Genomic DNA, 253,548 nt, shown 5'->3' on the forward strand with positions numbered 1-253,548 from the left:
TTTCTCTACTTTCTCTGGCTTCCAGAGAATCCACAGACCTCCAGCATAGCCAATAATCTCTGTTGTAACAAACCCATCAAAAGACAGCCCATCAATAATTTTTGCTGCTCTGTCTCCGCCCATTCTCGTTTCAGTTATTACTAAAATAGCAGGTCGATGATTGATTGCCATTTCAAAAATCCCTTTTTTGAAATCCGGGTTTAAAGCCCCTCTGCAATTCTAGAGTAACACATTCATTTTAACAAATTGACCCAACGGCACCTCGATCTCTGATAGATTAGCATTCATTGCTGCCGCTTCCACCATACTCCACCCCATTCTTCTCAATAGGTCTTTGGATGCCATCCAGTCTGGCTTCCAAATCATCATGTGTTTCAGAATGCCTAGAATGTCCTCTCTGCAATTCAGAAGCACATCGCATCTCTTCGCCGGAGCCATAATCTGGATTAGTTTCAGAGTTGGGTGATTTCCCAAGTGTGCCGTCGCTATCCCCCTGAAATCCACCAGCATCCTCTCTTGAATGATCCAGCCGGATTCATCCCAATGGGGCATCACGGATGGCCTCCTTTGCCTGCTCAGCTCCTCTGATGCTTCCAACGAGATCCCCGGCACATCCGTGAGAAAACTCCACCACGGGTTGGGTGTGAGAGCCCATGCCTTGTGCTCCAATGGAAGGTCCCCCAAACTGATACTCTCTGGTGTTATTGGAAAAATATTTTTCCACGCATGTTTCAGTTCTTCCTCGAACCATCCCGGTGTTTCTGTCACCGCCGCTCGTATCTGGGCTATGAACTCCTCTAAGATTGCCACCACTCTGCCCTTGTACCAAATCGCCCACCCAGTTCTTGGCAGCGGAGTTAGCCCTATCCAAAATCTCTCCAAATACGACTTGGTTGTCACTCCCCAGCTCCCTTGAAAGAATCAACAAACCAGTTTTTCCTTAGGCACTGGTAGTAACCCGTTTTTGGTTTTTTGAATTTCTAATACCCAAACCCTCACTCCCTTTACCTTTGTTTTTCACTAAAGCTTTCCTTTTGTTCCCTGAGATGTGCCGCGGATCCTGCTGAGAACTAGCACTTGAGTTTCCAAAGCACTCCTCCATCACGCAATCTTTCCGCATCTCAAGGTCTCTCTACGTGTTTTGGGCTGCCACAACACGTGCTGTCTCACAATTAGAATTAGCCGAATCCCTCTGAGTTGATTTAGTGAGATCCTCACTTGCTTCAGCATGTACTGAAGATTGTGGAAGGTCCAAATTGCCCTCAATTTCAGCCTGGGTAGGGGTAGAAAACTTAGGCTGAGTTTGGATACGGATGAAAAAAGGGGCGTCTGCGACTTCAGCGTTTTTTTTTTTCCTTTTGCTGCACGCGTTTCATAGGGGACAAGGCTACTGTTTATGTTACTGTGCATGAAGAGTAGCCGCATTTTGTTGACTTTCAGCACATTTGTGGGTCCCGTGTACTGTTCATGGGACCCACAAACTTCACTTTACAGATTTTTTTTATTAAAAATGGGTCCCACGATATTATTCACACATTTAAAAATTATTTTGCTATAGTATTTTCAGTTTTCAATTTTCAGTTTTCAGCAATAAGCTCTATCCAAACGGACCCTTAGCTAGCTTACTGGCGTTTCCCGTCCTACCCAAAGTCTTTTTCTTCCTTGTAACACCCATCCAAGGCCCGTAGTTTGAATCGGGCTGGACTCCTCCACTAACTTCGTTAGTTTCCAACGACACTCCAGCCACGTCTTCCCTATTTGGTTCCTTTACTTTCAGAACACAGCTTTCCTGCTTGTGTCCTAGCTTACCGCAACAGAAACAGAGGGAAGATATTCCTTCGTAAAGCACCTTTTGAACCACTCTTCCCACTCGAATAGAACTGATAAGCGGTTTCTCTAAGTCTATGTGGACACAAAGTCTCGCGTAACCTCCTCTTGTCTCCGAAGCTGTGTAGGAATCGATGCGTAAAGCTGGACCGATAGCACTCCCAATTTCTCGCAACACCGAGGTATCATAGAATTCAATTGGTAGTTCAGGTAGTCTAACCCAAACTGCCACCGACGTGAGTTTTGCCTTCGAAGCAATAAAATAAGACTCCCATGGCTTGATTGCAAGGAAATATTCCCCTCAAAACCATGGACCTCCCCTAAGGACGTTGTCATAGTCCTCACTGTTGGTGAAACGAACCAGGAAGAACCCTTTACCCAGGGTCACACAAGCCATCTTCGCCGTCGGTTTCCACAAAGCACTGATCTTAAAAGTGAAGTAGTGATAACCTACGGACCTACCGAACACTTTCACAATCAAAGCTTTCGACCAAGGCGCTCTAATGCGCGCTTTTGTTTCTTTGGAGAGTTTAACTTCAGCCATACCCTCTGTTAAAGGCTCCATCTCGGTCTCCGATTCATAGTCTTCCTCCCAGTAAGGCTGGCTTCTAGTAAACGTCTGCTCATACGCACCCGGAATGTCTCCCACAGGACTGTCTTTGTAGCTCACTAACTTCCTAGGTTGCAAGAAGCTTCTTGCACCATTATTTTCTTTGAACTTTTTAACACTACGTTGAAGTTCATCCTCTTCTTCACTAGAACGCTGGGCAGGCACAGAGAACTCTACATCCATATTATTCACTAGAACGCTGGGCAGGTACGTAGCTTTGTCTAATTGTCTAATTCACTAGAACGCTGGGCCCCACTTGGTGTCTTCCTAACAAAATAATGTTGAGATAAAATTATAGAAAACAAGTAAAAATTGCCTCTTTTTTTCGCTGAACTAAAATTTCCAATTTTTAATGCTTAGACCTCAGCATTTCAGCATTTAAGAATGCGAGACATAGTTACGATAACATTTCAAAATATAAAAATATTAGGTATAACTAAAAACAAGATGAGAATGAAAAAATGCAAGGAATTAATGTGACACTCTTTTAATTGTCTACAACACTTCATTCACAACAAAAATCTCTAAATGACACGTCTTAAATGTTATCTCACAAGCATTAATTTCATCTAAAACGAATATTTTTTAATGGATTTACATTTTTTTTAATAAAATATTTTTGATGTAGTGAGTACTAGCTTTAATAGTTATTCAAGAATTCTTTATTAAGCAATTTATATCATCCATACCATATCTCTCTTTTGGTTTGCTTAATACAGCATTCACCTCTATATTGTGGTTTGCAACTTTGCTTTATGAGGTATTTTGACTATTTTTGCTACCTTCAGAGGAATTTTGTAATGTGGCAAGTGCTACCAACACTCACTGGGAAAGAATTAAAGAAAAAATTACCTTAAACGTTCTCTCTTTTAAACATACACAAACCCAAATGTCAGGAATTGAAAGAGAAAATTAGAATGAGAATTAGAAATATGAGTGTATGTCGTCTTTTTCTTCCATTCTTTTTCTATATGTGATGTTGGCAATTGCCAAATCATCAAAATTAGCAAAAATGCTGCATAAGGCAATCCATGAGAGAGGTAAATGCCTTATAAAACGAATCACAATGGAATTAATCAGTGTCATAAAATTATCACATTGTAGTTCTATTTTTGAAAGGTATACCCTATCTATAGTTAGAAACTTAGAATTGTAAATAAAAAATAAAAAAATAAAAAAAACCTACCCTATATACCAGGGTGCCCATTCATTGCATTAGTTACTTAAATGAATATTCAAGCATGATTGTAAAATATAAGATCAGATAACCAAATCCTATACATCACATCACACGGATTAGGATTACAAAAGGTGTAAATAAACTACACACACACACAGTCCTTATTGAATTTGATACCGTTCATCAAACAGAATTCACACGTTGTCCTTTCCCTAATTTTGCCATCATTATTCAGAATCCAAACAAGTAGCAACTCCATCACTAGAAAAACAAATCTGAAAACAGCAAAGACATCAAAACAAACCATTGCTCTGCAATAACAATGTCAGGTACTCATTCTGGATTCAGAACTAGTTTTCTTAAAGCATCAGCAATCAGTCTTTGTAAAATAGAAGTTGTCTTGGGTTCAACAACAGCATCATACGGGTGATTCCAAATTCTGAATACTTTCAGATATTTTAAGTGATTTTGTAGCACCGCGCTGCATGAAAACCTGTCCCAATTCCGTTAGTAGATAGTAAGTTCATTTCGGAATATCTTACAGCATATATTTAGGCATTAAAATTTAAAAAAAAAAAAAAAAATGGTCTGTTTATACAAGTATACAGCATGTCAACATCTCATTCATCCACACACAAATTCTCTAGGGATTTTTCTGAGAAATGCTATGGATGCAACCAAAAAATAAAATCACAACATTCCAAAATTAACATTAAAAAAAATTAAATTGGAATATGGTGGACCTATGTGTAAGTTGGCATGCTAATTTGAGAAAATTTTGTTTGTGTTCTTGGCATTGCTGTATTTTTTAACCAAAAAAAAAAAAAAAACTCCATTACCCAAAAATTGAGAAGTATAGCTAAATAATAATTCTCTTTTAAAAAATAAAAAGGGGGGAGAGCTGATAATAGCTCTTTATCATCAAACCAAAAACCAATTAGTTTTTGGTTCAGGCGAGGATTGAACTCTAGATTTTTTATTCAAAAATTAGAGATTTTACTAGTTGAGCTAACTAGAACCCATTAATTTCATAGATGGTTAAGTTTGAACTTTGGAGTAAAGAGTTCCAAGACTAGTTAATTTAATCTTATTTAATGTCCAATACTATTAATTTATGGGTTCAATTAATGAGTGCTCTAAAGACACTAGTCAAATACTAATAAATGCTTAATTATGAGCTCTAATGAAGCTTTTCAACAAAAAAAAATACATATGTTAATGATTCATTGGTTTACACGGACAAATTATTTTTTTAAAAGGTATTAATATTATTGTAAAGTGTCTCAAACATGACCGTCCCAAAATGAACAAGAGGATCCCTACCCCCAGCTTGGAAGCATGAATTGTAGGAGGTAATCATGGCCAATACAGAAGGAGAAAGAGTGGGAATCTTATCAAGAAAGCACACATCACCTCCACATTAAATGTACTACACCAACTATGTTAGCCACAGTAATGGCTGAATGACACCTAAACAGTACCAGGATAGCTTGTGGCTCACTCAGCACCTTCTCCAAAGGTGAAATGGGACAAGTATTCAAGGGAGATCAACCACCCTTCATGTGGAGGGTTAGAGTGAGAGGGGAACTAGTATGAAAGGAGAAGAAATCCCAGTGAACAAGGATCATAACCTAGAGATTAGAGTGAAATAACTCAAGAACTTGTAACCCTGAACTGTAACAAGCTCCCTTGGCTGACAGAGGAGAGATCAATATAATCTTTTCACTTCCATTTTTCTTGCTTGTGTTGGTCCACTATACCCATCTACAAATTAATTGTAGTGAGTTTGTCCCAAAAGCCCAATCTTTTTTTTTTTGGGCCTTTGTGTCTGTTTTTTGCCCCATACAATTATTTAATATAACATTAAATGCATCTTAATCTGTGCCCTCAAGGCATTTATTAACAAAATCCTTAATTTCTATTTTCTATAAGTTTACCTATACTGCTATATCAATTCTTGTAAGAGCACTTGAAGCAGTGGAGCTAAATAGCTATATAGCTATTTTAACTCCACCAAAACACCAAAAAGAAGCATGCAGCAGTGGAGCTAAATCTGTTTTTTTTTAGCTCATTGCTACAGTGCACATCTATAGATAGATGTGCACTGTTCATGAGAGCTAAAAAAAAAATTAATTTTTTATTTTGCGTTCACATTATCATTTTTTTTTTTTTTATTTATCTTTTTGTATTTCACTCTCCCGTCTCTCTCTCCTTACTGCCTCTCCATCTCTTCTTTCTTCCTCCACAGACCCTTCTTTCTTTCTCCACAGACCCGTCGCCAATCTACCCAGCCGCCACAGACCCCTCTCTCCCCACTTTTCCTCTCTCACTTCTCAACTCGCCTCAAATCGGAGCATTCCGTTGGTGGCGAAATCGGGCGATCCAGCCCTCTCAGTCACGCCTTGGACCAAGCCACGCCGTTGGCGGCGAAATCGGGCGATCCAAGCTCCATTGCCGACCAAAGCTTCATCTTCGATCCAAGCTCCACCGGCTCCGCCTTCGTGGGTTTCTCTGGGTTTCATTGGGTTTCTTGTGGGTTTCTCTGGGTTGGATTTCGTGGCTGTGGCTGGATTTCTTGGCTTGCTAGTTGTTGATGGGTGGTTGTGGGCGGTTCTTGCCGTGGTGGTGGATCGGTTTGTGGTGTTTTTATTGTAGTGAGATGTATTATTTTATTGTGGTAGATATATTATTTTATTGTGATATTTATATTATTTTATTGTGTTGAAAGCTAAAATAGATTCACTGTTGCAGTATGTGTGTAGGTAAAATAGATAAAGTAACTTTTGGTGAAACTAAATTGTTAAATTTTTAGCTCCACTGCTGTAAATGCTCTAAGAAAATCAGTGTAGTTAAATAAATTTAAATAATTTTCTGGCGCAAGCCTTTTTAGCTTTCCCTAGAGGGAGTGAGTGGGGTCCTCAGAGTCCCAACTCCCAAAGTACACCGATAGAGTAGTTAAGGGAGTCTCTCCTCAAGCAAGTATTGATTCCATGAGTCTATCCTATTTACTTAACTACAGAGAGCAATTTCAGCCAATTATGATTTGACAAGTCATATCACAAAATTCATGTAGTGCGTTCAAAATGGCTGATTATAGGGTGCTATATACTACTCTTTCTTTTCTTTTCTGTTTTTTGAGAGGAAGGTACTATATACTACTCGGTAGGCTACTCTATCTTAACTCATTGACTGGTGTCACTGAATAAAAATTCCAGAGAATGCTTAAGAGCCAATTACAAGTCAACACGTGTTGAGATTTAATTTAAAATACAAGCAATTTAATTAAATGTTGTCGTATGTTATTTTAAATTCAATTAAGACACTTTTGACTAATCAAATGATGCTATGTGTCTCTTGGAGAATAAAATTGTTTTTTTTTTTTCTCTCTCAATAAATATATGTATATATGTTTATAAATTAAAAGCAAAAATATGCTTTTGGTTAGCTATGTTGTTGGCTAAAGTAATTTTATTTAAATTTCCTTATTTTGAGAGTAAATTTTTTCGTAATGTGCGTTCTTTTTGTTACCTAAGTTGTTGAAATGATTTTATTTTTTATTTATTTAAGCTAATGAAGACAAGGATTCTAAGAAACACGTTCCAAAAGAGTTAGGACTCAAATAAATATATAAAAATTATAAGGATCAAAATTAAACCATCCCAAAAATTTGTGGACTGAAAGCAATTTAAGCATCAATCACAATAGTAATACTAAGTACTAACAACGGTAAATGACAATAAAAAAAAAAAAAAAATCACTGGTATCTTCTCCTTGTTTTTGTTTTTGCTTTTAAGTTCTGTTATTTATCAAAATAATAATAATACGTATATCTCTGGGTTAATGGACCTAATGGGATTTTTTTTTTTTTTTTTATACAAGATAGAAATTTTATTCTAGCCTAATTTAAATGTATTTGTATGTAATGCTTCCACTTAGAAACTTTAGACCCCGGCCCTTACCCTCCCATACCCCACAAACACTTATACTTGGAGAGTGACAATTGCGCCAAAAGTGCGTGATGGTGGATCTAATGGGATTTAATTGTATCAAGTTTTGCCTGATTTGCTTTTAAGTCAACCAGATGTGGCTGCCATTAGTACATAGTAGAAATATGAGTAGGCTGGTGGCTTGGTGCATTGTCTGTTACTTCTGATTTTTTTTTTGGATACAAGATAGAAATTCTACTCTAGCCTAATTTAAGTGTATTTGTGTGTGATGCTCCCACCTGGAAACTTGAACCCCGGCCTTTGCCTTCTCATACCCCATAAACACTTATACTTGGGGAGTAACCATTGAGCTAAAAGTGCGTGATGGTGGATCTAATGGGATTTAATTGTATCAAGTTTTGCCTGAACTGCTTTTAAGTCAGCCAAATGTGGCTGCCATTAGTACATAGTAGAAATATGAGTAGGCTAGTGGCTTGGTGCACTGTCTGTTACTTCTGATTTTCCAAGCTTTAGAATCACATTGCTATCTATAAAATGTTATTATGAAACCTAACTCTCTATTTATCTAAAGAAATGGTTGGATTGGGTATACTAGGGATTGATGGATTCAATCAATTTGAGTGATATGGGTATAAAATTTTGTTGTTGAGATGGTTCCATATTGTGAGCGACTTTCATTTTTGGAAAATTAATGTTTAGATGTTATTATGTAGAGGAAATCCGGGGTATCATGGTAAGTAGAATCTATATCTTTCATTTAATTTTTCCTCTTTCTAATTTTTTGTTATTTCTTATTCTTTGTCTTTTGGCATACATAAGACGTTCAAGGTTTAAATCCATCATTCTCTATTGTTGTAGCTATTGAATTATATTTTAGAAAAATGATTCTCTCTCTCTCTCTCTCTCTCAATTGTACAACTAGGACACTTAAAACAATTTTTAAAAGAAAAGAAGTGAAAGGAAAAGGATTGGATACTTACCTGCAAGTGAAAAGAAAAGGATTCAATCAATTTGAGTGATATGGGTATAAAATTTTGTCGTTGAGATGGTTCCATATTGTGAACGACTTTCATTTTTGGAACATTAATGTTTAGATGTTATTATGTAGAGGAAATCTGGGGTATCATGGTAAGTAGAATCTGTATCTTTCATTCAATTTTTACTCTTTCTAATTATTTGTTATTTCTTATTCTTTGTCTTTTGGCATACATAAGACGTTCAAGGTTTAAATCCATCATTCTCTATTGTTGTAGCTATTGAATTATATTTTAGAAAAGTGATTCTCTCTCTCTCTCTCTCTCACAATTGTACAACTAGGACACTTAAACAATTTTTAAAAGAAAAGAAGTGAAAGGAAAAGGATTGGATACTTACCTGCAAGTTTCCCAAGAAATAAAGAAATAATAACAGGCCAAAGATAGAGATTCCAAATGCAAAGACATTTTCCCATATGTACGTACTTGTTTGGAGGTTTGAACCAAAAGAACTGCAAAAATGGCACAACTATAATGTATGAGAGTCTGAGACACTAATCTAAAAAATTTATAACTTTAAATAAAGTGAGAATTTACAAAATTATACAGGAAATGCATAAGTTAAGAGAAAATATGCGGAAGTGGAAGCATATAAGAGTAACACAATATCATACAAAGAATTACATGGTTCGGGCTTGATGACCTATGGCCATGGAAAAAAACCCTTAAGGCCCGCATCTCTTATAATGAGTGAAGTACATATTCTGTATTACAATAAACCCAATATGGGATATTTATAATAAGCTTAACCTTACATTAACTTCATTTAATAGACTTGTAATACAAGAATATACCATGGTTGCACACCAAGCATGATTGGGCTTGGGCCTAAAATATTTGGGTTGATATATCTCTAACACTCCCCCCCCCCCACCCCCACCCCCACCCCCACCCCCAAACTCAAGGTGGAAATTAAATGGAGCCTTGAGTTTGGAACAAGTTTGAGAAGATCCCTTTAAGATGCCTCAAATAATGCCTTGAAGATGACCATAAAGATACCTTGAAGAAGCCATGAATAAAGCCTTGAGAATACCTAGAGAATGACCTTGGAAGAGATTGATTTGATGTTGATCAAGCACTATAGAAGAAGAACCATGCAACATGGAGAGGACAACAAAATAATGCCAGAAGAATGCTATAAAGGCTTGAGAATGGGTGCATAAATGACCAAGGAAGACTACTATGGCTGGAGAATGGCTACACTGATGGCTTGTGTTGGGTTATAAATTAACCTCAGTATATTAATTTAATTACTAAAGTTGATTAATTAGGTCAAATTACATGCAAATCGTGAAGGCTTGAAAAAATCACCAAATAAACTAGAGTGCAACGGAAAATAAGTTGACACGGTAATTTGTTAACTAATGAGGAAAGCCTCTCACAAGGTAAAAACCCAACTGAGTGTTTTTTAGGTCATCATTCAGAATCACTAATCAAAATCAAGATACAAGGAATCTTACCCCAAACCTGGTCTATCCCAAAGTATCTACCCACAGTAGAATCCTTACGCTAATTCCCAATTGGTCTTAATTTTGTAGAGACTTCTTCCCTTTGCATGGATCCTAGTACGTGACTAACTACCAGCAACTTGAAGCTTGTTGTTGGATGCAAAGTTATTCAATACATTTGTAGAGAATGAAGCACTTGGTTACAAAACCCTAAGGCACATAAGAACATAGTAGCTTCAAAATAAGTGTATAGATTTTCTAATTGAGTCTTTGTGTCTTGTGATGACTTTAAATTAAAGCTTTTATATCCCCAAAAAGTTTAGTGAATTAAACCCTAGAAGTCCAAGTCATCATGGGCTGAAAAAATATCTGAAAATTCTGAATCTACGAAGCTCGATAGATCGAGAGGTATCAAGGTTCTTTATTTATTATCGATAGATGCTAGTATCGAGCTAGTATCAAGATTCACTTTTTTAGCTTTTCTTCACTTGTTTTTTGTTGCAGTCTTCATGTCTTCAATAATACCACATGTCTAGTTTGTAAAACATACTTCATGATACTCTAGAAACCACTTAGAACTACCTAATTATAAGTAAAGTGTGTTTTGTCAAAGGATACGCCAACACATGAAAATATGACCCTAACAGCTTGAACAAAATCAGCGAAAATGACATAATGATGAAGCACAATTGGCAAGATTTTCCCATATACGAGACCAAAAAAAGAATGAGAAATTGGCAAATTAAGCAATTTATGAGTCTTAAATGGGGAAACAGACTCCAAAATTGAATTTATGGGGAATCCTGAGTAAGATATACCTGTTCAAAAAATTTTGACTTGTGGTTAACGTAAAAAAGTCAACGGTCCAAGCCATTTGTCTAAGTAAGCAGATTCAAAGTCAATGGTTAGCTTGGACTGGTCCAGTCCAGCGCTTCAAAGGGAAACCAATTCAAGAAATAGTTAAGGTTAGTTGTTTGGTTTGGGTCAACCCGATTTGATGGTATTGATGACATCAACAATAATATGGAGAGAGAGAGAGAGAGAGAGAGAGAGAGAAGGTTGTTGTGGTTGCTAGCAATGACACAAAGAAGCTAGCAGGCAGACATGATGAAGCCTGGTGTGGCAAGACATAAGAGTTACACATGTCAAATGATGACATCATTGATGATGTCATTAGAGGCAGACTGCGTTTATGGTGCGTGGAACTCATGAAGGCATGTGACGTGCAAATATTGATGGCATGTGGGGTGTGTGAGACAGGCGTTGAGGCGCATACTAGAGGGTGCAGAGGCGACAACACCTAGGATGATTTTGGTCGGACGTCGTGACACGTGTAATCGAGGGAGGCTGTCTAATTTTAGGGTTTTGGTCATGGGACGTCAAGGAACTTACCATTGTGGTCAATTTTTTTCAAAAGAGACCTACAACTTGTAAGCTTGAAAGATTGAAGGTGCACTTCACTAGGTTTTTAATTTTTTGCTACGGTGGTGTTTGGCGGTGACTAGAAATCTAGGATTTAGTCACCTAAGGTTGATAAGGAGGCCTATGTGGGTTGCATGATTAGACTTTGAGGGCTAAAAAGGATTTATGAGGAAAGAGTAGTCTTTGCCTGTGTGGGAGCTTTAAATCCACAATGCTTGTAGTGGTGGAGGTTTGAGGAGTTCCATTGATGGCACTAAGATGTGATGACGGCGACGATGCAACAATGGAATTAATATGGTTGATGATTTTAGAGTTCATATGTAGGGGTGACATTGTCAAAAGTGAGAATTTCCTACCAATCACAAATTGCCACATCATTTCATCAAGTCCACGTAGTACATTCAAAGCATCCAATTACAAGATGCCACATGCTATTTTGTGGATTCTACTATCATTATTTAGAAACCAATGGAAATATTCCAAGTGTTTCAAAATAAAAATTACAAAGAACACCCAAGATTCCATCACACGTCGACACATGTTGATTTATTTTATAATATAAAAAGACATAAGCAATCTAACTAAAAGCCGCCATGTGTTATTTTAAATTAAAACATTTTGACTAATCAAATAATGTTAGGTGTCCATTGAAGAACAAGATACAAAGCCCCACATTTAAAATTATGACATGTGTCACTGCTAATAGCCAATCATGTGTCATCACACCTTCCCAAGACTCGTATGAATAGAGACTTTTCTCAGTCTTATAGGGGGAGATTCAGGCACATTCAGAAGTCTCAAAACTCTTCTGAAATCAAGCTCCAAAGCCTCAAAGAACTTCAACCTTCGAACCTCAAGAACATTCAAAGAAAAATTATTCGATTCATCCTCCTAGATCTCAAAGTGCACTTGAATTAAGCTCAAAAGCCTCCAGAAACTCCAAGAAACCATAAATTAGTGAAGCTCTACAGATTCAAGCCTCTCAAGCCCCCGAAGGACTTCCATCACAAATCTTCGAGTTCTATTGGAATCAAGCTTAGATTTATCCAAATCATCATTCTAAGTCTTGGAGTTCTATTGGAATCAAGTTTCAAAGCCTTCAGAAACTTCAAGAACTTTAAGCAATCAAAGCTTCATCGAATTCAAGCTCTAAAGCCACGAAGAATTTACACAACAAATCTTCTAAAATCAAGAACACTTGAAGAACACACAAAGAACAAGAAATCTCTAACAAGCTCATAACCAAATATTTATCACAATTTCATTCCAAAGATCTTTCAATCCACTTTCCAATCAAAGTGAGGACAATTTGTGTTCAAATCAAGACCACATCGACGCAATACTTGAATCGAAGACTTTTCCTAGGTAATTGAATCAGAGGATCATCCTATTGCATTAGAATCTAAATACAGAAAATTGTACCTACAAATTCATCAATACAAATTTATATTTGTGAAACATTGTCAATTGTTTGATTTTCAAACTTGAGATTTTATGTTTACAGACAAATAGAAAAGACTTTGATGGAGGCATGTCTGAGGTTGCCTAGGTACGGAGATAGATCTAGACTAAGTCATGGGGTTGCTATGGAGATTATAGTATGGTGGCTTGCAAAAAGAAACTTGCAATAGGAACAAAGATTTTTCTAGAGGCCAAGATCGTTGGCTCTAATACCATATTAAATAAATTAGAGAAGAAACTATTAAGGGCTACATCTTTAATATATGTGTGAAGTACAAATCCTATGTTATAATGAAACTAATATAGGGTATTTATAATAGGCTTAACCTTAGACTAACCACACATTAACTATGATTAATTAACTAATACAAAAATATGTCTTGACTTGTACAACAAGTGTGATTGGGCTTGGACCTATTAAATATGTGGGCTAATATATCTTTAACAGCGCAAAAGACTTCTGGTCAACTAATGCCCTAGTATGGAATTTCGAGATTTGCTTCTAGATTAGTTTGTGTAGCCACTTCTAGCCCAAAGTCTACAAATATAAAACCCCAATATCAAACCTAAGTCGCTGAGAAGGAAGATGGCTAAAAAATACAAAAACAATTCATTTGAGAATGTTCTTTGCTTTCCAACCCTCTCCCTTTCATCATCTTTGAGAGGTTGAGAGTTTCAAGATCACTGAGTTTATTGGATGTGTTGTTGAAACCACAAAGGAAACACCAAAATCTTCAAGTGACCTTGAAGTGGCCAAGAGATTGGTTTGACGGTAAGCAATCGACTTGCGGCACCGAATCACTATGAAGACTAAAGGTTGGTTCAATAGTTATAGCAGGAGCAGAGAGCTTGGATACGATATCTATTACTTGTATTGGAGGTCTAGTTTGTTAGTTTATATCACAAAAATATTTATATTGGATTTGGTGACGACCATTTGAATTTTTACTCTGTGAACATATGCTGGTCTTTGTGTGTGGGTATTTGCAATTTATTTTTTTTTTCTTTTATAGTGATGATATCATTAGTGAACTTTTGATTATGTAAACTTAAAATTTGATATATTATTTAACTTTTAAAATAAGAAAAAAAAATTATTATTATTATTATTATGAAAGACTACTTGTTTTTTACTCTTACTCAAACCCGAATGAGACCTAACCCGACCCGTTTACTAGGTTGCACACACACACGCAAGATAGAGTTTCATCTTATGACTTCAACTCCATGATGCTTGCTCCTTTTTTAGGTTCTACTTCTAAAGATTTATATTAAATGTTTAGAATCATGGTTGTAATGCGTTGGCAAACTGAGAGCAAAATTAGTCTAGTCTAAGAGTTTAGAATGTGCTTAAATAAGTGTGTTTAAAGATTACAAAGTCCAACTAATTGCAAAAAAGAGAATTCAAGTTCCGTCATTCTCGACCGATCAAGAAATAGACTCGACCGATCGAAAATCGCAGATAGAGTTTTTTGCAGAAGGTTATTTAAGTCCAATCACAGAAAAAACGTTTAGGGTTTCACTTAAACTTCTACACATATAAAAAGAAAACCCTAACTAAGTTTTGAAGACTTTTGAAGACTAATGTGTTACTCTTTGTGAGATTTGAGAGAATCTGTACCTTCTAACTACACAAGATTCTACTGGAGCTTAAACTACAATCAAGGATTGGTAGAACTAGTTGCTGCATTCAAGATCAATTACTGATGGTGATCTAAAACCTTTGAGTGGGGTCTCAAAGTCACAAGCAAGGGTGTGCTTGTATTGCTGTTAATCTAAGAAGAGGAGTCCGTGGATTCGGGGCTTGCACGTGGTTGTGTCAATAAGCTACTACATGAAGTAACATTAGATTTAGGGTTAAATCTTTTGTAAAAATTTCAATTCTCTTATAGTGGATTTGGTTTACCTTGAGGATAACTAGGTCAAATCCTCAGTTTTTACCTTGAAACTAGTTAGTTTAATTGGTTTTTCTAGGTAATCATATTGTGGTGTTATTTACTTTTTCGCAACTTTGCATAATATGATTTATTTGTTTTAACTAAGGCCTGAAAATTAATCTAAGTAATCACTTCATTAATATATTAGGTTAAACAATCTAGTTTAAAAGGTCTAAACAAACTTTCAATCTTTATTATTAAATCAAGATATCAATCAATTTTTTGGTGTAGTCATAAGCAAAGTTTGAACTCCAGATTTGTTATTCAACGACAAGAAACTTTATTAGTTGAGCTAACTGGAACCCACATACCTAATATATTTATCTTGAGTTTGGTTTAGAGTAATTTTTATAGTACTATATATATATAAAGAACAAAACATACCAGAGCATCTCGAGGATAAAAGCAAACTAGTTCCATTAGTAGCAAACTAAAAAAAAAAAACTTGTAATTTCTTTCTATGAAGATCCAAATATATATAAAAAATTTGTGAAAAACTCAATACGGATATTTATATATAACAATTCATGGATTAATTATTTTCCTTCTATTGTGATCCAATGTTTATTAGGCAATTCATGGTTTACAAATGTGTGAGGACGAGTGATTCTAGTTTACGATTTTACCACGTAAGAAATAAAGAATAGAATAATATTTTTATTAAATGAGATTACTAATAAAATTTAGAAGAACTAATAACTATATTAGAACCTAATGCGTGAAAAAAAAAAAAAATTAAGGATAGATAGAAATTGTCATGAACCTTGAGACTCAATGACATTGCCTAGTTTCTATTATGAGGAGATCTAGGGATCGAGTCCCTTACTTGTTGTGACTCAGTGATATTGCTCAGTTTTTATTACGAGAATATCTAGAGATCGAGTCCCTTTACTTGTTGTAACAATTGATAAATATATATATGGAATAGTAAAGGGTATGTGCAAACCTTAAATTTCGCAAGCCCCACCAGGCAGAGTAAATTAATTTTTTTGGAAAATCTGTGGACTCTAAGATCCCGGACTGACGGGCATCGCGAAATATTCCAAAGTCAAAGGTACTTGTATTTGTTGAATCAATAGAGCAGAAATCATGTAAAGCAGAGAGATTTCCAAAACGGTGGTCACAGTTAAAAGAACCTTGGACGCATCCCACTTGATGTAAACACGCTTCACGCCAGCAAGATGTCAGTCGTTTAGTTGAGAAAAAATACAAAAAGGCTCCAAATACCTATCACAACAATATCAATAAGAGAGAAAAAGAACTGTATAAATATGAAGCTTCCACTTAATTTCTATAAAATATTTTTTATTTTTGAATTTGAAAGGAAGTAATATAAATAAGTCATCCTCAGTATGCCAATGTAAAAAAGAAAAAGAAAATACTATGTAAGCAAACTTTAAAACTTACATGACCAGCCAGGATGTATAGAAAGAAATTGAATGAAGCTCTGATTTTTATGGGAATTTTATGCAATCCTTCCAGTTCCTTCAAGGATAGGTAGATTTGAAGAATTCTTGGCCCATATTGGATAAGAAAAACAGCGTTCAAGATTTTTACAGAAATTGTATATTTCGCGCGCCTCATTTCGGCAAGTATGTTTGACATTAACACCTGAATGGATTAAAAGAAAAATAATTAAATGACTATGAATGGATTGCAAGAACTTTCGTGTTTAGACTTTAGAGTCAATGGATATATAAATTAATGACTACGAATGTATTAGAATTTTATTCAAATTTTTATTTTTATTTATTACAAATATATTTGAATTTTTGTTGTTGGGAACTACTTTTGTTGTCAAAAAAGTAATTTAACGTTCCTTATCCAAGAAGAAAGATTCTTTGTCCATTGAAAGTTAGGTTTTTTTAATTTTTTTTTAATTTATAAAAAAAATTGATAGAATTTCAAGCTATGGTATCAACTTCAAGATAATTGATCTTTATTATTAGATAAGGATATCAATCGATTTTTGGTATATACGATATTCGAACCTCAAATCTTTTATTCGACAACAAATTACTTTATTGGTTAAACTAACTCAAATCTACAAAAATCATATGTTAGAGCGTTATCCTAAAGGCATGCTATTGAGAAATAGAAGTTAGAAACATTGGCACAGTGCGTCGAACATATTTAAAGTAGTGGTGGTGAAGCCAAAAATTAGCTCACTCACAGTCCGAAGTAGAATTTTGATGATTAAATGTTTTTTGAATATATTATATGCTTACTATGTATTGTAGAATAACATATATAGTGCTATAAACACAATTCAAAATTTAAAATAAATACTTTATATTTCAATGTGTACCACATTGTTTTCATTGGGTTATCCCTTTAACTTTTAAGATAATGGTTAGGGTAAATATATATTCATTATAATATAGAATACCCAATTAATTTAAGTAATTAGTATACACAACTCATCATTAATAAGATTGTGACTTTATGCAAATGAATACTAGAAACCTCAAACTTTCATATAAATGTATATAATTTAACAAATACATTATATGAATAAATTATACTTTAATCTTGATTTTGGTCCGTCCAATTTAAAAAATTTGGATTTTTAGTCTCTAAAATTTCAAAAGGAAAACATTTTCCTACCTAAAGTAAGTTCAACTTTGGCTCCCTACATGTGAGGTTGGTTCAATTTATTCCCTATATATATATGAGGTTGATTCGACTTGGTCCCTAAAAAAGGGGTGCCTTAACATACGGTTAGTCGTGTAAAGAAAATGAAGAGACCAAATTGTGCCCTTTTAAAAAATTGAAGGACCAAATTTGAAAATTTTAAATTTGAGTGACTAAGATCGAATCTATCAAATTTCAGTGACCAAAAGTATAATTTACCTAAAATTTATTTATATTAAATTTTTCATTGACGTTTGGAGGCCATAAGTATAAATATCTAATTCACTTCAAAAAAAAAAGTACAAATATCTAATTTTGTTTTTTGTATTTTTTCTTTTAAATGGACTACCCATATATAAAATCAATATCTATTTAGAACTTTTTATAAAAATAATAATAATGGGGAGGGGGTGGCTCCGCAGCTAACTTGATGATTGCAAGATATATTATACTACTTTTGGGGGTTAAAAGACACGTAGGCGTGCGATATATATATATATATATATATATATATATATATATATATATATGATAAAATTTCAACTTATAATGTTTACTTCATGATAATTGGTTTTTATCATTAACTTAAGACACTAATTGGTTTTTAGTATGGACATGGTTCAAACTCCAAATTTCTTAATTAGTAAGACTTCATTAATTGAGTTAACTAAAACTTGCCACACAAATATGATTTAAAAGTTTGTTTATTCCAACAACGTGGGAGTACCATTGAGTATATTGGGCTCTAGGTCATCAAAGTGTTACTTTGTAGTTTGTAGCCTCATATTTAAGAGTTTGTTTTGAGTATATGAGATTTAGTTTAGTTTGTGTCTTTAAGAGAGTGCATTTATAGTTGTGATCAAGGTGGTCGATATCGTACTGGTACCGGTATTGGTCGTATCTGCCGATATGTACCGTACCGGTATGTATACTAGTATTGAAAAACCAACATTTCATATCGATTTAAATATCGGCCATACTGGCTGATTTCTGGCATTACCAACCAGTATAATAAATTTTTTTTTTTTTTTAAAGTTTTGTAATTTTTGAGTTTGTATAAGGGCAGGATGATAACTTATTTGCTTTAACTTATTAGTATTATCTATTTTCTTAATGTGCAATAAATAATTAAGTTTTCTATTTATATATTGTGTTTTTTTAATTGATGTTAAAGTTTAAAACCATGAATAATTTGTTCTGAATTGAGGTAATGTTTTAAGGTAAACTTTTATATTTATTATAATACACACACGCACATATATATATTTATAAATATAAAAAATAATTGTAAATCCGAAACGGTACACCGGTATTGACTGGTACCGAAATATATCGTTCCACTGGTTAAACTGGTACAGTCTCCGATACGAGATTGACTCCCTTGATTGTGATATACATTACTAGTATTGATCAAATATTAGTAATGTATATTATTGATAATAATTTTTTGTTTTATGAGAAGCTATCGATAATAAAATTTAAATTGTTAATGCATGTAGATGAACACATGAAATTGGTTGAATTATGTTAGATTTTGTGCAATTAATTTCCATGTGAATGTGGTCAGAGTACATCTGACCTGGTACTCCAAATTAATAAAAAGATTTTATTAACAAATGCAAAATGTCAGCTGAATAAGTTAATTTTTGTATTACCTGTGGAAAGGGGAAAATGACTACAATGTCGAACATGAACGACATCCACAACTTCCACAACTCTTTTTCTTTTTGGCTGAAGTTCCAAAACTTGTACCTTTGACCTTTTGACTCAGCTGCGCTTGTAGTATTTGAATCAACTTCGTTCTTCTCAATATAAAAGTTCACTACAAAGTGCACCATGTAAATGATATCTAGGAACGATCGCCAAAAAATGGCATTGATCCACATTTTTTTGTCTTCACTAATGCACTTCTTGTCTTCATGGATGACAGGAACAAAAAAGAACAAGGGATCCAGTGATAGTGCGATCGCGCGCGATGATAAAAGTAAGATTTTATACCGTTTAACAAGCTCCTCATGGTCATTGCTGAACTGTGATAGTGCAAGTAGAACACTAAAAATACACCGATCAAGTTATATGTTTTTAGTAAAAATACAAGGAGACCATTATTTAAATTTATATCTGTTCTATAAAAAATAATATTTAATTTTTTTTTTCCAAAAAATATAAAAGGAATGAGGGATTTTTGAAAATTCAACGGGGGTCGTGGCTATCCTAGCCCCCTCTCCCTCTGCCATTGTCTATAAGATACTCTGGGAACCTCAAGGACTGATAATTGAACTTAAAACATCTGTCTACATCGCATCCTAGACCAATGAGTGCGCCATTCGTGTACCCCATTGGAAATAAGAATGTATTACAATTGGAGGAAAATTTTAATTGTTGTTGCACAAATTTCATAATACCTGGTTAGATAAAAGGAAGTTTTAAAAATTTTAAATTTTACTTTACACCCTTTAACTATAGCTAGGTTCATTGATCCTAAAATTTTATCTTTGTAAATTTCATTGAACATCATTGTCGATGTAGTCTTTTCGTCAACTAACGTTTAATATTTTTCATTAAAGCCACTAAAATACATAATTTTAATTTTTCTAATTTCTAATCATTACAAAATTAGACCAAAATTTCAACAAATTAAGAATTGAATTATACCAAATTACCAATTTTCTTTAAAATTTATTTATACTACCAATCTTATCATCTTAAAACCATCAAATCCCCCCAGCAAGGACTCATACTAAGGACAAAATTTGGTTTCAAACTTGGTTGAGCTAATGACAATAATTCCTACTAAAACAAATTAACATGATTATATATTTTGAAAATTTAAACAATTGGATAGCATGTTAATTATGTTCTTAACATACGTATTAAATTTTATGTCAATCGAATACTATTTACTTTTCAATTCATAAACTTATTTTTTATGTATAATTTTATACTAAAAAAATGTGAAGTTTAAACATTTAATTGTTGACTAGTTATTAATTTTTGATCTTCTAGAAATTTTGCAAAGATGAAAGATATAAAAAGGAAATGTAATCTAATGGTGAATTTTTCAAAAATCATAAACAATAGAAAATATATATAGGGATTTTCCGACCAATGGGGGCCATTGGAATTCTTTAAAAATATATATATATATAAATATATAAAACTTTTAAAAAATAAAATAATCACTTGACCATCTAACTCATATTGTGATTATTGGCATGTCACTTCAATTATTTGAATACGAGGCTCAAAGTTAAAATTTTAATATTGTGGGATTTTAGTATTATTGTATTATTTTGTTCGACCTAAAAAAAATATTTTGGATTTTTTTTTCCTTTTTGCTTTTTTTTTTTTTGAAAATATTTTATTTGGCAACACTAATTAGTTTTTTTGTGTGGGTAAACTACCATTTTGGTTCCTAGTATATACTATGTGTCAATTTGTTTTATAGTGAGTTAGGTTGGATTCGGATCATAAGATTCACAAATCCGTTTAACTAGATCCGACGTGCCTATATTTAATATATATTTAAAATTTAAAAAATATTTTATAAATATTTTTATTTACTTTTTTACCCATCTTCCTAAATAAAATCAAAATCTTAAGTTCTCCTCATATAATTTGTATTGATTTTGTGTTATACTCAATATTATATTATTTGGTTATAAATTTGCTCTTATTTATGGTGGTGGTGTTCTAATTCTCATTTTAATACTAATAATAGTAATTAAAAAAATTTGTCCAACCCGATTCACGAAGGTTGGATTGGGTTGGGTCGGACTACTGTGATAGGTTGGGTTAGGTTGAATTTTTTTAACCCATCATGGTAGGTTGAGTTGAAAAACCCTCCAACCCGACCTAATCCTACCCATGCACACTCTAGTAAATACTAGTGGACAATAGAATAGAACAGTCATACAAAATCTTCTTGAAAAATGTTTGAGTTGATAGCCTAATAATAACCAATGAATTTATTAAAAGAGAACTACAACAATTTAGAACTAAATTTGTTAGACTACGGGCCAAAAGAAAAAAGAAAAAAGTTATTTTTAGCACATAAGTAGGGAAAAAGAAACTACCTTGCATCGTTCCCTTGCTTTTGGTCACTTTGGCTAGGGGTAGTCATACCTAAAGCTTGTTGATGATCCATCCTCTCAACTATGTTTACACAACCCAACGAGCTTTACCAAAAAAGTTTCAATTTTGATCCCTGCAGGAGAAATGGAAAACAGAGATTAGACAATACTAACATATTTTTCATTTATTTCAAAGTGCGACAATACTAATGAAAAACAAGGCTATTGACCTAATTGTTCAAAAACATAATAAAAGTAAAGAACAAGTATTTCTAAATTTTTTTTTTTGGAGTTTTAAATAGCATCACTAAATATATATCCCCGTAGTGGGTGGTTGAAAATATCGTGAAGTTGGCTTGGTTGAGAATGCCTGATCTATCGGTCTGGCATTCACCATAGCATACCCCCTCGTTCTTTCTTGGGTTAATGTAACGAATACTTATTGAAGAAAAAATAAAATGTAAACCCTTAGAGAGAAAAAGAATGTGTAATTGAACCTGATAACAGACTCAAGTAGCATGCATTTTAAAAGGCGGAACAAGAGGGAAGGGAATCTGGACAAAACAAAGAGTGGCAGAAATTGGCTTTTCTTATAGAATTTTAAGAGCATGCGGAGGTGCAGAAGCAACTGAAAGTATTAAATAAGAGTAACTCCTGTCATCATGATCTTAATTGATGAGTAATATGAACCATTCACACTGGTCAATCCCTCAAGTCTTCCTATGTTGTCTTTTTCACCAACCAATAAAATTCAAATCAGTATTTTTTTTTTTTAAAGAATTTTACTAATCTGAGTCCTAAACGCACACAGTAATAAATCATTTTAAGAAATTTTTTATAGAAAAATGAAAAAAGTTTTCAATTTTTTTTTTACAGTTTTTTCAATTTTCTATAAATTTTTTTATAAAAAATAGATGATTAATGTGTGCCATAACTAGACTCTTTATTTAATATTAAAAATATATATCCCCCTTTATTCAGCAAATATATATACACACACATTTCCCCTTTAGTGAGTAAGAAACAGAATGTGTATTTATAAAAGGAAAAGAGTGACTGAAATTGGTTTTGTAGGAAGATTTTAAGAGCAGGTGCAAGTACTAAATAAACATGCCATGGCCTTTTAGAGTTAGTTCTAGTGTGGGAATTGTTAACCATTGACAATTGTCTAGTCTTTCTCACTATTAATATCGTCTTCTTCACCAACCAAAAAGAATTTGTTTTTTTTTCCCCCTAAGAAATTAAAAGGCCCTCAACAGGTAAGATTTCAATTTGTTGATACTTATAGTAGGGCTGTAAATGAACCAAGCCGATCATGAACAACTCGAATTCGGCTCAATAAAAAGCTTGTTCATGTTTGTTTATTTATAAATAAGCTAAGCTTGAGTCTTAGATTTAGGCTCGTTTAATAAACAAACCAAATCCAAGCAAAAAAATTTGTTCACGAACAAGCTTGTGAGCCATTAGGCTTGATACACAACAATTCAAGTATAAACTCATTTATAAGTGTATATGTGTCAACTAAATATACTCATTACACATATCTTAATAATAATATGGCCAATATGAGACCACTACCTATATTACCTTTTTTTTTTTTCTTCTCTTTAAACTGAATAAGAACCACTTTAGACTATAGTTACATTTAAAAATAAACAAACAATTAAGTAGGTCACATATGATCCTTCCCTATCACTCATCTAAAGTAAAGTTATAAAACATGTTAGTATTTTCTCATTCATAATAGTTACAAAAAGGTATTTTTCTAGTCTTTCACCATCTAACGTGAATATAAAAATTGTATTTTGAACAATTGCTGAAGTTGTAAATAAGGAATGATGAATGAATGAATTTAATTATGTAAATTATTAATTTGAATAATAGCTAATCATAAGTAAGACTAAATACATGATAAAATGAGTATACTATTTTCTTTTTCTTTTTTTCTTAATTTTAGAGATTTAAGCATTTAATAATGTAATTTTTTTAAATCTCAAGCTCAAAAACTTGATCTGAGCTTAAGTTTGAGCTTGATATTAAGCTTGAATTTGACTTGACTAATTAATCAAGCCAAACCAAGCCAAATTTAAGTTTTTTGGCTTTCTCACGAGCTCAAACTCAAACACTCTTTTTAGGCTTGTCACAAGCTCAAGCCAAGCTCAAACTTTTGATTTTTTCTGACAAGTCAAGTTTAAACATACACTACTTGACAAAACTCGGCTTGTTTACAGCCCTACTTATTAGGTCCTTTGTAGAGTCATCTCCACCTCTCATTGGGGTGGGCCAAGAAGGAAGACTCCTTTGAAAAGACTCTACAGTCTATTCAACCACTTTCGTGTAACAAAATGGGAGAAATAAAAATCAACAATCTTTTTTGTTTTCTATTTTTTTTTCTTGTATTCTTTTATATATATATATATATATATATATATATATATATATATATATATATAATTTAAGAGAAAATATTTGAATCTAAACGTTTCAGTAAAAAATATCAAGAAATGTCAATTAAATTACAAAACTTTTAACAAAAATTAACAATTTTATTAATATAATTTTTTTTCACAATTTATTAAGATTATAAAGTTGTGTTTTAAAGAATAATCATTTTCAAATGAACTAAATCTTGACATAGTTTCCAATATACACCACAAGTCACAATATATCACATCAATAATTATAAAAAAAAAAGATTATCACAAAAACTTATTGAATAAAACAAAATTAAGTTAGCAACTTCCTAACAAAACATTTGGCAAAAATGAAAAAAAAAAAGGTACACTTCGTAATTTTTTTTTAATACAAGATAAAATTCTATTTTACCATAATTTAAGTATATATACATATAAAACTTCCTTTTGAAAACTTAAATCTTAGCCTTTACCCAATGAACATTTATATTTATAAAGTAATTGTTGCGCGAAAATATATGCAGTACTACGCTGTGTGATTCTTAATAATTCATAGCATTGGCTAAATAACCTAACAATTATATTTATGTCTAATCAATGTTGTCATCTACCAAAAATTAATGTAGGTACGATGGGTACTAAATGAATAAGACGGCTAGCATATTTATGTCTAATTAATGTTGTCATATTAACAGAAATTAATGTATGTACGATTCCCATAAAAAAATAATGTATGTACGATAGTTAGTAAAGGTATTAAATGGATAAAACAGCTAGCATTGTTGTCTAGTCACCACTTAGATACTTTCTCAACGTACACAAGCAATAAATAAGTGCAATTCCTGTCATGCTCATAATCGGGAGTGACCCCTAGTTATGAGATAAGTTCGGAATCTACGGGTGCAAAGGAAAATTACGTGTATTTTTAAAATATTATAAATATATTTCCTCTAATATAAACAGTAAGTCTCATTAATTAAATTTATTATAAAATTTACTGTTTATATAAAAAGAAAAAATACATTTTTATAGCATTCTGAGAGTACTTAATAATTTTTCATGCAAAGAGCTGGACCAAGGATTTCAATTGAGGGAACCAGCGCATGAATTTTCTATTTTTAATGAAAGTTCAACTCTTCTTTTGTCATGTTATGTTAATGGATGTCCTCAGGAAAATAGATAACAATCTATTTTTGAAAAATTTTGACACTACTTTTATGAAAAATAGAAAAAATTGTCAAAATATTAATTTTTTTTTTCATTTCTTATAAAAACTTTCTTAAAATGGATTGTAAATAATTGCATTAAGGGCATTCGTTAGCATTTTCAATTTTTTTAATAATGAAAATCCAAGTTAGTACTCATTTAGTATTAACAAAATATTATCAAATGAAAAAACGTAAAATGTAAAACTGGCCCTCTAAGTTTCTTCAGATGTCATTTTAATCGTCTAACTTTGCGTTTGTTCATTTCAGTCCTCTAACTTTCAAGTTTATTCAATTAAGACTTTTCCATCAACTTTTGTTATATATTGTGGTTATTTTTTCAATTTTATAAATTTTTCTTCAAAATTTTTAAATTAAAAAAATTCAATTAATGATTGAAAAATATTTTCTAGAAATTTTTTTTTTTTTTAAATTTAACAAAAGTTAAGAGAAAAGACTTAATTGAATAAATATGAAATTTAGAGGACTGAAATAAATGAACGCAAAGTTAGAGGACAGAAACGAAATCTAAAGAAAGTTAGAAGGTCAGTTTTGCATTTTAGCCAATCAAAAAATACAAAATAAATGTTTGTTGATTTGCTTGCAATGTAATTATCTATTAAAATGAGATTTGACTTTTTTTACTTGTCGAAAATCATCTATAATTGATTCCATATTAAATATCAGAGGAATTATTTTTAATAAATTAACTTAAAGACAATTTGTTAAAAGATCATAATCTATAAATCAATAAAAGTTACCCAAAATAAATAAATAAAAATCTTTTGAATAATTTAAGCTTTTTTGTGAAAAAGTTAAATATGGTAGTTAACTCACCTATAATCTAAAACTCAAATAAAAAGAGTAAATGATACGCAATAACCGGAACTACTCTCTAAGCCATAATCCCTAGCAAGCAATTAACAAATATAAAGCTTAAAGAGTAAGGGAAAAGAGATGTAAACACAAGATAACAATGTGTTATTATAGAGGAAACCAAATAACTCAGCGAAAAACCTCTCTGTGATCCTCCAAGTCGAAATCGATCTATTAGTGAATGAGTTGGAGTACACGAATATCAAAAAGACCCTCCAAGTCTAATCTACCCAATATATTTAAGCTCTCCAAGCTCTAACTACCAACAGATTTCTCGGAGTCACAACAATCTCCAAGAAATCTAAAAGTATGAGAGTTAGGAAATTATGCACACATACCTTAGAATGGAGGTGTCTTGGTGCTTATGTAGTAGTTTAGGGTGACCATGTTCCCAAGAATGTAGGAACTAGTACAATGGCAGGAGTAGAGTTAGTGGCACTAAAATCTTTGGGTTTAACTTCTCATACTTAGTGGCTACGGATTAGTAGGATAACCTTCTGGTGTGGTGTGTAATAGTTCCCATATCTGGGTAAGTTTAGAATGGGAGTAATTATATCACCTTAAGGAGTGAACTGTTCTCACTCGCCCATCCATGTGGGCGTCCGACCAGTCAAGATGGTTGGATGACTCACCTCCATGAATAGACCTTGTGGTGGTTTAGCTGGCTACTCAACGGTATGTCGGATAGTCTGAGTGTCTAATGGATCGAGTTTCACAATCAGATAGGTCCAACTGAAATGTTCCCTATCACTAACCCACCCACCGACAATCATTAGTAATAAATTAGTTAATTTTAGATATAGTTTTTTATATGCAGTATATTAGGTTTCCTAATTAAATTCAATTGTATGTCTATGTTGATCAATAAAACACAAAAATATATTTTTTTAAGGAATATTAAATTAAACTAATTTTCTGTTTGAATTTAATTGCAGAACCAAATGTAGAGTACCTAAGAAACTATATCTAAGTTTCGTCCTATAAAATTTGCAAAGTTTTCATTATAAAATTAACTAATTGTGTTTATTTTCATTAGACATGTATAGTGTGTCGTGTGGATTTCTTCTAATTAATATATTTTGGATCTATTAATAGTTCTTTTAATTAATATAGTGTGTCGTGTGGATTTCTTTTTAATTAATAGTTCTCAAAAAAATGGTTTTTTTAATAGTTTTTTTTTTCTTTTTGGGGTGGGGGGCCTAAATATTGTTGTTTTTTGCGCAAATTTTTGTTGTTATTGTTTGGACCTTTTTTTTTCCTCTGTTTAAAGGGGTCTCGGATTATATTAAGAGTGTTGAGAAGAATTTTCTTAAATCTAAATTATAAAATCTCATAAAATTTATATACTATATGTGGGGAGAAAAAGGACCCAAGTGGGCATATGGGCCTTTGGGCTGTAACATGGAGGGCCGACCTGCTTCAGGATTAAACTCTATGAGTTGGCCCATACGCCGAGGGTCTAAGGATACAGCCGAGGGAGAGTTTCACCTCGGACAGATCTAAGAGAACTCAAGATTTCATTATAAAGGTCAAGGCACAACTCTGGAAAGACTAGTGGTTAAAAGGGGACATCCTGAATCTTCTAGATGCACCAGTATTAAAGAAAATATCAAGAGCAAAGGCTGCCACCTCCGCATTAAAGGCTCTGCACCTACCTCCCTGGCCGTATTAATGGGGAGGTGACCCCTGAACAGTGAGGGGGAAAACTTCTAGTCACTGTTCAAAAAGTATCAGGGAAGGAAGTATAAAAGGGGGGTAAAGGCCAAAAAGTAAGGGGGCAGAAACTGAGAAATTAATTAAGAAATTGTAATCTGTAAGGAAGAAAGAGAAATAATAAAGAAGTAGTCATCGGCTCAAGTTCGAGGAGATCCATTTGCAACGATCATTCGTTATTTACCTGTTTTTGTTTATAAAAGCCTGTTATCAAGCTCCCAGTACTTCTAACCTAGGTTTCAAGCCCACACTCTACAAATTTTATTGTTTAAGGCTTATTGGGCCTGAGCCCGTGATTGTCTTTGGGTCCAGGTACAATTGTGCACTTACAATTGGCGCCGTCTGTGGGAAGTCTAGTCTAGAAGGAGTGGGAATACTATGGCAGGCTTGGGTTCTCACCATGCAGAGTCACAGGGACCACAGCCGGAGGATCTTTTCGAGCGTCTTGAGCGTCGAAGGGATCGTGAGGGAAGCGTCCATACAGAATACCCAGGGGCTAGCCATACTCATGGTGAGGGTAGCACTACCCATGAGGATGGAGCTAAAGTCTTGCAGAAGGAGATTAATCGTTTGAAGAGAAAGTTACGCCGTGCTAGACGCAGGCCTTCACCATCCTCATCTAGTCCTTCCTCAGAGGAGGAACGGGGAGGTAGCTACAGCTCAAGATCATGCTCCCCCCCAGTACAATGTCCTCTGGTGAGGAGGATGACCAGTCAGCTCGTAGACGTAAGAAGGCTCTTTCCAGGGGCTTAGGGAACGATGCTATGAGTCGGGCGCTGCACCAACTCTCCAAATCTCCATTTTCACGGAGGATTGAGAAGGGGAGGCTTCTCAGGAGGTTTACTCAACCCACCTTTACCATCTACAATGGCCGGACTGATCCGGTGGAGCACGTGAGTCACTTCAACCAGAGGATGGCGGTGCACTCTCACAATGAGACCCTGATGTGTAAAGTTTTCCCTTCTAGCTTGGGACCTGTTGCTATGAGATGGTTCAACGGTCTTAAATCGGGGACTATAGGTTCGTTTGGGGAGCTTACTAGAGCATTCGCTTCGCGGTTCATCACGTGTAGCAGAGTACCTCGGCCATTGGACTCGCTATTATCCATGACCATGAGGGAAGGGGAGACGTTGAAAGCATACTCCGACCGTTATTGGGAGATGTTTAACGAAATAGATAGCGACTTTGATGAGGTGGCGCTTAATACCTTTAAGGTAGGCCTTCCTACTGATCATGACCTGAGAAAGTCTTTGACCAAAAAGCCCGTCCGCAGTGTACGTCGCCTCATGGACCGTATTGACGAGTACAAGAGAGTGGAGGAAGACCAACAGCAAGGAAAGGGTAAGGAGAAGGTTATCCCGCAGGAGAGAAGGGATTTCAGGTCGGACAGATACAACAATAACAGGCCGAGGAGAAATTACGTTGGGCAGTCCGGCTTGGCAGCACCTTAGGCCGTGAGCACTGTGTTCCGAGAACCAGTGCATCAGTTGTTGGAGAAAGTTCGTAAGGAGCCCTTCTTCAAATGGCCCGGTAAGATGTCAGGGGACCCTGCGAAGAGGAATCAGAACCTCTTTTGCCAGTACCATCAGGATGTGGGCCACACTACCGAGAATTGTCAGACCCTTTGGAATCACTTGGAGCAGCTTGTCAGTGAAGGAAAACTAAAGCAACACTTGTGCCAACCTAGCGGGCCGGGCAGTCAATCTGGCTCAAACAATCAGAGGAATAATTCGTCTCGGCCGGCTTTAGGAACAATTAATGTTATTTTTGCTGCACCTGGCAGGACCGGTTCGGCTCCCACCAGGGTGATGGCAGTGTCCCATCCTCAGGCCGAGGAGTCGGGCTGCAGACCGAAGAGGTTGAAGCTAAATCTGCCCGTTTTAGGGTTTTCCGATGAGGATAAGGTAGGGACTATCCAGCCCCATGACGATGCCCTTGTAGTTACGCTCAGGATAGGGAATTATGATGTGAGGAGGGTGATGATAGATCAGGGCAGCGGTGCAGATATCATGTACCCTGATCTATTTAAGGGGTTAAGGTTGAAGCTAGAAGATCTTACTCCTTATGACTCATCGCTTATAAGCTTTGAAGGGAGAGCCGTTGTGCCGAAGGGACAGATCCGTTTGCTCGTTCAATCCGGCTCAGAAACGGTTGAGGTGGATTTCATTGTGGTTGACACGTACTCTCCATATACAGCCATCCTCGCCAGGCCTTGGCTGCACGCTTTTGGAGCTGTCTCCTCTACTTTGCATGTTAAAGTTAAATTCCCCTCGGGGGAATGTGTTGAGGAAATCCTCGGCAGCCAATCGGTGGCCAGGCAGTGCATATCGGCTGCAGTACTGCATCAGACAGAAGCCGAGTCTTTGGCTTTAATCACCAAAGACTTATAGCAGTTAATAGCTCCTGATTCATCTGGAATGGTGACAGGAGAGGAGACACATTGTGAGGAGTTAGAGAAATTTCCAGTAGCCGATGACTCAGAGAGGTTCTTCCAGGTCGGCATACTTTTGCCACACTAAGAGAAGATCGAATTGTTAGAATTTCTGAAGGACAATATTGATGTTTTTGCGTGGGATCCTTATGAAGCTCCAGGCGTCGATCCGAGCTTCATTTGTCATCATTTAAATGTCAACGTAGCTATTGTTCCAAGAAGGCAGCCACCTCGGCGTTCTTCCAGAGAACATTTCGAGGCTGTGAAGGAAGAGGTGCTTAAACTCAAAAGGGCTGGGGCTATCAAAGAAGTTTTCTACCCCGAATGGTTGGCCCATACAGTTGTTGTTAAAAAGAAGAATGGAACATGGAGGGTATGTGTGGACTTTACTGATCTGAACAAGGCCTGTCCCAAAGATTCGTTTCCAATGCCGCGTATTGATCAACTGGTGGATGCCACTGTCGGACATCCTCGAATGAGTTTTTTGGACGCCTTCCAGGGTTACCACCAGATTCCCTTGGCATTGGAGGATCAAGAGAAGACTGCCTTCATTACACCGACGGGGAATTATCATTATAAGGTCATGCCATTTGGTTTGAAGAATGCCAGGGCTACCTACCAAAGGATGATGACTAGAATGTTCGAACAGCAACTGGGGAAGACCGTTGAAGTATATGTGGATGACATGGTGGTTAAGAGCAAAACAATATCCTCACACGTGAGAGATCTAGCCGACACCTTCCAGGTGTTAAGAAAGTACAAACTACGCCTTAACGCCTCAAAGTGCTCTTTTGGCGTGGGGTCCAGAAAGTTTTTGGGATACATGATTACTCACAGAGGCATAGAGGTGAACCCAGCACACGTCAAGGCTATTCAGAATTTACAGCCGCCTCGGAACCCAAAAGAGATCCAGAAATTGACCGGAATGATTGCTGCATTGAATAGGTTTATCTCTCGGTCAGCTGACCGGTGCCGCCCTTTCTTCCAATTATTGAATAAATGGAAAGGGTTCCAATGGACCGAGGACTGCGTGTTAGCTTTCCAACAACTCAAGCAATATCTTTCTCGGCCACCCATTTTGTCTCGCCCCGAGGCGGACGAGGTCTTGTTTGCTTATCTGGCAGTGGCCGTCCACGCGGTGAGCCTGGTCCTTATAAGGAATGAAAGCGGGGTGTAAAGACTGGTCTACTACGTTAGTAAGTCTTTGAATGAGGCCAAGGTGCGCTATCTGCCCTTGGAAAAAGTGCTTCTGGCCGTAGTTCATGCCACGCGCAAACTTCCTTATTATTTCCAGTCTCATACTGTGGTGGTCCTGACCCAATTGCCTCTCAAGGCGGTGTTACGCAACGCCAATTACTTTGGCAGGGTGGCAAAATGGGGAACCATTTTGGGAGCTTTTGATGTTAAATACAAGCCTCGCACCTCGGTGAAAGGCCAGGTCCTCGCTGACTTGGTGGCAGAGTTTACCGAACCATTGCTAGAAGAAACTCCAAAAGAAGCACACATGGATGGAAAGCCAGTTGGAATGATCACGGCCGCAGTGCCTTCGATTTGGAAAGTGTATGTGGATGAGGCTGCTAATCAGAGAGGGTTTGGTGTTGGACTTGTTCTAATGTCCCCAGAGGGAATTGTCTTTGAAAAATCTTTGAGATTGGCATTCTCGGCTACTAATAATAAGGCCGAATATGAAGCAGTCTTGGTAGGTATACAGATGGTACGTAGGATGGGTGGAAAGGAAATCCATGTGTTCTCGGACTCTCAGTTAGTGGTCGGCCAAGTGACGGGAACCATGGAAGCTAGAGACCCCAGAATGCAGGAATATTTGGTCCAAGTCAAGCGTCAGCAAGCTGAATTTGACTCCTTCATCTTAGCTCATATTTCTAGGAGTGCAAACACTCATGCAAACTCTTTGGCTACGTTGGCGACTTCCTCGGTTCAGGACTTGCCTAGGGTTATCCTCGTGGAGGATTTGTTGGAGCCAACTCTTACCGTCGTCAGCACAGTTCACATTCATCTGATAAGGCCTGGGCCTAGTTGGATCGACCCGGTTATAGCTTTTCTTAAGAATGATATTCTTCCTGAGGACAAATCTGAAGCAGAAAAGATACGTCGAAAGGCGCCACGTTTCCGGTTGTCCGAGGACCAGAAGCTGTACAAACGATCCTTTTCAGGACCGTACTTGTTGTGTGTGCACCCTGAATCAACGGAAGCATTACTAGAGGAACTGCATGAAGGAATTTGTGGGAGCCACATTGGGGGAAGGTCCTTAGCCCATAGAGCTCTAACTCAGGGTTATTGGTGGCCCAATATACAGAGAGAGGCTCAGGACTATGCCAGAAAATGTGATCAATGCCAGAGGTTCGCCCCTAATATTCATCAATCTGATGGGGTTCTTAACCCTCTCTCCAGTCCTTGGCCTTTTGCCCAATGGGGACTGGATATAGTGGGGCCATTTCCGAGAGCTGTCGAAAACAAAAGATGGCTTCTTGTGGGAACAGACTATTTCACTAAATGGGTTGAGGCCGAGCCCTTAGCAAATATCAAAGATGTTGATTCCAAGAAATTTATCTGGAAAAATATTGTCACTAGATTCGGTATACCACATACACTTGTCTCAGACAATGGCGTTCAATTTGACAGCAAGGCCTTTAGGCAATATTGTGGTGACATGGGTATCATAAATAGATACTCCACCCCAGCTTATCCTTAGGGAAATGGGCAAGCCGAGGCCGTTAACAAGGTCATAGTCAGTGGGCTCAAGAAAAGGTTGGACGATGCGAAAGGCAGATGGGTAGAAGAACTCCCTCATGTTCTGTGGACGTATCGGACCACCTCGCGTAGGTCCACGGGAGAAACGCCATTCTCTATGACATATGGAGCAGAGGCGGTGATACCTCTGGAATCTAGTTTTCCCACCCTAAAGACGAGCTCTTTTAGCCCGGAGAGTAACAATGGACTCCTGGAGAAAAGTCTTGATTTACTCGAGGAACGACGCGAGGCAGCCATGGTTCAAATGGCTTATTATCAACAGAAGCTAAAACGGGGATATGATGCCCACGTGAAGCTAAGGCCACTTGCACTTGGTGATCTTGTACTAAGAAAAGTCGTAGGCACTTCTAAAAACCCAGCTTGGGGTAAGCTAGGACCCAACTGGGAAGGCCCCTATCGCATTATTTCAGTAGCAGGTATAGGGTCATATCGACTAGCTGACCTAGATGAAAGAATTGTACCACGCCCATGGAATGTAAATAATCTTAGAAGGTATTATTATTAATAAAATGGGTTTTTGTCAGTTAATATTTCAAAGTTATGAGTACCTCTGACACTTGCAGCTACTGTTCTTAAGAATCAAACAGAAACTTGGTTAAGTGCAGTCCTCGGACCACAAACCTTGTGGAAATTGATGTCTTGTCATTTGTTAAACAGAACCTTAGTTATGCCGGGTCCTTGGACCTCCTACTTTGGGGAAATTAACATTTGAAGCTACTGTTCTTAAGAATCAAACAGAAACTTGGTTAAGTGCAGTCCTTGGACCATAAACCTTGTGGAAATTGATGTCTTGTCATTTGTTAAGCAGAACCTTAGTTATGCCGGGTCCTCAGACCTCCTACTTTGGGGAAATTAACATTTGAAGCTACTGTTCTTAAGAATCAAACAGAAACTTGGTTAAGTGCAGTCCTCGGACCACAAACCTTGTGGAAATTGATGTCTTGTCATTTGTTAAACAGAACCTTAGTTATGCCAGGTCCTTGGACCTCCTACTTTGGGAAAATTAACATTTGAAACTACTGTTCTTAAGAATCAAACAGAAACTTGGTTAAGTGCAGTCCTCGGACCACAAACCTTGTGGAAATTGATGTCTTGTCATTTGTTAAACAGAACCTTAGTTATGCCGGGTCCTTGGACCTCCTACTTTGGGGAAATTAACATTTGAAACTACTGTTCTTAAGAATCAAATAGAAACTTGGTTAAGTGCAGTCCTCGGACCACAAACCTTGTGGAAATTGATGTATTGTCATTTGTTAAACAGAACCTTAGTTATGCCAGGTCCTCGGACCTCCTACTTTGGGAAAATTAACATTTGAAGCTACTGTCCTTAAGAATCAAACAGAAACTTGGTTAAGTGCAGTCCTCGGACCACAAACCTTGTGGAAATTGATGTCTTGTCATTTGTTAAACAGAACCTTAGTTATGCCAGGTCCTTGGACCTCCTACTTTGGGAAAATTAACATTTGAAACTACTGTTCTTAAGAATCAAACAGAAACTTGGTTAAGTGCAGTCCTCGGACCACAAACCTTGTGGAAATTGATGTCTTGTCATTTGTTAAACAGAACCTTAGTTATGCCGGGTCCTTGGACCTCCTACTTTGGGGAAATTAACATTTGAAACTACTGTTCTTAAGAATCAAATAGAAACTTGGTTAAGTGCAGTCCTCGGACCACAAACCTTGTGGAAATTGATGTATTGTCATTTGTTAAACAGAACCTTAGTTATGCCAGGTCCTCGGACCTCCTACTTTGGGAAAATTAACATTTGAAGCTACTGTCCTTAAGAATCAAACAGAAACTTGGTTAAGTGCAGTCCTCGGACCACAAACCTTGTGGAAATTGATGTCTTGTCATTTGTTAAACAGAGCCTTAGTTATGCCGGGTCCTCGGACCTCCTACTTTGGGAAAATTAACATTTGAAGCTACTGTTCTTAAGAATCAAACAGAAACTTGGTTAAGTGTAGTCCTCGGACCACAAACCTTATCACTATTCTTAATATTTTGTCACTGTTCTTATTCTTATCATCCGTTTTATGGGAATCATTATCTCACCATTTATTAATTTGGATCTCAAGCTCTTCATTTTTAAGTGTTAAGCAAAATTTTTGTAAGGAATGGTCTTTGGACCTTACATCCTACTGAAAGCAATATGTTAGATTACAAAGGTTTAATTGTCATATGAGTTGTCTAACTTTGATATTATTTGATGTCTAAATTAAGTTATGCGGCAGTCTTGAAGTCATAGTTATTTGCATAGTGGAGTTATACTTATTTATTCTGTTTTCCTTTTAACTGTTTGATATTGAAAGCTCTCATGGCAAGCACAAAAAGAATAAAGTGACAACATGAATAAAAGTTGAATAAAAATCTTCTTCATTAATTATATACAAAGAAGGAGAGTACAAAAATTTCCTATACTAGGCCCTAAACTAAGGAAGGGGGGTCTTGGAGAGAGCTGCTGCCAGCCTCAGTACTCTTCAACTCCAGCTCAAAGGTGGACAAAACTTGCTTCCCTTTGCCTGTTGAAGGAACGAGGGGCTCCATGCCTTGGGCTTGCTCCTTCTCGGCCCCATCACACTCGTCCTTCTCTTTATGGGAACCTTCAGGTTCTGTAGGAGCAGGAACGAGCTCTTCCACCACAGGAGGAAGGGCAGGAGAGGCAGCAACAGGAGGGTCTTCAATTTTCTGTATGTCTAGGGGAAGCCAGATGTTCTCGGGCTTCCTCAGCTCGGAAGCTTGAGGAACCCCTGCTGCATTCATAGCCTCTCCCCAGACCTGCTGACAGTACTCTCGGCACAAGGCCGCAAAAGCCTCTGTCAGCTCTTCTTGCGTTCTGGTCACCCCCTCCTGATAACTGGCCTTCTTCGCGGCCTCCAGTGCGTGCTGATGGGCGCGAGCCTCCTCCTTAGCCCGCGTAAGCTCCTTTTCCAAGTCAGAGCGTGCCTGTTGGACTTGGGCGAGCTCATCATCCTTTTGACGAAGGAGCTTACGCTGTCCCTCCACTTGGGTTGTCATCGTCTTCAAGCTGGCCTTGTCACCATCACTTTCTCTTTTCAAGTCTGCCAGCTGGGACGTGATTTTCCCATTCTCTGCTAGGGCCTGGCTTAGAGATCTTTCTGCCTCTTTCCTTAGCTCCTGCTCCATCCCAGCGCGCTTCTGAGAGTCGTCCACGAACTTCTCGGCAGCGAAAACCTCTTGGATGGACTGCAAAAAGGACAGGATGTTAAAAGCAGTGAAGTGTTTACAAACCAGTATAGAATGTTAGTGTAAGATGGAACTTACTAGAGCTAAACCCCTCTTCAACGAGAGGAACAGCTGTGGCTGGACCATCTTCTCCAAGGTTTCCATGTCCTTGGGAAGCAGAAGAGGGCGCTCCAGCACCTCGGCTAGGTGGTGAGCGTGGCCTTGCTGGACGGCCCTGATACTGGAATGGCAGGGAACAGGAGCGCCGTCTAGTCTCAAGTCAGGAGACCAGGTAGCTGGTGCTCGGCGCACCTCGGCCACGTCTCTGATCTCCCCGCTTTCAACTGAGCGGGCGCGCCCTTTGCCCTTGTCCAACTTCTGCTGCTGGGCCGCCGCGGGCTGTTTCATCTTCTTTTGTTTTTCTCCTCCAACCCCCTCAACCTCTGCTTTCCTTTTCTTTTTGGGATCTTCGGCTGGAGGCTTAGTGTCGGTTGGAGGAGGAGGGGGTGGTGGCAAGGCAGGGGGAGCTTGGGACCCTCTTGCTCCCTTCTTTGCCACACGGGCACCTCTATCGGTCATGAGATCCTTAAGCTTGTCCATTTCTTTTTCAACAGAACTGTCGTCTGGACGCGCTATCACTAGACCCGCGATCCCAGAGGCCTCGGCTTCTTCTTCTTCCTCGTCGGAAAGAATGACAAACGGGTTTTCGCGAGGTCGTGGGGAGTCCCCGAGCCGAAAATGGTCTATCTCCTCGTCCAAAGTGTTTGAAGAAGACACTTGCTCCTCTGGGACAACAGTTGCCTGGGAGTGTGTAGCTAGAGGGACCGCAGCAATTGGTCGTAAATACAGTATGGTGTTGGGGCTGTCAGGAAGGTCGTGATCGTCCAGGAAGTGAGGTCTGGCTACGTTGATCTTCCTACGCCACCGGTCACCAGCAATAATGGCGTTCTCTATTGCCTGGAAGTCCGAGGATACGGGATCGTACCCTAGAATCAGGTGAGCAGCCCTGAGTTGTAGGTCCTCGCTGACAAACACCTCGGAGCGTAGTACTCGGTTTAGATCTGCAACGTTACAGTGGCTCAAGCGTGGGCGCACGTGTTGCTTATCTGCAAAGAAAGACATCAAAGCAAGCGAACATGGTCAGATTCACACAACATATAATAAACTTAAATAAACATGAATACATGTGAATACGCATTTTTGTGAGTGTTAGAGGAAGTTGTGCGGTGGGGAGGTTAATCCTAAGGTGTCGCACCTGGATCTCCCCACTCAACTGGGCAGTGGAGGCCGTCATGCCAGTTTCCAGAGACGATTAGGAAGTCATCCTTCATGCCTTTGTTGGATTTGGGCAGATAGGAGATTAGCCTAACGACGCTGGAGCGGGATTTAATGTGGTAACCTACGTTGGTGAGTTTATGGCACTCGTACAGAAAGACGACATCGTGCCAGGTGAGGTTTAGACCCATTTGCTCGTTTAGAGCATCGACGCTACCCAAAACTCTAAAAACGTTTGAGGTGCACTGATCGGGACACAACCGGTGGTTGCGGAGGTACTCCCTAGTTACAGGCTTCATTGGGAGGGTCATCCCACCCTCTACGAAGGCTACCATTGGGATGATAACCTCTCCCTCCTTTCTAGAGCCAGCCACGGCTTCCGCCGGGCAATATTTTAAACCTACATCGCCGGGAATGTGATACTTGGCTCTGAAGCCTTCCATTCCAGCGGCGGTATCAAGTAGACACTTGAACTTTCCCATCAAATAGGAACGAAAGGCTAAATTCTAAGAGGGGGAATGATTATAAGGTGAGCCGAGGACAGGGTTCGAGGAGAAAGGGTTAAGAGAAAAAAGGAACGGGAACTTACAGACTTGAAGTTGTGCGAGTTTCCACGGATTTGTGCAGACAAAAGTTGATTGTTGATGTTTTGATGGGATTAGCCTCTGAAGAAATAAATGAGGACGCAGGTTCCCGAAGCGTCACGACGTGCGGGAAGCGGCCTCGAAATTGTATTTGTCCCGCCCAAATTTTCATGGAGTAACAAGGACCGTTGGATGCTCATCTCACCGTTGAACGTGGGGGACAAGGTATAACTTACGGTAATAAATGCGCGCGTTTTTGAAAATAAAACCGCCAAGTGGCACCCTCTGGAACGCGAAACGGTTTTCACACGTGTAGTTATTTACAGAAAGTATGGGGGAAGTGTTCGTTGGATCAAAACCCTATTTTTCTCCTTGGATGATGAAAAATAGAGTTTTGAGGGGCTATTGTGGGGAGAAAAAGGACCCAAGTGGGCATATGGGCCTTTGGGCTGTAACATGGAGGGCCGACCTACTCCAGGATTAAACTCTATGAGTTGGCCCATACGCCGAGGGTCCGAGGATACAGCCGAGGGAGAGTTTCACCTCGGACAAATCTAAGAGAACTCAAGATTTCATTATAAAGGTCAAGGCACAACTCTGGAAAGACTAGTGGTTAAAAGGGGACATCCTGAATCTTCTAGATGCACCAGTATTAAATAAAATATCAAGAGCAAAGGCTGCCACCTCCTCATTAAAGGCTCTGCACCTACCTCCCTGGCCGTATTAATGGGGAGGTGACCCCTGAACAGTAAGGGGGAAAACTTCTAGTCACTGTTCAAAAAGTATCAGGGAAGGAAGTATAAAAGGGGGGTAAAGGCCAAAAAGTAAGGGGGCAGAAACTGAGAAATTAATTAAGAAATTGTAGTCTGTAAGGAAGAAAGAGAAATAATAAAGAAGTAGTCCTCGACTCAAGTCCGAGGAGATCCATTTGCAACGATCATTCGTTATTTATCTGTTTTTGTTTATAAAAGCCTGTTATCAAGCTCCCAGTACTTCTAACCTAGGTTTCAAGCCCACACTCTACAAATTTTATTGTTTAAGGCTCATTGGGCCTGAGCCCGTGATTGTCTTTGGGTCCAGGTGCAATTGTGCACTTACACTATATATTTTTGAAAAATTCTAAGGGGCCCCGGGCCATGGACCTCCTTGGTTGAACCGTCTATGTTTTTAGATTAATTCACAGAATTATTTTATTTGCTAAATATTCACACAATTATTGTTGAAAAATTGAAATACAAGTGTGACATATAGATATATGACCATTTGGCTTGCTTGTCATATTTGATGCTAACTTAACAATATTCAGGCTTTATTTTTGGGACCAGTTACCAAAACAATTTTTTAATTTATTTCAAGTGCAATAGACCTTTATTTATTTACGTACATAGGAAGAACCGAAGAAGTAAAAATATTTTCATCGAACAATACTAATGAACCACAATATTCTTGATTTTTTTTTTGGAGAAAAACAATACTCTTGATCTAATTTTTAGAAATTGTAATAGAAGTAAACAAGTTCTATATATATACATGCCCCCCTTATTAGTGAGAAAGAGAATGTGTATTTATATAAAGAAAAAAGTGGCTGAAATTGGTTTTGTTGGAAGATTTTTAAGAGCAGGTGCAAGTAATAAATAAACATACCATGCTCTTTAACAGTTAGTTCTAGTGTGAGGATTGTTAACCATTGACAATGGTCTAGTCTTTTTCGCTATTAATATTGTCTTCTTCACCAACCAATGAGGATTTTTTTTTCCCTAAGAAATTATAAGGCCCTCAACCGATAAGAATTCATCTCCAACTTTCATAGGGGTTAGCCACGAAGGAAGACTCCTCCAAGAAGACTCTACAGTCAACTCAACCATAGTTGTTAGTATAGTATGATACGCGATACGTATCGTATTGTGTGTTAAAAGTTCCGTATCGTATCGGCGTATCGTAAGTGCTCATGAATAGTACAATACAGTGTGTGTATTGTATAAATTATATCGTATCGTAAAATCATATGTATCGTACGGTACATAGACAAATGCTTTAAAATAAGATTTTTTGTTAAAATTTGTACTTTTATTTGAATCTAACAAGTTGTTGGACTTGTTTTATTACATAATTTAACCTAATAAAACAACATATTCATAATTTCTTTCCCCTCTCTTTCTTCTACAAAATTTGGACTATACAATATACACTTACACTTTACTTTAATATTTACAAATTTATTTTCTATACTATGAATAAGATATTAATTGAAAAAAAATATATTTTTTATTATTGTTATAAGTCCAAGTGACTAGAATCCCAAGAAATTTTTTTTTTTAATTATTAAAAAAAAAAAAAAAAGAAGAGATAGTAAATGTTAATGACAATGAATAAAATTTTAATGAAGAAATAAATTTGCAAAATGATAAGCATGATGATAGCATTGACTTAGATGAGGTTGATTAGCCAATATGATTAAAATAAATTAATTTTTGGGTCATTTGTAATATATTATCGCTTTTGAATTTAAGCAATTTGAATGTGTATGTTATAAACACATGCTAATATTATTACATAAGTGATGAGTAATATATTCAAAATTTATAATGAATACACCATTTACATATATATATATATATATATATCTATAATTTTTTATAAATTTTATTAAGTGTGTGTGTATTTTACAATACACGATACGAAAAAATAAAAAATTAATTCACGATATGATTCACATTTTGACAACTATAAACTCAACCACTTTAGTGTAACAAATGGGAAAAATAAAAATCAGCAATCTTTTTTGTTTTGTATTTTTTTTTCTTTTTTTATGCTTTTTGTTTTATATAATTCAATAGTTAGGAAAGAAGGGATTCGAATTTGGATGCTTCTGTCAAAAATATAAAAAAAGTGTTAATTGAGTTACAAAACTCTAAACAAAAATTAGCAATCTTATGAGCATAATTTTTTCACAATTTATTAAATTGTGTTTTAACGCATTATTACCTTCAGATGAAATCATTCTTGACATAGGGATTGGTATCTGATTTAGCAATTGCACCGTGCAATTCACTCAAGTCCCTCACATTTTAAAATAAAAAACTTTTTTTACTTTTTTACTTTAAATTTTACTAACGTGTGTTATTAAAACACGCAATAATATACCATTTTTGAAAAAAAAATTATCAGAATAAAATATTTTAAAAAATGAATGGCTTAATGAAAAATTATCACAATAACTTATTGAATAAAAAAATTCAAGTTCGCAACTTCCTAACAAAAAAAACATTCGATAAAAATGAAAAAAAAAAAGTACACTTCGTAATTCTTTTTTGACAAACACACTTCGTAATTCTTAATAATTCAAACTATTGGCTAAATAACCTAACAATTATATTTATGTCTAATCAATGTTGTCATCTACCATAAATTTATGTATGTACGATAGTTAGTAAAGGTACTAATTAAATAAGACAGCATTGTTGTCTAATAATAATGGAACATAATAAGAAGCTACATGCTAACTTAATTAACTAAAGGTACACCCTTTTAGAACAGTAGATTCTCACTAAGGCAGTGTTTGGATAGTGGTTGCGTTTCAAGAGTATGTGTTTTCAGCTTTTTTTTATTTATTTATTATTTTTTTATTTTATTTTTTATTTTACTGAGAAGTGCTCATCACATCTGTCAGTGGGTCTGTCAGTGGATCTCGTGCACAGTGCACGAGATCCACTACTACTTTGAACGTCTACACTCCACACATTTCAAGCGTTTGCATTTTTTTTTCAAGCGCGTTTTTGTGTGGTTGTGGTGTTTCCAGTGGGTCCTGTGCACTGTTCACGGGACCCACAAACCTCTTTTTTCAGTTATTTTTTTTATTAAAAATGGGTCACATAGCACTACTCACATATTTAAAAATTATTTTGTTACAGTATTTTTAGTTTTTAGTTTTCAGCTGTATCCAAACGGACCCTAAAGATCACAAAATGCTACTTCCCATAATAGTAATGTAGAGTTTTTGGAAGGTTGTGAAACCTGGACCGAACCGTACGGTTCGACCAAGTTAACTGGGATCGTTTATCAAGACTGTTTTTTAAACCTCAAGAACCGGCCTATGCAAGAAAGTCAGTGAACTGTGCCAACCGCGGTTAAACCTTTTGGGTTTCAAAACCGTAAACAGTTCTCACAATCAGATCGTTAAAGGTTGTCTTTTAAAAAAAAAATTTGGTACTTACACGCTCACATCCATTGTTGAAGGTTGAAGCTTCAACCTCCATGAGATGCTATCAGACTTGAGATCGCACCACCATCTTCCTATTCTTCTTCTCTGTCTCGCTCGCACTCTCTCTGTGTGTTTAACGATGCCGTTTCTTCATTTTCCCTCTGGAGTCTTCTTCTTTTTTGGTAAAGGGAGTACTCTTTTTTGCTGTTTGCTTTACTGTCAACCACCAACATTTTCTTTATTGTCAATGCTTTACTGTCAAACACTTCTAGCTTTTGTATTTAACCATTTTTAAATGGGTGGACATCCAATAGTTTTTTTTTTTTTTAATTCATAAATGGTGGACTATTCAAATGGGCTTGAGCATAAAAAAAAAAAAAAAAAAATTTGTTTGGGTTGTCAAATGGGCTTGGCCATGGGCAGACAAATTAATTTATCTCTTAACCATTTTATTGGGTCTCATAAAAAAAAAAAATTGGGTACTCAAATGAGCTTTGTCATGATTTAAGAGCTCTAACAAAATTTTTAAATATATATATATATATGTATATAATAATTTATCTTTATTATTAGTTAAATTTTCAAATTTTACTAATTTAATATATTTATTTATATTTTAAATAATTATTAAATTAATTATGACGTAATCAAGGTTGGACCTTAGTTTGACCCCAGTCGGACCTCAGTTTGACCCCGGTCTAACCTCAAAAACCTTGAACCTCTTTCTTTTATAGTTCATTGAACAGTCTGGGTTTCAAAACCATAATTTTAGTCATGGAGATTATACTATGGAATAGCGGTGAAGTCAAATTTGACTTTAGGAAGATAAAATTTATTACTAACATACATATATCATTATGGGTAAATTTTGGTATAGTACTTAGATGTTATTTTTTAAGTATTTCTCTTAAAATTCAGCCATATGACTATTTAACTAAAAATACACTTACATCCTATGAGGAAAGAGCTACATAACTGAATTTTAAGAGGGAAACTTAAGGTACAATACCTAAGGTACTATACTTAAATTTTGTCATACCATTATACACTCACATACATAGAGATTTTTACACATTGTCTAAAAGCATAACATACATACACGTTATATATGGCACACTTAAGTCTAATACAGACAATAAAATACTGCTTATGTGAATACTGGTATTTTTCATGTTAAAATACTATACAAAGATAGCACATTCATTATATTGTATTAATTTACTATGTTACCACGACTATAAATAGTGTTTATAATAAATATGTTAAATTTTCATCCTAAAAATCAATTAATCCCGATAAGTAAAAAAAAAGGCTAACGTGTGGCTCTCCTTTAAATAAAAGAACTTTTTAATAAAAAAATAATATATATATATATATATTTTTAAAATATTCGTTTTATACAACTAAAATCTTTTCATATAACCTAGAATCTCATAGTTCAATTAGTTGGCACCTTCTCCAAATTTTTCCAAATGAGATTATCAAATTATTATAAAAAAAAGTAATACTTTTAGTATAATTAGTGAAATAAGAATCTCTTAATCATTAGAAAATTAAAAGAAATTTGAGAAATAAAGGACTTGAAGAAGCAATGGAACTCAAGTAGGATGCATTTTACAGTTAGTACTAAAGTGAGAACTGTAAACCATTAACAATGGTCCACTCGTTCTTTAATATTGTCTTCTTTACCAACTAATAAGTGTTAGAAATACTGAATTGAATAGTATTGTATTTCTCAAGTAAAATAATATACATGAGTGCCTTTATATAGGAGGCATATGAGTGCTGTACAAGTAAATATGAGTGCAGTACAAGTAGTACAATGTGTGCTCTACAAGTAAGTGATCTAGATGGGCCAAGCCCACATATGAGTGTACGTTAACAGCCCCCCTCAAACTCAAGGTGGATGTGAGACCAACTTGAGGTTGTCAACCAAATCACGAAGGCGTCCCTTAGGATGGGACTTGGTGAAGATGTCTGCAAGTTGATCTTTGGAGGAGACGGAGAAGAGCTTGAGAGCACCATGAACAAGATGATAACGGATAAAATGACAATCAATCTCAATATGTTTAGTCCGTTCATGGAAGACATCATTATGAGCAATGTGAATGGCATTCTGATTATCACAATAAAGAGGTGTAGCAGAGGATGTAGACACACCTAAGTCTGTAAGAAGCCATCGTAACCAAAGAAACTCAGATGTGGTATCAGCAAGAGCACGATATTCTGCTTCAGTACTGGAGCGGGCCACAAAGGTTTGTTTCTTACTTCGCCAAGAAATCAAGGAAGATCCAAGTAGAAAACAATAGCCAGTGGTGGACCTACGATCAGTGGGATCTCCTACCCAATCAGCATCAGAGAATGCACGAATTACAAGAGGAGATTGAGCTGAGTAGAAAAGGCCATGGAAGAGAGTGCCCTTCAAGTAACGAAGAATGCGCAGAACAACAGCATAGTGAGTCGACCGTGGAGCAGACAAATACTGGCTGACCTGATGAACAGCATAAGAAATGTCTGGACGAGTAACTGTGAGATAAACTAGGCTACCAACTAATCGTCTGTAAAGAGAAGGATTAGACAATGGTTTCCCCCCCGAGGGAGTCAGATGCGCATTAAGCTCAACTGGGGTGTCAACAGTCTTGCTGTCAGTGAGTCCAGCACGAGACAAAACATCAGAAGCATACTTGGCTTGAGTAATATAAAGACCATCTGAGGAACGAGTGATTTCAAGCCCCAAGAAATAGCTAAGATGTCCAAGATCTTTCATCTCAAACTGCTGACTAAGAAAATCCTTGAGTTCTTGTATGCCACTAAGGTCATCACCAGTTATGATCATATCATCCACATAGAGGAGAAGTAGAATGGTGCCTTTATTAGTACGACGAAGAAATAAGGCAGCATCATAAGGACTGGCAGTGTAACCCAAGCGAAAAATAGTAGAGCTAAATTTTGCAAACCAGGCTCGAGGAGCTTGTTTAAGACCATACAATGCTCGGTGAAGGCGGCAAACCTTGTTGGAGTCAATGGAGAGACCTGGAGGAGGTTGCATGTAAACTTCTTCACTCAAGTCCCCATTAAGGAATGCATTTTTAACATCCATCTGAAAAAGATCCCATTTTCTAGCAGCAGCAACAGCTAGGAGGGCACGAACAGATGAGATGCGGGCAACTGGGGCAAAGGTCTCTTCATAATCAATCCCATACTCCTGTGTAAAACCTTTTGCAACAAGACGAGCCTTATAGCGCTCAATGGACCCATCTGAGCGAGTCTTAATCTTGTAGATCCACTTACAACCAACCATAGACTGTCCAGGAGGGAGAGGAACTAAGTCCCAAGTATGGTTTTTGGTTAATGCATCAATTTCCTCTTTCATTGCAATCTGCCATAAAGGGTCAGTGGAGGCCTCACGATAGGTTTGAGGCTCGTGGAGTGTAGCAAGTGCAGTGTAACAATGGTAATCAAGTAAATGTGTAGGAATGGATCTTACCCGGGTTGAGTGACGAGGTGGAATGTCTTGTGGAGGTGGAAGGTCTTGTGGAGGATCTTCAGGCGGAGCAGGAGCGGGGGACCCAAGCTCAAGTTGGGGTAGTTCGTTATCAATCTGCTCATCTTCGACCTGTCCAGAAGAGACATTAAACGGATCGGGTGTTTGTATAGAGAAGTCTAAAGGAGGATCAATTGGAGTTGGAGAAGGAACATGAGACTCCTCTAGAAAAACTTCAAGTACAGATGAGGTAGTGAGGGAAGAACGAAAATGAGAGAGCTCAACAAACAAGTGATGTTCCCAGAAGACAACATTACGAGAAACACGAAGGCGTTGAGAGACAGGATCATAACAGCGATACCCTTTTTGTGTTTCGCCATAACCAAGGAAACAGCAAAGTCTAGATCGAAGCTCAAGTTTGTTGTGCTTATGAGACTGAAGAAGAACGAAACAAGCAGATCCAAAAGAGCGAAGGTGATGATAGTCAGGGGGTGACCCAAAGAGGCGCTCATACGGAGTTTGATTATGGATGACAGTGCTTGGAATGCGGTTAATGGTGTGAACAGCATGAAGAGCAGCTTCACCCCAGAATGGAGGAGGAACCTTGGCAGAAAGAAGAAGAGTACGAACAGTGTCAAGAATATGACGAAGTTTACGTTCAGCTCGACCATTTTGCTGAGAGGTACCTAGACAAGTTAGATGATGTACAGTGCCATAGGAGTGTAATAGAGCTTGAAAAGCATATTGAGTGTATTCAAGAGCATTATCAGAACGAAATATTTTGATTCTTTTGGAGAATTGTGTTTCAACCATTTTTGCAAAGTCTGTATATTGGCAAAATTTCAGAACGAGATTTCATAGGAAATATCCAACTGTAACGAGAATAATCATCGATGAATACAACAAAATATCGAGATCCACCAATACTAGCAACAGGAGAAGGTCCCCAAACATCAGAATGAATTAACTCAAAAATACTATTAGAAATAGAATCACTATTATTAAAAGGTAAAGCTGGCTGTTTTCGTAACTGCATGAAGTGCAATCAAAATTGTCTTTGGACACAGAACCTAACAGACCCTTAGAAGCTAACTGTTGTACCCGAGAAGAGGGTGCATGACCAAGACGAGAGTGCCAAAGTGAGAGAGAAGGTAAGGAAGACACCGCAGCAGCAGCAGCAGCAGCAACAGACACCGGAGCAACAGGTGGAAGATGAAGACTGTCCACTGGAAACATACGCCCAACTCTAGGGCTGGTCCCAAGCTCTTGCCCCGTCCTCGGATCTTGTACAATACACCAAGAATAGTTAAAAATAAGGCGATAACCTAGTTCAGCTAATTGTCCCACAGAACACAAATTATAGGATAGGTCAGGAACATGGTAGACCCTAGGAACAGAGAGGTTGGAGGTTGAAACAAAACCAAGACTATTCCCATGCATGGTGGAACCATCAGCTATGTGAATATTGAGGGGATGTGGAGCAGGGTCAAGTTTGAAGAATAAGGACGAGTGAGGTGTCATGTGATTGCAACAGGCAGAATCAAAAAGCCAAGTTTGAGACTTACCGGGTAAAACTGAGAGAGCAGTGGAAAGAGATGCATTACCAGCCATACGAACAACTTGAGCTATGATCTCCTGTAGGTCAGTGGGTGAGAGGTTGATAGTGGATCCAGAAGACTGGGACTCAGCTGAAATGGGAGGCATTGGCGGAGTAAACTCAGTGTTAGCAACTGCAGTAGTAGATTTGTTGCGACGGTAACAAGTCTCAATAGTGTGGCTAGGGCGCTTGCAATAGTTGCAGAACTTTTTATTGGTCTGTCTGCGACGATTGCTGGAGCCAGAAGAATCACCTGAGTGCTGAGGTTGCTCTATGGAAGGAGTAAGGGCCAAAACATTAAACTTATCCTGGGCTCGAAGAGTTGCAAGGCGAGCTTCTTCTCTGACTAACTCATTCACAGCAGTATCAAGAGAGGGAGGAGGACAACGATTTAGAAGCTGACCTCGAATGGGCTCATAGTCCTTGTGGAGTGACATCAGGAACTCATAGAGACGAAATTCATCTCTAATAGCAGCATATTCTTGGGCATCTTTTGAGCATGCCCAAGTTGGATCAGAAAGGTCAATTTGGTCCCAAATGAAGCGAAGCTGATCATAGTAGTCATTGATGGACTGCCCCGGTTCTTGCCTGAGTTGATGCAATTCAACCACTAACTGATATTTCATGGATTTGTGAGTGGTAGAGTATCTTTTGGCCAACATATCCTATGCTGATTTCGCATCATCAAAGCTACCCAGCAAATTGGAGATGGAGGGAATGGAAGTATTTCAAATCCATGTGAGGATCATGTGATTGTGACTATCCCATTCAATCATGCGATTGAGAAAAGCAGCATCTTCTTCACTTGCCCCCTTCACAGGAATAGTGATTGCACCAGTGCAATAATGCCAAAGCATGCGACCCTTAAGGAAACTGCGCATAGCTTGAGACCAAGATAAGTAATTCCTAGTCCCCTCTAATACAGTATTGATGGGGCGAGGAAGAAAAACATCATTTTTATCCATTTAGAGACACAATATGCAAAAACAGACTGCAAAAATGAAATCTATGCAAAAAACTGAGTAAGGAGAACCTGGCCTGGAAAAAGTCAACTCTAGAAAAAGTCAACGGTCAACGGCCAGAGGTGACGTCAGCAGCGCGCTGGAAGTGACGTCAGCGATGACGTGGCAGGCTGACGTGGCTAGGGCTGACGTCAGCAGGATGAATCTGACGCGTGGCAGCGCGTGGCGGCGCGTGAGAAGGAGTTTCGGCGCGTGGCGACTCGGTTCGGCGCGTGGTGGCGTGTGGGCGCGTGACCTACAGTGCAGAAACTTTGGGCAGCACGTAAGGGCGCGTGGAGACTCCGATTACTGTAAGGTTTTCACGAACAGGTAGATCGGAGCAAGACGATCTTCGTGGTACCTTTGGAAAATTTTTCAGAGCAATATTCACGGCGGAGCCGGAAAAGGCAGTGGTCTTTGCAGTGTTCGAACTCCCCAACGGCGGCTGCTACAGGTCCGGAACCTGAGGACGATGTCTGGAAGACTCGAAGGTTCAACGGCGAAAGACTGTGACAGTTGTTGTGACAACGGAAGCAATATGAAGAATGGAGTTACACCAATAAAGACAAGACTGCGAAGAAAAGGTCAGAGCAGTGGCTCTGATACCATGTTAGAAATACTGAATTGAATATTATTATATTTCTCAAGTAAAATAATATACATGAGTGCCTTTATATAGGAGGCATATGAGTGCTGTACAAGTAAATATGAGTGCAGTACAAGTAGTACAATGTGTGCTCTACAAGTAAGTGATCTAGATGGGCCAAGCCCACATATGAGTGTACGTTAACAATAAGAATTAAATTTTTTCTTAGAAATTATTAGGCCCTCAACTGATAAGATTTCAATTTTTCCTGAGAGAAGACCTTAGAGAGAGTATAGTAGAGAGAAGGCCCTCAACCTCACTAGTCAAATCAACGTAACCTTATTTCTATTGCTTGAGATTTGCTATGACAATCATAATCCTCAATTAAATCCATGTTTAGTATACGATTAGAAGTGTAAACAGAGATGAATCTAAAACCTCTTATTCTAAATCACACACACACACACACACATCTAGAACCTCAATTAAATCCATGTTTAGTCGAAACATTTGACTTTTTGTTGACCGCACCTCATTGCGCCACGTGACTACATAAATGACTTACACATTTACATCTAAAAACACCAAAACAATATGCCTTTTTGTTTGGGCAGTAGTTACAGGGAAAAAAAAACCTTTTTTAAAATAGCAACAAATTAGCAAATAAGCCTTTTTAAAAATAAATTATAAAAAAAAAAAAAAAAGAAATTGTAACAAATTATTTTTGAAAGCCCCACACCGTTTCAGTGGGTAACCACTTTATGTGTGTCTATATATATATATATATTTTTTTTTTTTTCAACTTCTCTTCAAGTTTTTATAATGCCCCTTTTTCCTCTAGGAGAAGATACTTGAAGAGAGAACAGATCTTGCCACTACCGTTAGCCAACAAATCCACTATTGGTAAAGATGGATTTGCTTGAAGTCACGCTCAACCCATTTTTTTATGAAGTTTCTGAGGTGAATGGTTTAATTGTCTATACCCATGTAGGAAAATCTCTGTCTAATTGTTTATCCCCATGCCTATGCATCTCTTGGATATGAGTTTTAGATCAGTTTATTGTTTTGGTATGTGTAAGTAATGCAATTTGGAGACATATCCTTATGATTGCAAATACAAACATAGGAACGGCGTTTTTTTTTTTTTTTTTTTGGCTTTGGAACTGTAACTATTGTATTGTCTGTTTTGACTATATTCTAAATTAGAGTCGGTTATTGTTGAAATTGTTATTTGACTATGTTTTGCAGGTATTATGGTATTCTATTATTGTTTAGGATTATTGTTTTTTGGTAGAAGAGATTGAAACGGTGTCGCCTCACAGCAATCACAGGTTCTTTACAAATACAATTTATTTGTTTTCAGTCAACTAAAATATTTGAATAGCTAAAATAGATAGGAATAGGTCCATAGGCTAAGGGTGGAGCAGCATCTTTTTATGATTTCACTTCTACTTGAGGCGATTGTCAAAATTCATTAGTTGCAATCCCATACGTTTGTAGTAGCTTATAGTTGTGTGACATATGAAGCTTTATTTTTTAATGATCATCTCTGATTACTTAGTAGCTAACTTTAGGGTGAGAATTTCTTAAAATTTTTAAATTGTAATTGTGAAATGTAAACTGCACTTTAAAAGGGGTCATTATGCATGTTTAATTTAGGTTTTTTGGTTATGTAATGGACTGTGTGTTGAGATTTACTTTTGTTATTGTTTGCTCTATCTGGTTTGTATTGAGATTTAATTTTGCTAATTTTGGTTCTATAAAAAAATAACTCAAAGACTTTGGTTTTGTGCCTCTTGATTTGCAAACATTGTTAGAGTTTTGATCTCATGCTGGGTTAAAGTTATACGAAAACTTATTGGATTAGTCAGTGTTCTTAAAAAGTTCTAGGATATTAAAAAAAACACTACAATTGTGGGTGGAACCGAAGTTACTCTTTTAGCATATGGTTAAATCCTCTTGGGCTGTTAGATTTTTGACCAATTACAATTAATAATAGTTTAATCATAATGATTGATGTGTAGGTGTTGAGAAAAGTTCTAAACACCCAAAGATGGATAAAGAAGGCAAGATCAGCATCATGCAATTTGCTTCCTTTTAATTTGCTGCTTCTACTTGATTTGTAAACAAGAGTTGGGATTGTCAAATGAGCTTCATCATCCCATTTTAGTTTTCGATTTACTCTCCTACCGTATTTTTAGACATCTATGCATATAGTACATGATACAAATAAATAAAAACTATAAAGTCAGTGTTATTATTCAAATGATAATTGTTGGTGAATTCAAATGTATTATAACTACATTTTTCTACTGCATATTCCAGATACTTTATATTTTTTTGACAAAGATTGATACGAATGCGTCTATTAGTCCAATATTTATACAATTCTTAGATACCAAATGATTATGTGATATCTTGACTCTTGGGACACAACATGCTAATTTGACTATCCTTTAATCCAATTGTGGTTGTATGATAACACTTTGTCCTGCTTTTTTTTTTTTTTTTTTTTTTTTTTTTTTTTTTTTTGTATTAGTGAAATTGTTAGATATCTGCATGGAAGTACAATATACAATCTGTCTATGTATAATTTTATGATTTTTAAATTTAATGTAAAAAAAAAAATCATTTCCAAGTGATTCTGAATTGCAAAAGATCATAATGATTTGTCTTTGTAATACTCCTTAAGAATGTTTATTTTTTTTGGCAACATGTAAAACCCAAAAATCTGGGGCCTTGTGTGTCCATGAAGAAGGTTATCAATTTTATTTCCAGTACATCATATATGCTTGCTTCTGCGATAGATATGTCTAATTATAAACTCATTTAGAAGAATGTTGTTTTATAATTGCCATCATTTGAGACTTTTTTTTAATACCTAAAGTGATATCAATGTGTTCCTACTTTCTATTGAATCTTCTTGAGTTAGGATTTTTACTAATTACAGTAAAGTAGGTGTTACAAAACAAAGAAGGAGCTGAATTGTCAAAGAAGGAGTTGGAACTGTGGGCCATAACGACTTGGGCAATTCGGAATGCAAGAAACAAAGCGTGCTTTGAGAAAGTTCAGACACAACCTAAAGTCATTTTGGATGTAGCTCTAGCATTGTTGGTGACATATTAGATGCTCTTGGCCACTCAAGCAAACACATGATTATGGTACAGAAGGATCTTCGGTTCAGAGGGAAGCCTTGTATGTTTTTTCTTCCTAATTTGTATGGCTAACGAACTAGCCTGGGCTGTGTGCCTAGGTCTTTACCTTTGTATATGGTTTTTTACTTCTGAATAAAAGTCATTCTATCTGTTATCTCAAAAAAAAAAAAGAAAAAAAAAAGGTGTTACAAAACAAACTGGTTGAAATTTATAAATCACCTTAATTGCCATAACAAATATATGGTTGATAATTAAAAAGACATGGATGCGATTCATTTTTTTATTCATACCAATGTGCTTATTGACTTAAGCAATTAATGGAATTAAACGAAATTTAGGACGCTCTAACAGTGGCTAACGCATCCCAGCTCAATTGGAAATGCTACATTGATCATTTCCAAATCTAACAAAATACATAAAGTTAAATTAAGCAATTTAACATACAAATCAATTCAGCTCAAATGTTGTAGAGTATAATTGGATTTTATTGAATTGTATTTATTTTATTTATAAATAAAGTAGAGTTTAAACCTAGGGAGTCTACTTCATGATGATTATTTTTATCATCGAGTTAAGACACTAATTGGTTTTTTGATGTAGATGGGGTTTGGATCCTATATCTTATTCGACGACAAGAAATTTTACTAATTTAAACAAATCCTGAATTTAATATGATGCATCAATTTGTTTGTTATTTCACACGTTGTACTTTTCCTAGTTTCACCATTATCATTAATTAAAAAAAAAAGTAGTGTTAAGTTTCAGACCCCTAAAAATACAATATGTTTAACCTAATATATTAACTAAGTTATTTCTTTGGGTAATTATTCCGATCTAGGTTAAACATTCATTACAATCAACATGCACAATGGGAATTTAAATAACACAAGATGTGACCTAAGAAAACCAATGAAACAACTCATTTCAAGGTAAAAAACTTGGGGGGAACTGTCTCAAGAGAACAATCCACTATATCAAATTGAGATTTACAGTCAAGAATACAAAATCGTAATAAATCTAACACAGTTACCAAATTGGGCTCTAAACTCCTCAGACTTATTTGATTTGGATCTTCTCTCATATGAACCTATAGTTCATGCTTTGATCTTTATTATGCTTGATAGCTGAAGGTTGAATTGCAACTTTACTCCACTGATTCTAGCAATATGAATTTGATCCCCGGTAGGTGCTTGATAGAGTTAGAAGGTACAAAACCTCACAGATCTCACAAGAGTACCTCTCAAGACTTGAAAAACATGTATTAGAGTTTTTGTTTTTATACCTAGTAGTGTTGGACTCAAGTCCTAAACGTTTCATGGGCTGTTGGGCTTTAAATAAAATTCTATAGATCACAGTTCGATCGGTCGAGCCTTCTTTTCGATCAGTCGAGCTTAACATTTTTCCAATTCTTCCTTCTGCAACTTGTAAATTTTTGAATCTTGACTTGTATTAACTTGAGCAATGTTTGTACGATTTTTAGACCCCTTAAACACCAACAAATTAACCTAGTTATTTAGCCAAGTGATTAACTTAGGTAAATTATTCAGATCTAAGTTAACACAAGTAAATCATATCATTGACAAGTGCGAAAAATAAAGAACACAACGATATGATAACTCAGGAAAACCAAATTGGTAAAAAACCTAGGGAGGATTTAACCTAGCTATCCTCAAGGTAAAATAGATCCACTATAAAAGAATTGAAGTTTTACAATAGCGACTTAGACCACTAATATCCTATTGCTACCTCGAGTAGAAAATTTACTACCACGATCACGTGATAGTTCTGAGTCCACGAGCTACTTCTTTATCAGATCCACAGCATCCACAAGTACACCACTTATATTTCTTGAAAGTTCTTTATGCAACAACTGAGATAATCACCAAGGTCTGGACATCAATCTCGATCTTGACAACCCTAAGTGTATGTGAAGACAAACACCTCTAGATTTCACAAGAGATTCACACACACAGCATAAACAACAACTTTAGAGAGCTTTTGGGTACAAAACTCTTGATCTACAAAAGAGGCACAAGATGCACTCTAATCTCTCTAAATAACTCTGAAAACTCTCCCTAGGGTTAGCTTATAATGTCCTTTAAATACTGGAAAAAATGGCTCGCGATTTGGGCTTCAAACGGTCAAGTTATGGTCTTTTTACGTTTGTTGATTTTTGCTGATTGCAACTTTTGATCGATCGAATCTAATATTCGATCGATTGAGCCTTGCAGAAATTGAATAGTAATTTCCTGCAATTACTCAATTCCAAACTTAATTTAAACCACACTTTGAGCAAGTCTAAATTTAGACTAAATGTTTTGATTATGGTTTGCCAACACATTATATATTAAAGTTCTAATACATTAGTCCTTAAGGTCTTAGAACCTAAAAATCTCCCCATTTGGAAATCCGTGACAAAACACATCACAAACATGGAATGCTCAAAGTTGCAAAAAGCCCAATCAGATTTAAAAAGCCCTAAACACAATTCAACCTATCTACTATCTATTAGTTGCCAGTATAGATAGCAGCCACGACTGAATTAACCTGTATATTCCTAAAACACTCAACAAACACATAAACGCATGTGTGAAAAATACAAGCAAACCAATATGAAACATAACATAAAAACAAAAGTAAACTAATTCTCCCCCTAAGTTAGATAAATCAAAAACTTTTATTGTCTCCCCCTTTCAAAAACAATTTCATCTCCCCCTCAACAAAACATTTTAAAAAAACTTTTCCAAATTTCATCTATTTCTCCCCCTTTTTGTTACATATTGACAAAGCCAACTCAGTCAAAGAGTAAACAAAATACATATGCAACAAAGGATAAGAGAAAATAGAGAATTAAGGAAACACATAACAATTCAACTCTATAGAAAATAGCGATAACTCCCCCTATGAAAAAAAATAAAGTTTAAAAAAAGCTTCTCCCCCTATAAAAATAGGAAAAACAAAATAAGTTTTGGGAAAAACATTTTGGAGAATATATAGGAGGTGGGGAATATAAAGACACAAAACCAAACTTAAAAACTAAGTTGAGGATACACATGAAGAAAAATATTCTCTCTTTTAATATATGCAAGCTTGACACTATGTGACTCATAAACAGATAGCATTTGAACTCAAATGACCCATAAATAGATGGTATTTGAACTCAAATCAAGTAGAGAAAATATTTGCACATTATTATCCATCATATCTCTTTAGAAAAATATTTTCTACAGTTCACACATAAAAAATAGCATATACTAGAATGTACAAAGGACTAAAAAATTAATCAATCAATTTTTAAATCAAGTTGAGTACCCAATTTAGCAAAGTGTATGCATGTTATGTGTGAAAACAATGAGAGATATGATAGCAAAACTGCAAGATGAATACAAAAAACAATGCAATGCATGTGAATCCTAAACACAAATGATGCATAAAAAAATTTGGTAAAAAACGTAGAAACTGAAAATTTTTCAGTTTCGATCGGTTGAGCATCGATCGAATACCAATCGAGCTAGGCAGATTCAAACCAAAATTTTTAACACATTTTTGATCGGTCGAGAAATAGCTTCGATCGATCGAAGTTTTGGAAAACTTAAATTTTTGAAAAACAGAGCAATTTTATGCAGATGCTCCTCAAAGCACAATATTTCATAAATGAAATGCATGAGTATGAGATCAAAAGGTTTTCAAAAACACTTGTATTCAACTTAGATTTTCCAAAACAAGTTTTTCAATCAATTTTTCCTCAAAAACTCAAACATTAAACACATTTTGCATTAAAATCAAGGAATATATAATCTTGGATGTCCAAAACAACTTGTGTAGTGTGTGCAACTACCAATAGTATGAGATACATGTGAGGTGATATGTAGATAGTAATCAATCACAATTTCTACAAAATTCATCACATAATTTTGAAAGAGATTATCACCTAAAGAGTTATATCATATAACTCCCACATCTTCTAGAAAACAAGCTTGCAATCATGCAAGTTTCTTATTTTGCCTCATAATGGACACACCAATTTTATTTGATTTGAAAATTATTAGAATAGTCAAGATAATGTACACATCAATTTTATTTCATTGTGAATTAATTATAGCCCAATAATGTACATACCAATTTTAGCATCAATCTGAGGCTATACCTTATGTTCTTTTGTGCATGTGCTACACTTTTTCAAGTACAAAATCTTATGATATGAACTAAGGTGTTTATGATTGGCTAGTAAACAGTGGTGAGATGGTTATTTATGCATTTCTCTTAGGATTTTTTAGTCCTTACAAGCAAAAGCATGTGACTTTAAAATCAAGATCATATGATAAAAAACTATAAACAACTCTCATACAATATGCACTGCATAGCCAAAACTAGCAAAGTGCAGTAAAATAAGCTCATCCAAGCTAAACAAGGTACACAAGCATGTTATGTAAAGATAATAGGCCAACCTTGATTACAAATCCATGATATGTAATACAAAACACAAAAATCTTTTTGGATTAAAAAAAAAATTTATGGCTAAAAACAAAAAGTACACATTATGCTAAATGAACAATGCAAAGCTATGCATGATAGTGCTTAACTAAGCTATAGAGGGTACACAAATAAGAAATATCAATTTCTTAATTAACTCATGAGTACATGTACAAACTAGTACATACTCACACAAAATAAAAAATAGCTTAGCACTTATATAACACATACTATTCAAGTTTCTCCACAATGTCAAGCATGTTCTAAATCAAGAGAAAGATATCATAATTCATGTAATCCTAAAAACAAAATAAAACAAGACACAAAATAAAATATTTTTGTCTTTTTGAAATTTTCAATGTTTTTGGATTTTTTTAAAAATAAAACAACCTAAGAAAATAAAACAACCAAAAAATAAAAGAAAACATGTCCACAATTAATTGAAAGAATTAAATCAAGTACAAGTAAAGAACACTCACCTTAGAGAATCTTTTCTCACCCATATAGCACGAGTCTTCGGCTTTGTAGGTAAAAATCCATGAGAAGCATAGTGTATTTGAGGGATTACACCAATTTTCTAAGAAAGACTGAATTCCTGCAAATTCCTTTCACAAGCCAACAAGCTTAAATTTTTCAAAAGAATATGAAACAATTTGTATGGACTTATGGCAGGAGAAATTTCATCACATATCCTAGATTGAAATACAGAAATTTTAAATTTCAATTTATGACAATTAGGACGAATGTGACCAGAGACACCACAAAAGTGACAAACAGGAAAAATTTAGGAACATTAGTATTCCTAACAACAAATCTAGTCTCAGATTTTGGTTTTTGCCTCAACAAAGAAAAATTTGGTCTAATATGACCAACACCACCACAAAGGTGACAAGTAGGCACAAAAACATATTTCTTTTGCAAACTAGCAGTAGGTTTAGACATAGGTTTAGAAACTTTAGCATCTACATCAAAACTTTTACCTTTGTCTAACCTAGCAAAATAAGCATTTTCTTTATTATTCCTCTTGAAAGGAAGGATATAAACTTTCTCAGTTTTAGGCTTAAGAGAAACAAAAACGCTTTTGTTATCAACAGAAGGCTTGGTACAAGTCAAATTTTCAATTTTAGTTTTAGATTCAACTAACTCTTGTTCCAAACTTTTCATCTTCTCATCTTGAGAGGGAATTTGATTTCTCAAAAATTCATTCTTTTTATTAGATTCATCTAATCTAACAACCGATTCATTCTTTTTATTAGCCAATTTTAACTCTTCTTTAAATTTCTTAGCAATTTTCAAAGATTTTGATAATTCCTTACGAAGAGTTCCACAAGCATAAAAAAGATCAATAGAAACAATAGTGTCATTTTTATTCAAATCATCACAAACATGCGCAGAAAGACACTTCAAATTATCCATGATAACAGGGATCAGGAATCAAGGATCAACTCTTAGATCAAAAGATCTAAGCACTAGAGCTAACCTGCTCTGATACCACTTGTATGGTTTTTAGACCTTTTAAACACCGGCAGATTAACCTATTTATTTAGCTAAGTGATTAACTTAAGTAAATTATTTAGATCTAGGTTAACACAAGTAAATCATATCATTGACAAGTGTGGAAAATAAAGAACACAATGATATGATAACCCAAGAAAACCAAACCGGTAAAAAACTTGGGAATGATTTAACATAACTATCCTCAAGGTAAAACAAATCTACTATGAAAGAATTGAAGCTTTACAATAGCGACTTAGACCACTAACATCCTATTGCTATCTCGAGTAGAAAATTTACTACCACGACCATGTGACAGCTCTGAGTCCACAAACTACTTCTTTCTTAGATTCACAGCATCCATAAGTACACCACTTGTATTGCATGAAAGTTCTTTATGTAACAACTGAGATAATCACCAAGGTCTTGACGTCAATCTCGATCTTGATAACCCTAAGTGTATGTGAAGGCAAACACCTCTAGATCTCACAAGAGATTCACACACACAGCATAAACAACAACTTTAGAGAGCTTTTGGGTACAAAACCCTAAATCTACAAATGAGGCACAAGATGCACTCTAATATCTCTAAAAAACTTTGAAAACCTCTTTAGGGTTAGCTTATAATGTCCTTTAAATACTGAAAAAAATGGCTCGCGATTTGGGCTTCAAACGGTCAAGTTATGACCTTTTTACGTTTGTTGATTTTTGCTGATCTGCGACTTTCGATTGATCGAATCTAATTTTTGATCGATCGAGCCTTGCAGAAATTGAATAGTAATTTTCAGCAATTACTCAATTCCAAACTTAATTTAAACCACACTTTGAGCAAGTCTAAACCTAGACTAAATGTTTTGATCATGGTTTTCCAACACATTACATATTGAAGTTCTAATATATTAGTCCCTAAGGTCTTAGAGCCTAATAATGTCTAAAACACTTCAAAGACATTAAGATTTTATACTAGACAAGTTTTTATTCTTGGATTGCCAACATACATCAAATTTAAAACCTAATCATTTATGACTAAATATTTATAACCTAACAAGTAGCAACTCTATCACTAGAAAAACTAAATTAACAAAAAGACATCAAAACAAATTAGCCTATTGCTTTTCAACAAAGATGTCATGTGCTGCTGGATTTTGACGTTTTCTTGAAGCACCAAATTCATCTTTGTTTGGGTGATTGAGGCACCAGATTCGTTGTTTAGTGGAAGCTGACTTGAGTTGTGCAATTCCTTTGGGTCTAATTGTGGAAACTTATAATAGAACAAAGGCTTCCACGTTTGAATGGGTTTTGAGGGTTCTTGAGGAAACGGGTGTAGAGATATGGCTGGAATTTATGGGCTTTTTATGCACATACAAGATCTATATAGGAGTAATTCCACTATAAGTGGATTCAATTATTTTTTGCCTAGTTTAAATTGAACTAGGACTCCTAGTTTTGGATGACTTGTCATTTGGTGGAGGTCTACTTGAATTGGATCTTTTTTTCACGTGGTGAAGGAGACTTGTTCTCATATTAGTCTTGGAATTCTATTTCACTTTAGATTTATACTTGGAGTAGACTTTGTCTTTTGCTTGGATTAGTATGGTGCACGTGGGCAAAAGGAAATTGCATTACAAATTCTATTGCTTGAAGGAATTGCATCTTTGCCAACTTGAACATCCTATATAAATTGCGGCAAATTTAGAGGGGTGTGGGTGTGAGAAAAAGAGGCTCTCTTTTGTTTGGATTTTTTATATTTGTGGGTTGTAATTTGGAATAGTGAGAGAGGTTTGTTGCTGATTGGTTCTGCCGTTTGGTAATTTGCTCTCTCTTGGTGCATTGCAACTTTTGAATTTGCTTTATGGCTCTCTCTTTTGTTTGTGTGAAATTCGCATTTGGTATTTGGTATTTGTGAATCTTTGGCTCTTTGGTTTGTATTTGTGAGGGCGAAAATGGGCTTTTGTCCATTTTGTGCAAAAAAATTAGCGTTTTGCCCCCTTTCCCAAACTAATTAGGGAAATAGCCTTATTTTGAAACTCGATTTTCTTAAAATTGAGTTTAAAAAAAAAATTTCTAGAACCCTATAGTGGCGTTTTAAGGAGCCTATAGTGGCGTTTTAAGGAGTCTATAGTGGCGTTTTAAGGACCTATAGTGGCGTTTTGGAACTCGAGCTCCATGAATTCGAGTTCCATGCAAGTTTTTCTTTTTCTTTTTTACATATAACTCGAGTTCAAGGAGCTTGAGTTCCAAAACGCCACTATAGATCCTTAAAACGTCACTATAGACTCCTTAAAATGTCACTATAGGGCTTAACTCGATTTTCAGAAAATCGAGTTTCAAAAAAGGGGCATTTCCCTAATTAGTTTGTAAAAGGGGGCAACACGCTAATTTTTTTGTACGAAATGGGCAAAAGCCCACTTTCGCCTATTTGTGAGAGAGCTATTTTGGTGTATTTGGGATTTGAGTTTGTGAGAGTGCCTCTACACCAATTTGTATTATCCCAAATTTGTTATGATGAAATTTGTTCGTTGTCCCCCGTGGATGTAGGCTATTGCTGAACTACGTAATTAATGGTGTTTTGTGTCTATTTTCTTTTGAATTAATTTTTTTCGTTCCTATTGTTAGTTTAAAGATCTTTCACAAGCCTAAAATATTTTCACAATAAATCTTGGTAATTTGAGCTTCCGCTATTTTACAACTTTGGGGAGTTTGGATATGTTGTACATGTCAATGGAGGAAGGTTTCATAGCCCATAAAAGAAATTCTTCCCCAAAGAACTGACTTTTTTACGATGCTCAGTATGTCGAAAGGTAGTTCCTTGACCATTATTATTGCTGGGATAGGTCCATGCAATGCCGCGTCAGTAAACAAGAATTCCGCATCAATTGACTCTCCCTCCGAACAATGTAGTAGTTCTTTGTTGTAAAACACTGGCTTAAAAGAGTCGTAGATCTAAAGCAACAATATTTTTTCATGCTTAGCCAACCTATTTTCTTTTTATTATATTGAGCTTATCAAGAAAAGTGTGTATAATTTAGTGATTATTATTACTATGAAATTTATTGAGTATGAACTATAAAGGGCCCTGGAATTTGCTTTAGAATTGGGGTTGGACTTGGCCATCTTGGAGGGTGACTGTGAGATACTTATGAAGGCATTGATGGATGATTCGCTATCCTTAGTCTCATTTGGTCTTTTGATTCAAGATGTAAACGTTATTGCTGAATCTTTTCAATGTATTAGTTTTTCTCATGTTCGTAGGGAAAGTAATTGAAAGCTCAGATTTGTGCTAAAACACAAGAGCTTGTTCAGATCTCCAATTAAAAATGACGGTTAGATAGCTTTTACTCTAACTTATACTAAGTGCGGAATAAGAGTAAATAAGTGCAAAGAACTGTTAACAATACCCTAAGCCATATTCATCCATTATCAATAATAAAATGAAAGCTTAAAGAGTAGGGAAGAGAGACGCAAACACAAGATAACACTGAGACGTGTTATCGAAGAGGAAACCGAAGAATTCGGTAAAAAACTTCTCCACGACCCTCCAAGTCAAAATTGATCTACTAGAGAATAAAGTTGGAGTACATGAATAACAAAAGATCCTTCAAGCCTAGTCTACTCCATGTACTTGAGCCATCAAAGTTCCTGCTACCAACTGACTTCTCGGAGCCTTGTCTTCTCTAACTTTTTGGATCCTGCAATTTAGCTCGATTGCATCCGCCAATGAATGACTCCTTCCAATGCTTCCCAGCAGCACCAAAATCTCACTTTACACTCAGAATGGGTGTGGTAAGTGTTTGGACTATCAACCTCTCAAAGATATAAAGATGGAGAGGTAGGAGTTGAGGAAAACCACAAGGAAATGTGTAGATGATTGTGGATATAACAATCTCTAACTCTCAAGTGTATTTTTTAGGGTTTTCTCTTTGAAAAGCACTCCTTACAATTTGTGGGTAATAAGGGTATATATAGTGTGGGTTAAGACTTGGTAAAGAAAAACACAACTTTTTGCCAAACAGAAAGTTTCGCAGATCATTCAATGATCAATTCAATCAAGTCATACACAACTAGTACAAAGTCACATGACCTATCTCACTTGTAGAAATGAACATATATGACCCTTCACCAATATGTTTACATATTGATTGAAAGCTTTTCATTTTGCTTCCATATTTCATACTTTTGATCAAATTCAACTCAAACTTTTGAGAAATGATGCCATGAATTTTTTTATTATTTTATTATTTTTATTTTTTTTTATGTATCTTTGACAAATAAGCATTTGGCTTTGCCACCATACATTTTATTACAAATTTGTTAGGATATATGTGTTTCATGTTAGGAACATATGTCATCATGTATTGGCTAATTTTTTGACAAAACGTACTTTACTTGTAATAAGGTAGGTCTAGGATGTGTTTAATACTTCAAGGAATAAAGTTTCAAGATCAAGTGTTAAAGCCATGCAAATCTGTCCAAGAAACAAGTGAAGAAGTGCTAGTTTTTAAATCTTGACAGCTAGCTCGATAGCTAGTATCTATCGAGGTTTAAAAAGCTGTTCTAGCCCGATACTCGATAGCTGCTCAATAGATAGGGTATCTATCGAGATTTATGAAAAACAGATTTTCAGTTCTGATTTTCATCCAGTTCGTGAATAGATGTTTGGGCTTTCTTTTCTCACAACCCTAAACATATATAAGGATTATTTTAAGGATCGTCATAGGTTGCACAGTTGCATGAGTGTGAAGCAAAGTGTTCATGAAAATTGTGATCGGAAATCTATTTTGTCCTAGTTCTTGTTTCTCTTAAAGAAGCTAATAAGTTTGTACGCCGTTGGGTTTTGTGACCAAACAGCTTCATGTTCTTCATCGTGTGATGAACTGAAGAACTTTGCAGCTAACATCTTTCTTAAGTTGGTAATTAAGTCGTATACTAGAATCTGCGCATCTATTGGTTAGTCACGTACTGGGAGCCGTGCATTAAAAGACGAGATTGTTACTACAGAACAAGTCTAATTGGGTATTAGAGTAAGGGTTCAACTGTAGGTTGGTATAAGGTATTGGGATTCCTTTACTTGTAACCAATTATTGTGATAATAGTGAATTCTCGGGAGTGGCGACCTTAAAATCACCCGGTGGGGTTTTTGCCTTAGAGGTTTTCCCCATTCTTAAACAAATCATCGTGTCAACTTTATTTTCTGTTGTATTTTATTTTAGTTGGTGATTTGTTTGTGCTGCCACGCATATTGTATGTTAATTTGATTAATTAATCAACTTGGCTAATTAATTGGTTAATTCATTGCAAGGGGTTGATATTTATTGGCCTATTAAGTGGTATCAGAGTGGGTACACTCTGATTAGGTTTTAATCTTTACTGTGAGATCCATTGACCCTTGTTTGTCATGGATAGAGGATAGTTACTCATTATACCTCATTTATTTGATGGTACTAACTATGCATACTAGAAAGTACGCATAAGAGCTTTCTTGCAGTCTTTAGATAAGAAAGTATTGCAAGCTGTGGAGATAGGCTGGACCAAGCTGAAGGAAGCGCTAGCCGATTGGGATGATGCTAAGATCAAGGTGACAAACTTCAATAGCAGGGCATTGAATGCTTTATTTAGTGCGGTCACAAATGAGAAGTTCAAGAAGATATCCTCCATTGAAACTACGAAGGAAGCATGGACTATCCCCTAAACAACCTGTGAAGGAACCAAGGTTGTCAAGGATTCAAAGTTTCAAAGGCTCACTACAAGCTTTGAAGAAATCAAGATAGAGGAGGATGAGTCATTTGATGATTTCTATGCCAAGCTCAAGGACATAATAAACTCAGCTTTTAATCTTGGGGAAACCATTCTCGAACCAAAGATTGTGAGAAAGGTACTCAGATCTCTACCTGAGAGATTTCATGCCAAGATCACCATTATTGAAGAATCAAAGGACATTAACAAATTTCCTTTGATAGAGCTGGTTGGCAATCTACAGACCTATGAGTTGGGTTTGATAAGGATTTGGAAAATCAAGTAAGGGTAAGAGCATGACACTAAAGACCAAGAAGAGTGACATAGGTGAGATGATGAGGATTCTAAAATAAAGTCCTACATCACAAGGCAATTCAAGAAGTTCATGAAGAATGCCAATGCAAAGGGCTTCGACAAGGACCGTAGGCAATCTAGTTCTTCTCAGTCTAAGAGCCAAGACAAAGGGAAGAAGGATACTAGGGATGGTGGTCAATACACTGTTCCCTCAAGACCCAAGTATTTCGGGTGTCAAGGCTTAGGTCACATGAAATAAGAGTGCCCTACTTATCTCAAGTCCATCGGGAAGAACAAGGCACTTGCTGCTACTTTGAACGACACTGAACCTGAGGATGATTTCGAAAATGAGGATGATGGAATCCTAAATGCCTTCACCGCCACTGTCAATCCTACTGAGGGGGTTGTAGAATATGTGGATGAAAAAGAGGACTTGATGGAGTCAAAGTTTGAGAAGATGGATGAACAAGATGACATCCACACAGCCTATGCAAAGTTATACAAGGTCTCCGAAAAGCATGAGAAGTTGTATAAGTTGGCCACCAAGAAGCTTAGTGATGTGGAACTTGAACGAGAAGAAATTTCTATAAAGTTTGGTGAAGCCAATCAGACTATTGGAGGACTGATATTTGAGAATACTTTCTTGGTTGAGAAGACCAAAAAGCTTGAGGCAGAGTTGTTTCAAGTCAGAGCTCAGCTGGAGAGGACTTTAAGTGCAAAGCTTGATGAGATGCTCAGCCTTCAGAAATCTGCTTCTGATCGAACTGGTTTAGGGTATGGTTTCTCTTCTCCTAATACTGCTTCCTCTAGTACTACTATTTTTGTTTCTCCTACTAATAATGTTGAATCTAAGAACAATAATGTCAAAACTGTGTTAGCTAGTGAGAACATAGAATAGGGTAAATCTATCTTAGGAGCACCCCCTAAGCTTGCTAAGAAAGAAACTAAAAACTCTAGGACTAAGAAGGGTAATACTCAAAATCCTAAACATAAGAAGCAGCATCTCTGCAATCATTGTGGAGCAACTGGACATATTCGACCAAATCGCTATAAGTGGCTAGCTACTCAACAGAGTAACAGTATGATCTCATCGGGAAACTAGACTCAATTTCCATCCTTTCTCACTCCTCTTGGAGATCTCCTCAAAGCCTTCATGTTCCTTTTGAACTTGAACGGTTCCAATACTTCCCCCTTACCACTAGTTCAAGGGTTCACTAAAAGGAAAGGTTCTTCCAATGTGTGGAAGGAAAAATGCTCTAAGTGATTTAGTCATTTTCCTCTCTCTCCTCATTTTTTTTGTGTTTGCATTACTTGTGTGTTTTACTTTATTATTTTGAGTCAGTCTAGTTTTTATGCATTTTTTTGCTTAACATGTTTTTGTTTGTTTGTTTTCAGTTTTGCTTTATTTTTTTTTCATAAAAATAAAAAAAAATTGAAAAATCATAAAAACACAAAAACAGTGTGTGTTTGTGTACATTGGTATTTGTGTACCTTGAATGACCAATGAAACAAAGTTTTCTAAACTTTGTAATAGGTCAAGAATGTATTGACCCCTTATGATGAATTAATTGATTAACTAGCCAACTTTATTAATTAATTAAATTAACATGCAATATACGTGACAGCACAAACAAATCACCAACTAAAAATAAAATACAGCGAAAAATAAAGTTGACAAGATGATTTGTTTACGAATGGGGAAAACCTCCAAGGCAAAAACCCCATCGAGTGATTTTAAGGTCACCACTCTCGAGAATTCACTATTATCACAACAAGCGGTTACAAGTAAAGGAATCCAGCCTACAGTTGAACCCTTACCCCAATACCCAATTGGACTTGTTTTGTAGTGAAAATCTCTCATTTTAATGCACGGCTCCCAGTAGTGACTAACCAATAGATGCGCAGATCCCAATACGCGACTTATCACCAACTTGAGAAAGATGTTGGCTACAGAGTTCTTCAGTTCAACACACGATGAAGATCACGAAGCTCCTTAGTCAAAAAACCCTATAAACACAGCAGCTTCTTCAAGAGAAAGAAGAACTAGGACAAATTAGGTTTTCGGTCACAATTTACGTGAACAACACTTTGCTTCACACTCTTGCAACTGTGCTTTCTGTGACGGCCCTTAAAATAATCCTTATATATGTTTAGGGTTGTGAGAAAAGAAAGCCTAAACACATACTCATGGATTGGAATGAAATAAGAGCTGAAAATCTGATTTTCATAAACCTCAATAGATAACCTATTTATCGAGCAGCTGTCGAATATCGGGCTAAAACAGCTTTTTAAATCTCGATAGATACTAGCTGTCGAGATTTAAAATCTAGCACTTCATCACTTGATTCTTGGACGGACTTGCATAGTTTTAACACTTGAACTTGAAACCTTGTTCCTTGAAGCATTAAACACATCCTAGATCTACCCAATTACAAGTAAAGTGCGTTTTGTCAAAAGATTAATCAATACATGATGACATATGTTCCTAACAGGAATCACATATGTCCTAACACTTTGTATCTCTTGTAGCTTAGATGAGCATCTCTATGCACAACTAAGCAAGTGAGCTTTGTGACTCATGTTTATGATGAATAAGATTAAGTAATTTCTTGTACTTAACACTCATATCACTCTTTTTGACAAGTCGGACTAGAAAATCCTAAGAAAAGACATATATAACCATCTCGTCACTGTTGCCCGCCAATCATGAAATGACATCTGTATGCTTCAGCATAGCAAAAACACAATGTTAAAAGCTTAACATCATTGGGTATTTCTTTTCTCTCTCTTATATGCCTATGCATGATATGCTTAATAAAAAAAAATATGCAAAGAAAAATTAAAGCAAAAAGAATCAAAATGGTTTACATATGATTGCAAGCGTGTCTTCTAGGAGATATGGCAGTTATAGGATGTACCTTGAATGTGACAGTCCCCATCAAGTAGTTATGATCATGTGTGAGTTAAATTGATTTGCTCATATCTCAAATTGTCAAAACATGTAGACACTTATGCAATCTTGCGATGTTTTTCACACACAAAACGCAATATTCTTTGCTACTTTTGATACATGAACAGGTACAATGTGATTTGGCCATCATAAGGAATACATGTGTTAATGTGTACCCACTAAACTGTCTTGACTTGTTTTTGAAATATAAAATTGGTTAGACTTGTTTAGTGTGTGTGTGTGTGTGTGTGTGTGTGTGTGTTTTGGCTCTAAATTCTTGACATTTTTCTTGATTGAGAGATGTTTTTGAGAGCTTAAAATGTTGTTTGGATCTTTGGTTGAGTCGCATGCTTGATTGCATTCATGTCTATATTTTTTCTCTTCTTGAAAAACTGTTTTAAGCAATCTCGACAACTGTTGGACACCTCTCGACAGCTAGGCTATCTATCGAGCTCTTTAGCTTCTTTTTATTGCAACCTCGATAGCTTCTCAATAGCTTCTCGATCCATCGAGCCCCTTTTGCTGTGGACACCTCTGGATAGCTTCTTGATAACTGTATCCATTGAACTTTAAAGCTTGACACCTCTTGATACCTCTTGATCTGTCAAGAATTATGGATTTATATATAAAGTGCAATTTCTCTTCACTTTTCTCGATCTCTCGATCCTTTCTGACCTCTCACATTCCTAAACACCTCTATCTCACTCCAAACTTCATTCCCAGTAGATTTTTGGCCAAGATCAAGCTTTTCTTCTCTGGTAAGGGTCTTCAATCCTTCATTCTTCATGCATTTCAAGCATTAGACCTAGGTTTTTGGGTTTTTGGAAAAATTTTGGGATTTTTCAAAATTGATGAGGTTTTTGCAAAATTTTGGGATGGGTTTTGTATAGTTGATCCTAAATGATTATGCATTGCATCGTATTTGCTTTTTTACAATGTTGCATGCATTTTAGATGTGTGTTTACTTTGTTGCAAACATCTGTGCTGACAGGTTTGGATTGGGCTGAGCCCAAGATGCTTTTAAGTTTCCATGTCACATGTTCATGCATTTTTCATGCATAAGTACCTTCATTTCTTTATATTATTATATTGAATTGTTTAGTGCTCTTTTGCGTGTCTCCCTCTCTCTCTTTCTTTTAGTTTGCATCATGGCACCTAAGCGTAAATCCACTCCGTCCTGGAATCCTCTTCATTCTAGGGCATCTTCCTCTGATCCTTCTCCTTCTCATCTTTAGTTCTATGATGAGAAATCCCCGTAAGGACTTCTTGGAGAACTTCTCTCAACAAGGCATTCATTCAGAATGCCAAGTCATTTTATCAGATTTCTTCGATACTGACCTTCCCACTGTCATCTACAGTCGTGGTTGGGAGTACTGTGTGGCGTCCCGGTCACTTGTCCTTCCGTGATCATACAGGAGTTTTACTCCAATATGTATGGATTCGATTATTCAGTACCTCACTTTATCACTCGCGTTCGGGGTACGTGCATTGTGGTCACTCCGGATATTGTATCCGAGGTGCTCCATGTCCCGAGGGTAGCGCATCCTAACTACCCCGATTGTGATCATCTTAAGACTATGTCTAAAGATGAGCTTATGTCTTTGTTGTGTGAGATTCCTTCTTCTTGGGATGATCGTCAAAACACCCGTTGCTCAATCTTTGCTAAAGGTTCGAGGTTTCTACACATGGTGATGACTTTTGTTCTCCACCCTTTGTGTGACTATAACTCTATCACAAAGCCTCGTGCTCGATTTTTGTTATCCCTCTAGAGAACCTCTTTATTGACTTCCCTTCTCATTTCATCCTCTCCGTTATAGATGTCTATAAGGATACGATGACCCGTGATAAGCTTATCTTTCCTTCAGCTATCACGAGGATCCTTCGCCATTTTTCTGTCTTCTTTCTTGTTTCCGATCATTTCCTTGTCATGTGGCCATTGATGAGGCGACTATTAGACGAAGTGAGGCCCAACTTCGACCAAAGTGGCCACGGACTGAGACGACGACACCTCCAGCTTCTTCAGCTCCATCCACATCCGCTCCTTCTTCTTTCGTGGATGGTGTGACTCTCGAGGCGATTATGGCACAACTTTAGCGCATGGATACTTGCCTTAACACTTTCAGTGATGAGTTGTGTCAAGTGAACACCCGTGTTGGTCGTATTGCATGATGACAGGCTGGCCTTGGTGGCTTTGTTAAGTCTCCCACTCCTTCTCCAAAGACTCCTGAGGATGAGGACGATGATGGTGGCTCTAATGGCAGTGATGATAAGGATGATGGTGCGAGTTCTTCCAGCACTGATGAGATGACTGCTTGAGTTACTTGCCTTTTGTCATTCGTGACAAAAAGGGAGAGTAGTTTTGGATATGAGAGTAGTCATGTATTTAGGGGGAGAGTTAGTATAAGAGATTTTTGTTAAGGGGAGTGTCTATAATTTTTGAGGGATGTAGTGAGGATCTATATATCTTTTCTTTTCTTTATCTATTAGATATTTTGTTCATGTACCTTAGGTCTTGTTACCACTTTGTGATAGCAAACCTTGTACTTATTGATGATATATATATTGAGGTTGTTATTTGTACGTTTTTAGACCCCTTAAAATATAAGTTGTTTAACCTAGTTATTTAGCCAAGTGATTACTTAGTTAAAATTTCCAGATCTAGGTTAACACAAACAAATCAGATCATGTAAAGCAATGCGAAAATATAAAGAAAACACGATATGATAACCCAGGAAAACCAAACCAGTAAAAAACCTGAGAAGGATTTAACCTAGCTATCCTTAAGGTAAAACAGATCCACTATGAAAGAATTGAAGTTTATACAATAGAACTTAGACCACTAACATTCTATTGCTACCTCGTGTAAAAAACTTACTACCACGACCACGTGACAACTCCGAGTTCACGGACTACTTCTTTCTTAGATCCACAGGAGCCACAAGTTCTCCTACTTGTGTTTTTCTTTAAGCTTTTGAAACAGTAACCGAAAAGATCACCAAGTTCTTGACATCAATCTTGATCTTGATAACCCTAAGTGTGTATGAAGGTAAACACCTCCAGATCTCACAGAAGATTCACACGCATAGCATATCAACAACCTCTAAAATGTGGCTAGGGTTTTTCTATGTATATGAGACATAAAACATAAAACCCTACACATCAAACCAAGCTTGGGCTGAGTTGGAAATTTTGCAGAAAAAAAAAATCTGCAGAAGGTTTGATCGATCGAGTCTAATTTTCGATTGATCGAGCCTTGTAGATTTAGTCCAATAAATTCTGCAATCACTCGATTCCAACTTTACACATAAACATACTTAGAGCAGCCTAAATCTAGACTCTAAGTTTTGATCATGGTTTGCCAACGCTTACACATTGAAGTTCTAATACATTTAGTTCCTAAAGTCTTAGAACCTAACATTATTACATTTTCACCTATCTCTTCATGTGTTGTTTCTTTTCTCTCTTTATGCACATGCTTCTTATATATTGTATACAATCTTTTATTTCTGTTTCACACTAAGATGTCATGATGAGTTTTGTTTAAAGTGTTTCAAAAATACAGGTTGTCAAAGTCTTCCTTGCCATGAACTCTCTTCTTGCAAAGTTTTTCAAGAGTTTGTGTAAGGATAGATTTTATTGTATTCAACAAGTGAGTATGAGTTGAGTGATTTATGACTTCTCTCATATGTTCATTTGTTTGTTGTGGTTTTATCACGGATTGCCAAAAGGGGAGATTGTTAGGACATATGTGTTTCATGTTAGGAACATAAGTCATCATGTATTGGCTAATCCTTTGACAAAACACACTTTACTTGTAATTGGGTAGATCTAGGATGTGTTTAATACTTCAAGGAACAAGGTTTTAAGATCAAGTGTTAAAGCCAAGCGAATTTATCCAAGAAACAAGTGAAGAAGTGCTGGTTTTTAAATCTCGACAGCTGGCTCAAGAACTAGTATCTATTAAGGTTTAAAAAGCTTTTCTAGCCCGATGCTCGATAGATAGGGTATCTATTGGGATTTATGAAAAACAAATTTTCAGGTCTAATTTTCATCCAATTTGTGAATAGATATTTGAGCTTTTTTTTCTCATAACTCTAAACATATATAAGGATTATTTTAAGGGCTGTCACAGGTTGCACAGTTGCACGAGTGTTAAGCAAAGTATTATTCATGCAAATTGTGACTGGAAACCTATTTTGCGCTAGTTCTTCTTTCTCTTGAAGAGGCTACTGTGTTTGTACGTCGTTGGGTTTTGTGACCAAGCAGCTTTGTGATCTTCATCGTGTGATGAACTGAAGAATTTTGCAGCCAACATCTTTCTCAAGTTGGTGATTAAGTCACGTACTGAGATCTGTACATCTATTGGTTAGTCATGTATTAGGAGCCGTGCATTAAAAGGAGAGATTGTCACTACAGAACAAGTCCAATTGGGTATTGAGGTAAGGCTTCAACTGTAGGTTGGTATAAGGTACTGGGATTCCTTTACTTGTAACCATTTGTTGTGATAATTGTGAATTCTTGGGAGTGGTGACCTTAAAATCCCCCGGTGGGGTTTTTGCCTTGGAAGTTTTCCCCATTCGTAAACAAATCACCATGTCAACTTTATTTTCAACTGTATTTTATTTTAGTTGGTGATTTGTTTGTGCTGTCATGTATATTGTATATTAATCTAATTAATTAATCAACTTGGCTAATTAATTAGTTAATTCATCATAAGGAGTCAATACATTCTTGGCCTATCAAAATTTACTCCACCTTTTCCTAGTCAAACTAGTTTTTAAAGCAAGAATTTTTCAGCTCTTTCTCTTTTTAGAGATTGACATATGAAAAGCTCTTTTGAAAAAGAAAAAAAAGTGAGGAGATATATAGGCACAAGTCTACACATGTATCAAGATCAAGCAAGACCATTGACCAATCATTCATGACAAGCTTAAAGATCTATTTACAACAATCAACCGTAGATTTCTAGATGTCGCTCACACTTAAAAAATGTGCATACATAACAAGCTAAACTCGTAAATGAACTACGTCATTAGTACAGAGGTACTAGGCCAAACTTAACATGTGATATATACAACACAAGCGATCAAACTTTAGAGATTTTTCACTTTTTATGGGTTTTTGAATTTTTCAACACACTAAAACACAAAACACTAAAGTAAGATAAAAAAAAAAAAAAAAAAACAAGGAAAACAAACGAAGACTAAGAAACATGATAACATATGAGCCATACAATTTTCTCCTCCACCAAGTCTCAAATGAAATGATATTGAATTTCGATATATTTTGACTTTGAGTGTTGAATTGGTTTTTGGATAGATTAATGACACTTTTATTGTCACAGAAGACGCACATGATGTCTTGAGAGATCCCATAATCGTGAAGAAGCTTTTTCATCCACAAGAGTTGAGCACAACAATTGCCAGCTGCAATGTGCTTCAGTAGTTGACAAAGACACTGAATTTTGCTTCTTGCTAATCCATGACACCAAATTTTTTTTGAGGTAGAAACAACCTCCTGAGGTGCTTTTTCTATCATCAACACACCTTGCCCAATTAGCATCCGAGTATCTAGCTAGGTAGTCATTTGAGTCTCTTGAGTATTTTAAGGTTAAAATTTCTCAACCATTTTGTTGGATTTATTCCATGCCAATTTGCTTGTAATTCAGCACTTAGAAACCCTGTATTTAGGTGAGATTCATGCAAGGGTAGTGTGTGAGAGAGTGTGAAGAAATGCTCAAGACTGTGCAGTGAAGTAGGGACTCACGGTTGGGTTTCGCAGGTGGCTTGTGGTTTACAAGCCGCCAGATGATGCACACGAGTGAAGCATGCAGAGAAGATGAACAGTCACGCCAGCTGGAGCACTATAGGACAAAAAGTCCAGTCTGGCCATTCTGTTTGCTTGCGGCTTGAACTCGCAACTTAGTCAAGTTGCAAGGCCAAGTCGCCAGACAACTCTGTTTTGGAAAAACTGACACTTCGCATTCCTTTCTTTCTCCAGTATAAATATCCCTTATTCCCACGAAATGTAGTGAGTTTCCAGAGAGAATTTTGAGAGAGAAACCCTAGAGAAAAACAAGATTGACTCATCCATAATCTTCACATAGAGACTCTTCAAATTCCTCTACTTTTTTCCTCTCTATTGTTACATCCTTGAGAGGTACATTACCAAAACATTTTCTCACCATACCCATATCTGTGAGAAGGCTGTTTGGTGCTTTGGGAAGCAGTTAGGAAGGGACCAATTTCATATTGGTTGATGCTATGGGCTATAGCGGAATTCGATAAGCTAAAGAAGAAATAGGTTCGACGCAACCTCGTTGGAGTAGAAGCTTGGAGGGCTTAGGTACATTGGGTAGATTAGGCTTGGAGGGTCTTCTGCTGATCATGTATCACAACTACATTCTTTAGTGGATTATTGACCGTTTGGAGGGTGGCGGAGAGGTTTTACGCTGAGGGCTTCGGTTTCCTAGTCGATAACACATCGTTGTGTTGTCCTTGTGTTTGCATCTCTCTTTTCTTAATCTTTGCCATTTAATTTCTGCTGTGGATGTGATTTTATTTGGTTTAGATTGTTTATCAATTCTGTTATAAGCTTATGTTCATTTTTCGCACATACTTTGTTTGATATTAAGCTTGAATTGGTAATTTGTAATTTAGGGGTCTAAACGTTATTAAGTGTTTTATACACATTTTGAACTTTCAAGTACCAAATCTCATAGTTAGATGTTCCATTAACATAGTGGATGATTCTTTTGACCATTGTCATATGAGACTCTTTGGGTGCTACCTAAAAACAAGCACACACCCCGACACTAAAGTCTATGTACAGCCTACTTGCAGTAAGATATAGGAGATTGCTAATCATGCTCCTATAAAAAGTTGGATCTACTTCCACACCGGTTGGATCGGAGCTTAGTTTTACCGAGGAACTCATTGGGGTGGATGCATGTTCCTTGGACTCCAAACCAAATCTCTTTACAAGATTTTTGGCATACTTCTCTCGAGATATGAATATCCCATCTTTTCGTTGTTTCACTTGAAGACCTAGGAAGTAGTTTAGCTTTCCCACCATGCTCATTTCGAATTCCTTCTTCATTTCTATGAAAATTCTTGAGTAAGATCATCAATTGTTGAATTGAACACAATGTCATCCACATATACTTGAGCTACAAAGAGAGGTTTCTCATCTCGTTTGACAAAAAAGTGTCCGATCAGCTTGACCTCTCTTGAAGCCATGATCTAAAAGATATGACGTAAGACGATCATACCATGCTCTTGGTGCTTGCTTCAGTCCATATAAAGCTTTCTTCAATCTTAGAACATGGTCCGAAAAATGTGGATCTTTGGAACCCCTTTGGTTGCTCAACAAACACTTCTTCGTGTAGAAGCCCATTCAAAAATGCACTCTTCACATCCATTTTCTATAGCCTAAAATTCATAATACATGCTATGGAGAGAAGAATTTGGATTGACTCAAGTCTTGCTACGGGAGCAAATGACTCATCAAAATCTACACACTTAACTTGAGTATATCCTTGAGCCATCAATCTAGATTTGTTTCGAAAAACTTCACTATCCTCATCGGTCTTGTTCTTGAAGATCCACTTGGTTCCAATCATGTGTGTGTCTTTGGGCCTTGGAACCAACTCCCATACGTCATTTCTAATAAATTGATGTAATTCTTGGTGCATGGATTCTACCCAATTTTCATCTTTCAAAGCATCTTCCACTTTCTTTAGTTCAAATTGTGCAAGGTAGCAATGATATGTCATATGATTCACACTATAGCTCGGTCCTCTTCTCAAATGAAGGCCTTCATCGAAATCACTTATTATTTTACTTTTGGGATGGCTGAGAATCACTCTTGACGAGTGTTTATTAGAAGTAAAGGCTTCTTCTTCATGGGAGATTGGAGGTTGAACTTCCGGAGGGGTGAGTGGACTTAATGACCTTTGAGTTGATCTAGTCTCCCTTCTTGATGTGGTAGGAGTAGTTTCCTTTTCTAGTGATTGTCTCCCACCATCATCACTTTGTGACATGTTACCGTAATCATAATTTTTCTTAAGGCTTGGAGCTTTTCCATCCTCACCAACACTCTTTTCCGGAATGGTTTCATCTATAACCACATTTATTGATTCCATCACCGTCTTTGTGCGCTTGTTGTACACTTTATAAGCTCGGCTGTTTACGGAGTATCCTAGGAAAATTCCTTCGTCGTTCTTAGCATCAAACTTCCCAAGATTCTCCCTATCATTGAGAATGAAGCATTTACTTCCAAATACTCGGAAGTATTTTACCTTAGGCTTCTTTTCCTTCCAAATTTCATGTGACCTTTTCTTTGTTCCCGCTCAGAAGAAAATTCTCTTCCCAATGTGGCATAATGTGTTCACCACTTCAACCTAAAACTTCTCACCATCTATTGAATCACCCATTTCTTCCTTTCAACAACCCCATTTTGTTGTGGAGTCTTTGGGGTTGAGAATTCCTTCTTGATACCATGCTCATTGCAAAATGCTTCAAATTTGGCTTTCTCAAACTCCTTCCCATGGTCACTTCTGATTTTGACGATGAAAACTCCCTTTCGTTTTGAAGCTTCTTGCATAATTTTTCCATCTTTTTGCACGCCTCTAATTTTTCTCTAAGGAGTTCCTGTTAGGACATATGTGGTTCACTTGTTAAGAACATATATCATTCTTTTATGTCATTGACTAATCCTTTGACAAAACGCACTTCACTTGTATTTGGGTAGATTTAGGATGTGTTTAATATTTCAAGAAACCTTATTTCAAGATCGAGTGTTAAAGCCATGCAAGTTTGTCCAAGAAACAAGTTAAAGAAGTGCCTATCCTTAAAGCTCGACAGCTAGCATCTATTGAGCTTAAGAAGCTATTCCAGCCCCGAGGCTCAACAACTACTCGACAGCATCTCGACACCTCTAGCTGTTGAGGTTTAAGAAAAATAGACTTTTAGATCTGTTTTGATTCCAATCCGTGGATATGTCTTTGGGCCTTCTTTTCTCATAACCCTAGACATATAAAAGGATTATTTTTAAGGGCCGTATTTGGTTACGCACAGCTGAGACACAAGTTTCAAAGTCTATTCAAGCAATTTGTGACCAGAGACAAAGTTTGCCTAGTTCATCTCTTTGTGAAGGAGCTGCTATGTTTGTACACTATAGGGTTTTGTAACCAAGCATCTTCTTGTTCTTCATTGTGAGGATAAATTGAAGAACTTTGCAACTAACATCTTTCTCAAGTTGGTGATTGAAGTCGCGTATTGGGATTCGCGCAATTGGTTAGTCATGCATTGGGAGCCGTGCATCAAAAGGAGAGATTGTCACTACAGAACAAGTCCAATTGGGTATTGGGGTAAGGGTTCAACTGTAGGTTGGTAAAAGGTACTAAGATTCCTTTACTTGTAATCGCTTGTTGTGTTAATAGTGGATTCTCGAGAGTGGTGACCTTAAAATCACCCGGAGGGGTTTTTGTCTTGGAGGTTTTCCCCATTCGTAAATAAATTACCTAGTCAAATTTATTTTCGGCTGCACTTTAGTTTATTGGTGATTTGTTTGTGCTACCACGCGTTTGCATGCTAAATTGGTTAATTAATTGAACTTGACTAATTAATCAATTAATCCATCACAAGAGGTCAATACGTTTTTGGCCTATCAATTCCACCCAAGAGTACCTTGAGAAATCATCAACCACAATCATGATGTATCGTTTTCCACCCATGCTTTCCATTCTTGTTGGACCCATTAGATCAACATGAAGCAGCTCCAATGGACGAGATGTAGTGACAACATTTACTTTGGGATGGGTTGATTTAGTTTGTTTTCCCAATTGACATGGGCCACAAACATTCTTCTCGATCTTTCCAAATTTTTGTAAACCAATCACGTCTTCAAGCTTTAAGACTTTTGCCACTTGCTTGTAATTGGCATGTCCAAAACGTTGGTGCCATAACTCCAACAGATTAACTCAGACACTTCGGCACGATACATTTGGGTTGGGAACCACGCCATAGCAATTATCAGTGGTCCTAAGTCCCTTCAAGACTTGTACACCTTATTCACTAAGAATTAGACACCCTTTCTTGGCAATTGAACTAGAAAGTCTTCATCATATATTTGGGTGATGCTCAACAAGTTTTCTTTCAGCCCTTTGATGTAAAGAACATCGGTCAACAAAAGAAGTCTTGGAATGTCAATAGTTCCCTTTCCTAGGACTTATGTGTGGCTGCCATCTCCAAATGTCACATACCCATCCTCCTTCTCCTTAAGGATTTTAAAGAGTGTTTATCCCTGGTGTCACATCCCGAACCCAAGTAAAAGCTAGGCACGTGACAATATCCACACACTTATAAAGTTTATACCCTACAAGTGTGTAAGACCCTCTTAAAAATTAAAGAATTATCCACATAGAAAATTTCATCAATAAATTTAAAAATATCCTCAATAATGTAATTCTCAAAAGATCTCCAGATAATAATCTTTCAACATCAAAATAAAAACAAACTACATCCTTTAAATCTAACGGACTACACAAATGGTAATCTTAAACATAAAAGTTTAAATCTTATTCCAGTGATTTCCTAAACTTCACTCATGCACACATCCCAGCGGAAGCCCAAACATATGCTACTCTTCCAGATGAAAATCTGAAAGAAGAAAGAGTGGGGGGGGGGGGGTGAGTTGACAACTCAATAAGTAACCAAAATCCTAATAAGTTCTATCCAACAATAGATCTGTAAAATAATAAGGTGTAATATAAATCTTCAAAAGTTATAATATGCTATGGGCTTTCAAAAATAACTAAAGAAGTTTCATAATCTTAAAATATACGTTGTAAATAGATCACATACTTTAATCTTACAATTATATCATAGATGGTTTAGAAAGTAGTTAGTTTTTCCATATATCAAAAGTTATAACTTACAATAGGTTCCAAAAATACATAAGCAGTTTTAATGACTCAAAATAGTTAAATATTCAAACGTAATTCATATTCTTAACAATCTTATGACTATGGTCACGCTATATCCCCGTGACTGGGCATCAGAGTACCAATGAATAATCCCTATTGTCTAGGTATCAGAGTACCAATGAATAACTCCCATTGGTTTGGGTATCAGAATACCAATGAATAACCCTCATTGGCTGGGTATCAGAGTACTAATGAATAACCCCCACTGGTTTGGGTATCAGAGTACCAATGAATAACCCTCATTGGTTTGGGTATCAGAATTTATTCATAATTAGACTATCCATAATCATATATATGAAATCATAGTTTCTTATTCAAATACATATACATACAATCATATATTCAATATTCAAATATATTTGTGATATTCCTCACCTAACAATTTATATGTACAATTTACTCAATAATCAAATAATTCAAGAAAGACTTGTAACGGCACCCAACTAAAAGACTATTAAAAATATCTCATAATTGTCTACTTATCTCACACCAAAATTCCATCTATCAAAATATGCCACCATTAACGCCTTGAAAGATAAGGCCTAAGCTCCTAGTGCTATATCACACTAGGAAGACAAGGACGTAGGCCACCTGACTTGTACTGCACATACTTTTTTTTTTTCCTTTTCTTTTCTTTTGTAGCTGGGTATCTTCAACTAAATTCACTATTACATACACCGCCTTTTTTTATTTATTTATTTATTTTTACTTGTCAAACCTCAAACCTAAACATTAGACTTTTTTTTTCCTCCAAATATATCAATTTGGTACAGTTTCCTAGCACAAACACTATGCAGAAAATTGATCCCTCACCCACTTAAACCTGCAGCTTCAATATGCGCTCAACACTAGAAAAAATATGTAGGTACGCCGTCCAGTTTACAAAAGATAAATCTAAGCTTCTCTTCGTTTGCATCCTTAAAATTTTTGAATATTTATGTAGTTTCACTACTGGTCAAAATATCCACATAAAAAAAAAAAAAAAACTCTAATTCCAAATAAGCTTAGATTTGACAAGAGAGAGATTCTTAGGCTCTTACCTTAATTGTGCAGTCAAACCTTCTCTACTTGAGTATTTTAGATAGTCTCCTCTCTCAAAACATCTGTTAGTATACATTGACTTAAATTAGACTATATATAACTAGGGTTTCCAACCTTATTTTCTAAAAACCCCCTTAGTAATATTAATTATAAAAATTGACCCCATAAACAAATTTACTTAAATACCCATCCTTTTAATTCCTTTTTTTTTTTTTGGGGTATTACACCTGGTCATGTGCCTTGAGTACCCACTGTTAAGATACCACATACATGAATTAAATACTTTCAATGCAGTAAGAACAAAGAGACAAGCATGAGATAAACATTCTTGATTTTCAAAGCAAGACTCATCTTCCTTTATATTATTCATGGATGAGTGAAGCTTTCTTTCTAGATCATTAAGTTTATTACAAAAATGTCTATTCCTTCTCTTATATTTAGCAATTAAGGAATTAGACTCACACAAGCTATGATGAAGCTCATGATTCCTATTCTCTAGGCATTTCAACATGTGTATGAACATTTTAGCATGTTTCTTAGACTTTAATAACTCTAAGAGCTCATTGCTAGGAAAATATCTAAAGATGCTCAAAGAGTCATTATCACAAACACGTGAACCACAATTCATGTTGGCCTCTGCCATTGCCATATCCATAGCAAAACGAGGGGTCTAGGATCACACTAAGATAATGAAATCTGACAAGTGTACCCGCTCTGATACCAAATGAAAGCTCGAATTTGTGCTAAAACACAAGAGCTTGTTTAGACTCTCAATTAAAAATTACGGCTAGATAACTTTTACTCTAACTTATACTAAGTGCAAAACAAGAGTAAATAAGCGCAAAGAACCGTTAACACTACCCTAAGCCATATTCATCCATTATCAACAATAAAATGAAAGGTTAAAGAGTAGGGAAGAGAGATGCAAACACAAGATAACACCGAGGTGTGTTATCGAAGAGGAAACCGAAGAATTCGGTGAAAAACTTCTCCACGACCCTCCAAGTCGAAATTGATCTACTTGAGAATAAAGTTGGAGTACACGAATAACAAAAGACCCTCCAAGACTAGTCTACTCCATGTACTTGAGCTATCAAAGCTCCTGCTACCAACTGACTTCTTGGAGCCTTGTCTTCTCTAGCTTTTTGGATCCTACAATTCAGCCCGATTGCATCCGCCAATGAATGGCTCCTTCCAATGCTTCCCAGGAACACCACAATCTCATTTTACACTTAGAATGGGTGTGGTAAGTGTTTGGACTAGCAGCCTCTCAAAGATATAGAGATGGAGAGATAGGAGTTGAGGAAAACCACAAGGAAATGTATGGATGATTGTGGATATAACAATCTCTAACTCTTAAGTGTATTTTTTAGGGTTTTCTCTATGAAAAGAACTTCTTGCAATTTGTAGGTAATAAGGATATATATAGTGTGGGTAAAGACTTGGTAAAGAAAAATAAAACTTTTTGCCAAACAGAAAGTTTCACGGATCCTTCAATGATCAATTCAATCAAGTCATACACAACTAGTACAAAGTCACATGACCTATCTCACTTGTAGAAATGAACATATATGACCCTTCACCAATATGTTTACATATTGATTGAAAGCTTTTCATTTTGCTTCCATATTTCATACTTTTGATCAAATTCAACTCGAACTTTTGAGAAATGATGCCACCAAACATTTGGCTTTGCCACCAAACATTTTATTACAAATTTGTTAGGACATATGTGTTTCATGTTAGGAACATATGTCATCATGTATTGGCTAATCCTTTGACAAAACGCACTTTACTTGTAATAAGGTAGGTCGAGGATGTGTTTAATACTTCAAGGAATAAGGTTTCAAGATCAAGTGTTAAAGCCATGCGAATCTATACAAGAAACAAGTAAAGAAGTGCTGGTTTTTAAATCTCGATAGCTAGCTCGATAGCTAGCATCTATTGAGGTTTAAAAAACTATTCTAGCCCGATACTCGATAGCTGTTCAATAGATAGGGTATCTATTGAGATTTATGAAAAACAGATTTTCAGTTCTGATTTTCATCTAGTTCGTGAATAGATGTTTGAGTTTTCTTTTCTCACAACCCTAAACATATATAAGGATTATTTTAAGGGCCGTCATAGGTTGCACAGTTGCACGAGTGTGAAGCAAAGTGTTGTTCATGCAAATTGTGACCGGAAACCTATTTTGTCCTAGTTCTTGTTTCTCTTGAAAAAGCTACTGAGTTTGTACGCCGTTGGGTTTTGTGACCAAACGGCTTCGTGATCTTCATCGTGTGATGAACTAAAGAACTTTGCAACTAACATCTTTCTCAAGTTGGTAATTAAGTCGCGTACTGGGATCTGTGTATCTATTGGTTAGTCACGTACGTGAATGAATCCTTCTAATGCTTCCCAGTAGCACCAAAATCTCACTTTACACTTAGAATGTGTGTGGTAAGTTTTTGTGCTAGCAACCTCTCAAAGATATAGATATGGAGAGGTAGGAGTTAAGGAAAACTAAAAGGAGATGTGTAGATGATTGTGGGATAACAATCTCAAACTCGCAAGTGTTTTTTCTAGGATTTTCTCTCTAAAAAGCACTTCTTACAATTTGTGAGTAATGAGGGTATATATAGTGTGTGTAAAAACTTGGTAAAGCAAAACACAACTTTTTGCTAAACAGAAAGTTTTGCTGGTCCTTCGCGGGTTGGCCTTGCCCACGAGACAGTTGCGAAAAATCCAACTTGGCACAACTCTTCATCTTCCTTTCATGTGCTCTACACGTGGCTCTTTTCGTGAGTTGCTTCTCGCGAGACAGTCGCGAACCAATTGCGAAATCCACTTGTTCAACTTCTGAAGTTTGATTCTTCACCGATCTCTCACACTCATCCCTTACAATTAATCCCACATACATACAGGGAAAATGATTGAAGAAATTACAATCAAATTTGACATGGAATTAAAACCAACACAATATAGTTGAAAATCACAACTTTATAGAAATAATGTAGCTCACAACCTAGTTAGGCATGCACACCATGTTACTAGTTTTCTTGTGTGGATGGAAGATGTCCTATCGCACACCTTAGTTGCTTATTAGGTAGAATTGCCTATTTCTTAATACAAATTTTGAAGTTTTCTTTCTCAAAAAAAAAGGTTTAACCATAAAATATGAAATATGGATTAAAGTTATAATAAAACCTGGAGAAATCCATGATTTAATATTAAGGATAAGTTGATAAAATTTTATTTGTGTTTCTTTTTCCATTTTTTTTCTCCTATAGAGAGGAATTTTCAACCAATTGCAAATTACCATGCCATATTATCAATTCCACATGCTACGTTCAAAATGGTCAATTACAAAGTGTCGTGTGCTAGATAGTAGTGAAGGAAAAAAATCTGGTTTTGCATCTCATGCAAAACCCACAGCGGAAGCGACAAACAAGGATCTATTTCATTCATGATTGATAACGTGCACAATGTAAATTTCAGAATTTAAGAACAAGATAGCGTACCTTGGTGTGGAGAAATTCAAAACAAAGATTAGAAGCACTTGGGAACACTTTTAATCTTCACTCCAATTCCATTTTACGCCCAAGATGTGTGGTCTCTCAATCAGTTCTTCAAAGGGAGAATGAAAGTGTGTCTCACACTCTCTCACACACCGTTTCTTTTTTCTTTTCTAATCTCATCTAATAAAAATTCTGTATGTTTCTCCCTTTATAACTAACTGATTATCTAATTGGGTTGGCCTATTGGGCCTTTCCAATTGGGCTTTAGTATGTGGCTTGGAGTGGGACCAAAAGGGACCAATAAGACACTAGGTCCAATGGGCCTTGGGCTTTTCCGTCAACTCTTGACAAGTCCAAAGTTACCATTAATTATATTTAATACCACTATATAAATATAATTGCACTCTAGGCCTTATTAATAAATTATATCCCAAAACTTTATTATACATGTAACCCCTTCATAAAATATTCGTAGTAACACAAAGTCATAAACGTAGACTGCCACTTTGTAAATTACTACATCTTATCCTTGAGTACCCGGTTTAATTCTTTAAAGTTATTCATTATATATTTATGAAATCCAATTTCATAAATATATACTTTAGTAATTTCTTACTAAAGTGGTTAGGCCTAACTCTCTGAATAACTGAAACCATTAAACTTATCTCAAGGAAATATTTTATATCTCCATCAAGAGACTATGAATTTCATCTTGAGAATATATGTTCCATCAACACTAAATGTGGCTGCCCAACATACTGAGGGTTTGACCGTCACTTTAGATCTCACTCCTGATATATCAAAGCAACCTACACTTCATGATCAGGTCCATTATTCTCTCAGGATTAAGAGTTCATGCAAATAGAAGTCGTGAGATTTATTATTCATTTGACAGTCGTTAGAAGAATAATAAATCTCACAGCGGTCCTGTTCAATATGTTTTAACTCTTAAAACATATCAACATATCAACTAGAAGCTTCCACTTCCATGATCAAGACAAATCATCTTAGTTGACACGTTATAGTCTTCGCAGATGAAATGCCCAATTTCATCACCGACTACGAACTATTAATTCTGAGTTTACAAAGAACTTGTGATTTACATCTTCTGTGACTTTTCACATAAATCACATATAATGCATCTCATGGACTATATGATAATGTCTCATATTCACGTTACCACTATTTTAGATAATAATAAAATAGCTTTATCAATCACAATATTATGTCATACATCATGTCATACATAATGTCATACATAATATCATACATAGCATCATACAATAGGATTTAAGGGCACTAATTTTAACAATTAGATCTCACTCTCATTGTTCAAAGAGAATAATTGTATTTTTAGTAAATTTTAGATCATAGGATCAGGCTTTTTATAAATCTCATTTAGTGTAAATTTGGATATAAGAATGAAAATTTCAACATTATGCATTGATGTGTATGTGCAATTGTAACGAAGTGTAGATGGGAGGTAGTTGCCTTATGAGAGGGAAAAAAAAGGGTAAAATGAAAAATAAAGACAAGAGAGTAAATTAAATAAAGGTTTGGTGTAAAATGAGACTTTTACACTCTCTGATAATAATGTGCTGTTGGAAAAAACTTGAACCAAGATCCACATCACTAAAAGAGATTAAATTCAATAACTACCTGCTGTAAAACAATTTTTTACACCTCCAATCCTAGCATGCAACCTCAACATTTTATAAATTAATGAATATAAAATGTCACATACAATTTTTTACACTTCCAATCCTAGCATGTCACCTCAACATTTTATAAATTAATGAATATGAAGTGTCACATACAATCAAATCCTTATGAATACCCATCTCTCTTATTAGACTAGTCACCATGGCCAACTTCTCAAGCTCTACACATTGCAGCTGTTGTGGTTGTCCTTGGCGGTAGCTCCCATACTCACCCGCATCTCTCTCTCTCTCTCTCTAACTTTCTCCTTCTCTCTCTAGTTCTTAAAATACAAGTTTCTCTCCAATCCATTCTTGTTTGACACTAACTCAAAACCAACAATTCTTCCTTCAATACTTGATCTTCAAGCCCATCAACAATCTTCACAAAACCCACTAACCATCATCTTTCAAACTGTTAAGCACATATTTTATGTAGTTGGCAAATCTTTTGACAAAACGCACTTTACTTGTATTTGGGTAGATCTAGGATGTGTTTGATATTTCAAAGAACAAGACTTCAAGTCTAGTATTGAAGTCATGCAAATCTGTCCAAGAAACAAGTAAAGAAGTGCTGATTCATTAAAGCTCAACAGCTGCTCGACAGATAACTATCTATCGAGGTTTAATGAGGCTCGACAGATACTATCTATCGAGGTATCTATCGAGGTTACGAAAATCAAAATTTTCAGATCTGATTTTCGGCCCATGCTTATGTATTTTTGTAGAGTTTCTTTTCTCTCGACCCTAGACATATATAAGGTTTATTTTAGAGGCCTTCACATAAGAGAATACAAGGAGAACACATGCAAAAGGTGACCGAAGCCTTATTCTCTCTGAAAGAAGCTATTGCGTTTTTGCGTCTTAGGGTTTTGTAACCAAGTGCTTCTTGATCTTCATTGTTGATGAAGTGAAGAACTTTACAGCCAACATTCTTCTTCCTTAAGTTGGTGAGTAAGTCACGTACTGGGATCCGTGCATCAAAGGGTGGTGTTCATATATTGAAGAGTTCAGAGGTTCTGAAGTGGTAAAAGGTTTCTGCTGTAAGTTCATCTACGGGAATTGTAGAGTTTAGGGACAAAGGTTTTGTACTAGATCTGAAACTTCTCTTTATTATAGTGGATTGCTTTTCGGGAAGGTTTCTCCCCAGGTTTTTTACTGTGAAACTAGTTGGTTTCATTGGTTTTCCTAGGTCATCATATCTTGTCTTATTTATTTTTCCTCTGCATATGATTTTGACATGATATTGATGTTTGTTTATTTTAACAAGATTATTCATAATAAATCTAATTAACAACTTGGATTGAAAATTTGTTAATTCTATCAATCGGGGTTTAAATTTTCCAACAAGTGGTATTAGAGCAGGTACACTCTGTTTGGATTAATTTTCTAAGTGTGATCCTTGACCCTGTTTTCATGGAAAATTTTGGAGAGTTATTAAAAGTCTTAAGCTTTTTAACTCTATTTCAGGAGAATTTTGATTCTTCCATGTTCTTTAGTAGACATACTAGGACACGTGTCTTTTCATCTTCACGGCTAAAGACTCGTGCTGTGTGGGTGAGAAAGGAACCTAAGACTTAATTGTCTTTTCTATTTGTCCTCTACTTTAATTCTTTCTATCTAAAGCAGGACTCTCTTTGCTTGATTTCTTATCTGCTTTGGGAATTATGTTTTCATGCATCTGCACTTTTCTATCATGCCTTCATGCATATGCATCTTTCTTTCGTGCTTTCATGTTTTTAGTCTGTTTTTGTTTGGTTATTTAGTTTTTATTTTGCTTTGTTTTCAAAAAAAAAAAGGAAAAAAAAACAACAAAAAAAAACTGTGTGTGTTTGTGTACATTGGTTCTTGTGAACCTTGGTTCTTGTGAACCTTAAAATGGCCATTGAAACAAAATTCTCTAAACTTTGTATCTTTTGTAGCTTAGATGAGCATCTCTATGTACAACTAAGTAAGTGAGCTTTGTGGCTCTTTGTTTGTGATGAGTAAAGTTAAGTGATCTCTTGTACTTAACACCTGTATCACTCTTTTTTACGGGAAGGACTAGAAAAACCTAAGAGAAAGGCATAAATAACCATCTCACCACTGTTACCCGCTAATCATGACATGACATCTGTATACTTTGGCATAGCAAAAGTGCAATGTCAATGACATCTGTATGCTTCGGCATCGTGAAAGTGCAATGTCAAAAGGCTCAATATAATTGAGTATTTTTTCTCTCTCTTTTATATACCCATGCATGATTTGCTTAATAAAAAGAAAAATATGCAAAGTGTTGGGGAAATATTTTTATGTAATTGGCATATCCTTTGACAAAACGCACTTTACTTGTATTTGGGCAAATCTAAGTAGGTTTAAGATGATCATTACAAGTGGTTAAATTGAAGACATGAAGATTACTCAAGAACTGCTGAAAGTACAAACTGCAGGTCTCGATACCTCCTCAACAGAAGCTCGATCTGTCGAGATTCATTAAAGCTCGACAGATGTCTCGATCAATCGAGCTTACAGGTTTCAGATTATAGCTAGCAACGTTTTTACTCTAAAAGACTATTTGTTTATGAGTTTGTATAATTCTTATTGGATAAGGAAAGCCCAAGGTTTGTGTAAACCTATTTGGAATAGGAGAGCCCATTCAGCTTCTATTTAAAGGAGGTGGAAAAAGAAAAACCTAACCCTAGAGAGCTTCATAAGGTTTTCTTTTTTAAACCCTAGCCTCCTCCTATAGAGGAGAGAGTTCTTGTTATGTTTCTTGTACGCCTTTGGGTTTTGTAACCAAGCAAAGTCTCTTGCACCAACATTGAAGATCTTATTGGTGTTTCTATGTGAAGTTGCTGCAAATCAACTACAACAAACAAATGGTTGCTATGGAGTTAGTCACGTACTAGGATTCGTGCAAAGGAGTAAGCCGCGTACTGGGATCCATGCATCAAATTGGTTAGTCACGAACTGGGAGCCGTGCATCAAAAGGAAAGATTGTCACTACAGAACAAGTCCAATTAGGTATTGGGGTAAGGGTTCAACTGTAGGTTGGTATAAGGTACTGTGATTTCTTTACTTGTAACTGCTTGTTGTGATAATAGTGGATTCTTGGGAGTGGTGACCTTAAAATCACTTGGTGGGGTTTTTGCCTTGGAGGTTTTTCCCATTCGTAAACAAATCACTGTGTCAATTTATTTCCCGCTGTACGTTAGTTTATTGGTGATTTGTTTGTGATAGCACGCGTTTGCATGTTAATTTGATTAATTAATAAACTTGGCTAATTAATCAACTTAATCCATCACAAGGGATCAATACGTTTTTGGCCTATCACAAAGAAAATAAAAAGCAAAAAGAACAAAATGTTTTAAAACATGATTGCAAGCGCGTTTTCTAGGAGATGTGGGAGTTATAGGATGTACCTTGAAGGTGATAGTCCCCATCAAACAGTTATGATTGTGTGTGAGTTAAAGTGATTTTCTCATATCTCAAATTGTCATAACATAGAGACACTTATGTAATTTTGCGATGTTTTCACACACAACACGCAAAACTCTTTGCTATTTTTGATACATGTGCAGGTACAATGTGATTTGGTCATCACAAGGTTTACATGTGTTAATGTATGCTCACTAAACTGTCTTGACTTGTTTTTGAAATATAAAATTGATTAGACTTGGTTAGTGTGTGTGTGTGTTTTGGGATCTATATGCTTAAGAATTTTTGTTGAGAGATGTTTTCGAGAGGTTAAAATGTTGTTTGGATCTTTACTTGAGTTGCATGTTTGATTGCATTCATATTTGTGTTTTTCTCTTCTTGAAAAATGTTTTTAAAGCAATCTCGACACCTCCTCGACAGTTAGGCTATTTATCGAGCTCTTCAGCTTTTTCTTATCGCAATCTTGATAGCTTCTTGACAGCTTCTTGATCCATCGAGAAATTTTCTGTCTACTCGATAAATCCTCGACACCTTCTTGATCCATCAAGGTTAGTTCGATAGCTGCTCGACACCTCTAGATCGATCGAGATTCTCTTGCATACATTTTTTTTTACATGTTTTGCTTTTTTCTTTGATCTTGTCATCCATAGCATATTGTTTCATTACATTCATGCATTTTTATGGATTCCTTGTGCCCCCTTGATCAATTTTATTATCTTTATGTTTCTCAGGTGAGGCTTTATAGCGCTTGGTACCCTTTGTCAATCATGACAAAATGGGGGAGAAATTGTGAAAATATGTAGAAATATGTGGTTTCTTTTTAAGATTATACATGTTTGGGGGAGAAATACATGCCTTCGTAAGGGGGGGATGTGTTTCATCTTGTTAAGGGGAGTGATTACCTCCTTGTTGTTGTAGGAGCTACTTTTAGCTTCTTCTTCTTGTACTCTGGTGTTGTGACCATTTTTATTTCTGCTTCACACAAAGATGCCTTGATGTGTTTTGTTTAAAGTGTTTCAGAAATACAAGTTGTCAAAGTCTACTTGCCATGAACTCTCTTCTTGTAAAGTTTTTCAAGAGTTTGTATAAGGATAAATTTTATTGTACTTAACAAGTGAGTATGAGTTGAGTGATTTATGACTTCTTTCATATGTTCATTTGTTTGTTTTGGTTTTGTAACGGATTGCCAAAGGGAGAGATTGTTAAGGACATATTTTATGTAGTTGGCAAATCCTTTGACAAAATACACTTTATTTGTATTTGGGTAGATCTAGGATGTGTTTGATACTTCAAAGAACAAGAGTTCAAGTCTAGTATTGAAGTCATGCAAATCTGTCCAAGAAACAAGTGAAGAAGTGTTGATTCATTAAAGCTCGATAGCTGCTCGACAAATAGCTATCTATCGAGGTTTAATAAGGCTTGACAGATACTATCTATCAAGGTATCTATCGAGGTTACGGAAGTCAGAATTTTTAGATCTGATTTTTGGCCCATGCTTATGTATTTGTGTAGGGTTTCTTTTCTTATGACCCTAGACATATATAAGGCTTATTTTAGAGGCCGTCACAAAAGAGAATACAAGGAGAACACATGCAAAAGGTGACTGAAGCCTTATTCTCTCTAAAAGAAGCTACTACATCTTTGTGCCTTAGGGTTTTGTAACCAAGTGCTTCTTGATCTTCATTGTTGATGAAGTGAAGAACTTTGCAGCCAACATTTTTTTTCCTCAAGTTGGTGAGTGAGTCACGTACTGGGATTCGTGCAAAGAAATTAGTCACGTACTGGGATCTGTGCATCAAAGGGTGGTGTTCATATATTGAAGAGTATAGAAGTTCTGAAGCGGTAGAAGGTTTCTACTGTAAGTTCATCTACAGGGATTGTAGAGTCTAGGGACAAAGGTTTTGTACTAGATTTGAAACTTCTCTTTACTATAGTGGATTGCTTTTCGGGAAGGTTTCCTTCTAGGTTTTTTACTGTGAAACTAGTTGGTTTCATTGGTTTTCCTAGGTCATCATATCTTGTCTTATTTATTTTTCTGCTGCATATGATTTTGGCATGATATTAATGTTTGTTTGTTTTAACAAGTTTATTCATAATAAATCTAATTACCAACTTGGGTTTAAAACTTGCTAATTCTATCAACCAGGGTCTAAATTTCCCAACGCAAACCCTTCGACCATAGCTCTATAGCAACATCTAGCCCATTTCAAAAACCATCTCATCAAACCCATATCAACAAAAACCCAAACCTTCATCCTTCAAACCTAGATTGTTTGAATCATTATGGCCTTAAGGTTTTTGACCATTACCTCTTTAAGCTTGGGGAGCACAATGATGGTGGAGGAAATTGGCGTGGCTTTTGTGATTGGCCATGGATGTTTAGATTAGAGAGGGCTTAGGTGTTAGAATTAGAGAGAGAAGGAGAAACTTTTAGAGAGAGAAAGAAAAAGGGAAGTCAGTGTGGTACCCTCTATTAGGGACGGTAGCGGCAACCAGTGATGGACAAAGCATGGTGATGATCATATTAGAGAGAGAGAGAGAGAGAGAGAGAGAGAGAGAGAGAGAGAGAGCGAGAGAGAGAAAGAGAGAGAGAGAGGAGCTTGGTGTTTGGCAAGGAGTGTGTTAGAAATACTGAATTCAATAATATTGTATTTCTCAGTGAAAGAATATATATGGGTGCCTTTATATAGGAGTCATAGGAGTACAGTACAAGTAAGAGTGTAGTACAAGAATGAGTGTTATATAAGTAATCTAGTTGGGCCTAAAGCCCATAACTCTATACACGTTTACAGCCCCCCTCAAACTCAAGGTGGATGTGAGACTAACTTGAGGTTGTCAACCAAAGTACGAAGGCGTCCCTTAAGTGGTGACTTAATGAAGATATCTGCAAGTTCATCTGTAGAGGTGAATGAGATCAGCTTGAGAGCATCATGGACAAGATGATAATGGATAAAATGACAATTGATCTCGATGTGTTTAGTCCGTTCATGGAAGACATCATTGTGAGCAATATGAATGACACTCTTTTTGTCACAATAAAGAGGAGTAGCAGAGAATGTAGACACACCTAAGTCTTTGAGAAGCCATTGTAGCCAAAGGAACTCAGATGTGGTATCAGCAAGGGCACGATATTCTGCTTCAGTACTGGAGCGGGCCACATGAATTTGTTTCTTGCTTTGCCTAGAAATCAGAGAAGAACCAAATTTTGCTAAATCATCAAATTTTGTTAAAAGATAACAGAAATGCTCCATAAAGTGAACCACAAAAGAGATAAATATCCCATAAAACAAATTACTAGGGAGGTAAGTGTTGCGAAATAAATCGCATGGTAATTCCATATTTAATTTAAAGGTAGTTATATGTGTAATTTACCATTAATAATAAGGGGAAAAAAATGTGCCATGTTTATCACAGATGCCTATGCATTTCATTAGTAATGCAAATGAATCAGACATTATTGAATCCTATCATATTTATATATTACTAAAAGCTGAAGCGTAGCATTTAATGTTGCTGCGCTCACGGTGAGCCACATCAACGTCCACGTCATTATTATTATTATTTTTTCATTTTCTTATAATTATTTTTGATATTTTTTTATTTCATATTTACACTTCTCCAACCTTTCTCTCTCCCTTACCTTTTCATCTCCCCACTACTTCTCCAACCTTTCTTCTTCCCTCACCTTCTCATCTCCCTATTACCCTCTACATTAATATCATTCTTCATCTTTCCCTTCATCTTCCTCTATTTTTGTCTCTTCTTATTCACACCCTCTTACTATAAATTTGTCACTATCTCTTTCATTCTATGCATACTTTTCCCTTAAAATAAATTCTCTCTCTCTCTCTCTCTCTCTCTCTCTCTCTCACACAAAATTTTGGGTGGATTTTTATTTTTATTTTTCTTGCATCTTCGCTTTAGGTTGATAATTTTTTTTGTATTCTTTAATCTACTTTAAGTTAATGTGATTCAATTTTTTTTTTAATTGTTGTGTTTTTTTTTTCTCTCTTTGATTGTTAAATGTTATCTTATACTGCGTTATAAATGATTAAATATAAAAATATAATATTGCGTTTAATGCTGCTGCACTCACGTTGAGCCACGTTAACGTCCATGTCATTATCTTTTTTCTTTCCATTTTCTTATAATTATTTTTAATATTTTTTTTTATTTCATATTTACACTTCTCTAACCTTTCTCCGTTTCTTACATTTTCATCTCCCCACTACTTCTCCAACATTTCTCCTTCCCTCACCTTCTCATCTTCCCACTACCCTCTATATTAATATCATTCTTCATCTTTCCCTTTATCTTTCTCTATTTTTGTCTCTTCTTATTTATTACCCTCTTACTATAAATTTGTTACTATCTCGATCTTTCATTCTATGCATAGTTTTCTCTTACAAAAAAAAAAGGTTCACTCTCTCTCTCTCTCTCTCTCTCTCTCTCTCTCTCTCTCACACACACACACACAATTTTGGGTGGATTTTTATTTTATTTTTTTATTTTTCTTGCATCTTCGCTTTAGGCTTGATAATTTTTTATATTCTTTAATCTACTTTAGGTTAATGCGATTCAGTTTTTTTTTTTTTTATTTTAATTTTTGTGTTTTTTTTTTCTCTCTCTTTGATTATAAATTGTTATCCTATATTGCCTTATAAGGGATTAAATATAAAAATATAATATTATTCTACTACATAGCATGATTTGGATAATTTAATTTGGTAGCTATTGTAATTTGATAGCATAATTTTTATAGTGCTCAATTTAGATGTTAAACTATGAGACTTTAATCATTTTTGTTTATTATTTAATCCTTTGTGGTGGACAAAGTATTCTTAATAATTGTATTAGAAGTACTCTATAATGTCATTTATTTATAGAAAAGCAAATGTTGGCTAAACAAAAATTATTGGATGAGAGACAAATATTATCTTTCGCAATTTTACTTTAATTATTATTATTATTATTATTATTATTATTATTTTAAAACAATGTATATATAGAAATTTAATTCTTATATTTTGCTAATAATTGTTTATTTGATAATATGTTTTGGGTGGACGAAATTACAATTTCTACAAAGAAAATAACCTTAGTAGATTATAAAAAATAAATTGTTTTCCTAATTGATCCAATTAATCATAGTTAAGTTTTATTAATTTTTTTTAGTTACTTTTTTCAGTGTTTTGGATTGTAGGCAGAAAAAATAAGTTTGAGAAAGTTTGTTTAAAAATAAAAGAATAATTTTCAAATTTTATATTCTTTTTAATGATTCACAAAATGTTATAGATAGCTTTTATTAAAAAATAAAATTTTAGTATGACAATAATTATTAAATTTATAATTTATGATTATTCCTACATTACATTTATGATTATTCTTATAATAAGTAAAAATTATAATTACAAAATACATTACTCTTTATTAAATTAGTTTAAATTGTATAAAAATAATTAATAAAACCACCATAAAAATAATTATCATGCGCAACGCGCAAGTTCGTGACTAGTATAAAATAAAATTAGATATCCAAATCCATCACACTGGGTGTAAATAGAGGGTTCTGCACACAATCCTTACTGAATTTAATATAGTGCATCAAATAGTTTATTATTTCACACATTTTCCTTTTTCTAAATTCACCATTATCATTCAGATTCCAAACAAGTAGCAACTCCATCACTAGAAAAATAAATTTCAATACAGCAAAGACATCAAAACAACCCATTGCTTTGCAACAAAAATGTCAGGTACTGCTGGATTCATAAGTTTTCTTGGAGCACCAACACTTTGGTTGATTGCAGCACCTGACTCGTTGTAAATAGAAACTGCCTTGGATTTAACACTATCATCCGTCTTTGGCTGATTGCGGCGCCAGATTCGTTGTAGAGTGGAAGCTGCCTCAACTTTAAATTGCTTGTGAAAACCTAGAATAGAGATTACCCTTCAGGTCGTCGGCCATTAGAGCAAAGGCTTCCACCTTTGTATGGGTTTTGAGGGTTTTCGAGGAAAGTCGGAGTTTGGATAGGTTGTATATGTTGACAGAGGAAGGTTTCCAAGCCCATTCAAGAAGTTATTTTCCAAAGAAGTGACCTTTTTCAAGACGCTTAGCCTGCCTTCCTTCATCAATATTACTAATTGTATAGGTCCATGCAATGCCGTCCGTAATCAACATGAGCCACAATCTCTAATAGGCCACAACACATTAAAAGAATGAGACATGAGATAATTTCCAAATCAACCGAGCACTACAAAAAACAGGGTCTATAGCCGCGTTTCAAAAACGCGGCTATAGACCCCAAAAATGCGGCTATAGACCTAAAGCTGTGTTTTCTATGGCCGCGTTTACAACCCCGGCCTAAGCGGCGTAGCAACAGAACCTGCGGGTCTGTAGCCGCGTTTTTAAAAATGCGGCTACAGACCAGACCTGAAGCCGCGTTTTTGAACCACGGCTATAGGCTTCAGGTCTATAGCCGCGTTTTTTAAAAACGCGGCTATAGGTTTTTTTAAATAAAAAAAAAAAAAAAATTCTGGGTGTTGCTGCGCCCCAAGAAATTCAAAATTCAAAAAAAAAAAATTCAAAATTAAACGTAAACCCAGAAAATTCAAAATCAAATACAAACCCAAAAATTTCAAAATCAAACACAACATACTCACAATACAAACACACCCAAAAAATTCAAAATCAAACACAACATACTAACAATACAACCACAACTTGCTCCAAAATATAAGAACACAAACCCATAAATCTCCTCTCCTTCAACAAAGCCAACCCAAATCTAACACTAAATCCATTCAAAGAACACAAGTACAAGCTTAGAAACACAAAAGAACAAGCTCAGGAACACAAACCCATTTAAACATAAGCACAATATTAGGAACACAATAGCACAAATTTAAAATTTTCAGCATTTTCTCCATTTTCTTACTAACTAAACATAAAAAAAAAAAAAAAAAACTAGATCTATAAAAAAAATCAGTGCCTGAGATGAAGAAAAAAAGAAGAAGTAGCTGCAAAGAAACAAAGAAAAAAAAAACAAAAAAGAGTTGTGTTGGAGTGAAGAAGAAAAAAAGTTGCAGGAACTCCAAAGAAACAAAGAAAAAAAAAAAAGAGTTACGTTGGAAAAATGAAGGAAGAAAGAAAAAGGAAAAAAAAGAAGAAGAAGAAGAACCTGAAGAGTTAGTGAAGAAGGAAAAAAGAAAAGGAAAAAAAAAAAACAACAACAACAACCTGAAGAATTAGTGAAGAAAGGAAAAAAAAAAAAAAAAAAAAAGGAAAGAGAGAAGAACCTGAAGCTGAGTGAAGAATGAAGAAAGAAAAGAAAAAAAAAAAAAAAAAAAGAAGAGAAAGGAAGTTATATTGAAATGCAGTAGGTGAGGATGTAGGTGGGAAAGGGAGGGGCACGTGGGAAGTTTAAATTTATTATTATTTTTTTTGTGAGCTGCGTTTCTAAAAACACAGCCAGAGGGGGGCCTATAGTCGCGTTTTTAAAAACGTGGCTATAGGTCCCCCTATGGCTGCTTTTCTAAGCGCAGCTCCAAGCCCCTCTTTTTTAAAAAAATTTATTCCGTTGGAGCTGCGTTTGTGAACGCAGCCAGAGGGGGACCTATAGCCGCATTTTTAAAAATGCGGCTATAGGTCTCCCTCTGGCTGCGTTTTCAAATGCAGCTCCAGGCCCCACTTTTAAAAAAAATTTATTCGGCTGGAGCTGCGTTTGAAAATGCAGCCAAAGGGGGACCTATAGCCGCATTTTTTTTATAAACGCAGCTAAAAAGCGCGGCTATAGTGCGCGTTTTTTGTAGTGGAGGTAAACTATGATTTGTAACATATCAAATTACGATCACAGGACCTAAGGCGAATGAAAGTAAGTGAAATTACATGTTAAATATATTATTAGCAACACAATGTATCATACCATATTGTATATGTTAGAGTGGATGCGGAAGGAAAAACATAGAATAGGAACACCGAGAACACAAGGAGTTACATAGTCCAACTTTATCGACCTACGTCTATAGAGGAATCCCTTAAAGGCTACATTTTTATGGTATAAAAGCGTAGTACAAAACCTGTGTTACAATGAACTTTAACATGGGTATATATAGGTGACTAACCCTAAACTACTAGTACAAGCAGGAGTGAGCTTGGACCTATTACATTGGACTAATATGTCTAATATATTTCTAACATTACCATTGATACTGGGAGTGAGGGCGTCTGTAGAAGAGTTTGTTAGAGAGTGGGTCACTCTTCTATGGCCACTGATCTAGGAGACCATTATGCTTCATTCATTTGTTACTAGTGGAATGTATGGACACCAGGATATATAGGGCTTTTGTTTTTTCGACATAATAAAAGGTAAATTACACATACTACCCATGTGGTATACCCTTATAATATGAAACTACTCAGTAGTGTATTGCATGACATTTACTTCCCTTGTAATTTGTTTATGAGACATTTATCTCTCTTGTAATTTTCTATAAGAAATTTTTATCTAGCTTTTGTAATTCGACATCTATAAATATCTATAAAATCGAATATGTTGACCAATAGTTGATTTCTACATGTTGTATCACATCAGTTTTAAAGCCTCCACAATTTTCCACCTCATTGCTATTTTCTTTTTAATTTTTTAATATCCTATTTTTAAAATATATTCCTCTCCTCTATCTCATGCTTAAAAATGCAGACCTCTCCCACTCTGCTCTCTCACTAACATATGTCACTATATTTCTCTCATGGTTGCAAAGCCCTCCACCTCACTTACTACTTCACCAAACCACACAACCAACCCAATGTTCAGCATCCCGCTAGCCTCAGGCCTCTAGAATGGCTACAGGTAAAATATTTTATGTTAATTTTGGGCGTTTAATTGGATTTAGGTTTGGCTATTTTGGTTGGTTGGTTGGTTTAGATTTAGAATTGGTTTTTATCAAATTTTCAAGACCCTAATTTAGGTTCTCCCTCAATTTTGGTTCCTTTCAAGATACAACTCTCAATCCCAATTTTTCATCTTCCCATCATGATGGGAAGATGAAATTGTATAAAAAAAAAATTGTATGAAATAAGATTAGATATGCATCGCATGTGTTAATACTTACAAGATAAAGGTTTGCGCAGAATCCTTATTTAATGTTACCCTAAAGAGTTTATTATTTCTCATATTATTCTTTTTCTAAATCTACCATTATCATTTTCAGAATGGTGCACCTACACAGAATCCAAACGAAGTAGCAGCTGTATGACTAGAAAAAACTAACCGATCCATCAAAACTAACTTAATACATGTAATTAGACATCAAAAGTACTATTGATTTACAGCAACAGTGTTGGCACTGCTTGATTTTGACGTTTTCTTGAAGCACCAACACTTTGGTTGATTGCAGCAACAGGCTGTAATAGTGAACAATTCTAACTAGAAAGATTCTATTATTGCATAAAATGGCTAGCCAATTAAATCATTGAGTCCAGCTCTGTTTATATAGTCACAGAGGAGAGAGCTAAGCTAAAAAGGTGGAGATTCTGTTACAACAGGCTTAACAACAACTTAACCACCAATTACACGTGTGAAAAACAGAAATCAAAAGCTAAAATAACTGAATAAATGAAACACAGCGTTTTTTTCTTGATTACAAACTCATGATTTTAAGTGATACGGTGCACCTGACAAATGGGATTCAACACGACACCGTTTCCATTGTCTTTATCAAAATCATCTCTGATCCTCTGCTCTTCAAATAGAAGCTGTCCTGTCTTGAACAACATCATCATCCTTCTTTGGGCGACGCCGGCGCCAAGTTCGTTGTACACGAATTGCAGCCTTGGATTGCAATTTCTCGGGTCCTAATAGTGAGAACTTAGACTCCAATATTTGTGTGAAGTCGTGGGCCATTAGAGCGAAGGCTTCCACTTTCATGTGGGTTTTGAGGGTTTTTGAAGAAACAGGAAGTATGGATAGGTTGCGCTTGTCGTCGGAGATAGGTTTCAAAACCCATTCAAGAAATATGTTCCTTCACTATTATTGCTTGTACAAGTCCATACGATGCCTCCTGTAATCAAGAATACTGCATCAATAGGGTCTCCCTCCTTGACGATGTAGCAATGCTCATCGTATAACTTTGGCTGGAGAGAGTCGCAAATCTTAAGCAACAGATGTGTACGCTTAGCCAAGCCATTATCTTTTATGATTTTGAGATGATCAAGAAAAACAAATAAGCTGAAGTACAAATCTATTTTCTACCATAAAATTTATTAAATTTGGCCAAAGAATTTTGCCTCATGTTTTTTTTAGTAAGCAGTAATACTTATTACAACATACTAGACATACACAATCAATGTGGGATAAATATCTCAATTTAAATAATATAATCTGATTCATAAAATAAAAAAATAAAAAAAAATAGATAGAATAAAATAAACAAGCCATGCGAGCTGCTTCAGCCTGCTTGTGTGATCATAAAACCGATCATTTATTAATAAAACTATTCTCTTTTTTCATATTATTATTAATGAAATTTATAATACAGTTATTTAGCAAATTTATAGAGGTAATAAAACTCACATCCTTTAGAAGCGGTAAGCAGATATGGCGCTTGACTTTCGTTTGAAGATCCGGAGGAAGATCGGGGATCAGGTTCTTGACATTAACGTCTTCGCCTTCTTCATATCTCTGATTTATGTATTCCATATTCAGGCTTTTTGTTGTACTATCAAATTTCTTTTGGGAAATCCATGATATCATGGTCTTATGTTGTTTTTGTCGTTGACTTGACTTCATCTTCATGCGTAGCTTATCCCATTTTTTAATGGATTTTGATGTTGTCACAAAGTCAGTTCAATTTTACCAAATCTCACCTTGTATACTTGTTTTTTTTTCAAAGATCAAAATATAGTTATTTTCAATGCCTAGAACAATTCATTTTAAAGTGTATTTCAGTAATACTTTTCTTTTTCAAAATAAATAAAAGGAGGCTTAGGTTTCAAATCCTCTACCAAAGGTGTAGAATTTATAGACTTCGATATTTTTTTTCCCAAACCACTACCTTGGTTAGGAGAAGAAGGGAATAAAATTGTTAGCCTTATGGATGATGCTGGTACCTGGCTTTCCAGAGACTCAGACATGCATCTCTTATATTCGATAAAGATTCATTGATTTAGAAGTTTATATGGCTCTTCCACAAGGCTTTCACAGTAAGGGAGAGATGATTTGTAAACTTAATGAGTCACTTTATAGACTGAAACAAGCATCAAGGCAGTGGCTCTCCAAATTTTCTATCAACTTTTCTCCAATTGGGCTTTACTTAGTCAAAAGCTGATTTCTCTCTCTTTACTAGGCAACAAGGGAAGTTTTTCATTATTCTTTTGGTGTATGTGGATGATGGTCTAATTGATAGTAATGATCAAGAAGCTGTGAATCAATTTAACGTGTTATTGGATTAAAAATTCAAGCTTAAGGACTTGGGTGACTTAAAATTCTTTCTTGGGTTGGAGGTAACAAGATCAGAAAAAGGAATCACTCTTTGTCAAAGTAATGCATTGGAGATACTAAATGATGCAGGTTCAATTTGTTGCAAGCCTGTCAAAACTCCAATGGAACAAAACATTAAGCGTAGTACGTATGAAGGTGAGATTCTAGATAATACAAGCATATATAAAAGGTTGGTTGGTAGGCCGCTATACTTGACATTGGCAGACCAGATACCACTTTTGATGTTCATAAGTTGAGCCAATATATGGAAAAACCAGGGAAGCCACATTTGAATGCAGCACACAAAATTCTATTGTATTTGAAGAATGAACTAGGGAAATAAATATTTTTATCATCTAGTGCAGAACTTCTTGTACAAGGCATTGTAGATTCAAATTGGGCTTCGTGTCCATACACAAGAATGTCTGTGATTGGATATTGCATCTTATTTGAGATTCTTTGGTGTCTTGGAAGTCTAAGAAGCTACCAACAGTCTCAAGATCTTCAGCAAAAGCTGAATATAGATCCATGGCAATTGCTACTTATGACATAGTTTGGATATTATATCTTCTCAAGGATATTTAAATTGAAGGGAAGCTTTGTTATTTTGTGACAATCAATTTGCTCTCCACATTAGATAAAATATATATTGTGTTCCATGAGAGAACTAAATACATAGAAATTGATTGTCATGTGGTAAAGAATGAGGTATTAGCAAAAATTATCAGATTAATCCATGTCAAGACTCAGTGCCAATTGGCAGACCATTTGACAAAAGCTTTGAGTTTGAATCAATTCTCTAGCCTTCTATCCAAGATGAGAATAGTAAATATTCACTCACCAGCAGCTCATCTTGAGGGGGGAGTATAAAAATATAGAGAGCAAGAAGAGAGAACAACCCAAAGAGAAGAATGAAAAGAATCAGATAAAGTGCATGTTAAACTACTTGCAGTTTTTTAGTTACAATTACTTGTTTTGGTTAGTAACCACGTGCTACACACGTGACTTCATTATGTAACAGAATTAGGCGGGCTTATAATTTGGATCCATTATCCATGTCCTAAGGGATTGACCCTTTGCAAGGTAATTTTGGCTTTTTCCTTGGGGATAATTGTCTTGATGCCTTTTTTTTTTTTTTTTCTTTATACTCCTTTACCCTCGTAGCATTAATTTAACTCTTCATTCCTGTCGTTCTCCTTGGAGCTTGGTCTTCCCTTTGGGAATATGGGCCTTGTGGAGTAGTGGTTACATAGAAATAGATGTGTTCAAAAGCTCTGCTCCTAGTCCTTCTATTGCCTTTGAGGTGAGTAGTGGATTTCTTCCACTTTGCATGTGAAAGACCAAAAAAAAAAGATTCAAAACCACAGTGCAAGTTGAGTGGCGCAAACAAGCAGATAATTTGGTTAAGTTAAATATCAATGGTTCCTCTTTGGGTAATTCAAGTTTGGTTAATGCTGGTGACATAGTTGAAGTTAAAGATCATTGAGGAATTTGAGTTTCAGGCTTCTCAAGGGCTGTAGATATCCCAACAAGCGTTACAGCAGAACCTTCAGATATCAAAGACGAGTTGAACTTATTCAACCAACTTCAATTACAAGTTGATAAAGGTTGTTCTGAAACGGTAGAGACTGTTTGGACCAACATTGATCACTCTGATCCTGGTATTCGGGTGGTTCATAAAATTGATAAACGTGGAAAAGCCTCACAAAAATGGAGTTTAAGTTATTTTGGGAATGTACGGAGGGACTTGGAGTTGAAGAGAAAACAACTTCAGCAGGCCGAGAAGGAGGCACTGGTGTTCGGGGTAAATTTTCGGGTGTTGGAGCTAAGAAGTGAAGTTAATGACTTACTTGATAAAGAGAATAGAATGTGGTTTCAAAGATCACGGTCATTATGGACTGTTCATGGAGATAAAAATTCAAAATATTTTCATAGCAAAGCAACTCAGAGGTTTCGGAAAAATAACATTGATGATATTAGAAATTCTTTAGGACATTGGACCACTGATTCAAAAGAAGTGGCAGATTGTCTCATTAATTACTGCCTGATCTTGCTTTCCTCCACGGGCAACAGCCAACCAGAGGAAACAATCAACATAATTCCGTGCTTGGTCACCTAAGGTATGAATGAACAGCTTAATTCTGAGTTTATGGCATGAGAGGTTTAGGTTGCTCTTAAACAGATGACACCTCTAAAAGCTTCAAGACCTGATGGTATGCCGCCGCTCATCTATCAGAATTATTGGAATATTGTAGGCATGGATATTACTCAGTCTATACTTTCTTTTCTTAGTTCTGCTTCCCTTTCTCAACATCTCAACCATACTTATATTACTTTCATTCCGAAAGTAAATAAGCTTGAACTTGTTTTTGAATTTAGACCTATAAGTCTTTGTAATGTTCTATTTAAGATTTTTTCTAAGGTCTTAGCTAATAGACTAAAGAGAGTTCTACCAAAGATTTTCACCACTGAGCATCAAAGTGCCTTTACCAAGAACCGTCTCATCTTTGACAACATCATGGTGGCTTTTGAGACTCTTCATTGCATGCAACCTCACAATTCAGTCAAAGATGGTTTTATGGCCCTAAAGTTGGATATGAGTAAAGTTTATGAGAGAGTGGAGTGGTCTTTCCTAGAGTCTATAATGAGAAAGATGGGGTTCTTGAATATTGGATTCTTTTGTTAATGCTTTATGTCAAAACAATCTCTTACTTTACTTTAGTCAATGGGGAACCAAAAGGTTTTATCAAGCCAACAAGGCCTATTAGACAAGATGATCCTCTTTCCCCTTTCCTATTCCTCTTATGAATTGAAGGGCTCCATGGTCTTATTTCTCAAGTGGCTAAACAAGGGATTATTCGTGGATTCTCTTCGAGTTTGAGAAGTCTCAAGTTAACCAATCTTTTATTTGCAAATGATAGCTTTCTATTCTGTAAATCTGCACTTAAGGAATATCAGAAAGTTTTGGATATCTTGGGGCTTTATGAGAGGTGTTCAAGTCAATAAATTAATAGAAATAAGATTACTATCTTCTTTAATAAATCTACCTCGGAAGACAAGAGGACTCAAATTAAGGAGGCTCTTGGGGTTACGGAGATAAAGCAATATGAGAAATATCTAGGTTTGCCCTCTTTTGTTGGTAGGAAAAAGAAGAAGGCCAACTTTGAATAAATCAAAGAACATGTATGGAGGAAGCTGCAAGGATGGGAGGAAAAGCTTTTATCACAGGCAAGAAGAAAGATTTTGGTTAAGGCAGCTGTGCAAGCAATTCCACTTATTCTATGAGTTGCTTCAAGTTGCCATTGGGTTTATGTAATGATTTGGAGAATTTAATCAGGAGGTTTTGGTAAGGACAGTGAGGTGATCGTAGGAAAATTCATTGGGTGAGATGGGAGGAATTGTGCAAGCCTAATATTGAAGGTGGTATGGGTTTTAAAGATTTAGCTATGTTTAATGACGCTCTCCTATTGCATAATATAGACTCTATTTTATAGGGTTTTTAAGACAAAATTCTTCCTCAATTGCTCTATTTTGGAAGTCAAACAAGGTACGTCAAGGTCTTATATTTAGAAAAGTATTTTGAAGGGTAGGGATGTGCTTAAAAATGGAGTCTTTTGGAGGGTGGGAATTAGGGAAGACATTCTTCTATCTAACTTGTGGCTATCTTCTAGGGATCAACCTCGGCTTCAATTTCCTTTATCTGAAGAGTTATCCACAGCTCATGTAGTTGATCTCATTGATCAGCTCATTAAGCAGTGGGATTTAACTCAGCTAGATAATTTGCTCTTGCCTCATGAGGTTAGTTCTATTTTATCCATTCATTGTTGTAGAAATCGGATTCAGGATACACTTATTTGGCCTTTTAATCAATCGGGCCAATACTTTGTAAAATTTGGTTACAAGTTTTTAGTTGAAGAGTTCATAGGCCTGGATCAAAGAGAGTCTTCATCGGGTAAAGTGGAGTGGAAGAAAATATGGGGTTGACAGTTCAGAGTATGGCAAATAATTTATTATGGCCAGCTTGCAAAGACTCTATCCCATCTAAGCAGAATCTACTACGTAGGAAGGTCATCCTTGATGAAATTTGTGATCGTTGCCATCAATCTTCAGAAGATACTTTGCATGCTCTTTGGAGTTGTCCTTGTCTTTCACCAATCTAGGATTCAGACTCAATGTAATATTTTCGAAGTTCAACATCTTTCTCTTGGTTTGGGGACAAGTTACGTATGTTATTGATAAAGGAAAGAACTTAGATCTCTTCGGCGAAAAGGGCACTGTAGCACCTTTAGGAGAAATATATGAAAATTTATCAATGTTTCAGAAATAAGTAGTAATTTACCACTTTTTTGATACTCGAGTTCTCAATGGTACTCGAGTTTCATGAACTCGAGTACTATTGAAAATTTTAAATGGTACTCGAGTTCATGAAACTCGAGTTCCATCAAAAAAATTTCGGCTATTTTGAAAGCTATTTTTTCAAAGAACTCGAGTACCATTTCGAACTCAATTTCCCCAAACTTGAGTATCAAAAAAGTGGTATATCCCTATATATTTTCGAAACAATGGTATATTCATATATATTTCCATGAACAGTGGTAGAATGCCATTTTAGCTGATCTCTTTAATGTTTTGGTGTGGACAATCTGGTGCAGGAGGAACTTGCTGCGAACGAACAATAAATCATTCCCCATTGGTTAGGTGAGGCCTATTGCAATTGCTGCTTATGAAGATTTTACTCGAAATCACCCAAGTGTTGCTCTAGACATTTCCCGTAGTCCAGCCAGAGTTTGTTTGATAACTTCGCCCTGGCCACTTTTCAAAGTTAATTTTGATGGTGCTGTGTTTAATGAAGATAGGAAGGCTGGTGTTAGGATTGTGATCCGGAACTTTTTGGGACAAGTTATGGCTTCCATGGAAGAGAAGTGCAATCTACCCACATTTGTTGATGAAGTTGAGGCTATGGCAACGGTAAGTTAGAGATGTAGTTTTTGCACAAGAATTGGGGTTTTCATCTATTATTCTTGAAGGCGATTCAGAGAAAATTATGAGTACCATAAAAAATGATGAACCTTCTTTTGCTTCTTATGGTCATTTGATTGAAGAGACGAAGTTTTTAGCAAAATCCTTTGTTGTTTTCAGTGTTTCTCATGTTAAGAGACAAGATAATTTTGTAGCTTATAATCTTGCTAAATATGTTAGACATATTAGTGATTTGTTGGTGTGGATTGAGTGTGCTTCTATCTTAATGTTTTAATCTTAGTTGATATGGTTGTTTAGTTTTCATTAAAGTTACAATGTTGATCTAGTATCGGGCTGTCTTTCAACTACCACTAGGTTTTCCTCTTTGGTTAATGATTGCAAGGCTCTTCTAAGTGAGTTATGAGGACCCAATTTTTGTGTTGATTGCTTCCCTCTCAAATTTTTGTGTTGATTGCTTTGAGGGAACCAAGACCTCCAAATTGATAAATGGACTACCGGGGAGTCCATACCTTTAAAGTGAAAACTCACTCAATAATCATATTTTTCAAATGGCTTTAAAAGATTAAGTAACATTCAAAATCAAAGAAAACCAAATCTCTATCTCTTATAAGTAGATAAGATTTATTTAAAGACTAACCTAACAATCTGTCATATTCTTATTTAATTATCCAACCACTAATAACAGAACTATAATCTTGAAATGATAAATTATTTTTGGTATTTTCAACAAAAACATCTAATGTACAACTTTCACTTACCATATTGTAACAATCGAATTTATGAAATAAAAAAATAAAAATTTGTATCAATGTAATAATACTACTAAAGATAATATGATTATTAACATATAACTTATTAAATTATTGATGTGTCATTCCTATCTAGAATTCGCACTCTCTCTTCTTCATTCAGTACATTATGTACCTAGTGTATTACAAACCTGTCCACATAAACATGGGTTTTATCTGTTGAACCCACACTAATTAGAGCTTACTTTCTTTTAAGAGGAAGGTGTAATACATTAGATCTATTGAATAATTTCACATGTAACGAGGAGGCTTAAGCATTTTTTAGAAAGAAAAGAAGAAGAAAAAAGAAGAGAATTGGGTACTCGCCTGCAAATTTCCCAAGAAATATAGAAATAGAATCAAGCCAAAGATGGAAATAGTAAGTGCAAAGCAGTTTTCCCATATATAGTTACTTGTTTCGAGGTTTTCACCAAGAGAACTGCAAAAATGGCACAAATATAGTGTCTAAGATACTAATCTCAAAACTTTATAACTACAATGCATAAAATAAAAATACACAAATTTTAGGGGGAACCAAGCCGTTAGAAGGAGATGTGAAAATCTACACTTGGGCATTCAAGATCATTAGTTTATGGCCTTCGGTCCTCCCAAAGTGATAGGCCAAAAACGTATTGACCCCTTGTGATGAATTAAGTTGATTAATTAGCCAAGTTATTAATTAATCAAATTAACATGCAAACGCATGGTAGCACAAACAAATCACTAATAAACTAAAGTATGCAGCATAAAAATATATGACACGGTGATTTGTTTGCGAATGAGGAAATCCTATACAGCAAAAACCCCACCGGGTGATTTTAAGGTCACCACTCCCGAAATTCCACTATTATCATAACAAGCGGTTACAAGTAAATGAATCTCAAGTACCTTACCAACCTACAATTGAACCCTTACCCCAATACCCAATTGGACTTGTTCTGTAGTGACAATTTCTCCTTTCAATGCACGGCTCACAAGTACGTGACTAACCAATTGCGCGAATCCTAGTACGTGACTTCAATCACCAACTAGAGAAGATTGTTGGCCGCAAAGTTCTTCAATTCATCCACACGATGAAGATCAAGCTCAAGGGGCAAAGGGCATATGACCAAACGAGCTGCCAAGTGTACTGTAGGCGTATAGGACGACAACCACAACACCTATAAGAGAAACACCCTTTCGACTAACATATGGAAGTGAGGTCATCATCCCCACTGAGGTCGGACTCATGAACTACAAGGTGGAGAACCACGATGAGAGTAGGAATGAGAAGCCATGCGCCTACAGCTGGACCTAGTGGACAAGGTCAAAGCAACAACCGAACAAAGGTTAGCACGATACTAGGACCTCATGGCCAAGCACTACAATTTCAGAGTTAGACACAGGGACTTTCAAGTTGGAGATCTTGTCCTGAGGAAAGTAACGGGTGCTACGAGAGATCCCTCCAAAGGGAAGCTATGACCCAATTGGGAAAGACCCTATAAAATCATTTCGTGGCAGAGGAAAGGCACCTATCACCTGGAGACACTCGACGGAAAAGAGTTGTAGCATCCATGGAACACCGAACACCTAAAGAAATACTACCAGTAGACTACAGCATGCACACCACTCCTCATTTCCAGTTTATTTCACTCTAGTTGTTTTTATTTTCTACAATAATTTTTAGCCGAAAAGGAAGATTTTTATTTTTTTGGAACAATTTTGTTTATGCATGTGCTTATCATAATAAGATGAGTTTTTCAGAAATATCATGCGCATATATACATCTCTACAAAACCACGTCTACGACGAAATCCTTAGGTGGACGAACACATTCTAAGGACGCATTAAAATTTATTAAAGTCCATTAGTGGATGGATACATACCAAGGGATGCCTTAAAATTTATACAAGTCCATGAATGGATGGGTCCAAAGTATGCCTTGCAATTTATCAAACTCCTTAAGTGGACGGATGCATCCCAAGGGATGCCTTAAAATCTATACAAGTCCATGAATGGATGGGTCCAAAGGATGCCTTACAATTTATCAAAGTCCTTAAGTGGACGGATGCATCCCAAGGGATGCCTTGAAATCTATTAGGTCCTTAAATGGAAGGATGCATCCCAGGGGTCCCTTGAAATTTATTAAGTCCTTAAGGGGACGGATACATCTCAAGGGATGCCTTAAAGTTCATTAAGTCCTTATATGGATGGATGCATCTCAACAAATGACTTCTAACTTTTCAACCCGTATTATAGACGGGTATTTATTAAGTTCAAAGATTGCTAAATTTATGGATGGATGGGTGTGTTTGATCCCACATGGACGGAAAAACCCATTAAAATATAATGGCAAAGCATGTTCATACATACAAAATAAAAAAGCAAGCGACGGATATAAAAACATAATGGATAAAGGCCCATGGAGGGCAAATGTTACATCCAAAACCCAAAAACAATGGGCGACGGTAAGAATAACGTGAACATTGTTCTCCCAGGGATTTTTACATAAAAAAGGAAAAAGAATAAACAGATAACGACAATTCAAAAAATCTATGGCTGATCGACAGGGGTCTCCTCGTCCTTCTCTTTATCAACCATCTTGGTTTCTTCAAGAGGACGGGTCTCATCCTCGACAGATTTGACCTGATTGTCTTGAAGAGCGACCCCTCTGTCACCTTGAGCATCAGAAGTAGGGTCATCTGCAAACAATTCGTCTGTACCTTCGGGGAAATTGCAATATCCTCCCCTTGTGGGCAAGGTTCTTTAAAAAAGGGAAGGCAATGTTAGGACTTCAGTACAAGACATCACAGTTATAATAATTATGTGCAGTAGGTACTTGTACAGAGTTAGTTAGAACAAGCATCAAAGTATTGTACATTGTTAGTTGGAGTGTTGAGCTGTAATATGTGTACCTTGCGGTTAGTTAGTTAGTTACTACTAATAGTACCGCAGTAACTAGTATAAGATTGAGATGATTCTAACAAGAAGAATTGAATAAGAATGCATTTGCTTAGTTTTCATTGAGACTAGCTTAGAGGTTGATTCCCTCGAAGAATCATTGGAGGACTAGTTCCCTCGAAGAGCTACCATATTAAGTGAGCAAGAGAATTGGAGAGTTAGAATCATTGAGGATTCTACCAAGAAGGCAGGAATGTAGGCACTAATATAATGGAAGGAGTGAAGTTAGTGGCACTAAGATCTTTGGGTTTAACTTCTCATACTTAGTGGGTACGGATTTGTAGGAGGACCTTCTAGTGTGGTGTGTAAAAGTTTCCATATGTGGGTAAGTGTGGAACGGGAGGACTTATTTCACCTCGAGGAGTGAACTGCTTTTGCTCGTCCATCTGTGTGGGTGTCTGACTAGTTAAGATGGCTGGATGACTCACTTCAGTGAATAGTCCTTGTGGTGGTTTAGCTGGCTACTCAACGGTATGTTGGTCGGTCTAAGTGTTTGATGGATCTAGTTTCATTGTTGGACATGTCCAATTGTAATGTTCCCTATTACTAATCCACCCACAGACAATCATTAATAATAAATTAGTTAATTTTATATAAAGTTCCTTATATGCATTATATTAAGTTTTCTAATTAAATTCCAACGTATGCCTACATTGATCTATTTGAAGTTCCTTAACACAGGTTCTCTTTTCAAGGAAAATTAAATTAAATTAAATTAAATTAAATTATCTATTTGAATTTAATTGAATGACCTAATGTACAACACCACCTAAGAAACTATATTTAAGCTTTGTCCTTATAAATTTACAAATCTCTCATCATGACATTTACTAACTGTTTATTTTCATTAGACATGTATAGTGTGTCATGTGAATTTTTTTTTAATGTCAACACATCACATAAATGTGACATTTTTTTTATAGATTAATTCACACAATTATTGTTGAAAACTTGAAATACAAATGTGACATATATATATATATATTTATTGAACACTATATTCTTGTAGACATCATTCATTGAACTCATCTTTCTTTCTTGTCTTTTTGCTGAATATTGGACTCATCTTTTAGTTTTTTCTATGATATTGGTAAAGTGGGGGAGAAGAAAAAGTAAATATTGGTAAAGGAAGTATTGGTGGGAGACAAAATAGGAAATAGAGGGAAATTGCAAAAAGTACATTTTTGTCTTGTTAAAAAATTGGAGGATATCATAGTAATTTTAGCTTGTTAGATTCGGCCATATTAAAGGATTGTTGACAAGATAAAAAAAGAATCCCTGCTCAGCTAATTTCAAGTTGCTATGCAAGGGGGGCCACCACTATCATTGGCATAAACGTGTGCCTTAGGGCACACGTTTATGCCAATAATAGCGTGGTGGGGCAGTTGTTACTGTGTGCCTTATATATATATATATATATATAGGCATCGTGTGCCCTTAGGGCACACGTTTATGCCAATGATAGCGTGGTGGGGCATTTGTTACCAGGTGCCTTTTATATATATATATATATATATATGAAAGTTTGGCTTGCTTGTCATATTTGATGCTAACTTTACAATATTCAGGCTTTATTATTGGGACCAGTGACCACAACAGTTTTTTATTTATTTCAAGTGCAAGAGACCATTTTGATCTTCATAGGAAGAAGTAAAGATATTTTCATCTAAAAATACTAATGAAGCACAATTCTCTTCATCTAATTGTTCAGAAAAGTTTGGCTCGCTTGTCATATATGATGCTAACTTTACAATATTCAAGCTTCATTATTGGGACTAGTGACCACAACAGTTTTTTATTTATTTCAAGTGCAATAGACCTTTTAGATTTTGATAGGAAGAAGTATAGATATTTTCATCTAACAATACTTATGAACCACAATTCTCTTGCTCTAATTGTTCAGAAAGAGAATGAGTATTTATAAAAAGAAAAGAGTGGCTGAAATTGGTTTTGTAGGAAGATTTTTAAGAGCAGGTGCAAGTAATAAATTAACATACCATGGTCTTTAACAGTTAGTTCTAGTGTGGGAATTGTTAACCATTGACAATGGTTTAAGTCTTTCCCGCTATTAATATCGTCTTCTTCACCAACCAATAAGAATTTCTTTTTTTGGCATCTAAAAAAAAAAAAATTCTATTTTTTTCCCTAAGAAATTATAAGCCCTCAATGGATAAGAATTCAAATTTTTATTACTTATTAGGTCTTTTGAAGGAGAAGGTATTTGGTGTCAAATGATACCATGTTAGCAATATCAAAATCCAATAAGTATAAGATATGTCAACAAAAAATAACTACCTTACTAACAGATTAAAGACATGTGTTAATTGAAAATACATATATAATTATGAAAAAATCTTAGGTATAATATTTAAGTGTTGTTCCTTAGGTTCCTCTCAGCCACGTGGCTACTTAACTAAAAATGATTTTCTATCCCATGAGAAAAAAGTTACCTGGCAAAATTTTAAGAAGAAAACTTAAAGAATAGCATATAAATTATTGTACTTAAGTTTTTTTCTATCATTATAAACCAACATATATACATACAGATTTTTATACATTGTCTAAAAGCATAACACATATACACGTTATATATGGCTCACTTACGTCTAATATGGACAATAAAATATTGCTTATGTGAATACTTGTATTTTTCATGTTAAAAAACTATACAAAGATAGCACATTCATTATATTGTATTTATTTGCTATGTTACCACCACTATAAATAGTTTTTATAATAAATATGTTAAATTTTCATGCTAAAAATCAATAAACCCCAATAAGTAAAAAAAAAAAAAAAGATTTAGGCTAACATGTGGCCCACCTTTAAATAAAAGAACTTTTTAATAAAAAAAATCTGCGTTTTGTTGAACTCAATTTTTTTAGTATAACTAAGAATCTTATAGTTCAATTTGTCGCCATCTTTTCCTAATTTTTCCAAATGAGATTATTAAATTATTTTAAAAAAGCAATACCTTTAGTATAATTAAAAAAAGAATCTCTTAGTCATTAGAAAATTAAAAGAAAATTGAGAAATAAAGGACTTGAAGCAATAAAACTCAAGTAGGATGCATTTTACAGTTAGTACTAAAGTGAGAACAGTAAACCATTAACAATGGTCCACTCGTTCTTTAATATGGTCTTCTTCACCAACTAATAAGAATTAAAATTTTTTCTAAAAAATTATTAGGCCCTCGGCTGATTATAAGATTTCAATTTGTCCTGAGAGAAGAGCTTAGAGAGAGTCTAATAGATAGAGACAAGGCCCTCAACCTCACTTGTCAACATAACCTTATTTCTATTGCTTGAGATTTGGAAAGGGAATCATGTCCTCAATTAATCCATGTTTAGAATACGATTAGAAGTGTAAACAGATATCAAACTAAAACCTCTTATTCTAAATCTATATATATATAACACAGAAAAAGGCCATAGTGGCTAATGCATCCAGGCTCAATTGGAAATACTATATCGATCATTTCCAGATTTGACAAAATACATAAAATTAATTTAAGCAATTTTACTTACAAATCAATTGAGCTCAAATGATGCAGAGTATAATTGGATTTTATTGAATTTCTTTTAAAAAAAATACAGTAGAATTTAAACTTAGGAAGTCCACTTTGTGATGATTGCTCTTATCATCGAGTTAAGACATTAATTAATTTTTTGATATAGGCAGGATTTAAACCTTATATCTTATTCAACAACAAAAAATTTTACTAGTTGAAACAAATCTTGAATTTAATATGGTGCATCAACAACAGTGTCATGTGCTGCTGGATTTTGACGTTTTCTTGAAGCACCAAATTAATCTTTGTTTGGGTGATTCATCAAAGCTGACTTGACTTGTGCAATTGCTTCGGGTCTAATTGTGGAAACCTAGAATAGAACAAAGGCTTCCACGTTTGTATGGGTTTTGAGGGTTCTTGAGGAAATGGGGAGTTTGGATATATAGGTTGTACATGTCAACGGAGGAAGGTTTCAAAACCCATTCAAGAGATTCTTCTCAAAAGTGCTGAGTTTTTTCACGACGCTCAACATGTCGAAAGGCAGTTCCTTCACCTTTATTACTGCTTGGATATGTCCATGCAATGCTGTTCGTAAACAAGAATATTGCATCAATTGACTCTCCCTCCGAACAATGTAGCAGTTCTTTGTTGTAGAACATTGGCTTAAAAGACTCGTAGATCTTAAGCAACAATATTTATTCATGCTTAGCCAACCCATTTTCTTTTTATGATATTGAGCTTATCAAGAAAAGTGTATATAATTTAGTGATTATTATTACTAAGAAATTATTGAGTATGAACTATAACCAAGTTTAGCTGTAAAACATGAAATATGAATTAAAGTCATAATAAAACCTGGAGATATCCATGATTTAATATTAAGGATGAGTTGATAAAATTTTATGTGTTTCTTTGTCCAATTTTTTTTCTCCTGTAGAGAGGAATTTTCTACCACTTGCAAATTACGCCATATTATCAATTCCACATGCTACGTTCAAAATGGTCAATTACGAAGTGTCATGTGCTAGGTAGTAGATCTCACTCTCATTGCTCAAAGAGAAAACTTCTATTTTAACCAATTTTAGATCATAAGATCAGGATTTTTATAAATCTCATGTACTGTAAATTTGGATATCAAATTGAAAATTTCAACATTTTGCATTGACGTTGTTAGGTTCTAAGACTTTAGGAACTAAATATATTAGAACTTCATTTTGTATATGTTGGTAAACCATGATCAAAACATTTAGTCTAGGTTTAGACTTACTCAAAATTTGTTTTAATGTAAGTTTGGAATCGAGTAATTGTCGAGAAATTACTGTTCAATTTTGCAAGGCTCGATCGATCAAAGAATAGACTCGATCGATCGATAATCGTGGGTCAGAAATTTTCTACAGAATTTTCAAACGCAGCCTAAGCCCATATGACGTGTAGGGTTAAGTGTTTCACTCCTAGTATAAAAGGAAAAACTCTAGCTACGTTTTAGAAGTCTTAGAGAAGTTTTTGGTGAGTTATGTGTTTAATCTTTTGTGAGATTTGAGAGGTGTTTACCTTAGAACACACGCATAATTCTACCAAGATCAAGATTCACATCAAGAATTGGTAGGTGATTCAGTTGCTGCATAGAGAACTCTCAAGAAGATCCAAAACCTTTGAGTGGAGTCTCAAAGTCACAAATAGGAGAACTTGTGCTGGTGCAGATTCAAGGAAAGAAGTAGTCCGTGGATTCGGATCTATCACTTGGTCATGATAGTAAGTTTTCTACACGAGATAGCATTAGGATGTTAATGGTCTAAGTTCTATTGTACAAACTTCAATTCTTTCATAGTAGATCTGCTTTTACTTTGAGAATAGCTAGATTAAATTGTCCCCAGGTTATTTACCTGTTTGGTTTTCTTGAGTCGTCAGATTTTTGTGTTTTTTACTTTCCGCATTATATCTGTTTTGTTCATAATTTTTTAACTTAGACTTAAATAACAATCTTGTTAATCAACTTGGCTTAATATTAGGTTAAACATATTGTGTTAAAAGGTCTAAAACCTAACAGATGTGTATATGCAATTGCAACAAAATGTAGATGGGAGGTAGTTGCTTAATGAGAGGAAACAAATTAGGGTAAAATGAAAAATAGAAACAAGAGAATAAATTCATAAAAGGTTTGGTGTAAAATGAAAATTTTACACCCTCTAATAATGAGTTCCATTGGAAAACACTTAAACCAAGATCCACTTAACCAAAAGAGATTAAATTCAATAAGAACGGGTGTAAAACAAGGCTTTTACACCCTCCAATGCTAACATGCCACCTCAACCTTTTACAAATTAATGAATAAGAAGTGCCACACACAATCAATCCTCATGAATACCCATCTCTCTTATCAAACTAGCCATCATGGTTGACTTCTTAAGCTCTGCTCATAGCAGTTGCCACAGTCTTCTTTAGCGGTAGCTCCTACACTCACCTGCATCTCTCTCTCCCTAACTTTTTTTTTTTCTCTCTCTAGTTTTTAGAATATAATTTCTCTCCAATCTATTCTTGTTTGTCACTAACTTAAAACCAACAATTCTTCCTTCAGTACTTAATCTTCAAGCCCATTAACAATCTTCACAAAACCCACTAACCATGGATGGCGACTTTGTGGTCGACCATGGATGTTTAAATCGAAGAGGGTTTGGGTGTCAAAATTAGAGAGAGAAGGAGAAACTTTTAGAGAGAAATAAAGATTGAAATGAGTGTGGTACCCACTATCAGATTTGAGAGAGAGAGAGAGAGAGCAAATTGTGATAGGCGAAGCTTAGTATTTGGCGAGGAGTGATTGTATGTGTCACCCTTTATTCATTAATTTGTGCAATTCTAATGTGGCATACTAGGATTATAGGGAGTAAATCAAGGGTTTTACAAAACATCCTAACCAAATTCAGACTCTAACCAAAATAAATAAGACCAGTTGTGAAACGTTTTTTGAATCACTAGCATATATTTGACAGAAAATAAAGAGTAGTAAGCACAACAGACCTAATCAGTGGCTTTCCATGAAAGGAAAAACAAGAAGGGAACGTTGATGGTGGGTGTGTCGCATGGAGAGTGACTACATCGAATTCAAAGACATATATTGGATTTATATTACATGTTAGGTTCTAAATATTTAGGATATAATGTTTAGGAACTAAATTTGTTGTATGTTGGCAAACTGAGAAACATGTCTAGTATAAGATCTTAGTGTTTTTGAAGTGGTTTAAACATTGCTTAAGTTGATACAAATCAAGATTCAAGAATGTACAATTACCTATTGCACACAATTATCACAGTTGCAATGTCTTGTATTGAAGTCCTAACACTTCTTGGGAACATAGTCACCTTAAACTACTACATAAACACCAAGGCACCTCCATTCCAAGGTAAGTGTGCATGTTTTCATACTCATACTTTTAGAGTTCCTGGAGATTGTTGTGAGTTTCTGACTTAACCTTTTAAGGTCTTTTGCCGGCATGTCACCAATGCACTCCATAGGTATTCTACTCTTTAGGTCTTCTAACACTGCGAGTTTGGATGATTATCTTGTTGTTGATCCTGAGCATCATTAGTTGGGATCATTACTTTCAACTAAATAACTTAAAACTTCAGTTATTTTCATCTATTTGTCTTATGTATTTCATTGAGTGGTCGGCTAATTTTTATTGTTTTATCAAGTTTGTGATGGGTGTTTCCATGCATTGAGCATTATGACATTGTTAAGCTTACTAAATAGACTTCCACATATAGATTTTATTTTATTATGGGTTTATTTTTTCCTTTTTCTATTTAGCAATTATAATTAGTCTTCTTTTAGAATATAATGGAACATACAATGAGATAATAGGCAAAATTTTTGGTTGAGTTTTAGATTATGGGTAAGTTAACTGCAATATTTAACTTTTACATATATATATAATAAAAAAAAGCTTAAATTATTCAGAAGATTATTTTTTTATTCTGGTAAATTTTATTGATTATGATCATTTAACAAATTGTTTTTAAGTTAAATATATTAAAACAAAATTCCTCTAATACTTGGTATACAATCAATTATAGATGATTTTCGAGATGTAAAGAACGTTGAATTTCATTTTAATAGATATTTACAATGCAAGTATCAAAAAACATTTATTTTGTATTTTTTTCATTTGATAATATTTTTTTAAGTGAACGGTTTTGTTGTTTACTAGTATGCAGTAATTGCTACATAATGGGTTATGTAGCAGTAAAAAAAAAGTAACATGTATCCAAAATTCATGTGCATTGGTTATATGGCAGTAAAAAAAAGTAGCATATATCCAAAAGTCATGTACAATGCATATAATCAAGTAGACGCTTAAAGCCTTAAACACTTATCATTTTCTATTGTTAATACTAAAGGAGTTCTAACTTGGATTTTCATTAAAAATAGAAATTCATACGCTGGTCCCCTCGATTCAGTTGAAATCCTCCGTCCATCCCTTTCCACCCATAGATTCTGAACTTAACTCATAAGTACTAGTTCTAAGTACTGATTATGAGCATGACAGGAGATGCATGTATTTATTGCCTATGTCTGTGTGGGTGTCTTGATTATTTATTGCCTTAAATATATTTATCCATGCAAAACTTGTGATAAATAATTATCTGCTTTAAGTCTTGAATAATTCATTAATTCATTATAGTTGCAAATCTGATATCTAATAGTAACTAAATTTTGTGGGTCGGTTTCTCAAATATATATATATATATATATATATATATATATATATATTTTGGGTCTAAACATGTTTTTCAGAGATATACGTATATATAGTTGCAAATCTGATATCTAATAGTAACAAAATATTTTGTATATATATATTAAAAAAAAAAATTATTTTGTATCTTTTCATTTTATGATATTTTGTTAATATTAAATAAATACTAATTTGAATTTTCCTTAAAATAGAAAATTCATACGTTGGCCCCTCCATTAAATCCTAGCTCCATTCCTTTCCATCCATATTTTATCGGTTGGTGAAAAAGACAAACATAGGAAGACTTGACAGATTGACCAGTGTGAATGGTTCATACTACTCACCAACTGAGATCATGATGACAGGTATTACTCTTATTTATTACTTGCAGCTGCTTCGGCACCTCCGCATGCTCTTAAAATTCTATAAGAAAGCCAGTTTCTGCCACTCTTTGTTTTCTCCAAATTCCCTTTCCATGCAAATCTTGTTACTATTTATTTCCTTAAATATGTTTATCCATGCAAATCTTGTGATAAATAATTATCTGGTTTAAGTCTTGAATAATTCATTATAGTTGCAAATCTGATATCTAATAGTAACTAAATATTTTGTATATAAAAAAAAAACAATTATTTTGTATCTTTTCATTTTATGATATTTTGTTAATATTAAATAAATACTAATTTGAATTTTCATTCAAATAGAACATTCATACATTGGCCCCTCCATTAAATCCTAGCTCCGTTCCTTTCCACCCATATTTTATTGGTTGGTGAAAACGACAACATAGGAAGACTTGAGAGATTGCTCCGTTCCTTTCCACCCATATTTTATTGGTTGGTGAAAACGACAACATAGAAAGACTTGAGAGATTGAACAGTGTGAATGGTTCATATTACTCACCAATTAAGATCATGATGACATGTCTTACTCTTATTTATTACTTGCAGCTGCTTCTACACCTCCGCATGCTCTTAAAATTCTATAAGAAAGCCAGTTTCTGCTACTCTTTGCTTTGTCCATTTCCCTTTCCTCTTGTTCCGCCTTGTAAAATGCATGCTACTTGAGTTTGTGATCAGGTTCAATAACAATTCTCTTTCTCAATAAGGAATTACCTTTTATTTTTTTTCTTGAACAAGTATTCGTTCCATTAACCCAAGAATGAACGAGGGGGTATGCTAAGGTCAATACCAGACCAATAGACCACGCAGTCTCAACCAAGCCAACTTCACTATATTTTCAACCACCCATTAAGGAGATAAATATTTTGTGATGCTATTTATAACTCCAAAAAAAAAATAGAAATACTTGTTGTTTACTTTTATTATATTTTTGAACAATTAGGTCAATAGCCTTATTTTTCATTAGTATTATTGCACTTTGATATAAATGAAAAATTTGTTAGTATTGTCTACTCTCCAGGGATCAAAATTCAAACTTTTTTTGTAAAGCTCGTGGGGTTGTGTAAACATAGTTCAGAGGATGGCTCATCAACAAGCTTCAGGTACGACTACTCATAGCCAAAGTGACCAAACGCAAGGGAACGATGCAAGGTAGTTTCATTTTCTCTACTTATATGCTAAAAATGACTATTTTTTCTTTTTTCTTTTGGCCAGTAGTCTAACAAATTTATTTCTAAATTGTTGCGGTTTTCTTTTAATAAATAAATTGGTTATTATTAGGCTATCATCTCAAACATTTTTCGGGAAGATTTTGCATGTCTGTTCTATTCTATTGTCCATTAGTATTTATTAGGGTGTGCATGAGTAGGGTTGGGTTGGGTTGGAGAGTTTTTTCAACCCAACTCACCATAATGGGTTAAAAAAAATCCAACCTAACCCAGTCCATCACAAAGATCTAACCCAACCCAATCCAACTAACGTGGATCGGGTTGGACAAATTTTTTTAATTACTATTATTAATACTAAATTGAGAATTAGAACACCATCACCACAAATACAAGCAAATTTATAACCAAATAATATAATACTGAGTATAACACAAAATCAATACAAATCATATGAGGAAAACTTAAGATTTGGGTTTTGTTTAGGAAGAGGGGTAAAAAAGTAAATAAAAATATTTACAATATATTTTTTAAATTTTAAATATATATTAAATATAGGAGGGTCGGGTTGGGTCAGGTTAAGTGGATTTGTGAATCTTATGACCCAAACCCAACTCGGCTCACTGTGAAACAAATTGACACATTATATATTAGGGACCCGGACCAAAATGGTATAGTTCAAAGATTGGTTCTTTGTTTTGGAGGTTGGATCATCGACAAGCATTAGGTATGAGTAATCTTAGCCTATCACAAGAGAACGATGATAGGTAGTTTCTTTTTCTCTACTTATGTGCTAACAATAAACTTTTTTTTTTTCTTCTTTTGGCCAATAGTCTAATAAATTTAGTTCTAAATTGTTGTTGTTTTCTTTAATAAATAAATTGGTTATTAGTAGGCTCTTAGCTAAAATATTTTTCAAGAAGATTTTGTATGTATATTCTATTTTGTTTTCCACTAGTATTTACTGGTGCCTAGGGGTGTGTATGGGTTGAATTGAAGTGTTTTTCAACTTAATCCATCATGGTGGGTTACAAAAATTCAGCTCAGTTCAATCCATCACAGGGATCCAACTAAATCCAGGTGGATCAAGTTGGACCCATGGTTTGGACAGATTTTTTTAATTACTATTATTAACATTAAAATGAGAATTAGAACACTATTACTACAAATAAGAGAAAATTTATAACCAAATAATACTGAGTATAACACCAAATCAACACAAATTATAAGAGAACTAAAGATTTGGGTTTTATTTAGGAAGAGGGGTAAAAAAGTAAATAAAAATATTTAAAATATATTTTTTAAAATTTAAATATATATTAAATATAAGTATGTTGGGTCAGGTTAGATGCATACAAAATAAAATCATTTGAAATTAAATAGTGAATAAGTGCATATGAATAATTTTGACCTTACTCAAAATTGAAAAACAATTCACCGACTAGAGAGCAAAATCCCCAAAACATAGTAGTCCAAGTTGAACCATGATTCGAAGACCAAGTAATTGACTGCTGATAGAAATGTTTAGCAAAGAAGAAAATGCTGTAGCCTTATGCTATTTATTACTAGAAGTATTGATAAGAATTCGAATTTACATATGATTTTGCCAAGTTAATTCAAAGTAATTTTTATTATTCAATTTGAATTAAATTATTATAATATTTTCTTTAATTCAACATATTATTAATGCTAATTGCTCTGTAAAATTCCAAAATAATGCACTCCAATCATCTTTTACAAAAGAGTGGCAGTCGGAAAGAAATCATATACATGGTTCCACTAATTCAACTTCATATGTGCATAAGAGTGGTAATTGGTTAGATTTGGGATGGATTAGCCTCTTTCCAATCCCAAACTTTTTAAATATGAGGAATTCCATTCCAAACCTCTTTATATATATATATATATAAATAGAGATAAAGCAGTGCACATTTACTTTGTTATAAGAATCTAGTTTTCTTGTAAATAGAATTAATAATAGAAATGTTTTAATTTTTAATAAATGGTGGATTTCAATTAGTTCAATTAGTAAAATCTCTTATTATCGAATAAAAAATTTGAAGTTTGATCTTCACTTATACCAAAAACTAATTAGCATTTTGACTTAATGATAAATATTTATCATTATAGAACACACGATATAGGTTGAAAGTTGAGTAAGGTTAGCTTATATTAGTTTAAGGTGTACAAAGTCGACATAACTCAGTTCTACTACATAATTTTTTTTTTTTTAAAGAAGATACTAATACAGAATCTGATACTGTTTAGCTTTTTTTTTTTTTTTTTTTTTTTTTTTTTTTTAAAGACAACCTATAATTTTATGTTTGCCATGTTTTTGTTCAGGAATGAGAATAAGGATATCGAGGGGCAATGTCCCAGCAAGGTTGTTGAATTTGTTTCAAAGACAAAATTTGGGCCGTTGGTACGGTTTTTCCTTCCATGGTATCATGAAATACTTGTATTCTTTCGCGCGATTGCAATATCACTGGATCTCTTGTTCTTTTACGTTCCCATGATCAAAGAAGACAAAAAGTGCATTGGGTTAAACAAAGTGTTGTTCATCATAGCTATTGTTTTGCGATCGGTCATCGATATCATTTACATAGCGCATTTTGTAGTGAAATCCAAGATACGACTTGATGAACGTAATAACGAGTCAAATACTACATGTTGGGCAAAAGTTCGAAGGCACTTATGGTTCATCATGTTCAACGTTCTATTTATTCTGCCCATTCCACAGGTAAGGAAGACTTTAGCTACATTGTAGGTGGAAAGATACTGTTTTCACGTGTATATATATACACCTCTTTTTTTTTTCTTTCTTCTTTTTTATCTCATTTTGTCTATTCCACTCTATACTCTACAAATAAATACATGTCACATGTCCACCTATTTAATTAAACATGACTTTTCTTATTTTAATTACCTAAAATAAAATAACCCAACACCTCCCACCGGTCACCACTACTCCATCATTAACATTCGCCATCACCGTCTTCTGTCCTCTTGTCGCTGCCTACCTACAGCCAGCCTTCGATGTCATCAGCATTGCTGGTTATGGCCAAACCTCCTATTTAATTAAATCCAACCCCATCCCCACTGTTCCTTTCAAACCTAAGCCAATATCATTCAAATCCTAATAACCAAACTCCAAAGAGACTAAATCATTGAATCAACCAAAGACAACAAAACAAATCAAAGAGAACTAACACAAAATGGGTTCGGTAATAGCTAGTATAAAAATTAGGAAAAGAAAAAGAGAACGAAAAATGGAAATTAAAGAGAAAAAACAAAAAAGTAATTCAGGATGATAGGCCAAGACTGTATTGGCCCCTTGTGATAAATTAACTAATTAATTAGTCAAGTAAATTAATTTAGATAATTAACATGCAATATGCGTGGTAGCACAAAAAAATCACCAACTAAGTTAAATGCAGCGGAAAATAAAATTGACACAATGATTGTTTACGAATGGGAAAAACCTTCAAGGCAAAAAATCCACTGGACGATTTTAAAATCGTCATTCCCGAGAATCCACTATTATCACAACAAGCAGTTACAAGTAAACGAATCCTAATACTTTATACCAACCTACAGTTGAACTCTTACCCCAATATACAATTAGACTTGTTCTGTAATGACAGTCTCTCATTTTCAATGCACGACTTCCAGTATGTGACTAACCAATCGATGTGTGGATTCCAGTACGCGGCTTACTCCTTTGTAAGAATCCAAGTATGTGACTAACACACCCACTTGAAAAAGATGTTGGTTGCAAAATTCTTCAGTTCATCAACACGATGAAGATTACGAAATTCCTTGGTTACAAAACTCTACAACGTACAAACGCAATAGCTTCTTCAAGAGAAAGATGAATTAGGAAAAATTCTATCTTCAAACACAATTTGCATGAACAAAACCTTTGCCTCACACTTGTACAACCTTTGACGGCTCTTAAAATAATCCTTATATATGTCTAAGGTTGTGAGAAAAGATAGTCTAAACACATACACATGGATATGCGTGAAATCAGATCTGAGAAACTGATTTTCGTAAATCTTGATAAATAGGTACCTGCACATGTATTAAAGGTAGCAAAGAATATTACGTATTGTGTGTGAAAAATATCGCAAGTTTGCATAAGTGTCTACATGTTATGACGATTTGAGATATGAGAAAATCAATTTAACTCATACACAATCATTACTGCTTAATGGAGACTATCACCTTCGAGATACATTCTATAACTCTCATATCTCCTAGAAGACACACTTGCAATCATATATAAAGTATTTTGATTATTTTTGCTTTTATTTTTCTTTGCATATTTTCTTTTAAGCATACCATACATGGGCATATAAGAGAGAGAGAATAAATATCCAATGATGTTAAGATTTTGACATTGCACTTTTGCTATGTCGAAGTATACAGATATCATTTCATAATTGGCAAGCAACAATTGTGAGATGGTTATTTATGCCTTTCTTTTAGGATTTTCTAGTCATTTCCATAAAAGAAAGTGATATGAGTATTATGTACAAGAGATTACTTAATCTTACTTTTCACAAACACAAGCCACAAAGCTCACTTGTTTAGTTATGCATATTTGCTTAGTTGTGCATAGAGATGCTCATCTAAGCTACAAAAGATACAAAGTTTAGAAAACTTTGTTTCAATGGCCATCCAAGGTACACAAGTACCAATGTACACAAAACGCACAGTTTTTGTATTTTTCTGATTTTTCTATTTTTTAATTTTTAAGAAAAACAAAATAAAGCAAAATTGAAAACAAACGAACAAAAACATGTTAAACAAAGCATAACATAAAACTAAACTACCTCAAAACAAGAAAGCAAAACACACAAGTAATGCATAATCAAAAAGAGAGGGAGAGAGAAAAGTGACTAAATCACTTAGAGCTTTTTTCCTTCTACACCTTGGAAAAACCTTTCCATTTTGTAAATCTTCAATCCGGCGGAGAGGGGGAAGAGTTGAAACCGTTCAAATTCAAAAGGAACAAGAAGGCTTTGAGTAGATCTTCAAGAGGAGCAAAAAATGATGGAAACTGATTCTGGTTTCCAAATGAGATCATACTGTCGCTCAGTTGAGTGGCTAACCACTTATAGCAATTAGGTCGAGTATGTCCTGTAACTCCACAGTGATGACAGAGATGTTGCTTCTTTTGTTTAGACTTCTAGGTATTACCTTTCTTAGCCTTAGGGTTTTTAGTCTCCTTCTTATCAAGCTGAGGGGATGCTCCTAAGATAGATTTACCTTTGTCTATGTTCTCACTAGCTAAAACAGTTTTCACATCATTATTCTTAGATTCAATATTATTAGCAGGAGAAACAAACACAGTAGTACTAGAAGAAGCAATATTAGGAGACAAGAAATCATACCCTAAACCGGTTCAATCAGAAGCAGATTTCTGAACACTAAGCATTTCATCAAGCTTTACACTAGAAGTCCTCTCCAACTGAACTCTGACTTAGAACAGCTCTGCCTCAAGCTTCTTGGTCTTCTCAGCTAAGAAATTGTTCTCAAATCTTAGTGCTCCAATGGTCTAATTTGCTTCATTGAACATTGTGGAGATTTCTTCTCGTTCAAGCTCCACGTCACTGAGCTTCTTGGTGGCCAACCTATACAACTTCTCATGCTTTTTCGAGACCTTGTACAATTTTGTATAGGTTGTATGGATGTCTTCTTGTTCATTCATATTTTCAAACTTCGATTCCACCAACTCCTCTTCTTCATCCACTTCTTCAACAATCCCCTCAGTAGGATTTACAGTGGTAGTAAAGACATTTAGGATTCCATCATCCTCATTGTCCAAATCATTCTCAGGCTTGGTGTCACTCAAGGTAGTAGCAAGGGCTTTACTTTTCCCAATGGTCTTGAGATAAGTTGGACATTCTTATTTCATGTGTCCAAAACCTTAACACCCAAAGCATTTTGGTCTTGGGGGAATAGTGTACTGACTGTCATCCCTAGCATCCTTCTTCCCTTTGTCTTGGCTCTTGAACTAAGACGAATTGAACGACTTGAGGTCTATGTCGAATTCTTTCACATTAGCATTCTTCATGAACTTTTTAAAGAACTTCATCATGGAATCTTCGTCGTCAAAAGACTCATCGATGTCATTGCTCTTGGTCTTCAGTGCCATGCTCTTACCCTTACTTGATTTCCCAATCCTTGTCAAACCCAATTCATAGGTCTGCAGATTGCCAACTAGCTCTATCAAAGGAATTTTTTCAATGTCCTTTAATTCCTCAATTGCGGTGATCTTGGCATGAAATATCTTAGATAGAGATCTGAGCACCTTTCTAACAATCTTGGGTTCGGGAATGATTTCCTGTTCACTATGTCCTTGAGCTGGCATAGAACTCATCAAATGAGTCATCCTCCTCCATCTTGATCTCTTCGAAGCTTGTAGTAGGCTTTTGAAGCTTTAAATCCGTGACAGCCTTGGTTTCTTCATAGATTATCTGGAGGATGGTCCACGCTTCCTTGGCAATTTTGGTAGAGGATATCTTCTTAAGCTCCTCATTCGTGGCTGCACTAAATAAAACATTCAATACCCTACTATTGAAGTTAGCTGCCTTGATCTTAACATTATCCCAATCGGCTAGCGCTTCCTTTAGCTTGATCCAGCCTATCTTTACAGCTTGCCACACTTTTTCACCTAATGACTTCAAGAAAGCTCTTATACATACTTTTCAGTATGTATAGTTAGTGCCATCAAATAAAGGAGGTATAATCAACGATTGTCCTCTATCCATGACAATAGGGGTCAATGGATCACACAGTAAAAATTAACCCTAATCAAAGTGTGCCCGCTCTGATACCACTTGATAGACCAAGAATGTATTAACCCCTTGTAATAAATTAACCAATTAATTAGTCAAGTGAATTAATTAAGTTAATTAACATGCAATACGTGTGGTAGCATAAATAAATTACTAACTAAGTTAAATGTAGCGGAAAATAAAGTTGACACGGTGATTTGTTTACGAACGAGGAAAACCTCCAAGGTAAAAATCACACTGAGTGATTTTAAGGTCACCACTCTCGATAATCCACTATTATCACAACAAGCGGTTACAAATAAAGGAATTTTAGTATCTTATTCTAATCTACAGTTGAACCATTACCCCAATACACAATTGGACTTGTTCTGTAGTGCCAATCTCTCCTTTTGAATGCACGGTTCTCAGTACGTGACTAACCAATCGATACACGAATCCCAGTACTCGGCTTACTCCCTTGCACGGATCTAAGTACGTGACTAACACACCAACTTGAGAAGGATGTTGGCTGCAAAGTTCTTCAGTTCATCAACACGATGAAGATCACGAAACTCCTTAGTTACAAAACCCTACAGCATACAAACACAGCAGCTTCTTCAAGAGAAAGATGAACTAGGGCAAATTCTGTCTCCAGTCACAATTTTCATGAACAAAACTCTTGCCTCACACTTGCGCAACTTTTGACGGCCCTTTAAATAATCCTTATATATGTTTAGAGTTGTGAGAAAAGAAAGCCTAAATACATACACATGGATATGCCTAAAATCAAATCTGAAAAACTAATTTTCGTAAATCTCGATAGATAGGTTATCTATCAAGCAGCTATCGAGCATCAGGCTGAAGATCCTTTTTAAACCTTGATAGATGCTATCTGTCGAGCTAGTTGTCGAACTTTAAAATACAGCACTTCTTTACTTGTTTCTTGGACAGATTTGCATGGCTTCAATACTTAAACTTGAATCCTTGTTCCTTGAAGTATTAAACACATCCTAGATTTATCCAATTACAAGTAAAGTGCGTTTTGTCAAAGGATTTTGTCAAAGGATTAGCCAATTCTAAATGACATATGTTCCTAACATGATTTACATATATCCTAACACAGGAGACTAGGAAGAGGGAAAAAAAAAAAAAAAGAATGAGGAATGGGTTTGAAACATGGGATTTAGATATGGTGATGATTTTGGCTTGGGTATGAAACATGAGTTTCAACTATGGTGGTTGGTGGGTTTGAGATTGACGGTGGGGATTGGTTGGATTTTGTTAAAGAGGAAGTTTTACCGTGATCGGAGATGATGTTTGGCAGTGACCAGAGATGTTGATTGCGTCGCCGACTAGTACCGATGAAGGTTGAAGGTGGTGGTGGTGGGTTGAACTTTGAAACATGGGTTTTACCCATGGTGGTTGATGGGTTTGAAAGGAACAGTGGGGATGGGGTTGGATTTAATTAAATAGGTGATTTGGCTGTGACCAAAGATGCTAATGACGTTAGAGGCCGGCGGCAAGAGGACGAAGGACGGTGTTGGCGAAGGTTGATGGTGGGGTGGTGGTGGGCGGTGTGAGGTGTTATTTTATTTTAGATAATTAAAATAAGAATAGTCAAATTTAATTAAATAGGTGGTCACATGGCATGTGTTTATTGGTGGAATATAAAGTGGAGCAGAAAAATGTGACAGGAAGATTTGAACTCAAACCGAAGGCTAGGCTGACACATTAACCCATTAATGCAAATTAGCTTGTTGTATCTTTATGTAGCAAACTATTATATCAATTTATTTTATGTAATTAATTTTATTTTTTTATGGGTTAACCTCAGTTGAACTTCAATCCGACTTAAAAAACTTTGAGCTAGTACTTCAAAGCAAATAAAAATACATCAAATGCTCATATGGGAATAAAAATACATTAAATGACTTGTTTTTATTAATTTGAAGTACCAAGTTAGAAATACTCTAATAACATTCACATAAACAGGAAATTGATTACAAAAAAATTTAACATAGTTCAATTAAATTTCTTGATTTCATATACAAGCATATAAAATCAAATATATTTTCGATAATAATTTATTATTATTATTATCAATAAAATACAAACTCTTAAAGTCACACGCGTGTGTATCTTGGAAAGCTTGATAATCTAAATGCTAGAGCTAATTAAAGTCCCCAATTTTAATTACGGCTTGATTAATTTTAATCTAAACACACTTAATGTGGAATATACATGATTATCAAATTAATTAATCAAAGCACTCAATAATTGCATGGATGAGCATATAAATGCAAGGCAAATTTGTAAAGGGCAGTAGGGAAAAGAAACTCAAACCCAAGATAATACGCTTTCTGTTATCAAAAAGGAAAATCAAAGAACTCAGTGTAAAAAACTCTCTACGGCCCTCCAAGTCGAAATGATTTACTAGTGAATAAGTTAGAGTATAAGGATAACCAAAAAGACCATCCAACCCTAATCTATCCAAAGTACTTAAGTCCTCCAAGCTCTAGCTACCAACAGACTTCACCGACCTTGTCTTTACTAGCTTCCTGAATCCCGCAATACTGCCCGATTGCACCGCCAAACCTTAATAGTTTATTTTGGCAAAGACCCAATGCTTTCCTTAACTCCAAAACACTCTCTTCACTCTGAATGGGTGTGAGTTATGTTTGAGTACAATCTCCTCTCAATGTATAACAATAGGAGAGGGGAGGAGAAGAGACTACACAAGAATTCTCACTTAAGGATGAGTAGCTCTCTCTAAAAGGTGGGTGTTGTGAAAATCAATCTCTAGGGTTTTCTCTCTAATAGCCTCCTCACAATTTTGTGGGTAATGAAGGTATATATAGTGTGGGTGAAGGGTATGAAAGTCACACTTAAAACCAGTTAGTGTATCTTGCAAGTTGGCCATGTCACAAGTTACTTGCGAAACACACTGATTGTTGAACTTCCTCATGAGCTCCTCACATTACCTTTCGCGGGTGCTGTAGTCCCAAGTTAGTTACGAGCCAAGTCGCGAGATTAACTATCTTGAGCAATCTTCACCAACTTAATACTAAACTTATCACAATTAAATCTCACAAAATACAAGGAAATAAATTAATGAAATTACAACATTTTTTTGTCATGGAATATAGGCAACATAAATATTATGTAAAAACCATAATTTTACAATTTTTTAACCCAAAAATTAGTATAAAATATCTTTCAACTATCAAACCAATGGTCTTTTTTTTTTCTTTAAAAAAAAAAAAAAAAAAACTATCAAACCAATGGTAGAGCCACTGTTGGTGCCCTCAAATAGTGTAAAAACACTATTGCTTGTTTAGATCCCTAAATTAAAACTTATGGCAAGATTGCTTTTACCCTACTTAACTAAGTGCAGAATAAGAGTAAGTGTAACACAATGAAACCAAACCAACTTTCTAAGGCATAAGCATATACTATTAAAAATAAAAGTAAAGCGTAAAGAGTAAGGGATGAGATATGCAAACACAAGATAACACCTGTGTTATCAAAGAAGAAACCTAAGTACTTGGTGAAAAACCTCTCCATGGCCTCAAAACCGAATCAATCTACTAATGAATAAAGTTGGAGTACAAGGAGATCAAAAAGACCCTCCAAGCCTAATCTATCCAATGTACTTGAACCCTCTAAGTTTTAACAACCAACGGACTTCACCGAGCCATGTCTTCACTAGTTATTCAGATCCTGCAATTAGCTCCAAATTGCATCTGCCAATCAAAGGCTTCTTCCAATGCTTCCCACGCTCACCAAAACTTCTTTCAACACTCAGATTGGGTGAGGTAAGTGTTTGGGCTAAGAACCTCTCAAGGATTTGTAATTGGAGAGGTAGGAGTAGAGGAAAACTAAGAGAAATTGTGTAAATGGTTATGGGTTTACAATCTCTAACTCTCAAGTATTTTGCTAGGGTTTTTTCTCTAAAACCTTATAATTTCATTGGTAATGTGGGCTTATATAGTGTTGGTAAAGAAATGAAAAAAACACTATTTAAAAAATTTCAAGCAGAGAGTTTCGCGGGTTACTTGCGACTTGGCTGAGTCGTGAAGTGACTCGCAAAAACCAAGCTCGCATCAGACCTTTCAGCTTTTAGCATGTGCTTCTCACATGGCCTTTCGCGGGTCGTCCACTCGCGAGCTAATCGCGAATTTCACTGTCTTCACAATTCTTCACCAAATTCTCACACTTAGGAACCTTTACTCGCGAGCTTCTTGTGAGCTAGTTGTAAAACTGCATTGATCTTCATTGCATGTTTGGTTCTTCACTAACTTAATACTAAATCCAATACAATAAAATCCCACAAAATACAATGAAATAATTTATTTCAATTATAACACTTTTTGTTATGGAATAAAGTCAATACTTTTTGTCATTATACCGTAGTGTTATTTACTTTTCCACATATTTGCATGATATGATTTATTTGTGTTTAACCTAGATCTGAAAATTAATATAAGTAATCACTTGGTTAATATATTAGGTTAAACAATCTGTTTAAGGAGTCTAAACAAACAAACAGAAAAGATCCTATATATTGTTGATGAGTTGCATGTATATTCTAATATTTTAGTATTCATAACTTTATAATGAATATATATTAAAATAAAATGGAAAACAGAAAAAGAATTGAGCTTCCTTCTCATAAAAATCATAGTTGATTAAAGATAAATTACAGATATTGAATCTATTTTGTCAATCTTGACTCAAGTTTGTTGAAGTATAATAGGTATATTTTAAGTAGTACACATTTGGATTATAAAATACTTGATTTATATTTTGATCTTTTTTTATAGCACAATGTTATATATCCAACTACACATAGTAGGAATACGATGTATTCAAAGAAAAAAATACTAATCATCATATTTATATTCGACCCCATGAAATAATTTCTGGCATCACCACTACTTCAAACATAGTCTCACTGTACCAATGTTTCTAATTTAATTCCTATTTCTTAATAGCAGTACCTAATTGCCTGTACTATAGCTTAGCGAAAAAAAAAAAACTGCCTATATTATAAAGATCTAACACGTACTCTTCAACGGACAAGAAATACTAAATTTTTTCTTGGATAAGGAATATTAAAGTTACTTTTATTTTACAACAAAAACATTCTCCTTTAATAACAAAACTTCAAATAGATTAGTAATAAATCAAAATGTGAATTTGAAAAATTTTCTAATACACACATAATTACTACTTTCTTTAAAGTATCATTGTCCTACACATAATCAGATTATATCCATTGACTCTAAAAACAAAAATTGTTGTAATCCATTCAGGTGGTAATGCCAAGCATATTTTCAGAGACGAGACGGACAAAACCTTCAAATATAACAATCTTGAACTCTGTAATTCTTTTGCATTATGGGGCAAGAGTTTCCCAAATCTACCGATACATCCTTGCTGATCGTGCAAGCGCAGAGAAATGTGATAAGGCTTCCGTATGGATTCAAGCTTCATTTTATTTATTTCTATACATCCTTGCTGGTCATGTAAGTTTGCTTACGTAGTAATTTCTTATTCTTTATTTTTAATCTTCTCAAATGTTGATTCTTTTATCAATGTATTGTTGTCTTTTAATATATAAATTCCAAATCAACCTTCTTCTCAAAAAAATCTAAACCAACCAACCTTGCTAAATCAAAATCATATATTGAAGAAATATCCAAAAAAGAAAGAAGAATAAAAATTACGAATGTTTCATTTTATTAATTTTTAGAATTACCTAGATTAATTTTTTTGTACAAATACCTCAAGAATGCCAATACATCGAAACTTAGAAGATGCTCGTGTAAGAGTTGTGTTGGGGAGATCATACCTTGGAAAGCTTCAAAATGGGTAGTTAATACAACATATATAAAGAGAGAACACTTGACTCAAAAGGCCGGTTAAACCAATGAGCTTGGACCTAATTATGTTATATTAATCACTCATCATTCTCATTATTATTCAATGTGAGACTTCACTTATATATATATACTCAACAATCTTCCCCCCTCACCTATGAATCTTTGCCTATCTATAGGCAACAAACAAGTCCCATTTGCTCCCTTTTTCCTTATGGACTTTTTCTTCGTCAACATGTCATCCTTGAGCCTTATGTATGCCATCCATAAGAACTACATGTCAACCTCGTATGCTCATTTTTTAGAACTTAGCTTGCACTATTATGTCCATGGGAACCTTGTGTCGTACCATTTGGCAATACTCTTTAATTTGCTGGATTTTTTTTTTTTTCTTAAAGATCGTCTATATGAGCTTCTATCGACTTGTTTTGTGTGATCCATACTTGTATAGGCTCCAAATACACACATTCTGTCCCTGTGCTTTGGATGCCTTCGTACCTAAACTATGCAAAGTATGTTTCCATCTGTTCGTAAAGTCTAGAAAAGCATCTCAATTCACTTATTGAGAATGATTTAAGTAGTAGTTTCATATCCATACAATTCTCTTTTTCTCTTATTGTTATAGTTGTAATGGTTATTAACCTTTGGTTACGATATCTGCAAAATTTACTAATTTATAACGATAATCTAATTGATTAGGTAATGGGAGCCTTTTGGTACTTTTTCTCTACTCAACAACTAATGGCTTGCTGGCACAAAGCGTATGAAATTCATGGTGATGGGGTTGAAATTTCTTTTAACTGTGACCATAGTTTTAGAAACCTCTCCTTTTAGATGATTTCTGCCCTATTGATGATACACCAATTCCAAGTTCCTTTGATTTTGGAATATTTCTTGAAGCCCGTCGATCTAGAATCTTAGAGTCCACAGGTTTTCTGCAAAAAGTACTTTACTGTTGCTGGTGGGGCCTGCGAAATCTAAGGTTTGCACATATTACACCCTTTACTATTCCATATCAAAATATATAAGTCATGCTCATGTTCATGTCGTTCAAGTTACACATGATATAATTTTAAGAATATTACACCTCTCAATAATTTATTATTGAATTCATATTTTGAAAATCTCACTGCTGAATTATATGTTCTATATGTTCTTAACGTACATACCAATTTTCATGTCAATCAGATGTTATTTATTATTCGATTAATAAATTCATATTTTATATATTATTTTAAACAAACAAAAAAAACTTGATTTTAAATAATTAATTGATAACATGACTATTGATCTTTAATCACCTTGAATTTTTTGTAAGCATGAAAAATATATGAAGATAATGTAAAGGTGGTTCGATAAATTTGTTAAAATTTGCATTTAATTAAAAATACGGAGTGATGTAATATTGTTTAAAGTTACAAGGATTAGGGCTTCTTAATCTATTCTTAAATTTTTTGTTTGCACAAAATTGAAGCTAAAATAGTTATGAGTAGTGCTACATGTGATACTTATTACAAGTTTACTACATTAATCATACAAATTGATGTGTCACCATTAATCAAAAGGTAATTCAAATATTCAATTATGAGGTGGTTAGAACTTACCAATCACATTCATTAGCATATCAATTTGTAAGTTATATTATATGTAATAAAACTTGTAAAACCTATAATACTTTCCAATAGTTATTAGTTTCTCCTAGTTTTATTAATGATCTCAGTAAATAAAATTATCATTAATTTCTACTCTTTATTTCTTACATGGTAAAATCGTCAAGTAGAATAGAATTTCCTAATGAACATTGGGATCGCAATAGAAAGAAATACTTGAACCGTGAATGAGTTCTTAACGAATTTTCATAGATTTGGATAATCCTAGTAGTTCACAGGATTTTTCAAGTTTGCTACTAATAGGATTATGGTTTGCTTTTATCCTGGAGATGCTTTGGTATTTTTTTTCTTTGGCTATATTATATTCCTAATATAGATATATATATATATATATATATGTGCCTTTGTAGTACTATAAAATAGTACTTTAAGCACAACTCAAGATATATATTAAGTATTTTATAATCTAATGTATCCTTAAGGGTCGCGCGAGTAAGGTGATAAGGTCCTGTTCGGGTAAAAATCGATCTTAAACAGGTTGCAAGCAAGTCAGATTAATCATATTATGAGTTAACTAGTAGTTTTAACATGCAATAATAATAATAATAATAATTATTATTATTATTATTATTATTATTATTATTATTATTATTATTATTATTATTATCTTCCTAGTTCCTTTCCATACAAAAAAGAGAGCAAATAACTAAAAAAGGAAAAAGAAAAAAAGAGAACCAATAACAAAAAAAGTTTAAATAAAACTTAAATAATATATTGATTTCTAAGTTTCCATAATCCAAAATTCATTAATGATATCATCACCATAAAATAACAAAAAGAAAATGCTAAAGTTTGTGGACCATGTCAAGTTATCAACCTTCTCAGTTGCGCCTCTTCTTATTGCATGTAAAATAATAATAATAAAGTTAAATTATTTAGAAAAATAACTAAACAAAAAATGTTTTAAGAGTAAAACATAACATATTAGGTAAAGAAAAATAAATAATACTTTGATATAAATTTTACCCCAAGATTCAAACTTCAAGTTGGCAAGTAATTTTGTTAGTACTTTCATCTACAATAAAAAAAAAATTAATATAAGTCAAGTATACAAAGAAAGTGATTCAATAAAGAATTAAAAATTATGACTATTCTATAACTGAATTAACTTACCTAAATCCATATAAGCAACTTTAAAAAAAAAAATCACTTTAAAAAACATGTTGGGTTCGATTGTAACCCATACAATAATTACCCATAATGATTTTTGATATAGAAACTAAGTCACTAGACCTCCAGCACAAGTAATAGACAATGTATCCTAGCTTACCGCTTTTGCTGCAATTGCTGAACTAGCCTTTAGTCTTCACACTGATTTAGTGCCGCAAGTAAACAATCCAGAAGCCAATCTCGAAATTTTTGTAATAGGCTATCAGTTGACCAAGAGTCTTCTAAGTGTTTTTTTTTCCTGATTGTCAATCTCACATGACCGAGCCTTCATTCTTGCATTGTCAAGATTGTCTTGTAAAGTGAATAGATACTTCAACCTTCATAACTACTATTTACATTACAGTATTAAAAGCCAATATTCGTGTTCTTAACATAGATGTCATATTTCATCTAATAAGATGTTATTTATTATTCAATCCATAAAAAAAAAAAAAAAAAATTATGCATAATTTAAGATTATGAAAATTTGAAATTTAAACATTTAATTGTTGATATAGTTATTGATTTTTAATTTTCTTGAAATTTTACAAGCATTGAAGACATAATAAGAAAATGCAATCAAATGGTGGATTTGTCAAAATTCACATTTGATAAAAAGATATAAGGGAAGTTTGTAGCCATTGTCTTCTTTTTGCTCTTCACTCTTTCCGCTCTTCATTCTTTTCTTAATTTCCTCTAATTGTGTCACGTTCATGATTCCTTCTCTGGATGTAATGGGCTTGAACCCCATCCTTAATTAACCACTGCTCTTGTGTGGGGGTTAGAGTTCCTATTTGTCCAAAGGCCATAAACATGTGATCTTGACCCTGTTTTCTTACTTTGAAGGCCCAAGTATAGATCTTTCATTTTCTCTTTAACTTATGCATTTCCCCTAAAATTTTGTGAATTCTCATTTTTTGAATTTTAGTTAGAAAATTTTAAGATTAGTGTCTCATACATTATAGTTGTGGCATTTTGCAGTTCTTTTGGGTCAAACCTCCAAACAAGTAGCTACATATGGGAAAACATCTTTGCACTTGGAATTTCTATCTTTGGTCTGTTATTATTTCTTTATTTCATGGGAAACTTGCAGGTGAGTACCTAATCCTTTCCTTTCACTTCTTTTTTTTTATGAAAACTTCTCTACACTTGGAATTTCTATATTTGGTCTGTTATTATTTCTTTATTTCATGGGAAACTTGTGGGTGAGTACCCAATCCTTTTCCTTTCACTTCTTTTCTTTTTAAAATTTTTTGTGTTAAGTTATGATTTTTTCATAACATTAGTGTTGGCTTATTCCATGTCAAAAAGTATTGTAATTGCATAAATTTATTTCCTTGTATTTTTGTGGGATTTATTTGTAATGGGTTTAGTATTAAGTGGTGAAGATTTGATCAAGACAACTGAAGGTCACATAAGAAGCACATGTAGGAAGGTGAACAGTCAGACCAGGTGTCCAGCTCAGTACAGCCTATCTAGGAGGGTAACTCGCAACTTGGATTCGCGACTTGCACCAGTCGCGAGTGACCCACGAAGTTCCCATGTTTTACTGAAAGGGAGGGCTGAGACCACAGAGACGGGGTTTTGTGAGCTTGAGGCCTGGAAGGAGGTTCAGATTAGGAAACTTGACCTGATGAAGAAAGCTTTGAAGGAGATGAAGAAGCAAACCGAGGTGCTTACAAACATGCTTAAGGACAAGGAGGGGGAGATCTTCTTACTAAGGAAGCAAGTTTGTCATGCCAAGGAGGACACGGTAAAGGAATTCCGTGACTCCGACGCCTTCCTATACGAGCTAGGCGATCGTTTTGCCAACGTCTTCAACGATTGAACTTAATAAATACCCGTCTATAATATGGGTTGAAAAGTTAGAAGGCATCCGTCGAGATGCATCCGTCCACATAAGGACTTAATGAACTTTAAGGCATCCCTTGAGATGTATCCATCCCCTTAAGGACTTAATAAATTTCAAGGCATCCCTAGGATACATCTGTCCATTTAAGGACCTAATAGATTTCAAGGCATCCCTTGGGATGCATCCGTCCACTTAAGGACTTTGATAAATTGCAAGGCGTCATTTGGACCCATCCATTCATGGACTTGTATAGATTTTAAGGCATCCCTTGGGATGCATCCATCTACTAATGGACCTTAATAATTTACAAGGCATCCCTTGGATGTACCCGTCCACTTGCGGACTTGTATAAATTTTAAGGCATCCGTTGGATGCATCCGTCCACTAATGGACTTTAATAAATTGCAAGGCATCCCTTGGATGTACCTGTCCACTCACAAACTTGTATAAATTTTAAGGCATCCCTAGGACGCACTGGTCCATTCATGGACTTGTATAAATTTTAAGGCATCCCTTAGGATGTATCCATCCACTAATGGACTTTAATAAATTTTAATGCATCATTAGGATGCGTCTATCCACCTAAGGATTTGGCCATAGACGTGGTTTTGTAGAGATGTATATATGCGCATGATATTTCTGAATAACTCCTTCTATTATGATAAACACGTGCATAAACAAAATTGTTTTGAAAGAATAAAAAGATGCCCTTTTGGCTAAAAAGTATTGTAGATAATAAAAACAACTAGAATGAAATAAGCTGGAAATGAGGAGTGGTCTGCATGTCGTAGTCTACTAGTAGTATTTCTTTAGGTTTTCGGTGTTCCATGGATGCTGCAACTTTTTTCCGTCGAGTGTCTCCAAGTGATAGGTGCCTTGCTTCTACCATGAAGTGATTCTGTAGGGTCCTTCCCAATTGGATCCTAACTTCCCTTGGGAGGGACCTCTCGTAGTGCCCGTTACTTTCCTCAAGACAAGATCTCCAACTTGAAAGTCCTTCTGTCTGACTCTGGAATTGTAGTGCTTGGCCATAAGGTCCTAGTATTGTGCTAACCTTTGTTTGGTTGTTGCTCTGACCTCATCCACTAGGTCTAGCTGTAGGCGCATGGCTTCATCATTCCTACTCTCATCGTGGTTCTCCACCTTGTAGCTTGTGAGTCCAATCTCTACGAGAATGACTGCCTTGCTTCTGTACACTAGTCAAAAGGGTGTTTCTCCTAGAGTAGTGATTCTTGATCCCTAATTGTGAGCAAAAATCCCTGAACGACTTGTTGTCGAACTACTTTTCGTTGTCCAACACCATGACTCTAGGGATCCCATACCTACAAATGATGTTTCTCTAGATGAAGCTTCATACATTTTTTTTTCCATGATAGTGGCCAGGGCTTCAGCATCCACCCATTTGGTAAAGTAATCTATGCCTACCACTAGGAACTTTAGTTGCCTTATTGTTGTTGGGAATGGGCCCATGATGTCCAACCCACATTGAGCAAAAGGTCACGGGACCATCATCAAAGTGAGCTCTTCTGTTGACTGTCTGATGATATTGCTGAACATCTGACACTTGTTGCAAGTTTTGACAAGCTTGGGCATCCTCTACATAGTAAGCCAATAGTATCCTGCCCAAATCAGCTTGCGCACTAGTGATCAAGACCCTAAATGGTTCTTGCATATCCCTTTATGGACTTCCCTCATGACATGATCGGCTTCCTCGGGGCTTAGGTATCTTAGGTACAGTCAGGAGAAGCCTCTTATGTACAAGACATCCTTTATCAAGACGAATCATGCCGCCTGAACCTTCAGGCAATCTGCCATCTCTCATATAGGAGACTACTGGTGTGGTCCAGTTGCTTTCAAAACCTATATCCTGCACACTAATGCCATATATTAAAGGTGAAAGCTGAATAAAAGAAAGTACCTTACTGGGGATGAACGTGTAATCTATTGACGCGGTCTTGGCAAGAGGGTCAGCTTACTCATTCTCTTCCCCTGAGATTTGAACAAACTTGACTTGAAGGTTGTCCACTCGTTTCCTTACTTGCTTTAGGTACTTCTTCATCCTTTCACCTTTACATTCGTAATTACCGTTCACCTGACTTCTGACCACCTGAAAGTCACAATAAACAACATTTATGGCCCCTGCTACTTTGGCGAGATCCAATCTTGCCACTAGAGCTTCGTATTCTGCCTCATTGTTGGTTGTAGGGAAGTCGAAACGAACCATGCATTTGATCTTATCCCCTTTTCGAGAGTGGTTTACTATACTTGCTCTACTAGCCTACTTGTTAGACGATCCGTTCGTGTGGATACTCCACTAAGGATGCTCTCTGTCCCATAGCTTTCCATATTGGTGAACTTCGCAATGAAGTCAGCAACCACCTGTCCCTTCATGGCAGTATGCAGGCAATATTGTAAGTCAAATTCACTCAACTCAATTGCTCATAGTACCATCCGTCCAAGGGCTTTAGGACTACTCATTGCTTCTCGTAGAGGCTTGTCTGTCAAAACAATCACCATGTGAGCCTAGAAATATGGTTTGAGCTTGCGAGCTGCAATCACTAAGGTGAAGGCTAGCTTCTCCATGGGGGGGGGTACCTCTCCTTTGCTCGTCGGAGCACTCTGCTAGTGTAGTATACGGGCTTTTGCACCCTATCTTCTTCTCTGACTAAGGTCGCGTTGATAGCAATTGCAGAGACAACCAAGTAAAGAAATAACTCTTCTCTAGCTTTGGAAGGACTTAGCAATGGCAGGGAGGAGAAACATGCCTTTAGGCCCTCAAATGCCTATTGACACTCGACCGTCCACTCGAAGGACTTCTTCAATGTGTGAAAGAAAGGTAGGCACTTGTCCATTACCTTTGGCACGGACCTGTTTAGTGCTGCTACCTTACCGTTGAGGCTCTATACTTTCTTTACATTCCTAGGTGGTGTCATCTCCATTATGACCCAGATCTTATATAGGTTGGATTCAATACCCCTCTAACACACCATGAACCCTAGGAATTTCCCAGTCGTTACCCCAAATGCACATTTACTCGGATTAAGCTTCAAGCTGTAAGAGTGGAGGGTATTGAAGGTCTTCCTGAGGTCATCCAGATGCTCATCTTCCCATCAACTTTTCACTAACATGTCGTCCACATAGATTTGGACATTTCTCCTAATCCGATGTGCAAAAATTTTGTTCATTAGCCTCTGATACGTTGCGCCCACGTCCTTTAGACCGAATGACATCACTTTGTAGTAAAAGAGGCCTTGGCTGGTGACGAACGAAGTCTTCTCCTGATCAGCCTTATCTAGCTTGATTTGGTTATAACCAAAAAACGCATCCATGAAACTCAATAATTGGTGTCTTGCTATCGAGTCTACTAGGACGTCGATCCACGGGAGTGAGTAGCTATCTTTGGGGCAAGCCTTATTTAAGTCCATGAAATCTATCCACATCCTCCACTTTCCGTTAGCTTTCTTGACCATCACCATGTTAGCCAGCTAGTCGGGTTAGTACACTTCTCGTATGAACTTTGCTTCTTGCAATTTGTGAACACTCGCTTCTTCTGTTGGATAGGGGAAAAGAGGATGATACATTCAACTTGTGAACCATAACTGAAAGGTCAATCTCGAGCATGTCTTTGTGGCTCTAGGTAAAGACATCCTAATTCTCTTTTAGGAATGTCGTGAGTGCTTGACGGATTGGTAGGCTGGTGAGGGTGTTAGTCCTAGTTGTTCGCTCAGGTCTGGAGTCATTGAAGAGTATCTCTTCCAACCCTTCAATGGCCTCTGCAACCATCCATTGTTCTTCTATGCTCATGGTCTGTAAGTGGTCGTCCATCTCCAACATTGCTATGTAGCACTCACGCACTACCACTTGGTCTCCACGTACCTCTCCTACTCTGTACTCAATAGGGAACTTGATCATCAGGTGAAAGGTCGAAGTTACGGCCTTCCGTAATTTGTTACAGGTAATCACCAACTGTCACAGGTAATGTGACCACGCTAAAGAGGTATACTCTCATTCCTCCAAACCCAATGAGTGGTGCATTGGTTAGTATGAGTCGTTCTCTCTCGATCCTCATTTACTAGAACACTGGGTAATAGAAGATATCAGCAGAGCTTCCATTATCAACTAGAACCCGACGAGTGTTGTAATCCCCTACCAGTATGCTAACAACGAGTGCATTGTCGTATGGGTGGTGGAGTCGTTGAACATCTTCCTTCAAGAAACTGATTATAGGGTTGTCAATTCGCGCCATATTTTGAATGAAACCTGTCAACTGGACGCTCTGAACCATCCTTAGGTAAGTCTTACGTGCCTTTCTAGATGAACCGGAAGTTGTGGTGCTCCTACAATCATCCTTATGTCTCCTAGGGGTGTTGCAGCCTACTCTTGTGGTGGGTGTGCCCTTTCCTTGAAAACGAATCATTGTAGCTTTCCTTGTGTGATTAGGGCTTCAATCTATTGCTTCAAGTCATAGCATTCAGTTATGTCGTGACCGTGGTCCCGATGAAAATGCCAATACTTATCTCTAGACCTCTTACTGGGATCTCTTTTCAACTTGCCAGGCCACGTCAAGGCCGTGTCGTCCTTGATTTGCATCAGGACTTGATCGATCGGAGTAGTCAATAGGGTGAAGTTTGAAAACCTTCTAGTGGGGGGTTTGGGGCACCTATCCTCCCATCGGTCTTTGGTTCTGTTCGTCTTTTGTCCCTTGTCCTGCCGTGCATCTTCTTGCCTTTTTCTCTTTTTGGGTTTCTCCTCTTGGGCTAGTAGCGCATCTTTTGCGTCTTAGTGGCTCGATAAAGCACGTCTGACGTGGTATTTAGGTCGTTTTTGTATACAGAGAAAAAAAATTCCCCTTTTGTAATCCATTGGTGAACACAGCAATAAGTATCTTGTCATCAGTTTCATCTATCGAGAGGGCTTCCTTGTTGAAGCGGGTTATGTAAGACCTCAGCGTTTCGTCCTCCCGTTGCTTGATGCTCATCAAGCACGCAGTGGACTTCTTATACCTGTGCCCCCCGATAAAGTGTGAGGCAAATTGCACACTCAGCTCCTTGAAGGTACCAATGGAGTTGGGCGTCAATCTACTGAACCACACCCTTGTGGGACCATTCAGTATAGTTGGGAAGGCTCGGCACATGATCTTGTCCGCCACACCTTGTAAGTGCATGAGGCTTTTGAATGACTCTAGGTGATCTAAGGAATCCTTAGACCCGTCGTAGACTTCTATCTGTGGCATACGGAACTTTGGCAAAAGGGGGAACGAGGTGACGGATGCAGCAAAGGGCAAGTTCGTCGAGTGAACTTACTCGTCGAGGTCGTTTGACAGCCGGCCTCTAAATGCGTTCATCATGAAGTCCATCCGTTCCTTCATCATCTGCATCTCTGCAACCATATGCGGTGGCGTTGTATCTGCGACGAATGGATGGCTGGTATCTTGTCGCTCTTGTTTGCTTGGGGCATTGCTGTCTTCTGGTCCTTCTCGGTCCTTCCTTTAGGCGTTGGTTCCCTCTTACTCCTCTCCGTGACTGTTAGGCCTAGCATCCCTTTGGTGCAGCTATTCCTCCAGGTTGTGGTTTTGCTTAGTAAGGCGTTCCACAGCCGCGGCTAGGGTCTATACCTGTCTTTCAAAGGCGGTAGTGTGTGGTTCATCTCCGTTACTGTTGTTGGTTGCAATCGAGCAAGTGAGTACCATACAACTCTTTGTTTAGAAAGTGGTAATATGGCTGCTATTGTTTTCTATTCCCACAGACAACGCCAACTAATAATGTAAAAATCGTCATTGAGTTGCGCAATCCTTACGTGCTTTAGACAAAACTTGCGAAACAAAGACAAAGAAGACCTTGCAGAGAGTACCGGTGTGGTATCGGCCAAATACCCTCCAAAGGTAAAGTTAGAGAGAATTTCTACAACTCTAAAGTGTTAGAGCTGGGAAAAATTACGCGTACCTTGGTTTGTGAGGATCTTGGGGTATTTATAGTAATGTAAAACCGATATTAATTTCTTGGTGAAGAGGGTATTTCCTTACATGGATTCCTATAATTATGGTGGGGCGTGGAGCGCAAGAAATTTCCATACTAGAGTCCTTGGAGACTACCCATGCCACGTGGGTGCCATGTAGATGCCACAAGGGTGACAGGTGGCTTAGACAGACCATTCCCTTTTAACCCGTCCACTCAAAAGTGTCTGTCCGTCTCCTTACCTTTTCATTCGAGTCACGAATCCGTTTACCAGCTTTGTTATACCAATTGTATCGTCTCTTCTAGTTACCTTGTCTCTAAAGTCTGATTCCGTCAATTCAATCCGTCTACCTTGGAATTTACCCCTATAAGTTCTCTTTAATATTTTTGTCTTTCTATGTATGAACACTTTGTATATAGTATATTTATAAGTTATAATTTATTCTATCATTAGAAAATTAAGATTTGTTCTTGAGTATTTTTCATACACACACTGTTTGGAGTATATTTTAACCGATTTGTCTTTAACATAATCCAACCTCCAAGCAAAAATTTCTGACTTTGTCACTGCGTATTACCCAATTAGGTTGTGTGCATCAGTGTGTGAAATAAATAGATGTTATATATACCATGTTAAATTACCGATCGTCTCAAAAGTTTAAACTATTGAAATATAGTAAATTTAATTATTGAAGCACATACTTCTAACAATACTTGTAAAAATATACATTTTGCTAATGCCTATATAGTGTAATATTTGGCAATATTAACTTACTAGTAAGAGTGTGACAGGTGCACATGCAGCAGAGAACTCTAAAATCAATTGAAGCATGCAGTTCTTCTCAAATAGAAAAATTTGAAAAATGGTGGTCTTCTCAAGAAGAAGATTTTAAAGGGGGTTTACGACTGCAAATGAAGAAGAAAATGAGTAAACCAGGAAAAACTTTACCGATTAAAAGGATAAGACTAAAGAATAAAAGGCAATCATAGAATTGTGGATTTCCAGAAACAATTTCCTAGTATAATGAGAAGCTTGATTATGGATCAAATATTGAAGAGATTTAAAGAAGACGAAGACGTTTATGTGGAGAACCAAATCCATAATATTTCTTGGGAAGTTCAAAGCAATGTCAAGTGCCATATCTGCTTTAAAAAGAATAGTTTGTTTACCTCTATAAATTTGTGGGAAAAATGCTATTACACCTCCCTTGAACTTTAGAATAGTAAAGGGTGTATAATAGGGATTACATCCCTTGAACTTTTATTTTAGTCAATTTATTGTGCGTTTGGTATAGATTATTTTTGCTAGATCTCTAAATTCTACTATACTATTTCAACTAACTTTTACTTTTATCTATATCATTTTTCAAAAAATAAATAAATAAATAATCAGTTTCAGCAAAATAAATAGATCTAAAACGGACACTTACTCCCTCAACTACATACATAAGCCAAATTAATACTTCTGTTAAGTCTAAAGTTTAAATAAATTACTAACGCCTCTCAGCTGGACAAAATTTGCCTAACCAAAGAGATGGGAGATAGAGAAACTAGAGGTTCAGTTGTGAGACATAAATTGATGAGACACAGCTCAAACAGGGAGATGGTCTCTCTCAATTGAACAGCAGCGTCCCACCCTCCCGTCTCCAATCTCGCTGTTTGCGGTCCCACCGTGCCGTTCGATAGCAGCAACAATGTAGCCTACTCTGATCTGGTGCGGTGAAGACTACTCAAGAGCGTGCTTCATCCGTCCTCTCTCTTCTACTTTTGTGCCTTTTTTTTCTGTCTAATATTCAATTGCTTATCCTCTGAAATCATGGTCGCGTTGTGGGTTAATATTATTCCTCTTGAATTGAAAGCTGCTTGTATTTTAATGTTGGAGTGTGAAAAGGTAGGACTATTGGGATGGGGAAGGTATTTTTTAATGTCAAAAATGCTCTTTTGGTTTTTAGTTCATGACTAGGCTGATTTAAAGAATAGCTAATACGGTTAATTTTTCATTTTTCCTTCTCTTTTGAGAAACATAAAAGACTTCCATTCCATATCAGCAAGAAAAAACAAATTACATCAAGTCTTGTTGGACAGCTTCGAAGATAAACATTGGGTTTCTTCAATTAAAATTCTATTTGAATCTAAATACTGGCTTGCCAAAGCTAATACGGTTTTATGATCATAATTTGTAACATATTTCATCAAAAAATAAACATTATTGTTAAAATAAGGATAATAGTAGTTTACTGGAATGCTTCCAATTTGGCCTGTGTAAAATTTAGGGAGTAAATTTAGAGCTTAGTTTGGGAGATTATAAGGAAATGAAATTGAATGTATTTAAGCAAGGATAATGAATGGAAAACAATAGAATTAAATGAAATTAAGTAACTTTGATTAGATGTTTTAAAATAAAATAATAGAAATGAATGAAAATAAATGAAATGTAAATTTTTTTATTTGAGAAACATAAATGGAATGTAAGTAATTTTGTTTGGGAGTAACATAGAGGGAATGCAATACATTTATTTTATAACAATATTACTATTAGACTCATATTTTAAAATAAATTGTTGAATATATATGAATATTTTGGGAGTTTTAGTAAAAAAATTCATTAAATTTCATTTCATTTCATTTTATTTCCTCTCATTCCTCCAAATTTCAGGGGGAATGAAAATTTAAAATTTTAAGGAAATAAAAATGAATGAGTGTTCCCTCCTATCTAGTCCAATCCCTCCCACTTAAACTCCTAAAACATAAAAATGGACTTTCCATTCCTTCCATTAAAACTTCCAAATAAGAAAATTGAAGAATATTTTAAATTTTTTTTTTTACATTCCTTTCCATTTCTTTATATTCCCTCTTCTCAAGGAGCTTCAGACTGTCAGGGCTTTTTTTTCCCTAAATTTGTTATACACCTTTTTATATCATGTGTAAATATAAGTGCAATATACTATTACTTGCTCTGCACACCTGTCACTCAGTACTGCACACCTGTCACCTGTAGGATTATGAGTTTGGTATAGGATTATGATTCGTGGTATTGATCTAACTGGAAGTCTATCTTATATAATTCAATCGTCGTTGACAATGGATAAAAAATAGTCATAAATTTCTGAGTTAAAATTGTTGGCTAGTCTAATGCATTGGTTTGGACTCCTAAAGTAGTCTATTTATCAAAGAGAAATATTATATTTAAAATATTTTCATAATATTTTCATAATAAATTTTAAATGGTAAGTTGTTATTAGTCATTATAGGTGAGCTATAAAATAATTTAAATTATAACTAATAATAATTTACTATCTATGATTTATTATAAAAATGTTATGGATGTAACACTTTTCTTTATCAAATTAGGAGGTATTAGTTCACTCAAAGCAACAAAAACAAAAATTGGGTCCATACCAACTGTTAGAGATATATTAGACATATTAGTCCAATGTAATAGGCACAAGCCCTATCCTACTTGTACTAGTAGTTTAGGATTTAGTTGCTTATATATACCCATGTTAGGGTTCATTGTAAAACTTGTTATTGTACTACACTCTTACATAATAAAGATGTAGCTCTTAAGAGATTTCTCTGTGGATGTAGGCCGATAAAGCTGAATCACGTAACCTTTGTGTTCTTGGTGTTCTTATTTTATGCTTCTCCTTTCGCGTCTACTCTAGCATATACAATATAGTATAACACATTGCGTTGCTAATAATATATTTAACATAGTATTAGAGCCAAACTTCGTTCTTGGCATCAAACAAACGTCTCTAGCAAGCAGCAAAGAAGATTATCATGTGCACACCACCATCTGAAGTCACACATGCTTGCCTACTGGATCTAGACTCCATGGCATCTCGTAGCCACCATGGCTCTGTGCTGTGTCAAAATCTAACAACCAAGCAAGCCCTGACTTAACTTATCAAATCTGTGCAAATCCAAGGTTTGCCTAATGAAACCAACACCACAGATGTGCTCCACGACCATTCGCGACCAAAACCAAGGAATTCGGCCCCCAACGGCAGCCTCACAGGCCACAACGCACCGCCAAAGGCTCCGACAGCTCCCCACATGTTGCCGAAATTCTTGACTCTCAGGTAGGTTTATGGTTACACGCGTCCCTCTATAGACCTCGCAGCCCGCTGATTTGCAAAACCTAAGAAGTCTGGCCACCTATCTGCCAACATGCACCCACACACGCTGCTTGGGTTTATGGCTTCTCCTCCACTCGCTGGTGGACATCCCACACTCTGAAAACCTCTAACGATGTCATCCTAACGTCATCTAGCCATGTCAGTGCCATGTAAGCCACAATCACGTCAGCCCTAGTCCAGGTTAGTGCCACGTCATCAGAATGATGTCACCAACTCTACAGCCCAATCCGTGACTTGACTTGGAAACCCAGAACCAACTTGGACCGTGTAGCCATTGACTGACCGTTGACTTTGACTCTAGCTTTGTTGACTTTGACCATAGTTGACTTTGATTTTTGCATTGCCTTTTGACCAAAAATCAAAATTTTCGAAATGGCATATCTTGCTTAGTTTGTTTTGCATAAATTCCGATTTTGGACTCGGTTTCTTCATTTGAAACTCTGAAATTGGTCAATTGGCATATTCTTCATTGTGGTTTCTTCGAAAGTATTCTTCAAGGCATTCTTCAAGGCATCTCCAAGGGATCTTCTTATACTTATCCGACCTCAAGCCTTCATTAATCTTCTGCCTTAAGTTTGAGGAAGGGTGTTAGAAATATTATAGACATATTAGCCTAATGTAATAGGCCCAAGCCTAATCCTACTTGTACTAGTAGTCTAGGGTTTAGTCACCTATATATACTCATGTTAGGGTTCATTGTAACACAAGTTATTGTACTACACTCTTAGATAATAAATATGTAGCCCTTAAATAATTCCAGGTCTTGGAAGTTTACCAAATGTCTAGCTGGAGTGGTGTGATATTCGTCTGCCACAAAGGGTGAATATCGTTAGTGAAAATTATTAAATGCAGAATCATTATGTAAAGGAAGTTGACTAAAAATCCCGAGTCTTGCTCTGGTCATCGGGAACCCTACTTGGCTCCCCTTCTTGGGGAAGACAGTGTAATCCGTCATACCAATTCCCCGAGACAATAAGAAAATCCCCGTCCATGCCCTTACTTGAGTCAAGCAGGCAAGAGATTAGCCTAATTGTGGGAACCCTACACTTCATATAGTACTTAGTTTTCTCTTTTTTTTGGCAATTGTACACCCAATTTATGTCGTGCCAGGTAAGGTTAGTCCCCATCTTACAGTTTATGGCATCTACACACCCCAAAATCCTAGAGATGTTGGGAGAACATTGGGTTGGAGTTAATCTATAGTTTAAGAGGAAGTCCCGAGTTACCCTCCCCATAGGAATTTCCATCCCACCTTTAATAAAGGCAATCATTGGAATTACCACAGACTTGGGAGGCCGTGGTAGGACTAACCACTCTCCCTCCTCACAGTGTTGAATTTTAACACCATCAAGGATTCTATGTTGGGCCTTAAAAATTGCCCTCGCCTCAACGGTATCTACTAACCTAGCATATCTACTCATTAAGTCTTATGGAAAGAATAAAGAAAAAAGAATAAAAAAAAAAGAAGAATCAACGAGAGAACCAACACAACTCTGAATGAACGTTAAAATTGCTCCTCGAGAGGTTCCTTTCCTTGAAAATGCTCAAAATGAATCTCAGCTAGCCCCAAGTCTTGTTTATATAGAGGCAAAAATGCACGGTAATTTTCCCATTCATAACTAAGGGGAAAATCAGAACCGTACAATTCTGATCGAGCCGTAGAACGTGGGGAGACAATGAGCCACCTGACACCATAAATGACCAATCGTGGATTTCGAAGTATCAGGAACGTGTCATGGGAAGCAAAAAGACGTTATCATGTGGGAAAACAAGTGGCACGTGGATAGCTAATTTGCAAAGTTAAAAATGGGCTTTTAATTAAGAATTAATAGCACAAGTTTTAAGGGGATATTATGGGGAGGCAAGCACCAAGGATGAAGATCAAGGGATGAAGGAGATCTTAGTTAAGGATAAGGGCCGAGGACTCGAGGACAAGGTTGTATGGAAAAGTACAAAGGGTAGACTGGTGATATATGTCAGAGAAAGAAAATATCTGGTTTGGGGATAGACAGCCTGTGGACTCCGCATTAAATGTTTAGTACCTAGTTTCCTAGCCACATTAAATGAGGAACAACAGCTTTATCAGCTGCATTGATGTAGAGGTGACTTGAACAGTGTGAATCACAGCTAATCAATTCCTTTCCACCACCTTTTACAAGCAATTGGACAAGTGTCAACATTAGGAGGAGGTTAGGTGGGAGATTGACGTTGGAGATGCAAGGACAAAGGAGTATAGATAAGGATGAAAGAGGCTAGTGAAAGGGGGAAGAAAAAGAGAAGAAGAGGAAGAACTCTGAGAATTAAAAGAATAAGGATAGTTGAATGTGATAGATCCTTCTCGAGCAAGCTTGTGGGAGCGTGTTTTCTTATTCCTTTTATGTTAATTGCTATCCTCAAGACATATCTACCCATTCTTGTTTTGTTCCCTCTCTACAAATTCTTTGTTTTGGGCTCTGGGTGATTGGATCCACTTCCAGCTTTAAGTGGGCTTTAATACCTGGTTGGATTTTTGGTCCTTACAGTTTCAATTATGGTTAGTTTTATCGATAGAATATAAGAAGTTGGTATTTTTTCATGGGAAAGGTTTTGCTGCATACTTGTCTCTAAACACGTCCCTTTCTTTTTGTTGTCACATACTCCTGTACGTAGCAATTGTAGCAAAACCTTTCCCTATTACTATTTTTTTTTATTATCTATTTGAAAGTTTGTCTTGTATAAATTTAGATGTTGAGAATGAGATCTGAACTCTCTTAAAGTTATGAACTGACGATGTAACATTGTTTATATATATATATATATATATATATATATATATATATATATATATATATATATATATATATATAATTCACCACTTTAAAATATTAATACTAAACAATTATCATTTTATAGGTTTATATATTCATGTATGTTCTAGCATTTTTTATTTTATTTTATAATTCTATCAGTTCAGAGGTTTTCATGTTATTTTGGTCATTTTAGAGGTTTTAAATAGATATTTTTGTAATTTAAGAAGTTTCAATGGTAATTTGGTCCTTATAAAGGTTTTAGGGGGAATCTGCGTATTTGGAAGTTTATAGTGTATTTTGGTCATTTTGGACATTTTGGAGGGTATTTTTAAAATTTTAGAGGTTTTGTTGGGGTTTTTTTTTTCTTAAAGAGATTTTCAATGGTATTTTGATTTTGATTTTTTTAAAATTTCAAGATTATTTCAGTCCTTTTTAAGGTTTAAATATTGTTTTGGAGGTTTTGAAGGCACTATGGTCTTTCTGAAGATTTTTGCGATATTTTTTTACTTTTATTTTTAGGTTTATGTTTTCTTGAATTTGAAAATGGCGGAAAATGTTTTATGAGTTAACAAGAGTATTTTGCCTGCTCAGGCTGTGCTTGGCAATATGTAAAATATTTTCCAAGTATAAAATATTTTCAATTGAAAATATTTTACGTAAAGGAAAACATTTTCTACTGTTTGACTGTGTTGTGAAAATAATACCAAAAAATTATTTCTTGCGTTTGGTCTTGGATGTACAAAATCTATGGCATATTTGGTAACATTGTTTGAACAATAGTTTTTGTTGTTTAAACAATACAACACATATTTTTACAACACTTAAACAATACAACACGTATTTTTACAACACTTAAACAACGCTACCAAATGGGCCCTATTTTCAGAAAATGTAAACCCAAGCCAGCCACCAACCACTACCACCAAGGACAAGCGCAACCCACCACCACCCATACAAAATCCAAATTAGGAAGAGGGAAAAAACTGCCACCACTGCTCCATTGCCACCACCACCCACACAAAACCCACCACCACCCATAGAAAATCCACCACCATCCACACAAAACCCACCACCACACCACACAAAATCCACCAAAACACCACCACCCACACCACACAAAAACCACCAAACACCACCACCCACACCAACAAAATTAGAGATAAAAAAAAAATGAAAATCAAACACAAAACCCAATTGGGAATTTGGTTCAGGTTAGAGAGAAAAAGTTAGATGAGAGAGAGAAGACACTAGATCAGTGACATGCAATGTCCGATCCGGCCTTGGTTGGTAGGAGGGAAAGAGAGAGAAGGCAGATTGATGAGTGGCAGAGATGAGGTCGAGAGGAGAAGATTTAACCCAAAGGGCGATGGAGACAAGATCGAGAGGAGGACGAGGCGATCTAGAGGGTGGTAGCGACAGGCTTCAGGCGACGACAACGATATCTCTCTCTCTCTCTCTCTCTCTCTCTCTCTCTCTCTCTCTCTCTCTCTCTCTCTCTCTCTCTCTCTCTCTCTCTCTGTTGGAAATGGTTTGAAAGTAAAATAGAAGTGTAATATATTTTACACTCAAGGCCCACATATTTTACGGTCAATGAATGAGATTTTTGGTTTGAACGAATTTTCTGAGCATCTCAAACAACAAGTACAGTGTAAAATGTTTTCTTGATTTCCTTTACAACTGAAACAAACGTAGCTTCAGTGAAAAATGGTTTTGCTTTGGCCAACTTTTTCAAGTGCCCTTACAACTCAAAATAAGGAAAATATTTTCTAAAAAAGGTCGTATGCCAAAACAAACGACACTTAAGAATATGGCCGAAAAATAAAAATGTTATTGTTAGCACATGAGTAGATAGAGAGGGAAAAAAGAATAAACTAGATATCAACATATTCAAATAAGCGACATTAAAGCTGGAAAATGATAAATAATAATTAAATAAAGCTAATGACGCAACAATTTCATAATATTAATAATAATGTCAAGAGCAAAAGAAACTAACCTTGCACCGTTCCCTTTCTGATGGCAAAAATAACTCATAACACTAACAGTTTTTTTGAGAATATGATAACTCATAACCATATTACTTAACTACAAGGCACTTGGCCGGAGTCTGATTTGGGTCCTATGCACTAAATCTGACACATCTTCAAAATTGATCACGTGTTCGCATCGCGTCCCCTGTTCAATGCTCTAGACAAAAGTTTTGGTCCTTCGCAAGATTGTTCAAAAAATGTAGTAAACCTAATTAAACACCACGTAGTTCTAAATATTTAATTAAGAAATTTTTTTAAATATGAGAATGTGAATTTATAAAATGTAAATTGAACCTGAATTGCTCAAATAGCACGCATTATACAAGGCAGAGCAAGAGGGAATGGGATTTGGACAGCATAAAGTGACAGAAATTGGCTTTGTTATGGTATTTTAAAATTGCACAAGTGCAGGTGTAGGTGCAGAAGCAGCTGCAAATTATAATCCATTTATGGCAACTCCTGCCCTCCTCTTAAAACAGTTAGTGCTAGCGTGTTAATCATTCACAATTTAAGAGTTGATAAAGAAAAATTCATTTGAGCCTAAAAAATGCTACTGGTTAGTCCTCCTCTCTTGAAATTCATTTGAGCCTCCCTCAAATTCAAGAGTTGATTAAGGAAAACCCAACACAAATTATTTATTTATTTATTTATTTTAAACTCTCCAAAACAAACCACTTTTATTCCTAAATCAGCTTTTTCCATATCCAGCATAAAACACGAGTATGTATACGTACTCTCTTTTTAACATTATGAATGTGATTTGAAAATTGATTAAGAAAAACCCAAATAATAATAATAATAATATCTGGCACTGTTCATAGCCTCTCCAAAACAAACAACTTTGACAAATTCCTAGAACAGCTTTTCCCTATCCCAAAATAAAACACTTTTTAAGTCCTGAGCTTCATTTTTTTACATTTGAGTAGTATCCATCATGTGCTTTCTCTTTTCCCATTTACAAATGTATGAGAAAGCTGAAAAGGGAGCTACTTGATTAATAATTTTCCATGAAAGATAACAAACAAATCCTTTGTAATTAGTAATACTCACTACTCAGTACTCCACTTTCAAGTAAATCAAAACTCTTCCTAATACCAAACCAAAAAAAAAAAAAAAAAATACCCAGCTTTAATACATATATCTCTGGTTTACTAAGAAAATAAACTAGAGAAAAAGAATCCCTTACACTGCAGACTGCAGATATGCAACGCCCCAAGTCCTCTATAGCTTGCCACCCGGAGTTGCTGCCTGCTGGCCGTGGTATCAGACTCTCTCTATTTTTCGTTTAGATGTAGAATTAACTGAGTGATCGATATTGTGAATAACTGTGCATATGAGAAACCAAAACATTAAAAGAAAAAAAAAAATACTGGGTATATGGTGTGATTGATGATCGGTTATCAGTGTATAAAGTTCTGCAGTATAGTGGTCCACAGCTCTGCTTGCTCTATTATTGATCTGACAAGAACAACATTATATTTGTTTTTGGTTTTTTAGTTAACGACTTTATATTTTCCTATTATGTTAGATGCACGTGTAATGTGTGTGATAGTGACGTTTTTAAGAATGCTGAGGGGAACACGCAACCCGTCAGCCAGGGTCATTAGGATGCCACTTTTTTAGCATTCATAGCCATGCCCCTTACGCAGCAACGTTAAGCTGACGGATCACGTGGACGAGTCAGGGGTGACGACCTTGGCTGTAAGGTCTTTGGCTGACGTCCTTGGCTGACGGATCACGTTGGCGTACGTAAACTGACGACAGTATAGGAGGTACACGTGGGCTGACGACCTTGGCAGGTGAAGGCTGAAGGAGTAATCTAACTTTCATTTTTAGCCTATCTTGACTTCTGCTTATGTGAATATAAGGAAAGTTCTTGCGCTACACGTTCGACTTTAGTCAAGAAGATTCCTATAAGGAAAGGGCTCAATACAATAGGCAAAGATCCGCGAATTACTCTTTTAAAAAGGAAAGTACTTCTTCACCAAGGCGCATATTTCGGCCACATACCACTATATATACCCCAAGACCCTCATGACCCAAAGGTACGCACTATTACCTCAACTCTGGCACTCTAGGGTTGTTTTAAAGACTCTAACTTGATCGTCGGAGGGTCTTTGGCCGGCACCACATCGGTGCTCTCTGTCGATCACCTACTTTCTCTTCGCAGGTGTTGCTTCAATCGGAGGAGTACTCGTAGCTTACTGGTGATTTCTTCGGCATCATCAGTTGGCGCCATCTGTGGGGAAGAAGGTGAGACATTCAGCCTTGCTCTGTTCCTGAGACAAAAAGTTGTATGGTACTCACTCGATCGATAGCAACAATCAACAACCAAGACGACGAACCGCATGCTACAGCGCTAGAAAGGCAAGTTCAGACGCTGGCTGCTGCCGTCGAGCGCCTTACTAAACAGAATCACAACTTAGAAGAACAACTACGGTAGGTGACCGCGCACCAAAGTGCACCAGGGGAGGACCAGGAAGTAGCAAGCCCGGAAGGGAGGAATGCCGTCAGGCCTGAAGGTAGCACCGCACCAACAAGGTTGGAGCGGCCGGAGACAAACCCGCCATCTGCCTCGGACTCCCTACCACCTCATATCGCGGCCGAGATGCAGGAGATGAAGGAACGCATGGATGTGATGATGAACGCCCTTAGAGGACGGGTGTCCAGCAACCTGGACGACCTAGTCCATAGAACGGATTCACCTTTCACAGCGTTGGTGAATTCATGCCCCGTTCCTCCAAAGTTTCGCATGCCCCATGTGGAAAACTACGACGGATCCAAAGACCCGTTGGACCACCTGGAGTCTTTTAGAACCCTAATGCATCTTCAGGGTGTACCGGACGAAATCATTTGCAGGGCTTTTCTTACCACCTTGAAGGGGCCTGCGAGGGATTGGTACACCAGGCTGACGCCTAATTCTATCGGCACCTTTAAGGAACTGGGCGCACAGTTCATGTCACACTTTATTAGAAGTCATCGGCACAAGAGGTCTATTGCGTGTATACTGGGCATTAAGCAGCGAGAAGACGAGACGTTAAGGTCCTATATAGCCCGCTTTAACAAGGAATCCCTCTCAATAGACGATGCGGATGACAAGATACTTGTGGCAGCATTCACGAACGGGCTACAAGAGGGTAAGTTCTTGTTCTCTCTATGCAAGAATGACCCAAAGACTATGTCCGATGTATACTACAGGGCGACGAAGTATATGAACGCGGAGGATGCCTTGCTGGCCAGAGACGACCATAAACCCAGAAAAAGGGAGAGACAAGAAGATACGAAACCCGACAATGGACGAAAAAGGGGGAGAACCAGAGAGGGACGAGATGATCGACGACCCAAGCCGCCTACAGGAAGGTACATGAGCTTCACTCCCCTGAATGCGCCCATCGACCAGGTGTTGATGCAGATTAAAGACGAGGAAACTTTGGCCTTTCCTGGAAAACTGAAGGGAGACCCTAACAGGAGACCAAGGGATAAGTACTGCCGATTTCACCAAGACCACGGCCATGACACCGCCGATTGCTACGACCTGAAACAGCAAATAGAAGCTCTCATTAGGCGAGGGAGGTTACAGAGGTTCGTCAACAAAGAAAGGGCAGACCCGCCACAAAATCAAGCCCCTCGGCGAGATAATGATCGCCCCAGGCAACTTGTAGGAGACATAAGGATGATTGTAGGAGGCACCACGAGGGCCAGATCTTCCAAGAAAGCTCGAAAGACATACATCAGAACGGTCCAGAACGTCCAGTCGGCAAGTCCTGCGCTTGGAAGGTCACGGATTGGAAATCCCCCCATTGAATTCTCGGAAGCGGACGCCCAGCGCCTTCACCATCCCCACGACGACGCTTTGGTCGTCACCATACGGGCAGGGGATTACAACATACACCGAGTTCTCGTAGACAACGGTAGTTCAGCAGACATCCTTTACTATCCCGCTTTCCAACAGATGCAAATTGAAAGGGAGCGACTAATTCCGGTTAATGCCCCACTCATTGGCTTTGGAGGGGCGAGGGTACATCCACTTGGCACCGTCACTTTAGCGGTAACCGTTGGAGACTACCCACAGCAAGTCACCCGGAACATAACATTCCTGGTAGTCGATTGCTCGTCGGCTTACAATGCCATCATAGGGCGTCCAACCCTCAACTCATGGAAAGCCGTAACCTCGACATACCATTTAATGATAAAATTCCCTACTGATCATGGAATTGGAGAATTGAGAGGAAATCAGGTATCCGCACGAGAATGTTACGTGGCCATGATGGAGATGGACAGTCACATTCAAGCCATGAACATAGAAGAACGTCGGGTGGCGACAGAACCCGTCGAGAGGCTCGAAGACGTACATCTCGACGAAGCCCACCAGGAGCGAACGACAAAAGTCAGAACCCTGGCCGACCCGGCGGTACGTCAGAAACTCGCAACTTTTTTGAAAGAAAACAAAGATGTATTCGCATGGAGCCATGAAGACATGCCGGGAATCGACCCGTCGGTCATGGTGCACAGGTTGAACGTGTCGCCATCTTTTCCGCCCGTCCGACAGAAGAAAAGAACCTTTGCCCAAGAAAGAGACCAAGCAATAGCAGAAGAAGTCCGCAAACTGCAAGAAGCGGGATTTATCAGGGAAGTGTATTACCCCGATTGGTTGGCGAACGTCGTAATGGTCAAAAAGAACAACGGGAAATGGAGGATGTGCGTCGACTTCACGGACTTAAACAAAGCATGCCCCAAAGATAGCTACCCCCTCTCGCGGGTCGACGTCCTGGTGGATTCTATAGCCAAACATCAGTTGCTAAGCTTCATGGATGCATTCTCCGGGTATAACCAGATCCGAATGGATGAGGCTGATCAAGAGAAGACTTTGTTCGTAACAAGCCAAGGCCTTTTTTGCTACAAGGTCATGCCCTTTGGCCTGAAAAACACTGGCGCAACCTATCAGAGGCTCATGAACAAGATGTTTGCACGGCAGATTGGAAGGAACGTCCAGGTGTATGTCGACGACATGCTGGTCAAAAGCCAAGAGGAAGAAGCTCATCTGGAGGATCTTAAGGAAACATTTGATACTCTTCGCTCCTACAACATGAAACTCAACCCAAGCAAGTGTGCCTTTGGAGTGACGGCAGGAAAATTCTTGGGGTACATGGTATCCCAAAGAGGGATCGAGGCCAACCCAGACAAGATTCAGGCCATTATGGGGATGGCCCCTCCTAAAAATATTAAGGAAGTACAAAGCCTCAACGGTAGGGTCGCCGCGCTTAGCAGATTTGTGTCGAAGGCTGCAGATAGATGTCTACCTTTTTTCCGAACATTGAAAAAATCCTTTGAATGGACTGCCGAGTGTCAACAAGCGTTCGAAGATTTAAAGGCCTACCTCTCTTCCCCGCCATTGCTAAGCCCCTCGCAACCAGGAGAAGAACTGTTCCTCTATCTGGCCGTTTCCCCAGCAGCCGTTAGCGTGGCCTTAATTAGAGAAGACGATAAGGTCCAACGACCCGTGTACTATGCGAGCAAGGCATTGCACGGTGCAGAAGAGAGATATCCCCCCATGGAGAAACTTGCCTTCGCTTTGGTTACAGCGGCCCGTAAGCTCAAACCATATTTTCAAGCCCATACAATAGTCGTCCTAACTGACAAACCTTTGCGGCGAGCAATGGGCAGCCCTGCGGCTGCCGGACGGATGGCGTTGTGGTCCGTAGAACTAAGTGAATTTGATATACAATATCGCCCCCGCGTCGCCATCAAGGGACAAGCGGTGGCCGACTTCATTGCTGAGTTCACCATCGCGGAAGGCGAAGAGGAAAAGATTCCCCAATGGGGCATTTTCACTGACGGGTCATCCAACAAGAAGGCTGGCGGGGTAGGGGTCGTGCTTAACTCTCCGGAAGGCGACGAGCTCAAATGTATGATTCACCTCGATTTTCCTACAACTAACAACGAAGCTAAGTATGAAGCCCTGATAGCAGGTCTAGACCTTGCTCAAGTTGTAGGGGCCACGAACGTGGTTGTTCATTGCGACTCCCAAGTCGTCACAAGCCAGGTAAACGGCGAGTACGAGTGCAAGGGTGAAAGAATGAAGAGGTACTGGGAACAAGCAAAAAAGAGGATGGACGGGCTGCAAGCCCAGATAGTCCAAATTCCAAGAGGAGAAAACGAACATGCCGACCGACTTTCCAAAGCTGCATCTGCGGAAACTATGACCCCCATCGACAAGGTGCTTTCTTTCATTCAATCCTCACCATTAATTGACGTTGTCTGCATACAGGAAATTGGTTCCGAAAACAATTGGACCACGCCCTTGATCTCCTACCTAAAAGATGGCACGTTGCCTGATGAAAAGGAGGCTGCCAGGAAGCTGAAGGTCCGGTCTGCACGGTTTGTCTTGATAAAGGACGTTCTTTACAAAAGGGGCTTTTCTCGACCATACCTAAGGTGCGTAGGCCCCGAAGAAGCAGACTATGTTATGAGAGAAGTACACGAGGGGATATGCGGCAACCACTCTGGATCACGGTCGTTGGTACAAAAGCTGATTCGGGCCAGGTACTATTGGCCAACAATGCAAAATGACGCCCAGGTTTATGTGAGAGCTTGCGACAAGTGTCAAAGGTTCAGCAACATCACTCGGCAACCGGCGGAAGAATTGACCCCCATAACTGCCCCATGGCCGTTCGCCCAGTGGGGGTTGGATATCATGGGACCATTCCCGATGGCAGCAAGACAAGTGAAGTTCCTCGTCGTCGGCATCGATTACTTCACCAAATGGGTTGAAGCTGAAGCCCTAGCCACAATCACTGAAAAGAATATAAGGGGTTTTGTATGGAGAAACATTGTCTGCAGGTATGGAATTCCAAGAGTCTTAATTTCGGACAACGGTAAACAATTTGACAACGACTCCTTCCGAGCCTTCTGTTCAGAGTTAGGAATCAAGAACCATTATTCCTCACCAGCACATCCTCAGGCAAACGGACAAGTAGAAGTCACCAACCGATCCTTGCTCCGAATCATCAAGACTCGGCTCGAGGGGGCAAAGGGCGTATGGCCTGAGATGCTGCCCAGCGTGCTATGGGCATACAGAACGACAATACGAACCCCTACAAGAGAAACCCCTTTCCAGCTGACATACGGAAGTGAAGCGGTCATTCCAGCCGAGATAGGACTCACAAGTTATAGGGTGGCCAACCACGACGAGGGAAGAAATGATCAAGAGCTTCGTTTACAACTGGATCTAATTGACGAAGTAAGGGCGGCGGCTGAGCAGAGACTCGCGCGATACCAGGACCTCGTAAGCAAGCACTACAACTCCCGAGTCAAGCACCGAGACTTCAAAGTCGGAGATCTTGTTTTGAGGAAAGTAATGGGCGCAGCCAGAGATCCCACACAAGGAAAGCTCGGCCCGAACTGGGAAGGACCCTACAAGATCGTATCATGGCGAAGAAAGGGCACTTATCACCTAGAAACTCTTGACGGGCAGAAACTGCGGCACCCATGGAACGCCGAGCACCTCAGAAAGTACTACCAGTAAAGAAGATAGCAAGCAAAACGTTACCCCTCATTACCAGTTTACGATCCTTAATTATTTGTTTTAGCTTATTCTTGCCTACAGTATATTTTAAGTCCAATGGGCTGAAAACTTATCTTTCCTATTTTTTGAACAAAAATTTTACTTATGCATTCATCATAATAAGAGGAGGTTCATTCAGAAACGACTAGTGAATTTTTTATGTCTTGAAGAAAACAACAGGTCCTCTACATCCAAGTCCACAAAGTGGACGACCTGCTTACAAGTCCACAAAGTGGACGGCCTACATCTAAGTCCACAAAGTGGACGACCTACCTCCAAGTCCACAAAATGGACGACATTCTTATAAGTCCACAAAGTGGACGGTCTACATCCAAGTCCACAAAATGGACGACCTGCCTATAAGTCCACAAAGTGGACGGCCTGCCTCTAAGTCCACAAGGCGGACGATCTACATCAAAGTCCACAAAGTGGACGGCCTATTCCTAAGTCCACAAAATGGACGACCTATTCCAGAGTCCACAAAGTGGACGACCTGCTTCTAAGTCCAAAAAGTGGACGATCTCATTGCTAAGTCCACCTAGTGGACGGCGTCATAAATAAGTCCACAAAATGGACAATTTTACACCTAAAATCCACAGAGTGGACGATCCCAATCTAAGGACAACGGGGTGGACGACCTCACTACTAGAAGGCCTTACCACCAAGCGCATAAGATGTACAAGGGCAATAAAATGCTGATATGATCCCTCTTGAGCACGTCACCTTGCCATGATGCAACAAGGTGACGGTGTTATGTTCAAAGTTAGCTGAAAGAAAAAGGCTGACGCCGTTAAGAAATTAACAAGCATACAATCAAGTTGTCCAACGACGTCGCCCATGAAACTGACGGAGTGATAAAAACGACCCCAAGTTTTCATGGAAAAGAAGCTGACGCCGTCATCAGTTCAAAATTTGAATTGAAAGAAAAAAACCCATCACCCTTAAGCTGACGAGCTCATCGCGGGCATGATTTTGACTTATAATAAAAAATACGACGGATACATGGCAAACATTAATCAATGCCGTCGCTCATGAAGCTGACGGTTTGATAGAGCAGCTCAAAGTCCGAGTCAGACGGGGTTGTAATGATCGACGTCGTCAAAAGATTGATGAGCGAAAATTTTTAAAAGATAGTGGACAGGCTGACGTTGTTTTCTCTGTGGCATGAAATAATTAAAACAACGCCGTCGTCTAGAAGCAACGGGATCATTATGATAAGAAAGAAACATGCTTTGAACATAAGGCAAAATATTAAGATTAACATAAACACAGTCTTTACAAAAGCCCAAAAAAGCGGGCGTCAAGCATTAAAGATCGTCTACACTTCCCTTTAAAAAAAAAAAAAAAAAATGCTCAAGTTCATGAAGTCGGGGGATCTTGAGGGCTTCCGTCATCATTAACAACAAAAGGCTGAACGGAGGGGCTGACGGTACAGAGATCGTCGCTAGAAGGATTTGTGGAAGTAAAGTTGACGGGCTGGTCTGCGGCCAGCTGAGCAAGGACAACACTATCGTCCCTCCGATTAGCATCGTCACCTTCCTCATTGACGGTGTCTCTTGCGGGGGTTGACGGGATAGATTCGTCCATAGAAATCTTCGACAAGTCCAAGTCAGGATAAATAGATTTCACTTGCTTCAAGCAATCCTCAAACCCGTCCCCGTAATAGGCAGCACAAGCGTCAATGAAAGATGACGAGTCCTTGAACTCCGTCACCGCGTCATTCTTGGCCGTTTCCACCTGGACTAGGATGGACTTCAACTCTCTCTCCGCCGTCAGCTTAGCCTCTTCTTCCCGCTCACGACGACGGCTTTCCTCCGCCAGTTTTTCCTTGAAGTCCTTCAGCTCCTCGCCCAATATGCGGTTCGCATCCCTGTACTGCATCTGGCCATCAGTTAGGTTCTTGACACGCTCTTGCAGACGGGTAATCACCCCTTCCTTGGCAGAGCACCTGCGTGACAGAGCCTTCATGCGAACCATGGCCTGGAAGAAAAAGGGGACAAGACAACGTCAGGGTACAAAAATAGGTCGGACACCAAAGTAGAAAGCGAAGCTTACTCTGGTAAGGTCAAAAAGGCCTGACGCCTTTATCTCGTCAACAGCCTGCTCGGCGCAAGGGTCCATTTCCTCATCCTTCAAAATGGACTCCGTCACCTCTACAGCGTAGTCCTTGTGGGTCAACAGACGGCGCACGGATCCTTGGACAATAGGCCCTGATGAGGTCATCGGTCCTTGCCTGCCCCATAAGCAGACCTAGGAGGTGACGGCCTTCGAGATGACTTGTCCCCAGGAGTGGGGGCAACCTTCTTCCCCGGACGGTCTTCCCTGCCGTCAGGTTTTCTCTTGGCCGCGGCCTTCCCAACGGGCCTGAGGGCTGACGGTGGGGTTAACTCGCCCCCAGCCTTCTCTTGCTGTTTTTTCTTAGCCGCAGCTGCCGCTCTGACCCTTTGCTTAGCTGACTCCATTTCTACAAAGAATAAGGGTTAGAAAGAAACAACGTCAGGATAAAGACAAGAAGTTGAAGGACACTCACATCGGCGAGAATAAGCGTTCAATTTGCAAGCCTCCTCCGTCGGTTCAGGGCCACCACAATATAAGTGAAGAGTGTCTAACGTGATTAGATCCCGACACTTCCTCTCGTCCAAGGGAATGGCCGTCACTCGATGAATGAAATCCTCTTGCTCCGCGGTGATACGTGGATGGTTGTTAGCTGCAGTGAAAAGTGACTGGTTAGGACAGCAAATAAGTAGACGGAGCGAGAAGGGTCGACGGGATTAACCTGAATCTCTAACATATGCCCATGTGTTGTCAAAACCATTGGGCATTGTCTCCCACTCCTCTGGACGACATACCCAATTCGTTCCTTCTACAAAGAAGTATCTGCCCTTCCACTTCCTATTGGAGTCAGGCATATCGGACACTAACTTCAACTCCTTATCCCTTACTGCAAAATGACACACTCCTTTTGACGAGGAAATGTGCTGAGGACGATAACACCAAAAGAACTCGTCCAAGGTCAGCTGACGGTTCCCACCACTCAGACGACCCCACAAGATCTCGGCACCAATGAAGGTTCGCCAAGCACTGGGGGCAATCTGGCTGACGGATATCCCAAGGAAGTTAGCCAGCTAACGGTGTAATGCCGTCAGCGGCAGCCTTAGCCCAGCCGCGAACATGGCATCATACATGCCGACGTCCGCGGTTCGTCCGGAGTAACACTTCTCACCTTCCTCAGGAAGACGAATGGGAATGTCGTCTGGTATTTGATAACGGGACCGCAGACTTTTAAAAACGTTCTCCGTCATCGTTGGGAGAAAATTGTTGACGGACCACTCTGAGGGTAAGATGAAAGGACGGTCGTCACCAGAGGATCCCGAGGTGCTCTCTAAGGCTTCCTCGTCGTCGTCACTCTCACCCCCGTCACTGATACTTGCATTTTTGTGAATCCCCTGGTCTTCATCGTCTACATCACCGCTCACCCCACTTCCTCTAGAACTCTCTACTTCACCGTCAGAATGAGTTGACGATTCTCTTTCTGACGACCAGGATAGGCCCTCTGCGGGCTCACGACCTGACGGGAAAACTTCGTCGTAACCCGCTCCGTCGCGGATCGACGACTGATCACTCGGTGTCTCCCTAGACATCTGACTACCTACAAACGACGGGTTTCTTTCTAAGATCCTAGGCAGACGACTTCACTAAAGAGCGACACTGTAAAAAGTAAAAAGTAAAGTAGCGAAAACTTACGTGTAGGAGGACGGTCTCAGGAAGCTGACGGCTGCGCGATTGACGATGTGATAAGGCTGGCAGTGACGGATTCGTTCTCTCAAGATGGACAAGGCGGAAAAAGTGGGAAAAAGGTAAATAGTGAAGTATATATAGGAGAGAGAAGGCGCGGAAGACGAAGCGACATACCCGTCCAGACGCGGAGCCAATCAGTCTATGACATGTGTCCCACCATTCAATGAAGATGGCACAAACTACCATGCACGAACCCTTTCCCCAATAACAAGAACTCCATGACCCGTCACTCATATCTGACGGGACAATGGAGTTGGGGGGCAGCTGATAGTGACGTTTTTAAGAATGCTGAGGGGAACACGCAACCCGTCAGCCAGGGTCATTAGGATGCCACCTTTTTAGCATTCATAGCCATGCCCCTTACGCAGCAACGTTAAGCTGACGGATCACATGGACGAGTCAGGGGTGACGACCTTGGCTGTAAGGTCTTTGGCTGACGTCCTTGGCTGACGGATCACATTGGCGTACGTAAACTGACGACAGTATAGGAGGTACACGTGAGCTGACGACCTTGGCAGGTGAAGGCTGAAGGAGTAATCCAACTTTTCATTTTTAGCCTATCTTGACTTCTGCTTATGTGAATATAAGGAAAGTTCTTGCGCTACACGTTCGACTTTAGTCAAGAAGATTCCTATAAGGAAAGGGCTCAATACAATAGGCAAAGATCCGCGAATTACTATTTTAAAAAGGAAAGTACTTCTTCACCAAGGCGCATATTTCGGCCACATACCACTATATATACCCCAAGACCCTCATGACCCAAAGGTACGCACTATTACCTCAACTCTGGCACTCTAGGGTTGTTTTAAAGACTCTAACTTGATCGTCGGAGGGTCTTTGGCCGGCACCACACCGGTGCTCTCTGTCGATCACCTACTTTCTCTTCACAGGTGTTGCTTCAATCGGAGGAGTACTCGCAGCTTACTGGTGATTTCTTCGGCATCATTAGTGTGCTATTTGTTTTTCTCGAGAGAAAGTCTGTGCACCCAACAAATATCACACTTGGTTATACGGACGGAGGGGGTTTTGACCTTGGGGCAATGACCCTTAATTATTTATTTTAATATTGGTATATACACATAAGGTAATTTGTTCGGTAAAATTACATTTATGTATTTTAATAATATTATTAGTTCTTTTAAGTAACACTATAATAACAATTTTTTTTTAATATTTGCACAAACTATTATGATAGTAAATTTTTATTAGTTTGTATTTGAATTCATCACTTATATCACTTTATTTACTTACTAATAATCATTCATCATGTTAGTAATTTGTAAAGAAGTTTGTAATTTTAGCATTCAACTCCTTTAAGACGACTTTCTAAATAAATAAAAAAAAACTCCTTTTAAAAGCCATAAAAAAATTTATAGATCTAAAATTTAAAACAAAATATACATCCTAACAATAAAAATTGCCAATAATAAAGCTAAAAACAATTAAGCTCAATCAACCAATTTTATCAACAAAAAAAACAACTCGGGCATTTAAAATTTTTTAAACAAAATAATTTTGTTCTTACCCAATAGCAGCCGCACACATCAAAAACACTAATAAATAATAAATAAATAAAATAGCCCTAAGTAGTTAAGTAACAGAGTCGGAAGTCAAAGTCGCCACATGCAACCAGAAGCAAAGTCGCCCTCCCTAACTTCAAGTTCTGACTCCATCCCTACTTGGTTAGAACAAGGTTTTTCTCCAAACTAGTTTAGAGAAAAATCCTTAAAATTCCTCCTCTATCTTGTTATTGGATGTGAAATTTTAAAATCTAACGGTTGAATCGCATGTTTTTTATGTTCTTAACATACATGTCAAATTTCATAAAAATCGGGTGTTATTTACTATTCAATCAATAAATTTATTTTTATGCATAACTTTAGACTACAAAAACTTAAAATTTAGACATTTGATTGATAGCAAAGTTATTGATCTTTGATCTTCTTGAAATTTTGCAAGTATAAAGAATATTATAAGAACATACAATCCAATTGTTATATTTTTGAAATTCACATTCAATAAAGAAAAACTATAAGAGCAGTTTGAAAGGTAAGGTTTTTCTCCAAACTAGTTTGAAGGGAAAATTTTTTCCACTTGAACATTGTTATGTGGTAGATAAAAAATTAATATCAGCGGGTTCAGACATCAACCAGTAAAAACTTGCTAATTTAATTGTTGTAAAAAAATTTTGTCCTTGTTGCATGCTCTTTGCGTTGTTGACTAAAAGCTTTTTAAATTTTTTTAATCACATGACAGGCATAAGATGACAACTAAAAATAAGCTTTTTTCATATAAATATTTATTATTTTTTTTAAAATTTTTTTATATCATAAAATATATAACTTAAGATTTATTTTAATTTTCTTGCCTTATGTAAATATGCAAACTAACTTATTAAGATTATTTTTGTACAAAAAATCAAATATCATGGTCATGCATGAATTTAATAGAAATGGATAAAGCTAGTAACACTCCCTTCTTCGGTTGACACTGTGGAGTGCTTGGTAGCTGTACGAATCTTCAATTTGCTATTGAATGTGCTTTCTCCCGTATAATCTTGGAGAATGATTCTAAAACTATGTATAGAACTCTCTGCTGCGAAGATGTCTCTCCTCTTTTCGTTTGGTCACCTGGTATACGAATTCAAGACCTTTGCAAAGAACTTTTGTGTAGTCACTTTCTCCTGTACGCGTAGACAATGTAATTCTTTAGTTCATAACCTAGCTAAACATACTAGATATATTAGATATTTATCAGGGTGGGAGGAGGATGTTCCTTCACACCTACTTTCTGTAATTTTAGTCGACTTTGGCTGAGTTTGCTTTAATAATATTAGTTTTCTACTTCTTAAAAAAATGGATAAATGTTAAAAAATTATTAATATTCCCAATTTTAAAGAATTAAATTAGAGCTTTTTATTTTAAGGTTGCAGCAAATCCTGAAAAATAATGACGTGTCAATATCTAAGAACAACACATGTCCTACAAAATTTAAAATTAGAGCTTTTTATTATAGGAATTAAGCATATTAAAAAAGGGTAAAAATTTGCTACAAACTAAGTTGTATCAAATCTTACAAAATAATGACGTGTCAATATCTGAGAACAACACTTGTCCTGCAAAATTCAATACCTTGCATTGCCCTGGACTGGTGCTGTTCTTAGATATTAACACGTCATTATTTTGCAAGATTTGCTGTAACACCCATTAAATTTTTTTCCCCCCTTTTTGAAGGCATATTATACATATTTTAGGGTTTTTTTTTTTTTTTTTTTTTTGTCCTTAGGGACTACACAGTCTGAAAATAATTGAATGAAATATTGCGAAATAACAAAACAAAATAACATTTAAAAGCCTACTTAAGGTTAGGCCTTTTTGTAAGTGCTGTAAGTTTTATCTTCCTGCTCTCTTCTTCCTCATCTTCTATGTCTTCTGTTTATACTATCTCAAAAAAGAAAGAAAAAGAAAAAGAAAAAAAGATAAGCGGTCTAAAGTACCATATTGGTCAATTAGTGAGTGAGTTTTTAGTTTATAAGCATTATTAGTACTTACAAAGGGTAGACCTTTTTGTAAGTGCTAGTATTGTAAGTCTTGTCTTCCCAAAATTTATTTATTCTATTGTTTTTTTTTTTTTTTCACAATTGACTAAAAGATTGACCTTGGACGTGGTAGTGCAATAAATTAAAAAGACCCCACTTGGTGACTGCCTAACAAAATAACATTATATAAAACAATGTAAAAATTGCCCCTTTTTTTTGCTGAACTAAAATTTCCAATTTCTAATATTTAAACCTTAGCATTAATTTCAGAATTTAAGAATGTGAGACATAGTTATGATATCATGTCAAAATACAAAAATATTAGGAATAACTAAAAATAAGATGAGAATGAAAAAAAATAAATAGAAGGAATTAATGTGACTCTCTTTTAGTAGTCTACTACACTGCATTCACAACAAAAATCTCTAAATGACACGGTCTTAAATGTTATCTCACAAACATTAATTTCATCTAAAGTGAATATATTTTTCCAAAGGATTTACATTTTTTATTAATAAAATATTTTTGATGTAGTGAGTACTTGCTCTAATTATTATTCAAGAATTCTTTACTAAGCAATTTATATCATCCATACCATATCTCTCTTTTGGTTTGCTTAATATGGCATTCACTTCTATCGTGGTTTGCTACTTTGCTTTATGAGGTATTTTGACTATTTTTGCTACCTTCAGCGGAATTTATATAATGTGGCAAGTGCTACCAACACTCACCGGGAGCGGGAGAGAATTAAAGTAAAAATTTGTTCTACCTTAAACGTTCTCTCTTTTAAACATATACACAAACCCAGATGACAGATATTGAAAGAGAAAATTAGGTAGAGAACCAGAAATATTAGGGCATGACGTCTTTTTCTTCCTTTCTTTTTCTATATGTGATGTTGGCAATTGTCAAATCATCAAAATTAGCACAAATGCTGCATATGGCAAACCATGAGAGAGGTAAATTTCTTATAAAACGAATCACAATGCAATTAGTAAGTGTCATAAAATTATCACATGGTAGTTCTATGTATGAAAGGTATACCCTATGGGTAGCATTTGTAACTTAAAAAATAAAAATCTACCCTATATATCAGGGTGCCCATGCATTGCATTAGTAACTTAAATGAATATTCAAGCATGATTAGTTCCCGTCATATGAAATACGATTAGATAACCAAATCCTATACATCACATCACACGGATTACAAAAGGTGTAAATAACAAAATATAACCAAATCCTTACTGAATTTAATACCGTGCATCAAACATAATTCAGACGTTGTCCTTTTCCTAATTTTACCATTATTATTCAGAATCCAAACAAGTAGCAACTCCATCACTAGAAAAACAAATCTTAAAACAGCATAGACACTAAAACAAACCATTGCTTAGCAATAACAATGTCAGGTACTCCTCCTGGATTCAGAACTTTTCTTGAAGCTCCGACTTAACACTTTGGGTGATTGCAGCGCTAGACTGGTTCTGAAATAGAAGCTGCTTCAACAACAGCACCATCCGATTTCGGTTGAACTGCATCTTTACACTGCGTGTAAAGCTGTCCCAATTCTCTTCCTAATTTTTTGACAACAGCATCATTCAATGCCGGATTCTCATCTGTTTCAGAATTTTCAATTGATTTTGAAGCAGGCTGCTTGTAAATCTCTCTCAATTTTATTAGTAAGTTTCCAACATCAGATTGTTTAACTGATTCTGAAGCACTATCCTGCATGTAAACCTGTCCCAATTCTGTTAGTGAGTTCAATTCGGGAATCGGGATATCTTACAGCATATATTTAGGCATTAAAATAAATAAGGTATATTTATACAAATATACAACATAGTTCTTCCACACACAAATTTGCTGGGTTTTTTTATTAAAAAAAAAATGCTATGGGCATAACAAAAATTCACAAAATATTTAAATTAACATAAAAAAATTAATTAGAGATTATGTTGGGCTCAAATGTAAGTTTGCATGTTAATTTGAGAATGTCATGAAATTTTTATAACATTTTGTTTGTGTTTTTGGTATTACTGTATCTTTTTCTTTTTCTTTTTTTAACTCCATTACCCTAAAATTGAGAAGTATAGCTAAATAATAATTCTATTTAAAAAAATTAAAAATAAAAAGTGGGCCGGGGGGGGGGGGGGGGAGTTTTTATAGAATTTTTGGTGATGACCAAAAACAATAAAGGTCATGGATTTTATAGATGGTTAATTTTGAACTTTAAAGTAAAGAGTTCATAGATGGCTCATTCAGAGGACCACTCACTCTTTCTAAGGATATACGTGTTCAGTTTGACTTTATTTTTAAAAAAATGCATAAAAATATTATTTAATATAACATTAAATGCATCTTAACTACTGCCTTGAAGGTATTCATTAATAAAATGACAAAATTTAGCTACAAAACCATTTGTAGCCTAAGGCTACAAACTCCTCTAATAAACTAATATGTGTAAAAAATGGCACATGCACTGCACATGATTACTTAACTAATCTTAACCCAACTAACCCTAGTTAAATACACCACCCATTAAATAAAAAAAAAAAAAACTAAAAACTAAAAAACCTATTACCTATATGTATACTCTCTCTCTCTCTCTCTCTCTCTCTGACTTCTCTGTAAGTTGTAACCTAGAAGTCCAACTCCAACCGGTCACCCCAAGCCTTCTTCTCCCTCCACCTTTGGTCACCCCAAACCATTATGTCTCCACCGTCAGCCTACCTAAACCCTCATTTGTCTCCACCACTAGCCCACCTATTCTCTGCAGCTTAAAGCCACCTCTTGTACGTCGCTCCTCCGCTTCACCGATCAAAACTATAAATTTCCCTTTTTCCTTGATAACCATGATTCCTTCAAGAATTGAAGAGGATTTGCTAGCTTTTTTTTTTTAAAGTTCTGTTGAGGTTTCAATCTAATTCCTCATCAGGTCTCACTTTCTTCAATTTGGTCAAGAATGATTTAAGTCTTTGACCCACTATCCAGAATTATTGTATTACTGTTCATATTCTAACGTGGTCTAGAAAATTTTATCAAGCCATGAACTTGTTGTCTAAATTGATAGAAATGGTTAAGGTTGTTTCACCAGATGATGATGATGTTTTTGAAAGTTTGGTTTTTTGTTGTCAAGATTGTAATTGGGATCCAATTGTCTTTGATATGCTTATTAAGGCTTATGTGAAAGCCAACATGATTGAACAAGGTTTTAGGACTTTTAGGAGGTCTGTGGAGGTTGGTTTTGTCCCTAGTGTAGTTGCTTGCAATTTTTGTTTGAATGGGTTGGTGAAGCTCAAATGTGTTGATCGGTGTTGGGAGGTATATGAAGAGGGATTGGGGGTGCCGATGGAGTTTTGGATTTTCTGGTTTTGTTTGAGAGAAACAGAGAATACGTATAGGTATAGGCTTTTATTTTTTATTTTTTTAATAGATGGTGTAGTTAACTAGGGTTAATTGATTTAAGTTTACTTAAGTTGAAAGCTCGGATTTATGCGAAAACACTAGAGCTTCTTTAGACCTCAAAATAAAATTACGGCTAGATTGCTTTTACTCTAACTTAGACTTAGTGCGAAATAAGAATAAATGAAGCGCACTCGCTGGATCTACTCTAGTGCATAAACATGAACAATAAACAACAAAAGTAAAGCACAAGAGTAAGGGAAGAGAGATGCAAATACAAGATAACACTAAGACTTGTTATCGAAGAGGAAACCGAAGAACTCGGTGAAAAACCTCTCCGCGATCCTTCAAGTTGAAATCAATCTACTAGTGAATAAGTTAAAGTACACAAATAACAAAAGACCCTCCAAGCTTAGTCTACCCAATGTACTTGAGCCCTCCAAACTCCTACTACCAACAGATTTCTCGAAATCTTGTCTTCACTAGCTTTCTAGATCCCGCAATACGTCCGATTGCATCCACCAAGCCTCACTGGCTTCTTTTGGCAAATCTCCAAAACTTCCCAAGCCCCAAAACACTCTCTGCACTTTGAAAATGTGTGAGTTGTGTTTGGATACAAATCTCCTCTCAACGTATGACAATGAGAGAGGGAAGAAGAAGAGGCTACAATGATTTCTCACTAAGGATGAGTAGCTCTCTCTCTAAAAGGTGGGTGTATTGTGTTGTAGAAAACTTGTCTAGAGTTTTTCTCTCTGAATAGCCTCTCATACCTTTGTGGATAAGGAGGGTATATATAGTATGGGTGAAGGGTAAGAAAGTCACACTTAAAAACCTCCAGGCAAAGAGTTTCGTGGGTACCTCGCAAGATGGTCTGTCTCGTAAAGCACTCGTGAAATGCAGCCTGACACTTGACCCTTCAGCTTCAGCATGTGCTTCTCATGTACCCTTTTAGCCAGAACCTCTACTCGCAAGCTTCTCGCGAATTAGTCGTGAAACTGCACTGATTTTCATTTTATGCTTGATTCTTCACAAACTTAATACTAAACCCAATACAATAAAATCCCATAAAATACAAGGAACAAAATTAATGCAATTACAACACTTTTTGTTATGGAATAAAGCCAATATAAAACATAATTGTAAATCACACTTTACATAAGTAATCACGTGTAGTGCACATGCAATTTTTTACACATGTTAGCTTATTAGAGCAGTTTGTAGCCTTAGGCTACAACTGGTTTTGTAGCTAAATTTTGTCCTTAACAAAATCCTTAATTTATATCAAGAAATGTCAATGGATATCCTAAGAATATTTGTTAGTGAATATTTTAGAAATTTTTTATGGAAAGAGAAAAAAACAATTAAGGTTATGTTTGGTAACAGTTTTTGTTTTCTATTTTCAAAAACTTGTTTTTGGGAATATAAAGAAAAGATAATTTTCTTGTATTTTTGAAATAAAAAACATGTTTGGTAAGTTTTAAAAAAAAAGTTTTTTGAAGAAAAAAAAAAGAAAATACTAAAATATGTTGTTACTAGGATTTGAACTCTAATGTTAACTTATTAAATGAGACAGATTCATTAAATCAAATGCGTGTTTTCATTGACTTTTGAAAACTAGACACTAAAAACAGTTTTTTGTATATTTCCAGTTTCCTTCACAAATTAAATTTTGATAACAATTTTTGTTTTCTGTTCATTTTAAGTTGCCAAACAAGTTTTTTAGTCTCAAAAATAGAAAATTGTTTTTGGAAACAGAAAATAAGAGGAAAAAATAGTAACCAAAGATACCCTAATATTTTGATAGCTTTTTTTATTTTCCATAAAAGTGGTATCAAAATTTTCTTAAAATGATTTATCAACGATTGCCCTAAAGACACCCATTAACATAACCCGTTTATATTTTCTATAATTTTACCCATATTGCTATATTAATCCTTGTAAGGAAATAAGTATAGTGAAAAGAATTTAAATCATTGTCCGATGCAAGCCTTTTTAGCATTCCCTAGAAAGGTGAGTGGTCCTCTGAATGAGCCACAAACCTTAAGTGAGTGAGTCCCTAAGTAGAGAGGTTGAGGCAGACTCTCCTCAAGCGAGTATTGATTCCTTGAGTTTATCCTATTTCTTTACTGTAGAGAGTAATAGTTTTAGCCAATTATGATTTTCTACGCCATATCACTAAATTCATGTAGTAAGTTCAAATGGCTGATTATAGGGTGCTATATACTACTCTGTTTTTTTGATAGGAAGGTGTTATATACTACATAGTAGGCTACACTATCTTAATTCATAGATTATTGGAAATTTGACTAGTGTCACTAAATGAAAATTCCAAACAATGCTCAAGAGCCAATTGCATGTCAACATGTGTTGAGATTTAATTTGAAATAATACAAGCAATTTAGTTAAATGTTGTCATATGTTATTTTGAATTCAATTAAGAAACTTTTGGTTAATCAAATGATGCCATGTTCTCCTTCGAGAATAAAATACTATTCTTTCTCTCAATAAATATATATATATATATATATATATATATATATATATATATATATATATATATAAAAGCAGAAATATGCTTTTGGTTAGCTAAGTTGTTGGCTAAAGTAATTTTATTTAAATTTCCTTATTTTGAGAGTAAAATTTTAGGAAATGTGCCTTCTTTTTATTAGCTAAGTTGTTGAATTTTTATTTATTTATTTATTTAAGCTAATATATGACAACAAGGATACAAAGAAACATGCTTCAAAAGAGTTAGGATTCAAAGAAAACCAAACAAAAAACAAAAGAAAAATTTTTTATAAGGACCAAAAAATATAATACATGAATTTGGCCCATAGCGAGATCAGGTTCGGTTGAGTTAAACTTGTAGAAAATGTATCACGAAAATTAGTATCAACACTAAATTGTTGAAATGTTTTTTTATTTTTATTTTTATTTTTTAAAGCTAATGATGACAGGAATAACAATAAAACACACTTTGAATGGGTTAGGTTCAATCACAGTAGTAATATTAGCAACAACAACAACAAATGACAATAACAACAATAATAAACTAACAATAATATCACTGGTAACGAAAATAAAAAATATAATAATATCAGTGTAATACTACTAATAATAGGGATTTAAATCTCTCATTCCTCATTGTTGTAACTATTAAATTAAAAAAAAAAAATTAATTGGATGATTAGCTTATTACATGCGAATTAAAAAATTCCCTGTGTGTGTGTGTGTGTGTGTTCGGTTGAGTTAAGCTTGTAGAAAATATGTCACGAAAATTGGTATCAACACAAAATTGTTGAGTTTTTTTTTTTTCAAAGCTAATGATGACAAGAATAACAATAAAACACACTTTGAATGGGTTAGGTTCAATCACAGTAGTAATATTAACAACAACAAATGACAATAACAACAATAATAAACTAACAATAATATCACTAGTAGCAAAAATAAAAAGTAATAATAACAATAGTCTAATACTACTAATAATAGGGTGATTAGTAATAGACGTTTAGAATTTAAATCTCTCATTCCTCATTGTTGTAACTATTAAATTATAAAAATAAATTAATTAATTAATTGGATGATTAGCGTATTACTTGCGAATCAATGATCTCTCTCTCTCTCTCTCTGAACTGAGTCTTAAAATAATTTTAAAAAGAAAAAAAAGTGAAAGGAAAAGGATTGGGTACTCACCTGCAAGTTCCCCATGAAATAAAGAAATAATAACAGGCCAAAGATAGAAATTCCAAGTGCAAAGATGTTTTCACATATGTACCTACTTGTTTGGAGGTTTGAAGCAAAAGAACTGCAAAAATGGCACAATTATCATGTATAAGAGACAAATCTTAAAAATTTCTAACTAAAATGCAAAAGTGAGAAATTAAGAAAGTTTAGGAGAAATGCATATGTTAGAGAGAAGATGAAAGATCTATTCTTAGGCTTTCAAAGTAAGAAAACAGGGTCAAGATCACATGTTTATGGGCTTTAATTTGGACAAATAGGACCTCCAACCACATACACAGGAGCAGTGGTTAATTAAGGATGGCGTTCAAGCCCATTACATCCATAAGAGAAGGAAGCATGAATGCGACACAGATTTAACATCTATCCCACAACTTTAAAAAAAAAAAAAAAAGGTGTCAAAATTAGAGGAAATTAATGAAAAAAGGAAGAGCAAAAGAAGGAAATGACTACAAACTCCCTTTATATCTTTTTATTGGATTTGAATTTTGACAGATTCACCATTGGATTCCTGTGGTCTCCAAACCTATGAGAGCTGAGGTCTTGGACAAAGGATTTGGGCCCCCAATTTATTTATTGGTGGAATTCCTAACAATCCTATAGGAAAATGGCCTTAAACACCAGCTAGATTGTCCTATTTCAATTATCTCTGTCTGAGTTTTTTTTTTTTTTGAAGGACACCTCCTTCCCCTCTAATTGTTATTCTTCCTTCCTCACCCTTTCTCTTTTTCTCTCTTCCCTTATTTTCCTCAACTTTTTGTCAACCCCCTTTCATCGTCTGCCCTCACTCCCTTTATATAGTCTCTCCTTAGTGGGGTTCAAATCATTACTTTTTCACCAGTTTCCATGCAATCCCACTGTTACCCAGAATCCTAAGAAATAATCATGCCTTTTGAGGTTTCTTTTGAAACTTGTTCCAAATGTGAAATAGTGTTCGACAGCGAACTCCCCAAAGGCATTGACAACTCTCGGTAACCGACTTGAATCTAATCATTTCATCATCATTTTCCCATCACCTTATCATTAATTCGGTAGTGGACCAACATATGTGTCGTTGGGCTAGGCTCACTTCAATGGGGTTCGGGTGTACTTCTATCTAATGGGCTGGATTTGGCTACTCAGGCTGATCTTGGGCCTTGGTTGGGTGGGCCGGTACTGACTCTCTGGGCCCGAGCCCCCCACAATTGCATTTTCTTATTATGTCCTCAATGCTTGCAAAATTTCAAGAAAAAAAATCAATAATTATATCATCTATCAAATGTTTAAATTCTATGTTTTTGCAATCTTAAATTATGCATAAAAATAAGTTTATGGGTTGCATAATAAATAACATTTAATTTGAACAAAATGTGGCACATGTTAAGAACATAAAGAACATACAATCACCATCACACACTCTTGGTGCAATCGTCACTCTACAAGTATAAGTGTTTGTAGGGTGTGGGGGGGACAAAGGTCGGAGTTCAAGTCTCTAGATTGGAGTTTCACACACACACACAAACACACACACACACACACACACACACACACACATATATATATATATATAAATTATGCTAAAGTGGAAATTCTATCTTGTATAAAAAAAAAAAAAAAATAAAATCGAATGGTTATATTTTCAAAATATGTAGCCTTATAAATTTTTAGCGAGAGTTTGTAACCATTACCTACAAACTAGTTTTTAGGCAAACTTTGTTCATAGTAAAATAGGTTTAAGGTAGAAATGATCATTTTCTTTAGGATGATATTCTCCCCCCCCCCCCCCAACTTGATTCTAAGAGTTTGCTAGTGGGTTATAAATACTACTAAATAGTGGTGTTAGGATTTTTAAGTGTTAGCTTATTTCATGACAAATATATCTGTATTATTGGGTTGTGATACTGTAATGTAAATTGTGGTAATGAAGGTTAAAGGTTTAATCATCTGTTCACTATATATACAACTTACAAGAATGACAAGCTCGACCATGCAAGAATGAAGGCTTGGTAGTGTGAGATTGACAAACAAACAAACAAACACACACAAAAATTAAAAAAAAATGGAAGACTCTTGGTCAACTAGTAGGGCGAAAATGGGCAAATGCTCATTTCGCGCAAAAAAAAAAGGGTAAATGCCCCTTTTCTCAAACTAATTAGGAAAATGTCCCTCTTTTGAAACTCGATTTTCTGAAAATCGAGTTTCAAAAAAAAAAAAAATTATAGAGCCCTATAGTGGCGTTTAAAGGAGTCTATAGTGACGTTTTAAGGACCTATAGCGGCGTTTTGTAACTCGAGCTCCATGAACTCGAGTTCCATGCAAGTTTTTTTTTTTCCTCTCTCTAAAACGTCGCTATAGGCTCCTTAAAATGTCGCTATAGGGCTTAATTTGATTTTAAGAAATTTGAGTTTCAAAAGAGGGGTATTTCCCTAATTAGTTTGGGAAATGGGGCATAATGCTATTTTTTTTGCGCGAAAAGGGCATCTGCCCATTTTGGCCCAACTAATAGCCTATTACGGAAATTTTGAGATTTTCTTCTAGATTCATTTGTGTAGCCACCTCCAGCCCAAACCCTATAAATAAATAATAATAAAACCACAATATCAACCCCTTCTTTGGACTGAAACCCATTATCAACCCTAAGTTGGTAGAAGGGACAAGGGAGATGGCTTACATTACCTTAGAAAAAAAAAAAAAAAAAAAAACCATTTGAGAGCGCTTTTTGTTGTCCTACCCTCTCCCATTGATCATCTTTGATAGGTTAAGGGTTCCAAATATAAGATCACCTAAAGTGTATCGGAGGTTCTGTTGAAACCATAATAATGACACCAAAATCTTCAAGTGGCCTTGAAGTAACCTTGAAATTGGTTTGGCGGTCGGCAATCTACATGTGGCACTGAATCAATGTGAAGACTAAAGGCTAGTTCAGCAATTGCAGAAAAAGCGGGACGTTAGGATACAGTGTCTATGTGCTGGAGGTCTAGTAACTTAGTCTGTATCTCAACAATCTTTATGAGTAATTATTGTATGGGTTATAATCTTTAAGGTTTTTTATATTCATTTTAACAGAGTCACGATTCTATTAGTGATAAGTTATATATACTAATTATTTAAATTAATTGGGTATTAATAGAATTATATAATACATAATTATACTAACAATTACCTTAAAAACTAAAGGGAAAAACTATTAAAAAGAAAAAAAATAGCTTCCTCATCATAGAATGATTGTTGATTAAAGATAAGTTAAAGATATTGAATCTTTTTGTCAAACCTTAACTCAAGTTAAGGACTAGATATGACAAAATGGGCGGATCAGGTCGGGTCAATTGGGTTGCAGGTCAAAAACGGGTCATTTTAAGTGGGTTAAAAATAGGTTCAGGTCAATCGGATTGCGGGTTGGGTCAAGTCGGGTTGACTCGTATTTATCACATGAATTTTTTTCTTATAAAGAAAACAATATGTATTTGCCATTTGGGAAAGTCATGCAACAAATTACTTGATGTAAAATGCATTATTTTGAATTCACCATTTATATCAAGAATGAACTCAGTTAAACTTATTAATACTTATTCAATAATTTTAAAATTATACAAATCCTAACATTGCTATCTAAAACAAAATAACACAAAGATAAGTAAAACAAATACACAAGTTTTATTTTTACACAATATCAATATCCTAAAATATAAAATAAAATTACAAATGACTTATTGGATAACTCAATTGATAAAGAATAAAAACATATAAGAAATTTACAATTTTAAAAATTAATTTTATAATCTATTATCAATTGTGGTTGACACTCTATTTCAATTTGAAATATACATTAAAGTTTGATTGTTTACTTATTTATATATGGTCTCTTTATGAATATTATATCATTATTAAGTAACACATACTCTAGAAAATATCATAATTTATTTTGAAAAGCCGTTTATTTTGGACATAAATTGTTAAAAATTAGGTCTAAGCATTCATAATTTATACTAATTTGATACTTTAGTTTCACTATTTTCACAGTTGTGAATGTTTCTCACACATATCTACAATTTTAAATCTATGTTTTTAACTCTATTGTAACAAAATTATCTTAGTATATACTTTGCTATTTGATATCAAAAAATCTTTACTCATTACAGAATGCTCAACTATTCATCTTTCAATTAATTTGCATGCAATTATGTAAATGTCTCAATTGTTTCCTTAAAGCTCACAAGAAACAATTAAATCAATATTGTCTTAATTTTATTTTTTTTACCAAAAAAAAAAAAGTTTTAAAAATGTTTGGGTCTGGGTCAGGTTGCAGGTCGGGTCAGGTTGCTGTAAAAAACATGAGTCGGGTCACTGGTCAACCCGTTTTTACTTCGGGTCAAAAACGGGTTCGGGTCGGGTCAGGTCAAAAAATTCTAACCTGTTTTGCCATATTAAAGGACAATACCCAACCTTACTTGGAATTTGGGACATGGAGTAAAAACAAGTCAACCCGTACTTGGCCTGCTTAATTGTCAGGTCAAGGCAGGTCAACTCGTGACCAATTGAACCTAAAATGTTTTTTAAAGTGATTTTTTTATTTAAAAAAATTGGCTATATGCATTTAGGTAACTTAATTCATTTAATAAAATAGTATTTTTTATATAATTTTAATTCTTTATTGAATCACTTTCTTTGTATACTTAACTTATATTAAAAAGAAAATTGTAGATGAAAATACTAACAAAATTACTAGCCAACTTGAGGTTTGATTCATTAGATGCAATTTATATTAAATATTTACTTAATTTTCTTTACCTAATATGTTAGGTTTTATTCTTAAAACTTTTTTTTAATTAGTTATCTTCCTAGGTAATTTAACTTTATTATTATTATTATTTTATATGAATAGAAATAGGCAACCCAGAGAAGGTTGATAACTTGACATAATCCACAATATTTAGTATTTTTATTTTTATTCTTTTATATTGATGGTATCATTAGTGAACTTTGAATTATTTAAATATAGAAATTAATGTATTATTTAATTTTTTTAAAGTATTTTGTTATTGGTTTTCTTTTATCTTTTCTTTTCTTTTTTTGTTATTTGTTCTCTTCTTTGTATTAAAAGGAACTTGGAAGACAAAAACAATATGATCATATAATTATTTCTATTATTATTGCATGTGAAAACCTATGAGTTAACTCATAATCTGATTATAATCCGACTTGCTTGCAAATCGTCTAAGATTACCCTTTTTTTTTGCTGGATTAAGATTACCCATTTTTGACCCAACCCTTAAGAATACCTTAGATTATAAAATACTTAATATATATCTTGAGATGTATTTAAACTTTAAAGTACGATTTTATAGTACTACACACACAAATATCTATATTAGGAATATAATGTAGTAAAAAAAAAAAAAAAAAAACAAAGCATCTCCAGGATAAAAGCAAACCATACTTGATAATTCTATTAGTAGCAAACTTAAAATAATCCTGTGAATTTCCATAATGATCCAAATCTATAAAAATTCGTTAAAAACTCAATTCATGGTTTAAGAATTTCTTTCTATTGTGATCCCAATGTTCATTAGGAAATTCATGGTCTAACAAATGTGTGAGGAAGTCTACTTGATGATTTTACCGTGTAAGAAATAAATAGGTAAATGATATTTTTATTTAATATATAAGATCATTAGTAAAAACAAGAAGAAACTAATAACTTTATTAGAAAACGCTAAAAGGTAATACAAATTTACTACAGATAACTTACAAACTAATGTCGCAAACTCGCAATAAATGTCATTAGTGAGCTCCAACATCTCTCATAACTGAATATTTGAATTAGCTTTTTATCTATCTATAGTCTATAATACTATTTAATTAAGAGGCTTCTAAGCCGTAGACTCTAAGTTTTGAATATCCCAAAATATCCACTCTTTCCTTACTAACATGTTTTCAATCAATGGGGACAATTTGTAAGTTAAAAGCTTATAATTTAAAATCTCCCATTAAACTCCCATTCTCACTAGTTACAATCCTCATCTCTTATCATTTTTTAAATTTTCCTTTCATCCCTTATTATTTTTTAAATTTAAACAATTTTTCATGTTTCTTCTACATTCTCTTTTATTTTGAGCAAAAAAATCTATAGGCATTCAACAAACTTAAATTCACCACAGTGCACGAAAATAGATGCATAAATGAAAAACTATGATATTAAGGTTGTGTTTGGCATTGGCTTAAAAAGCTTTTTATTTATTTATTTTTATTTAGCTTATTTTTACTACTATTCATGGGTCCTATTGCACTTTTTAGTACATAATGACTAATACCATGTGTACCACACGGGTTTTGCTGGGGTTATCGCTCGAACCGCTCTTCTTTGGGTGTAAGACGAGAACTCTTACCATCAAGCCACATATGTGTGGTTAATGATGTTGCTTAATTTCTACATATATTGATATGGAATAGTAAAGATATGGAATAGTAAAGGGTATAATATGTGCAAACCTTAGATTTTGCATGCCCCACCAGAAACAGTAAAATACTTTTTGCAGAAAACCCGTGGACTCTAATATCCCGGATCGACGGGCTTCAAGAAATATTCCAAAATTAAAGGTACTTGTATTTGGTGAATCAATAGGGCAGAAATCATCTAAAAAAGATAGATTGCTAGAACTATGGCCACAGTTAAAAGATATTTCAAACCCATCGGTACGATTTTCAAACGCTTTGTGCCAGCAAGCCGTCAGTCGTTGAGTAGTAGAGAAAAAGTACCAAAAGGCTCCCAATACCTAAACAATTAGATAATCAATATAAACTATTAAATTTTGTAGATATCTTAACCAAAGGTTAATAACTATTACAATTATAACAATAAGAGAAAAAAGATTTGTATGGATATGCAACTACTACTTAAATTATTCTCAATAAACGAATCAAGATGCTTTTCTACACTCTACGAACCGATGGAAACGTACTTTGAATAGATTAGGCAGGAAGACATCTAAAGCACGGGTACAAAATTGGTGTACTTGGAGCCTTCATAAGTATAGATGGCACCAAGCAAGCTGACGAAAGCCCAAAGAGATGATCTTAAAAAAAATAGAAAATAAAAAAAGATTTATTGATGAAGAAAAAAACCCATAAGACAAAAGGGAGCTAATAGGACTTATTTGTTGTCCACATAGAGGCAAAGATTTATAAGTGAGGGAGAAAATTGTTGGATATACACGTGTAAATGAAATCTCACATTAAATAATAATGAGAAGGGTGAGTGGTTAATATAATATGATTGTACTCATACCCATTGGTTTAAGCCTTTTGAGTCAAGTGTTGCCCCTGTATGCGTGTATGTGTATATATATATTATCTACTCATTTGGAGGCTTTCCAATGTGTGATCTCCCAGCACAACTCTTACACAAGATAGTACCTTCTAGGTTTTGATGTATTAGTATTCTCAAGGTAATTGTATAAAAGGTTTTATCCAGGTAATTCTAAAAAATTTTGATTTAGCAAGGTTGGTTGGTTTGGAATTTAAATATTAAGAAAGCCAACAATTAATGCATTGATAAAAGAATCGACATTTGTGAAGATTAAAAATAAAGAATATGAAATTACTACGTAAGCAAACTTACATGACCAGCAAGGATGTATAGAAATAAATTCAATGATGCTTTGATCCATATGGAAGCCTTATTAGATTTCTTAGCGCTTAAGAGTTTCATCCAGGATAGTTAGATTTCGAAAACTCTTGGCCCATATTGCAAAAGAATTACAGAGTTCAAGATTGTTATATTTGAAGATTTTGTGCGTCTCATCTCCGAAAATATGCTTGACATTACCACCTGAATGGATTACGACAATTTTTGTTTTTAGAGTCATTGGATATAATCTAATTATGTGTAGGACAGTGTTAATTTAAAGAAAATAGTAATTATGTGTGTATTAGAAATTTTTTCAAATTCACATTTTGATTTATTGCAAATCTATTTGAAGTTTTGCTGTTAAGGGAAAATATTTTTGTTGTAAAATAAAAGTAATTTAATATTCCTTATCCAAGAAAAAATTTAGTATTTTTTGTCCGTTGAAAATTACGTGTTAGATCTTTATAATATAGGCAGTTAGGTGCTGCTATTAAGAAATAGGAATTAGAAACAGTGGTAAAGTGTGACTATATTTGAAGTAGTGGTGATGCCAGAAATTATTTCATGGGGTCGGATATAATTTTTTTTTTCTTTGAATATATTGTATGCCTACTATGTGTAGTTGGATAATATTGCGCTATAAACAAAGATCAAAATATAAATCAATTGTCTTACAATCCAAATGTTTACTACATAAAATATACCTATTAAACTTTAACAAACTTGAGTCAAGATTGACAAATTGGATTCAATATCTTTAATTTTATCTTTAATCAACTATCATTTTTATGAGAAGGCAGCAGCTCAATTTTTTTTCCGTTTTCCATTTTATTTTAATATATATTCATCATAAATTTATGAATAATGAATTTTTAGTCTATACATGCAACTCATCAACAATAGGATTGTGACTTTATTCAAATTAATATTAGAAACCATAGACTTTGATATAAAATTTATATAATCAAACAAATAATTTTAGGGATAAATTATACTTCTGATCCTTGAAATTTGGTGTAATTTTAATTTTGGTCCTTCAAAATTAAAATATTTTGGATCAGTCCCTAAAATTTAAGGTGAGTTTGATTTATATCCTTTAAATATGAGATTGGTTCAATTTTGGTTCTGTAAATATTTGGTTGATTTGACTTGGTTCCTCAAAAATGGGGTGCCTCAACCCCCGTTAGTAATGTATAAAAAATAGAGAGACCAAATTGTTTCATTTTAAAATCTTAAGGACCAAATTCGAACTTTTTAAATTGCAAGAACCAAATACACCAAATTTCAGTGACCGAAAGTATCATTTACCTAAATTTTATTTATATTACAATTTCAATTGGCATTCGAAGGTCATAAGTTAAATATCTAATAATTTAAAATAAAAATTGGACCACACATATATATACACATACACACATAGAACGAAAACTGTTGTTCAAACAACGTTACCAAACTGTAAGACTTTATAAAAATCTTTTTTGTTAGTTCCAAATTACTAGAAAATACGTGAAAATAGTAGCTTCCAACAGACAACGTAGCTAAAGTCTCCCTTACCTGTGGAATGGGCAGAATAACTAGAAAGTGGAGCATGGAGTAGGACCACGAGGACCTTCGACCTTCATTACGTATCTTGGATTTCACTACAAAATACACAAGGTAAATGGTATCGGTGACCGATCGCGAAACAATAGCTATGGTCCACAACACTTTGTTTAACCCAATGCACTTTTTGTCTTCTTTGATCACGGGAACGTAAAAGAACAAGGGATCCAGCGATACTGCAATCGCGCGACCGAGTACAAGTATTTCTTCATGCCATTTAAATAATGTTGACTTATTCTCATTCCTGAACAAAAACCCGGCAAACATAAAATTATAGGTTGCCTTAAAAAAAAAAACAAAAACAAAAAGCTAAACACTATCAGATTCTGTAATAGGATCTTCTTTAAAAATAAAAAAAATTATGTATTAGGAGTTAGGACTGAGTTATGTCGACTTTGTACATCTTAAACTAACATAAGCTAATCTTACTCAACTTTCAACCTATAACATGTGTTCTATAATGATGGTTCTTTATCATTAAGCTAAAATGTTAATTAGTTTTTAGTGTAAATGAAGATCAAACTTCAGATTTTTTATTTGATAATAAAATATTTTACCAATTGAACTAATTGAAATCCAATATTTATTAAAAATTAAAACTTCTCTATCATGAATTCTATTTACGAGAAAACTAGATTTTTATAACAAAGTACATCTTTCTCTTTATTACAAAAAAAAGTTTGGAATGGAATTCCTCATATTTTAAAAGTTTGGGATTGGAAAGAGGCTAATCCATCCCAAACCTAGCCAATTACCACTCTTATGCACATATGAAGTTGAATTAGTGGAACCATATATATGTTTTCTTTCCGACTCCCACTCTTTTGCACAAGATGATTGGAGTGCATTGTTTTGGAATTTTACAGAGCAATTAGCATTAATAATATGTTGAATTAAAGAAAATATTATAATAATTTAATTCAAATTAAATAATAAAAATTACTTTGAATTAACTTGGCAAAGGTATATGTAAATTCGAATTTTTATCAGTACTTCTGGTAATAAATGGCTAACGGTTGCAGCATTTTCTTATTTCCTAAACATTTCTATCTGCAATCAGCAGTCAATTACTAATTGGTCTTCGAATCATGGTTCAACTTGGGGACTATTATGCTTTGGGGATTCTGCTCTCTAGCCGATGAATAGTTTTTCAATTTTGAGTAAGGTCAAAATTATTCATATGCACTTTTTCAATATTTAATTTCAAATGACTTTATTTTGTATGTATCTACCAATGGATTTGGCTATATATTTTGCTCGAGATCCTATACACTTACACCATATTCCTATTTTTTAATATGTTTACATGCCAAAAAACAAAAAAACAAGAAACAAAACACCTTATTCTACTTCCTGTGTATAAAGAAAAGACAAGAAAAAGCAATTTCTTCTATTTATGTTTAAATATTCAGGATTAATTACATCTTATATTCACCTTTTAAACGAATGGCATTTTATATTCATGAGAACCTAAATTTTATAGCAAAGCCATTTAAGTAGGAGAAAAATGTAGGTGGGTCAAATCTTAAAGTAGGAAAGTACAATTATGGGTGAAGAAAATTTCTTTGCTGCACAAATTTCATAATACCCTTCACATAGAGAACTCCAGAATACCCTTGGGCCACATAAAACATATACATTCCCTTACAATTCTTTTAGTGCTTTTCGCCTTTGCATAGTTATTGATTTCGTCTCGTTCCGGCTAGGAAATATTGTATTGGTAAACAAACTGAAACAAGGAACTCACTCATACCACCTTGGGAAAAATTTCAAATCATTCCAAATCATTTCTGTCAATACAGACTAGTATTTGAATTTTGGGAGAAATGCAATTTGGCTTGAAATTTTTTACTCTTCTAACTTCTCTACTATTTTTTTTTTTTTACTTTTTTGAATTCTCTACTTTTTACCTCCCACTACAACACAGGACATGACTAGTCACTCTTATCTCTCAGTATTTGTTTAGTTGCAAATGAGGAAAGATTAAAAGAAAAGAAATACGCAGAGGGAAAAAAAAAAAAGAGGAGCAATTATCTCATGTATGTTTGGAAATAGGGAGATGAGAAAAGAAAAGAGAATAATACCCTTCTCTTTCCTTTCATTTGCAAAGACAAAGGAAATCAAAGGAAAAATATATGTTTTTAACTTTTATGTCGACATGAATGTAAAAGATGGATGAAAGATATGAGCAAAAATGTAATTTTGGGTCATAAGAAGTTAAACATGTGGGCGTGGGAGAAATGATTTCTATCATTTTCTTTTCTCTCCTCTCAGTTCCCTTCTCTCTCTTTCCTCCCTCCTTTCCAAAAGCAATGTCACTCTTTTGGATTCGGATTCAGATCCTCTAGAGTTCCTAGGGTACTCTATCAAGTAGAGTTCATTAAATCCTAACCACTCTTTAATGATTTAATGGTCTAGATTTTGCCATGTCAGCATTTCATTAACAATCATCTTAATTGTTTTGTTTACAACATTATTTTATTATTTCAAGAATATTATTAATGAAATGCTGACATGGCAGAATCTAAACCATTAAATCATTAAACAGTGGTTAGGATTTAATGAACTCTACTGGTAGAGTACCCTAAGAACTCTAGAGGATCTGAATCCCACTCTTTTTTGTCTTTTTTTCTTTACTCTCTCTCTCTCTCTCTCTCTCTCTCTCTCTCTCTCTCTCTCTCTCTCTCTCTCTCTCTCTCTCTCTCTCTCTCTCCCTTTTATTTTCCCTTTTTTTTTATCTCACAATCTTTCTCCATCACATCACTATCTACCCAGGCCTCTCTCTCTCTCAATCAAAAGACTCAAAACATTTATCAAAAAAAAAAAGATGCAAACAAATCCTCTGCTCTCTCCTTATTCTCCCCCCACACCATCATTTAAGGGATGTTTGGTACATACACTTAAAAACATGTATTTTGTTATTTGAAAACATGTGTGAAAATACAAGTGGGTAAAAAAATGTGTAAAAATACGTGTAACGTTGTTTAAAAATACGTATTTTTTTTAAATGGTTTATCAAACAGGACCTTATTATCTTAATTTATTTTATTTTTAAATATATATATATATATATATATATATATATATATATATATATATATATATATAAAGTGTTATATATAACGGTAAGCCCAAAATGCATGGTGCACAAAATACATCATTATCAAAATATTTGATTCTAATGAACAAACCAAAATGAGTACCCAAATGGAATTAACAAAATTTAAGAGTAAGAAAGTATTCCAATTGGTGAAACATTTAAGGCAATATGACCAAGCTTATGATGCCTTTCTTAATACTAATCACAGTTGAATCGTAGTAAACAACTAATCACAGTACACAACTCTTTTATATAATTTAGAAAATTAAGACCTAAATTTTTATTAAAACAAAAAATCATAGTACACAATTAAATTGGTTTAAAATATATATATATATATATATTAAAATTTTTAAAATAAAATTTGGTTATATAAATTTAGTGGAAATATTAGTTTTAAATTTTGGAAACAGAGTTTTATGTATTTCTAATGTGTCAAATAGCTGAAACATGTGTAATATTTATAATGAGTCACATTAAATTACATACATATAATATTTTAAGACCCAATTTTCAGCATATATAATATCACAATATCATTGTTAGAATAATTCGTTATATTTTTATTTTTTTCGCTAATAATAGCAAGCTTTTGGCGTCATATTATTTTTGTGCGCCATATTATATGTGTGTTGGTAACTTGGTATATAACTTAGCAACTTTAAATCATTGATTTTCTGTTTCTCAACAAAAAAAAAAAACATTGATTCTCAAAAAAAAAATCATTTTCTTATAAAAAAGATAATTCATTGATTGAAAATTCGTGACTTAAAATTAAGATCTTGAAAATTTTAGTTGGGTTAGACATAGTTGGCCCCAAAAGCAACATAATACAAGTAAGATGCTGTAATAAGGTGTCTTTCAGTTTCAGACATTCGAAATGTTATTAAAAAAATGTTCTAATAGTAATTAACCAATATATTGATTCAAACTACTGACAGAAGAGGGAACAACAGTTTATTTTTAGTGAGAAAAAGAAACTACCTTTCATTGTCCCCGTGCTGATGGTAACTCATACCTAAAGCTTATCGATGATCCAAGGTCCAAATAAAGAACCAACCTCTGAACTATGTATAGATGACCCAACAAACTTCACCAGAAAAGTCTGGATTTTGATCCCTGGAAAAATGGAAAAAGATTAGACAATACAACTGTAGGGACACGATTTTCAGACCAAACCCAAAATGTAAGGGATCTTAGCCTAGTGAACCCAGTACAATAAATTTGTAAAGAGTGGGTCAAAGAGTTAGGCTTTAGTACATGGATAACAGTTAATATGGTTTTGAATGATGAGCCAACAAGAATTGAACCTAGTTTGTTCAAGAAAGTTTGTCCTCAGCATAGTCCGAGGAGCTCTGTTCTAGTATATATTAGACGACAATAATTACAGGAGTTGTTGAGATTGCTACAATACTTTGTCTTCTCCTTTTTCCATCCCCTTTTCATGAAGGGCCTCTTCCATTATATAGTTCCTTTTGGATGGATGATCTTAATCCTACACTTGTTGATCTTTTGAGCCACCACTTGAGTGCTTGTCTCATCAGACACCCTTTCTAGCCTTCTGTGAGTTGTGGTTGCCAAGGTAGCACTATTTAGGGGTCTTTTCCACATAAATGTGGTTAGAAAGTTAGCTACAGGGCATTCAATGCGGTGTAGCAGCTTTCCCTTAGATATTTTTGAGTCTTTACCCCTCTTGTATGTTCATGATGCTCGTCCCTATCATTAAAACTTCCTGGAAGGTCACTTTGATCATTAAGATCTATACCCGATTTGTGTTTAGCTTATCCGAGGAGATATTCCTCCTCGGACTCAAACTACTCACGATCTCGTCCAAAACCCCACGCTCTCAGCCGAAGCCCAAGACCCTACAACAGCCCCTTAAAACTCTGGTTTTTTCCTCTCATCCGAGGAAAAAAGTTGGGTTTTGAATTCCTAAGAGTTAATTCTGCTTTGATCCTTTGATTTACACCCAAGGGGTGCCGTTTCACGTGCCCCATATTTGTAATGTAAATTGCTTCTTTCAAAGCAATCAATCTGAGGATTTGGTTATAATCTTGGGCCTGTCTTGACACTTAGTGTGAAACAAATAGATATCATGGAATGTTAATTCCCCAAAGTATGTGGTCCGAGGAGCCATGCATAACTAAGGTTCCGTTTGAACACTTTGAAAGTTGTCATGGAATGTTAACTTTCCCACATTATTTGGTCCGAGGACTGAGGCATGATCGAGTTATAGTTTAAACACTTGAACAGAGATGTCATAGACTGTTAACTTTCCCACATCATCTGGTCCGAGGACCGAGGCATGATTGAGTTATAATTTAAACACTTGAAGAGAGATGTCATGGAATGTTAACTTTCCCACATCATCTGGTTCGAGGACCGAGGCATGATTGAGTTATAGTTTAAACACTTTGAAAGTTGTGTGTTAATTTTCCCAAAGCAGGAGGTTTGAGGACCCGGCATAGCTAAAGTTCTGTTTAACCAATTTTAAAAATGCCAGTATGTGTTAATTTCCCCAAAGTAAGAGGTTTGAGGAGCCGGCATAACTAAAGTTCTGTTTAACTACTTCAATAAATGCCAGTGTGTCCCCAAAGCAGGAGATCTAAGGACTCGGCATAGTTAAGGTTCTGTTTAACTACTTCAATAGATTAGAAGATATCAATATATACATTCAAGAACTAGCCCCACCACAGAGCCCCTTTGAATTGCTTATGTGTTGCTACCACTTCCTCTAATGGAGGTTTAGCGAACTCGGCCACCACATTCGTGAGGACCTGGTCTTTGACAGAGGTACGAGGCATGTACTTGATGTTAGACGCCCCTAGAACTATGCCCCATTCAGCAATTCTCCCCATATAATCTGCACTTCATAGTATAGACCTGAGCAGAAGCTAAGTTAGGACAACAACTGTGTATGCCTCATGTAGTGACTTGCTCACATAGTAAACTCGCCACCATAATGGCTTTCCCTAGAGACTCTTGCTGATGGGGGTCTGATCCTACCATATTTAACAGTTGCACTCACTATCACACAAGCTCTTCCCACAGACGATGCCAATTGTAGGGACACGATTTTTAGACCAAACCCAAAATGTAAGGGATCTTGGTCCAGTGAACCCAGTACAATAAATTTGTAGAGAGTGGGTCAAAGAGCTAATTTTTAGTGCATGGATAACAGTTAATATGGTTTTGGATGATGAGCCAACGAGAATTGAACCCGGTTTGTGCGAGAAAGTTTGTCCTCAGCACAGTCCGAGGAGCTCTGTTCTAGTTTATATTGGATGACAATAGTTACAGGAGTTGTTGAGATTGCTACAGTACTTTCTCTTCTCCTTTTTCCATCCCCTTTTCATGAAAGGCCTCTTCCATTATATAGTTCCTTTTGGATGGATGATCTTAATCCTACACTTGTTGATCTTTTAAGCCACCACTTGAGTGCTTGTCCCATCAGACACCCTTTCTGGCTTCTGTGAGTTGTGATTGCCAAGGTAGCACTGTTCAGAGGTCTTTTCCACATAAATATGGTAAAAAAGTTAGCTGCAGGGCATTCAATGCGATGTAGCAGCTTTCCCTTAGATATTTTTGAGTTCTTACCCCTCTTGTACGTTCATAATACTCGTCCCTATCATTATAACTTCCTAGAAGGTCACTTTAATTATTAGGATCTATACCCGATCTGCGTTTAGCTTATCTAAGGAGATATTCCTCCTTGGACTCGGGCTACTCACGATCTCGGCCAAAGTCCCACGCTCTCGGCCGAAACCCAAGACCCTACAACAACCATATCAAAACATATAATAAAAGTAAACAATAAATATTTTTAAATATGCAGCTTTTTTTTTTTTTTTAATATGTATCCCCCTTAGTGAGAAAGAGAATGTGTATTTGTAAAAAGTAATTGAACCTGACAAACTCAAGTAGTATGCATTTTACATGCAAGGCGGAAAAAGAGGGACAGAGATTTGGACAAAACAAATTTGAGTGGCAGAATTTGGCTTTTTAGTAGAATTTTAAGAGCAAGTGCAATTGCAGAAGCCGATGCAACTATGCAAGTAATAAAGATAAGAGCAACTCTTGTTGTGCACTTAAAAAGTGAGTTAATAGTGTGTATTCACAGAATTAATCACAATGATCAATACCTCAACTCTTTCAATATTGTCATTTTTTCAGCAACCAATAAGGTAAGTTCAGAATCTTTGGGTGCAATTATTGCCAAACTTTTTAGATTTATTGACAAAATTATTTTTGATATACAAGTATAAGCATTCCAGCCCATGCAAAAAATATATGTATTTTGGGTCATTAAAAAAGTTATTTTATCTATTTTACACTATCATTTTAATGATTTATCATACATCTTATACTATATTCTCTTATCACTTTATTTGAATATTCTTTTTTTTATTCAATTTTACATTCATTTTTACAATACACCTTACATCTTATATTCTATTTTGTTTTGTGCAATTATAATATTAGTAGTGGAATAAAATAATATATTGTTCTAAGAAATGATCAAGTCTTTCTAGTGGAGGCTGCCCCTCACCAACGGGGATGGGCCAGGGGGAAAGAGAAAGACCATGACAGGACTTAATAATTCCTAAAGGGGATGGGCAAGGGGGAAAGAGAAAGACCATGAAAGGACTTAATAATTCCTCCTTTCTTCCAAAGTGATCAAATTAGCTAGCTTAAAATGGAAACGTGGAATACATGGGAAAAATGAAAAATGTTAAAAGAACATATTTATTAAGGTGGTGAGTTGTGATTAAAGCAATATAACTTCTAATTGGATCTATGATTGAAACAATTTTTATTATGCATTAAGGTACTAGAACTTTAATTTGTTTCAATTATTGTTTCAACATGAAAAGCATCAAGCAAAGAAAAATCCAAAGCATGCCCACAAGCACAAGATAAAGGAGGAGATTGCAACAATAGTTGCAGTAGGAGCCGGTGGGTATGTGTTCCATGAGCATCATAAGAAGAAAGAAGAAAGAAAGAAGAAGAGCATAAAACTTCTATTCTAACCCAATTTAAGTGTATATGTATGTAGAACTCTCTCCTGGAGACTTGAACTCCGGTCTTGCCCCTCCACACCCCACAAAAACTTTGTATTTGTGGAGTGACAATCGAGCCAAGAGTGCATGGTGGTAAAGTATGGTTAAATAACCCAACAATTGTGCCCAATTAACATCGTCATCTATCATGAATTAATGTATGTAAGTTTTTTTTTTTTTTTTTTGATAAGATAATGTATGTATGTTAGTTAAAGGTAAAAGTACTAAATGTATGAGACAACATTAATGACTAGTCACTACTTAGGTGATTAGAACATTAACTAGTCTTGGACACATGTTTGCATCACAACGTGTCTAGTAGCATTGGCTACTGGACACAAGCTCCACCCCATGGTAATTAACTTGACTAAATTTACACCTTTTTAAAGGTTATATATTCTCATTAAATCCAACGATCAATAATTAATGTAGAGTTATTGACAAAGACCATATATACTATTTTCCAATAATTAATGTAGAGTTATTGATGGAGATCATATTGTCAAACATTGGTGGAGCCAACATTTAGTATACTAAGGTGGCGTTTGGATCTGGATGAAACTGCATTTGCGTTTTTCTTTTTCTTTTTTTCAGTGCCTCTTGCACTGTTCATGGAACATGAACAGTGCATTTAGGCTTATGAATAGTAACTCGCACTGCTCATGCACGCGGATTACACTATGCATGAGACATTGTGCACTATTCACGGGACCTACAACCACTTTATTCAAAAAATAATAATAATAAAAATGGGTCTCACAGTACTATTTACACATTTAAAAATTATTTTGCTACAGTGTTTTCAATTTTCAATTTTCAGCAAAATAAGTTATATCCAAACGAACCTTAAGGATACTATAAATATTTCTCTAGGAGTAAAGATTAGTGACGCACCACTAACCTTTACTCTAAAGAGTATCATGAATTTTTGGACTTAACTCTCCTTATTTATTTACATTTATCGAATCTAACAGGTGTTTTGGACAGTTTTCCTTCTATTTGGCATTTTCGAAAATTGACCCCGACAAATTTCAAATCAGAGTCCTCTGATTTTGGCCGTCAAACACCAGTAAATTCCAAGTAAGAATTACTTATTAATGTATGTCACATATCCTCGCCTTTTAAATCAACATAACCTTATTCCTATTGGCCGTGATTGGCCATAAGAATCATAATCCTCAATTAAATCCATGTTTAGTATATGATTAAGAGAGTGAACAGATATCAAACTAAAACCTTAAACTCTAAATCTAAAGGGTTAAAAAGGACCAAATAGTAAAAGGCCATAGTGGCTAATCCATCCAAGCTCAATTGGAAATGCTGCCTCTTTTCTAGATCTGAAAAATTATGCAAAATTATTTAAATTTAACATAGAAAAATGAGTTCAAATTTTCAAATAAAATTGATCAAAACTTGTAAAACAAAAATGCATAATAAAAACAATTTAAAGAACTCAACAAAAACTCGAACCACAACCATCTATTATATAATATCAATATGGCTTGCCAATCCACAATATTTGCCCCAGGTGTTTTGCTTGATGGATCTGAATTGCATCTTTATTAGGGATAGCAATTTTTCCCCGCCCCGCTTGACCCGCCCCTCCCCGCTTCGCCCCGTGCGGGTTTTCCCCGCCCTGCAAAGGTGATGGGGCGGGGATGGGGCGAGATTTTAGACCCGCATCACGGGGCGGGGTAGGGATGAGTTTACACTTTTTAGACCCACCCCGCCTCACCCCGCGTTAATAAGGATTAAGTTGTAATTTTTTCATACTCTAAAATCCTACTATTTAAACAAAAATATCATCAGCTTATTTTATTCTACCTAACGTGGTTCTACCTCTCTTTTCTCTCAAGCAAAGTTGGAAATAAGGTACCAATTTTAACTCTCTTTTTTTTTTGTCTTTTCATTCATGATTCATATGTCTTTCTCAACTTACTTTTTATCATTAACATAATATGAGATTTTTGTGTCATACTATGAGATTTTTGTTGTGACATTGTCTTATTAAATATTTAGATAATATTATTTAGTTTTTGCTAAAAATTAGTTTGATTTGATAGAATAAATTTATTTATAATTTCAAGTATATTTTTAATATTGAAACATGTCATTTTATTTGAAAAAATGGTAATAGTTATAGGGAAAATTAACAAGAAATAAAGTTTTGCGGTGTAGGATGGGGCTTCACGGGTCTTCGCAGGGCCTTAAGGGGCGGGGATGGGGTAAGAAATTTTTCCCGTCATGCGGGGCGGGGCGGGGATGGGGCAAGAAAAATCTATACGGGGCGGGGGCAAAGATCCCATCCTTCGGTCCTGCCCCGCCCCATTGCCATCCCTAATCTTCATATATAGTTCTCAACTCCATTGTATCCACTAGAACTAGAGGACCATATTAGTAAACTTAACCAAAAAAATCACTTCCTAACCTCAAACTTATTTAACCCAAAAATTAAAACGCATAAACCCACTATTTTCTCAAATAATAGATGTCAGTGCTAGTGTCTAGCGGCTTCCTTGTAAAGATATCACAATGAAACAAGCCAATCTTGTGGAACCATCCTCATTAATTTCAAGACTTGATGTTTTTGGTTATTTCTTGCTGATATGGAATGGAAGTCTTTTCTGATTCTCAAAAGAGAAAGAAAAAAAAAAATTAACCGTATTAGCTATTCTTTGAATCAGCCTAGTCATGAACTAAAAACCAAAAGAGAATTTTTTACATTAAAAAATACCTTCCCCATCCCAATAGCCCTACCTTTCCGCACTCCAACATTAAAATACAAGCAGCATTCAATTCAAGAGGATAATATTAACCCACAACGCGACCATGATTTCAGAGGATAAGCAATTGAATATTAGACTGAAAAAAGGCACAAAAGTAGAAGAGAGAGGACGGATGAAGCACGCTCTTGAGTAGTCTTCATCGCACCAGATCAGAGTAGGCTACATCATTGTTCCTATCCAACGGCACGGTGGGACCACAAACAGCGAGATTGGAGACGGGAGGGAGGGAGGGACGCCGCTATTTAATTGAGAGAGACCATCTCCCTATTTGAGCTGTCTCTCATCAATTTATGTCTCACAACTGAACCTCTAGTCTCTAGAGGCGTTAGAAATTTATTTAAACTTTAGACTTAACAGAAATATTAATTTGGCTTATGTATGAAGTTGAGAGAGTAAGCATATGTTTAGTAACTGGATTTTTCCTTTATTTTCTGTTTCTAAAAATAATTTTCTATTTTTGAGACTAAAAAACTTATTTGACAATCAAAATGGATAGAAAACAATTTTTTTTTAAACTCAATTTATAAAAAAAACTGAAAACATGCAAAATGCTATTTTTAGTTTCTAATTTTCAAAAGTCAATGAAAATACGCTTTTAATTTAATGAATCTGTCTCATTTAATGAGTTAGCATTAGAGTTCAAATCCAAGTAACAACATATTTTAGTAATTTCTTCTTTTTTTTTCTTCAAAAAACTATCTATTTAATTTCAGCTATCCAAACATGTTTTTTTTTTTTAAATACAAAAAAATTATTTTTTCTTTATATTCCCAAAAACAAGTTTTTAAAAATAAAAAAACAAAAACTGTTACCAAACATATTTTGTTGAAACTTAAAACTTTTTCCTAAAAATACTATAGATAAAGGTAAAAATTGGTTTAAATAAGACCCATGAATAGTAGCAAAAATAAGCTAAATAGCAAAATTAGTTAGCAAAAATAACACATGCCAAACCCACACTAAATTGACTAAAATAAAAGTTCAAGGGGTGTCATGCCTACTATACACCCATGGGGAGGTGTAAAAGCATTTTTCCCACAAATTTATAGAGTTAAACAAACTATTCTTTTTAAAGCAGATATGGTGCTTGACATCGCTTTGAACTTCCCAGGAAATGTTATGGATTAGGTTCTCCACATAAACATCTTCGTCTTCTTTAAATCTCTTCTATATGTGATCCATAATCAAGCTTCTCATTATACTAGGAGATTGTTTCTGGAAATCCACAATTCTATGATTGCCTTTTATTCTTCAGTTCTTCTCCTCTTAGTTGGTAAAGGTTTTTCTTCTTCTTTCTTCTTCTTTCGCCGCCATGAACTTTTAACTAATTCTGAAGTTCTTTGCTGCATGTACACCTGTATATTTTTACAAGTATTGTTAGAAGTATGTGCTTAAATGATTAAATATAACACATTTCAATGGCTTAAACTTTTGGGACAATCAGTAATTTAATATGATATATATAACATCTCATTATTCCACACACTGATGCACACAACCTAATTGGGTAAGACACAGTGACAAAGTCTGAAATTTTTGTTTGGAGGTTGGATTATGTTAAAGACAAATCAGTTAAAACATACTCAAAACAGTGTGTGTATGAAAAATACTCAAGAACGTACACAACCTAATTGGGGTGACAGTGTGTGTCCACGCACACGTCTATGAAAGAAGTACCAATCTTAATTTTCTAGTGATAGAATAAATCATAACTTATAAATATACTATATACAAAGTGTTCATACATAAAAAGACAAAAATATTAAAGAGAACTTATCATCTTCCTAAATTTTACAAAGCGAACAAAAATTGTGTGATTTGCTATAGACATATATATATATATATATATATATATATATATATATATATATATATATATATATGTATATATATATATATGTATGTATGTATATATGTATGTATGTATAAAAGTTATTTAAAAAAGAATTTAGACTTAGTGATATTATATTATGAAATAAAGTCCATCTTTATTATTATTAGTTTTTAGATAGGTAGATAGTTGGGGGAGGTGGAGTTCAACCCATGGTTTTAAAAACTAGAATGATCAAAGAACTAGAAAAGGGATCGGTTCTTGATTTTTTCTAGTTCTTAACCAATTTTCACTAGATTTTGTCAAACCGGTTTCTGGTTTGGTTCAAATGGTTGAACCGATCGGTCCGATTTTTAAAACAATGGTTAATCTCTTTAATATGTTTTTGCTTTGTCTCATTGACCGTCAACCTTTTTCTTCTCAGCACATGAACTTGAATGTGATAATTTTGATTTTGTGGCTGGCTTATGAAATTTCTAATATTTTCATCTTCATATGAATTTATAGATCTATAATCCACAATTTTATAATCTAGTATTTAATAATAATAATAATAATAATAATAATAATAATAATAATAATAATAATGAAGAAGAAGAAGAAGAAGAAGAAACCATAAATAAACCAACACTTTTTTCATTCTTTACCAAGAGCAAATTTTATGCTTACCTTGATGCTTATTATTGATTTGAATGTTATCCCACCATTTGGCTTTTCTCTATCCAATTTATTAGATACATGGCACACTTTTTCTTCATCACAAATCTCCCAATAATTAAAGTACTCTTCCAAATCTAGAATCCAATCAATAAAATCCAAATTTTACATCTCTCCATAAAAAATTGAACTTTCTCATATTTGGGAATGCATCTACGAATAGATTAACTGATGTTGCTGGGGAAGGATTTCCTAGCAAGAAGAGTAGCGACTACTTGTTGTAATTCGCGTAATTCTTGTTGGTTCTCTTCACAAAAGTGTTAAAACTCAGACCTAGTGAGGACTGCATGTTCAACTTTATCATCGCTGGGATGGTAGCCATAGCTTCTATTAGTCATCAAACTAGAGTATATCAAGGCTCTAATACCAGCGATGCGGTGCGGAAGCCACAATAGCACATCTACTTCAAGAAAATAACCTGAAATCCACAAGGGTTCCTCGAATCCACGAGGGTTCCTTGAATCCACAAAATACCTGTACTTTTACTAAACTGAATTTGATTTACAAAAAAACATTTACAAACTTTGAGATCAATTTAAAGGATCTAACATATTCTAATTGATATAATCCATAAATAGGACTCTAATTTGAATTTAAAATGATTAAATTCACCTAAATTCAAGGAAATAAAATCTTTAAACCTAAAATTTTGAAAATTACCCAAAATTTCCAAAATTAATAAAAATTATATTGTAAACTCTTTAGTACGTCACAACCACACATAGCATACTCTCACTTTTATAAAAGGATCGCTACCCCCGCCAACAACCCATATTACCCTACCCCCTCCAACATTTCGTATCTCCTAAACTCATCAGTTATGCCAAGTCACCAAATGTCTCCATTTGAATCCAAACCTCGATCTCGATCTCGATCCCAATCCTAAACCCAACTGTACACTCCACCACCCAATCATTACCATTGAAACTCCTTCCTCCCATCTTGGCTTCCACTGTCGCCTCCTCCATCCTCTTATTCTTGATCATCCTTTACAGTAATATCACCTACAACTGCACCACTCTTGACTACTAACTCCCACATCGATCACTTGTCCTACTCTATCCTCTAACATGCCACTAATTCCTTCTCCCATTGCCTCCTCCTGGGCAACATAGGCCCTGTTGTATTCGGTTGCAAGCTGTTATAATCCTAGTATCCCACATTGGTTAAGTGTAAGTTTAACCATGTATTTATAAGCTCTTAGGCACCCTCTCCTTGTAAGCCGGTTTTCAGGGGTGAGTTTTACCCATGGGTTTGTAACATTTGGTATCAGAGCCAACCATCACCTTGATTAATTGGGTGTAGCTCATTGAGTATATGATCAAATGAGTTGTGGCTTTGTGGTCGAATCCCGAAAGGGGTGACCTAGAGGCTGGATTAAAATTACTGATAGTTGAGTGGAGCCACCAAAAAGAACAAGGGCTACCAACGGGTCAATGTTGCTACAGTGAGCAGTCGTGGATGTCAACTACGGAGCGTGGTGATATATTATGATTTTAGTGTTCCACATTGGTTAAGTGTAAGCTTAACCATATGTTTATAAGCTCTTGTGCACCCTTTCCTTGTAAGTCGGTTTTCAAGTGTGAGTTCTACCCACGAGTTTGTAACACAAGCACCCTTACTACCATTGCCATCGAGGTCATTGACTCTTGTTCACTTCAATGCATGTGCTAGTTCCACAACAAGCTCTTCTTCTGCTTCAAGCTCCACTGCCCTCATCTCATCTTTGTAATTGTGTTTTTTGTCCCACTGCAAATGACATTTTGTGATGTTTTTGGTTGCCAAGAAATTAAGGGGAAACTAATAGGGAAAACAAAACAAAGTAATTTTATTTGAATTTCCTTATTTTAAGAGTAATTTTTAAGCTAATGTGCCTTCTTTTTGTTGGAAATTTTTTTTTAAATTTTTTTTTATAGCTAATGATGAAGAATAACAATGAAACAAGCTTCAAAAGAGTTAGGACTAAAATAAAACAAAAAATTGTTTAAGGACCAAAATGAAGCCAGCCTTAAAAGTCGAGGACTAAAAAAGCATATTTAAGGCTCAATCACATTGGTAATAATAACAACAACAACAAATGGCAATAACAACAATAATAAACTAACAATAATATCACTGGTAAAAAAAATAAAAAGTAATAATAATATCAATATAATACTATCACTAATAATAGGGTGATATAGATGTCCATAATTTAAATCTCTTATTCCCAATTGTCGTCACTATTGAATTATAAAAAATAAAAACTAAAACAATTATCTAGATTAGCATATTACTTGTCGAATTAATGAACTCTCTCTCTCTCTCTCTCTCTCTCTCTCTCTCTCTCTCTCACACACACACACACACACAAATATGAGCTTTAAAATATTTTAAAAGGAAAAGAAGTGAAAGGAAAAGGATTGGGTACTCACCTGCAAGTTCCCCATGAAATAAAGAAATAATAAAAGACCAAAGATAGAAATTCCAAGTGCAGACAAGTTTTCACCAAAAACAAAAAAAAAAAAAAAAAGTGAAAGGAAAGGATTGGGTACTAACCTGCAAGTTTCCCATGAAATAAAGAAATAATAACAGACCAGAGATAGAAATTCCAAGGGCAAAGAAGTTTTCCCATATGTAGCTACTTGTTTGGAGGTTTGACCCAAAAGAACTGCAAAATGCCAACTATAATGTATGAGACACTAATCTTAAAAATTTGTAACTAAATTCAAAAAATGAGAATTCACGAAATTTTAGGGGAAATGTATAAGTTAAAGAGAAATTGAAAGATCTATACTTGGCCCTTCAAAGTAAGAAAACAGGGTCAAGATCACATGTTTATGGCCTTTGGACGAATAAGAACTCCAACCCCATACACAAGAGAAGTGGTTAGTTAAGGATGGGGTTCAAGCCCATTACATCCATGAGAGAAGGAAGCATGAACGCAACACAATTGGAGGAAATTAAGGAAAGAATGAAGAGCCAAAAGAAGACAATGGCTACAAACTTCCCTTATATTTTATTATCAAATGTGAATTTTGACAAATCTATTATTAGATTGCATTTTCTTATTATGTCCTCTATGCTTGTAAAATTTCAAGAAGATTAAAAATCAATAACTATATCAACAATCAAATGTTTAAATTTCAAGTTTTATAATCTTAAATTATGCATAAAAAAAATTTTATGGATTGAATAATAAATAACATCTTATTAGAACGAAATATGACATATATGTTAAGAACATTAATATTGACTTTTGATACTGTGATGTAAATAGTGGTGATGAAGGTTGAAGTATCTATTCACTATGCAAGACAAGCTTGACAATGCAAGAATGATGAGGCGCAACTGAGAAGGTTGATAACTTGACATGGTCCACAAACTTTAGCATTTTTTTTTTTTTTTGGTTATTTTATGGTGATGATATTATTAGTGAACTTTGGATTATGTAAACTTAGAAATCAATGTATTATTTAAGTTTTATTTGAATAGTTTTTGTTATTGGTTCTCTTTTTTTCTTTTTTCTTTTTTAGTTATTTGCTCTCTTATTTGTAATTTTGTATTTAAAGGAACTGTTAGCTTCTAAAGATTTAGGATTAAATGTTTAGAATTTCAACTTGTATGTATTGGCAAATCGAGAACAAAAACATGTTTGTAATAGGTGTTAGACATTGCTCAAAGTTGTACAGGTCAAAACTCAAGAATGTACAAGCTGTAGGAAAAAGAATTATTTTTCTGTGAAGCTCGACCAATCAAATTGTGAAGCTCAATCAATTGAAAACCGCAAAAATAGAATTTCTGTAGAATTTTAAACAGGCCTAAGCCCGCGAACAAGTTTAGGATTTCAGTCCAACACTTCTATGTATAAGAGGAAAACCCTAGCTACATTTTGAATAATCTTGGAAGACTTGTGAGTTACTCTTATGAGATCTGAGAGAATCTATACTTTCTAACTCTACAAGCATCAACCGGAACAAGACCTATAACCAAGTGCTGGTGGAATCTAGTTGCTGCAAAGATTAATAAACCGTGATCTGAAACCTTTGAGTGAGATCTCAAAATCACAAGCGTGGGTGCTTGTGTGGTGCAAATCCAAGAAAGGAGTCCATGAATTCGAAGTTTGCACATGGTCTTGTCAGTAAGTTACCACTGATGGTAGCAATAAATTTAAGGTTAAATCTTATTGTAAAAACTTCGATTCTCTATTACTGGATTTGTTTTACATTGAGAATAGCTAGGTAAAAACCTCCCCAAGTCTTTACCTTGAAACTGTTGGTTTCATTGATTTTCCTAGGTCATCATATTGTTATGTTCTTTCTTTTTTGTTGTTGTGCATGATATGATCTGTCCTTGTTTAATCTAGATCTTATAATAAACCTAAGTAATCACTTGGCTAATTTATCATGTTAAACAATCTGTTTTAAGGGGTCTAAATAAACAAATAGGAACTAGGAAGACAAAAATAATATGATCATAATATTATTATTTTTGCATGTTAAAAACTACTAGTTAAATCATAATCTGATTAATCTGACTTGCTTGCAAACTGTTTAAGATCGATTTTTACCCGAGCAGGACCTTATCACCTTGCTCGACCCTTAAAGGATACATTAGATTATAAAATACTTAATATATAGCTTGAGTAGTGCTTAAAGTACTATTTTAAAGTACTACAAAGACATATATATCTATATTAGGAGTATAATATAGCCAAAGAAAAAAATACCCAAGCATCTCCCGTATAAAAGCAAACCATAATTCTATTAGTTGCAAACTTAAAAAATCCTGCAACTTCTAGGATGATCCAAATCTATGAAAATTCGTTAAGAACTCAATTCATGGTTCAAGTATTTCTTTTTATTGTGACCCCATTGTTCATTAGGAAATTCTATTCTACTTGACGATTTTACCATGTAAGAAATAAAGAGTAGAAATTAATGATATTTTTATTTAATGAGATCATTAATAAAACTAGGAGAAACTAATAACTGTTGGAAAATACTACATGTATTACAAGTTTTATTACATATAATATAATCTACAAACTAATATGCCATTGAATGTGATTGGTAGGCTCTAACCACCTTATAACTAAATATTTGAATTATCTTTTTATTATTGGCGACACATCAATTTGTATACTTAATGTAGTAAACTTGTAGTACATATCGCATGTAGCACTACTCATAACTATTTTAGCTTCAATTGTGGGCAAACAACAAATTTAAGAATAGATTAAAAAGCCATAAACTTTGAAACTTTAAACAATGTTACATAACTCAATATTTTTAATTGAATGCAAATTTTAATGAATCCGCTGAACCATCTTTGGATTACATTATCTTCATATATTCTTCATGCTTACAAAAATTCAAGGTGATCAAAGATCCATAGTCATGTCAACAATCAATTATTTAAAATTAAGTTTTTTTGTTTAAAATAAAGCATAAAATATGAATTTATTAGTGGAATAGTAAATAACATCTGATTGATATGAAAATTAGTATACATTTTAAAAACATATAGAACATATAATCCAATAATGAGATACTCATAACTATTTTAGCTTCAATTGTGTGCAAACAACAAATTTAAGAACAAATTAAAAAAGCCATAAACTTTGTAACTTTAAACAATGTTATATCACTCAATATTTTTAATTGAATGCAAATTTTAACAAATCTACCAAACCACCTTTGGATTACATTATCTTCATAAATTCTTCGTGCTTACAAAAATTCAAGGTGATCAAAGATCCATAGTCATGTTAGTAATCAATTATTTAAAATCAATTTTTTTCTGTTTAAAATAATGCATAAAATATGAATTTATTAATGGAATAGTAAATAACATCCGATTGACATGAAAATTGACATGCATATTAAGAACATATAATCCAATAATGAGATTTTCAGAATATGAATTTAATAATAAATTATTAGGTAGTGTAATATTCTTTACATTATGTGTAACTTGAACGACATAGACATGGTAGGACTTATATATTTTGATATGGAATAGTAAAGGGTGTAATATGTGCAAACCTTAGATTTCGTATGCCCCATGAGAAACAGTAAAATACTTTTTGCAGAAAATCCGTGGACTCTAAGATTCCGGATCGACGGGCTTCAAGAAATATTCCAAAATCAAATGTACTTGAATTTGGTGTATCAATAGGGCAGAAATCATCTAAGAAATAGAGCTTTCTAAAACTGCGGTCACAGTCAAAAGAAATTTCATTTCTATGAATTTCACACGCTTTGTGCCAACAAGCCGTTAGTCGTTGAGTAGAGAAAAAGTACCAAATGGCTCCCAATACCTAATTGATTAGATTATCATTATAAATTAGTAAATTTTGTAGATATCGTAACCAAAGGTTAATAACCATTACAACTATAACAATAAGAGAAAAAGACAATTGTATAGGCAGTAAACAAGCCGAGCTTTATCGAGTAGTGCATGTTCAAACTTGGCTTGAGCTTGTAATAAGTTTAAAAATAGTGTTTGAACTTGAACTCGTGAGAAAGCTAAAAAGCTTGAGCTTGGCTTGGCTTGATTAATTAGTCAAGCCAAACTCAAGCTTAATATCAAGGTCAAACTCAAGTTCAGGTCAAGCTTTTGAGCTTGAGATCTAAAAAATTATATTATTAAATGCTTAAATCTATAAAATTAAGAAAAAAGATAAAGAAAGTAGTATACTCATTTTATCATGCATCTAGTCTTACTTATGATTAGCTATTATTCAAATTAATAATTTACATAATTAAATTCATTCATTTATCATTCCTTATCTACAGTTTCAACAATTGTTCAAAATACAATTTTTACATTCACGTTAAATGGTGAAGGACTAGAAAAATACATGTTTGTAACTATTATGAATAAGAAAATATTGACATGTTTCATAACTTTACTTTAGATGATTGATAGAGAAGGATCATATACAGTCTACCTAATTAATTATTTATTTTTAAATGTAATTATAGTCTAAAGTGGTTCTTGATTAGTTTAAAGGGAGGAAAAAAATTAAGATAATATAGGTAGTGGTCTCATGTTGGCCATGTCATTATTAAGATATGTGTAATAAGTATATTTAGCTAACACATATAAACTTATAAATGAGTCTATGCTTGAATTGTGTGTATCAAGCTTAATAACTCACGAGCCTGTTCGCGAACAAATTTTTTTACTTTGGCTCGGCTTGTTTATTAAACTTGCCAAAAACTAAGGCTCAAGCTTGACTTATTTATATACAAACAAACATAAACAAGATTTTTATCGAGCTGAGCCCGAGTTGTTCATGAATGACTTGGTTCATTTACAGCCCTAGTGTTGATATGAAACTACTACTTAAATCATTCTTAATAAGCGAATCGAGATGCTTTTCTAAACTTTACAAACGGATGAAAACATACTTTGCATAGATTAGGCACGGAGGCATCCAAAGCATAGGACCAAGATGTTTGTATTTGGAGCCTTCACAAGTATTGATCACACAAAACAATCAAATAAAAGCTCATACAGACAATCAAATTGCCAAATGGTGCGATGCAAGGTTCCCATGAACATAGTAGTGCATGCTAAGTTCTAAGAAATGAGCATAGGTTGACATGTAGTACTTATGGATGTCATGCATAAGGCTCATGGATGACATGTTGACGAAGAAAAAGTCCATAAGGCAAAAGGGAGCTAATGGGACTTGTTTGTTGCCTATAGAGAGGCAAAGATTCACAGGCGAGGGAGAAGATTGTTGGATATACATATATAAGTGAAGTCTCACATTGAATAATAATGAGAATGATGAGTGATTAATATAACATAATTAGACTCATACCCATTAGTTTAAACCTTTTGAGTCAAGTGTTGTCCCTATATATATATATATAAATATATATATATATATATATATATATATATATGTTGTATTAGCTACCCATTCAGAAGCTTTCCAAGGTATGATCTCCCCAACACAACTCTTACACAAGATAGCAACTTCTAGTTTCAATGTATTAGCATTCTTGAGGTATTTGTACAAAAAATATTAATCTAGGTAATTCTAAAAATTAATAAAATGAAACATTTGCAATTTTTTTTTTCTTTCTTTTTTGGATATTTCTTCAATATATGATTTCAATTTAACAAGGTTGGTTGGTTTAGATTTTTTTGAGAAGAAGGTTGATTTGGAATTTAAATATTAAGAAAGACTACAATACATTGATAAAAGAATCAACATTTGCAAAGATTAAAAATAAAAGAACATGAAATCACTACGTAAGCAAACTTACATGACCAGCAAGGATGTATAGAAATAAATTCAATGAAGCTTTGATCAATAGGGAAGCCTTATTAGATTTCTCTGCGCTTATGAGTGCCTTCCAGGGTCGGTAGATTTTGAAAACTCTTGGCCAATATTGCAAAAGAATTAGAGAGTTCAAGATTATTATATTTGAAGTTTTTGTCCGTCTCATCTCCGAAAATATGCTTGACATTACCACCTGAATGGATTACAACAATTTTTGTTTTTAGAGTCAATGGATATAATCTAATTATGTGTAGGACCGTGATAATTTAAAGAAAATAGTAATTATGTGTGTATTAGAAATTTTTTCAAATTCACATATTGATAATGAATAGAATCAATGGATAATAATTATGTTCGGTTTCTCTGTCACTAAAAAAGTTTTGGCTCTTCTCTTAGACTGTAGAATTTTTTGTCCCTTCTTTCTGAAGGAGTGTCTATCCTCTTATGGTAACAAGTTTAATTTTTGAGTTTGTGGTTTCTTTCTTCGTGGGATCTAGGGAAACACTTTTATATTATTTTTTCTCTCATGGAAGATCTAACAAAATCATGGAGCAACCTCTCCCTCAATGAGAGAGAAGGATCCAAATTCACCCTTTAGGATCAATTTCGGTCCTCTGAGTTCATTATAGCAGCTAAGTTCCTAACAAAACGAGTTTTGAATGTGGAAGCCGTAGCACAAACGTTTAGACAGCTTTGGAGATCTACTGGTGGTTTCAGAATTCGAAGTCTTGATGATCATATTGTCTTGTTTATTTTTAGCAAAATGGTTGATGTTAACCGTGTGCTCCAAAGTGAATCATGGTGCTTCGATAAGCATCTTGTCGTTATGAAAAAATTATGAGAATGATGTTCCTCTTCGTGAGTTGCAGTTTTCTCAGACTTCTTTTTGGGTCCAAGTTCATGATACTCAAATTCGATTTATGTCAAAACAAGTGGTGGGGGAAATTAATTTGTGATACTATTGGAATAGTATGTCGTTCAATAGGTGGGGTAGACGAGGATGGTGGAAGTTTTTTTTTTTCGTGTGAAGGTGACGTTAGATGTTTCACGACCTCTATGCAGAGGTCGGGTGATTTCTTTGGAAAATGGAGAAAAGGTCTAGGTCAAAGCTTGAGAGCTTCGCCATGACGATAAAGATTACGAGCTATGGATTAATAGCAAAGGTACCCTTACCAATGATCAAAGACAATATGATCAAAGCTTGAGAGCTTCGCCATATAGATCCTATAACAAGCCTGTGATTTTCGTTCCTGGGTATTATGAACGTACTGGTCTCTCCACCTCCAGTAATGCTGTTAGGCATGGTGCAAGCCACAACTGGACGGCGGAGGATTTTTCCGTAATTGTCCGACAAGTCCAAATCCAGATTTGGAAACAAATGTTCTTGAAGGGGACATTAATGCAGAATCTACTCTCCCCATCAACTATGCCATTCGAATTTCCAGCTGGCCAGAATTCAATTTTGCCAAAGTCCACTCTAGCAAACGTTAGTAAAGAGCCCAACAAGGAAGGTGAGAATTTAAAAAGGAAAGTCCACAGGTAACATTTATGATCAAGGTGCCCAATTCTCGGGTCAATTCTCTGGAGTTGATCCTTTCTTTGCTAAGCTGCAGGAAATTGACCTTGATTTGCGGAAATATGACAACAAAAATCCTGGAAACGAATTAGTGGGCTTTGATTCCTCCACGCATCAACTTTTAGCCGTTCCCCCATATCACTTTATTGGCTTTCATGAGAATAGCAAGAAGGGAGAGAATTCCGGGAATTCCAAGTAAATAAGACTAGGTTTGTTTCGGGTGTAAATGAAATTGAGAAAATATTTTACACTTTTGTACGTGTTTGGATGCACAGCTAAAATAAAGTCAAACTGAAAATAAAAAAGTTTGATGGTAAAATAAGCCCTTGACCCGTAAAATATATTACACATCTATTTTACGTTCAAACTTCAAACAATTTCCGGACTCACACAAGCCAAGAGAGAGAGAGCTACTCACGCCAAGCCCATGCTGAGAAGGAAGGAGAGGGTACCGCCGGTGAAGCCCAGAACCAGGCCCTGACCCTTGGCCCCGCCGTCGTGCCTGAAGCTCGTCATCGATCGAAGCTCTAGATCGCCGTCGCCTGAAGCTCGTCGTCTTTCGAAGCTCTAGATCGCCGTCGTCGCCGCTACTCTGTAGCTCGTCTCCTCCACCTCTCGATCTCGTCACCGCCGCCTCTAGATCAACCCCCCTTGATCGGATCTCTATTCTTTCTCGATCTACTCTCCCTTTCCCTCAGTGCCTCCCTCTCTCCAGTTTCACCGAGTTTGAGAGTTTAACTATCGGTTTTATTTTGAATTTTTTTTCTTAAGTTTATATATTAAAATTTTTTCTTATAAAATTTGTTTGAAAATTAAGGAAGTAGCTGAGAAAATGTAAAAAATATATATATATCATTTTTATAATATCATCAAACATTTGAAAATACTTTTCAATATAATTTGTAAGATGCACCTAACATTTGAAAAAAAAAAATTTTAATATTTTTACTTGAAAATATTTTACATTTATAACAAAATTTACATGTTGCCGAACGCATGATCCAGACTTGAACGGTGTGACAATATTTTGTAATATTGACACGGTCCACACGAAGCCAATTATTGGGGCGATACCTGAAGATATTGATTTTCTCAGTCAGCAAAGTCAAGCCTCCTCTCCAAGATATTACCAACGGTCCTAGGCCTAATATGAGTCCAAAGCCCAATCAGCTAGGGTAGATGGTATGGTCTAAGGAAATATTGATGTAGAAGACTATGACCTTAATAAAGGAACAACCATCAGTGCAGTCCTCAGACGCCCAATCTCAGAAAAAAAAAAAAAAAAAACTGTGTGCTCAAATGGAGCTCTCTCCTAAATCATCTCATCAGTGGTGGTTGAAATCCAGCCCCGCCGCTCATCATGAATTGTATCAGATGTAATTGTCGTGGGCTTGGAAACTACCGATGAGTTCGTGAGCTTTCCGATTTGGTGAAGGTGAAAGGTCCCTGTTTAGTTTTTCTGATGGAGAAAAACAAATGCAGAATTTCAGGGACTGCTTGGATTTTTGTGGCTTATTAGATTTGGGCTTCATAGGTTTACTTTTTACCTGGTGTAACAGAAGGTTTAATGGTCAGGTTGTGTGGGTACGTCTAGATAGGCCTTTTGCTTCTGCTGATTGGATTATAAAGTTTCTCTCTGTTCACCTACATCACTTGCTGAGGTCTTCCTCGGACCATAAGCCCATATTGTTAGTTTCTGATGATATTCAATCCAGATTTTATCACCCTCAGAAGCCTTTTAGATTCGAGGCGATGTGGATTAAAGATGAGCGCTGTGAAGGAGTGGTTCATTCGGCTTGGGACATGTGCTCTGCTGATGATCCAATGGGTAAGGTTTTGGGAAAGGTCAGTAATTGTCAAACTCAACTCCAATTGTGGGATAAAAATACTTTTGGTAATATCCGTATTTTGCTAGCTTGAAAGAGAAAATAGCTTATTTAGGCCAAGGCTGTCTCAATGGCTGGACGAAGTCATGCCCATTTGCAACAGCTTAATGAGGAGATTTAGAAGCTCATGGATTTGGAAACAGCGATCCTAGATAGTGGTTAAGAAATGGTGATCAAAATACAAAGTACTTCCATTGTAGAGCAACTGAGAGAAATAAAAGAAATTTTATTTCGGGTCTTGAAAATGAACAGGGGGTTTGGATTGAGGATGAACATCAAGTTGGGATTTGTTGGTTAACTATTACTCTTCACTATTTTCCACGGTGTCTCCCATAGAATTTGATTCAGTGCTTGGTGGGGTCGAAATAAGAGTTTCAGCAGAAATGAATGATGAGTTGCTTAGACCCTTTGATGCAAGGGAAGTTCAGTTTTCCCTCAAGCAAATGGATGCAGAAACAGCGCCAAGACAAGATGGTTTCCCTCCCTGTTCTATAAACAATATTGCGATAAGGTTGGAATGGAGGTCTCAGAGGCAAGGCTCACAGCTCTTAATTCAGGTACCATCCCTGCAAACCTTAACCATACCTTTCCAACTCTCATCCCAAAAGTGCAGAGTCCAAGAAGAGTCACTGATTTTCGACCCATTAGCTTGAGTAATGTGCTGTTTAATTTGATAGCTAAAGTTCTAGCAAATCGCTTAAAACCTCTTCTGCTAAATCTAATATCCAAGACCTAGAGTGCTTTCATGTTAGAGAGACTCATCACTGACAATATTCTTATCGCTCATGAAACTCTGCACTAGTTGAAATCTAAAGAACGAGAAAGATGGGGTATATGGCTCTGAAGCTCATCATGAGTAAAGCGTATGACCGTGTTGAATGGATTTATTTGGAGAAGATTATGTTGAAGATGGGCTTTAATCAGAGGTGGATTAATCTTATGTCTACTTGTATTTGTTCTCTTACCTATTCCATTCTGCTGAAAGGTCAGCCCTATGACTTCATCTCCCCTACTAGAGGTCTGCACCAAGGTGATCCTTTGTCGCCTTACTTATTCCTACTGGTCACAGAGGGGCTGCATGCTCTAATTCAGAAGGCCAAAGAAGATGGTGATATTTGGGGAGTTTCTGTATGTCCTGCTGGTCCACAATTTTCTCATTTATTATTCACTGATGATAGTCTAGTATTCTGCAAAGCCATCATCTCTAAGTGTGTGAAGATCCAAACTATCCTCCATTGTTATGAACAAGCGTCGGGTCAGAGTATCAATAGGGGAAAGACGAACCTTTTCTTTAGCTCAAATACTTTGGCTCAAACTCAATCAGCTTTTCAGACATTCTTGGGCATCCTGCAATTCAAAGATATGAGCATTATTTGGATCTCCAATCTCTGGTTGGTCGGGCAAAAAAGAAGCCTTTTAGTATTATAAAAGAGAGGATTTGGAAAAAGCTAAAGGGTTAGAAAGAAAAGTTTTTATCACAAGCTGGTCGTGAGATACTAATTAAAGCAGTAGTCCAAGAGATCCCTAAGTACACCATGTCTTGTTTTAAGCTTTCAAAAGGATTTAGAAAGGACATTGAAACTCTTATCATGAAATTTTGGTGGGGATATAAAGGGGAACAAAGAAGAATTCATTGGGTAAGTTAGGAGAAGCTGTGCCTTCCCAAAAGTGAAGGAGGAATGGGTTTTAGAGAGTTGGAAAAGTTCAACGACTTGCTGCTAGCCAAGCAAATCTAGAGGCTAAAAAATAACAATGATTCTCTCTTCCATAGGGTCTTCAAAGCCAAATCTTTGCTTGATTTTTCTATTTTGGATTGTGAGGCTTCCAACAAAGGGTCATAGGCATGGAAAAGCCTTATGCAAGCTAAACATGTTGTTGATTTGGGGACAGTTTGGAGGGTGGGAACGGCCAAGCTATTAAGGTTAGTGGGGATAAATGGCTACCTAAGGTCTCAGGTTCTAGGATCATTTCTCCAGTTTCAGTTTTACGCTCGAAGTCAAAGGTCTGTGACTTGATTGATCATGAAAATCATGCTTGGAAAAGTGAGCTGATTACCTAGAAATTCTTGCCTCATAAAGCAAAAATTATTGCTGGCTACTGAGTTTTCAGGATGTTCCAGATAAACTATTTTGGCTACCCTCATCTAAAGGGGAATACACAACCAGATCCACATATCCACTGATGGCAAAGAATTTGAGAAATCAGAAACTGAGTTGTTCATCTGGGGGTAGAAGCAGCAAGATGTGGAAGGGAATTTGGAATTTACAGGTGCCCCGTAAGGTTGACACTTGATTTAGAGAGCATCTAACGAGGCTATTCCTACTCTTTATAATTTGTTGTGTAGAAATGTTGTCAAATCTGCGTATTTCCCAAATTGTAAGGCTGCTTGTGAGGACACCATTTATGCTCTATAGGGTTGCCAGATGCTCGTTGTTATTTGGGAAGTAGATGAGGAGTTGAAGAACTCAGGTATAAATTTCATACATTTGCAGATTTTTTGGAGTTGGTTTTTTGACACAGGATCGGATTGATGTTAATCTCTTAGCCATAATTCTTTGGCTTATCTGGAACAAGAGGAACAATGACAAAGTAGGTTGTGCAATGATAGACTTTCATTTGATTCGGCCTAAAGCTGAAGTCCTCTTACATGATTTCCAATCTGCACAAGCTAAGAAGCATCGTCTCCATAGCCAATGTAAGAGCTGTTAGGTGGATTCCACCCATCTCTCCTCACTATAAAATCAACTTTGATGGAGCAGTCTTTAACGAGCTGGGTGCTGCAGATTAGGCATAGTAATTCAAGATTGTTCTGGCAATGTGATTGGAGCATTATCAGAACAAATACCTATTCCAGTTTCTGCTGCTACAGTTGAAGCATTAGCTTGTCGAAGAGCCATGGTCTTTGCAAAGGAGGTAAGCATTTTCGATATTGAGGTGGAAGGAGATGCAGAGGTCATTTTAAAAGTGATCTTAGCAAATGATGTGACTCATCCAGAATATGCTCATGTGCTAAATGATGTCCTGGTTTTAGTTAATGAGTTTCGTTTTTATTGCTTCTCCCATGTTAAGCATGTTGGTAACTCAGTTGCCCGTTTCCTTGCCAGATATTCTGAGTCTGGTAATGAGCTACAGGTGTGGATGGAAGATATAACTCCTCTTGTAATAAGAGACTGTGTAATTTGTCTCAGTTTTCTTACTTCAATAAAATTTTGGCCGCTTGAAGTCGTGGTGATGCCAGAAATTATTTCATGGGGTCGAATATAAATATGATGATTAGTATTTTTTTTTTTTCTTTGAATTCATTGTATTCCCACTATGTGTAGTTGGATATATAATATTGTGCTATAAACGAAGATCAAAATATAAATCGAGTATTTTATAATCCAAATGTGTATTACATAAAATATACCTATTAAACTTCAACAAACTTGAGTCAAGATTGACAAAATAGATTCAATATCTTTAATTTATCTTTAATCAACTATGATTTTTATGAGAAGGAATCTCAATTCTTTTTCTGTTTTCCATTTTTTTTAATATATATTCATTATAAATTTATGGATACAGAATTATTAGTATATACATGCAACTCATCAACAATAGGATCGTGACTTTATGCAAATTAATATTAGAAACCATAGACTTTGATATAAAATTTATATAATCAAACAAATAATTTTATTGATAAATTATACTTCTGGTCCTTGAAATTTGGTGTAATTTTAATTTTGGTCCTTCAAAATTAAAATGCTTTGATTTGGTCCCTAAAATTTAAGGTAAATATGAGATTGGTTCAATTTTGGCTCCTTAAATATTTGGCTGATTCAACTTGGTCCCTCAAAAATGGGGTGCCTCAACCCCCGTTAGTAATGTATAAAAAATGGAGAGACCAAATTGTTTCATTTTAAAATTTTAGGGACCAAATTAGAACATTTTAAATTGCAAGATCTAAATACTCCAAATTTCAGTAACCAAAAGTATCATTTAGTCATAACTATAAATATCTAATAATTTAAAAGTATCATTGGTTTGATAGTTTTTTTTTTTTTTTTTTAAACCATTGGTTTGATAGTTGAAAGATATTTTATACTAGTTTTTGGGTTAAAAGATACACACGCTTGTGACTTTAAGAGTCTGTGTATTATTGATAATAATAAAAAATTATTATCGATAATATATTTGATTGTAAATGCTTGTATATGTAATCATGAAATTTGATTGAACTATGTTAAATTTTTTGTAATCAATTTCCCGTTTATGCAAATGTTCTTGGAGTATTTCTAACTTGGTACTTCAAATTAATAAAAACAAGTCTTTTAAGAAAATAATATAACATAAATACAAAAAGAGTTAATTTTCGCATTAGATGTATTTTTTTGGCTTTGGAGTACCAGCTCAATTGTATTCCCTTATGAGCATTTGATGTATTTTTATTTGCTTTGAAATATCAGTTCAAAGTTTTTAAGGTCAGACTAAAGTTCAACTTAGGTTAACCCATGAAAAAATAAAGAATAAAATAATTCAATTACATAAAATAAATTAATATAATAGTTTGCTACATAAAGATACAACAAGCTAATTTGCCTTAATGGTTAACGTGTCAGCCTAGCCTTCGGTTTCCATTTAACCAAGTTGAACAAATTGGTTTGGTCCGGTTATGAAAACAATGCAATCAAGAAATAAAGTTGAGGGCTCGAAGACGATTAGATACCTTCCTAGTCTCAACCATAAACAATGCCGATCAAGGATCGGTGGATGTTACTTATAGGACTCCGCCAACACCCTATGAGAAATCAAAGTCTTTGGGTTCTGCTGTGGCAGGGGGGGAGTTGATCGCAAGATTGAAACTTAAAGGAATTGACGGAAGGCCACCGCCAGGAGTGGAGCCTACAGCTTAATTTGACTCCACATGAGGAAACTTACCAGGTCCAGACATAATAAGGATTAACAAACTGAGAGCTCTTTCTTGATTCTATGGGTGGTGGTGCATGGCCATTCTTAGTTGGTGGAGTGATTTGTCTAGTTAATTCCGTTAACGAACGAGACCTTAGCCTGCTAACTAGCTATGTGGAGGTGACCCTCCGTGGCTAGCTTATTAGAGGGACTATGGCCGTTTAGGCCAAAGAAGTTAAAGGCAATAACAAGTCTGTGATGTCCTTAGATGTTTCCAACATGATGGGGATAGATCATTGCAATTGTTGGTCTTCAACGACGAATTCCTAGTAATTGCGAGTCATCAACTTGCATTGACTACGTCCTTGCCCTTTGCACACACCGCTCATCGCTCCTACCAATTGAATGGTTCAGTGAAGTGTTCGAATCAGCGACGTAAGTGGTTTGTTGCCAGCACTGAACCTTATCATTTAGAGGAAAGGGAAGTCGTAACAAGGTTTTAGTAGGTGAACCTGCGGAAGGATCATTGTTGAAACATGCCTAGCAAAACGACCCATAAACCGGTGACAACCGACGGAGGGCGGGGGGTGCTTGTCACCCCCTAGCCCTCTGCGAACGAGGACACCACGTCTCTCACCCATACACCAAACCCCGACACGGTGGGTCACCGACGTTACCGTCTTACAAATTATCCAAAATGACTCTCGGCAATGGATATCTAGGCTTTCACATCAATGAAGAACATAGCAAATGTGATACTTGGTGTGAAGTGCAAAATCCCACAAATCATTGAGTTTTTGGACGCAAGTTGCGCTCGAAGCCATTCGACCGAGGGCACATCTGCCTGGGTGTTGCGCATCGCTACCCCCCCTAAATGCTAGTTCGGGTAAGGTAAAAGTTGGCCTCCAGTGCGCACCAGCTCGCGCGATTAGCCTAGAAGCAAATCCTCAGCAACGAGCACCACGAAAATCAATGGTTTTCCAACCCTCGTTCCCCGTCGTGCCAGCCTTGTTGGCCAAACGCACGCTCACCCATCGTCACGCGCCACCCCAGTGGTGCTCCCAACACAACCCCAAGTCAAACGAGACTTCCTGCTGAGTTTAAGCATATTAGTAAGTGAAGGAAAAGAAACTTACTAGGATTCTCCAAGTAACAGCGAGCAAACCAAGAACATCCCAACTTGAGATTCAGGCGCCTTTACGAGCGTCTCCTAATTGTAGTTTGGAGAAGTGTCCTTAACGGCAGACCAGGCTCAAGTACCCTAGAAGGGGGCGCCGGAGAAAGTGAGAGCCCCATCATGCTTGGACCCTATCGCACCACGAGACACTATCAGCGAGTTGGGTTGTTTGGGAATGCAGCCCCAATTGAGCAATAAATTCTGTCCATTGCTAAATACAGGCAAGAAACCGATAGCAAACAAGTACCTCTAGGGAAAGATGAAAAGGACTTTGAAAAGAGAGTCAAAGAGTGCTTGAAATTGTCGAAATGGAAGTGGATAGAGGCAGACAATGCGCTCCGGTCGGATGTGGAACTATGACAACAAGTCCGCTAATCGACTCAGGGCATGGACCGATGCGGATTATGGTGACAGTCCAAGCCCGGGTTGTAGTTATGCCCACAAAGACGTAATTGCCACAGTCATGGTGGACAGCACGTGTCTCACGACGTGCCTTGCCATTTGCGTGCTCTTGGTATAGGCTTGCAGGCTCCCCATTTGGCCTATATTAAAACACGGACCAAGGAGTCTAACATGTGCGCGAGTCAACGGGCCAGTAAACCCGTAAGGTGCAAGGAAGCTGATTGGCAAGATCCTTTTAAGGGTTGCACCGTCAACCAACCTTAATCTTCTAAGAAAGGTTTGAGTGAGAGCATACCTGTTGGGATCCGAAAGATGGTGAATTATGTCTAAGTAGGGTGAAACCAAAGAAAACTCTGGTGGAGGCCCGTAGCGATACTAAGTTGCAAATCATTCATCTTACTTGGGTATAGGAGTGAAAGATTAATTGAACCGTCTACTAGCTGGTTTCCTCCGAAGTTACACTCATGATAGCTGGAGCTCACATGCGAGTTCTATCTAGTAAAGCCAATGATTAAAGGCATTGAGGGTGCAACACCCTCAACCTATTCTCAAACTTTAAATAGGTAAAACGAAGCGGTTGCTTCGTTGAGCTGCGCCAAGGAATGGAGAGCTCTTATTTATGAGTACTTAATAATTTTCTAAAGGCTTACGTCAAAAGAGAAAGAAAAAGAAGTGTGTGTGTGTGTATATATGTGTGTGTCTTTTTTGTTGTTCCGAATTACTAGAAAAATATGTGAAAATAGTATTTTCCAACCAACAATGTAGCTGAAGTCTCCCTTACCTGTGGAATGGGCAGAATAACTAAAACGTTGACCATGATGGACCATAAGTGCCTTCGACCTTTTGCCCAAACTGTAGTATTTGACTCATCATTACTTTCATCACGTAGTTTGATGGATTCCACTACAAAATACACTAGGTAAATAATATCGGTGACCGATCGCGAAACAATAGCTATGATCCACAACACTTTGTTTAACTCAATGCACTTTTTGTCTTCTTTGATCACGGGAACGTAAAAGAACAAGGGATCCAGTGATACTGCAATCGCGCGACAGAATACAAGTAATTCATCATACCATCGATCGAACAACCCTACCAATAATGGAGCCCAAATTGTTATCTTTGAAAGAAATTTAGCAAACTTCAATTCAACACACTTGCTGGGAAATTGCCCCTCGATATCCTTATTCTCATTCCTGAACAAAAACATGGCAAACATAAAATTAGCTCGCCTTTAAAAAAATAAAAAATATAAAAACTATCAGACTCTGTATTAGGATCTTCTTAAAAAATATATATTTTTTATTAGGACTGAGTTATGTCGACTTTGTACATATTAAACAAATATAAGCTAATTAACCATACTCAACTTTCAACGTATATCGTGTGTTTTATAATAATTATTGTCTATTATTAAGCCAATATGCTAATTAGTCTTTGGTGTAGAAAGAGAACGAACTTCAAATTTTTTATTTGATAATAAGAGACTTTACCAATTGAGCTAACTGAAATATACTATTTATTGAAAGCTAAAACATCTCTATCATTAATTTTTCTAGAGTAATGCTAGAGATATAAACTTTTTTATAAAAAATTTTACAAATTGCTGATGTGGTGAGTAATTATTAAAAAATGAAAAAGTGGTGCTAATGATGAGCCTAAATGAAAACTAATAAAAAGTTGATCACATCAACATTTTGTAAAAGTGTTGTAAAATAATCTATGGCCATAGCATTACTCTTAATTCTATTTACAAGAAAACTAGATTTTTATAACAAAGTAAATGCGCATTGCTTTCTCTCTATTAAAAAAAAAGGTTTGGATTGGAATTCCTCATATTTAAAAAGCTTGGGATTGGAAAGAGACTAATCCATCCCAACGGTTTTGCAAATGCTGGGATAACATCATTTTTTTTTTTTTTTGGTAGTGTATGCACATATGAAGTTGAATTAGTGGAACCATATATATGTTTTCTTTCCGACTCCCACTCTTTTGCAGAAGATGATTGGAGTGCATTGTTTTGGATTTTTACAGAGCAACTAGCATTAATAATATGTTAATTAAAGAAAATATTATAATAATTTAATTCAAATTAAATAATAAAAATTACTTTGAATTAACTTGGCAAAGGCATATGTAAATTCGAATGTTTATCAGTACTTTTGATAATAAATAGCTTAAGGTTGCAGCATTTTCTTATTTCCTAAACATTTCTATCAGCACTCAGCAGTCTATTACTTGGTCTTCGAATCATGGTTCAATTTGGACTACTATGCTTTGGGGATTCTGCTCTCTAGCCGATGAATTGTTTTTCAATTTTGAGTAAGGTCAAAATTATTCATATGCACTTATTCAGTATTTAATTTTGTATGCATCTAACAATGGATTTGGCTCTATATTTTGCTCGAGATCCTATACACTTACACCTTATTCCGATTTTTCAATATATTTACGTGCCAAAAAAAAAAACACCTTATTCTACTTCCTGTGTAAAGAAAAGACAAGAAAAAGCAATTTCCCCTATTTATGTTTAAATATTCAGGATTAATTGCATCTTATATTCACCTTTTAAACATATGGCATTTAACATTAATGAGAACCTAAATTTTATAGCAAAGCCATTTAATTAGGAGAAAATTGTAGGTGGGTTAAAACTTAAAGTAGGAAAGTACAATTATGGGTGAAGAAAAACTTTAAGTGTCTTCGTAGTACAATATATATGTACATATATAGGAAAGTACCATATATATATATATATATATATATATATATATATATATATATGTACTTAAAGTGTCTTTTACACATACATATTATATGATGGATTTCACTACAAAGTAGGAAAGAGAAGTGTCTTTTACACACACCCATACATACATATATATATATATATATATATATATATATATATATATATATATATACTTTCCTATGTCGTATGATGGATTTCAGACACTTTAAGTACAATCATTGATTTTCTGTTTCTAAAAAAAATCATTTTCTTATAAAAAAGATAATTCATTGAATGAAAATTCGTGACTTGAAATTAAGATCATGAAAACTTTAGTTGGGTTAGACATAGTTGGCCCCAAAAGCAACATAATACAAGTAAGATGCTGTAATAACTAATAAGGTGTCTTTCAGTTTCAGACATTCTAAATCTTATTGAAAAAATGTTCTAACAGTAACCAATATATTATTTCAGACTACTGGGAGGGAACAACAATTTATTTTAGCACATATATAAAGTCGAAAAAAAAAAAAATTCAAGTTCAGACCTACAAAATCTTCTTGAGAAAAAGAAACTACCTTTCATTGTTCCCTTTCTGAAGGTAACTCATACCTAAAGCTTTTCGATGATCCAAGGTCCAAATATAGAACCAACCTCTGAACTATGTATAGATGACCCAACAAACTTTACCAGAAAAGTCTGAATTTTCAATTTTGATCCCTGGAAAAAGATTCGACAATACAACCATATCAATACAACCATATGCATCTTTTTCTAACATGTATCCCCCTTAGAGAGAAAGAGAATGTGTATTTATAAAAAGTAATTGAACCTGGCAAACTCAAGTAGTATGCATTTTACATGCAAGGCTGAACGAGAGGGACAGAGATTTGGACAAAACAAATTTGAGTGGCAGAAATTGGCTTTGTTGTAGAATTTTAAGAGCAAGTGCAGTTGCAGAAGCCGATGCAACTATATATGCAAGTAATAAAGATAAGAGCAACTCTTGCCGAGCACTTAAAAGGTGAGTTAATAGTGTGCACTCACAGTATCACAATGGTCAATACCTCAAGTCTTTCAATATTGTCGTTTTTTCAGCAACCAATAAGGTAAGTTCAGAACCTTTGGGTGCAATTATTTCCAAAAATTTTAGATTTTATTGACAAAATTATTGTTGGTATAAAAGTTTAAGCATTCTCATGCAAAAAGAAACGCATTTTGGATCATAATAAAAAATAAAAAATAAAAAATAAACTAATTTCATACATGTTACATTATCATTTTAATAATTTATTATATATCTTATACTATATTTTCTTGTCACTTTATTTGAATATTCTCTTTTTTTATTATTCAATTTTACATTATCATTTTAAAAGTACTGCTTACATCTCATATTTTATTTTCTTTTGTGCAACTAAAATGTTAGTAGTGGAATAAAATAATATATTGTTCTAAGAAATGATCAAGTCTTTCTGGTGGAGGTTGCCCCTCATCAAATGGGAAAAAGACCCCTAAAGGACTTAATAATTCCTCCTTTTTTCCAGTTAGCTAAACATGGAAACGTGGAATACATGGGGAAAATGAAAAATGTTAAAAGAACACATTTATTAAGGCGGTGAGTTGTGATTAAAGCAATATAACTTCTAATTGGATCTATGATTGAAACAATTTTTATTATGCATTAATCACAAATTCACAATATATCAAATCAATAATTGAGAAAATTTTGTATGAGAATACTTATTGAATAAAAATCCAATTTCACAAATTCCTAACAAAAAATAAAAAAAGTAAGAAAAAATTACACTTTCTAATTTTTAATAATTCAAAGTATGGTTTTTTGAAAAAAAATTATACCTACTCTAGCCTACTCTTTTTTTTTTTTTTAATAAACTGCAATAGATTTCAATCAAACCGAAACTAACAAAGACTGGGCATCTTCCTTACAAGCTAAGGCCACTCTAGCTGGAAGATTGTCCGAACACAAACAAAAGGAAAATAAGGACTCTAGTGCATACTTTGCTGCCTCATGAGCAGCAAAATTTCCACTTCTTTTGACCCAAAAAAACAAACATGATCCAAACAATTTAGCCAAGAACCAAATGTCAGACACCAGAGAGGAGATAGTCCATTGGGGGCAACCCGTGTAGTCGAGGATTGCATCAATATTGATTTTTGAGTCACTTTCCATAATGATATCACTCCAGTTTTCACCTTTAGCTTGGTGCAGTGCCCATAAGATAACTTCAGTTTCAGCAGTGATTGGAGATCTCTTTGTTAGAATCTTGGACCAAGCCTTCTACACAATTCCATGTTCATTTTTGGCAACAACTGCTAAGGTTGAGTTGTACTGAGCAATTAGTCGCATCCAAATTGAGCTTAATAAAGCCCAGAGGGGGAGACCAGCAAAGCCTAATTTAAGTGTATAAGTGTGTGAAACTCCATCCTAGAGACTTGAACTCCAGCCTCGCCCCTCACACCCCACAAGAACTTTGTACTTGTGAAGTGGTAATCATGCCAAAAGTGCGTGGTGGTAAAGTATGATTAAATAATCTAACAATTGTGCCCAGTTAACATTGTCATCTATATCTCCTCAAAAAAAAAAAATTTGTCATCCATCATGAATTAATGTTTGAAAGTTTTTTTTTTTATAAGATAATGTATGTGTGTTAGTTAAAGGTAAAAGTACTAAATGTATGAGAAAACATTAATGACTAGTCACTACTTAGGCGATTAGAACATTAACTAATAATAGATAATGATTCAAGCGCCATGCTAACTTGACTAAATTTACATCTTCTTAAGGTCATATATTCTCATTAAATCCAAAAGTCAATAAAATACTATTTCTCAACGATTAACATAGAGTTATTGATGGGATCATATTGTCAAACATTGGTGGAGCCAATATTTAGTATACTAAGGATACTATAAATATTTCTCTAAGAGTAAAAATTAGTGATGCACCACTAACCTTTACTCTAAAGAGTATCATGAATTTTGGACTTAACTCTCCTTATTTATTTACATTTATCGAATCTAAGGAGTGTTTTGGACAGTTTTGTTGGATCTACTCAGGGAGCTTCAAGCTTTGCGTGCTGATTTGGCTGGTGCTTGACGGTCTACTCCGCCACCTCCTTTTGATGATGAGTCCTGATTGCCCTTTAGCAATTTTTCACAAAAGGGGCAGTACATATGTGCATGGAGATAAGGGGAGTTTTTTTTGTTAGATTGTACCTAGGAGCTTCTTGATGTATTTCATTTTTTATGATGTATTTTCTTTTTTATGAGTTATATATGTTAGGGGGAGACACTATGCTTTATGCTTTGTTTCTTTTATTGTTTCTTGTTTCACATATGGTACATTGGTTATTGATTTATATTATGAAGTTATTCATGGTATATGTCTTTTATTTTATGTTTTGTGAAATCAAGAATTTATTTTGGTTTACTTGTATTTTCCACACATGCGTTGATGTGTTTGTTGAGTGTTTCAAGAATATACAGGTTAATTTAGTCGTGGCTGCTATCTACACTGACAACTAATAGATAGTAGTTAGGTTGAATTGTGTTTAGGGCATTTTAAATTTAAATGGGTTGTTTGTAACTTTGAGCATTTCATTTTTGTGATTTGTTTTGTCACGAATTGCCAAAGGGAGAGATTGTTAGGTTCTATAACCTTAGGGACTAATGTATTAGAACTTTAATGTGTAATGTGTTGGCAAATTATGATCAAAACATAGAGTCTAAGTTTAGGCTTGCTCAAAGTATGTTTTATTGTAAAATTGGAATCGAGTGATTGCAAAAATTAATAGACAAATTCTGCAAGGCTCAATCAATCGAAAATTAGATTCGATCGATCGAGAATTGTGCAGAATTAATTTTCTGCACAATTTCCAACTCAACCCAAGCTCGTTTGACGTGTAGGGTTTTATATTTTACTTCACACACACACACACACACACACACACACACACACACACATATATATAAACAAAAAATAAAAACCCTAGCTACGTTTTAGAAGTCTTTGATGTGCTATGTGATGAATCTCTTATGAGATCTAGAGGTGTTTACCTTCATATACACTTAGGGTTATCAAGATCAAGACTGATGTCAAGAGCTTGGCAATCAATTCAGTTGCTGCATAAAGAACTTAATGAAGATTTGAAATTTTTGAGTGGAGTCTCAAAGTCACAAGTAGGAGAACTGTGGTTGCAGTGGATCAAAGGAAAGAAGTAATCCGTGGACTCAGAGCTATCACATAGTCGAGGTAGCAAGTTTTCTACTCGAGGTAGCAAGTTTTCTACTCGAAGTAGCAATAGGATATTAGTGGTCTAAGTTTTATTGTACAAACTTCAATTCTTTCTTAGTGGATTTGTTTTGCCTTGAGGATAGCTAGGTTAAATCCTCTGTAGGTTTTTTTTACCGGTTTGGTTTCCCTAGGTCATCAGATCTTTGTGTTCTTTACTTTCCGCATTATATCTGTTTTACACATATTTGTTTATCCTAGTTTTAATTAACAAGCTTGTTAATAAACTTGGCGTAATGTGAGGTTAAACTTATTGTGTTAAGAGGTCTAAAACTTTACAAGTGTTATTAGAGCGAGTTAGCTCTAGTGTTTCGATCTTTTGATCTAAGAGTTGATCCTTGACCCCTGCTGTCATGGACTCTTTGAAGTTCCTTTAGCCAAAAATCCAAATTGTCTACTTTTGGTTTATATGCCTTGTTGCATGTGTTAAGTCTTTCCTTGAGTATCTGGGTATAATTGCATGTGATGATAATTATTTGTGTTATAATGCTTTAACCGCACTAAAGGCACGTGATTCTTATCTTTGGTAGTTGGATAGTGGTTTTTCCAAGCATATGACAAGAAATAAAGCTCTATTCAAGACACTTTTTGAAGGAAAGATTGGGACAGTCTCTTTTGGAGATGGAAGTAAATCTGTGATTAGAGGCATTGGAACTGTGGACATTCCTAAGTTGCAGGTATTTGAAGATGTCTGGTACATTGATGGGTTAAAGGCCAACTTACTCAACATCAATCAGATTTGTGAAATGGTTTAAATGTTCTCTTTACCAAGTATGAACGTGAGATACTTGATGGAGGAGGTGACTGCATGTGTATTGGTGTTAGGACAGCTGATAATTGTTATGGTTTAACACTAAGTATAAGCAACAAGTGTTTTAATTACAAAGATCAATCAAGTAGACTTATGGCATCAACGGTTGGGGTATGCAAGTCATGAGCAATTAGAGAATATCTCCAAGTGTGAAGCAGTTATCGGTTTGCCAAAATTTGAAAAGATTGAGAAGTGCATATGTGGACCATGTCAGATGGGTAAACAAGTGAAGTCTGAGCATCCGTTTGTAAATGAAATTCAAACCTCCAAACTTTTAGAGTTGTTACATATTGATCTCATGGGTCCTACCAAAGTTCAGAGTTTAGGTGGAAAGAAGTATATTTTAGTTGTTGTGGATGATTTTACTATATATACTTGGGTTGTGTATTTGAGAGATAAGGCTGAGGCTCCTAAAAAGATGATACACTTGTGCAAGAAATTGCAAGTTGAAAAATGTACTGTGATAGCCAGAATTAGAAGTGATCATGGGAGAGAATTTGAAAACACAAAACTAGCAACATTCTGCAATGATCAAGGCACACATCAAGAGTTCTCTTCACCCAAGACACCACAACAGAATGGAATAGTAGAACGGAAGAATAGGGTTATTCAAGAGATGGCTTGTGTAATGCTAAATAACAAGAAGATGCCCAAGTTTCTTTGGAGAGAAGCAGATAACACTGTGATAGGCCAAAAATGTATAGACCCATTGTGATGAATTAATTGATTAATTAGCCAAGTTTATTAATTAATCAAATTAACATGCAAAACATGTGGCAGCACAAACAAATCACCAACTAAAGTAAAATGCAACGGACATTAAAGTTGACACGGTGAATTGTTTATGAATGTGGAAAACCTCCAAGGCAAAAATCTTACCAAGTGATCTTAAGGTCACCACGCTTGAGAATTCACTATTATCACAACAAGCGGTTACAAGTAAAGGAATCTCAGTACCTTATACCAACCTACAATTGAATCCTTACCCCAATACCCAAATAGACTTGTTCTGTAGTGACAATCTCTCCTTTTAATAAACGGCTCCTAGTACATGACTAACCAATAGATTCGCGGATCCCAATACATGACTTAATCACCAACTTAAGAAGGATGTTGGCTGCAAAGTTCTTCAATTCATCACACGATGACGATCACGAAACTCCTTGGTTACAAAACCCAACGGCGTACAAACGTAGTAGCTTCTTCAAGAGAAAGAAGAACTAGGGCAAATTAAGTTTCTAGTCACAATTTGCATGAATAACACTTGCATCACACTTGTGCAACTGTGCCAACTATGACTGCCCTTAAAACAAACCTTATATATGTTTAGGGTTGTGAGAAAAGAAAGCTCAAACATCTATTCATGGATTGGAATGAAAATCAGAGCTGAAAATTTATTTTTCATAAATCTCGATAGTTACCCTATCTGTCGAGCAATTATCGAGCATCGGACTAAAACAACTTTTTAAACCTTGATAGATACTAGCTATCGAGCTAGCTGTCGAGATTTAAAATCCAGTACTTCATTACTTAATTCTAGGACAGATTTGCATGGTTTTAACACTTGAACATGAAACCTTATTCCTTGAAGTATTAAACACACCCTAGATCTACCCAAATACAAGTAAAGTGCGTTTTGTCAAAGGATTAGCCAATACATGATGACATATGTTCCTAACATGAAACACATATGTCCTAACACACTGCATGACATACACTCAATTGAGTGTATTTTAGACCTAATTCCAAGAAAACTCCATATGAACTCTAGAGAGGAAAGAAGCCTGTTGTCAAATATTTCAGAATATTTAGTAGTGACTGTTATGTTTTGCGTGATAGGGAGAATCTAGAAAAGTTTGATACAAAGAGCGACAAGGGATATTTTATGGGGTATTCTGCCACCAGTAGAGCATATAGAGTGTACAATCTGAGAATTAAGACAGTCATGGAATCTTTAAATGTGGTGATCAATGATGAAATATCTTCAGAATCTCATTCATAAGACACTCCTTCAGTTCAAGAAAAGACTATGGAGGTTGATGATTCACTTCCTGAGGATTATGTTGGGAAGTATAGTGATGAAGAACTACAATTGATATATGATATTGTTGCAAAACCATCGGTTTCAGAACCATCTACACCTGTTCGTGAAATCCAACAAGAACAAAGTGAGCCTAGTTCTTCATCTGAACAAAAAGGTACCTCCACATCTTTGGTCAAAGGTCCATCGTCTAGAGTAAAGCTAAATCACCCTGTTACAAACACATTGGGTAGTTTGAATGATAACATGAGGTTGAGGTCTAAAGCCTTGAATGTAATTACTAACTCATGCTAGCTATCCCAATTCAAACTGAAGAAAGTAGATGAAGCACTTCAAGATGTTGATTGGATAAATTCTATGCATGAAGAACTTCATCAATTCGTTCAAAATGATGTGTGGGAGTTAGTTCCTAGACCAAAGGGAGTAAATGTGATAGGAACCAAGTGGATTTTTAAGAACAAGTCAGAAGAATATGGTACAGTTGTTAGAAACAAATCAAAACTTATTGCTCAAGGATACATACAAGTGGAAGAGATTGATTTTGATGAGACTTTTGCACCTATAGCAAGATTGGAATCCATTAGGATACTCTTGGCCATAGCTAGTCATTTGAATTTCAAGTTATATCAAATGGATGTTAAGAGTGCATTTTTGAATGGGATGTTACAAGAAGAAGTCTATGTTGAACAACCAAAGAGTTTTGTTAATTCTCACAGACTGGATGATGTCTACAAGTTGAAGAGAGCACTCTACGAATTGAAACAAGCTCCCAAGGCATGGTATGATAGGTTGACTGCCTATCTCACTAAGCATGGATTCAAAAGAGGATTTGCAGATTCTACTCTCTTCATACAAAAGGAGAAGAATTATTGTGTAGTAGTTCAAATTTATGTTGATGATATTATTTTTGGTGCTACTAATGATTTTCTTGCTATGTCTTTTGCAGATGAAATGAATAAGATGTTTGAAATGAGCATGGTTAGTGAACTAACTTATTTCTTCGGATTGCAAGTGAAGCAAACAGATTCTGGAATTTACATCAACCAAGCAAAGTATGCTAGAAATCTTGTCAAGAGATTTGGACTTGAAAATGCTGCATGTGCTAGAACACCAATGGCTGCAAATGCAAAGCTAACCAATGATCTTTTAGGTGAGTCTGTTGATGTTACTTTATATAGAAGCATGATTAGTTATCTTTTGTATTTAACTGCTAGTCGACTAGATATTGCTCTCAGCGTTGGTGTATGTTCTAGGTTTCAATCTAATCCTAAGGTTTCACATTTAAATGTTGTTAAAAGAATCATAAAATATGTTAGTGGAATTTGTGATTATGGATTGTTTTATAGCAAAAAGTCAAATACATCTCTTGCTGGATACTCAAATGCAGATTGGACCGGCAATGCCGATGATAGAAAAATCACTACTGATGGGTGTTTTTATGTAGGGGCTAATCTTGTTGCTTGGATGAGTAAAAAACAAAATTTCGTCTCTGTCAACTGCAGAAGCGGAATATATTGCTCCTGGAAGTTGTTATTCACAGCTTCTTTGGATGAAAACGCTTTTAGGTGATTATGGGATATCACAAGACACAATGGTTGTCTATTGTGATAATTCTAGTGCTATCGACATCTCTGAGAATCCTGTTCAACATTAAAAGATTAAGCACATAGAAATTAGATATCACTTTATTAGGGATCTGGTTGAAAGAAAGATTGTGACTCTTGAATATATCCCTACTGAACGTTAAAATGCTAACATCTTTACCAAACCTCTTAATAGAAGTAAGTTTGAGACACTTCGTCAAGTGATTTGTGCGATTTTGTGTCTCTAGTCATTCTTTGCTCTTATGGTCCTTGTGCTTCATCTCAATATTCATTATGACCAATCTTGCCACAATGAGTACATGCAGGCTTGTCCTTGCCCTTGACACCATTACCACCAGAGGTAATACTAGCATTAAAAGTTTGCATCTTTGCAACCAAAGCAGTTGAATCAACCTTCACACCAGATTGATGAGGAACTTATCTTTGCATCTCTTCTTGTATCAACAAAGCATAGACTTTGCTAACAGAAGGTAAAGGGTCCATGAGCAACACTTGAGACCTCACTTGGGAAATAATTCATTTAAACCCATTAAAAACTTCAACACTGATTCCCTAACTTGCAAATCACTAAGCCTCTTATTCACATTGCACACACATTTTCCACATGTACAAGAAGGAAATGGACTGTAACTTTGCAATTGGTCCCAAAGCCCTTTCAATTGAGTAAAGAAGTCAGTTACAGAAACTTCACCTTGGTGTAGATCAGCAATTTCCTTCTGAAGATTGTAGATTCTTGGTCCATTGCTCTGTGCAAATCGATTCCTCAAATCAGCCCAAATCTCCAAAGCCATGTCTTTATAAATGATACTTGTTTGAAGTTTTGGTGACACTGAGTTGGTTAACCAAGTTCCAACCTTATTATCACATCTGATCCAAGCTTGAACAGTTGAAGGAGTAGACACCATTGGAGATGATAAAGTGAGAGAACCATCAATGAATCCCAGTTTGTTCTTGGTGAGTAACGCTTTCCTCACAGCTCGAGCCCATGCTAAGTAGTTCTCTCCACCAATCAAAGGCTGAGTCACAAGAACTATACTCGGACTCTCTGTGTGATGCAAGAACAGGGGATCATCTATTGGTGAATCTTGCGAAGACAAAGATGCAACATTCTCTGATGTAGTAGCACCTTGAGTTGCAGCGGAAGCCATTGTTAACAATGAAGAATTTTCTTAGAGAAAGAAAGAAATTTTCTCAAAGAAAATTGAGGAAGAATAAACCCTAAGAACCCTAGAATTCGGGAATTTGATTTGATACCATATCAAAGAATTGGGAAAAATACTTCTCAATATGATTAGAAAGATCAGAGTTACAGCTTATATACAGTACAAAGTAAGTAAAACTAAGTAACTAATTGAACTATGCACGTGTGAACACTAAAGTAACTAACCAGCTCACATGTGGTAACTAACAGCATTAAGTCACTAACAGTATTAAATACAATGCTACATGTAGTTTCAGTCCTAAAACTACAAGTAGTTTTCTCTGTTTTGTAATTCTACAGCTTTACTTGGTCTTGCTTCTGTCAAGGCTTGACTTGATGCTTGCTTCTCATGCTTCTCATACTTCTGTTGCATATTTTAATAATGATTTCAGATTTTGGAGCATCCAAACCACTAGCAAAACAGCCTCAGCACTTAAAATTTAAGTGTTAATAAAGTGGAGAAGCAGGTCATAAGGCCACTGACTACAAGAGAACTGGAGAAGCAATCCAAAACAGAGTCAAAGGCCTTGATTATTGAGGCAATGGAGGGAAAAGAAGATGGAAATTATGCCGTGTATGATCTCTTCCCTGAAGCGACTTAGAACGAGCGGAGGGGCTTGCATTGGTCATGAAATAGACCTTGCTTTCATCCAAGAAAGAAGACCAAGAAGGTTGGCGTAGGAGTAATATTTTTTATAACACCTATTGCATTAGTGGAAGAGTATAAAACACGATGATTGATGGAGGCAGATGTAAGAATGTTGTATCACAAGAGGCTATGGACAAGTTAGAAATTGAAACTAAAGAGCATCCATAACCCTACAATTTCACCTGGCTCAAGAAAGGAAAGGAAATGAAGTGGAGGTGACCAAGAGATTCATGGTTTCCTTCTCAATCAGAAAGAAGTTTGAGGAAGCAGTCTTGTATGATGATGTCCAGATGGATGCATGTCACCTGTTTACCAATAGCTTGTAAAATAAAGGCAGATTTTCTCCCAACTGCCCAAGAAGGGTACATGGAGAATGTTCGCTATCCCTAGGCTTGTTGACATGTTAGATTGTTTAGCAGATGCTAAGATCTTTTCTAAGATAAACCTTAGGAGTGGAGATCACCAAATAATAGCACTGGAGCGACAATTTCACAACAAATTATAGGTAAGTTATTATTGATAGATAGCAATGGAGGATAGTGCTTTTGATTTATTTAAGCTATAGTGCCTAAAAAAAAAAAATTTTCCCAGTAATTGGTTTTTGTTTTGTTTTTTTTTTTTTGAAATATTTTTGTAAGCTAGCATATATATTGTTATACTGACACAACAAATTTCATAATATTTTCACAATTATTCACGTGTCAATTTCTTACAAGTGAAAATAAAATAATAAAATATGAGACTATGACTATCCACAACTGAAAATAAATGTTTTGAGAAAATGTTACAACACTTATTATTATCACAATATTTTCACAATTGTTGAGATCTCAATTTCTTATGGATCAAATAAAAAATGCTAAGTCCACAATATTTTAATATTAATTTCTACCGTGCCTAAAGTTTTTTTTCCCCAGTAATCGGTTTGTGTTTTTTTTTTCTTTTAAATATTTATGTAAGCTAGCATATATATTGTTATACCGACACAACAAATTTCACAATATTTTTATAAATATTGAAGTATCAATTTCTTACAAGTCAAAATAAAATATGAAACTGTGATCAACCACAACTGAAAATAAATATTTTGAGAAAAACAATAACAATGTTATCAGTTTAAAACCAATAATAACTTGTCATTTAAAATTTGTTCTAAAAATATTATGAATGTAGCATTTCTCTCAAATGAAATAAAAATATATCTATTCGGATCCTAAAAATAAAAATATTGTGATATTTTATTGTATTCTTAAACTTCTTTTTTAATATAGTCAAACTAAATGAACCAAAATTTATGATTTTACACACAAAACTTATATTAATTTTCTCCTTACTAGGCCAGCACATGTAACCAACACTAGTATCGTTAAAAGAGTCTACTGATAAATTGCTTAATTGAAACCAAAAACTCAATAAAAACAATATAAAATAAAATAGAGCCTAGTCTAGTCTAGTGATAATTTTAACTTCAAACCACAAAATTTATTATCTGTACTTTTCTCTATGTTAGCAAAACGTCAAATATTACTTTACTCTTCTATCCAAAAAACTTGAACTTGTCTCAAACAAAAGTTACGAAAGTAGCAGAAACTATCAAAAAGAAAAACTTGAAGTTATAGTAGAGAACGAGAGAGAGACGAATGGCTCACCACTCAAACTCAACTACTTAGGACTTCGATGGCGTCAAAGACTCAAAGGGATCACTGATTGGTGTCCCACTTGCATAGTTGTAGATGAAAGCGTAAGGAAATTTCTTTTTAATAAATTTAGATTTTATATTGGGAGTTCAGGCCTGTGACTTGTGAAGTTTGGGTAGTGTTTTGTAAAGCTGATTCCAGGATTTATGTGCATTTATTTGGATTTAGAGTCCTAATTTAATTCGGACTAATAATGTTTCTCAAAAAATAAATTAGGACTAATAATCCTAATTAAGAAGGGATTTGAGTTATCTCAACAACAACAAAAAATAGAAGGGATTTGAGTTTTTTTTTTTTTAAATTGCAAAATTGTTTATGGGCCAAGTCCATAAAACCGGCTGGATTTTTTTACTTCTTAGGACTGATTTGTGCATACATCTTTTTTGTCAAAAATCTTAGGGGGGCCCGTGGTTATTCTCTATTTTAATTCAAATGATTTTATTTTGTATGCATCTAACAATGGATTTGACTATATATTTTGCTCGACATCCTATACACTTACACCTTATTCCGATTTTTCAATATATTTACGTGCCAAAAACAAAACACCTTACTCTACTTCCTGTGTAAAGAAAAGACAAGAAAAACAAATTTCCCCTATTTATGTTTAAATATTCAGGATTAATTACATCTTATATTCACTTTTTAAATAAAGGGTATTTTATATTCATGAGAACCAAAATTTTATAGCAAAGCCATTTAATTAGGAGAAAAATGTAGGTGGGTTAAAACTTAAAGTAGGAAAGTACAATTATGGGTGAAGAAAATTACTTTGCCGCACAAATTTCATAATACCCTTCACATAGATAACTCCACCATACCAGTGTGCCACATAAAACACACACATACATTCCCTTACAATTCTTTTAGTGCTTTTCGCTTTTACATAGTTATTAATTTCATCCTGTTCCGGCTAGGAAATACTAAATTGGTAAACAAAATTGGTAAACAAAATGGACCAAAGAACCCACTCATTCCACCTCGGGAAAATTTTCAAATCATTCCAAATCATTTATGTCAATACTAATTAGTATTTGAATTTTGGGTGAAATGCAATTTGGCTTGAAAATTTTTACTTTTCTAACTTCTCTACTTTTTTTTCTTTTTTTTTTTACTTTTTGTGAATTCTCTACTTTTTACCTCCCACCACAACACAGGACATGACTAGTCACTCTTATCTCTCAGTCTTTGTTTAGTTGCACATGAGGAAAGATAAAAAGAAAAGAAATGCGCAGAGGAAAGAAAAAAGGAGCAATTCTCTCTTGTATGTTCGGAAATAAGGAGATGAGAAAAGAAAAGAGAATAATACACTTCTCTTTCCTTTCATTTGCAAAGACAAAGGAAATCAAAAGAAAAATATATGTTTTTAACTTTTATGTCCACATGAATGTAAAAGAAGGATGAAAGATAAGGGCAAAAATATAATTTTGGGTCATAAGAAGTTAAACATGTGGGCTCCACTTTTCTTTTCTTTTTCTTTTTTTTCTTTTTTTATATATATTTAAATTTCATTGTTTCTCTTCAAATCCACCTAATTTGGGCGGATTGCAAACTTGTGGGCGTGGGAGAAGTGATTTCTATCATTTTCTTTTCTCTCCTCTCATTTCCCTGATCTTTCTCTTTCCTCCCTCCTTTCCAAATGCAATGTCACTCTTTTTGTCTTTTTTCTTTACTTTTTCCTTTCACACTCTCTCTCTCTCTCTCTCTCTCTCTTTTTGGTAAGAACACTTTCTCTCTCTCTAATCATTCTCATTATCTTCCTTTTATTTTCCCTTTTTTATTTCACAATCTTTCTCCATCACATCACTATCTACACAGGCATTTCTCTCTCTCAATCAAAAGACTCAAAACATTCATAAATAATAAAAAAAAAGACTCCCAACAAATTCTCTACTCTCTCCTTATTCTCCACCCACCCCATCATTTATTATCTTAATTTATTTTATTTTTAAATATATTTTAAGTGTTATATATATATATATATAATATGGTAAGCCCAAAATGCATGGTACACAAAATACATTAATATCGAAATATTTCATTCTAATAAACAAATAAAATGAGTATTGAAATGGAATTAACAAAATATAAGAATAAGAAAGTATTTCAATTGGTGAAACATTGAAGGTATATGACCAAGCTTATGATTCATTTCTTAATACTAACCACAATTGAATCATAGTAACCAACTAATCATAGGACACAACTCTTTTATATAATTAAGACCCAAATTTTTATTAAAACAAAAATCATAGTACACAATTAAATTGATTTAAAATATATATTAAAATTTTTAAAATAAAATTTGGTGATATGAATTTAGTGGAAATATTAGTTTTAAAACTTGGAAACAGAGTTTTATGTATTTCTAATGTGTCAAATAGCTGAAACATGTGTAACATTTATGATGAATCACATTACTTTACATAAACATAATATTTTAAGACCCAATTTTTAGCATATATAATATCACAATGTCATTGTTAGAATAATCCTTTATATTTTTATTTTTTCGCTAATAATAGCAAGTTTTTGGTGTCATATTATTTTTGTGCGCCATATTATATGTGTTGTGACTGTGTTGGTAACTTGGTATATAACTTGGCAACTTAAAATCATTGATTTTCTGTTTCTCAATAAAAAAAATTCATTGTTTCTCAAAAAAAAATCCATTTTCTTATAAAAAAGATAATTCATTGATTGAAAATTCATGACTTCAAATTAAGATCATGAAAACTTTAGTTGGGTTAGACATAGTTGGCCCCAAAAGCAACATAATACAAGTAAGATGCTGTAATAAGGTGTCTTTCAGTTTCAGACATTCGAAATCTTATTGAAAAAATGTTCTAATAGTAACCAATATATTATAACAGACTACTGACAGAAGAGGGAACAACATTATTTTTAGCACATATATAAAGTAAAAAAAAAAATTCAGGTTCAGACATACAAAATCTTCTTGAGAAAAAGAAACTACCTTTCATTGTTCCGTTGCAGAAGGCGTCTCACACCTAAAGCTTATCGATGATCCAAGGTCCAAATAAAGAACCAACCTCTGAACTATGTATAGATGACCTAGCAAACTTTCCCAGAAAAGTCTGAATTTTGATCCCTGGAAAATTGGAAAAAGATTAGACAATACAACCATAACAAAACATATAATAAAAGTAAACAATAAGTATTTCTAAATATGCATCTTTTTTTAATATGTATTATAAAAAGTAGTTGAACCTGGCAAACTCAAGTAGTATGCATTTTACATGCAAGGCGGAACAAGAGGGACAGAGATTTGGACAAAACAAATTTGAGTGGCAGAAATTGGCTTTGGCGTAGAATTTTAAGATAAGAGCATCTCTTGCAGTGCACTTAAAATGTGAGTTAATAGTGTGTATTCACAGAATCACAATGGTCAATACCTCAAGTCTTTCAATGTTGTCGTTTTTTCAGCAACCACTAAGGTAAGTTCAGAATCTTTGAGTGCAATTATTGCCAAAAGTTTTAGATTTATTGACACAATTATTGTTGATATACAAGTGTAAGCCTTCCCATGCAAAAAGAAATGCATTTTGAACCATTAAAAAAGTTATTTTATCTATTTTACATTATCATTTTAATGATGTATCATACATCTTATATTATATTCTCTTGTCACTTTATTTGAATATTCTTTTTTTATTTTATTTTATATTATATATCATTTTAACAATACACCTTACCTCTCATATTTTATTTTGTTTTGTACGATTAAAATATTAGTAGTGAAATAAAATAATATATTGTCCTAAGAAATGATTAGGCCTTTTGGGTGGCGATTGCCCCTCGTCAAAGGGGATGGGCCAGGGGGAAAGACCCCAAAAGGACTTAATAATTCCTCCTTTTTTCCAAAGTCAAATTAGCTAGTTAAACATGGAAATATGGAATATGTGGGAAAATTGAAAAATGTTAAAAGAACACATTTAATAAGATGGTGAGTTGTGATTAAAGTAATATAAGTAATATAACTTCTACTTGGATCTATGATTGAAACAATTTGTATTATGCATTAATCACAATTTCACAATATATCAAATCAATAATTGAGAAAAATTTGTATGAGAAGTCTTATCGAATAAAAACCCAATTTCACAATTTCCTAAAAAAAATAAAAAAGTAAGAAAAAATTACACTTTTTAGTTTTTAATAATTCAAAATATGGTTTTTTATACAAAATAAGACTTCTACTCTAGCATAATTTAAGTATATAGATGTGTAAAGCTTTCTCTTGGAGACTTAAACCCCAGCCTTGCCCCCCACACCCCACAAAAACTTTGTACTTGTAAAGTGATAATCATGCCAAAAGTGTGTGGTGGTAAAATATAATTAAATAATCTTAATTCTGCCCAATTAGCATTGTCATCTATCATGAATTAATGTTTGTAAGTGTTTTTTTTATAAGATAATGTATGTATGTTAGTTAAAGGTGAAAGTACTAAATGTATGAGACAACATTAATGACTAGTCACTACTTAGGTGATTAGAACATTAACTAATAATAGGTCATGAATCATGATATGGATTTAAGCTCCTTGGTAACTTGACTAAATTTACACTATTTTAGAGCAACTGCATTAGTCCGTGCAAATTTTTTGTCTATTTTGCAAGAAAAACCTACTTTTTTCTATTTTACACACCAATTTTTACAAAACACTTACATCAATTTGTCTATTCTACCATCTATTTTATTTAAATAATCATTTTTTCACTTTTTTTATTATTTCCCACCGGTCCCACCACCTTACCAAACTCTCCCAAAATATCTCTAACACTCTTTGTGTATGTTTGGATCCAGCGTTTTGCGTTTTGCGTTGCTAAGTTTCACATTTCAGCCTTTTTTTTTTTTTTAGCCGTAGTTGTTGACTTTTCTCCTGTTAACAGTGCACCCATGCACTGTTCACGGGACTCACAAACTTCATTTTTCAACAACTTTTTCATTAAAAATGGATCCCACAGCACTATTCACACATTTAAAAATTATTTTGCTACAGTATTTTCAGTTTTCAGCAATAAGTTATATCCAAACGGACCATCTACCTCTCTTTTTTCCACCTTCTATTTGTTTCTTGTTTCTTCTTTTTTTTTTTTCTTTTCCTTCTCCTTCTTACATCTTCGGCATCTTCATCTTCTTCTTCTCATTCTCACTCTCATTCTTATTCTTCTTCTTTTTCTTTTTCTATTTGAGTTTGATTATGGCCAGTGATTTTGGGTTTGCAATTTTGGTGGTGATTTAGGGCATATTTTTCCACTACATGGATGGTGATTTTGGGGCTCTCCGTTGACTACTGTTGCTGCTACTTCTTCTTCAACACCTTGTTCTTCTACTATTTCTGCATTTTCTTCTTCTTCTTTTGCAATTTGGGTTTGATTATTTATATGGGTTTGATATATATATATATATATATATTGAGGAGAGGGCTTGACAAATTTGGGATCTAGATTGATTTACGTTTGAAGAATTTGATGATTTGTTGTTGGAAGATAAGATGAAAAGAGGGTAGAAGAAGAGAGAGATCAGATGAGAGAGGAGAGATAATCAGATGGAGAGAGAAAAAGAGAGCGTGAGGTGGAGAGAGAAAAAAATAATAAAATATCAAATGCAAGAGCTATAGTAACCATGCATATATGCACGGTTACTGTAGCATTTGTCCATTTATGCACAATTTTACACCCACTGATGTAGGTGTTTTTTATCAAAATGTGTAAAATGGCTTACTTTTTCTATTTTGCAAGATTATGCAACCACTGATGTGGTTGCTCTTAAGGTCATATATTCTCATTAAATCCAACAGTCAATAAAATACAATTTCCCATAATTAACGTAGAGTTATTGATGGAGATCATATTGTCAAACATTGGTGGAGTCAATATTTAGTATACTAAGGATACTATAAATATTTCTCTAAGAATAAAGATTAGTGATGCACCACTAACCTTTACTCTAAAGAGTATCATGAATTTCGGACTTAACTCTCCTTATTTATTTACATTTATCGAATCTGAGGGGTGTTTTGGACAGTTTTCCTTCTATTTGGCATTTCTGCTAATTGACCCGACAAATTTCAAATCAGATTCCTCTGATTTTGGACATAAAAAACCAATTAATTTCAATTAAGAATTTCTTATTATTGTGTGTCACATAACTTCCCTTTTTTTTTCTTTTTTCTTTTAGAAAGAAACTTTCATTCAATTATAATAATGACGCATCATGATACAAGGCTGCTAAGGCAGGTGGAGGAGAATCCTCCAACCAAAATAAATCATCATCTAAATTTCTAATAGATTGGGCAAGAACATGTGCCACTGTATTCCCTCCCCTCCTAATCTGATTAGGCCTAGCCCAATTTAACCCATGTATCAAATGACAAATATCATCCACCACATAGCCAAGAATGGAATGGTTGGGCAAAGATGAAGAAATGGCTTGTATTGTATTGACATTATCACCTTCAATTATCAAGCTTGTAAACCCAGCATCCACGACAAACTCCAAGGATCTACTGCAGGCCAATAGTTCCACTTCTTCACTGCTTTCTGCACTCGATCCAACAGCAGACATTGCCGCCATAACCTCACTTATTAAATCAACATAACCTTATTCCTATTGGCTGTGATTGGCTACAAGAATCATAATCCTCAATTAAATCCATGTTCAGTATATGATTAAGAGAGTGAATAGATATCAAACTAAAACCTTAAACTCTAAATCTAAAGGGTTAAAAGGACCAAATAGAAAAATGCCATAGTGGCTAATCCATCCAAGCTCAATTGGAAATGCTACATCTTTTCTAGATCTGAAAATTTATGCAAAATTAATTAAATTTAACACGGAAAATGAGTTCAAATTTTGCATAAAATTGATCAATACTTGTAAAACAAAAATGCATAATCAAAACAATTTAAAGAACTCAACGAAACTCGAACCACAACCATCTGTTATATAATATATGGCTTGCCAATCTACGATCTTTGCCCCAGGTATTTTGCTTGATGGATCTGAATTGCATCTTCATATATAGTTTCCAACTCTATGGTATCCACTAGAACTAGACGACCATATTAGTAAACTTAACCAAAAAAATCACTTCCTAACCTCAAACTTAAAACCAAAACACATAAACCCACTATTTTCTCAAATAATAGATGTCGGTACTAGTGTCTAGCGGCTTCCTTGTAAAGATATCACAATGAAACAAGCCAATCTTGTGGAACCATCCTCATTAATTCTATAATCCAAGACCATCATAGTCTCACCCCTTAGTTGACATGGAGCTCTAGCTTTTGTCAAATGACACAAAGTGTAACTTAAACCCATCTAGCCTCTTTGAGAATTTTTTAGCTAACACAAGAAATAATGATTGAAACAGTCGTAATATATGAATACCAAACATAGGCTAACAAGCATTGTTATTAATATTAAACATTACTACTTCAAACAACTACAATTATCATCTTATCCTTCTTTTCTTTGAATCATCCTCTAGATAGACTTAATCCTCAATCCACGGACTCAGCTTAGGCTTCCCAACATTCCTAAGAGCCTTCCAAACAACACTATTACACTTGAACCCTGACCCAAAAGCGACTTGCCAAATTCTATCACCCTTCTTGATCCTTGAGTTTGCTTCCAAGTATGCCAATTCATACCAAATACTACTACTTGAAGTGTTCCCAAATCGCTCCAAAGTTTTCCTTGATGCCTCCATGTACTCCTCAGTGAGCTCCAAGTTCTTTTGTATCTCGTCCAGCACTTTCTTACTTGCTGCCAATATGCAAGCATGGTTGAAAGCAAGCTTGTAGTCAGGGATGTAAGGCTTGGCTTTCTCCTTTTTAAAGAGCATATTGGTGAAGAAATGAAGTTGCTCAGAAACAGGTAGGACTAGTGGACCAAGAGTGGTGATGTTTGCCTTCAATGCATGGCCTCCCACCTCAATCACATCTTTGCTCACTGAGATACCTTGCCTTCCTTCTGCATCTTCTCTTAAATGTATGCTTTGGAAGCTCCTATTGTCCATGGCTTTGCTAGTTCGAACCAGCTGCAAAATTTAAGGTCTATAATTAGTATTATATATTAGAAATTGAAAACAGCTCAATTAATTAAAACATACCTCCAGTCATGATTGTTCTAGTGCTTCGAAAAGAATACTCAAATTTAGAGACAATTCCTCTAGTCTATAATCTATATTTTAGAAAACTCTTTGATGGAACACAAGACTTCTTCAAAATGCTAAACTAGGGGGCCTCAAACAGCGACAAAACTTTAGTCCCAAAACATTTTATATCATAACAAAATGGTACATAAAAGTTGTACCTGCTTGAGTTCATACTTGGAGCGCCATCGATCAAGGCGGAAGCTTGAGAGCAACATGGCTGAAGCCCCCATTCGAAAGAAGCAATTTGGAAGGAGCATGTCAGGTTCATTACCTTTGTACCAAGAGTAAGTTACAGCTTCCGCGCTCACTACTAGAGCATATGCACCCGGATATGCAAGTAGGAGGTCTTTAGCTAGATCAATAGCTATAATTCCAGCAGCACAACCCATGCCACCAAGGTTAAAGCTATGAATATTGTGGTTAAACTTAAAATGGTTTACTACCATTGATGAAAGGGATGGAGTAGTGTTTAGTAAGCCACTATTCACCACAAGAATTCTTATGTCCTTTGGCTTAATTTTGGTGGCTGCAAAAAGGTCCTTTATTGCACCAAACATGATTTCACCTACTTCTTCTCGGCCATCTTTTAGGGTTATTTTCTGATTGGGGCTGAAAATTACACGGGGCAAATAGGTCTCATTGCCTATTCCAGAATTTTTGAGTGCACGCTGCTGAAATTCAATGGCAGCATCATTGAAGCTGCCTGATTTTCTTGCCAACTCAATGAACTCCTCCTTTGAGATCTATGCAAGTACAATAAATTGGAAAAAATATTACACTTTATGTTCACATAGATGCTGCAATGATGCTGACTTCCTATTTCTAACTTAATCTGGATATCCATGGTGGTCAGCCAAACAAAGTAGGGTAAAATGTTGTTTTGGACCCTCTCGAATATGAGTTTGTTTGATTTTGATTCCTTAATTTTAAAAATTCAATTTTGGTCTTTCACATTCTTAAAATATTAATAATTTAGCCATTTGGTCTTTTTTTTTTTTTTCCGTTTAGGTTACTAACAAAATGCTCGACATACCATATTTAAGGAACCAAATTCGAACTAACCCCATATTTAAGGGACTAAAATGAACCAACCTCATATTTAAAAGACTAAATTAGATTGAACAAAAGTGCAAATAAGAAAGCTATCAATGGACTGGAAATAGACAGATTGACTAAATTATTAGGATCAAAACGAAACGTTCTAATAAAATTAAGAGACTAAAATCAATCATATCTCAAGAACCAAAAATATTGTTTATCCAAGAAATTAAGTAATGACAATATTGTATAGAACTTCATCTACTCCTCCCCTTCTTCTAAATCGTTAATAAGAAAATGAGTATGTATCGTAAATTTTGTGATATGCTGAATTTCATGTTACATGAGCAAGAGACCAGCGTATAAAAATGCTTTCAAAAAGGATAAAAATTAAATGCAACTTTGTAAAGGAACATGATTAAGGTAGGTTACCTTAAGCTCATTCGGTGGGCGATAACAAGCAAAATCAACCAAATAAGTAGACCGAGGTGTTAAATCAAGATAAATATATAGAATTAAGCCTAATAATCCCACAATAAAGAGAGCATCTGTAACATCACACTTCTGATCAAAATCTTCCCATGTGAACTTTCTTAACTCAACACCCAAGATCACCAGGAGGACTGGCGCAACCAAGAAATAAAAGCTATGGCTAAGCATATAACCATAACCAAGCTTCACATATTTCAGGTTAACCGAGCTAAGAAAATCCGGCAATCTAGGCCGGACCTTCACATAGAAATAAAAAGACCCGGCATTTGGCCCCGAATTTTCAAGACCTCGATTCACAATCTCAGTTGAAAATTGCTCTTGCTTCATTGCCATATGGGAATATGATTATGAAGTGAAATTCAATTTTGTGATATGAAAATGACACAAGAATTGCTAGATTCTCAAAGGGAAGATGATATGAAGAATGGGGGTGCGACTGATTTAATATATGTATCAATGGAGAAAAGTGATATGATATGTAGTGCATGGAAGTTAGTAGTTACGTTACGTTAAGGAGATAACATAAGAGTAGTAACAGAAAGTAGGCTCTTTGTGCATGAAGCCTCAAGAGCAGCGGGTTTGTAGCACCAGAGAAATTGTGGGTCTGACTTCTGAGGATAGTTTTAGTTTTAATTTTAGTTTTTTTTTGGGCGGGGGGGGGGGGGGGGGGGGTTAAAATTATCATACAGCCTAATAACTTAGTAATGGTATGATAATTTTGAGGATATTGTGCTATGAAAGACTACTTTTTACTATTCACTTCCCTTAATTTTAAGTCATCGATAATTTTCATTTTGGTTAAGGTAAAGCCATGTCCCATATTAGAATATTTTTGGGGTCATGGTTTAAAAAAGGGAATTGGGACAATTGGTTATTTAGTAATGCTATTGACATGACTTTTTTCACAATTATTAAAGTGGTCGACTGTGAATAAAGATGTGCATTGGTCGGATTAGAGGGTTTTCTCAACTAAATTCAACAAGATCAGGGTGAGAAATTCCCAACTCATCTTACATGTAAAAACCAACCCAACCGGTTAGGTTGAGTCTATAGGTTGCATTTACATGTTTCACGCCTTGCAAGATTTCAATTAACTATTTAAGCACTATTTTTTTAATAGATTATTACAATTCACGTAGTTGATAAAAAAAATATAGTTACTAAAAAATATAAACATAATTAATAAAACTAAAAAAAATTAAAATAATGATATAAAAATGAACTTACATGTATTGTGGGTTGGGTTAGGTCAGATGGGTTGAAGAAACAATCAACCCGAATCTTACCCAACCCAAGGCTAAAAAAAAAAAATTTAAAAAAAAAAAAAATTAGAACCATAGTTAACCCACCAACCCATAAAAAATCAACCAAAAGCATCATGTTGAGTTAGCTAGTGAAAGTTCAAATAGTGTGTAAAACACCTATGAACATTTAGACCCCAAATTTAATCAAACACAAACAATATAAGCTATAAGCTATAACCAACACAAACTTATAATCAAACAATATATGTGCGGAAAATGAAATATAAGCTATAACCAAATTGGTAACACACTCTAAACCATATTTAATCACAAACACAGCAGTAATTAAAAGGTAAAGAGAAAGGAAAGAATGATGCAAACACAAAAATAACACGGTGATGTGTTATTGAAGAAGAAACCGAAGAACTAAGCGAAAAACCTCTCTGCCGCCCTCCAAGCAGTCAATAATCCACTAGAGAATGAAGGTGGAATACATGAATAGCAAAAGCCTCCAAGCCTGATCTACCCAATGCACCTAAGCCCTCCAAACTTCTTACTCCAACAAGGTTACGCCGAACCTTGTCTTCTCTAGCTTACCGGATCCTGCAATCGCCCATTACATCAACCAAAATGAATTGGACCCTTCTGAACTGTTTCCCAAGCACCAAAATACCTCCTCACTGATATGGGTATAGTGAGATAAGGATTTGGCTAAATGTACCTCTCAAGGATATGTCAACAAAGAGGGTGAGAGTAGAGAAATTTGGAGAATCAAAGGATGAAGATTGTGGATGAGTCAATCTTGTTTTTCTCTAAGGTTTCTCTCTCAAAATTCTCTCTAGAAACACTCTACATTTCGTGAGTATAAAATTATTTATAGTAGAGTGTATAAGGCATGTGAAACGTCAGGTTTTATCCCAACAGGGCATTCTGGCAACTCGACCTCGCAACTGGAACGAGTCGCGAGTTTGAGTCACAAGCTAACTACCTGGTCAAACTAGAAATTTTGTTGTAGTGCTCTAGCTGTCACAACCCTTCAGCTCCCCTGCATGCTCCACACTTGTGCCACCTTTGGAGACTTGCCAATCGCGAGCCAGTCGCGAGATCTAGTCGCGAGGCTCTTCTTGACTGCACACATTTAAGGTTTCTTCACACTCTCTCACACACTACCCTTACATAATTTCCACCTAAATACAGGGTATCTAATTGTTAAAATACAAGCAAATTTGGCATGAAATAAAGTCAACGCATGATTAAATAAATTCAACCTTACAACTAGGTTGGGTCAATTTTGTCAAATTGGTGGATTAGATAAACACCCCTAACTGTGAGTGATGGGAAAACAATAGGTGGTAGGTCCATGTAAAAAGTTGTATTCAGCATTTATAGTAGACCACTGCAACTAGTGTGAAAAAAGTTGTATCTATAACATTACTATTGGTAATTTATCATACTACCAGAGCAAGTGGTTCTAAATTCAAACCATGTCTTCGCTCTCACTTAAAAAGTTAGACTCATGTATTGGAGGCATAAGTTTTTGGGACAATTAATAATTTATTATAGTTAGGACAAGTGATGAAAGTCCAAGAGAAAATGGTAAATTTAATTATTTAATCATTATTCTAGCCGGTCATACTTTTAAATAGACCTCCTAGATAGAGTGGTAATGACTAAATGAGTAAACCCCTTTTTCTTTCTAAAATTTGGAGAACCACACTTTAAAAAAGATCTCCAATAAATTAGTTATATATCAAATAATCATTTTTTCTAGTGCTAATTAAGGGTGTTCGCGGTGCATTTTGATGCACTTTTGGGTCATATTTAGCACCGCACTATAATTTAATAGATCAATCACCATGCAATGCGGTGCAGTTTGGTTGATTTTCATATATATCATAAATATATACTAAATATATTTAATGGGTTGAATTCAAGTTACACCTGGTGTAACTTTAAGCAATGTTATACCACTTAATATTTTTTAATTAGATGCGAATCTTGACAAATCCACAATTAGATTACATTATTTTCATATATTATCCATGCTTGCAAAATTTCAAGGTGATCAAAAATTAATAGTTATGTCATCAATCAACTGTTTAAATTCAAGTTTTTGTTGTTTGAAATAATGTATAAAAGATGATTTTTATAGATCGAATGATAAATAACATCTAATTGACATAAAAATTGGCATGAATATTAAGAACATATAAAACATGTAATTCAACGGTGGGATTTTTAAAATATGAATTATATAACAAATTAATTGGGTAATGTAACATTGTTTAGAGTTACACCAAGTGTAGCTTGACCCCAATTCACATTTAATATATGTTTTATATATATATATATATATATATATATATATATATATATATATATATATATATATATATATATTATATATATTGAATATAAAAGATATGTATATATTAATAGGTGTAGTGCAGTTTTAATACATGATATATATTTAATCAGTCTGAAATATTTTATATATATATATATACACATATATGGGTGCAGTGAGGTTTTCTTAACATTAAACCAAAGACTGCATCACATTGTGCAGTGCAGTGCAATTTTTCACCTCCATCTGTGGTTCGGTGCAATTACTCTATTTTGAAGGCTTTAAGTTAGTTTAGGTGCAGTCCAAGCGGGTTCGTGAACACCTCTAATGCTAGTTTGCTACAATGGTTCTTCTCACCAAGCAAATTATTAAAGATGAACCAAAGGTTTCTACCCAAATAAAACATCCACGCCTCTCTCTCAATTTGTTTAAAGAATAAATAAGTGATAAAGAAAGAATATTTAATGTAGAATTTGTTAAAGATTGATTTGAAAAACTCATTAGATAAAATATTATATATAAAAAAAATAAAAAATAAAAAGTGGGTTTTGGGGTAAAAATTTCGGTGAAACTTTTACTAAAAGGTTTTTTTTTTTTTTTTGAGGGAGTTTACTAACATGTTGGAAGTGGTTTTAAGTGTGTAAAAGTGCATTAATATAAAACACACTAACAAATATTTGGAAAAATTAAACCCCATTATTAAAAGAAAAAATTAAATCATATAATTTCAAAAATAACAATTTATACTTAACTAATTTAAATGGAACGAAACTTAGGGTTTAAAATGGGTTGAAGGTTTAATTTATTATTCATTTAAATCTTAGAGTTTATGTTTTTTACTTTTAAAATTATAAGATTTAATTTATTACTTTTTGAAATCTCAAGGTTTAATTTATTACTTTTTAAAGTATAGGATTTAATTTCTTATATTCCAAAATTATAGGTTTAAAATTTAATTTTCTCTAAAAATATTTTATGTGTAAAATATAGGTGTAAATTTTTAAAATGAAATTTTTTACATATATTTTGTTAATGATATCAAGTTTAGGCGACCACCGTCATGGCTCAAAGACCCAGAAATGTAGGCCCAAGCCTAGCAACTCATTAGGCCTACATGATACTGGGCTGAGCTTTCTAGTCCAAGGATTATTTTGCTACACTAATACCCGCCCAGCCTTTCGTTTCCTTTTTTGGTCATTTTCTTCACAATCACTTTTTTATGGTAAAATAATTTTTTTTTAACGGTAATTTTTTAAATAAAATTGGAAAAAAAATGTCTAAATTAAATAAATTTGAAACTAAACTTAATTAAACGAAAATAATTTTAGAATACTAATATAAATTTCAGCCAAGTTGCAATTTGCATTTTAGCATTTTATTTTTAAAACACTACTAAAAGAAAACACATACTTTAAAAGTAAAACCCAATAATTTTCCAAACCCCTAAAATCCCAACAGTCTCACAAAATCGGTCTCTGTTTCCTTCCCTTCTTTCATCACTCACAAGTTAGAACCCAAAAAATTTCTATATTAATCAATTCAGTTTATTACTAAAAACTTGAATTTGTGTGAAAACACAAGAGCTTGTTTAGACCTCCAAATTAAAATTACGACTAAATTGCTTTTACTCTTACTTAATCAAAGTACAAAACAAAAGTAAATGAAGTGCATAAACATGAACAACAAACAATAAAAGTAAAGAACAAGAGTAAGGGAAGAAAGATACAAACACAAAATAATACTGAGACGTGTTATCGAAAAGGAAATCAAAGAACTCGGCAAAAAATCTCTCCACCACCCTTCAAGCGGTAAATCAATCCACTAGACAATAAGTTGGGATACACGAATAGCAAGAGTCCCTCCAAGCCTAACCTACACAATGCACCTAAGCCCTCCAAGCTCCTACTCCAACAAGATTTCTTGGAACTGTGTATTGTCTAGCTTTCCAAATCTCGCAATACACCCGATTGCATCCACCAAGACTCACCGGCTTCTTTTGGCAAATTTCCAAAGTTTCTCAAGCTCCAAAACACTCTCTACACTCTGAAAATGTGTGGGTTATGTTTAGGTACAAATCTCTTCTCAAAGTATGACAATGGGAGAGGACAGGAGAAGAGGCTATAATGATTTCTCACTAAGGATGAGTAGCTCTCTCTCTAAAAGATGGGTGTGTGTGTTGTAGAAAACCTATCTAGGGTTTTTCTCTCTGAATGGCCTCCTTGCAATTTATGTGGGTAATGAAGGTATATATACTATGAGTGAAGGGTAAGAAAGTCACACTTAAAAATCCTCTAGGCAAAAAGTTTCGCGAGTATCTCGTGAGAAGGCCTTACACACGAGACACTCGTAAAATCTTCCAGGCTGTAGGATAATACGTGTTTGTATCACATACAAAACATATGCAGTGGAAATTTAACGGATCTACTTCATACACAATCGATAACATGCACTATGTAAGTTTTAGAATTAGAGAACAAGAAAGCGTACCTTGGAGCGGTGAAATTCAAAACCGATGATCAGAAGTACTTGGAAACACTTTTAATCTTCACTCCAATTCCACTTAATGCTCAAGATGTGTGGTCTCTCAATCAGTTTCTAAGGAGAGAATAAGAGAGTGTCCAACACTCACACACAAACCATTTCATTCTAAATCTGATCTTAATGAAAAACACTAATGAAAAAGACTTCTATAATTCTGTATGTTTCTCTCCTTATATATATAACTGATTATCTAATTGGGCTAGCCTTTTGGGCCAGCCTTTTGGGCTAATCCAATTGGGCTCTAGTATGTGGCTTGGAGTAGGACTAAAAGGGACCAATAAGACACTAGCTCCAATGGGCCTTGAATTTTTCTGTCAACTCTTGACAAGTCCAAAGTTACCATTAACTATATTTAATGTCACTATATAAATATAGTTGCACTCTAGGCCTTATCTATAAATTATATCCCAAGACTTTATTGTACAAGCAACCCATTCATAAAATATTCGTAGTAATACAAAGTCATGAATATAGACTGCCACTTTGAAGATTACTACATCTTAATCCTTGAGTACCCAGTTTAATCCTTTATGTTATTCATTATATATTTATGAAATCCAATTTCATAAATATATACTTCAATAACTCCTTACTAAAGTGGTTGGGCTCAACACTCTGAATAACCAAACTCATTAAACTTATTTCAATAGAATATTTTATATCTCCGTTAAGAGATTATGAATTCCATCTTGAAAATATATGTTCCATCAATACTAAATGCGGCTGCCCAACATACTGAGGTTTTGACCATGACTAATAGATCTCACTTCTGATATATCAAAGCAATCTACATCTCATGATCAGGTCCATTATTCTCTCAGAATTTAGAGTTGATGTAAATAGAAGTCATAAGATTCATTATTCATTTGACAGTCGTTAGGAGAATAATAAATCTCACAGCGGTCCAGTTCAATATATCTTAACTCTTAAAACATATCAACATACCAACTAGAAGTCTCCACTTCCATGATCAAGACAAATCATCTTAGTTGATATGTTATAGTCTTCGCAGATGAAACGCCCAATTTTATCACCGACTACGAACTACATTTTGAGTTTACAAGGAACTTGTGATTTACATCTTCTGAGACTAAATCACATAAATCACATACAATGCATCTCATGGACTAAGATAATGTCTCATTAGTTCATTTATAAATACTCTCATATAATTAAACAATTTAATTATTAATGACATGCCAATAAATTAGATTTTAGGGCATAAACCCCAACACAGGCTGGCATGACTCTTTAGCTTCCAGCATATGCTTCTCGTATGGCTCTTTCGCGGGTTAGCTTCTCACGAGCTTCTCGCAAAATCCACTTGTTCTTCAATTCATGCTCGATTCTTCACCAACTTAATACTAAATCCAATACAATAAAATTCCACAAATACAAGGAACAAAATTAAAGCAATTACAACACTTTTTGTCATGGAATAAAGCCAACATAAAATATAGTTGTAAATCACGACTTTGCAATTACAAAGTTCCAAAAATAAATTAATAAACAAAGAGTAAAATCAATTGCTTTGAGCAAATGAGTTAGCTAGGGTTTCGGATCCGCCATGGCCAATTTCTAGACCGATTCATTGACCCAATTGGATGATTAGTCTCAGGGACAGAACAACACCAGACATTGTGAATATGGTATTTTCTTTAATGGACTGTGCCCATCTATGAAAGTGGGCAATATTAAGTTTTTAGACTCCTTAACACAATATGTTTAACCTAATATTAAGCCAAGTTGATTAACAAGTTTGTTATTCATGTCCAGGTTAAACAATTGTGAGCAAAAACAAATATAATGCGGAAATTAAAGAACACAAAAATCTGATGACCCAAGAAAACCAAACCGGTAAAAAATTTGGGGAAGATTTGACCTAGCTATCCTTAAGGTAAAAAATAGATCCACTATGAAAGAATTGAAGTTTTACAAAAGGACTTAGACCACTAACATCCTAATGTTATCTCGTGTAGAAAACTTACTACCACGACCGCGTGACAGCTCCGAGTCCACGGACTACTTCTTTCCTTGAATCTGCACCAAACACAAGTTCTCCTACTTATGACTTTGAGACTCCACTCAAAGCTTTTGTACTTTGAAGGATCTTTGTGCAGCAACTAAATCACCACCAAATCTTGATTGCAAATCTTGACTTTGGTAGAGCTTTTCTTGTGTTTTAAGGTAAACACCTCTTGAAACTCACACTAGATAAAACACAAAACTCTTCAGAGACATCTAAAATGTGGCTAGGGTTTTTCTTTTTATACTAGAAGTGAAACACTTAACCCTACACATCATATGAGCTTAGGCTGCATTTGAACTTTTTGCAGAATTTGTTGATCCACGATTTTCTATCGATCGAGCCTTATTTTCGATCTATCGAGCCTCGCAGATTTACACAAAAAATTCTTGCAAAACACTCAATTCAAACTAACACTTAAACACGCTTTGAACAAGCCTAAACCTAGACTCATTGTTTTGATCATGGTTTGCCAACATATACAAAATGAAGTTCTAATACATTTAGTTCCTAAAGTCTTAGAATCTAACAGGCAATAACATTGCTCACTTATTTAACTCCAAGGAATAACTATTTTTGTCCATTATTGTTTAAAAAACAAATTTAAGATTAGTTTTAGCATAGTTTTGAGAGAGAATTGTGTAGCAGCATTTGAGTACAAGTATGTTGGTTCTTAAGACTAAGCTCTCCCTTGTTTCTTTATGGAATTCTAGACTTATTTGGTACATGTGTTTTGGAATTGTTGAAGGTGAATCATGAATAATCTTGATATATGGAAGGATGTTTCAAAAGAGATAGGATCGAGCTCAAAAAATGTATGAAGGTCCAAGCACAAAAGGGGAGTTTGAAGACTGTAGCTTTCCTCATGGACTATGCGATAACAGGTCCATGAACTTAGGTTGAATAAGATTAACAATTATGAGAAATTATACTATTCTCATGGTGGACCATATCATTTGTCCACAATTCCACTAAAAAAATCATATTTGTGTAAAATCACCAAGTCAGCTTGTAAGTGCACAATTGCGCCTGGACCCAAAAACAAACATGGGCTTAGGCCCAACGAGCCTTAAAAAATAAAATTTGTAGAGTGTGGGTTCGCAATCTAGTTTGATGGTGTTCGAAGCTTGATGAACAGGCTAGAATATTACAGTGTTTGCAAACAATAGACAAGTAGGGCAAATGAACCTCCTCGGACGTAAGCCGAGGACGATTTATATATTATTTCTCTTTTTCTTTCAAAGATTACAGTTCTTAGTCCTTGTCTAGCTACCAAAAAACCCCCTTTTTTTTACTCTCTTCCGTCCTTAAATACTTCTTCTTCTTCCCTTTTTATCCACGTGTCACACAAATCTTACCCTTAAATCCTCTCTCCTACTTTCCACCACCTTCTTGAAGTCTTTAAACAATGGTCAGAAGGTCCATCCTACTGTTCAGGGGTCACTTTTCCATTAATGCGGCCAGGGAGGTAAGTGCAGGGTCTTTAATGTGGAGGTAGCAGCCTTCTCTGAGATATTTCTTTCACTCTGTGGCGTCTAAAAGGTATTTAGATCCCCCTCTTAACCAACAGTTCGTCCAGAACACTGCCTATAATCTTCTTGGCGAATCCCAGGGTCATCGCGGGTCTTTTCGAGGGGAGATTAGTCCTCGGACGAATCCTCGGACCTTCGCCCTGTGGGCCGACTTACAATCTTAAAGGCCTTTAGCAAAAAAAGGTTTGGAACCCGTCAATGAAGCCCAAGGCCCAAATACTTGCTCAGGTCCCTTTACTCCCCACAATAGCCGCTCAAAACTTTATTTTTCCCCATCCGAGGAGAAAAATGGAGTTTTGATCCGACCAGAATACCCTCCACACGTTTCACACATCACCGCGCGTGTAGGGATCCTTCCATTTCCCAGAAAATGCCGTCTGGCGCTTCGAATTTCGAAACGCGCGCATTTATGACCGCAAGTTACACCCTGTTCCCCACGTTCCACGGTGAGATGAACATCCAACAACCCGTGTCGCCCCCTGAAAATTTGGGCCGGAAGAATCCAATTTCGAGGCCGCCTCCCGCACATCATGACGCTTGGAAATCCGCACCTTTATTCATTTCATTAGAGTTTAATCACATCAAAGTATCAGTCATTGCCTTTTCTCTCCAGAAACCCGTGGAAACTAGCACAACTAAACTTTGTAAGTTCTTGCTTTCTTTACTCCTTTCTTCTCAGATTCTGTCCTCGGCTCCCTTCTTAACTACTTTCCCTCTCAAAACTTACTTTTTCTTTCCTCCTAAATGGGTAGGTTTAAATGCTTGGTAGACACCGCCGCTGGGATGGAAGGCTTTAGGGCCAAATACTAGATTCCCAGTGACATAGGCTTGAAATACTGTCCGGTGGAAGCCGTAGGCAGTTCTAGGAAGATGGGAGAGGTTATTATCCCTATGATTGCCTTCATAGAAGGTGGGATGACCCTCCCTATGAGGAGTGTAACTAGGGAATACCTTCGCAACCATAGATTATGCCCAGACGAATGCGCACCCAATGTATTTAGGGTCTTAGGAAGTGTCGACGCTCTAAATGAGCAGATGGGCTTGAACCTCACATGGCACGATGTTGCCTTTATGTACGAATGCCACAAACTTAAGAGCGTAGGTTATTACATTAAATCACGGTCTAGTGTAGTTAGGTTAATTTCTTGTCTGCCCAAGTCCAATAAAGGCATGAAGGACGACTACCGCATCATCTCAGGCAACTGGCACGACGGCCCTCACTGCCCAGTCGTATGGGGAGATCTAGGTGTGACTCCTTAGGAGTTAATTTCCCTACCTTGTGACTCAATATCAACCCCTTTAAATATTTTATTTCTTTTTGCATGCTGTTATTTCTGATTTTTCGCGCTTATCACAAATCTAACCATATTTGTCTCCTCGGGTGTTGCTTTTCGCAGATAAACAGCACGTACGCCCACGCTTGAGCCACTGTAACGTCGCCGACTTAAACCGCGTCCTCTGTTCAGAAGTCTTCGTCAGCGAAGACTTGCAAGTAAGAGCGGCTCACTTAATACTAGGATACGACCTCATATCCTCAGATTTCCAAGAGATAGAAAACGCGATTATCGCGGGGGACAGGCGACGCCGGAGAATAAACGTAGCAAGGCCGCACTTTCTCGCTGACCACGACATTCCTGACAAGCTCAACATCATCCTATACACGCGACCCATCGCGGCAATACCTCTCTTAGCGCACTCTCAGACAACCGCCGCCCCGAAGGAGCAAGTGTCCTCGTCGCACTCGTTGGACGAGGAGATAGACCAATTTTAGCTCGAGGACGTCGAAAGACCCCGAGGAAACCAGTTTGTCGTACTCTCTGACGAGGAAGACGAGCCCGACGAGGCCTCTGGAATTGCAGGTTTAATAGTTGCACGTCCTGACAACAGTGTCGAGGAGAAAGAAATGGACGTGCTTAAAGGCCTCCTGAATAAGAGAGGCGAGAGAGTCGCCAAAAAAGGAGCGGGGGGGTCTCAAGTTCCTCTGTCCTTGCCACCACCCCCTCCTCTAGCCGATCCTAAGCTTCTCATTGAGGAGCCTAAGAAGAAAAGAAAGGGGGAGGCCGAGGAGGCTGGTGGCAAGAAACAGAAGAAACTAAAACAGCAGCCACAGCAAGCTCAGCAGCAAAAACTGGATAAAGGCAAGGGACGTGCTCGTTCAGTTGAAAGCGGGGAGATTAGGGACCTGGCCGAAGTGCGCCGAGCACCAGCTACCTGGTCTCCCGAGTTGAGACTGGACGGAGCACCAATCTCTTGCCAGTCCAACATTAGGGCGTTCCAACAAGGCCACGCCCTCCACCTGGCCGATGCGTTGGAGCGTCCCCTTCTGCTGCCCAAGGATATGGAAGCCTTAGAAAAAATGAGCCAACCTCAGCTGTTCCTTTCTTTAAAAAGGGACTTAGCCCTGGTAAGTTTCACTCCTTATGTACATTTCATTTTTCATGATATCTGATTATTAGTGAATGTTTTCCTACGTCTAACCCTCTGATACTTTGTCACAGGCCGTTCAAGAGGTCTTTGCTGCCGAGAAGTTCGTGGAGGATTCTTGGAAGAAAGCTGGAATGGAGTAGGAGATTCAGATGGAGATTGAGAAGTCCCTAGGCCAGGCCCTCATAGAAAACGAGAAACTCTCCTCTCAGCTGGCCAATCTAAAAAGAGAAAGAGACAGCGTCGAGGCCAGCCTGAGAACCATGAGAACTCAAGTGGAGAGGCAGCGCAAGCTTCTTCATCAAAAGGATGAAGAGCTCTCCAAAACTCAGAAGGAACGCGCTGACTTGGAGAAGGAGCTTGCGAAGATGAGGGAGGAAGCTCGCACCTTCAGGGATTCGCTAGAGGCCGCGAAGAAGGCTGGTTATAAGGAAGGGGTGGCGGCAACAGAAGACCAGCTGACAGAGGCGTTCGTGGCCTTATGCCGAGAATACTGTCAGCAGGTCTGGGGCGAAGCCCTAAACGTAGCAGGGGTTCCTTTGGCTTCCGAGCTGAGGAAGCCCAAGAACGTTTGGCTTCCTCTTGACATACAGGAGATAGAAGAGGCTCCTGCTGTCGCACCTGCCCTTGAGACAGCTCCTTCTGCTCTCCCTCTTGTAATCCTAGAGCCCATTCCAGATCCTACAGAACCTATAGGTTCCTATAAAGAGAAGGAAGTGGGTGGAGGCGCTGAGAAGGACCTAAGCCAAGGTGTTGAGCCCATCGTCCCTCTGTCAACTACTGCAGACAAAGGGAAACAAGTCCTGTCTTCCTTTGAGTTGGAGTTAAAAAAACAGTGAGGCTACCAGCACTTCCCAGCAAGACCCCCCTCCAAAAGCTTAGGGCCGAACCTAGAGCTTCTTTTTTCTTTGTAATTGAGATTTTCCATGTAATGTATATCAAAACAATTAATGAAAGTTAGTTTCGTTTGATCTTCATTTGTCTTCTATTTATTTTATCTTTGTGTTTACCATTAGAGTTCTCCTTAGCACACAGCGAAAGAATGAATGGAACAACTAACTCCACTTTTAGTGGTTGATCAATTACAACTTTAAACAATAGTACACATACTTGCCTTGTACCTCGCAAATTACATCTTAGGAGTGTAACAAGCATGACACAATAACAAATGCCTAACAAGCTAACTTGACTTTTTGCTAACATCTGTAAAGTAAAGTGTTCATGAACCTGACAAAAACAAGCTTGATTTAGATGGTAAGTAGTGCCTCACTTTGCAAATCAATGCGATACTTAGAATTTGTAACCTAAAACATTAATTTTAGTAAAGTGTGGGGTCCGAGGACCCCATATTTCTAGCTCTCTTCTTGCTACTTAAAAATGTATAACTTAAAATTCTATTTAACCATGGTTCTGCTTAACAAATAATAAGATATCAATTCCCACAAAGTATGTGGTTCGAGAACCATACATTACCAAGTTAGTGTTTAATACTTAGGAACATATCAATTTCCACAATGTATGTGGTCCGAGGACCATGCATTACCAAGTTTCTGTTTGATACTTAGGAACATATCAATTTCCACAAGGTACGTGGTCCGAGGACCATGCATTACCAAGTTTCTATTTGATACTTAGGAACATATCAATTTCCATAAGGTATGTGGTCCGAGGACCATGCATTACCAAGTTTCTGTTTGATACTTAGGAACATATAAATTTCCACAAGGTATGTGGTCCGAAGACCATGCATTACCAAGTTTCTGTTTGATATTTTGAGAGTTGTATTTTATAAGCCCGTATACATTCATAATTTAAACCACGAACGACAAAAGTACCTTCTATTAATAATAATACCTTGGAAGGTTATTTACATTCCACGGGCGTTGTACAACTTTTTCATCTAGATCAACTAGTCGATATGACCCTATGCCTGCTACAGAAATAATCCGATATGGTCCTTCCCAGTTTGGTCCCAGCTTACCCCAAGCTGGGTTTCTAGCAGTACCCACAACTTTTCTCAGCACCAGATCCCTAGGAGCGAGTGGCCTTAGCTTCACATGGGCATCATACCCTCGTTTAAGTTTCTGCTGATAATAAGCCATTTGGACTATAGCTGCTTCTTGCCGTTCCTCAACTAAATCCAGGCCTTTCTCCAGGAGGTCGTTGTTGTTTTCTAGACTAAATGAACTTGTCCTTAGTGTGGGGAAACCAGATTCTAAAGGTATCACTGCCTCGGCTCCATAAGTCATAGAGAATGGCGTTTCTCCAATGGATCTGCGCGGCGTAGTTCGATACGTCCATAGAACATGTGGTAGTTCTTCTACCCATCTGCCCTTCGCATCGTCCAGCCTTTTCTTGAGTCCACTAACTATGACCTTGTTAACAGCCTCGGCTTGCCCGTTTCCCTGAGGATAAGCTGGAGTGGAGTATCTATTTATGATGTCCATGTCACCACAATATTTCCTAAAAGCTCAACTATCAAATTGAACGCCGTTGTCCGAAATGAGTGTGTGTGGTACCCCAAATCTAGTGATGATGTTCTTCCAGATAAACTTCTTGGAATCGACGTCCCTAATATTTGCTAAGGGCTCAGCCTCTACCCATTTAGTGAAGTAGTCGGTCCCCACAAACAGCCACCTTTTGTTTCCTACAGCCCTCGAAAATGGCCCTACTATGTCCAATCCCTATTGAGCGAAAGGCCAAGGACTGGAGAGAGGATTAAGGACTCCTCCAGGCAGATGAATGTTAGGAGCAAACCTTTGGCATTGGTCACACTTTCTTGCATAGTCCTGAGCTTCCCTCTGCATATTGGGCCACCAATATCCTTGAGTCAGGGCCCTATGAGCTAGGGACCTTCCCCCAGTATGGCTCCCACAAATTTCCTCATGCAGTTCTTCCAAAAGCGTCTCCGTTGATTCGGGGTGCACGCATAACAAATATGGTCCAGAGAAGGATCGTTTGTACAATTTCTGATCCTCGAACAACCAGAAACGCGGTGCCTTTCGACGGATCTTGTCTGCTTCAAACTTGTCCTTGGGAAGAATGTCATTTTTCAGAAAAGATATCATAGGGTCAATCCAACTAGGTCCGGGCCTTATTAAATGGATCCGGACTGCACTAACAGTGGTAAGAGCTGGCTCTAGCAAATCTTCGACAAGGATAATCCTAGGCAAACTCTGAGCCGAGGATGTCGCTAAGGTAGCCAAAAAGTCTGCATGTGTATTTCCACTTCTAGAAACATGAGACAGGATAAAGGAATCGAATTTAGATTGTAAACGTTTGACTTGGGTCAAGTATTCTTGCATTCTTGGGTCCCTAGCCTCCATGGTCCCCGTCACCTGGTCAACCACTAATTGAGAATCTGAGAGCATGTGAACTCCCTTTCTGCCCATCCTATGTACCATGTTCATACCGACCAAGACTGCTTCGTAGTCGGCCTCATTATTAGTAGCCGAGAATGCCAACCTCAGAGATTTTTCGAAGACAATTCCCTCGGGGGATACCAGGACAAGTCCAATGCCAGAACCTTTCTGGTTAACTGCCCCCATCAACGGACACTTCCCAAGTGGGAGGTCCCATGCCCGTGATCACGCCAACTGATTTTTCATCCATGTGTGATACCTTCACAGTTTCCTCCAACAATGGTTCCGCGAACTCTGCCATCAAATCTGCAAGAACCTGGCCCTTTATCGAGGTGCGCGGCATGTATTTGATATCAAAAGCTCCCATAATAGTTCCCCATTTAGCCACCCTTCTAGAGTAGTCAGCGCTGCGCAACACTGACTTGAGAGGCAGTTGGGTCAAAACTACAACGGTGT

At 35.6% G+C, this 253,548-nt stretch overlaps 4 protein-coding genes, 1 non-coding gene and 2 pseudogenes across 6 annotated transcripts; 2 read left to right on the plus strand and 5 right to left on the minus strand.

The window, feature by feature from the left end:
• Positions 1–1,597: 1,597 nt before the first annotated feature.
• On the minus strand, positions 1,598–2,620 carry LOC142643905 (uncharacterized). The gene is made up of 2 exons (XM_075818622.1): positions 2,189–2,620; positions 1,598–2,074 (listed from the first exon to the last, which is right to left on the minus strand). Exons 1-2 carry the CDS (start codon positions 2,618–2,620, stop codon positions 1,598–1,600), a joined length of 909 nt encoding a protein of 302 aa, XP_075674737.1.
• Positions 2,621–3,715: 1,095 nt separating this feature from the next.
• LOC142644649 (cyclic nucleotide-gated ion channel 1-like) lies at positions 3,716–22,177 on the minus strand. The gene is made up of 7 exons (XM_075819227.1): positions 22,071–22,177; positions 21,577–21,707; positions 19,156–19,552; positions 16,274–16,477; positions 15,813–16,093; positions 8,939–9,050; positions 3,716–4,110 (listed from the first exon to the last, which is right to left on the minus strand). Exons 2-7 carry the CDS (start codon positions 21,645–21,647, stop codon positions 4,036–4,038), a joined length of 1,140 nt encoding a protein of 379 aa, XP_075675342.1. The 5' UTR covers positions 21,648–21,707; positions 22,071–22,177; the 3' UTR covers positions 3,716–4,035.
• A 75,199-nt stretch (positions 22,178–97,376) lies between these two features.
• LOC142643906 (cyclic nucleotide-gated ion channel 1-like) lies at positions 97,377–187,094 on the minus strand (annotated as a pseudogene).
• On the plus strand, positions 116,998–134,943 carry LOC142643100 (cyclic nucleotide-gated ion channel 1-like; annotated as a pseudogene).
• A 5,955-nt stretch (positions 187,095–193,049) lies between the features above and the next one.
• Positions 193,050–231,266, minus strand: LOC142642720 (cyclic nucleotide-gated ion channel 1-like). 2 transcript variants are annotated; one of them, XM_075817134.1, is made up of 8 exons: positions 231,132–231,266; positions 230,878–231,012; positions 216,161–216,302; positions 213,630–214,047; positions 202,898–203,107; positions 200,657–200,931; positions 197,169–197,280; positions 193,050–193,437 (listed from the first exon to the last, which is right to left on the minus strand). In XM_075817134.1, exons 3-8 carry the CDS (start codon positions 216,190–216,192, stop codon positions 193,327–193,329), a joined length of 1,158 nt encoding a protein of 385 aa, XP_075673249.1. In that variant the 5' UTR covers positions 216,193–216,302; positions 230,878–231,012; positions 231,132–231,266; the 3' UTR covers positions 193,050–193,326. The 2 variants fall into 2 exon arrangements, with proteins under 2 accessions (XP_075673249.1, XP_075673250.1); XM_075817135.1 differs by lacking the exon at positions 193,050–193,437 and adding an exon at positions 196,254–196,379.
• LOC142605407 (5.8S ribosomal RNA) lies at positions 211,969–212,123 on the plus strand. The gene has a single exon (XR_012839033.1). It is a non-coding gene; the product is annotated as a 5.8S ribosomal RNA (ribosomal RNA).
• A 4,157-nt stretch (positions 231,267–235,423) lies between the features above and the next one.
• On the minus strand, positions 235,424–237,949 carry LOC142642215 (3-ketoacyl-CoA synthase 10-like). The gene is made up of 3 exons (XM_075816553.1): positions 237,557–237,949; positions 236,245–236,829; positions 235,424–235,969 (listed from the first exon to the last, which is right to left on the minus strand). The coding sequence occupies exons 1-3, from the start codon at positions 237,947–237,949 to the stop codon at positions 235,424–235,426; spliced, it is 1,524 nt and encodes a 507-aa protein (XP_075672668.1).
• Between the last annotated feature and the right edge of the window lie 15,599 nt (positions 237,950–253,548).

The sequence above is a fragment of the Castanea sativa genome, chromosome 7, assembly GCF_040712315.1.
Source record: "Castanea sativa cultivar Marrone di Chiusa Pesio chromosome 7, ASM4071231v1".
Lineage (NCBI taxonomy): Eukaryota > Viridiplantae > Streptophyta > Magnoliopsida > Fagales > Fagaceae > Castanea > Castanea sativa.

Excerpts from the sequence above, each read along its gene's own strand:
- LOC142642720 (XM_075817134.1), bottom strand. The coding sequence starts at position 216,192 with ATGAGTTACCTTCAGAAAGGGAACAATGAAAG. Across the intron at positions 200,932-202,897 it reads TATACATCCTTGCTGGTCAT|GTATTGGGAGCCATTTGGTA; the intron begins GTAAGTTTGCTT and ends CTAATCAATTAG. Across the intron at positions 193,438-197,168 it reads ATTTCATGGGAAACTTGCAG|GTGTACATGCAGCAAAGAAC; the intron begins GTTAGTACCCAA and ends AAAAATATACAG.
- LOC142642215 (XM_075816553.1), bottom strand. The coding sequence starts at position 237,949 with ATGGCAATGAAGCAAGAGCAATTTTCAACTGAGATTGTGAATCGAGGT. Across the intron at positions 236,830-237,556 it reads GCCCACCGAATGAGCTTAAG|ATCTCAAAGGAGGAGTTCAT; the intron begins GTAACCTACCTT and ends GTACTTGCATAG. Across the intron at positions 235,970-236,244 it reads CCAAGTATGAACTCAAGCAG|CTGGTTCGAACTAGCAAAGC; the intron begins GTACAACTTTTA and ends TAAATTTTGCAG.
- LOC142643905 (XM_075818622.1), bottom strand. The coding sequence starts at position 2,620 with ATGGATGTAGAGTTCTCTGTGCCTGCCCAGCGTTCTAGTGAAGAAGAG. Across the intron at positions 2,075-2,188 it reads TGGGTAAAGGGTTCTTCCTG|GCAAAACTCACGTCGGTGGC; the intron begins GTTCGTTTCACC and ends ATTGCTTCGAAG.
- LOC142644649 (XM_075819227.1), bottom strand. The coding sequence starts at position 21,647 with ATGGATCATCAACAAGCTTTAGGTATGACTACCCCTAGCCAAAGTGAC. Across the intron at positions 16,094-16,273 it reads TATACATCCTGGCTGGTCAT|GTATTTGGAGCCTTTTTGTA; the intron begins GTAAGTTTTAAA and ends TTGTTGTGATAG. Across the intron at positions 4,111-8,938 it reads ATTTCTTGGGAAACTTGCAG|GTTTTCATGCAGCGCGGTGC; the intron begins GTAAGTATCCAA and ends GAATTGGGACAG.